We start from the raw sequence: 261,890 nt of genomic DNA, 5'->3' as shown, positions 1-261,890 counted from the left end.
TTCTCATACCCTTGTTAATGCAAAACCACACAGGACTATCAGCCTATCTTGTATAGGTTTGGGAAGCACAGCTAAGAAATCTAGGACAAGAAAATATTGCATTCTTTTATCATTGCTGTTTTTTTTTTTTTTCATTATTGTGGGACCAGACTTGAACTGTCCGACATCACATCAGATCGTTAGAATTGTTACAGTCATTGATTTTTAAGATAGTTTTGGAGATTAAGGCTGGATAAAAGGCAACAAATTAAATATCATTAGAATGCATAACAGCCACTATTAGAAAGATTTTCAGATCTGGAAAGCATGAAATGGAAAAAAAATGAGGATTAAATGAGAACTATGATGAATTAATACAGGCAAACAGAAGCAATTTGTAGGTTCTTCATGCAACGTAATAGCACCCAGAATTGCTGGCCTCTGGAGATCTGGGGAAATTTTTCAGAAAGGATACATCAGGACTACATTTTTCTCTTTGTGTTCCACTGGGAAATACAAATAAATATCATTACCCTTGTGATGTTGGACAAAAATAATTTCCCATCATACCGTAAAATCTGATTCTCTGATAGGGTAACTTGAATTCAGATGGTCAGCTGCCTGCCAAGTTTGGCCCAAAATCGACCTTTGGATGTATGTCAATACATGGTTTCTGGAGGAAGGAAAGATGTTGGAAAGAAATGATAGAAACACATCACAGAGCTCCAACCCTTCTCATTCATTCCTTCATTCATTATCATTGAACAGATGTTTCACACACCTTTCATCCAGCTATACAACAAATATTTGCTAATAGTAGCCATTATGAAACAATTTCTTTGTGTCAAACCTGCCAAGTGAACCCATACCCTTAAACCATGCATGTGTGTGCTCAGTAGTGTCTGAGGCTTTGCAGCTCCATGGACTATAGCCCTCTGTCCACGGGATTCTCCAAGCAATAATACTATAGTGGGTTGCCACTTCCTCCTTCAGGGTATCTTCCCAACCCTTGTGTCTCTGGGCATTGGCAGTCGGATTCTTGAGCACTGCCTGGGAAGCCCACACCCTTAAACCATAACCACTGATATCTTTGTGGTGGAAGAACACACACATACGGTGGAAAACCAAGCAATATAGGGTTGGAGGTGGTAGCTGAGTGTGACCTTTTCTCCACATTAGCCCTGAGTGGGACAGCTAACTTATAAGAAATATTCTTAGAACAAGATCTCTTCCTAAAGGCTTAGCAAGGACTCATTTTCTTGACAATAAGTTCTAAAATAGTAGTTCTTTCATTGGCTAGGTTACAGTTCAACACCTTATCATTGGAATTAACACTTCACAGTTGAAGATTATTCATGAAGAGGATGGATCAGAAGACATATTTAGGAAAGCATACTTAGATAAACTCAGAAAGAAACAATCATTTGTCATTTTGAGAGAGGAAACAAGATGCCTCCCTCCTAACTTAAGCTTAGGAAAACTGATTTTACTGAATCAATCCATAGATAGCTTGTATGGGGTGGGGAGGGAGGTTGGGGAATTAGCTGGAAACATAAAGAAAAAGGATGATAATATATGCACATGCAGACACAGGAAGACACAAAGAAGCCACATTTGAAAATTTAAAACTAACAATATTTTTAATTTTTGTTCTTCTGGACATAAAATTAATATGTTTAAGGTCTGTGAAAAGCATTGAAGGAGAGAAAACACAGCCATTGAAACTGTAAACTAACTTAGGTCAGGAAGACTTCCTAATATATCTTCCTCCATTTGAATTAGCAAACACCTCTGAAAGATTTCAGAGATTTTCCCATTAACTTAACCATTGATCAGCCAGTCTCTTAGGTCGCTGACTGATCAGTGTCCAGTCTCCATTTCCAGACACCCAATGCCTTCTACCTAAGTCTCCCAGAAATCTTTCCACTGACACTCAAACTGTGTTGCTCTTTGCCAACTAACCAGCCATCATGACCAACCCCTTCAGAAAAAAAATTCAGAATAGATCAGGATATCTGTTTTCATCCAATCGTGCCAGACTCATTCATCAGAGCTAGCACACTAGTCTCATGCCAAAACACACACCCAGCTGTGAGCCCTCGAGATCTCTGCCCAATAGGGTAGCTGGTGAGTTCTCAGGGCAGTTAGCACTTCTCCACTGCATGCAGCCTTATAGCTTCTGTATGCTGTCATCCCAAGATGGATACTGTGAGGCTTAATATGGAGTTCAGTCACAGAGAATTTAGGAAGAACATCCATCAAATAGAGATAATCTGAGAAGGAAGAAAAGAACACCAATCATTGAAACACTGTAGTCAATATAAACCTATGGACATTAGCTTACCTTCCCTTTGTAACAACCAAACGTGTTTTTAATCCCCGTTTTAGTGATGAGAAAACTAAATGGAAGTCAAATGGGAATAACGTGTCCACCACTGTCACAAAGTAAGTGGCTGAGTGAGCTAGGGTCTGAATCAAGAGTACCCAATGCCTTGAGCAGCCCCATGTAAATGGGGTTAGGTTTTGCAAACTCACTCACAAGAGCAAGCAAGCTCCTCTCTTCCTTCCCCACCACAAAACAGGGACTGAGGAAATAAAAACTGAAAGTTCCTCTGAGACTTCCCTGGTAGTCCAGTGGTTAAGAATTTGCCTCCCAATGCAGGAGACACAGGTTCAGTCTCTGGTCAGGGAACTAAGATCCCAAATGTCACAGAGCAACTAAGCCTATGTGCCACAACTAAAACTCTAAGCAGTCATAAATAAGGCAATAAAAAATCTGAAACCTTTGAACGTTACAGCCAAGCATCATATCTGGTGCTTCCCAAGAGAAACTGATGGGGAAACACTGCAAAGCTGTGTTTATTGAAATGCAGAATCTGTTGGGATTATTTGGAGGCAAATCTCAGATTTCTATATTTATTAAACATAAATCAATGCCTGACATAAAAAACAAAACAAAACAAAAAAAACTGCCCAATGCCTCTGCTTTTTAAATTTCCACCTTGGAAAGACTGGCACAAGTTCTTGTTTGGGACTTTTGGCTTCCTACTAAGAATGTTGCCACATTTTGTAGTTTCCCCTTTCCCGGTGGAGATGCAAATAAGACTGACGAGATAGGTTTAGATCCTTGGGTGCCCCAAGGAGCATTTGTACCTGGAATAGTGGGTGCTCTGAGGCCTGGGTGAACTGCTGAGACAGGAGGATCGACTCCAAGTTGTAGAAGCTGATTTCAAAGGGACTCAGGAATAAAGAGGGTCAAAGGGAGCATTAGAGCCCAAGTCAAACATGTTCAGTTCATACTTGGTTACTGCTTCCAGCTCAAGAAAATGAGTCAGAGCAGAGGGGATTGGCCAAACAGGGATCACCTGCCTGGGAGCAGAGATGAGAGACTTCACATTGCAGCTTAGCATTCACTAAGCTGGGGCCTAGTGAAATGGTTTGCAGGGGTGGTAGTATGGTTCCACTTAAAGAGATAGAGGTGATACTTTCAATTAAAAAAAAAAATGACGTCTGAAAATCAGGGACAATTTTCTTCTGCAAAATGTTAATTAAAACCTGCCCTTCATGGTGGATGTTCTCTACCCAGAATAGGACAGCTGTCAGTTCCTTCTCCCCATCCACAGCCACGGAAGCCAGTGTTTTTTCCCCCAATAGGTTCAGTTGGAATCTTCAACTTATTCATCATAAATCTCAACAGGCTACAGCCACCATTACTCTGTTAGGAAAAAATTTCCTCTGACATGTTGCCATGTGACTTGTAAAGCCTAGTTGGTCATTCTCAAAGAATGGACACTGGGACTCCCCTGGTGGTCCAGGGAGTAAGACTTTACCTTCCAATGCAGGGGGTGCGGGTTTGATCCCTGGTTGGGGAGCTAAGTTCCCACATGACTTAAGGCCAAAAAACCAAAACATAAAACAGAAGCAATATTGTAACAACTTAATAAGGACTTTAAAAATGGTCCACATTAAAAAAACAAAAAACTAAAAAATGTGGGGCATTATTTAGAATGGCCCAAAGGGGAAATCAAGGCCAGTGAAATGAATCTTTAGGCTCATAATTCTGCACAGTGGCAATGAAAGGGTCTCTACCCAATACCTGGACAAAAGCAATTCTAGAAGAAGACCAGAAAATGAAAATAGAGAAGGGGAAATACTTGAAGAAATATTGTTTAAATCCTCTAGGATTAAAGAAAAAGACCTCAAATAGGAAAAACTCATAGATTGCCAAATAAATTCCACAAACTAAAATCTTACTAATACTGACAGGGTTGGGTCAAGATCAACATAAGCAGACTAAAGCTTTCTCTTTTAGGGAAAGAAATAGAGACTTGGATAGCTAAGAAAGCAATATGCTCAGTCACTTCAGTCATGTCCTGCTCTTTGTGACCCCATGGACTGTAGCACTCCAGGCTCCTCTGTTCATGGGATTCTCCAGGCAAGAATACTGGAGTGGGTTGCCATGCCCTCCTCCAGGGGATCTTCCCGACCCAGGGATCACACCCAGTTCTCCTGTATCTCTTGCATTTCAGGCAGATTCTTTACCATTGAGCCACTAGGAAGCCCTAAGAAAGCAATATGGGTAAATAAACATGAGTATGGGTCATGAAATGTGTGAAATTTCTTAATGTAAGGTTAATTATAATTAAATGGCCATGATCACTAGTCAAAAACAGATTGTCTCATATTGGAAGCAACTCACATACAGGCTTTATTATTGTCTAAGTAATAGCGGACCATATAATATAGACCTCTATATAATAATAGTGGTCTAAATAAAAGTGGACTTGGTACTGTACCTCACTCATATTCAACAGGTTTGGGTGAGGTAAAGGCCAGCTGATCGAGATTTCCTAGTGTGAAATTAGAGACCTGGAAAGAATGTTTATGATGACCCAATGTCCAGTACCTAGCACAGTGCCTGGCATCTTACAAATATCAAACATTCAATGAACACTTGTTGAATTGAATATAGACCAAGATAACTAGTCAGGGATAGAACCAAGATCTTCTATCAGACAGTGGCCTTTTTGTTACTTCTCTACTCTGGGGTTCAGTTCAGTTCAGTTCAGTCACTCAGTCATGTCTGACTCTTTGCAACCCCATGGACTGCAGCACACCAGGCCTCCCTATCTATCATCAACTCCCAGAATTTACTTAAACTCAGGTCCACTGAGTCAGTGTTGCAATCTAACTATCTCATCTTCTATCGTCCATTCTCCTCCTGCCTTCAATCTTTCCCAGCATTAAGGTCTCTTCAAATGAGTCAACTCTTTATATCAGGTGGCCAAAATATTGGACTTTCAGCTTCAACATCAGTCCTTCCAATGAACACCCAGGACTGATTTCCTTTAGGATGGACTGTTTGGATCTCCTTGCTGTCTAAGGGACTCTCAAGAGTCTTCTCCAACACCACAGTTCAAAAGCATCAATTCTTCAGCGCTTAGCTTTCTTCACCATCCAACTCTCATATCCATACATGACCACTGGAAAAACCATAGCTTTGACTAGATGGACATTTGTTGGCAAAGTAATGTCTCTGCTTTTCAATATGCTGTCTAGGTTTGTCATAGCTTTTCTTCCAAGGAGCAACCATTTTTTAATTTCATGGCTGCAGTCACCATCTGCAGTGATTTTGGAGCCCTCAAAAATAAAGTCAGCCATTGTTTCCACTGTTTTCCCCTCTATTTGCCATGAAGCAATGGAACCAGATGCCATGATCTTAGTTTTCTGAATGTTGAGTTTTAAGCCAACTTTTTCACTCTCTTCTTTCACTTTCATCAAGAGGCTCTTTAGTTCTTCTTCAGTTTCTGCCATAAGGGTGGTGTCATCTGCATATCTGAAGTTATCAATATTTCTCCCAGCAATCTTGATTCCAGCTTGTGCTTCATCAGTCCAGCATTTCTCATGTTGTAGTCTGCATATAAGTTAAATAAGCAGGGTGACAATATACAGCCTTGACATACTCCTTTCCCGATTTGGAACCAGTCTGTTGTTCCATGTCCAGTTCTAACTGTTGCTTCCTGACCTGCATACAGATTTCTCAGGAGGCAGGTAAGGTGGTCTGGTATTCCCATCTCTTTAAGAATTTTCCACAGTTTATTGTGATCCACACAGTCAAAGGCTTTGGCATAGTCAATAAAGCAGGAATAGATGTTTTTCTGGAACTCTCTTGCTTTTTTGATGATCTTACGGATATTGGCAATTGGATCTTTGGTTCCTCTGCCTTTTCTAAGTCCAGCTTGAACATCTGGAAGTTCATGGTTCATGTACTGTTGAAGTCTGGCTTGAAGAATTTTGAGAATTACTTTGCTAGCATGTGAGATGACTGCAATTGTTCTGTAGTTTGAGCATTCTTTGGCATTACCTTTCTTTGGGACTGGAATGAAAACTGACCTTTTCCAGTCCTGTGGCCACTGCTGGGTTTTCCAAATTTGCTGGCATATTGAGTGCAGTACTTTCACAGCATCATCTTTGAGGATTTGAAATAGCTCAACTGGAATTTCATCACCTCCACTAGCTTTGTTCCTGGTGATGCTTCCTAAGGCCCACTTGACTTCACATTCCAGGATGTCTGGCTCTAGGTGAGCGATCACACCATCATGATTATCTGGGTAGTGAAGATCTTTCTTGCCCACAGTGTAGATATAATGGTCATCTGAGTTAAATTCACTCATTCCAGTCCATCTTAGTTCACTGATTCCTAAAATGTTGATGTTCACTCTTGCCATCTCCTGTTTGACCACTTCCAATTTGCCTTGATTCATGGACCTAACATTCCAGGTTCCTATGCAATATTGCTCTTTACAGCATCGGACTTTACTTCCACCACCAGTCACATCCACAGCTGGGTGTTGTTTTTGCTTTGGCTCCATCCCTTCATTCTTTCTGGAGTTAGTTCTCCATTGATCTTCACTAGCATATTGGGCACCTACTGACCTGGGGAGTTCATCTTTCATTGTCCTATCTTCTTGCCTTTTCATACTGTTCATGGGGTTCTCAAGGCAAGAATACTGAAGTGGTTTGCCATTCCCTTCTCCAGTGGACCACATTTTGTCAGAACTCTCCACCATGAGCCGCCTATCTTGGATGGCCCTACATGGCATGGCTCATAGTTTCATTGAGTTAGACAAGGCTGTGGTCCATGTGATCAGATTGGTTAGTTTTCTGTGATTGTGGTTTTCAGTTTGTCTGCCCTCTGATGGAGAAGGATAAAAGGCTTATGGAAGCTTCCTGATGGGAGAGACTGACTGAGGGGGAAACTGGGTCTTGTTTTGATGGGTAGGGCCATGCTCAGTAAATCTTTAATCCAATTTTCTGTCGATGGGTGGAGCTGTGTTCCTTCCCTGTTATTTGACCTGAGGGCAAACTATGGTGGAGGTAATGAAGATAATGGTGACCGCCTTCAAAAGGTCCCATGCAGGCACTGCTACACTCAGTGGCCCCAACCCTGCAGCAGGCCACCACCAACCCACACCTCCACCAGAGACTCCTGGACACTCACGGGCAAGTCTGGCTCAGTCCCTTTGGGGTCACTGCTCCTTTCTCCTAGGTCCTGGTGCTCACAAGATTCTGTTTGTGCCCTCCAAGAGTCTGTTTCCCAGTCCTGTGTAAGTTCTGGCAGCTCTATGGGGGGGGGTAATGGCAACTTCCTCCAAGAGGGCTTGTGCCATACACAGGTCGACTGCACGCAGAGCCCCTGCCTCCCCTGCAGCAGTCCTCTCTGGGGTAAGCTGCTTCAAAAACTTCACTTATGGACCTCCCCGGTGGCACAGTGGATAAAAGTCTGCCTGGCCATACAGGGAACATGGGTTCAATCCCTGGTCCAGGAAGATTCTACATGCAACTAAGCCAATATGCCACAACTACTGAACCCATGCACTGCAACTACTGAAGCCTGAATGCCTAGAGCCCGTGGTCCGAAACAAGAGAAGCCACCACAATGAGAGGGCCATGCACCGCAGCTAGAGAGAAGCCCAAGCAGCAACGAAGACCCAGAGCAGCCGAAAACAAAATAAGTAAATAAATAAAATTATAAAAAGCAAGTGAAAGCCTAGAAACCTTGTGTTTGCCACCACCAGGGAGGGCATCTTCAAGCAGTCACACAATGATGAGCTTTTTGGTGAAGGTCAGACTTCAGTCATCTTTTTCTTAAGCTTCTTTAAGCAAACCAAGTTTTCTTCTCTGAGTGGTTCTCCTTTCAGCATTTCTAATTGGGTTTTGGTGGGGAGAAAACAATCATCTTCCTCCTGCCATTGGTGAGGGAAGAGGGAAGTTGGGGGTCTTGAATATTTAAAGTATCTATTTCCAAATAAATATTTATTTATAAATATTTATACTATTTATTTATTTATAAATATACCAGATAAATATTTATCTCCAAATAAATCCTTTCTCCCAAAGCCTCTCTATCACAACCCTTTTAAACTCTCAAAGTACACCATAGAAAACTATCATGTTGAAACACTAATTTACAATCTCTTGGGCCCTCCAGTGTGAGCTAACCTCATGCTTTAGGATGTTCTGTAAGGTTATTGGACACCTATCATATTGTTGTTGGCTCAAAACAGATTTGTAATGAGTGTCATTTTGACATTAAACTTATAATACTAAATACTAACACATATGTACATGAATTCCACAGACTTATTTGGAGGCAAGTTGGTATAAAGAAAAGAACACAGCTTCTAGTACTTGGTTCAAATTTGATCTCTGCCACTTAGTATCTCTGTGTCACACTCCTCATCTATTAAATGTAGATATCTACCTCCATGGAATTTTGAGAATTAAACTAGACAATAAGCAAATCAACAAATCCACTTCCTTAATCTCTCCCAAGTTTCTGTGAGGTGGACAATGTGATCACTTATCCCCCGTGACATTAAATCAGGAACTCAATGACGGAAGCCATTCTAAAACACAGGACTTCTTACTTTGAATATCACACCTTTGACCACATCAGTTTGCCGTTGCATAAGAAAGCTGGGGATCGTGATATATACTTCAGATAAACAGCTTTCCCCAATTAGCTATTTGTGGTCTGAAAACATAGCAGAGATGATGGAAGACACACTCCTAAAGCGGCTCAGCTCTTTCCTTGGTGGTTTAGGTGTTCATCAGGCATCCTGACTGAGCCAATTTGTGTTCAGAATTTTGATTAGTTAGCAAATTCACAATAATTTGAGAATCAGTCAAGATTCACTTAGCTCTGGGGATGACTGTTGACTGTATTTAGAGAGGATGTGCACAGAGAGCACAAAGGAGTATTTGTCAACTTCCAAACACCATCATTAAAGCCTATAAATTATTTTTGTACCCAGGATATCCAAAGTCTTCACATTTGTAGGTGTCTTCATTCAATAAAGTAAATAAGAAATTGGTCTCGTAGGCTAATTTATTTATACCACACAAGTATCAGTAGGTTTGTAGATTTTTAAAAAATAGATTGGGATAACGGCAGACATTGTGTCTCTTGATTTTTCCCTTTAAGAAAGAACTGGTTGCCCAGAGGTGTAGTTAGCTGGCAGCTGTTAACTCCAGGTCCCTCTCACCTTTTGGGCTCCTTTCAGGGTGTGTGTTCAGTCATTAAGTCATATCCAACTCTTTGTGACCCCATGGACTGTAGCCCACCAGGCTCCTCTGTCCATGGGATTTCCCAGGCAAGAATACTGGAGTGCGTTGCCATTTTCTTCTCCAGGGGATCTTCCTGACCCAGGGATTGAACCCGCATCTCCTCCGGAGCCACCACGGAAGCCCCTTCTCAGGGTGGCCCCAGCCACTGATAAAGCGGTATCAGATTTCTTTACAGTGAAGTCTAGAAGCTAAAGCATGCAAGAGAAGAACCCAGAGCTCAGAATCTTATAGATCTTTACCATTTTCCTAATCTTTATCATTGCCTCAACCACACTCACTTCAACAGCAATTTTAATAATTCACTTATTGTTCTAAAGCATTTAACTGATTTTTCCTTAAGACCGCCACTCTCTTTTCACACTCTTTATCTTTATGTGATACTTAGTTAAATTATGTAATTAGAAAATAAAGAGCAATTGGTATCCAATGATTGGAAGCAAACATTAAGCAGGTATACTTCTCATAGTACTGCTTAAACTTTAAGGTGTTTACGAATCACCTTGGGAATCATAATACAAACTCCTATTCAGCAGATCTGGGGTTAAGACTAAACATCTGCACTTCTAACAAGGTGATACCAGGAGATGCGAATGCTGTTGGTCCCTGAACACACTTTTTTTTTTGTTTGTGTTTTAATGTTTGCCCTAGGAATTTGTTTTGTTGTTGTTGTTACACTGAGTCTTCGTTGCTGCATGCCGGTTTTCTCTAGTTGCAGCGAGCAGGGGCTATTCTTCATTGCTGTGCACAGGCTTCTCATTACAGTGGCTTCTCTTGTGGAGCCCAGGCTCTAGGGTGCATGGGCTTCAGTAGCTGTGGCTCCCAGGCTCTAGCGCACAGGCTCAGTAGCTGCCACGCGTGGGGCTTCATTGCTCTACAGCATGTGGGATCTTCCTGGACCAAGGATCGAACCCATGTCCCTGCATTGGCAGGTGGACTCCCATCCACTGCACCACTGGAGAAGTCCTCAACCACACCTTTTTGAGTAGCTTCCAGACCTGAGCATCCAACAAGCCATGGGTATCCACCAGAACGCTTTATGGAGGGAAGGACGAGCATGGCTTCATCTGGAAAATCAGTAGAGTTTCTTCAGTAACAAAAAATGAGGTCTTACTTTGGTCATGAGCTAGGCTAAATGCTTTACATACATTATTTATTTGAATCCTCTTAAGCACAATATCAAGGAAGATACGGTTTCCATTCTACAGATCACAGAAGTAAGGCTCAGCCAGCTAACTTGCTTAATTATCATGCAATCCACGGGTGGCAAAAAACATACTGACCAGGAGAAAGCATTCTTATTTCCACTCAAAAAATTTTTAAATCAACTAAATGTAAAGAAAATTCTCATTTGAAAAGAAGACCAGTCCACCTCTCACCTTCTTTAGATCATAGTTCAAGAAATTTTCCCAAAAGGAACATGACGCAAAAGAGAAAACACACAAAGGGTTCAAATTCTAAGACTTCTGACCAGATTCTAGGGGAAGTAAACCCATGCCAGACTTCATTTGCTGAAAGCAAAATTCTTATCCTTATTAATAGAAGCACTTTTCATGCTTGATATTCTGTCTTATTTATTAATTTATAATGTTTGTGGGTTTTTGAGTGCTCATAAGTCAAGCAACACATTACATTAGCCCTAAAATGGATGCATTGTCAAAAATTACAGATATAAGTGAGCAACCAAACCCAAATTGAGTTGTACCAAATCCCAAATATTTACAAAGTTGCTGATAATCCACCCCTTTAAATATCTGGAAGGGATTGCCTTCTCTACTAACAAGGACCTAAAAGGAGCATCACACTGATATTTTATCCTGTTCTTTGAATCACTGTTTTACCACCTACAAGAGAAAAAAGCAACACAATAAATAGGACCATGAGCCAAGAAAGCTGAACCCAGATGTTTCTAAATTGTCCTTCCCAGACAACAGTACAACCAAAAGCAATTTTTGATTCCACAAAAATTTTCTATTTTTATAATTACTAGTTGACAGAATTTTAAAGAAGAAATTTCACATCATAATACGCTCTCATAGAAAAACATTATGCAGTTGGCAATTTCAGTCTGTTAGTTACTAATGGCAAATCTTTCTAAGCTCGGCAAATATTTGAGCGCCTACTAGGGGGATGGTACTGCACCTCATATCGACTTCCCAAGTGGCTCAGTGATAAAGAATCTGCTTGCCAAGCAGAGGATATGGGTTCCATCCCTGGGTGGGGAAGATCCCCTAGAGGAGGAAATGGCTACCCATTCCAGTCTTCTTGCCTGGAGAATCCCATGGACAGAGGAGCCTGGTGGGTTACAGACCATGGGATCACAAAGGAGTCAGACATGATTTAGCAACTAAACAACAACAACTGCACCTCATATCTGTTAGAGAAATGGAGGGTCCTACATGCTTGGTTCTGAGTCTGCATTAATGAGCCAAATCTCTTACTTTCTTCAAAAAATGAATTAATTTAGGGGAAACAGAGAGGAAAAACAAAATTTTGTGTCTATTATTTTTAAAGCTACAATTTAAAATATCAATAACATTTTCATTTTCTTGGAAAACAAGGGTTTCTTTCAAAAAAAAAAACAAAGACAGGCAAACCTGAGGTGAGGTGGAAAGTGAGTGTTTGTCTCTCAGTTGTGTCTGACTCTTTACAACCCCATGGACTGTAGCCTGCCAGGCTCCTCTGCCCATGGAATTCTCCAGGCCAGAATATAGAAGTGGGTAGCCATTTCCTTCTCCAGATCTTCCCAACCCAGGGATCAAACCCAGGTCTCTCACATTGCAGGTGGATTCTTTACTATCTGAGCCACCAGGGAAGCCCAAGGTGAGGTGGAGCCTGCTTTAATGATCATGAATTTCGAGTCTGAACATCAGTGTTCTCATCCCAGCTCTGTCACATGGTATGTCTTGATATCCACATCTGAAATGAAGCTCTTTCTGATGTTATAATTCTAAGGTCATATGAAAAATTTTCTTAGCGATGATGGAACTTCAAAAAATATAAATGCAATGACTGCGTTATACTTAACCTTCCAGAGATTATGAATCAAAGAAAGCAATCTAGAAATATTCCCAAAAAAGTGAAAAGTGAAAGTGTTAGTCACTCAGATATGTCTGAATCTTTGCGATCCCGTGCACCATAGCCTACCAGGCTCCTCTGTTCACAGAATTCTCTAGGCAAGAATACTAGGGTGGGTTGCCATTTCCTTCTCCAGCAGATCTTCCCGACCCAGGGATCGAACCCACATCTCCTGGATTGCAGTCAGATTCTTTACCTTCCGAGCCACCAGGGGAGCCCACAAATATCCCAAAGGGTTACTAAAACACTCTTCCATTTTCCAGTACATGTCTGTAAAGCTAGATTTCTTTATACACTTCAACCCAAAGCAATACATTTCAACAGATTGATGGCAGAGGCAGATATAAGAATCCAGTTGCTTTCATTAAGGCAATCACTAAAGAGGCAGACAAACATGTAAAACAATGCCACTCTTCTCACTAAATGTTGGTTGATTTAAAAAAAAAATTACTCAAATTTGCATCTCAGCAAATCACATGTTTTTGATCCTTTGGGTTGCTTGTGAGTGGTCTGAACAGTACATTTTAAAATCTAACACGTCAAGAGTCAATTATATCTCTAAAAATTGTTCATAAGAGATCAGACAATTGATGTGATCATATCAGCACATTTGCAAGAATGTTACAAAGCTTGAGATTTCCTACAACCTCTGTAAGGAGAATTTTACTCTCAGGAGGTTTCACTTCCTAGGTGAATGAGTTCCCCCCTAATCAGCAGATTTCCCCCAAATAAAGTATCACTCCTTCTCCAAACCACTGTCTTTTGACTCCTCACACTTACATCCCATTTTTATCTTAGAGAAAGAAAACAAAAAAACTACAGTAAGACAAACTATGTTGCTTAAAAACAACTAATTTAACATTCCTTAGAGAGCTCCTTAAAGATTTTTCTTCAAATCAGTAGGAAATCCCTCTAAGATAATGATCAAAATACTGTTTTTTTGTCCAATAGTCAACTTTTAGCCATGACACAACACTGTCACTAAAGTGATATACACCAGACAGACAAAATTTCTCCCTCCAGGTTGGGATAAGAATACAATATATTTGGAGCATTTCTTAACAGAGCCAGTAATCAATAAGGAAAAGAAATTGCATTCAGCCCAGAGTCTGTTATTAGTTACTATATACTTCTGCTGAATGAAGTTATTTTTTGAAATCTCCTAAATTCCAAGGAGTATAGAAAAGGAGGATAACTGGGTTTTTATTGTCTACTGTGTCTCATACTTCTCTGGACCAATTTATAGAGAATTAAGAGTCCTAGTGTCTTTCTCCACTTTGATCATTTTAAGTCAGAGAAAATGCCTGAATGAAGTAGAAGTAAACCCTCCCAGATCCCGTGCTGACTACATGTGTGGCAGCAATTTCACAACTGTTGAGTTCTCAGTCACACAGAATCTTCAGGATTACCATATCTCTTTACTTTCTGAAACTACCTGAAGAGTTGTTTAGAGTGAGGAGAGAAGGGGATGATGTTCAAGATGGTAGGTCTGCCTGGAAACAATTGCAGATGAGTGAAGTCTGCAGAATGCCATGGGGCTCCAGTCTTTACTACAGAATTGGTTTTTCACTATGCATCAGGAGTAGGACCTGGATGGCCCTACAGGAAATGCAGTCGTTTCAGGGGTGGATAATGAAGCACTATTCCTGGGTCAATACATCAGGGGCCAGTTATAGGAGATGATTTATGTCCTGAAAACCAGAGGAGGGCTGAATGGGAAATGTGACAGCCTCTGGTCCAGGATCAACCAGTTTCTCGGTATTTAAGAGAAAGTTGTTTTGAAGCAGAGAATCTGTTTTCACAAAAAAACTTAGTAAGGTTTAGAGCACAAGTAACAATGCTTGGGTCCAGGTCCAAAGCAAAGTTCAAACTAGGGAAAGACACCAACTCCACAAGGACCACATTGTGGCCCCCAGGTACAGTGAGGACTGAAGGAGATGCAGGACTGTTTTATATCTTAGAGTTTTATCAGTTAAGCAATTGAAGGTGATGATGTGCTGTGCTGTGCTTAGTTGCTCAGTTGTGTCAGACTCTTTGTGACCCCATGGACTATACCCTGCCAGGCTCCTCTGTCCGTGGGATTCTCCAGGCAAGAATACTGGATTGGGTTGCCATGGCCTCCTCCAGGGGATCTTTCCAACCCAGGGATGGAACCCAGGTCTTCATCAGTGATGAGCGTGCTCTGCAGAAAGGATGGTCACTCCTTGGGGACAACTGTCCAAGGAATTGGTGCTTGGCAGTCACACACTAGACACCTACCCGATAGTGAGTCTGGGAAACTAACGCCAGTTGTCTTCATATGATCATAAACTGATAGACAGTGGATACTTTATGATTACACATATTTTCCACATTTGACTTCACATTAAATGCATCTGATTCAAAGTTACCAAACTTTTGATTTTCAAAACATTTTTCAGTATGGGGCCATTGTTCTTGAGGTGTCTAGTTAACGTATCCTTAATTCAGTCTTCTTATCTTTGTGATTTTCTAATGTCACCAAACTCAGACTCTAGGCAGAAATCATCCTCCTTTACAAAGAGCAAAATCAAACATCTTAAGATTTTCTGTGCAAAACTTTATGTTGATTTCATTACTGTCACATTTCAGGCCTGAATATTTCTGAAATTAAAAAATAAAAATGTTTCCTACATCAAAAGAAACCACATTTGAACAGGAACTTATATGAAGTTAATTTGCACCAACAGTCTCTATTTCTGTACTCGTTGAAAGAAATCAGCAGAGGCTTCCTTGGTGGCTCAGGGCAAAGGATCTGCCTGCCAATCCGGAGACATGGGTTCAATCCCTCGTTGGAGAAGATCCCACATACTGCAGACCAACTAAGCCTGTGCACACAGCTACTGAGCCTGTGCTCCAGAGCCCAAGAACCACAACTACAGAGGTTTGCATGCCTAAAGCCACTGCTCCACAACCAGAGAAGCCACCACAACGAGAAACTTGGGCACCACAATTACAGAATAGCCCCCACTCGCCACAACTAGAGAAAAGCCCTCACAGCAATGAAGACCCAGGACTGCCAAATATTCATAAATAAACTTTTAAAATATTAAAATAAAAAAGAAATCAGCAAATGTAGGAAGAAAGATCTCTAAAGAAACATTTTGGGTTTCCTACAGCACTTTGTGCTTAAATTAATTGCCCATTTGCTCTCATTGATGCCAGGCTGTTCTATTGGGCTTAGCTGTACACATTTTGAGGGCAAGATCTAAAAGCACGTCACTGTTGCATGAATGTGGTATGTGACCAGCAGCTGGACAATGGAAACCCCTTGGGCTTGTGCAACGTGATCACCTTTTAAAATTTACCTTTAAGATCACGTCTTCCGAGATACCGTCTACTGAGATGGATGAAACTGGAGCCCATTATACAGAGTGAAGTAAGCCAGAAAGAAAAACAACAATACAGTATACTAATGCATATATATGGAATTTGAAAGATGGTAACGATAACCCTATATGCGAGACAGAATAAGAGACACAGATGCATAGAACAATTTTATGGACTCTGAGGGAGAAGGTGAGGGTGGGACATTCTGGGAGAATAGCATTGAAACATGTATATTATCATATGTGAAACAGAACACCATTCCATGTTCGATGCATGAGACAAGGGCTCAGGGCCGGGGCAATGGGATGACCCAGAGGGATGGGATGGGGAGGGAGGTGGGTGGGGGGTCCAGGAAGGGGAACACATGTAAACCCATGGCTGATTCATGTCAGTGTATGGCAAAAACTATTACAATATTGTAAAGTAATTAGCCCCCAACTGAAATAAATAAATTTATTAAAAAAAAAAAAAAGATCACGTCTTCCTTATCTCTTGGCAAAAGGTTATCCTCAGACTTTCCACTACTTTCAAAGGAGAGCTTGACAGATAAAATTTCAGCAGTTCTAATAATTCATGAAAGCAAATAAGGTTATTGTGTAGGTTCTATTTGGATTTCAGCTGTCCAGAGGACATGGTTAAACAATTTGGCAAAGGTACAAAACTCAGCCAAATTTGACAGCCCATCACTGGAAGCCAACTCTTTCTCCACAGAACTGACATGCAGGCTGGAAAGAGTATAGGAAATTGTTCTTCACAGAGGACTGAGGGCAAACCTCTGCCAGAACATAGCACAGAAAGCATTCTGACAAACTCCCGTGTTCTTGTAAGGCTCAGGTTTTTCTCTTCTTGGGACATGACCCTACCACCATCCAAAATGACTCCTGCATCTTCTTTATTTCTGTCTTGCTGGCTCAGCATTCCACTGACCTCAGTCTCCTGGTTGGGTGCTCAGAACTTCCTTCAGAGTTAGAGAAGTGGGCCTCTGGGCAGAGGGAATGTGGCTCTGGGAGAATGTGAGCATAAAGCAGTGGGAAAGTAAGAAATGCAAGCCTGAGAACAGGTAACTTAAGTGCCATCCCATTGCCGCAACTAAGACCACTGCAACTAAGACCCAGTGCAACCAAATAAACACATAACAATAACAACAACAAAACCATAATCCCTGTCAGTATGACATAGCATTTGAAATTCCCACTTTGCACATCATTTTATGTTGACTCTACCTGAGAAAGACGATTGTCAAATGCACATTTCTTAACTAGAAATGCATGTGTGCTCAGTCTTGTCCGATGCTTCGCTAAACCCCTGTCAGGTTCCTCTGTCCATGGAGTTTTCCAGGTAAGAATACTGGACTGGGTTGCCATTATAAGCAATGATTCACCCACTTACACATATAGTTCATCAATTCTGAGCACTGGGCTAGATCCAGAAGTGGGATTCTACTCCTACTCTGCTGGTGGAAATGTAAATTGGCACAGCCATCATGGAAAATAGTATGGAGACTTCCCAAAAAACTAAAAATAGAGTTCCCGTATGATCCAACAATCCCACTCCTGGGCATATATCCAGAGGAAACTCTAATTCAAAAAGATACACGCATCCCAGTGTTCACAGCAGCATTGTTACAGCAGCCAAGACGCGGCAGGGCTTCCCTGGTGGCTAAGCAGTGAAGAACCTGCCTGCCAATGCGGAAGACGCAGGAGACAAGAGGTCAATCTCTGGGTTGGGAAGGTCCCCTGGAGAGGGAAATGGCAACCCACTCCAGTATTCTTGCCCGAGAAATCCCACGGACAGAGGAGCCTGGTGGGCTCCAGTCCATGGGGTCACAAAGAGTCAGACACAACTTAGTGGCTGAACAATAAGACATGAAAGCAATCTAATGTCCATCCACAGATGAATGGATTAAGAAGATGTGGTAAACACATGCATATATATACACACACACACACATACATATATACATATAATGTAATATTAAAAGAATGAAAATAAAGCCATAAAAAGAATGAAATAAAGCCATTTGCAACAACATGGATGTACCTAGGGATTATTACACTAAGTAAAGTAATTCAGAAACAGCAAAAGACAAATACATATGGTGTTACTTAGATATGGAATCTAAAATATGACACAAATGAACTTATTTATAAAACAGAAATAGACTCAAAGACATAGAAAACAAATTTATGGTTTGGGGGTAAGAATAAATTAAGGTGGGGGTAAGGATAAATTAAGAGCTTGAGATTAGCAGATACGAACTGCTATACACAAAATAAATAACAAGGTCCTACTGTATAGTACAGGGAACTCTGTTCAGTATCCTGTAATAAGCCATAATGTACAAGAATATATATGTATATTTACTCATATATATTTCTGAATCATTTTGTTGTACACCAGAAACTAACACTATAAATCAATCATACTTCAATTAGAAAAAAAAAGATAAGTGGGATTCTAAACAGAGAAGTTTGACAGGAAAGAACAAGAAGAGCCAAGATCCTGTAAAAATTCTGTGAAGGGCTGGGCCCAATGGGAGTATCAACACAGGGGGTCACCAGACACTGGTTTCCTGCAGAAGTTGTGGCTGCATGTAGGAGAGGAATAGAGCAGCCCTCGACAGAAGAGAGAAAAGGGGCCTCACATAGTTTCACCTCCTGTTAACTTGTCTTCTACTTCCCAAGGAGGAAGAGGAAAATCTTGCTGATATTTTAGATCTCCCGAAATTGGAAAGAAACCAACCCGGTGAGAAGAGACAAGAGACAAAGGTTGGGCTCCAACCGAGAAAGCACTCTGAAAGAGCCACTAAACAGTCAGGAAGAAATCTGAAGTCAGAATCATGTTAAAAAACCACAAATCAAATGTACGGAGTTGACTCCAAACTGGCTAAGACAGGATATTGACACCTAGACCACCTTTGTAGAAAATCAAGCAGCAGGTAGTCTTGCCTATAACAAAAACATCATGGAGAATCTGGCTTTTTTTGGCTGTTGTTGTTATTTTATTTTTTAAATGCATGCTATGAGTTTCCGCTTCCAGGAAGATGGAGTGCATGAGAATGTCTCATGGTGGCTCTAATGCCATGGTAAGCAAACCAAAATCTGAGCCTTTAAATGCCTCCAAGTTACAAAATTAAAACACTGAGGAGAACCAGTCACAACCAACCAACTATAATTAAGCTATGGCGGCAGTGTTCATTTGCACTCTCCTCTTCGAAACCCCATGGACTGCAGTCCACCAGGCTTCTCTGTCTGTGGAATTCTCCAGGCAAGAATACTGGAGTGGGTTACCATTTCCTACTCCAGGTGCCAATTAAGGTAGAGCCAATCAAATAACTTAGTCCTGCAGTCCCCACTTTTTCCATTTAAGCCTCCCCACTCTCATGGGCTACTTTCTGAGCAGCACTCTTACCCACTGTCAATTAGAACTGACTTTTGCTCAAATAAACTCTTAAAGTTTTTAATATGTCTTAGTTTATTTTTGACAATCCTTAATATGTGCTTGTGAGTTTATCTCATTTTAATTGCTGTCTTGTCCTTTGCACAATCCCAGTGAGTCCCGATTGGGAGACCGTTAATGAAGCTGGCTGTGTGTACTACATTCCGTTTCCTCCCGGTTGCTGCTTCTTCCCATGACCGTGATTATCCCCCCAGGGTAGGCTCAGCTTGTCCAAGCAGGCTTGTTTCACTGTATCGTCCCCTGTGGATTAGATTTTCAAGGCCTTTGGTCATGTCTGCTACTTGTCTCTGGAACTCTTTCCACTTTGCCTACATTTCTCAGGTAATGAGATGTTCAGGACTGAATACATTACTTACCAAAGAAGGACAGAAGGAACATTCTGCCTCCTCAGATTATGATGAAATTCCTTGAGCTATGCTTTTTAATAGTTTTTTTTTTTAATCCATCTCCCATTTAAGATTTGACTATAATTTTCTGTCTGTGGATAACTTCAGTTGCATTTCTGTTACCTGGGTTTATTCTTCTAGTTCAAAAATTATTTGAGAAAACATTTCTCTTGATGGATTAGCTTCTGTTTTTAGAGAGTATCATTAATTGTACCATTTCAATATTCTTAAATTTGCAGTTTTCAATTTTAAAAAAGTATTTTTCAACCTGAATATAACCAAAATTTTGCATACATTAAAATGAAAAACTACTTTTAAAAAGCATAACATCTTTTAGGAATGAAAAGTAAAAAATGAAAGCGTTAGTCACTCAGTCCTGACTCTTTGCAACCCCATGGGCTGTAGCCTAGCAGGCTCCTCCAACCATTGAATTTCTCAGACAAGAATACTGGAGTGGGTAGCCATTCCCTTTTCCAGGGGATCTTCCCAACCCAGGGATCAAACCAGAGTCTCCTGCATTGCAGGCAGATTTTCTACTGTCTGAGACACCAGGGAACCTATTCAAAATCAATTTGTTCAGAGTGCCAAACTAAATCTATGTACACAACAAATCCTACAGATTGCTTTTTAAAAATAGGATTAAAAGGCATTATAATTAACCTTTTGTTTTGACACATCAAAATTAACAAAGTGCTTTGCAGTTTACACAGTCTTTAATTTCTTTGTAAATGGAAAGATGTTCTCCAGTGTATCAGATCTAAGAGTGATTATTCTATTCCTGACAATTTGAATTATGGAACTTCATATAACTTTAGAACCTTTAGGCAATGTGAAATAATCAATAAAAATTGTCTTTCAAAGAATATCATTACTTTGAAAGGGATATGTTCTTAGTAATTCTTTAAGAATAAGAAACCATTCTACATGTAGTATAGTGCCTATGGAAAAAAAAACAAAAACCCACTGATTCTATCAAAAAAACAAAACCCCAAATAAAGAAATGAAGAAATACCTTCTTATCTATCCAGGCAGCAGAGGAGCCAGGGTTAAGCCAGTCCACCCAAGATCAAATGTTTTACCAAAAGTAAGAAAACATGCAGTCATTAAGAAGGATCTTATAACCACAACAAGAGCTATCAATAACAAGAAGCTGTGATGTGACAAGGAAAAATTGTAATTGCTGGGCCTTAAAACATCTGTCAACAAAGGTCTGCCTGGTCAAAGCTATGGTTTTTCCAGTAGTCATGTATGGATGTGAGAGTTGGACTATAAAGAAAGCTGAGCGGCGAAGAATTGATGCTTTTGAACTGTGGTGTTGAAGACTCTTGAGAGTCCCTTGGACTGCAAGGAGACCCAACCTGTCCATCCTAAAGGAAATCAGTCCTGAATATTCATTGGAAGGACTGATGCTGAAGCTGAAACTCCAATACTTTGGCCACCTGATGTGAAGAGCTGAGGCATTTGAAAAGACTCTGATGCTGGGAAAAATTAAAGACAGGAGGAAAAGGGATGACAGAAGATGAGATGGTTGGATGGCATCACCGACTCAATGGACATGAGTTTGAGTAAATTCTGGGAGTTGGTGATGGACGTGGAGGCCTGGTGTGCTGCAGTCCATGGCATCACAAAGAGACATGACTGAGCGACTGAACTGAACTGAACACATTTGTAAATTGTGGCTTTTGGATCCTGAGCATCATATTTATCAACAATAAACGAGGACAAAGAAATTATCCATGAAGGAGAGACTGTATAAGACAAATGTTCTTCTAAATATACCTTGCAGGGAATGATTTCCTCTTTTTTTAAAGAAATAAAGTACAGGTCAGTCCCTGCCAAAAAGCAAAATAGATTCATTTCACTGAACTGAAGCACTGCCTTATTTTTTACCTAAAAGATTTCAGAATATTCTAAGTTCATTACAAGTGGTAGATCAATATAATCAAAGTACATTAATACTAATCATCCTCCTAGGAAAGATTTCAGTAGAAAGCAACATATCTCTTACATCTTTGACACAAAAGACATACATGGCAATTAGTTTTTCTTCTCATGGTCAGTGTAAATAGTGCCATCTGATTTTAGGTGGTTTACTGTTGACACACTTTCTAATGAAGTTTAAAAGTATTTTGGGGGTCAGTACTGATCTGATAAAATAATGGTTGATGGGAAACATCAATAATACTCCAATGTTGATAGACAACAATCTATTTAAATCTGGTTTTCCACCTTTGGGTGACTCATCTTGTTGTTGTTTAGTCACTAAGTTGTATCTGACTCTTTTGCCACCCCACGGACTATAGCCTGCCAGGCTCCTCTGTCCATGGGATTTCCCAAGCAAGAATACTTGATTTGAGACCAAATTGGCATAGGAAAGTTCCTAAATTTGTGTAGAGAGAAAAGATACTTTGAGGCTTCCCTCCCAATACTCAATACTCAACATAGGCCAATTTCATTCATCATTACCAAACAAGGGTGTTAACCACAGGCAACAGAAAGGCAATTCAAACCAGAAAAATGAGGAAAGAAGAATGGCTCATGGTTCATGTAGGTGAAAAAGCCAAGGCTGAGCTGCATTTAGGCACACACTACGATCCAGAAGTTCAGGGTATCATGTGGATTCAGTCTCTTTTAATTATCTCTGAGTTTTACTTTCCTCCATATTGACTTTGTTCACTGTCAGGCCCTCTCCTTTTCCTCTTTTCTTTGACTGCCAGAAAGGTGACACACATTCTATATTGTTTCAGTAATTCTCTGGTAAGTGAAACTGTACAGTTCTTTTACCTCCTCATATGATACTGACTTTTTTATATGCATGTAGTGCTTTATGTGGGCTTATGTGGGCTTCCCTGGTGGCTCAGTGGTAAAGAATCCACCTGCCAATGCAGGAGATGTGGCTTCAGTCTCTGGTATGGGAAGATCCTCTGGAGAAAAATGGCAACCCACTCCACTCTTCTTGCCTGGAGAATCCCATGGAGCCTAGCATGCTATAGTCCAAGGGTTGCAAAAGAATCAGACATGCCTTAGCAAGTAAACAACAACATGTTTGTATGTATATGTATATACATATGTTTTTATGTGTATATATATACGCATATACATATGTTTTTATGTATATATATGTATATACATATACACATGTTTTTTATGTATAGATTTCTTCAAATTACTTTTGGAAGTGCAATGGGGCACATTTTAGAACAAAATAAGTAAGATATTTTAGATATTTATAATTGTCAATCCAGAAAATCTTCTTACTCTGGATCCTACATACTACAATCATTCCCATTACAGCACAAGTTAGAAGGCCTTTCAAGAGTTGTTCTATATCAAGAAAGTTAGAAATAAGTCCATGGTTCATTCTGTTTTACCACTAGAATATGTATGTCAAAGTTTGATAGAAAAAACTCTAACCACTTGGAAACTAAGCAACATACTTCTAAGTAACATAAAGATCAAAGAGGAAGCCTAAAGGAAAATCAAAAGATAAAGTGAACTGAATGAAAACACATTATATCAAAACTTGTAGAAAGGAACTAAATCAGTGTTGAGAGTAAAACCTTAAACATTAAATGCTTACATTAGAAAAGAGGGAAAATTTCAAAGAAGCCAACTAAATGCACACCAAAAAAAGAAGACAAAAGGAACTGAAAGCAAACAGAAAGAAGAAATAATAAAATAGGAGCAGAAATTGCTGAAATTGAAGACAGAAAAATAGAGAAAGTCAATAAAATAAAGAACTGGTTCTTTGCAAAGATCAATAAAACGGACAAACCTCTAGCAAAACTTAAAAGCAAAAAAAGATAAAAGATACAAATTATTGATATCAGGAATGAATTTGTAGATACCATCACAGATTCTACAAACACCAAAGGGATAATATTAAAGTACTACAAAGAAATAAGAAAGAAAACATTACAAAGAATTCTATACAAATGAATTTGACAGCTTACATGATATGAAGCATAGACTCAAAAAACACAGCTACAATTCACTCTATGAAACATCATCTAAATAGCCCTTTATCTGTTAAGAAATTGTACTCATATTAAATTATGAGAGATTTTAAATAATCTCCCAACAAAAAAGAAATCCCTAGACCCAGATTATTTCCCTGAAGAATTAACACCAATTCAAAATAATCTTTTCCAGAAAATAGAAGAGGAGGAACTACTTCCCAATTCATCCTAAAAAGTTATTATTACCCTGATATCAAAACTTCACAAAGACAGTTCAAAAAAGAAAATTACAGACCAGTATTCCTTATGAATATAGACACAAAAATCCTTAAAATACGTTAACAAACAGAATTCAATGAAATATAAAAAGAATTATATACCATGAACAAGTAGGGCTTATGCCAGGGATGCAAAATTGGTTCGATATTTCAAATATCAAGCAATGTAATCCACACATCAACAGGCTAAAGAAGAAAAGATACGTGGATTATATTCCGCTCATTGGCCAGAGGTACAACTACCTACAGACAGGCTCTCAGAACATGTCAACATGAGCACTTTAGGGCCAGGAGTCTTCGTAAAACTGGGTTCTTAATTTGTCAAACTCCTAAAATATTATAAGTGGTCGATGTATTGAGGCATGTGCTATCTACTTAGTCTATTCTAGGTTAAAGTTAACAACTCATACAATGACTAAGTCCATTTTCCAATTTACAGACACAGGACCAGGGTAAATGGAAAACAGAAAAGCCAACATTCAGTTAAGAGTTAATAAAAATACTACTAACTCGTTAGCTGGTTAAGACTTGCTTTCAAAACAAATCCTAAAGCACCATTTTAATCAAATGGTCCAGTGACATTTGTAAAACAAACATGGTGTGTCCTTCTCTCATCTCTCTGAACTGGTGCACCGCAGAGTATCAAGAATCCCTTGCCCTCAGTGGTACCTTCACGTTCCTATGCCAATGGAAAATATGCAGACTGCTAAAAACAGAAAGCCTACACAGGCTTAATGTTAAAAGTGCTTATTATGTGACTCAGAAAAATACAACATATCTTAGAGACATCATGGTGATTTACTTATGTCCTACAAAGATACATTGTTTTTAGAGGATTCTAAGGAATGGAAGCAAAGGCAGCTAAAATCACAGATATCCATCTGCAGGACTGTGGAACACACAACATCTAATTAGTCCTTGGTTGCACAGTCTGAGGTTGAGAGGTTGGGGTGACCAAGTGGTAACTAAGTACACTTGGGAAATAGGAAATTGAAGTACCTAAAGCCAACTCTAGGTGCTACTTATATTACACACATTGTTTGCCACATCCTAGTCTGTGATTCATCAACTCCCTCCCTCCTTCAGGGCCTCTTTCCAACTTGGCTTCCCTTCCCTTCAATGAAACTATGCTATAGAAGTGAAGTGAGTCAGTCGTGCCCGACTCTTTTGCAACCCTATGGACTGTAGCCAGTCTCCTCTGTCCATGGAATTCTCCAGGCCAGAATACTGGAGTGGGTAGCCTTTCCTTTCTCTAGGGGATCTTTCCAACCCAGGGATCGAACCCAGGTCTCCTGCATGGCAAGTGGATTCTTTACCGTCTGAGCCACTGGACCTCAAATCTGAAGACATCTTTAATTAATTAGTTAATTTCTGTTTCTTGGCCACGCTACATAGCATGTGGGATTTAGTTCCCTAACCAGGGATAGAACTCATGCCCTCTTCATTGGAAGATCAGAGTCTTAATCGCTGGACCACCAGGGAATTCCTTATCTGCTGTAAGGCTAATTCTGCTCCAGGCAGGGTCATCTAAGGAATTCTGGCTTTGTCTTACTGATGGTTTCATCATTTGGGAAGTAGTGGGAGGCACAGGGCCAGTGTGTGTACCACACAACAGTAGGAGGCAGTATTCCCTCTGAAGTCTGTGTGAATGCTGCCCCCTGCAGTTATATAGGGCACAACACACAACCCTGGAGGCAGATTCTTAAACTTCATTCTTCAAATAAGGGAGAACTCATTAATAAAGTCAAGAAGATGTGACATTTGGACAAATGGAACCAAATTCCTAGGACTCACAGTAGCCTGGTCAAAAAATGGTCCCTACACCATAATAATAATTAATACATATTGTATGGCATTGGGTATTTTGCTAAGAATTTTACCTATCTTCATCTTTTAATCTTCCACTATGACATATTCTCTTATTCCAATTTTATAGATGAGGAAACTGAGGCAGAAGGAGATTAAGTAACTTGCCCACGTTCACCGAGCATGAGCATGTTGGACCCTAGAGGTGAGTCACTTAACTGCTATATAGTCTTCCCCCAGAGAAAGCAGAGTTCAGAAAATAGTCAGGAAAAGATATCACATCCTGTGTCCAGACTGAAAGGAAATGTAACTCTAGAATAACATTAAAAAGAGAGAGAGAGAGAAATTCTGACTAACGAGCTCCAAGCAATCATTCCGAGGAAGACAAAGAGTCCTCTGAAGATGAAGGTGTACTTGTGCAAGGAGTGGTATGTTCACTTCACTGTAAAAACTACAAAGGAAGAAGACAGAGGTAGATGCATGACCAGAGTCAAATACAAAAGAGGGACAAGGGGCCTTTCAGGAGGTTAGAGCACTGTGTGACCCGAGCTGCAAGGAGCCTCTCAGGGTGTTTACATACGTGTTCCAAGCTCAAAGGAGGAGGAAAACACATCGCTGCTTGAGGTATATGAAGTAATATTAGTTAGGCTTAAAATTAAAAAGGAAGAATGTTGATTACAGTTAGCAAGGGAAGAGAACACACTACTAAGATAAATGGGAGTCAGAGATACATAGCACTCCGATAAAGAAACGAACACCTAGAAACTTTACTTGAGTTCAAGTCTTCCTCCTATGGCTTCAGAGAAACTAAAAGTGAGATCTAGCAGAAATTTCTGCACAATTCCACAAACGGACACAGGGTGTCTGAAGTCTGGAATTCAGCGAATAACATTCTAACACTGAGAGGGATTAAGCTTTCTACAAAACCATCTAGTGAGCTTACCATGGAATATTTGGCAGATTTCACAAGTAAGGTGTTAAACATTAGTTTGTGAGCCCTTGTAAAAGGTCATCAAAAGCCAGCATAGAATCAAGCAAGGACAAGAATACTAAAATATTTCTACTTTCCATTTTGATGGTTTATTTTATTCCCAGCAAAGAATTTCACAAAATTTTCTACTATTTTTTGGTCAAACTGGAAAACCATGGGGAAAACGATCAAAGGTAGTACACTCATAGTTCTAACATACCTGTTCAAAGAGTTCTCATGACTGGAGTTGGCTTGTGCTAGGTCTGAGAACTCTGTCCTTGGTTCTATCCTCACATTTTTATCCACTTGACCAAGGAACTACAAAAAATACCACCTTATCACTTGGCCAGCAAAATATGGCATGCTTCATATCCTGAATGACAGAATCTGGAACCAAAAAATTCTAGACAGGCTACAATAAGGCCAAACATAATAAAATAACATACAGATGAAAATTGCATAAGATTTTATATCAATATTGCAAAAAACTCACCGTACCAATGCTGAAGAGGGTAGATTTTAACAGCACTGAATAAACTTAAGAACTTTAGTTGACTACAGCTCAAAAGGAGTTAATATCCTGCATATGATCAGGTTATCATTAGTTAATGCAGCATTGGTGGTGGTGGTTTAGTGGCTAAGCCATGTCCAACTCTTTGTAACCCCATGGACTGTAGCCTACCAGGCTCCTCTGTCCATGGCATTTCCCAGGCAAGAATACTGAAGTGGGTTGCCATTCCTTCCATTAATAGAAAAGAAATAGAAACATTCCTCTCTTCTCCCTGATCAGAAGGCAGAACATAGGACAATGAATACATGCCCCAAGGAGTACAGTTTTAGATCCAGGGAGATCACTGATGATGAGAACTTGAGAGGAAGCCAGTTTCCTGATGCTGGAAATTCTCAGAAAGCATCTAGGATTAGGCTGATAAGTATAGGATATCCTACCTTGTGGATACTCAGAGGTTATGGAACACATATCTTTCCTGGTAGAAAGTTGTACCAGATGGACTTGAAGCTTCCTCTGTTCAGTTCAGATCAGTCCCTTAGTCGTGTCCAGCTCTTTGTGACCCCATGGACTGCAGCACGCCAGGCCTCCCTGTCCATCATCAACTCCCGGAGTCTACCCTAAACTCATGTCTGTTGAGTCGGTGATGCCATCCAACCATCTCATCCTCTGTCGTCCCTTTCTCCTCCTGCCTTCAATCTTTCCCAGCATTTCTCAGAGAAGAGTGATGCTTCCTACCAGCTTCAAAACTGTTAGATGTTACTCTGGAAGCTTCTCAGCACTTCATCTTTTTGTCCCCTGGGGCTATTGTATTGATATGTACCCCTGCTGCCAGACCCATGTGCTGCCTTCCATACAAAGTCATTGGATCCAGGGCTTCCCTGGTGGCTCAGTGGTAAGGAAACCACCTGCCAAAGCAGGAGACATGGGTTCTATCCCTGGGTCAGGAAGATCTCATATGCTATGCAGCAACTAAGCTCATGCACCACAACTATTGAGCCTGTGGTCTAGAGCCTGGAAACCATAACTATTGAGCCCACACACCACAAGTACGGAAAGCTGTGCACCCTAGACCCGTGCTCCACGGCAAGAGAAGCCACCACAATGAGAAGCCTGTGCACTGCAATGAAGACTCAGCACAGCCTCAAATAAATAAAATAAAACAAATTCATGGACCCTACGTAAACAGGATGCTCCTGGACTTGGGGTTCACAGAAGATTCCTGACATGTCCTGCCTACTAGTCATTCCCCCACCTCCATATAGACTTACAGTAGACTCATGGTAGACTCCCCAAATTATGGTAAAGAGATAATTGCCCATCTTTTTTTCTTCATGCTCAATTTTTGTTTGTTGTCACTGAAATATTTTTTACTCCCCAACTCTACATCACCAGATGGACAATTTTTGTGTGATACTGTCACTGCTAAAATTTTCCTATTTCAAATGCTACAATTATGTATTTACACAGTGTCCCTGAAGCTTAGGGAACAATAATTCATAGCATCAGTGGGTTAATACCTGCTCATCCCAACCTCTGCACAAAGCCTTCTATGCCACCATTATTTTTATTAAATCATGAACTCTTTCCAAAGTTCCTCTTCATATACTCCTGAAGATGAAATCCAAGATGTGAAAGAGCAAGAGTCAAAGAAAAAAAAGAGGACTTTGACCCATAACAAGAACAAAAATCTGTTTTAGCCTAAATTAAAAAAAAAAAATGCCTTAAACCATAAAAGTCAAGTGCCTTGTACCATGCTTAAATTCCAGTCAAACAACACCGCAAATTGCCAGTATGTTAAAAACTCCTTTATTACGTTCATAGTGGTCAATGGGATTTCACTTACCAAGATCACCTTGGCTTTTCTCTATAGGATGCCTAGGAAAGTGTTTAAACCTTCTTCCAACAAGTGAGATTTGAAAGATGAAGACAAAGTACTTACTGAGTGTATCAGGTACTGCCAACTCTCAGCCCCCTAGTGTGTGCTAATTATGATCCTATTTAGAATTTTATTATTGACACACACTGCAATCTCAGGGACAAAACTGTAATTCTTTGCTTGCGACAAGCCTGTCTCAAAGATTAATGACTCAGAAGTAACCAATGAACCTCAGACCAAATAAATTTTAAAGTAACTACTCCGTTATCTGAAGAAACAGATACCAGTAGGACATTTGCTTGTTTTGTCAATGAAATTGGGAGTTCCAGGAGACGCCTATGGACATATAAACCTGGAGAGGAAAATACAAAGTCCTCGTATTTCTAAATTGTGAAAATTATTTATTTACAGATTACAAAGAATCTACTAAATGGGTTAAGAATTCTCTCCTGACACTCTTAAGATGTTAATAAATGTCAGGATTAGCTTCCCTGATTGCTCAGCGGTAAAGAATTTGCCTGCAATGCAGGAGACTCGGGTTTGATCCCTGGGTGGGGAAGATCTCCTGAAGGAGAAAATGGCAACCCACTCCAGTATTCTTGCCTAGGAAATCCCAGGGACAGAGGAACCTGGAGGGCTACAGTCCTTGGGGTGAAAAAAGAGTTGGACACAACTGAGTGACTTAACAAGAAAAACAAATATCCCTGATAATGCCTCTGTTGGTTTTCTGGGCTATTTCCCTTTTCTTTGCTTCTCACTAACATCCGAGTGCCATTTTTCTTCCTTCATCCCTCAAAGAGGCTGAACTACCAAAGCTGACATGGTGCGAACAAGAACATGCTCACTTGCAGAACTACTTGTTTCCCCAAACATGGTAAGACTGAGAAAGGTACTGGGTTTCTCAGTGGGGTGTCTGGGATGAAAAGAAAGACATGGAGAAAGTAAAACAGAGAAAAAGGAAGGCAATTCTGCCACATGGACAAGAGATCAGGGAAGGGACACAGTGCTGAGCTGCCCAGAGTGTGGACTTTTCTATTACCTGTGTGCCACCTGCCACTCAGTGGCCCCAGATTTAAACCCCTGAATGGAGAGTGGGAGGACTGGGTGATGTTATAGACCAGAGGCAAAAGAGAAAGCCTTCCGCATACCTGAGATGGAACTGAGCCTAACACTTGGAATTTCCTTAGAAGCTGATATGGCAGGGGAAATACTAGCACTGCCAAGTGAATCATTCCTGAATTTCTTATGAGTCAGAAGAGGGTCCCTTGGGTGGTTTACCAACAGAATCCATGAAGGAAAAAACTTTTGAGCATGTGCCCATGATAATGGCATAAACACTGATTCTCACTTCCCCAAGTCAAGACACATCACTCACCTTCAGCAGGCTCTGCTGTTAAATCTGGAGGCACTAAAAACAGAAGGAGCTACACTGAGGACAAAAATGTGTTCCGCAGTGTGCCAGCCAGCCCTTCAGGAAGGAAGCACAAGCGCAGCCTAGGGGCTGACCGGGGATGTGATTCAGGTAGACCAGTGCTCTGATGAAACGTGATGAGATCCACCAGCACCAAAGCCATGGACCACACCACTGCTAGAAGTTGTGAGGGGAAGAGCGCTGGGTTCAAGCGCTACTTTCATGCCTTGCAATGTGACTTTGGCAAGGAGGCTCCACCCTTCTGGGCCACAATCTCCGTCTCCACAAAACAAAGTTCATATAACCACCACTATCTATTGAGCTCTTCCTAAGTGCTGGGCACCGTAAAGAACTTTCTTTCACATTTTCTTTTATTCTTACAACAGCTCGATGAAGTAGGTACTATGATTATCCCATCTTAGATAAACAAATTTAAAATTACTCACACAGAAGGGTAACTAGAGACTGGGCTAGGATGAAACAATATGAACCCATCAGAAGCCCGGTTACCAATACACACTCAGCTCATGACAAGCTCCTTTCACCAAATCAGTTGGCCCCTCTCTCCATCTGATTCAGTTAACTGCTGAGAGAATCAAAGACAAAATCTCTGTAAAACGTAATACATTACATTTTATTCCTGCAGCTCTACTTGTCTCACTGCTTGTGACTTGGGCGCTTAAAACTCTCTCAGGAGAATCTTTCTGATTCCACTCAAATCAGAGTGAAGGACACACACACGCTTGGTGACCTGTCCAAACACTAGTTTTAGAGGTTCATATGGGGAAGGCAATGAGCTAACATTTATTTCATAGGAAAGTATCAATTCTTATCCTAAAGAGGGGGGAAAAATGGAAAAAACTGTCCAAAAATGAAAAAAAAAAAAAAAAAAGGCCCCCTCAGCAGTCTGTTTTGGAATAGCTATTTTTTTTTTTTAATAAATTTATTTATTTTAGTTGGGGGCTAATTACTTTACAATATTGTAATAGTTTTTGCCATACATTGACAATGTATGGAATAGCTATTCTACCGTCCTTTCTGTGAGGAAAAAGTTCCAAGCGAACAACTTCTCTGGGTCACTTCGTGTGTGTGTGTGTGTGTGTAGGCAGTGGTTCACTTCCCTGGTGGCTCAGTGGTAACGAAGCCACCTGCCAATGCAAGAGACTTGGGTTCAATCCCTGAGTCAGGAAGATCCCTGGGTCAGAAAGATCCCCTGGAAAAGGGAATGGCAACCCATTCCATTACTCTTGCCTGGAGAATCTCATGGATAGAGGAGCCTGGCAGGCTATGTTCATGGGGTCACAGAGTTGGACACAACTGAGCGACCAAACGACAGAGTTTTGTTAAAACACTGACTATGATGTCCCACCCTGAGTTTCTGATTCCAAAAGTCCCTGGTGCAGCCTGAGAACCTGCTTGTGTAGCAGGTTCTCAGGTGATATTGAGGCTGCTGACTGGGAACCACATTTTGAGAACCACTGGTCTAGGGCAGTCTATTAAAACAAGTCAATCTTCGTCTCAGGCAGCTTGAGGGTGTGAAGAAAAGAATTAAGGAATAGAAATTCAGTATTAGCTTCTTTTTAAACTGTCATTATTTCAGCTTCCAGAGCCAGTGGGCACCTCTCTTCAACAATCACTGAGTAATTAATGCTTTTCTCAGTACCAATAAGTCAATAAGCAAGCATCAATTATGTCTGATCCAGGATGAGGTGCTCTGGAGTGTAAAGAAGTGAATTTGTGACAGTCCTGCCCAAACAAACTGTCCACCCATTCAGGACAGGTTAGGGAGGAACTCTAGTTGGAGGAGTCTAAGTACTCGCATTTCATCTATTTGACCACGCCATCCATTGTGTCATTTTGAGCAAAGTAAGATTCTCTGCTATCAAGATGCACAAGGAAACATAAGATGCCCTGAGTTGTTTTCTTCTGTACAAAGACTCCCTTCTCCCTTTAGCTGATGGGGCCAGTGAAGGCGATTCATTCATTTAAATGCAGAGATTAAAAGTATAATTCGAATGCCTGTAGATATAGCCTAGCCTGCCCTGCCCACATCTCACTCGTTATTAAATAACATCCGCTCTTATTCATTTATGTCTCCTGCTTGGATGCTTAAGACACCCGAGTTTGCCACATTTCCTGTTTCCTCCTTTCTCCTTCCCTTCTGTGTACCAACCATCCTGGCCTTTCTCATCTTCAAGCACACTCTTCCCTCAGTCTCCTCACCAAACTCCTCCTTACCCTCAGTCTCCAGGTGCACATCTATTCCTCAGTGGAGTCTTTCTTGAAGCCTACTCCCGAAGTTTCCTTTGGAGTACTCCCCAGAATGAAATGTGTTTGCCTTGCATCTATTTATCCTGCTAGACTTACACTCCCTGAGGGCAGCTGTTATCTGTCCAATCCACCAGAGCCTTGCCAGTACCAGGCAGACACTGGGCTGACCCTGCAGCTCACTCAGGGTGCCTGGGTGATGAGCTGACTAGACAAGGGATTGTACTGGAATTCATCTTCCCAAAGAAAATGGCTTTCTCCTCCCAGACAAAGGAACGACAACATCCACAGGCCCCGGTCACTAGGTGGTGAGTTGCTCTGAAACAGAAAGTGTTAGTCACTCGGTCATGTCTCTTTGTGACCCCATGGACTATAGCCTGCCAGACTCCTCTGTCCATGGAGTTCTCTAGGAAAGAATACTGGAGTGGGTAGCCATTCCCTTCTCCAGGGGATCTTCCCAACCCAGGGACTGAACCAGGGTCTCTCTGCATTGCAGGCAGATTCTTTACCATCAGAGTCACCAGGGAAGCCTGGTAAGTTGCTCTATTTACCATTAAAAAACCCTCCCCTAATGCTGTCTCACCTCTCTGATGATGATGGCAAGGGAGTAAGGGAAAAAGCCTTCTTTTCTTTGTTGTCTCAGGCCTGTAAAGGTCCCCAAGAAAGCCTATTCCTTAACCCAGTGTATTGATGTGGAAATAGTCCTGAGCCCAGCTGTAAGGCAACACTGAGAAAAATGATGCAGGTGTAACACTTAGCAACATTCATAAAAGGATACGCTGATCAAGCAAAGTATCAGAACTAGTGAACTACTTTCCTCCATCATTTTGGATGAGTTACAAATTCTCATGTATAGTCTGAAATAGCTTTGAATTTTTGACGGCCTCTTATCAAGCAAATATTTTCCATCAGTTCAGTTCAGTTCAGTCACTCAGGCGTGTCCAACTCTTTGCGACCCCATGAATCGCAGCACACCAGGCCTCCCTGTCCATCACCAACTCTCGGAGTTTACCCAAACTAAAGTCCATCGAGTCACTGAGGCCCTCCAGCCATCTCATCCTCTGTCGTCCCCTTCTCCTCCTGCCCCTAATCCTTCCCAGCATTAGGGTCTTTTCAGAGTCAGCTCTTCGCATCAGGTGACCAAAGTATTGGAGTTTCAGCTTCAACATCAGTTCTTCCAATGAACACTCAGGACTGATCTCCTTTAGGATGGACTGATTGAATCTCCTTGCAGTCCTAGGGACTCTCAAGAGTCTTCTCCAACACCACAGTTCAAAAGCATCAATTCTTCGGTGCTTAGCTTTCTTCACAGTCCAACTCTCACATCTGTACATGACTACTGGAAAAACCACAGCCGTGACTAGACGGACTTTGTTGGCAAAGTAATGTCTCTGCTTTTTAATATGCTATCTAGGTTGGTCATAACGTTCCTTCCAAAGAGTAAATGTCTTTTAATTTCATGGCTGCAAGCACCATCTGCAGTGATTTTGGAGCCCAAAAACATAAAGTCAGCCACTGTTTCCCCATCTATTTCCTATGAAGTGATGGGACCAGATGCCATGATCTTAGTTTTCTGCATGTTGAGCTTTAAGCCAACTCTTTCACTCTCTTCTTTTACTTTCATCAACAGGCTCTTTAGTTCTTCTTCACTTTCTGCCATAAGGGTGGTGTCATCTGCATATCTGAGGTTATTGATATTTCTCCCTGCAATCTCGATTCCAGCTTGCGCTTCTTCCAGCCCAGCGTTTCTCATGATGTACTCTGCATATAAGTTAAATAAGCAGGGTGACAATATACAGCCTTGAAGTACTCCTTTTCCTATTTGGAGCCAGTCTGTTGTTCCATGTCCAGTTCTTACTGTTGCTTCCTGACCTGCATACAGGTTTCTCAAGAGGCAGGTCAGGTGGTCTGTATTATTATGGTATTATTTTCCATAATAATAAAAAAATCTGTAAAAAGCTGCACCAGTCTTACCATTTACAAAGAATATATCAGAGTATAAATAATTTTGTCATTAATCATTGTGTCCAGTGTTAAATATCACTTTGTTAACCACTAAGTCTGCATTAAAATTATCCCAAAGAGTAAATATAAAATAGAAATATTTTTCCGATGGATTACTTCTTTTTGCTCTGAGCACAACTTATATTTCACCTTCAGGCATACTTTTTCATTGAAAAGATAACTATGTTTTCAAAGTGAACTGAATTACAAGACTTTTTATTTCAGTGAGTGGGTAAAGAAAAAGCTATTAAATCTAAACTTCAAGTTTCACTTCAGCACTCAGCTGAATAGAAAATTTCAAAGGAAATTCTGCTTAAAGATATTGTAAAATATCATATGGTCCTGACTTCAAGAAAATTCTATTTCATTTTGTAAGTTGAGCAAATGAGATTATTATTAGTCAAAGAGATCTTATAAAATCTCTATAGGTTTTATAAACTGAAGCAAACTAGTTCACTTGAAGTGCTATGTATCTCCCTGGTATTTTTTAATGGAAGACAATGTATTTGTAGAAATCATCATTCTTTCTCAGGGGATAATTTACCAGGCTCTCATATCAATTTAAAATCTTGAATTCTACAGCACACATTCATACAAAATACTAGTTAAGGAATACTTAGACATTAAATGTTTTATAAAAGTAAAGTTTCTAGAACATGTATAATTCCATTTACATTCTCAAGCTTTTCAATTCTATTTATCTTAAAATCAGTTTCATAAGACTGGATGGGAGGGGAATTTGGGGGAGAATGGATACATGAATGTGTATGACTGAGTCCCTTCGCTGTTCACCTGAAACTGTCTCAACATTGTTAACCAGCTATATCCCAATGCAAAATAAAAAGTTTTTAAAATATCAAGAAAAAAACTAGTTTCATAAAATGTTATATGGTTATAATTCAGTATCATTACAATATATGTGAGAAATGTCTGGTAACTCTCTTATAATTTAAAGTAATTTAAAGATTCAAATATCTTTTATTATTTTAAAATCATTTACACTTATTAAGCTACCTTTTAATGAAAAAACAAATAGAATACTTTTCTTAAAAAGTATCAAAAAGATATAGCACTTTCATTTTGAAGATGGGGAAAGCAAAGTACAGGTGAGCTAAAAGGACTCTCCAACTGATATGGCTGTCTCCAACAAGATAAATAATTCTCCTGTATCTATTGTTATCACCCAGGAAAATACCCTACCAGGAAGATAACTGCTGATTATACAATCTAGAGTGAACTAAAGTAGAAATGAAAGAAAACCAGCTATAAAGTCTATGTGAAAACTAAGAAGTAAGCAGGTCCTAATCAATTGAGAAATAAATGAGACTGATTAGCTTTTTATGTGCCCAGCTGAATACAGCATTTAAACGCAAGGACTAAGCTTATCTCATGTTTGTTTTCTACGAGTGGCTGCATATAGGTAACAGTTACCTGCAGGATCCACCTTACAAGTACACAGTCTCGTTCCACAAGTAGATCACTGTGGAATGTAGGAATGGCGCCACGTTCATACCTTTTCACAAGAGGGAAGATTTACTGTCAATATTAAATTGACAGCAAATGAACAGGGAAGTGAGAGATGGAAAACAAAAAATGCATGACACAGATTCACACTAACTCCTCTCACATAGACATATTCTCCAAGTGTTTCGTGTTACCTTCTGCCAGTTATAGGTATCTGCAGGGACCAATGAACACTGAGTGGCAATCATCTCTTTGTCATCTCTGTGCTTGAGCACATACCACACTGTGCCCTTTACTGTAGCAACTCAGCTCTCAAAGACTCACAGGACACAAGGCCTTTTTCTCATGAGATGCTTCAGGATTCTGTGAGCTAGCAATGTTACAGGTCATGTCAAGTAATCCTGGACCAACACCAACAAGCTTCGTCTACTCCCCAGTCAGAAAGAATATGCAAAAAATTTCTTAGCAGACAGCTGGCAGGAGTGCACAGGCAATTGATTTTTACGTCATATGATGGTAGAAGATCCTTAGCTTCAAAGAAGATTTCAGAGTAACAGTTGCTGCTGCTGCTGCTAAGTTGCTTCAGTCGTGTCCGACTCTGTGCGACCCCAGACGGCAGCTCACCAGGCTCCGCCGTCCCTAAGATTCTCCAGGCAAGAATACTGGAGTGGGTTGCTATTTCCTTCTCCAGTGCATGAAAGGGAAAAGTGAAAGTGAAGTTGCTCAGTCGTGTCCGACTCTTAGCGACCCCATGTACTGTAGCCTACCAGGCTCCTCCGTCCATGGGATTTTTCAGGCAAGAGTACTGGAGTGGGGTGCCACTGAGTAACAGTACACAGCTACTAAAAACTAACTTATTTGCAAAGTTTATCACTGGCTAACTGACATTGTATCTGTGATACAAAGCAGATACTTAAGAATGGCGAACATATGATCCTATACCTATGCCTGACTAACTGGCAATTCTTTCCCTGAATTACCTAAGCCAGGTTTTGCCGTTTTAAGACAAAAGTTAAATTCAAAGAGAACAAAGCTTACAGGGAAAAAAAAAAAAATCCATTATTTAAAAAGAAAAAAAAGGGAGGGAGGGAAGAAGGAAGTCCCACAATCACCATTCTGCCTGCCACTCAGGCACTGAAGAGGTTTACCCAATGAAATTACTTCTCACACTGATTTCAGGATACAAGACCATTAAAATTAGAACACAGTTTAAAAAAAAAAAAAAAGGAATTCCATTATACTTTCATGCAATCTGTCTGCTGTGAAAAAATACCAAAATGCAGTCTCATTTGATCATGTTAGAGTATAGTATTTATTAAATTTCATCATTTATGATCAGTGTCATTAACTCTAACACAAATATTGACATTTAAAAACACAGACAGCATACTGATTTTTCAACTATTTAGCTTACATGTACTTTTCAATTGTCATGCAGTGTTCATAATTAAGAGACATTACACATTAACCTTCTCATATTACACTTATTAAGAACTAAATTTAGAGGGTAGAAAAATGCCAACATAAATTCATTCTCTGAAACTGCCTGTGAGTGTACTGTCACTGTTCCTTCTGGTCATATACTTAGAGTACATTCTTCAGTAAAACGGATAACTGTAGTCATGTAACAATAGTTATGATGAGGCAATATCATCTCAAGAAAGGAATACAACAAATGAGACCAAAAATTGAAGAGCTGAGATCACGGCATATAAAAATCTTTTGCGGACACCACATAAACTTCAGTGTTTTCCACTTTCCAGTTGGAAAGAGCATGCAGAAAGTTTTCTTCAGACAGCTGTCAGCAGTGAATGAAAAACTGGCTCTCATGTCCTGTGTGCTGAGAGACCGTCAATGCCACTGAGGAAAAAGAACTGTGTTCATTATCTTTTGGGTCTGTCTATGTCATCTATAGCTGAGAGAAGTTTTTGTCTTGCTTTCTTATTGATATGGGATCCCAGGCAAACATTTACCAGGTTGGTCAGCTGCTTTGTTGAATACTCCTGCTCAAAAAAAGAAGATTCAAATTTAGTACACTGATACACATGTGTGTGATCAATGCAGAAAAAGAACAGGTAGATAGATGATCAGGACTCAGTGGGTAATTACTGAGCACTACAAATCAGTGAAAAGCAGTGGAAATTATAATTGAGACATGGAAAACAAACTGGTTACAGAGTTGTAATAAGGGAATAAGAGTATCTACAGCATGAATTTGAAAGAGAAACCACCAGAATCTTTTTAATATGGTATGGAAATGCATTCACGCTCAGTCACTAGTAGTGTCTGACTCTCTGGGACCCCATGGACTATAGTCCACCAGGCTCCTCTGTCCATGGAATTATCCAGGCAAGAATACTGGAGTGGGTTGCCATTTCCTTCTCCCGGGGATCTTCCCGAACCAGAAACAAACCTGCATCTCTTGCATTGTCAGGCAGATTCTTTATCGCTGAGCCAGGGAAGCCCTTCATATGGCACATAACATGCCAATGCTCGTTATTTTTAAGATCACACACTATGCTTCTTTCTTTGATGGTCTTTGTCATCAAGTTATCAAAATACACTGACATTTCACAAATTTATATACATATAATAAAATGCTACTAAGTAAGTAGCTTCTAGCACTGCACATTTTGCACTTTTTAGATAAAAGAAAAAAAATCTCCAAACACAGAACAACTCTTCTGAGACATAACAAATGAATAAGGTAATAATAAAAATCAGAAAATTATTGGTTCTTAAACCCTTGTATCTTAACGGTAGCTAGAAAGTAAAATTGAAGTCATAATTAACCCATGAACAATTCAGGGATTAGGGGTGCTTTCCACACAGTGGAAAACTTGCACAATTTATAGCTGGCCCTCCTCATCCAACGTTCCTCCATATTAAAGAATTTAACCAACTGAGGATAATGTAGGTATTCACTATTGAAGAAAACTGCATATAAGCGGACCTGCACAGTTCAAATCTATGTTGTCTGCCGGTCAACTATCTAAGAATTTTTTTGCTGTACAAATTGATTTAGTTCCTGGATTTCAGATAAGTTGTCAGGATGAGCGTGATGAACAGGACTCATCAGAAAGTTCTGCATCAAGAATTCAGCAAGGGAAAGAGCTGTGTTCTATCATCTAATGAGAAAAGAACATGTCTTCACTGGAGACAACATTAAAGATAGTGCAACTTAAAAATACAGGAAAAGAGTTCATTTTAATAATTCAGAAAACTGCTCAGTTTGTGTGTCTGATCTCTGAGAGCACCTCTCAACACCTGGTGAATTCTCTCAAGTGATCACTCAACATTTAGGAAGTACCACCCAGGCACCATACCAGGCATTGTGGAAAGAGCTCTAGAAAACAGGGCAATCTCTGCTGCAAAGAAAATTTCACTGTATTACAAATAGCAGTGAGTAAAGCTCTTCCAAAACACTAAGCTATGACAAACTTAGACAGCATATTAAAAAGCAGAGACATCACTTTGCTGACAAAAGTCCATATGGTCAAGGCTATGGTTTTGCCAGTAGTCATGTAGATATGAGAGTTGGACCATAATGAAGGCTGAGCACTAAAAAATTGATGATTTTGAACTGTGGTGCTGGAGAGGACTCTTGAGAGTCCCTTGGACTGCAAGGAGATCAAACCAATCAATCCTAAAGGAAATCAGTCCTGAATACCCATTGGAAGGACTGATGCTGAAGTTGAAGCTCCAATACTTTGGCCACCTGATGTGAAGAACTGACCCACTGGAAAAGACCCTGATGCTGGGAAAGATTTAAGGTAGGAGGAGAAGAGGAAAACAGAGGATGAGATGGCTGGATGGCATTACTGACTCAATGGACATGATTTTGAGCAAACTCTGGGAGATAGTGAAGGACGGGGAAACCTAGCGTGCTGCAGTTCATGGGGTCACAAAGAGTTGAACACGACTCAGAGACTGAACAACAACAATAAAAAACTTTAGTCCACTGTATCAAAAGAAGAAACCCTAAAATGGGCATCTTTCTTACATCAAATAATGGATCTCTATGAGTTGGGCTTTTTCTCCTCAGCTACTTGCCCCAAATCCCTTCCTCAATACCAACTCCAAAGTGTTAACAGCTTAAGTTATGAAATTGATTCTGGCCACATTCAGCAGTTCATCTGCATCTGATCCAGCATCTTGTTCCTCAAATGACAGAGGTCAATGAGATAAAAAGTGCTGACATTTCTCAGTTCTGGTGTACTGATCAAAATCACTGAAAAGATGTATGTTTCTATTTTGCTGTCAAAGATCTGAAACTGCCCTATGGTGGGCACATCAACACAAAATTCAGGGTAATGGTCCATACTAAACCTCACTTCCTTTTCCTAAAGTGTTAAAACTAGAAAGGATGTGCCTGATAAATATGAATAATTCCTTACTTCCTTATCTAGTCAGATGAAATAAAAACTTACATAACTTTTACCTATGATGTTTATAGCATGTGCTAGAGTTACTGATGGAATAAGATTCAGTGAAGATTTTAACACTTCCCATATTTTCATTAAATGAATCTTCACATATTGCCTAACTAGACAAATGATATAACAATCATATCAAAAAGCTCCTCGTATTGAGCATTCTCTGGTGATACATGTTGAATTGAACTGTGTCAAAAATTCAGAATCTTAAATAACACTTATTACATGTAGTATTTTTCTCTACATATCTATCAGTTCAGTTCAGTCGCTCAGTCATGTCCGACTCTGAGACCCCATGAACTGCAGCACACCAGGCCTCTCTGTCCATCACCAACTCCTGGAGTCCACTCAAACCCATGTCCATCGAGTCAGTGATGCCATCCAATCATCTCATCCTCTGTTGTCCCCTTCTCCTCCTGCCCCCAGTCCTACCCAGCATTAGGATCTTTTCCAATGAGTCAACTCTTCGCATCAGGTGGCCAAAGTATTGGAGTTTCAGCTTCAACATCAGTCCTTCCAATGAACACCCAGGATTGATCTCCTTTAGGATGGATTGATTGGATCTCCTTGCAGTCCAAGGGATTCTCAAGATCTTCTCCAACTCACACAAAAGAAAAACAATTTTATCTATACTTAAGGTATACTTAAGGTAAAATCTAATGTAGGATGAAGTTAAATTTAGCTATTTAAATAATAAATATTAGTATATTCAATCATTAGGCTTCACTGGTGGCTCAATGCTAAAGAATCTGCTTGCCAGTGCAAGAGACATGGGTTCTATCCCTGTGTTGGGAAGATCCCTTGGAGAAGGAAATGGCAACCCACTCCAGTACTCTTGCCTGGGAAATCCCACAGATGGAGGCACCTGGTGGGCTACAGCCCATGGGGTCACAGAGTCGGACAAGACTTAGCAACTAAACAACAAATATCCAATCATCACTACTACATGTCAGTGTGTTCAGAACATCATTGTTGATTGCTACAAGAAGGTTTAAGTTATATATCAATTCAGTTCAGTTCAGCTGCTCAGTCATGCCTGACTCTTTGAGAGCCCATGGACTGCAGCATGCCAGGCCTCCCTGTCCATCACCAACTCCTGGAGCTTGCTCAAACTCATGTCCATTGAGTTGGTGATGCTATCCTGGGTGGTGGTAGCAGTAAAGAACCTGCCTGCCAATGCAGGAGATGCAAAAGACGCGGTTCAATCCCTCAGTCAGAAGATCCTCTGGAGAAGGAAATGGCAATCCATTCCAGTATTCTAATGGCAATCCACTCCAGCTTTCTAAAAGTTATATATAGACTTTAGCTTGAGAATCATTTCAATGTTCCTGTATTTGTCCTGAAGTTTACCAATTTCAGCTCTTTTCCTACAACACAGTTGCAGGACAAACACAGCTAAAGTTCAGACTCTGTTTTTCCAGATAATTACTGTTACAGTTCACAAAGTCTCAAAAGGATCTGATGAGGCAAAGGGCATTGCACAGACACCATGTGAATATGGTAAAGAACTGGCCTAAGTAGTTCATGCTAAAAAAAAAAACAAAACATTCTGTTTCATCCATATGATTTTGAATGATCTAACACACCACACAAGAACACCACAAAAGATGAGGAATAAAAATTTAATTAACTGCTTCTCAGCCCTCACCCTGTGCTCTTTGATCCAGCGTTCCATGTCATTCTCAGTTAGGTAGTACGCTTTAATATAGGTTTCCACAAATTCTTTATCCGGAATGGGTCTAATATCAGTTAGCTTTTCAAGTTTCATTAAAAACTGTTGAAAATCCAGTTGCATCAAGGCACGACCCTCATTACTACACTTCTTGACGTTGGCATATCTAAGATACACAATAATAAACAAACACAAGTGATGGGATGGTTAGAAAAAGAAACCTTTAGGCACTTATTAAACTTCTCTCTAACCCACATTTGCTGAGATGCTATGAGAAAAAGAGGACACAAGTGTTGAGTCAGAAGGACTGTGTTGTGTTTGGGCCCTGTCACTCAGCAATCATTTTACTTATCTGGGCCTCAGTTTTCTCATTTGCAAAGCAAAGAGATCAAGTAACTTCTAAGGTTCTTTGCTGTTCTACAGGCCAGAGTTCTGCAAAATCAATTAACATACTCATCTATAAGAAAGTTAAACTGACAATCAAGTTAATCTGGCTGCCAAGAATTATTTATAAAATTAAGCTATGAATATTCTCAAGTAATCTTAGCTTCATAAAACTGTTCAATATAACTATTCAATGCAAAGAAAACAAATGAAATAACTCTCCCATAAACATTCAGCAAACCTAAGAAACAGAAGCATAGAAAGTATATACATATTTCTCATAATAAAACACTTTTATAGACTTATTTCTGAGACCCCACACTACTAAAAAACTACATGTTCTAAGGTGGACTAGTAATAAGAATATATTTGTTAACCCTAACAGTACAATTTTATTATTCATTAAGTCATTCCATTAAGTCATTTTGTGTGATTCTCATTCCTTCAATCACACAAAATGTGGAGAATTCAATCTAAGGAGATGAGGTACTTTCCCTAAGAAAATCTGCAAGAAGACTAGTTTATATTATTTAAAGTGATAAAGCTTTAATAGTTTATACTGAAATATATAATATTTGTCACTATTCTACAATTAAACAAATTTATTAACAGTAAAATCCAGTCATGACTGCTGACACAGAGACATCTGGGATTTATAGCATTGCTGACTTCAATACAAAATGCCAAGGCTGCTGTCAGCTTGTCATTGTCACCTTCCACTTTCGGACACATTCTTTTCTATAACAAATAAGAATTGAAGAGAAATCAGATGAATGACAGTGTGAAAATTCAACTGATGTGCCATTCTAGACCACTGTGAATGTCTCTGAAATAGAAGCTTGCTTTCAAGGTATATTTTAAATGTATTACTAATTCTTATTTGTGTTCCCGATGTTATGGACAGAGTAAACGTGACCTCTGAGTAAGTGGGAAAATTACTTTTGATCTGCAAACTCAACATATGAAAGATTTATATGGTTTACAAGGATATAACAATGATATTATAAGCAGTATATAATGGTTATGAGGACTAATTTTGCCATGAGAAAATTAGGAGATATTAAGCCTTCTCTGGACAAGTTACTTAACCTCTGTAGCCTTGATTTTCTGAGGTGAGGCTATCTTTCTGTTGACAAAACAGAGAACAGTACTATCAAAGAGAGTTTATGTTACAATTTGATGATAGAATCCTGTGAAGGGCTTGGTCCAATAAATGACAAATAGTAATCAATGCATAATCATCAGCATACTTATATTTGGTAATAATAGTTTAACTTTCAGATAACCATTAGATGCTACATTCTTCACTCCAACTAGTTGATTCTAAGTCATCAGAAAGAAAAAAAGGGACACAGTGGGATTTAACATCTCTGAATTATTATGAGACTGTCTGCCATTTATCACTACCTCTTATCTATTCTCTACATCTGTTGGTGATAACACATAATGTTATTCATATATTACGACTGAAGAATCAGATATGCTTTCATGGAAAACTTACCCTTCCACAATAGTTCTATTAGCCAGGCGTATACAATGTTCCCAAAGTATATTAGACACAGGCAAAGGTATCCGAACTCTCTTAGAAACTTCATTTAACCGCATGTTAAACAGCTCAAATTCCTAAGAAAAATCATAGCCATATGTGAATAAAATTATAATGCTTTCCCATTTTAGAGGCAAAAAAAACTAAAAGACTCAGAATGAAATCAAGTAAAACAAAGAGATAATGCCCAAGATAATTTGGACTTACTGTGAAGTATATGAAATTAACTAATCATGTTGTAATATAGAGTAAACTACATTTCCTCTCAAATGAAGTAAGTGCCATTAACTGATTAAACAATATTCAAATGTTTCTACATCTCAAATTTTCTATGACTGTCAGTATGGATTAAAAAGGATTAATAACTAATACATCTTTAAAAATATCTTCAAGGGACCCAGATTTTAAAAAAATGCTTTAATAAGGTTTCAACTCAGAGTAAACTATTTGTAATTTGTAGCTATACTCCTTACAGAGTAGTCCGATAAATTATTCTGTTTCCTAAACATTCTTTTAAAGTAAGTATCAATAAATGATTACATACTGAAAGATTCAAGTCATATAATAGCTGTAAATTTTCAGCACCAAAAAAACTCCATATTATCTCATTACCTACAGAAAAACTGAACATTTTTATTAGTCATCAGTACCTTTTATGATACTACTCTCCTAAAAATAAAAACATATATAATTTAGACAATTCCAACAACATGAAAACAGCAGATGCCTCACCCTTCAATAAATTTATATTTCTGATTTCTTTGGACTATCATCATCTAAATATGTTCATTAACAAAAGTAAATGCTGTTGATTCTTTCTTGACAATACAGTTCAAATAAATTTAACAGCCCTTAAAACAGTATTTTTTTCTTTAGTTTCCTCAATAAAGAAGCTATGCAATACGTAACAAGTCAAGACTGACAATGTGTTCAAATAACACACAGGTTGGAAAAAAATCTAATCTGATCATCATCAGTGAAGCTACTATTACATGATGGTTGTGTTATCCTTTGCTACTTCCTAGATCACAATATTTTTGATGATTTATTCTTTGACAGTTAACTGCTTTTAATTATTTATGAGAAAGAAGTGGGTCTTCAATCCATTAAGCTTACTTTTGAAAATCAAAGTAAATAAGTAATTGCTCTTCCTCTTTTCATTTCATGAATCTAGCAAAACCAGTTGTTTTTGCTACCAGATCTATGCTTCACTACAGTAAAAGCTGCTTTAGATTTTAAAAGTCACAGTATTTTTTATTAATATTTTAAAGATAAATTTATATGCTTATTATATAAAATGCCATTCTACTCATTGCTAAATACAACCTTCAAGAATGCTTATTGTTAAATGAATAATAAAATTATTTCATTTTTCTTATGATCCATTTGGGGCAACAAATGCAGACTGCTTTTACCTAAAGGTTTGGATTTGGGAAAGTAACAAAAAGAATAAAATTCATCATAAAAGTCCCCTTATGAGAGAAAGTCTTAAACTGCTGAAACTTGAGTTCAGGTTAATAATCTGGGTAACACTGGCTCTTTCTTATAATATTTCTTGAAATTAAGACTAATTGAAGCAAGTAGCCTCTTTCTAGTGTGTGTGTGTGTGTATTCACTGAGGGCAGAAGTCTCTTTTTTCTTGCATCTCCATAAGTACTGTAATTGTTTTTGTTGTTTAGTGCTGAGTTGTGTCCAACTCTTGGCAATCCCATGGACTATAGCCCACCAAGTTCCTCTGTCTATAGGATTCTCCAGGTAAGAATACTGGAGTGGGTTGCCATTTTCCTCCTCCAGGGGATCTTTCCAACCCAGGGAACTCAAGTCTCCTGCATTGACAGGTGAATTCTTTACCGCTGAGCCACCTTAAGGAAGCCCAAGTACTATAATAAGCAGGTCATAAAAAACAGAATCAACTTTTCAAAAATAGAACTGTTTAAAAAAGTGTGATTATAAATTACATGTATCTTTTATATTCCAAATTAAAATTCCCAGCTGAAGTCTCCTGGGTGCTTGAGAAATCAAAGTCCTTCCAGGGTGGCAATTATCGCGCATGTGCAGACCTCGTGCTAACGCCTAGACACTTTTAACTGATCTTGGCACCCTTAGCTCCTTGACTCTGAGGACAGTCTCCAGCCCTCCAGAACGATCCTAGACGCGCTGGGAGTTGGCACCCCAGATGACTGCGGCTGCTACCTCTGTTTTGATCTCTGGGTTTGTTGACTGGTTCTCAAGTATTGCAGGCTATTATTTACTGCCTTGGATGAAGCAGGTAAGAATGTTTGTGTAAATGAGATAAATAGGGAGCCAGGAAGGGCCAACTTTCCTTTCACTGACAAATTTGAAGAGTAACACTTTTCTGAAAGCTGTTTTCATTTTCTCAGTTGCGCTTTCCTCACCTCAGACATGCTCATGGTTCACTGCCTCACTTCCCTCAGGCCTCTCATTATCACTTTGATCCTTCTTTGACCACAAGGAAATATATGGTACTCCACCCCCACCCACACTCTGCCACTCTCTATCCCTCTTCTGCTGGTTATTTTTTCACAAGACTATTCACTACCTGACACATTATATATTATGTGTCTCTTTACTGTTGTCCCTGCTCTAGCATATAAATACACTGATGGCACATTAAGCTCCTTAATTCACAACTAACTATATTGCTAGCAGCTAGATCAGTATTTGACATATGTCAGATGATTTATAAATATCTCTTGATACATAAATAAAAAAAAACAACTACACTTCTTTTCAGAAAACTTATAAACGTAAGTCATTAAACAAAACGGTGTTTGCATGACACACAGCAAAAGTTAATGTGATTTCTGGGAAAAACAAACTAGAATAGCCAGGAGTATGATCTCTTGCCAATGAATACAAATACAACTATAGAAATGTCTTCTTGTCACTACAGCTATGGCTATTGAGATTATGCAATATGAAAGGCAGCCAAGACACATTAATCAAACTCTAACTCAAAATGGGAAATCTGTGAGCAAAGACAAAATCTACAAAGTATTCTTGCGTCTAAAAGAACACAAAATTTGGAAGGAAATCCAAAACCAACTCAGGAGCTTTAATATCACAAGAATGCTCGAATATGGTAAAAACCATTATCTCACAACTTTAGAGTGACTGCAATTACAGGAATAGTTCCATACTATAAGCATCTTTAACAAAGATGTTTCCCAAAATACTTGCCTTTAACAGTGTATCTACATATATGTTGTGCTGTGACATAATTTCTTTCACATCCCATTTCACATTAGCCATTAGGAGCAGCATCTGTTCATAATCAATGGCTTTGCCAGCTACAATCCAGTAAATTGGTTTGCGTAATTCACTGGCCGTTGAGACCGTCTGAAATAAATTTCACAGAAAAACAAACTTTTTCTAAAAGTATCAAATTTATAAAAACTATTTTGCCCCCATTTCTAGTATACATCGTATCTGAAAATAAAATGCTATACATTTGGAGATAAAAATTATGAAAATACTTTAACTTGTGGGCAAAGATCTTACTCAAAATATAATTTTGAGACATTCAATATGCTTCAGTCCACTGACAATACAACAGTAAAACTACAGATTTTCATGGAGATAAGCAAATATTTCTCAAATTCTTTTGCTTTTCTCCATTTCCATTCCGATTCCCACACTGCAACTTAAGATCCAATCATCTCTTACCTTAAGTAGTCCAAAAGTCTTCAAGCTGGTCTCCTGTCTGTAGGTTTGCCATCTAAAATCCATTCTTCACACCACCCCCAAAGCTCTCTTTCCAAAACACACACCTCACTGTGCTACTCATCACCTCTTTCAAATCCTCCAGCAGCTTCTCCGTACCCTTGGAACAAAGTCCAGCTCCCAGCTGGGAGCGCTGGATGTCACGTAACTTCAGCTTACTCACTCCAGCCATCTTTCTCATCACCATCCCTTTTCCCTTGTTTAAGAATGTGAATTTTCCTCAGCTCCACCATGCCTCTCTCTCACCTGTGGGTCTTCATATACGCCACTGCCCCAGTCAAAATATACACCTTTGGGTGATTTGTGTTGTTGTATGGCAGAAACCAACACAACATTGTAAAGCAATTACCCTCCAATATAAAAAAAATTGTAAAATTTTTAAAAATAAAAATTAAATTATATAAACCTACAATGAAAGTATATAAAAAACACAGATTAAAATATATATATATACTCCTGACTCAGTCTCTTTTTCTTCAGTCCAGTTTAAACATCACTTCCTCAAGACAACGTTTCTCTGCCAATTATACCCACGCCATCTGTAGTCAAGGTTAAATACCCTGCCACTGTTTCTTTCCCAGAACTATAGTTTATTGTAACAGGGTTGTTTTCTTTATTTTTCATTGAAGGATAATCATAATATTGTGTTGGTTTCTGCCATACATCTACAAATATCAGCCACAGGTCTACATATGTCCCCTCCCTATTGAGCCTGCCTCCCACCTCCCACCCCATCCATCTAGGCTGTCACAGAGTCCCAGTTTGAGTTCCGAGTCATGCAGCAAATTCCCACTGGCTATCTATTTTACACATGTTAGTGTGTAATACTGTTTTAACTGGCTCTCTCACGAGACTAAAAGTTATATGAGGAGTTCAATAAGCATTTAGTTAATTCAGGAATTCGTGAATGAAAAAACAAATACTCTAATCCAGCTCTCCTGAAGTTGAGACACTGATCATTAGCAAAAAATAAAAAAACAAAATAAACAACATGTGAGAGTCTTATCTTGCTCACAGTCGAAAGGATATACCAGACATGTCTGACCTGAGAATAAAACTGCTGAAGAAAGGGTTTTTTGACTGCAGGCATCACAGCATCCAGATGAGGCTGAAGGAACTCAAACTGTTCAGCCAAGAATACCCTAAAGGGAATGAATAACCCACCATGTAAATGAAACACAGGATTTAGAGCCTGTCAATATTTTTGTGTAACTAATCTTTAAGATCTCTGACCAAAAGTTTAACAAAGTTATTTTACATTTTAAAGAACAACCGTGCATGGCCACGTGACACACTCATTTACAATTCACACAAAAATTAATGCTGAGTTATCTCTGAATGTGAGTTGATGGGAAAGAAGCATGACTTCAAGGGAGCTAAGCTGGTTACTACAAAGTATACAGTTATGCGGCTTTGCATGTAAGATATGAGCACTGACAATGCAAAAGATAGAAAGGAGAATACAATGGTATTTTTTGAAACGATTTCTTTCAAAGGTCCCATGTAAATTACACACAACAGACCCATGAATTCACAGATTTAATGCCTGGTGCTTTTCAAAAATAACCCAAACACTCGTAACATGAAATAAACTGGAACTTGGCTGAGGCATACACATGAACTTCAGGGCAGGAGGCTGGTGTGCATGAATGGGAGTCACTCGGCCAGAAGACTGCTGGCAGTCATTCTATTTTTCCCTACCTTTTGTTACATACACAAAAACTCAGAGTATTCTGTCTGACAAAGATGGGCTCGATAAAGGACAGAAATGGTATGGACCTAACAGAAGCAGAGATATTAAGAGGTGGCAAGAATACACAGAAGAACTGTACAAAAAAGATCTTCATGACCCACATAATCACGATGGTGTGATCACTCACCTAGAGCCAGACATCTTGGAATGTGAAGTCAAGGGGGCCTTAGAAAGCATCACTATGAACAAAGCTAGTGGAGGTGATGGAATTCCAGTTGAGCTATTTCAAATCCTCAGAGATGATGCTGTGAAAGTGCTGCACTCGATATGCCAGCAAATCTGGAAAACTCAGCAGTGGCCACAGGACTGGAAAAGGTCAGTTTTCATTCCAATCCCAAAGAAAGGCAATGCCAAAGAATGCTCAAACTACAGAACAATTGCACTCATCTCACACGCTAGTAAATTAATGCTCAAAATTCTCCAAGCCAGGCTTCAGCAATACGTGAACCGTGAAATTCCAGATGTTCCAGCTGGTTTTAGAAAAGGCAGAGGAACCAGAGATCAAATTGCCAACATCTGATGGATCATCAAAAAAGCAAGAGAGTTCCAGAAAAACACCTATTTCTGCTTTATTGACTACGCCAAAGCCTTTGACTGTGTGGATCACAATAAATTGCGGAAAATTCTGAAAGAGATGGGAATACCAGACCATCTGATCTGTCTCTTGAGAAACCTGTATGCAGGTCAGGAAGCAACAGTAAGAACTGGACATGGAACAACAGACTGGTTCCAAATAGGAAAACGAGTATGTCAAGGCTGTATATTGTCACCCTGCTTATTTAACTTATATGCAGAGTACATCATGAGAAACGCTGGGCTGGAGGAAGCATAAGCTGGAATCAAGATTGCTGGGAGAAATATCAATAACCTCAGATATGCAGATGACACCACCCTTATGGCAGAAAGTGAAGAAGAACTAAAGAGCCTCTTGATGAAAGTGAAAGAGGAGAGTGAAAAAGTTGGCTTAAAGCTCAACGTTCAGAAAACTAAGATCATGGCATCTGGTCCCATCATTTCATGGGAAATAGATGGGGAAACAGTGGAAACAGTATCAGACTTTATTTTTGGGGACTCCAAAATCACTGCTGATGGTGATTGCAGCCATGAAATTAAAAGACGCTTACTCCTTGAAAGGAAGGTTACGACCAATCTAGATAGCATATTTAAAAGCAGAGACATTACTTGGCCAACAAAGGTCCATCTAGTCAAGGCTATGGTTTTTCCAGTGGTCATGTATGGATGTGAGAGTTGGATGATGAAGAAAGCTGAGCACTGAAGAATTGATGCTTTTGAACTGTGGTGTTGGAGAAGACCCTTGAGAGTCCCTTGGACTGTAAGGAGATCCAACCAGTCTATCCTAAAGGAGATCAGTCCTGGGTGTTCATTGGAAGGACTGATGTTGAAGGTGAAACTCCAATACTTTGGCCACCTCATGCGAAGAGTTGGCTCATTGGAAAAGACCCTAATGCTGGGAAGGATTAGGGGCAGGAGGAGAAGGGGACGACAGAGGATGAGATGGTTGGATGGCATCACTAACTCGATGGACATGGGTTTGGGTAAACTCCGAGCGTTGGTGATGGACAGGGAGGCCTGGCGTGCTGCGATTCATGAGGTCGCAAAGAGTTGGACACGACTGAGCGACTGAACTGAACTGATATGCTCAGTTGCTCAGTCATGCCCACATGTTATGGAAGAAGTTATACGCTTTAATTTTACTAAAGAACTTGGTGATTTACAAAGGTCAAGGGTCGACTACGTTTAATACTAAATTCACAGTGTAACTACAGTTTCTCTAGAATCAAAATTCAATGGGAAAATATAAAGAACTATACTATAACATGGGCTTCCCTGGTGGCTCAGCAGTAAAGAATCCACCTGCCAAAGCATGAGACACAGGTTCGATCAGTGAGTTAGGAAGATCCCCGGAGAAGGAAATGGCAATCCACTCCAGTATTCTTGCCTGGAAAATCTCCTGGATGGAGGAGCCTGGTGGGCTATAGTCCATGCAGTCACAAAGACTCTGGACACGACTGAGCGACTAAACAACAGCAGCAGCATACTATAACAGGTTTCTCTGAAGTCTCACTTAAAGTAAGGATCATGCTGCCAAAGAACAAACCTTAAAAGATTTCCCTTCTTCCATTTATACACCTAAAAATCAACCATGCAATTTTAAAAATCGACTGGGACTCTATCTTAGGACATATTTCTCAGAAATACTGAGTAGTTTAAGTAATATAGACTACAATGCTTACTTTTATCATCTTTCTTAAATATTTAATGGCAAAGCAACTGTTTTTAATAACTTACAAGGATTCTGTGGCGACCACTCTTTCCGCCAACCCATACAATGTGTCCCCAGATGTCAAAACCACTAGGTGACTCAGGTGAGGACTCGGTACCTTCTCCTTTCTCTCTTCTGCTGCTGTGAGTGTGGCAGTGGGGTCAGCTGAAACTTCCTGAAAATAAAACACACATATACACAACACAGCCTGAAGTAGCAAATCTAATAGCAATAAACCACACGATGTTACAAAACTGGAACTATAATTAAAATGCTCTCAGGCATGTGTTAATTACACTTAATTTCAATTCTTTTCCCCTCCTTTTATAGTTCATAACTACTAGAACTTTCCTTTTTATACTAAAGGAAAATGACCCAACTCCATATACTATTTTCCTAAACCTGGTCAAAACAAGAAATCCTTATGAACCGACAAATATTGCATAGAGACGATAGTGAGAAGTCTTTGAAGAACTTGTAAATGTTGAAAGAGAGACTGCCCCACCAGGATCAAGCTGTTAAAATAAAAAAAACTGTGGTGTGATCAACCCTTTCACATTGAAGTTTTAACCAAGGTAACCGTGGTGTATTCCCAAGAAGGTGGGACTAAAATGTAGTTCTAAACTGAAATAGAATCATCTGTATTGTATATGCCTACAGATAGATTACTGATCTGCAGGAAGATGGTAGATGGAAATAAATGAAAGGGATGTCCTAAGAGAAGAGTGGGCTGAGCCTTAAAAGATCCTCAAAGAAAATTATAGGACAAAAACTGAATATAAACAAAGCTAGAAGTGTACAAAATGTAACTCTAGATTACTTTAGATTACTTTTTAAATCAATTTTATAATCACAAATCTCTTAACATTTGTCTTATGGGAAAAAAGAGACATCAAATGCGTAGAACTCTGGGAGCATAATAGGTTTATAAATTTAGCAAAATGGAAATAATACATTATAAAACCTTTCAAGTTAGAAAATGGTTTTATTGTTCTTTAGGTTTTTTTTTTATAGCCTATCTTCTACTAAAGGTACTGTCTCTCTTCAATCTCTAATTACTCAATTAGCATTTAAAAGATATTTTGTGAACAACTGTGTTTTCTCTCAGGACGATCAGGATAAGGGACTATGCAAGTTAATCAGTGTCATGGCTCCATTATTTATTTCCTTCTACTAAAAAGGAAAAAAATCACCCCACTACTGTCAAAAAACAAACAAACAAACAAATCACAAAATTTCACACTGTTTTGTACCAATTGGTTGCCTGGGCTATTATATTTAATAATTTAATTCTGGTGGCTATTTATTCACCAGCTACCAGACTGTTCAAGTAAAAAACCTTAGAATCACTCTTGACCCCCCTTCCTTCTCACCTCCATCATGCCTAAACAGACAACTCTCTTGTCTGTTTCTTCCTCATGCCATTATTTCATCAGGACCAAGTCCTCACAACATTCCTCACGGGACCCATTCTAAAAATCCCCTAACAGTCCCTCTAGCTTCTCCTGTTTCTACTCCACTTTCCATACTGGTTTATTTTTCAATAATACCTAGGTGATTTTTCTAAAATGGATCACACCAGTCCATAATTTAAAAATCTCAACTGACAATCCCTTCCTTACGGAGAAAAAGCCTAAACTTGTTGCCACGACATCACTCCTTTACCACTTTGCCAGTCTCGTTTCCAGATGATCTCTGCACCCCTAAGATCTGGTCACACTGGACTGCTTGTTACACCTGTCCTACTGACACTCCTATCTTAGAGCTCTTTTCTCCTTGTCTTCTTAGCTCTTACCTCACTTTTCAAGTGTGAACTCCTATTTACCTCCTTCCTGTAAATTTCTCACTCTCCTGAGAAATGTACTTGTGTTACCATCATCTATATGTATGCCTGTATGCGGGATACAGCACAGTGTATCAGCGGTTGTTCTCCCTTACAGCAGTGAGTTCCCAAGGGAGGGACCAATTTCGCCTCCTATGTACCTTAATTTCTTGGCATGCCTCTTGGCATAAGCAGACCCTCCTCAGTTTCACTGATGGAGAGGATGGTAAGAATCTTCTCTTACTCTATTATTCTCTTTCAAGCCCATTCATTCCCATCAGGTGTTTGCTTCACTCCACAAAGAAAGAGTTAGCCAAGTACCCACTGGCCTTCTTAGGGCCAAGCCCAACAGTCAACTCTGAATATCCATTTCTCAATATTCCTCCTGACCTTTGAACCCAGCAGTGCTCCAGCCTTTATTCCTGACACTTCTCTTACTTACATTCTACTCCCTACACAATTTTATCTAGTCTCACAGAGTTAAATGCCATCTACATGCCAACAGCTCAAAATTTAAGCCCTGACCGGTCTCTCATCTTTAGCGGATTTAACATATCTGAAACTGAACTCCTGATGTCCTACTCAAACGTGCGGCCCCTTTAGCCTTATCCACCCCACTAATGGCACAGGCTCCAGAAGTCAGCTGCCATCCTTGACTCTTCTCAGTGTCAAACTCCTCTTGTAATCCATCAACAAATCTCAATGGGTCTACCTTCAAAACAGACCCATTTGGGGAAATATGCTCAAGAAGAGCAAGAAAGTCACCAAAATGTCAGCCTGACATAAGCAAATGGTATGTGCTTATTGTGCACTTAAATGGAAAAGCTTCTAAACAGGACCCATGTTTCAGCTCATACCAGCAGAGTAAGGAAAGGATCTACAGCCCTTTGAAGACATTAAGAAATGAAACCTTCATCTTTATTCTCACAGTGAAAGTTACACTTACAGCTTTTTCTGCCACTAATGTACTAACACGAAGAAAATTCATATTTATGGACTCTTCTGGATCAATTTAGAACACATTTTTTCTTATCAAAGATTCAAAGTTGGCCAAAGATCTTAAAGCAAACAATTTAACATCACCAGGTAGATAACCAAAAATTCACATGTCTGCTACCATCACCACCTACGCCAGCCCTCTTTCCTACTTGTTCACTATTAGACCATTTTTTTTAGACTTTTATTTGATGTGTCAAACAAATTTTCTTAGTTTACAGTGAATTTACATGATAAGCAGTTTCAGGTGGCATTTTAAAGAACATGATGATTTGATTCTGCCTTTTACAGCTTAAAGACAAGCAAAACTTAAAAGATATGGAGAAAATTACCCAGAAAGTGCTTATTAAAGTTTAAGGAGCACACAGGAGAAATATAAGGAAAAAATACTACTTCCATCCAGTGGCTTCAGATTGATTAGGCTAAAATTTGTTTTAATAGACAAGAAATATATTGAATAGCAAGAAACCAATTAATGTTCTCTGCCAGTATAGACGCAAATTAATGAAGATGATTTATATACCAGCTTATGAAAACCTAAGATCAAGGTCTAGTAAATGACAAATATATTTTTTAAAATAATAAAACAATGCTTATCAGTATGAGTAACAATTTAACATGTAAACCATTGGAAACTAATGGGAATTTTCAGAAAAGCTTCTGGTGTACTGCTGTAGAGTCTTCTCCATCAGAGGAGTCAGGACTCCAGAGAGACTCTGTCAAAGGTCAGTGAAGGGGAACGACAGCCTGCACAGGCTTCTGGTCCAAGGTGCAGTCTTTGATTAAAGAGATGGGAAGAATAAGGTCTTAAAAAAAGATATCTTTAGGGACTTCCCCAGCAGTTGAGAATCCACCTGCAAATGCAGGGGACATGGGTTTGACCCCTGGTCTGGGAAGATTCCACATTCCCCAACTACTGAGCCCACATGCCACAACTACGGAAGCTTGTGAGCCTAGAGCCAGTGCTCTGCGATCAGAAGCCATCACAACGAGAAGCCCGCACACCACAGGGAAGAGTAGCCCCTCTGGGCCACAACTAGAGAAGCCCATGCACAGCAGTAAAGACCCAGAGTGCAGCCAAAAATAAACAAATAAGTATCTTTAAAAGACAAGGTACCAAAGGAAAAAAGCAGGCATATCTATCTATATATTAGGGAGGGGTTTGTCTCTGGTTTTAAAAAAAATGCATTTATAAAATTGACTATTACACCAACTTAGGAAAAAACATCTCCAATGCACCAAGAACTGGTCTGACAGATGCTACAGATACATTGTTATCAGTAGATGGGTGACAGCTTGTCTTAAAGAACAGCTAGTTTGGTCACTGTTTACCGGATCACGCTATTTCATTACACACTGTATGACAGCATTAAATCCACACCTCAAGGGTAAGATCTGGAACTGTGGCTTGACAATCATAAGCTAGTAACTAGCAGAGCTAACAGAGAAACACCAGCGTGAATGACTCTAGTGGTATATTTTGGCCCATCTATCATCAGGCATTCAGCCAGAGACAAGAAAAAATTCAGCTGTAGGCTAAGATCTGGAAAACAAGATCTTCAGGTCAAGGTTATACTCAGTGTCAAACAAGGAGAAGCAAAATTGAAACAGATAAATGCCAATGGGGCTGAAAGTCAATGATGAATTTTACACAAAACCAAAAAAAAGATACAGAAAAAAAAATTGATGATTGTGTCAAACAAGCGTTGACTCTGCAAATGAAGATCAGGATTAAGTGGACAGCAAGACCAAGAGAACAAGCCAGGTTAATCCAGGTGACATCAAACTCGAGGATTCAAGTTTATTCATTTACTTTATATACATACATTGAAGAGATACTGTGTACTAAAGTAAGTGCTATGAATATGAATGTATATTTTAAAAATAAGTGCTGGGCAAAAAGTTCTCCAAATTTAAAGGGGACTGGATGAGACAGATACAGGTTATTTCCTCTGCATAACAGTGCTCACACGAAGTATCTACACATGGTTCTCTCACTTTATTCATATCTCTGTCTGAAGAGCACTGTCCCATCACCCTGCTTCATTTTCTTCTTGGCATTTATCAAGACCTGCCACTCTTAACACATTTATGTCTCGCTGCCCCAATAAAATGCAAGTTTCAAGAAGATGAGAATTACCTCTGTGTACTGATGACTTTTCCACTATCACAGTAATGCATTATATATAATAATTATTCAAAATAAGTACTGCTTAAAAGAATGAATGATTACAAAAACTTCAATAAGAAGTATGCTCATAATATAGAGCTTATGCAAAAGTAATCATTTATTTGGGTAAGTGAAGGAATAAAGGAAAATTCTCGGATGCAGAGAAAAGCACTGAAGAACACACGTCTCTGGCTACAGTGACCAAGCATAAGAAAAAAATTTTTTTTCTTGCATTAAATGCTTGGCTTAAATACTATAGAGAATCAGTCCCAGTTTTGCTAACACAGCATTTTAAAACATGCATTTCATCACATGACAGTTAAGAATCAAGACTCCTTACTATATAGCCAATTAAACCCAAACGTTTCAAATGTTAAAGACATTTACAAAGTGGTCCTTAAACAATCTTTGCAACACAACTCTCTGGCATAAACAGATGCCTCATCACAAAAACCTGTCAGTTTGGGCTGGGCTTGCTCCCATCTCCAAGCCCTTGCTCAGCCTTGGAACCTTAATTTGAATACCATTCTTTCTCCTTTTCCTCACTACTCTCATGCCTGCTCTTCAAAGTCTAGCATCCTCCTTTAGTCATCCTCAGATATTAATTCTGAAGATAAACTTTCTTCTCTTTGAACCTGCACTGCATGCAGAACCAGTATCATATTCTTTTGGGTATACTAGCTTTCTCTCTCCATCTGGCTATAAGAAACCTCCGTCTCACTTCCTACAGGCAATTAGTGGACTAGGAACACAGGAAATTAACGTATGTATAGAAATACATTTACATGCAGTTGATTAGATGGCCAATTTCTATCTTAAATAACCCAAAAGAATGGATTCCAATTGATTACTTACCAGATCAATGAGGCTTTCTTGTATCCTGCTTAGAGTTGTTCTTAGTCTACTACTACTAAGACCTAGTCCTGTTGATTCCAACTGAAAAAGCCAATGAAAAGCATGTTAAATCACTTTGGAGAGAATCCTGCAAATGTTTTAACTTCAAAGTAGTGAAAAGTATGTGATGAGTTTTTACTCAAATTCTTAGCATTCAGAGGGTTTCCAAACACCAAATTACCAAAATATCAAGGAAAGAAGTCAAATCTTCATCCTCAAGGGAACAAGAGAGCTATGGACACATGTGTAACAATAACATCAATCAATCTAATGAATTTATCGAGAGAGACTTCACTAGAATTTCTTTCCCACAGATTACTACTTTCAATTGCAAAGCCTAAAAGATTTTCATATACTTAAAGAACCCAAGGATGGGAAAGGTCACACTGACACAGACAAAACAAAACAGAAATGATACACACTTTCAGTATCAAGAATGAGAGTATGGATAACACTATAGAGTCTTCAACATTAAAAGGATAATAAGAGAATTTTATGAATAATTGTATGCCAATAAATTTACCAAACCAGATAAAATGGACAAATTCCTTGACAAACTCATAAAAACTGACCTTAGAATAAATAGAATATTTAGCAGTTATTGTTAAATTTAATAAAAACCTTCAAAAAGTATTAACCCTACACAGACTCTCAGAAAATATAAAAAAGAATGTTTCCCAATTGTTTTACGAGACTAATATTACACTGATTTCTAAGCCAAAGATATCACAGAAAACCTAACTACAGACTCATAAACTTTATGGACACAATTTTTTTTTTAATTCTTAAGAAAATATTGAGGAAAGAGAAGGGGACGACAGAGGATGAGATGGATGGATGGCATCAGCAAATCAACTGGACATGAGTGTGAGAAAATTCCAGAAGACAGTAAAGGACAGGGAAGCCTGTCATGCTACAGTCCAAGAATTGCAAAGAGCTGGACACAACTTAGTGACAAACAACAACAACAAGAAAATATTACCAAATTCATTCATGACCAAGTGGTGTTTGTCTTGGGACTATAAGACTGGTTTAATAGCCTAAAATACTACTTTGAAATTAACCAACATAATTCATCATATTAATATATTTCTTTAGGAAAGAAAGTTATGATTACTTAAACAGATTCAGAAACTTTATCCTTTCATGATAACATGAATTTATCCTTTCATGACTGAGTTTATCCTTTCATAATAACAATTCAGAAAACCAGCAACAGAAGAGAATTTTGCCAACATGATCATAGGGCTCTATAAAACAGCTAGCATCATATTCAAGGGTGAAAGGCTCAACACTTTCCATCCTGGAGAGATGAGGGAGGAGGGAACAGGACAAGGAGGTCAACTCATACCACTTTTATTTTATGTTGTGCTGGAGGTCAAGTGGTTGTAGCTTTTCTCAAGCATACAGATATATATGCTGTATGAGGCCTACAGACTAAAAAATACAAGGCAAATAGACTGGAAGAGAAGACGTAAAGCTGAATACCAGATATTTTCCTTTAAGCGCTGATTTAACTCCACTCCACAAACTTTGGTACGTTGTGTTTTCATTGTCATTCACTCTGAAATATTTTCTAATTTTTCTAGGGGTTTCTTATTTAACCCAATCTTTATTTAGATGTGTGTTAATTTTGAAATGTTTCAGTTTTCCCATTTTATTGTTATTTCTTTCTAATTATATTGACATCAGAAAATATATCCTATATGATTTCTATGGTTTTTAAACTCATTAGAACATGTTTCATGACCCAGAAATATGGTCTATCCTGACAAATGTTCAAGCCTGAACAGAACTGTTTTAACCAATATGATAGTCACAAGTCACATGTAGCTAATTTAAATATAAACTAGCTAAAATCAAGCACAATGAAAAATCCAGTCCCCAATCATACCAGTCACGTTTAAGTGCTAAAAAGACACTGTGGCTTGCGGTTACCATATTGGGCAGTACAAATATAGGACATTTCCATTATTGCAAAACTTCTCTTGGACAGCACTGCTCTAGAGGCACAGTCTAAGAAGATAGAGTAAAGCTCACTTAGAAGACTAAAAGATGCTAACAATTAGCTAAAACTCCAAAATGGCTTTCTTCTTTAATATTTATTGAGCATTGTATAATGAATTAGTACCTATTTTATAGTGACATGAATTCTGCAGCAACTTGTCTCTGATTATGATAGTATTCTAATTTTGCAGAGTTAAGAACACAGCAAATTCGGATCCTATATTAAAAGATCATGTCTTTGATATACTTGTGATCACAGTGAGAATATGAGCATTTTGTATGATGAATATAGGCATCCATTAAAACTCACAACTTTTCGAAAAGGTACAAAATATTGTATGTGAAAAATTAGTATTAGGATATGTTCATAAAATCCAACAGTATGCTTTTATTAAAAAAAAAATCTGTCAAAAATCTAGGAATACCCAAATATCAGATCAGTTACCTGCTTAATACTGTGCTGTTCTCCTTAGGAGTAGAAAAAGACAAAACTCAACAAGATCTTTGTAAGCACATAAAGGAGGTACAGGAAATGTTAATTCTATGGCAGGCAGATGGTTCAGTTCAAAGATTTTCATACTATTTTAAAAAATATTTGCCATTATCTTCTGAATGTACAGTGCCTGCTATAGTTGTTAGCCAAGATTTAAAATGTTTCATTTATTGTAATAAATATACACCAAGACAGATTTAAACAAAGCAACCTGCACATTTTCACTGCCAAAACACATCAAAGTTAGAAAGAGATGCTGCACTTTTTCTGCCAAAAATGTGAATAATATATAATATGTCTATTATATCAAAGCTTAAAACGAACATATTTTAAACAGGGCAACTGGGCACACAAAAAGCTGGTATCAATAATTCTGTTGCATTTTGGATGGATAACTTTCAAAATAATGTTACTTGTGTATTTTATACAGAGAGAATGAACTTTACATTTACAAAAGCAAATTTTAAAAGAAACAGACTCCTCCCCCAAAACACTGACTTACTGAATCATTCCGACCAAAAAAGGTATATATTGCATACAAGTAATAATCAAAGAGCTGAGACATGAAATGGATAACATCAAAAGCAATTGGCTTAAGAATGTTCATCATCTGCATATATTTACCTGAAAAGAAAAAAAAATTAAATAACACAAAATTAAAATCTGTTAGTCTATAATTAAGAAACCATAAAAATACTTTACCAAAATATTTTTAATGAAATATTACATTCCTTAGTCATATCAGCCATGCCTCAAGTACTCAACAGTCATTATTTTGTAGCTCATTTATTTGTAGTTAGTGACTACTACACTGGACAGTGCTGATACAGAACAGTTATACCATCTTGGAAAGTACTACAGGATGGCACTGATTAAAAAAGAAAAAAAAAATACCTCTAAAGACTTCTCATGTCATTATATTTTACTGTTTGCCTTATATTTATGGAACTCCTGAACTCTTCTACAATGACACTATATACATACCCAACATAGCTCCTCATTTCTTGGAGATTCCATTTAAAACAATTTCTTCAAAAATGTTTAGGTGTAATAAGACAAAAGACAATGTATTCTGAGAAAAAGTGGGGTTCTTTTCATAAGCATATTATACACATGTAGCAAAAGTAAAAAAGAAACAAAACAAACAAGAAAATGTGGAAGACACTCCCCGTTCCCCTGGACTAGCCCTGTGAAATCTGCCGTTGGAGGCCAAGAACATTCATCACCACATCAGAGCTCAACAGTCTCAAAGTGCCAAGAACACATCCTCCTCATTCCTTCTTTTGAGAGATGCCAGTGTTCCTTTCTTTTTCCTCTACACATATGATACAGTTACATAAAAACATTTAAAACCCCAAATTTCTGCATTTATAAACTGGTTCATGTGTTTGAAAGGTGCATGGGAGATGGGCTGAATCAAATAACACACAATAGTGAGAACTGAATTGTGTTTCTTTTTTAAAGGAAATAACAGGGAAAGAAGCATATCTATAAAAAATGCTCTTCTGCAGAAGTTGTTAAAACAGGCTATTTGCTTTATTTCCAAATGAGCATTCAGGAGCCATCTCCACTTTATGGAACTGCTATGCATTTTAAACTGGTACTATTGAGGACACCAGAATTCAAGAGAAAACACATTAACTGCAGTAGAAAAAAAAAAATGACAAATTTACTCTAATGGAAGTATCTACATCATTTCTTTATTATCTAAGAACTCAGTATATCTGTCTTAATTTACAAGAGAAATGAGTTTAAATAATGGACGGTCAGAAAGACAAGCGCATACACGTACCAAAGAGTAAAAGAAAAAAACTCATCAATTTAGATTCTATTCTTACTCCTGTTTACAAGTCTTTTGTTTCAGAATTATTTTTTATAATCATTTCACATAATCAAGATTTTTTTTAAATCTCACTTGAAAAATATTTGAAAATACACTCATAGAACATTCTGGATCACTATGAAGACATTACATCGACTGCAAACATATCACCATTTAAACTGCAACTATTTACCCATTAAATCATGTGATACTGTAAAGAAAAAAAAAATGAAAAAGTAAATTACTTCAGTCTGTAAAAGAACATTTCTAAAAGGTGAATAGTAGACAACATCTGGATTGACACATATCCAGAATACAAAGTTCCTCTCCATTCCTAAGATTAACCATCCTTCATATAAGTCATCTTAAGAAAGGATATAAAAATGAATTAATAGGTAAAAGCTATTTTAAATGTGCATTCAGAAGAAAAAAAAAAAAACAGATGATCCCAACTGGCCTGAAAAAAAGGAAACATAATCATTCACTCATTCAATACATTCAACAAACATTTTTTGAAAGCTTGCTATGTTCACGGTCTTGTGTTAAGACACAAGGAACTACACAGAGTCCCTGTTCTCTCACAGAGCCCCTTCCATGACTTCACAGGATCAGAAATGGAGGCAGTCACTGATAAGTAGGCTGCCAGTATACTAACATAGAGAAGAGTAAGAAATCTGTCCTTCCAGTTCTAGAGGGTCGAGTGGACCTTTGGAGGCCTGAGGGAATTTATGCACTCCCTCAGTATTACTGGACTAAAAGAGAATCTTACAATCAGTTAAAATACCTATGATGAGAAGTGGCTGAGAAAGTAAAAGCAGGTAGGTATGCTCACCAGAAAATGATAAATCTCAAAACATTCCTAGACCAGGAGTTGGCAAACCTTCCCTGTAGAGGACCAAAGACTAGATAGCTTAGGCTTTGTATGTCATTCAGTCTCTGGGGCAAATACTCAGCTCTGGGAGTCTTGGTTTCAACTATTCAACTCTCCCATTATAGCACAGAAGCAGCCACAGATGACATGTGAACAAATGAGCATGGGTGTATTCCAATAAAACTTTATTTACAAAAACAGGTAGTCAGACTGATTTGGCCTGCAGGCTATAGTTTCCCAATTCCTGTCTGTACTAGATGACAAAAAGTAGATGGGAGCAGGACGATGGAAAGATACAAAGAGAACCACAAAGGATGTGGAAGCTGTCTGGTAAGACGTGACTGCTTAGAAGCAACAGGTACTGCAAAAGAACAGGAGCAAGACATGGGTCTGAGAAAGGATGGATTAACTGAAGGTCTATATATGGAACAAACTACCTGTCCACACACCCTAGTTACTGTTCCTTATCAGCAGTTACAGTAACGTAGCCTCCCCCACCCTTATATGCAGTTTCAGTTACCCACAGTCAACCTCACTCCTAGAATAGTTAAGTAGAAAATTCTGGAAACAAACAAGTCATAAGTTCTAAGTCGAGTGTTGCTCTGAGTAGCGTGCTGAAATCTCACGTTGTCTGGCACCATCCCTTTGACCAGCATATCCTGCCTGCTAGTTACTCAGTAGCCATCTCAGTTATCATATCAACTATTGTGGTTTCTCTGTGCTTGTGTTTAAGTAATCCTGATTTTACTTTCTAATGGCCCTCAAATGCAAGACAAGTGATGCTGGCAATTCGAATCCGCCAAAGAGAGGCTGTACGGTACTTCCTTTGTGTGAAAAGGTGGGCGTTCACAACTTAATGATGGAAGAAAAAAAATCATATGCTGAGGATGCTAAGATCTGTGGTAAGATTGAATCTTCTGTGAAACCATGAAGAAGGAAAAAGAAATTTGTGCTAGTTTTGTTGTCACACCTTGGACTGCAAAAGTTTCAGCCAAAGCAGTAAGTGTTTAGCTAAGATGGTAAAGGCACTGAATCTGTACAGTAAGATACTGTGTGAGAGAGACTACATTTATATAACGTTATATGTTATAATTTTTCTATTTTATTATTAGTTTGGTTTGTTAATCTTTTCCTGTGCCTAGCCTAATTTATAAATTAAACTTTTTACCACAGGTATGTATACATAAGAAAAAACATCATCTATATAGAGTTTGCCATTATCTATGGTTTTAGGCACCTACTGGCGATCTTTGAACATCTCTCAACACATAAGGGGGAACTAATGTATAGGCTGCCAGAATTTCCCAGACAAAAGCAAAATAAAACCCCCTAGGAGTTCTTTCTAAAAGAAGTAAACAGTAAACACTTCCCCCCAATCCCGGCAAATACACTTCATTGAACAAACTTAAAAAAAACAAATTAGAAAAGCTAGGGTTTCTAGTGTGGCTACTGGCACCACAGATTGAAATCCTTCTCATTCTGGGAATTTGGAGATCTGTCCCCATAATGTACAGGCCACCAGTAAATCCACCCAGACCTTCCCTACGGCCACCAGTAAATCCACCCAGACCTTCCCTACACTATACAAAGTTCCCAGTTAGAACACCTACTAAGGAGAAAGAGCCAGCTCCAACCCAATTCTAATTACTCAGCAGAGGACACCCACAATGGCTATCCAGGCCTTCTATTTGAGGGATAAATAATCAAAAGTCACCATGCCCCTGAGGAAAATTCAGAGTGACAGTAAAAAGAAAAGCTGATGCTAGAGAAAATAAAACAAATGAAGCTAAAGAAGAGGAAGTACAGTAACTATGTAAAGCCCTGTAATAGGCAAACACAGCAGGAAGAAAAAGAGTACAGAAGGGTTCCTAAGTTTTTAATTTAAAGTTATTAAAAATGTGATTTTTTTAAAAAAAATTAAAGAAATGGGAAAAGGAAGTCTACCAGAAGGTATAGCAAAAAGACAAGAATACAGGAAAAGATTGGTATTAGAGAAATATGAGAGACGTGAACGGCCAATTTAAGAGACTAAACAGTTGAGTAAGAGGAAATCAAAGAAAAAGAGATTAAAGAAAATGGGGAGGTAGAAATCAAAGAAACAGTCATAGCTGAGAAACACATGAACCATTAGACTGAAAGGGTAACAAACTACCCAACACACTTAATGAAAAAAAACTCACACACAGAGACATCATAGAGGATTTTGAAATATCAAGGGGGAAAAAGCCACTAAAAGCTTTCAGACAGAGAGAAGAAATTCACCTACAATAAAATGAATAATAGAACACTAGACATTTCAACTTTCTAAGGAAAAGTAATTCTTAGTCAACAATTGTATACACAACTAAATTGTCATTCCATGAAGAGCAGAATAAAGACATATTTAGACTGACAAGGATTTAAAACATTTACTTCTTAACACTCTTCTCTGAGAAATTACAATTAGAAGAAAGACAATCAGAAACAAACCAAGCTCCATACTACTGAGAGGGAGCAGTAGGTGGCTGGGAGACATTTGCTTTTTACCACAGGCTCTTCTGTACTAATTAATGTGTTACTGCGAGGGCTTCCCCAGTGGCTCAGTGGTAAAGAACCTGCTTGCACTGCAGGAGATGCGGGTTTGATTCCTGGGTCGGGAAGATCCCCTAGAGGAGGGCATGGCAATCCACTCCAGTATTCTTGCCTGGAGAATCCCACGGACAGAGGAGCCTGGTGGGCTACTGTCCATGGGGTTGCAAAGAGCCGGACATAACTGAGCATGCACACACACATGCACGTGTTACTGTGAGAGGAGCTACCGTGATAAAAATACAGAAGCATGGTTCCGAGATTAGCCAGCCGAGCTGAGAAAATGTGGTCTGTAGTTCAGATACACAGCACCCTCTCTTCCTCTCCAGAGTTCCCAACAGAAGGCACAGAGGCAGCATGCTTTAGGAACACAGAAGAAAGTTCCCTAATAGGTAGCCCAGATAACCAAGAAAGATGTCTCCCAAATTAGAAACTTCATGAAGTTCCTACTCCTGCCTCCAACCTCTGTTAACACCGTGCTGACCTCTGTCCAGGAACTGACACTCCTGACGTCCTCCACTAGGGCTATGAAGCATGTAAGTCAAGAGCTGACTGGCTCTAGGATCAGACAACCTGTGTGACATATAAGGCAAGTTATTTATCACCGGGCTTCAATTATCTTTATATTAAAAAGGTACTCTGAAGAACTCATGAGAAAATGCATGTCAAGTGTTTACATAGCATATAATAAGAGGGCAAAATGTCTTAGCTACCTCTGCTACTTTTTTAAAATAAATATACTCATGATGAAGGCAAAATGGGGAGACATATATATATATATATAGGAAATTACATGAAGAGACGCTAACCTAATCTGGAGATGAGGAAAAGCTTCTTAAGGGAAGCACTGTTTAAACTCTCTCACCCTTTGCAGCAACATGGATGGGTCTAGAGATGATCATACTAAGTTAAGTCAAGTCAGACAGAGAAAGACAAAAATCACATGATATCATTTATATGTGGAATCTAAAAAATGATACAAATGAACTTATTTACAAAACAGAAACAGACTCAAAGACATAGAAAACAAACTTATTGTTACCGAAGGGTAAGAGGGAGAATAAATTGGAAATTTGGGTTTAATGGATACACATTATTATATATGAAATAAACAACAAGGACCTACTGTACACCACTGAGAACTATATTCAATATCTTGGAACAGTCTATAATGGAAAACAATCCAAAAAAGAAATATATACATATATATGTATGTATATATGTGCATATGTGTGTTATATATATGTATATTAAACTGAATCATTTCCTGTACATATGAAACACTGTAAATCAACTATACTTAAATTTTTTAAAAAACAAAAACCCTCTCACCCTAAATCTAGACCTCGAGTCCTGTATACTCATGGGGAAAGAGACACAAAAGGGGCTGGAGAAGAAACCAGTCGAGCAGCAGCGTGGGCAAGGACTACAACCAAGAGGAACAGGAGTGGGCCTGTCTTACTAGCTCATCGTAGGAAATGCAGAGAGGAGTGTGATGACCACAGGGAAGGTGGTCTGGGAGAATTCAGTCAGTGAGCCACAGCCCCTATGTAGAGGAAGGAATGCAGGGTAAAAAGAAATGCTGGAAGTGTGTGTGTGTGTGTTAAAAATTAAGAGTTCTCAGTGTAAAATTTACTGAGTGGCTACAGAGGCGAAAAGCACTTGGCTGGGTGCTCTATATGCTGCAAAGATGGCAAACTTTCTTCTTCTTGTATAGGAGCTAACAATCTGATGGGGCAAAAGCAAGAACAGGATCTGAGCTGGAAGGATGTTCGTTATCCTTAGAACAGTGCACTTAGTTGAGAGATCATCAATGGGTATAAATAGCACATAAGGGCCAACTGGAAATGCTACAAATGAGAAAGGAGATTTGGAGGTCAGGGCTTTGTTTATACCTTGCGGTATTTTAATTTTTAACCATTTTCACGCATTACTTTTTCAATTTAAAATAAAATATCATATAAATAAATAATAAAATAAAATAAAATAAAAAATGTGATAAAATAAAAATATCAATGCCCTATAAGAATGTACCAATGAAAGAGATTTCTTCCTTATTTCTGTGTTTCCTCCATCATATACACTGCCACTCAGCCACAGTCTGACTAAATGTTCCTTATGTACATATCCCGGTAATGTTAAATCCTGTGCATGTGCTGGTGTGCATTCTTTCCAGCTGCTAAGGTATTAATTTTGCTGTAAGGTCTGTAGGTTTTACAAACATAGGTTTTGGCACCCTATTTTCTGCCCCTCAGACTTAACCACAGCTGCTCACATGAGAGTTGCCTCCAGTAGAGAAAACTGTGGATAACAAGGCTACTTCAGTGATGAGACATATACCTTAAAATTTCTCTGCCTCTGTCTACAAGAAATTCTCAGCCTGCCAGGATTTTCTCTCCTCACAAGCAAGCATTCTGGTTGGTCCCCTGTACTTGTGAAAGACTCCAAGCCATTCTAACAGATTTAGGTACCACCTAGGACTGGGGAGCCCTGTTAACACTCTTTTGTCTAATCTCTCCTAAATATCTGCCAAATAAATAACACATAAAAAGTGCATACGCCTTTAATGTTCTCAAATGTGCTTCCCAACCACTGAGAATGAGTTACTTCATCTTCCCAGGCACCAAAAATTAATCTAGCTTATTTACACAACTGTACTGGCTTTGTAAGAAGAGATGTTATCTTTGCCAGTATTACCTTGAAGTATTTCTATGCAATAATAACAGGGGATGGAGTACTGTTATTTACTAGTTGGAGACCCCTCAGTGAGTGGTTCCCTTAAAGTTCTATTTTATGAATATGTACAAAATGAAGATAAGGACACTCCTGGCAGAGAGAAAGTGGTAGGCATGAAAGTCTACTGAGGAATAGTGGCAGCACCTAATCCCAGCCCTAAATGAAAAGACGAGTTAGATGATCATACTATGCACTGTGCCCTAATGACAACTCTAGTAAAAGATTCAGTGGGAAGAAGACTGAAATTACGATGGTCAGATTCCCTGAGTTCTATTCAGGTTCTATTCAGGACTGCTCAGGTTTTACACACCTGCTATACTAAAGAGCCACAGAATGAAATTCTTCTGTTTCTATAAAGCCACTGTCAGAAAACAATGTCCACTGTGTTGGTCAGTGATCCTTATGGAAGAATTTGTTGTTACTGTCTTCTGAATTTAGTTCCAGCAGCACACTTCTATCATTATCATATCCCTTTCTTAGATAATGAGAAAAACAGAATGCATTGTTCCTTCTGATTTGCCTGCATCCCAGGTGGTGCTGGTGGTAAAGAACCCGCCTGCCAATGCAGGAGATTTAAGAGCCTCGAGTTCAGTACCTGGGTTGGGAAGATCCCCTGGAGGAAGGCCTGCAACCCACTCCAGTATTCTTGCCTGGAGAATCCCATGGACAGAGGAGCCTGGTGGAGTCCATAGGGTCGCAGAATCGGACATGACTGAAGCGACTTAGCATGCACAAAACTGAATAAAACATGAGTTTCCCCTCCCCAATTTTGTTGTGGCTTCCTATTTGCTTTGAGTGAATATATGTCTTTTAGGGTAAAAGGCAACAATGCTGACCTCTAGTCCTTTTTGAACTAGGTAAGGAGTTAACTTACCTTAAATGTGGTTAAGTTAGCATTTAATGTGGTTGATTGTATTATTTTCCTCAATTATCTGTTCTTTCCCACCTCCACTCCCTGGAAGAGGACTATGCATCCTTGTCTACTGCCCTGGACTGGCAATTCCTTCCTGTGACAGAAGTTCATTTCTCTACCACGGGTCAAGCCTGACTTGCTATGACATGTCACAGGAAGTCAGGGTAGCACATCAGAGCAGCAGCTTTAAGAGTCATAACATGGTTCGGCTCTTGTTCTCCCCACATCCCAGATTGGTGCTACTTTTTCAGCCTGCATCACAGAATGAAGACACACATGGGGCAGAACTAAGATGCTCAGGAGTCAATATGCATCACGATAAATCATGATAAGGCCACTGATATGTTAGGGTGTTACTTCCACATAACCGAGCAAAACTGACTTCATTCAACTACATCTCAAGCAGTGTCCAGACACTGTAATCTACAGTGAGTACAGAGGACTGATAAGGATGACAAGGACTTTGGAATATCTATCAGTGAGGACCATATAAGGGAACTAAGCACACTGACCCTGAAGAATGGACTGGGGGAGGGGAAGCAAAAGGAAAGGAAGGAAGGACAGTATAGCTACCACCATGTAGAAAAAAGTATAGACTTACTCTTTTTGCTTTTAAGGGCATATCTAAGACCAAGAGGTAGAATTAGACAGTTATTTTGGTTTACTATGAGGGAGAGATTTCTACCAATTATATCAGTCTAAGAGCAGAATGAGAAGTCTTGCAAACTAATAATGGTTTCAGCAATTGCAAGACATGAAACAGAGACTACTAGATGGCCAACATATATTAGATTCAGTAGAGAAAGAAATTCTCATTTTATGGGAAATTATACAAGATGATCTCCTCAGAACTCTTCTAATTCTTACTATAAATTCTAGAGAGTAACTCACGATTATAGGTTCAGTTAGCTCTCTTGGATAAAGAAGAAAAGCTAATTCCCTGAAAATAATCAGCCATATAATAGCTTTTTAGAATCTGCCATTTTTCTGTATCATAAAAATATAAACTTCTTCTTTTCTGCTCAATTCATTATTACTTTTCCACATTATTTTTCCTAAAGAAAGTGAGACTTCTAAGAAAACCATTTTTCCTTCTTTATCCCATTCATTAATGAAACTTAGAAATTATCTTTGGGAACACAGACTTTTTTTTATTAGAGCTAAGAGTAATTAAAAAAGGCAACAGGAAATTATCATCTCCATAAATAGAATACAGAGATTTTTATAGAAAATCACTAAAATTCCTGACTGGTATAGATAACTTAATTAACATGAGAAGACATCTCTATTACTTATTTGTCAACTGTATAGACTTATTTGTGAGATACAAAGGTTGAGAAAGCATATAAAATGCTGAAGTATTGATATTAAAAATCCATATCATCTTCAAACTTAAATATTTCATATGGCATTTCTAGGTTATTTGCCTTCTAAACCACTACAATATTGTAAAGTAATTAGCCTTCAACTAAAATAAATTAATTAAAAAAATCATCAATAAAGGTCTTATCTGTAATATGAATAACACTTCCCATGGTGTGTGAACATTTAGTTTGTAGAACTCTTGTGTCTGAAAAATGCCAGAACAATCACTATTCACTCTGCCTATCTGACAAGATTGTGAATATCAGTGAAACAATAAAATACAAAATACTGTATAAATACAAAACTGGTACTACCATCATCCTATATGGACCTCTAACTCACACAGAGAATTTTTCCACTAGATTTCTATTAATTGGAATATTTTAGAAAAAGTGGAAGACACAAATATAAATAGTTAACTAAAAAAGAAAAACTAACATTAGTGTTATACTATTTGGAACAATTAAGATGAGAAAGCACTGACATAAGACAGTCAAATTCTTCACTGTGGTGGGCACTGGACTACACAATGAAAACCCATTTGGTAACAAATGTAGACTAATTTAACTGCTATAATAATTAAAAAAAAAAAAAAAGGAATAGCTACTTACCAACAAGTCTTATTACATTCAATGTTGTATTTGTTAAGATGGGTGCATTCACTTTATTTAGACTGTAATCTGATTTCTTCCTGCTTTTTAGGGTCTCTCGAGAAACACTTGATATGAGAAAACAAAACATTTCAAATTAGGGTTGTCAAGTAGTAAGTCAATAAGTTATTCAGCTTAGGATATAGCCTTCCTTCACTAATTAGCTATTGAAAATCTTACCACGTATCAGCTGGGGATACAGAGATTATCCTCCTGTCCTTACAGAACTTATAGTCCAGAGGGGAAGAGAAAGCAGTAAACCAAGAAGTAAAGGACTATAATGTCTTTCTTTGGTTCTCACACATTATCAACCACTAAAAGAAGCTGTGTCACTGAATCAGAGCAATGTTTTCTAAGGTCTCCCAAGTCGATAGAAATAAAAGCAAAAATAAACAGATGGGACCTAATCAAACTTACAATCTTTTGCACAGTAAAGCAAACCATAAACAAAATTAAGAGACAACCATGAATTGGGAGAAAATATTTGCAAATGATGGGACTGACACGGGCTAACCTTTCAAAATATATAAACAGCACATAGAAATCAATGACAAAAAAAAAACAACACCCCAATCAAAAAATAAGCAAAAGGCCTAAATGGACATTTCTCCAAGGAAGACATACAGATGGCCAACAGGCACATGAAACAATGTTCAACACTGCCAATTATTAGAGAAAGGCAAATCAAAACTACAGTGAGGTTATCACCTCAAACCAGATGGAATGGCCATCATCAAAAGTCTATAAATAAATGCTGGAGAGAAAGGGAAGAGAAGGGAACCCTCCTACACTGTTGGTGGGAATGTAAATTAGTGCAGCCACTACAGAGAACAGTATGGAGGTTCCTTAAAAAACTAAAATTAGAGTTACATGACCCAGGAATCGCACTCCTAGGCATATATCCAGAAAAGATGAAAGCTCTAATTTGAAAAGATACATGAAGCCCAATTCTCAGAGTGGCACTATTTACAATAGCCAAGATGTGGAAGCAACCTAAGTATCCATCTACAGATGAATAGCTAAAGTATGTGTATGTATAAATATATATATGTAAACACACACATCCACATATGCACACACACATACACAAACAAACACACCCATACAATGGAATACTATTCAGCCATAAAAGGAATGAAATAATATTATTCAGAGCAACCTGGATGAATCTATAGATTATTACACTAAGTTAAGTCAGACAAAGACAGACAAATACTATAGGATATCACTTATATGTGGAAGCTAAAAAACAGTACAAATGAACTTATATATGAAACAAACAAACAAAAAACTTATGGTTATCAAAGGGGAAATGGTGGGGAGATTAACTGGGTATATGGGATTAACAGATGCACACCACCACATATAAAATAGATTAAAAAAACAAGGATTTATTGTATAGCACAGGGAACTGTATTCAATATGTCATGATAAACGATAATGGAAAAGAATTTTTTAAAAGAATATATATATATATATGCACATATATATACACACACATATATGCATAACTGAATCACTTTGCTGTACACTGACAACTAACACAAAATTATAAATCAACTGTATGTCATTAAATAAATAAATAATAAACAAAAAAGAAGCTATGTCATTTAAAAAACAAAAAAATGTTCTAGGGAAATTACACATCAATGGTACCAAGCATCTTGATTCCAGACCAACACATATGAAAGACGTTTTACTTAGAATCTGAAATAGGTATAAAGTATAATAGTAAAGTCTAGGGTTGGGTGACTAGTAAATTCAAAGGAAAAGTAGAAGATAGATATACAGTAAGTACAGAAGAAAAGGGGACAACATATAACAAGGTCAGAGGTGAGAAAACAGTAGAGTGTACTCAGAGAGACATAAGGAGTTGACATTGGTAGCCTGGAGAATGCATGGGCAGAAGGAAAAGTAAAGTCCAGACCACTGAAAACAACGGAACCTCATGATCATAAAGAGCATGAACCTTATCTTAATTGCAGTGGTGAGCCATTAAGCATTTTAGCCAGGAAAAAAACACAGTCAAATTTGTATATGAAAGAAAAATCTAAATTTGTATCCAAGAATGGATTAGAAAGGGTTAAGACTAGAGATGGGAAGCCAAGGAAAGGGAACTGACTCAATGATTTGCAGAGACTTTTCCTTGAACTAGGATGGTGGCAGTGAATTACAAGAAATTTTGATAAATTCAAGACACACTGAGAAGTTGGAATTGACAATAACTGTCAACTGGTTGGCTGGCTGCAATTAGTGGTTTACATCATGTATATTTCTTAGGGGTAAAAGTTTAAGGGGCTGTAAAATCTACCAAGAATGTGAGTACATACACATGTAAATGGCAGCTATTTGTTCAACTTAAGAGTTTTCTTTTCAGCAAAAACATACCCACAACATCTGATGAAGAAGTCCAACAAAATAGTTCTACTCAGTTCATAATGGATCACAGATGTAGATACCATACTATCATACATTTGTGCAAACCAATGGAAATAAATTTTCCCAATTATATGAGTTGCTCATTTTTGAGGTGAGAGATTATATCAATCAAGGTGTCAAATCAACCAAGTATTAACTAGGTACTTGGAGGGTAAAGGGTAGGAAAGAGGGTATGTAAATCTGTCATTAAAAATAAAGTATATTTGTGGTCATTCAGTGTCTGATTGTCATGACATTACTCACAAATCAGAATCAGGCCCAATTTAAAGAAGGTGACAAAAATTCTTATATGGTTATCATAGTTTATGAAGAAGACAGTTAATCATAAAACAAAAACTCAAGTACAAAAAAAGGAACATTAATAAAAAGCTCAAATAGCAAATATCAATGACACTGGGAAGATTTTTCTGTATTTACTAGACTGAGGCAGGAACTCCACATACAAAACAAATGACTATTTTCCTCCTTGAGGAAAAGAAAATCAATGTGAAACAAACTGATCTACGTGAGGCATAAACTGCCTTTGAAGGCAGTACTGATTCCATAAATTGCAAGCTTGTTTATCTGCAAAAGCTACTGATCTCTAAATTAAGAGCTCTTAGGTTATGCCCATTATACAAAAAAAATACTACATTTTCAGCGTCTCAGTAATCATTTTTAAAATATATTAACTTGTCATGTGATATTATGACCAAAGGAGAATTTAATTTTTGAGGTTTTTTTCTTAACCTTGCAAGTAAATCCTATATGTTAAGCATGCAACATAAAATGTGAAATACCATACAACCTAAGAATAATTACCTTTTCACAGGAGCATCGCCTGTCTGCTCATCAACAAAATCTCGTTTTAGTTCCTCAGGAACATCACTGTCACTGTCATATTCCTGATAGGCACTTTTTTCTTGTTCATCAGATTCATACTGAAAAAAACAACCCAACAAAACAGTATATTCAACAGTGTGAATGTAGAACCAACCTTTCTTGGGAGTCTTTCAATACAATAAAATAATACCCAATCTTACAAGAAGCTTTAATTTTGCCATCAAAGCCTTGTTAACCTTCCCTTTTCTATATCATCATGCTGCCTTAACCAGCTCAAAAGAAAAATACAAACATTGTACTTTCAAAAGCTTATAAATGCCCAAAAGAAAAAAAAGTTTCCATAAACAAACAAACAAAAAACAAACACACACCTTAGAAGAGGAAAAGAGTGTATGTTTGATTAAAAAAAACTCTTGCTTCAAGTAGTTTCATCATACTTATTTCCATTTTGCTAATTTATTACAAAAAGCTTAAGGATAAAATTCTGACAGTCTAGAAGTATTAATTCAGCTTAATAAACACATACAACACACATGCTAATATTTTATCTAATTCATTATTTAATTCCAAGGGCAGCTTAGAAACTTAGGCTAAGCGTCTAGGGACTACTGAGAGCAATGACAAAAATGGTAGATTTGCTTTTGAGAGGCAGAATGCCTTTTCATCATCTTTTCGGCATCGTGGCCCGGTGCCAGTGTGGGACAGGAAGTGGAGTCCACGCACAACAAAGGAAGCACGGCAGGATCACCACATCACTGCCAATGAGCATTATCAATTAATATGACTGAACAATGGCTAACATTTATTGAGTTTTAACCAAGTACTGGGCTAAGTGCTTTCATAAACTGTCCCACTGACTCTTCCAAACAATTCTATGAAGGAGTTTTATCCCCGTATGCCAGTTGAGGAGACTAGTGTGATGACAACATGGGAAGAAATTAGTCCTCTCATTCAACGACTACTTTTTGAGTCTCAAGCATTATGACAGGCTTCCCAGATGGCTCAGTGGTAAACAGTCTGCCTGCCAAGCCGGAGATGAGGGTTTGATCCCCGGGTCAGGAAGATCTCCTGGAGAAGGAAATGGCAACCCACTCCGGTATTCTTGCCTGGAGAGTCCCATGGAGCCTGGCAGGCTCCAGTCCATGGGGTCCCAAAAGAATAAGACACGACCTAGTGACTAAACAACCACAACAAAGCATTATGAAAGGTTGTTTCTAAGATGTGGACTCTGACTCTCAAGGACCTGTGCTGTATCTGGGAAGATTAGCTCACACATTAATAGATACACACGAACATTAGAGACATTCTCCCCTACTTGTACACAATGTCATTCTGCTGACACTCAGAAAGGTGTTCTCTACAAACTAAGGTCAGTTGCCCGGCACCACAGATCATTTTCAACGATTCTGTGTTTGCAAGTTTCCCTACTTGATAAAATCTGTAACCCCAACATCAACACTTCACAACACTTCCATGGGCATGCATGGACACATGCTCTGCATGGAGTGGCAAATCTTTCTGAGTTACCTTACCTGCATACTCCCAACTGAGCTCAAACAAGGCAACCAACCCTCTACCTTCTTATTCCAGCCCTCCCGCTGTAAGCAAACGCCCTTTTCACAGGTGATTTAGTGCCACCTTCTTAAAATCTCTGTGCATTTTGCCGGTGATTTCAGAATGTCCCCCAAGCGTAGGATTAGTGTCATCTAGTGTTTCCAAGTGCAAGAAGACTTTATTTTTTTTAATTTATTTATTTTAATTGGAGACTAATTACTTTACAATACTGTAGTGGTTTTTGCCATACATTGACATGAATTACCCATGGGCAAGAAGACTGTAAAGTGCCGTATGGAAAAAATAGGTGTGTTAGATAAGCTTCACTCAGGCATGGGTTATAGTGCTGTCAGTTGTAAGCTCAGTGTTAATAAGTCAACACTGTATATTAAAACACATGTAAGACAAAGGTTGTATACTGGCCAGTTGGTGAAAATGTTGTGACCAGAGGCTTGCAGATACTTAATCCCATATGTTGCCTAAAAGTAACAGTTTCCTATTTGCAGATTTAGTGTTCGTCGTTACCTTATATAGAATACAACTGCCACAAAGAAGCAATCAAAGGCAATGGGAGATTAAAATGAACAAATCACTAGTACAGTTCAGTTCAGTTCAGTCGCTCAGTCGTGTCCGACTCTCTGCGACCCCATGAATTGCAGCATGCCAGGCCTCTCTGTCCATCACCAACTCCCGGAGTCTACCCAAACCTATGTTCATCGAGTCGGTGATGCCATCCAACCATCTCATCCTCTGTCGTCCCCTTCTCCTCCCGCCCCCAATCCTACCCAGCATTAGGGTCTTTTCCAATGAGTCAACCCTTCGCATGAGGTGCCCAAAGTATTGGAGCTTCAGCTTCAACATCAGACCTTCCAATGAACATCCAGGATTGATCTCTTTTAGGATGGATTGATTGGATCTCCTTGCAGTCCAAGGGACTCTCAAGACTCTTCTCCAACACCACAGCTCAAAAGCATCAATTCTGCGGCGCTCAGCTTTCTTCACTGTCCAACTCTCACATCCATACATGACCACTGGAAAAACCATAGCCTTGACTAGACGGACTTTTGTTGGCAAAGTAATGTCTCTGCTTTTAAATATGCTATCTAGGTTGGTCATAATCTTCCTTCCAAGGAGTAAGCAAGCGTCTTTTAATTTCATGGCTGCAGTCACCATCAGCAGTGGTTTTGGAGCCCAAAAAAGTAAAGTCTGACACTGTTTCCACTGTTTCCCCATCTATTTCCCATGGAGTGATGGGACCAGATGCCATGATCTTGGTTTTCTGAACGCTGAGCTTTAAGCCAACTTTTTCACTCTCCTCCTTCACCTTCATCAAGAGGCTCTTTAGTTCTTCTTCACTCTCCGCCATAAGGGTGGTGTCATCCGCATATCTGAGGTTATTGATATTTCTCCCGGCAATCTTGATTCCAGCTTGTGTTACTTCCAGCCCAGCGTGCCCTCACTAGTACAGAGGGATACATTATTTCAAAAATATTGGAATGCTTAATTCCTTTCCGTTTAGTCTACATTAACAGAGAAAAGATGTCACAAAGAATCACTAAATTATCATTTTAAGTAAGGTTTACTACGAAATAATTTCTACTTCACAACGAAACATGATATTGGTATATTTTCATGACAATATTTTTTAAAGGATAGTTTTACTTAATAACAAAACCTCAAAACATGGAGACAAATTCAACAGCTTTTTGTCAAATCTGCACAGTTTTCACTGCATCTTCATCAAATCCAAAATAAAAATCGTACCCAGACCCTCTGGAAATTCTGAAGAGCAGAAGGACACGTCCAAATTAAAAACTGTGAAAACACCCTGTAGGTAATGGTGAAGCAAGCATTCCCGCACTGTAAATATGGGAAAACTGAGGGTCACAACGTCACAATAAATTGCCAAGAGCCACACAATTCATCAATAAAAGTCATAATCATTCAGCTGCCTGCAAATCTTGCCATCAGCTCACACTAATTCTGCTTTATGCTGTTTTTTGAACTGCTCAGAGTGTTGTTAAAACACTACTCCTATATAACACAAGGAGCCCAGCAGGGCACTGTGATGACCTAGAAGGGTGGGATGAAGATTCAGGAAGGGGGGTGATATATGTATATATATATATAGTCATGACTGATTCGCATTGATGTATGGCAGAAACCAACACAACATTATAAAGCAATTATATACCAACACAACATTATAAAGCAATTATATACCAATTAAAAATAAATAAATTTACAAAACAAAAACATCATACTCCTAAATGCTCAAAATATTCCTAGCCAGTAACCAAACAAGACATTACCCTCTCTCAGTAAAGGGGATATGGAACAAAATGACTCACTTGGCTGCCCAAGAGTAGAGTTGAGAGAAAAGTGCAGATGATCTATTCTCGCATACATCCATCTATCCAACAAATCATGTGACTGTGCAGTGAAGAAACTATACTCCTATTCCATCAATAATCTGATAAGAATATAAAGCAATCTAATAACAACTTAAAGTAAACATAAAGACAAAGCTCATCATTCAAAAGGATAATGTCAACAAAATGTACTGGAAAGCCATTCATTTCCAGTACAAACAGTAACACGGGTGCCTAACTATAAAGGTAGGAAAGTGGGTGGTAAATATATGAATGTATGTGTGTGTGCTTAGTCTTGTCTGACTCTTCGCTATCCCATGGACTGTAGCCCTCGAGGCTCCTCTGCCCATGGATTTCCCAGGCAAGAATACTGGAGTGGGTTGCCATTTCCTCCTCTAGGGAATCTTCCCAATCCAGGGACCAAACTTGTGTCTCCTATGTTTCTTGCACTGACAGGTGGATTCTTTATCACTGCATCACCTGGGAAGCCCCACAGGTAGGAAAGGAGGGTAGTAAATGTATAAATGTATGAACAAATCTAGCCAATTACCTTGCTCATTGGGTACAACATTCTCAATAAGAAAACCTCACTTACATTCCACAGTATGTTTTAAAAACACCACATACCCCATTAGAAGCCAGGACATCTTCTGTTTCTTCATCTTTGTGGTCGGCCTGAATTTCAAATGGATTCCCACCACTGCAGTACTGCTCAAACAAGGTTACTGTTTTTGAGGAGGTTGCAGATGACTGCTTACTGGGTGAAACTGATGGGGAACGAGACTGTTCCATGAATTTAAATTCCTAGACATTAAAAAAAGAAATGAGCCAGATTCCTTTTTGCAACAACAATAAAATTCAAGTACATAAACACGAGTTTGAGCAAACTCCAGGAGATAGTGAAGGACAGGGAAGCCTGGCGTGCTGCAGTTCATGGGGTCGCAAAGTATTAGGCACAACTTAGTGACTGAACAACAACATATTCCATCAGTGCAAATGTAGAGTTAGTGAAGAAAACCATCCTGATTCTTTACGTTATTCACTTTTAAATCTCATAAGTTTTCTGAAAGCACAAACGTGGACACACATGTTCAAACGTTTTCCTAAAGACAATTCAGTAACCAACATCACTTAAAACAGAGCTATCTGCATCAAGCTACTTTTGACTTACTTTATGGAACAACACATAGTTTTTTTTTTAATAACTTCAATTCGAATGATAATTCTAAAAATTTTTACACGATAGCAAAAGTTCCAGTAGGGTAGTTTTAATCAACAGAGTCATTTATAAAAGCTAATTGTTGTCAGGTCAAATAGCTTACACCATTTAAGATACTCTATGTGAATACAATGGACATGAGTTTGGGTAAGTGGACATGAGTTTGGGTAAACTCCAGGAGTTGGTGATGGACAGGGAGGCCTGGTGTGTTGCAGTTCATGGGGTTGCAAAGAGTGGGACATAACTGAGTGACTGAACTGATGTGAATACAATGAAAACCAAGCATGCAACATGTATCTTTCTCTGTTATGGTGGTGGTGGTGGTTGTTTAGTCGCTAAGTCATGTCCGACTCTTGTAACCCATGAACTGTAGCCTGCCAGGCTCCTCTGTCTATGGGATTCTCCAGGCAAGAATACTGGAGTGGGTTGCCATTTCCTTCGCCAGGGGATCTTCCTAACCCAGGAATCGAACCCAGGTTTCCTGCACTGATGGCAGACTCTTTACTGACCGAGCTATGAGGGAAGCCCTGTTTTATAATTACATCAAATTTATGTGTGCCTGTACCACACACACAATTGATGGCTAAATACAAATTCAAATAAAATTATTTACATAGAGATTCTAAAATCAATGCTGGAATTTGAAGTAATATAAAGAACCATCTTTATTTAATAACTCTAAAATAATGTTAAAATTAATATTAATTTTGCTATCTTTAAAGCATTTATTAATCAACATGTTTCACTGCATTTAATATTGCCACTTTAGGAAAGCAATATGATAAACCTGGATAAGAAGTAAGCTATTACACAATATGAGTGTAAACATTATTCCATTAAAAAAACCCTTTTAATCATGTATTCTTTACATTTATCCAGAATAAGAAAATTCCTTCTAGAAAGATATTTCTTCCAAAGGCAAAAACTAACCACAGCAGACCTTCTAAAAAGGAATCTAAATTTATATACTGTATTCTGACACTGGATATTTGTAGGATACTGTCTAACACACCAGAAATATTTACCTACACTATGTTTCAACCAAGAGAAAAAACAAATCAATTAAAGATATTTTCGCAGATTACATTACAGGATTCAAGGAATCAATTAACTAATAAAAATTAGTGGTATTTTTTAGTAAATGCATTTTTTATCCCTGAGGCATTTTCTCACTACAGACAAATTTATGAGTTGCAGCAGAAATCAAGAACCTACTGGATCCTTTAAGAAATGACAAATATTCTTCAAATATAAGCATTTTCACTAGAGACCATCAAAATATAACTGATTATTTTTCTGCAAGGTTTAAATAAAGCAGGGACCCTCTTCTGAAATCTAAAGAAAACAAATCATTTTAATTGTGACTCTTTGCAGGCAAAAGAGTTTTTCTAAAGTGTATAAACTGAAATTTATAAAAAGTGACAGACTGTGACATCCATAAAAGTGTCACCCTTGTAAAAAAAAAAAAAGGGCTTATTATTAATCACTTTTAAAGAAGAAAGGAAAGGCACTCTTCCTTAATTTAAACATTTTATAAATAATTATCTTTCATGTATCTGGTTTGCTTTTAAAGATGACTAAATAAAAAACTGATTTATCTGTTCTTAAACTTACATGAAGTTGCAAGATGCTGAAATTTGACTTCACAGGACAAAGTTCCCAGGTTTCATTCTCTAGAAACATTCTCAGCTCATCAAGCCTTGTTCTTAAAAACAAATAACAAATAATCCAAAAAGTAAGGAGAAAAGCACACTGCATGCAAGAATTAATATAACAAAAACTATTACAGTTATCATTGTGATCATAATCAATTTTGAAAATCCATTCAGACCAATGTAGTAATGTAGTAAACACAAACATTTGCTTTTATGTACTTATCTGTAAGAGGAAAAAACCTCAAGTATATATCAAACTCAGAATATGTTTACTATATTGCAAAAATAATAAATGCATGGAAAATGACAATTTTATTAAGGGACTAAACTAAGTGACTCACCAATTTATGTACATAAGATATCCTTTAGCTAATGACATATCATTGCCAAAAGAAAAAAGAAGAAATAATTTACAGGGTTTATTAAACCATAAATACTGACAAATGTTTTATGTTAAAAAGCATAGATCTTAATCATTATTCTTACTAAACCACAATATCAAGGTGATTATCACTCTCTAAATATATTTTAGCTCAGTGCCTCTCTATCTCTACACAACATTTACGAGATACATTAGCAAGCATGGCACTTAAATTAACAAGTAGTCACATATTATACTGATCTCTTCTTTCTTTAATGCTATTGCTCTTACTGTTTTCTGAGTGTGTGCATGTGTGTGTATGTATGTTCAGTAGTGTCCAACTCTTTGGGACTCATGGACTATAGCCCGCTAGGCTCTTCTGCCCATGGAACTTTCCAGGCAGGAATACTGGAGTGTGTTGCCATTTCCTTCTCCAGGGGATTTTCCTGACCCAAGGATCGAACTCCCATTTCTTGTACCTCCTGCACTGGCAGGCAAATCCTTTACCACAAGCACCGCCTGGGAAGCCCTGTCTCTTCGGTAATCAGTATATTATACAAGCCATTCCAGAGAAACAAATACTTCCTTCTTGTTAACCCAGGAATAAAAGGGCCAGTGCCTGTCCTCTTCCTACAACAAGCCTCACTGCTGTTACTAAAACCATGCTAAAAACAAAATCTAGATTTTTTTTTAAAAAACCCCACAGGTTCTAAATTAAAGATGGAATAAATGGTAAAATCTGTGAAAAGCAGAAACTGCTCCAAACATTAGTGTTTTTAACAGACAAGGGCTTTAAAATAACTACTATAAACAAGTTAAACAAAATACAGAAAAAAGATGCACAAAATGCATTGAAAGAAAAATTTTTAAAGAACTGGAATAATAAAAACAAAAAAGAATCAAACACTCTATAACTGAAAAAATACAATACTTCAAATTAAAACTGGGTAAGTAAAACACCAGATGACAGAATTAATGAACTTGAAGACAATTCGATAGGAAATAGCAAACCTGAAGCATAAATGGAAAAAAAAAATGGGAAGAAACTGAAAAGATCATAAGAGATAGGTGAGACTGTCAAAACATCTAGTATGTATATAACTGGATGAAGAGGATAGAAGAGCAAAAGAAACATCTGAAGTGGTAGGTCATGGCTGAGAATTTGGCAAAAGTGGCTGTGCCCACACCTATCACCATTTACAAAAATTAACTAAAATGAATCACAGATCAAATGTAAGAACTACGAAGTTTACAACTCTTACAATTCTACAAAGAAATGATAAATAAATCATTTTTAAAATGGGCAAAAGCTTTGAACAGATCTTTTTTGTAAAGAAGATATACAAATGACGAGTAAACATGTCAAATGTCATTCAGCAGGCAAATATAAATCCAAACTATAAGGAGGTACCGCTTCACAACCACCAGGATAGCTAAACCAAAGAGACAACAAGAGCTAGCAAGGGTTTGGAGAAGTTAGAACCCTTATATAGTGCTGGTGGAAATGCAAAATGGTACAACCACTTTGGAAAAGTTTGGTAGTTCTTCAAAATGTTAAACATAGAGTTGCCATATGACCCAGAAACTTCACTCTGTACTGGTTTTCTGTGGCTACTACAATAAATTAACAAAAACTGGGTGACTTAAGGCTTCCCAGGTAGTGCTAGTGGTAAAGAACCCATCTGCCAATGCAGGAGACTTGGGTTCAACCCCAAAACAGAGGAGCCTGATGGGCTACAGTCCATAGAGTCACAAAGAGTCTGACACGACTAAAGTGACTTAGCATGCACACACAGGTGACTTAAGATAACAGAAATGTATAATCTCACAGTTCTGGAGGCCAGAAGTCTGAAATCAAAAGGTTGAAATCAAGATGTCAGCAGGAATACAGTCTCTCCAGAAGCTCTAGAGGAGAATCTGTTCCTTGCCTCTTCCAGTTTATGGTGACTGCTACCATTCCTTAGCTAGTGGCCACAGCACTCCATCCTCTACCTGTCTTCACATACCTTTCTCCTATATGGGTTTCTGTATCTATATCAAGTTCCCTTCTATCTCCCTTTAACTGTGATGGCATTAAGGCCCATCCAGATAATCCAAGATAATCTCATCACAAAATCATTAATTAAGTCATATCTACAAAATACTTTTTCCAAGTAAGTTAACATTTACAGTTGCCAAATATGAGGACATGATTTTGGGGGGGGCAGTAGGGGGACGGAGGGAAATGGGGAAAACCCTTGTCATCTTACTATACATTCCTAGGTACATAACCAAAGAACTGATGATATATGTCCATGCAAAAACTTATACATGAATGTTTACAGCAGCATTATTAGCAAGAAAGTTCCAGAAAAAACATCTATTTCTGCTTTATTGACTATGCCAAAGCCTTTGATTGTGTGGATCACAACAAAATGTGGAACATTCTTAAAGAAATGGGAATACCAGACCACCTGATCTGCCTCCTGAGAAATCTGTATGCAGTTCAGGAAGCAACAGTTAGAACTGGACATGGAACAACAGACTGGTTCCAAATAAGAAAAGGAGTACATCAACGCTGTATATTGTCACCCTTCATATTTAACTTATATGCAAAGTACATCATGAGAAACGCTGGGCTGGATGGAGTACAAGCTGGAATGAAGATAGCCGGGAGAAATATATAACCTCAGATATGCAGATGACACCACCCTTATGGCAGAAAGTGAAGAAGAACTAAAGAGTTCCTTGATGAAAGTGAAAGAGGAGAGTGAAAAAGTTGGCTTAAAGCTCAACATTCAGAAAACTAAGATCATGGCATCCGGTCCCATCGCTTCATGGGAAATAGATGGGGAAACAGTGGAAACAGTGGCTGACTTTATTTTTTAGGGCTCCAAAATCACTGCAGATGGTGACTGCAGCCATGAAATTAAAAGATGCTTGCTCCTTGGAAGGAAAGTTATAACCAACCTAGACAGCATATTAAACAAGCAGAAACACTGCTTTGCCAACAAAGGTCCGTCTAGTCAAGGCTATGGTTTTTCCAGTAGTCATGTATGGATGCGAAAGTTGGACTATGAAGAAAGCTGAGCGCCGAAGAATTGATGCTTTTGAACTGTGGTGTTGGAGAAGACTCTTGAGAGACCCTTGGACTGCAAAGAGATCCAACCAGTCCATCCTAAGGGAGATCAGTCCTGAGTGTTCATCGGAAGGACTGATGTTGAAGCTGAAACTCCAATACTTTGGCCACCTCATGCGAAGAGCTGACTCTGAAAAGACCCTGATGCTGGGAAAGACAAAAGGCAGGAGGAGAAGGGGACGACAGAGGATGAGATGGTTGGATGGCATCACCGACTCAATGGACATGAGTCTACGTATACTCCAGGAGCTGGTGATGGAGAGGGAGGCCTGGCACGCTGCAGTCCATGAAGTCGCAAAGAGTCAGACACGACTGAGCGACTGAACTTAACTGAAAAAGTGAAAACAACCCAAATGTCCATTAACTGAGGAAAGGATAATCAAATTATGGTCTATCCATACAATGGAATATTATTTACCAATGAAAAAGAAAGAAGTTCTGTTACATGCTCCAACATGGATGAACTGTTAGCAATATTCTAAGTTAAAGCCAAACACAAAAGGCCATATAATGTATGATTTCCTTCATATGAAATGTCCATATACAGGCAAACATAATGGGCAAATACACAAAGACAAAAAATAAGTGATTGTCAGATGCTACAGGAGGAGAAAAGTGCCAATTAACAGATAAAGGGTTACTTTTTGAAGTGATAAAAATATTCTGAAATTAGATAGTGGTGATGTTGTTGCTGAATTATTAATATATACTTTATAGGAGTGAATTTTTGGCATTTTTGGTATGTGAGTTATATCTCGATAAAGTTATTACTACACAACAATTATTGAGATAGGCAGGACTCTAAAATGCACTCTAAAATCCCTCAAGATTGTCTGCACGAACGCCCAGGACTAAATATAATGAAGACTACCCTGTAATTACATTACCAAATATGGAAAAAAGGGATTCTACTGATATAATTACAATTACTTGAACTGCCTTGAGTTAATCAAAACAGAAATTATCCAGGTGGAACAAACCTAACTGAACAAGCCCTTTTATTTTTGTTTTGTTTTTTTTTATTTTTTAAATTAGTTTATTTATCTATTTTTTTTCTTTACAATATTGTATTTGTTTTGCCATACATTGACATGAATCCACCATGGGTATACATGTGTTCCCCTTACAGAACTCCCCTCCCACCCTCCCTCCCCATCCCATCCCCCCTCCCCATCCCATCCCTCTGGGTCATCCTGGTGCACCAGCCCCGAGCACTCTGTATCATGCATCGAACCTGGACTGGCGATTCGTTTCACATATGATAATTTACAAGGTTCAATGCCATTTTTCCATATTATCCGGCCCTTGCCCTCTCCCATAGAGTCCATAATACTGTTCTATGTATCTGTGTCTGTTTTGTTGTCTTGCATACAGGGTTATCTTTACCGATTTACTAAATTCCATATATATGTGTTAGTATACTGTATTGGTGTTTTTCTTTCTGGCTTACTTCACTCTGTATAATAGGCTCTAGTTTCATCCACCTCATTAGAACTGATTCAAATGTATTCTTTTTAATGGTTGAGTAATATTCCATTGTGTACATGTACCACAGCTTTCTTATCCATTCGTCTGCTGATAGGCATCTAGGCTGCTTCCATGTCCTGGCTATTATAAACAGTGCTGCAATGAACATTGGGGTACACATGTCTCTTTCAGTTCTGGTTTCCTCACTGTGTGTGCCCAGCAGTGGGATTGCTAGGTCATATGGCAGTTCTATTTCCAGTTTTTTGAGGAATCTCCACACTTGAACAAGCCCTTTTAAAGTAGACCTTATTTCTTCTCCTGATAAAAGATGGGGAAGTCAGAGAGAATTGCTGGCTTTTGAAACCAAAGGGGTCAAGTGCAAGGACCAGAGACCTGAGAAGCTGAGAAGGCTTTTTAGCTGACAGGTAGCATGAAAACAGAAACCTCAGTCCTAAAACCACAAGGAACTGAACTGGGCCAGTGTCTTGAATGTGCTCAGATGCAGATTCTTCCTCAAAGTCTTCAGATGAAAGATCAGCCAACACCTTGATTTAGGCCCTATGAGAACCTAAGCTGCAAACCCAGACAAGAATTCCAGACTTTCACAGAACTGTGAGAAAACAAAAGGGTGTTGTTTTAAGCTGCTAAAATTCATGGTATTCTATTACACAATAATATAAAACTATTACAGTGATGAAAGATACCATCTCACAGACTGAAGCTTAGTTATGCTTACATATAAAAAGTATAGAAAAAATATAGAAAGTAAAATATATGACAATAATACTAAAAGGGTAAGAGAAGGTAAATGAGTTACAAAGTTGGTTCCCGCATTATTTTGGAAGCATTTAACCTAAGGTCAACTGTTAACAGAGCAAGAATGCATATTGGAATGTTGATGGTAGCCACTACCACAATATACATTTTAAGGCTGATAAAAAAAGTGATCTGAAAATTGAAAAGACACAGATCAATCCAAAAGAAAGCAGAGAGAGAAAAAAATGAATGAAAAAAGTTATCTACACTTTAAGAAATCAAACAGCAATATGATGGGCTTAAACCCAACTATGCCAATAAATACATTACATGAAAATGAAATAAAGGTCCAGTTGAAACACAAAAATTGTCAAACTTAATTTTAAAATTAAAAAAACCCTATATGCTATTTATAAGAAGCACAATTAAAAAGGTTGAAGTTAAAATTAGACTGGAAGCAAAACTAGATTGAAAGTAAAAATTCCAGACATGATTTCTTAAAATTATGAATTACAAAGGAAATCTTATCAAAATTCTTTCTTCATCTATTAAAATGATCAATATGGTATTTTTCCTATAGCTGTGAATTAGTAAATTAAATTTATTAATTTTTTAAAAGTCTAGCCAACCTTGTTTTCCTATACTCAACTCTACCTGTTCTTGAAGTATTGTCTTTTTTTAGATATACTGGATGTAACCTGCCAATCTTTTGTTCAGGACTTTTGCCCTTAAGTTCTTTTGAGATACTAACCTGTCATTTTTCTTGTTTGTAATGTTTTGGCATTAGTGCTATGATGGCCTCATAAAATAAGTTATAAAGAATTCCCTCCTTTTCTATTCTCTGCATTGGAAGGCAGATCCTTAACACCTGGACTACCAGGGAAGTTCTTTTCTGTTCTCTGAAGGAGTTTGTGTTCATATTACTTCCCCCTTAAAGGTTTAGAAGAACTGACTGATGACAGCAACAGGCCTTGAGATTTCTTTGTGGAAATGCTTTGAAGCAAAGATTTAATTTCTCTAAAGATACAGGACTATTCAGATTTTCTATATTTTATCAGTTTATTACATGAGATTTTACAAAGAATTCATTCATTTCTATCTAAATTGTCAACTGTATTAGCATAAAGTCTATATTATTTTATTTCTAATGTCTTAAGATCTATGTGCGAGCGTGTTCAGTCACTTCAGTCGTGTCTTACTCTTTCCGACCCCATCAATTATAGCCCCACCAGGCTCCTCTGTCCATGGGATTCTCCAGGCAAGAATACTGGAGTGGGTCACCATTCCCTCCTCCAGGGGATTTTCTTGACCCAGGAATCAAATGCACATCTCCAGTGATTTCTGTATTGCACGTTGTTTCTTTACCACTGAGACACCAGGGAAGCCCCTTTAAGATCTATAGATATCCCTTTAACTGATGATATAATTTCTTTCTTTTTCTTGCCCAGTTTTGCTTAGTATTGTAGATCTCTTTCTATTATACATTTACTTTCTCTTTCATTGACTTCTCAGTTCAGTTGCTCAGTCGTGTCTGACTCTTTGCAACCCCATGGACCGCAGCACGCAGGCCTCTCTGTCCATCAGCAGCTCCCGAAGCTTGCTCAAACTCATGTCCAGTGAGTCAGTGATGCCTTCCAACCGTCTCATCCTCTTTTGTCCCCTTCTCTTCCTGCCTTCAATCTTTCCCAGCATCAGGGTCTTTTCCAATGAGTCAGTTCTTCGCATGAGGTGGCCAAAGTATTGGAGTTTTGCCTTCAACATCAGTCCTTCCAATGAACACCCAGGACTGATCTTTAGGATGGACTGGTTGGATCTCCTTGCAGTCCAAGGGACTCTCAAGAGTCTTCTTCAACACCACAGTTCAAAAGCATCAATTCTTCGACGCTCAGCTTTCTTTATAGTCCAACTCTCACATCCATACATGACTACTGGAAAAACCATAGCCTTGACTAGCTTTTTAATATGCTGTCTAGGTTGGTCATAACTTTCATTTTCTAAACTTTTTGAAATGTAAGTTTAGGGCACTGATTTTCAAACTTTCTTCTTTACCAGAAAATGCATTTAAAGCTAAAAATCCCCCCCTCTGCTTTAGTTATACCTCACAATTTTATATTATATGTTTATTAACATTCCTTTTTAAATATTTTCTAATTCCCAATATGATTCCTTCTTTAACATGGAAAATAGGTTGCTTAATATCCAAAAACTGGCAGATTTTCTAGTTCTCTCTTATTTATTTCTAGTTTAATTCCACTGTGGTCAGAATATGCTCTGGCTTCAATCTTTTGACTTTTTCTTTTACAAAGACTTGCTTTATGCCCCAGCAATTGATTGACTTTGATTAACTGTCCTTCTCCTCTGAAAAAAAAATATGAATTCTTCAGCTATCAAGTATTACAATGTATACACACATATATGTATAAACATATATACATCAATATATCTACATAAATTAGGTAAATTTTATTAATATTTGGTCAAACATATATCCTGATTTTTTTGTCTGTTTATATTACCAATTACTAAAAGTGGCACACAAAAATTCTCAACTATGATTATAAATTGTCTATTTCATCTCCTAATCTGAATATGTTTGCTTTATATATTTTGATTTTATTTTAGTAAGAGCTTACAAATTTAGGACTGTTACAGCTTCTAACGAAAATCTATTCATCATTATGAAGTATCCTCTTTACTTCTAGTAATACCTTTTGACTTGAAGTTGACTATCTCTTAGGAATTTCTTTCCTCTGATATAGAGTGTCTACAAAAACCTACCACAAATACCATACTTACTGGTAAAGTACTGAATGAAGGAATGTCCCTTGTTGGCACTTCTGTTCAAAATTGTACCAGAAGTCTTAACCAATACAAATGTTAGAAAGTAACATATAAAACCATCACTATTCACACATGACATATTGTATACATGGGCGATTCAAAAGAATTTCCAATTAAATTTAATAAAATGTTAATTTAACCCCCAGATCATAGGAATCCTAGGTCAATACACTAAATCAAGTCACATGTCTACATGTGTGAGAAACAACAAAGCAAGACAATTCAGAATAATATTTATAAAACCACAATATTTACATAATGTTCAGCCATGACTAGTCAATGGTGACAGAAGTTAAGAATAGCAGTTAACTCTGAAGAGGCTACTGACTGAGAAAAGTACAAGAGATTCTTCGGGGATACTGGAAAAGTTACATATATTAATCTGGGCAGTTTATATAGCGTGTGTACCTGCGTGCTAAGTCACGTCAGTCGTGTTCGACTCTTCACGACCCCATGGACTGTAGCCCGCCAGGCTCCTCTGTCCATAGGGATTTTCCAGGCAAGAATACTGGAGTGGGTTGCCATGCCCACCTCCAGGACATCTTCCCAACCCAGGGATTGAATCCGCAACTCTTGGGTCTCCTGCACTGTAAGGCAGGTTCTTTACCACTAGCGTCAGCTGGGAAGCCCCTTATGCAGTGTACATATATTAAACATTCATGGAGCGGTACAATAAGATATGTATACATTTATGTGAGTTAAGTTTTAATAAAATTTTTTCAAAGGAAAAAACTAATAATCTATCACTATCCTCCCAAACTGTCTGCAATAAAAGGCAGGCCCATTTTAAAGATAAAGCCACAGGTGGCTCAAGCAAGCATGAATCCACTTGTGAAGGGTCACAAGGTCACAACTAGTAGAAAGCAAAGACAGGGGCCCTGATTTCCAAGTCATGTTCTTTTCACTGCAACATACTCAGAAACAATAGCAAAAAGGAAAAATTTCATTTTTTACTGGAAATCATAAGTTGGTTCCTATTTTCCAAATTGATTCAATAAAGCCAAGGAAAACTTCCTCCGCATCTCTTTCCCCAAGAACATTTTATACAAATTGAAAGATTTGCATTTTATATCCTTTCTTCTAATTTACTGTACTAACACACAAAAGAGAGCAGTTATGATGAAAAAGCAGTACGTATGTAAAGTACAAACTGTAATCTGATGCTGAGTAACAGAATGGACTGTAATCATAAAGCTCAGTGAAAAGCAATCTCAATCATTCCTCTAAGCACTGTGGGTGCCACTGTGTCTCCAAGAAACCAGACACAAGCAGGAGACAAAGAACTTTTTTGGCAAACTAAAGAACAGGTGCAACTAAAATAAAATTAAAGAGATTTTAAAGTGCAAACATAGTGAAGAAGATAATAACCAATCTATAAACTGTCTCAAATATGTTGACCTACAAGTTAAAGGGAAAATATCAATGAATTAAAAGTGTGTGAAACACAGATCTTTTACTTAACCTAATAAAAGACTTAAAGCAATAGAAGTTAGGTTCCAGAAGCGAATGATAAAAGCAGCGAGTTTAAAGAAGGTAGAGTATCCAACATAAGCCTTATACACTTTGAAGAGAAGGAAACTGATGCTCAGAAAATTAAAAAGATGGGTTAAAATCACATATGCAGTAAAGCTAGTTGAGGAACACAGTAAAGGTAGGAACCCAAGGCCACTGATAACACCACACGGCCCCACACTTTTTACCAGCAGGAGGAAAAGTGGAATTTGATAATTGTTCACTACTATGGTATATTTATGTGTATGTACATACATACATGCATATATACAATGTGTATGTACATATATATAGAAGAGAAACTAGTCTGACATAAGAGGTATATATTATGAAGACACTGTTCCTTTTGCTCTCATTTTAAGTTCAAATTTTAAGCCCTCTTGTATAGTTTAGACATGGAAAATAGTCATATTTTACATAGTTGAATTTTTAGTAGAACATGTCACACACTAAAAATAAACAAATTTATTGGTACCATTTTCACCAAATACCCCCCAAAATTGGTTTCTGAAAACATTTCTCCCTGTTTTCCCAAGGAATACAGCAAAGAGGGCTGCAAACAGTATCTTCTATTCCACACACAGCTCTTCTACGACATGACCTAACCACTCCCCTGTCAACAGAAAAAGTCTGCTTTCTCTCCTCTTCAATCTGAACCAGCGTTATGAGAAGTCTACATTCAATGGAATGTGGTAGAAGGACTGCATGAGTCCCAAGCGTGTAGCTGAAAAGGCCAAGCACCCTCCGCGTGGTTCTCTTGGAATGCTAGTTCTGTGGGAAGCCAGCTGCCATGGAAGAAGTCCAACCACCCTGAGAGCACCACACTAGGGAGGCCACATGTGGGCACGCTGACTAACCAGTCCAGCTGAACACCCTCTAGCCACCTCCACCAAGATGCAAGCGAAGCCATCTTGAACCCGCTACACAAAGCTGAGCACTCCTGAGTCACCGCAGTCAGTGCTATGAGGAGCAGAAGAATCTTGATCCCTGCTTAAATTATTCCTGACACACAGAATACAGGAAATAACGAGAAGATGGTGGTTGTTTTAAGCCTGTAATTTTCAGGATAGTTTGTTACAATGCAATACTAGGAAAACATATCCATGGACACTTGTAAATTGAAGTTATTATACTGGTTAACCTTTTCCTTAAAAAAAAAACTCTCAGATATCTTATACAACAACTAAAATTACTGATAACTTATTTTCTACTCTCTCTGAAGCCTTAACCAAAACAGTTTATTTGGCAGAAGATATATGGGCAGGGGAGGGAGGAGCAGTGTGACATGAGCAGGCAGGTCAGTTCTAGAAGATACCAGGTCCAATACTCAAACCAGAAGACATGATTCAATCACTTGACCAAGACAGAAAACAAAGATAAGTATATGGATAATAAAACTAACTCTAGAAGCACACATTTTTAAAGGCACTTTAAGGAATAAACCAAGCCTTTCTTACTCAGGCAAGCAAAGACTTTTCTCCCTAAAAGGATAGGTGATCTTTCTCTTCTTCTGACATCAGTCAATGCACCTTTAAGGTCACTGAAAACATTTATAAACTTTGATTATTAAAGTAATTAAAAATAAAATGTACTTGTTAAATGTCTTGACAACAGTACACTACTGCATAGTTTCTACATCATTACTGTTTTAGATTATTTGTGCTTTGGGGAATTCTGCAACATCTGGCAGAAGACTGACAGCTTGCAGTGTATACAGACTTAGAGCCTGCACATAAAGAAACCTGGGGGAATAAAACACACCTTGAAAGATGTGAAGTTACATTGACAGATGACAGAGTCTGTGCTTCCTCACATGCTCATCCAACTTTGCCCAAGAAAAAGATAATGGCAGGCAAACTTTAATACTTCCACAAAAAAACACCAGTACATTCTATAAACAGATGTTCTGCCAAAGAGTAAAATGCTTGTATGTTCACCTTGTTGTTATGTCTACATCTTCAAACCAACAGCCTAAATGGACTCAAAGTCAGGATAATTCAGTTCAGGAATTTCTTCATTCTCAAGAGCTCTATTTGGCAGAAGACCATGAAACAAATTGTAAGCACATTTAAATACTTTAATAAAATCAAAACAGATGATCTGTAGTTCACCATGTTTCATGGTAGTTTTTGGTATTTATGTAGTATGATTTGGTGAAGGAGGTATTAAATCAGAATTTAGTAGATTTAGATTCATCATTGGCTAATGTAATGACTTTCATCAACCCAATATCTATACACTGGCATCATTTCTAAACTGCCTGTCAAGTTTATCTTGCTTTAGAGCACAGTGATGGTTGGCACTCACTTTGCCAAGTGATTTTCATTATAATTTCCCAAATGGCAGCTGTTGGAGAGAGAATGATTACAGGCAGTATGTAAGCAAGACTGCTTTAAATACTGGGGAAAGGGAAGAATACTACAAAAAAAAATTAAATCTTTATGTTTTAACCTACTTTTATAATATACAGAGCAGCATGAAAAAAAGGGAAAGATCTACAGGTAATACTGGGGGAGAGCATTTAGTCCAACCACCTCATTTTACAATTGATAGATAGAACCATATCCCAGAGGGTTAAGTAATTTGTTCAATGTCAGAAAAGTGGCAAGAGGCAAAAATGGGATAAGAACCCAATTTACTATTTCCCAGTCCTCCTCTCCTTCTAACAATACAATATAGCCTCCTCACTGGGAAACAAGTTTCACAAGTGTTTCTGAGAAAAGTCAATTAAAATGTTGAGTGTTTTGAAAACAGTAATTAATATCTATGTTTTCTAAGTTTATCAAGGTGAACTTTTGTGAGGAATCTCCATTAGCATCTAGAAATGACTATTATACCTGGTGGCAACAGATGACAGACATCTTTTGATAATAAAGTAGAATGCAGAATGGAAACCATTAAATGAACCCACATTTCTGCTTTGCATACATCTTGCAGTCACAATGAACAAAAGACCCTCCAGTGGTATTGTAGGATATAAAGCAATCTTTGGGAAATGAACAAGCAGCATGCTTTCATTCTAATGGGTAAGTGAGGCTTCTCATTTCTTCACAGTTCTTGATTCTTTTCCATTTCCCATCTGTGATTACAAGGCCACTCTCATTTTGGAAAGCAATGTGTACAGGTTGGGACTTCCATTTTCGTAGGGGTTAAGTTTTAACAGAAAAGGAAGTTGTAAACAAAGGTAGTGTTAGGGTTTTATGTTGTTCCCTTGCCACTGTCTTCCTGTGCATGCATGCTAAGTCACTTCAGTCATGTCTGACTCTTTGTGACCCCATGGACTATAGCCCAGCAGGCTCTTCTGTCCATGGAATTCTCCAGGCAAGAATACTGGAGTGGGTAGCTATTTCCTTCTCAAGGGGATCTTCCCAACTGAGGGATCAAATCTAGGTCTCCTGCACTGCAGGCAAATTCTTTTTGAGAATCTGAGCCACCATGGAAGCCCACTTTGGTAAAGAATCAATTTAAATATACTTTAAAAATAAATGTTTAATGAGTGAGTGAGTGAAAGTCACTCAGTCCTGTCCGACTCTTTGCAAACCCAGGGAATACACAGTCCATGGAATTCTCTAGGCCAGAATACTCGAGTGGGTAGCCTTTCCGTTCTCCAGTGGATCTTCCAGATCCAGGAATTGAACCGGGGTCTCCTGCATTGTAGGCGGATTCTTGACCAACTGAGCTATCAGGAAAGCCCACATTTAATTTTAATAGTTTACTATTAAGACAGAAAATGTGTACTTAAATATATTGAATAATAAATTAGTCAATGGTTTCACGTGCAGTACTCTCTCTTCTGACTCAGCACTTATCACGGTGACCAAGGGTTGACTGAACAAGGAGAAAAAGAATTTCAAATCCCAACTCTCCCTGCTACCAAATAACAACAAAATCAAAACATTTTAAAAAGCAAACTAACAAATGAAATATAACTCAATGCAAATGATAAAATATATGTAAGAGATATAGTATAGGGTCCAGCTTACATGCAGAAAGGTGTAATAACTGTTCACTCTCTCAGTTTAATGCTACTTTAAGTGTACCATCACATTGCTATATAAACATTCTTTCCCACCTTTCCCCATTCCCAAAACTATTCCCCGGTACCCTTTTTAAAATTGGTAGTGATTGTTTGTCAAAGCAACATAGTACACAGTCTTGGCCTTGTAGCTAGATTCTGAATATCATGCCCCCTTCTCTAAAAGCCTTTTTATTCCTAAAAGGCACATAGTTTCAAGAACCTCCGCCTCGGTGAGTGCTGCCTCTATTGATTTAACTTCCTTAGTAAACTCACACCATATATGCAGGTAGAGAATAGCAGTCAAATGTTTCTAGGGATCCTCAACGTAAGAATCATCTTATACCCACAAAGAAGTCAGTTCAACATTTTAAATCCCTCAAGACAAAGTACATACTGAAATTTACAAAAAGTAATGAGAATAATTTATGCTATTTTTGGTAAAACAGAAATAAAAACCTAACCATCCTAAAAAGAGCTACAAAGATAGCCTTTCAAATTCAAAAGTAATTCTTTTAAACCAATCAATGCTATAAGATTAATAAACATGAGAAAAAGCTATTCTCGCTACCTAAATAAGTCTATTCACGTTTTATTAGAGTTCTTACCTATGGTAGTTCTTAAAATAATTGACACTTTGTTTTCTAATAGATTCTTGCAAAACTTCAGACTTGCTACCACAAAATTCTTCTCCAACTTGCATCAACCTACGTGGACAGAAAGATTTATAACAATTTCAGCAACATGTTTATTATAGGGAAGTAAAAGAAGTCCAGGTCATCTTTAATCAAAGATAACAAATCATAAAAATTTGGATGCCTGAAGAAATTCTAAAGATCACAAATTCATTACAGTTTACAAACACCCAAAGAGCAGAAATATTTAAACACATTCACCCATAAACCAGCAGAAATTAGACTGTGAATGTTCAATTATCTTCACTTCCATGAAGTTATAGCTTATAACTCATTAATCAAAGATTTCATTATCATGGTTCAATGAAACAAGATAAAGAATAAGACAAGATCTCAAACACTACCTGCTGATTATATCCAAAACAAAGATGAAATCATCATATTTGAATATAGACAAATCAGTTCCAAGCAAGTAGGTTTTAACTTTTAGCTGAACATCCTATAAAACAAAACAAAAAATGTTTCAAGTAAATCCAAAATATAGAAAGTAATCAGAACCATGATTTTGTATAGCAACACATTAAAATGAGACAGGAATAGATTAACTTGATAAAAAAATATCTATTTGGGCCAATACCCAACAAAGGTTGATATCAGAAATAGTTCCATAATCAGATATGAAAATAGTATAGGCCACAGTTATCACTATTAACATACACATACACATGCAAGATAAGAATTATATCCTTATACTAGATACACAGGTAAAAGTCACCATTATTTGTGTATATCTAGTATAATCACCTTATACTGTATGCCGAAATCACTTAAATCTGCATAATCTGATTTAATTACTTAAATCTGATTTAAGTAATCACCTTAAATCTATATGCAGGTCAAGAAGCAACAGTTAGAACTGGACATGGAACAACAGGCTGGTTCCAAATCAGGAAAGGAGTACATCAAGGCTGTATATTGTCACCCTGCTTATTTAACCTATATGCAGAGTACATCATGTGAAATGCTGGGCTGGATGAGACTGGAATCAAGATTGCTGGGAGAAATATCAATAACATCAGATATGCAGATGCCACCACCCTTATGGCAGAAAGCGAAGAACTAAGAGCCTCTTGATGAAAGTGAAAGAGAAGAGTGAAAAAGTTGGCTTAGAACTCAACATTCAGAAAACTAAGATCATGGTGTCCAGTCCCATCACTTCATGGCAAATAGATGGGGAAACAATGGAAACAGTGGCTGACTTTATTTTTCTGGGCTCCAAAATCACTGCAGATGGTGACTGCAGCCATGAAATTAAAAGACACTTGTTCCTTGGAAGGAAACTTATGACCAACCTAGATAGCATATTAAAAAGCAGAGACATTACTTTGCCAACAAAGGTCCATCTAGTCAAGGCTAAGGTTTTTCCAGTAGTCATGTATGGATGTGAGAGTTGGACTATGAAGAAAGCTGAGCACCGAAGAATTGATGCTTTTGAACTGTGGTGTTGGAGAAGACTCATGAGAGTCCCTTGGACTGCAAGGAGATCCAACTAGTCCATCCTAAAGGAGATCAGCCCTGGGTGTTCATTGGAATGACTGATGTTGAAGCTGAAACTCCAATACTTTGGCCACCTCATGAGAAGAGTTGACTCATTGGAAAGACCCTAATGCTAGGAAGGATTGGGGGCAGGAGGAGAAGGGTACGACAGAGGATAAGATGGTTGGGTGGCATCACCAATTCGATCGACATAAGTTTGGTAAACTCCAGGAGCTGCTGATGGACAGGGAGGCCTGGCGTGCTGCGATTCATGGGGTTGTAAAGAGTCAGACACGACTGAGGAACTGAACTGAACTGAACTGGACTGAATACATAATTAGCTGCTTTAATACATGCACAGTAATTGCCAACACAAAGAAGAAATACATGGTTATTTTTCAAATGCCCTGGGAAGAATTTAAAAGTATGAAGTATATTAGATTGTAAAGATAATTTCCAATTCACAAAAAGTAGAAATATGCCAACTCTAATTTTCTGTAGTAAAAAGAAATCAATAAACATTTTAAAACTGCCATTTCTCATGTATTTAAAGACTAAAAAGAAAATTTTGGAAGACCAAAAATTTCATATTGTTAAATATGTAAGCTCCATGAGGTCAAAGACCATGGTTTCAATTTCCATGTTTGTAAACCCACAAACAGTATGATACACATATTATGATTGACACAACCTTTTTCCCTGAAAGATTCTGAGTCAAAATGAAGGAAAAATTTGCCATAAAATTCTAAAAATTTTCACATCAAAAATCAAGGTGATTATGATTCTGAATCTAGTTTTATGTCAGAAATGTTAACTATCTTCTTATGCTTCTCAATCATCACTTATCATTATCTCCACAATAAATTTATGATAAATGTCTGTAAATTGTCACATGCTCATTTCTGCTTTGAAATTTAGCACTTCAGGTATCAGAAATATATTATAGCATGTACAGCATATATTATATATAACCCCCAGTGGGGTAAAGGGCAGCAACCCAAAATAAAACACACGAATATCCCCGTAACATACGCATGTTCACTTTAATAGGAAAAATAAATACTATAAAAAGCCAAATGATAACAGTGGTCAGGCTGTGCTATCAAATGAATTCAATTCCTGTCAGGTTTGTATGCTAGATGTGTTATCAAAACACATTTATTTTTCAGAGTTTTTGCCTTTTTCAATTGCATCGAGCTTTGTAATTTCAATTTAACAAACACTAATGAGTTCCTAATGTACACAAAGGCCTGTATAGAACTGGTTGAGAACTGGGATTGGAGGGGCAAAAGGGACTTGGAGTGGTAGAGATGAAGATATTCTAAAACCTGAAATCTACAATTATCTATATTCAAAAGCATGATGACTTTTATTAAATTGGCCAAATGTTTAAATGAGAATAGCTTTTACTAAATCTTACATTTAACAGATATTCCTATAGCAGGAATGACATCAGGTTGCCAGACTGAACAGCAACTAGCTATATAAAATACCAGGTCAACATTTCAAAGTGTGCTGAATTACCAAATATTTTATCATAGATTCTACAATTTCAGCAAAGTATTATTAAGAGTCTATTACAAGACCTAAGCAGAAACAATTCATATCTGACCCTAGATATAAGATTTTCCTTTCTGTACATAATATGCAGAAAAAAAGTCAGCCTAAACCTGTAATAAGTAGAAAGTTAAAAATTACCTTAATATGGTCATATAAGAAATTATAAAAGATAAAAGCTCTTTCAACTATCACATATTTAAATATTAAAGTATAATTCAAATAGCATATCCAATAGCAAGTAATAAAAAGTTAGAAGAACACTAAATTATAACTGCTAAGTGATTCTTTAGGAAATTTATGTTTGCAGTATATATTTAGATACACAATTTTTTTCAAAAGAAATCGTGTAAAAGATGTTCAAACTAAATATCACCTTCATTAGAAAAATCAAAAATACATTTTAAAAGAACATAATATGATCAAAGTTTCTATAATCTTCGAAATTTTGAGGAAGTCCAAAAAGAACAAAAAAGTTATCAAAGAAATTACATTTTATCTAGGACATGACAAATTTTAACGAAGTAAATTATCTGATAACAACAACTGAGCTACTAAAATGTAAAAGAAAAGCCTAGAAAGACACATTCATTCAGTAAACACATAAGGTTCACTGAAGGCACAAAAATCATTGACTTAGAAAAAAATTCTTCATTCTATTCTAGACTCCAACCTACGTATGTCATCTATTACATAGTTATCTTTTTCCTAAAATTAACAGAAAAGGAAAACACACACACACATAAAATAAACAGTATCTCAATAAGAAAACAACTTCTTTAGGAAAGCACAGATCTGCTACGATACTAAAAGTAAAATGTAATCAAGGAATATTTTCAATGGAGAATTTCAAATTAAAACACTTTTTCTACTGTCACTTAGTCAAATATAATTCACAACTATTAATAAATTATAGAACTCAAATAACAGACTTATTCCAAAGAAAATAACATATGACCATATCTGCAAGGAAAAACAAATACAGAAAACCTAAACACTGACTCTGTAAAACAATTTTGACATGAAGGTTTCTACAGTTTTCATAGGAAAAAAAATAGTTTAAAAAAACCAAACCTGCCATATTCGTGTAAGTCCATGTTCTAATTTCTTTTTTATGTAGCCACGATCAAAATTTGTTTCTTCAGCACCCATCATATTACTCCCTTCTGAAAATAAAAGATGATATACATTTTAAATTTGCTTCACATTTTGTTCTCAAAAAAAAAAAAATTTGAACTCTAATATACTGTGGGCATATGTAAAATACAGAAAATATTCTCAATGTTTACATAATCAAAACAATGTCAAAAATAAGAACTGGGATTAAATGCATTTGATAAGACAAACTCAAGACTCTGAAATGTTAAGTATAATACTTTACACCTAAGACTACCCAGGTCATGTGTGATTGGAGCTGGGATTCCAACTTGGGCAGTGTAATCCCAGAAACCAGGTTCTTAATGACCATATACTGCCTGTTGCCAGGGCATTACAGGACTGATTAACCGAATTATCAATTAATACACACGTTAACAAGCATATGGAGTGCAAAACTGCTCATGCAATGAGGCAATGATGCATACAATTTGTATTTTTCACGATCCAGAATACTTTTATCCATTCCAGGTAAGTAATCTAACAATGTCCACTTCAAGAGGTTAAGATCAATGACCTGCCTCAAAAATGATTCTCTCCCTAAAAGCAACTGAAAAAAAAAAACACATTATATTTAAAAAATTATGCCTCTGTGCAAATAAACTGTGCAGAACAACTGAGAATACCAGTTGTTCTCATCTCAGGCGAGCAAGGTGTCCATCCACTGGTAATCAGCAAAAGGCTCTTTCATATCCAGGCCCTGGATACATGCCTTTGTTGTTGTTTAGTTGCTCCGTCATGTCTGACTCTTTGTGACCCCCTGGACTGAAGACAGCCAGGCTCCTCTGTCCATGGAATTCTCCAGTCAAGAATACTGAAGTGGGTTGCCATTTCCTTCTCCAGAGGATTTTCCTGACCCAGGGATCGAACCCACGTCTCCTTCATTAGCAGTGGGTTCTTTATCACTGAGCTGCCTGGGAAGCCCAGATACATGCCTAGTGTACTGGTAACTACTCATACAGTTTAAGCCATATCATCTGTGGTGGTGGTTTAGTGGTTTAGTTGCTAAGTCGGGTCCAACTCTCACTACCCTATAGACTGTCGCCTGTTCATAGGATTTCCCAGGCAAGAACACTAGAGTGGGTTGCCATTTCCTTTTCCAGGGGATCTTCCTGACTCAGGAATTGAATCCTGGTCTCCTGCATTGCAGGCAGATTCTTTACCAACTGAGCTACAAAGGAATCCTCATATCATCTGTATGGTCTGGCTATTATGAACCCAGCAGCTCAGACCAATGCACCTTCACTACGGCTTTAGAGTTTTATTAAAAATGGTAAAGTGTTAAGATACCAGTAGTATTACTAGATGGCTTCCCTATGGCTCAGCAGTAAAGAATCTGCCTGCAATGAAGGAGAGAACGACAAGTGAACTCTAGAGGCCCTTTCAGCCTTATGAAGTTTGTGAAGAATAAGTTTTAAATTACTGATTCCTACAATTTAAGCCTTAATGTGAATACGAAAGGAAGACTCTCTGGTGAACAAATGACTTTTTACAGTCCTCGATATTGTCAATTGATGATCAGACTAACCAGGGTCCACAACATTCTTAAATTAGAGTGAAAGAATTTTAGCAAAGAGGACTAAATATAGAAGGATCAAAGAGAGTTTTAAGTTTGAATCTATTTGTTGTTGCTATTGTTGTTGTCAGTCGCTAAGTTGTGTCTGACTCTTTGAGATCTCATGGATTGTAGCACGATAGGCTTTTCTGTCCTCTACTATCTCCTGGAGTTTGCTCAAATTCATGCCCCTAGAGTGGGTGACACTACCAAACCATCTCATCCTCTGCCACCCCTTTCTCCTTTTGCCTTCAATCTTTCCCATCATCAGGGTCTTTTCCATTGAGTTAGCTCTTTGCATCAGGGGGCCAAAGTATTGGAGCTTCAACAGCTCTTCCAGTGAAAATTCAGGGTTGATTTCCTTTAGGATTGACTGGTTTGACCTTGACATCCAGGGGATTCTCAGGAGTCTTCTCCATCACCACAATTTGAAAGCATCATGAAAATGTGTATACATAAACATATACATCCATACATAACATGAAACTATTTGCCTCGAGCAGAAAGCAAGTTTCACCATGATGAGAATATATTATCTTCTACACTCTCATCTTATATCTAAAGTATGTGTTAATTGTGTTCCAAACTTTTGCTTTGGTTTCTTCTTAAATAATGGACTAGAAAAGGGAAAAAAGGTGCTGAGATGTCTAAATAGTTACCACACCTAAAAAAAAATTAAGGTTGCCAAAACAGCATAAACTTTGAGGGGAAAAAAAATCCCCTAAGCTCACAAACTCCCTAAATAAAATGAAATTAGAAAAAAAAAAAAAAGGCCTATAGACATTTCATTATTAATATAATTACTTCTCTTGATTCATTTCTTTTGATGATATTAATAACAACTAGTGTTAGCACTTTTTACCTTGTCTCTAAACTTTATAGAGATCCTACAGGTAAATGTGTTACTACCTGATGAAACTTTATGTTTGTTTTGTTTATTCTTAACCTATCATTTTAAGGAGTAGACTGGAGCCTGGAGAGGATAAAAATGACTTCTTCACATTCTCACCTTTGGTAAAGGGCAATCAAAATTTGAAGCCAGGTATGCCCATACTTGCAGACACAGTAGAGGAGGTGGGTAAAATGTTTGGTCTAGGACCCTGACTCAATGCTCTCCTCTTTTTTCTACCTTCTCCTTTCTCTTTCTTTCTTTAAACCTCTTCCTCCCCAACAATATTTCTAAAAGAAGGGAACTCCTTCCATAGAATTTATCTTTCTTATTTTTTGCTATCTATATTTATGAGCTTCTTACAAGTCAAGATTAATATTAAATATACGTCTTCTATACTACCAAAACTCCGGTTAAACTCCAGGAGATGGTGATGGACAGGGAGGCCTGGCGTGCTGCAATTCATGGGGTCGCAAAGAGTCGGATACGACTGAGCGACTGAACTGAACTGAACTGATACTACCAAAATCCTACATTTCATCAAACAGTAAGATTTGAGCATTCCTTCACAATCACAAAAACCAAATGCTTCAGAAATTAGAGGTAAATCAATAAAATAATTTGATTAACTAGCTATACTAAACTGTATGTCATACATTGTATAATTTATTTTGCCTATACTAAATACTGATACACTCTTTTAAAAGTACTCTGAATACTTACTCTTAGCTATTGTTCAAGGATAATCACTTAAGATATATAATTATATTATGAAGTAATGCCTAGTTAATATAATTTCTCAAAGATTTGCTCTTTATGAGTATACCATAGACATTTAAAGTGTATTTCGCTTTCAAAGATAGTATTTAAAACATCTTTTTTAAAATTTTAATGTCCCACTATTTTCAAGGAGAAAAGCATCAGTAGAATTATTAATTCTTAGAACCTAGCTTTATTAGTACAATTTGAAAATTAGCAAAAAAAGACCTAATATTGAATTAATGCTAATATTAAAAATTAGCATTAATTTTATAGTAAATTTGGACAGACCAATGTCTGTCTTAGTTTTCAATTCATTTTTTTTTAAAGTGCTCTCTTGATAATTTAGTGTTAAGACCATCACCACATTTTCCTGGAAATTGGTAATATCTATCACACAGGAAGTTCTTCAGCCTGGTAAATCCCCAAAAGTAATGGAGTTTTTATAGTAGCTGAATTGCTTTCTCTGCTGAACATTTAACCCATTTAACCCATTCATGTCATCACGGTCCCTGAAATTCTAAAAGTACAGCTATCTCTTTTCTTTATCCTTACTCCAGAAATATGACATATTTATAATAAAATCAAAATTATTTCCTACCAGAAGCAGAAGTAGTATCCTCATTGTCATGCTTTTCATGCCATTCCATAGTCCTGTAATAGCTGAGCATAACTTCCCACAGTGCTTTGCACAGATCAGCAAGGCATGGAATATAGCTGTCTGGTGTAACATGCTGGAGGAAATGACAAGAGCCAACTTTCACATTATCGTGTTTACTTTAACACAAAGGTAATCAAAATAAAATGTTATGGTGTCAATCAAATGTAATAAAGAATTAGATAAGAAAATTTCTTCCACTGATACATCTAAAAAGAAAGCCGAACGGCAAGAAAAGTGTGTTTTTATTTCAATGTGGAACAAATAGTAATTTGTTCAACATGTTCCATGTTTCAACGTGGAACAAATAGCAATTTCTCTCCATAATGATTTCCCCCTCCTCTAAATTCCCCAGTTAGGAAAACATTTATCAAGCAATTAATAAAAATACTAACCTGTATGAGTCAGCAAGCACACTTTTAGTAATTAACAGTAACAATTACAATTAGTAATTCCTATTTCAACGTGGCTTTTTAGTATTCATTAGTAGTATCAATTCTCATACTATGAATCCATATACTACTGAACTGGTAAGTGTTACGAACAAGAGTGCAAACTTCCCCAAATATATGTTTTCAAAGCCATGTTCTTAGCATACAAACACAGCTTTATTCTCGTTCTTAGACCCAAGTTACAACTTGCAAAAAGGTGGTCGTATTTTACAAGACAATCATTTACGTAAATTAAGTTAGGACCTTTGGCAATCTGTAAATTCTTTAAATTACAGGTATACAGCTATTTCATATTTGACAATATTTTAAAATATGTTGTATATGGCTATGAAAAAGTATGTGGTCCCAAATCTTCTCCCTAATGAAAATGTGTGGATTTTTTTCTCTCTCTCCTTAGTAAAAATCTATCAGTTTGTCATTCTGCTCTTTTTATTTCATAGGTAGGGTAATGCCTCAATTCTATTTAGCAGGTTTTCTGTCACAATGGAGCATTTGCTCCATCATTTGTATTTCCCCTTGACCCAGCAATTCCACTTCTAGGAATTTAAACAGAAGGTGTACTTCAAACAATGTGAAAATACATGTGCACAAGGTTGTTTGCTGAAGGATAATCTGTAACTGCAAAATACTGGAATCTATCTAAATGTCCAAACACAGGAGATTCGTTGAATAAACTACCTTTACACACACAAAAGAGCACTATGCAACTATGAAAAATAATAAGCATATACTTTAAAAAAAAAGTTTAATAAAAAATTTTCCCTTTCATATGATATATATACATGTGAGAAAGGAAACATTTTTATTATATACATGTATGTCATAATAAATAGAAAATATTAATGCATATATCTGCCTGTCATCACAAGAATAAACAGTGAATATAAAGAAGAAAACACTGAAATTAGCTACCTGTAAGAGATGGCACAGGGGATGAGACAGAAAGAACACAGGAGGGAATGAAATTACGATGGCTATCCAAATTTATACATGGCTTGCAGAGATCAACACAAATATTTTTGCATACTTACACTATAATTTGGGGTAATTTTTTATGTTGATTTTCCCTGTTTACTTTTATAATTACTACTTTTACAATGAACCAGTCTTGCATTTTTCCTTGGTTTATTTTTACCACATCACTACAATTGACATATCTCTCATACCACAAACATATAACTAAAATTAATACTGATGTATGAGTTCAGGAAAGAGCTAAAAGCAGAGGACAAAGAAAAGGCAAAAATCACAAACAGGTTCTGAATGCAGCTTAACAATCATTCACTGGCATAAAGGTACTCTTCTACAAACTTTCATAAACTCAACTTTGCATAAGTTTGTGTTTATACTATGCAAATAAATTTAATCTAATTATATTTCAACATATCTTTCTGATAGATAAAAGGAAAGCAGTTTTAGCCTTATTTTTCCCATAGCAAAAGTATGACTATACAAATAACTGTGCTTTAGTCCACCAATTACCTTTTATTATAATTGTCACAGTTTATTAACAAATCAGAAAATTCAAACTTGGAGCTACTACCTTCTGTTCTCCACCCAATCTCTGTCTAGATACATTAGTTGCCTATTTGCTCAAGAAAAAGGAGGTTCTTTACTATGTTATCTCTTGACTATTTGCTACAACTTAATGGGTTTGGATGAGATTATACACACAGAAATGTTTATGTGAAATGTTTTTCAGAAAAAGTTGAAATTATTTAGTGAAACTATAGAAGCTTTTTCTCACCTAACTTATTCAAGGGTAAAGAATTCACAGATCTAGCCAAAGCCCACACCTGAAAGTTGCCCAAACTTATCTTCAAAAATGTCATATGTACAAACATAAGACTGTGATGTACTAAGCAAGATGCTTCTTGCTGCTAAGTCACTTCAGTTGTGTCCGACTCTGTGCGACCCCACAGACGGCAGCCCACCAGGCTCCCCCGTCCCTGGGATTCTCAAGGCAAGAACACTGGAGTGGGTTGCCATTTCCTTCTCCATTGCATGAAAGTGAAAAGTGAAAGTGAAGTTGCTCAGTCGTGTCCGACCCTTAGCGAACCCATGGACTGCAGCCTACCAGGCTCCTCTGTCCGTAGGATTTGCCAGGCAAGAGTACTGGAGCGGGTTGCCATTTCCTTCTCCAAAGATGCTTCTTACCTAAATTTATATTCTAAAATAGAAACATCGTACTAAATAGACAGTAAACAGTTTAAGAAAAAAAGACAAGGTGCAATAGATATATATTGTTTTTAATAGACTTAGGTTGAAATGTGTTCATCTCTGTGCTCGGAAGCCCATGCTGGCGAGAAGTCATTTCATTTTAAAAATGGACTTCAGAAACCACTTTCCACTACACTGTGCAATCAACCAGGGTCAACTCTCATAGCAACAAATGCTTTTAACACCTTACTACTAAAACCATTCACAACTGATGCTCTCCAACTGATTTACAAAATCACCTCCAAATTTCAAACAGAGAATCTTATTTCAGCCATGTGTGAACCATGACTATAATGAGAAAATTAAAAAAAAAACAAATATGCAAATAATTGTACAAGTAATCAGTAAATAAAAGGCAGGCCAAGAAAAGAATCTGGGTTTCTGAATGACTACTTCCCCTCAGACATCAATTCTTCTTCACACCAGCACAGTGTAACAGAAAGAGGACTAGACAAGGAATGGGAAGCCCTAGGTCCCAACCAGCACCAGTGTCACAACTTACCGGTCACACGCCCTTAGACAGTAAACCACTCTGGATATCTCACATTCACATTCCATAAATCCCAGTTAGAGATTCTTAGATCTGCTACTTCATGAATAGTTTAATCCATTCACTGATTACTAAATACCCAACACTGCAACTCAGTTCAAGTTCTAATTAATGGGTGATTCATTCAGTATAAAATCAAGTGCACCAGGACAGAGCAGTGCCATATAACAGTTTCAGTCCAATGCTCCTCTCGCATATCAATAAGAGCAACAAAAGCCTTGAATTAATCAATCTAGAAAACATTCACACAGTGAGACACCCCAAAGAACTAAACACCATGTCTTAAAATCCTGTAAGTATAGGAAATAGAAATTTACTTATCAAACATTTTTCTGTGTTCCAGAGCTACTTTCCACTGCCATTCTAGAGCTATGAGTACTAATCTATTCAGGGAAGGTTGACAGGTGAAAAGAGGGAAAAGGTATAGTATTTTAGAACCATTTCAAAAATCATGCAGAAAAGGAGGAATATTTTAAGTAACCTAAATTTTGTTTGCAACTCATAAACTCCATACAGACAACAAACATGTCTAGTGACCAGTTATCACTAGAAACACATATCCTACGGGTGGGATTTGGAGAAGACTCACAAATCCAGACGTTATAAGGCAAAATAGCTCGACACAGCATTATTACCAAGCTCCACTACTCAAATGTCAACATTCATTTTTTTTTTCAGCCAAATTCCCATTGGCTATCTATTTTACATATGGTAATGTAAGTTTCCATGTTACTCTTTTCATACATCTCACCCTCTCCCCATGTCCATATGTCTGTTCTCTATGTCTGTTTCTCCATTGTTGCCCTATAAATAAATTCTTCAGTACCATTTTTCTAGATTCCGTATATATGCATTAGAATATGGTATTTATCTTTCTCTTTCTGACTTACTTCACTCTGTATAATAGGCTCTAGGTTCATCCACTTCACTAGAACTGACTCAAAGGCGTTCCTTTTTATGGCTGAGTAATATTCCATTGTGTATATCTACCACAGCTTCTTTATACATTCATCTGTCAATGGACATCTAGGTTGCTTCCATGTTCTAGCTATTGTAAATAGTGCTGCAATGAACAATGGGATACATGTGTCTCTTTCAATTTTGGTTTCCTCAGGGTATATGCCTAGGAGTGGGATTGCTGGGTCATATGGTAGTGTTATTCCTAGTTTTTTAAGGAATCTCCATACCGTCTTCCATAGTGGCTGTATCAATTTACATTCCCACCAACAGTGCAAGAGCGTTCTTTTTTCTCCACACCCTCTCCAGCATTTACTGTTTATAGACTTCTTGATGATGGGCATTCTGACCGGTGTGAGGTGATACCTCATTGTAGTTTTGATCTGCATTTCTCTAATAATGAGCAAGGCTGGGCATCTTTTCATGTGTTTGTTAGCCATCTGTATGTCTTCTTTGGAAAAATGTCTGTTTGGGTCTTTTTCCCACTTTTTGATTGGGTTGTTTGTTTTTCTGGCATTGAGTTATATGAGCTGCTTGTATATTTTGGAAATTAATCCTTTATCAGTTGTTTCATTTGCTATTATTTTCTCCTATTTTGAGGGTTGCCTTTTCACCTTGCTTACAGCTTCCTTTGCTGTGCAAAAGCTTTTAAGTTTAATGAGGTCCCACTTGTTTTCTTTCGTTTTTATTTCCATTACTCTAGGAGGTGGGTCATAGAGGATCTTACTTTGATTTATGTCGTTGAGTGTTCTGCCTATGATTTCCTCTAAGAGTTTTATAGTTTCTGGTCTTACATGTAGATCTTTAATCCATTTTGAGTTTATCTTTGTGAAAATTCATTATTTAATCAAGTCTTGATGAACACTTTCACAGAATCCACAGGTCGGATTTCTAATCTTATCACTATCAGTTAAGAGTAAAACTTTGTTCCTTCCATCTCTACTATTAACCATCCCAAACAACCTACCTGGTCAAAGTTAAAATGAATGAAATTAGCTTGTTAAAAACAGCAACATCTCAGCCTTACCTATCAGCAATAATTTAGTAAGAATCTAGACATCATTTTCATAGAACAGAGAAAATCCAGAAATGAATATATGCAGCCTTTTCATACCTGAACCATACAATGAAAAAAATTCACCTTCGAAACTGGCTTCACTGCCAAGTGGTAAATATGAAAAGAAAGAGGCCACTAAATTTAGTCTTTTGATTCTTATTAATTAACTTTTTACCCATCAGAAATCTCTGTTACAAGTTACTAACAAAAATTTCAGCAAGATGATCTTTTATGTTAAAACATCACAACAAAAATTCTTAGGAGCATCCTTGAAGTATTATCATGTTCTTGTTTCACTCTGACTTAGCACTCTAATCACATCCCGCCAAACAGAACGGAAGCAGATGTTTTGGCATCCGCACAGAGATTTAAAACTCCTAGCACTGCCATCCCCACCCTCATCCAAACAAACAACCACACTCAGATGATTTCAATGGGCAGCAGAGGCTTATCAACATCTCTAGATGAATGCTGTTAGCACAGAGAACTCACATCACCAGAAGCTGCTGGAGAAGACTGACTACTTAGCTGAGAGGTTTCTGGAAACATGTTGGAGATCAAAACAGCACCAAGCTCCAGGGAACTAAAAACATCTCTGGGGAGGGTGAACTACATAAGTGGCTGGGCCAAGCAATTTTAAAGATTTTCCCAACCACTGATTACTTCTGTTAGGACCAACCTGTACAAAACATGAATACTGGAAGTCCTTTCGAATCACTGGACACCAGAGCGGTGCTCCGTATAGTGGACTGGATGGCACATGTTTGGGCCTGGGGCCCAAATTTGTGACTTACTCGGCCATGCATAACTCCAACATATCACTTCATGTACCCAAACCCCAAGGGATAAAGTAAATAACCTAGAGTTTTTCTGAAGCTTTAAAGACTATGATTCTCCATAGGTAAAACATGCATATGCTGTAGCAAGACATTCCTTACACTAAACTAGATTCATTTGTGATTTCAACACACAAACATATCATGGTGAAAAATCAGTCATTCTCATCTTCTAGGTATTTTATCATTAATACTAAATATGTATGTACACATGAAGACATATGTAACATGTATGGTATAAACGATACCAACTTGGAACTAAGTAACCAGCACCCTCTAAATAGTGAAATACACAGAAGGAATTCCTTTACTACAATCCTCAAGTTTGCCTGATGTGATGTTATGTGCTCAGATGCATCTGATTCCTTGCAACGCCATGGACTGTAGCCCGTCAGGCTCCTCTGTCCATGGGATTTCCCAGGCAAGAATACCAGAGTGGGGTGCCATTTCCTACTCCAGGGGATCTTCTGGAACCAGGGATCGAATCCGTGTCTCTTATGTCTCCTGCACTGACAAGAGGGTTCTTTACCACCTGCACCCCCTGGGAAGCTCCAGGTTTGGCTAATTGCTGCTAAGTGGCCTTCATCAAATGCAAAGCTTAATACTGCAAAACACGCAAAACTTGAAGAATCAGAATATACAATCTACCTTTCAAAATTTCAAATGATGAAGTGCTGTGAACTCCTATGCTAAGATCGTCACCCTAAATGGGCAGTATTTAAAAATAAGAACTTGGCAGGTTTCAAGAATGGCTTTTACCAGTAAATGACTGTTTTAGCTGGCAGCTGTGTACCACACCTTGAGAACAGGTTGGCTAGGGGGCTTTCCTAGTGGTCCAGAGGTTAAGAACCTGCCTTGCAATACAGGGGACATGGGTTCAATCCTGGTCAGGGAACTAAGATACCGTATGCCATGGGGCAACTGAGCCCACGCACCACAACTAAGATCTCATGCAGCCAAATAAATAAAAATAAATATTAAAAAAAATAGGCTGGCTCTTTAATATTTACCCCCACCTTTCCCCCCAAAAAATCACCCAGCAGTCTAAACTACATTGATAGTTTTAAGTGTCTGTAGTCTTGGGCAGCTAAGAGAGGCCTCAGTACACCTGCGTCCATTTCAAGTTACCAGAAAACGCCTTCATTTCCAGGCAAGGGGGAGAAAGATGGCTACCCAAATAACATCACGCTCTCTACAGGCACACATTAGTCCCTGGGTATCGGAGAAATCAAATCACTGTTTTGGTGTAATCCTGTTAAACCAAGCCAGACATCCTACTGCTCCTTTCTCTGCCCATGCTCTCCTTTCAGGCCATTGCACAGAATAGTGGCCTCTGTATCTCTGGACCCATCCACGTGCACTGTGCTTGCTGAAATCCAAACCCACTCAAAAGTCATAGCCTGCTTTTTTTGTCTCCTTCAACCCTTAAAGAATTGTGTTGATCCCATCTGACATGTGTATATGTTGTTGGAACTTTTCTTATCTACCTTGATCATAATTAATACAACCATCCTAGGTAACAAACTCCTTATAAGCTTATTGCCCCTTGCTGAGCTAAACTGATGACTTGATGAACAAAAACTGGGTAATGCCAAGGGAGAGTTTCCCTGGTGGCTCAGCAGTAAAGAATGTGCTTGCCAATGCAGGAGACATGCATTCAGTCCCTGGGTTGAGAAGATCCCCTGGAGAAGGAAATGGCAACCCACTCCAGTGTTCTTGCCTAGGAAATCCCATGGACAGAGGGGCCTGATGGGCTATGGTCCATGGGGTTGCAATGCATCAGACATGACTTAGTGACTAAACCACCACCAATGACAAGGGAACTGGTTTATACTAAGTCAGAGTGCTAAGACAGCGGAATCTTGCATCTTCTACTAGCACCCATGAAACAATTAACAGACTACCTTGTTAATCTGCAAGTAGGATAAAATTTCAATCTTTCACAGTTCCTGATGGTCCAAACAGGAAATGGCAGGGAAAGAGATGAATAAACTTCCCTTACTTATCTTTTGGTCATTAAGTCTTAAATATTTAAAATTACCAAAATTTAATTTTTTATTTCGCCTTAAATATTTAGAAACCAATATATAACTCATATAAAAAAAATTGACTGGGTGCTACATACACTTGATATGAATAAATCTGACAGCTGAATTCTTGGAGTATTTTAAAGCTAATCTGATAAAGCACTCAAGTAAATAGTATTACTCCTCTAACTGGAAAGGTTTCTCTAGTAAGAAAGGAAAGGTTCACTCATTTATCCAACCAAATCAACCAAATTAACTTCAACAATCAATGAAATAACCCCGTTTAATTTCCTTCACATCCTCAACATGCCTGAGTGAAAAACAACATAAGCTGTTATTGATATGCTATCTTCTGGTATTTGACAATTAAGCTATTAAATATAAAATAATCAGCATTCAAGTGTACAGGGAAAAGGGTAAGAGCAGACACTACTGATGAGAAGCCTAAGTTGAAACATGCTTTCTGCAAGGCAATTTTGGAAATATAAACCAAAGTTTTAAAACTGCAAAGCCTTTGAGAATGCAATTTTATTCTTCATCCCTTATCCTAAAGAAATAATGATCTATGCAAAGATTTAGCTTTAAGAATATTTACTACAGTGCTGTTCATCACGATAAAGGCTGGAAATAATATAAACATTGAAGAATAAGAAACTGGTTAATTCATCCACAGGATCTCTTACATTGAAGTACTGTCAAGCCCTAAAAGGTACGTGAGTAGTATACTTACTGAAATAGAAAATTGTTTATAACATAGCAAGTGGGAAAAAAGTTATAAATCTGCATGCACAGCATAATCCTACTTTAAAAAGCTATTTGCTTATATAATATATATTAAAAGAACCAGCTTTGCATGCAGAAATACTAATTTTTACCTTCTTTTTTCACTTTTCTGTACTTGCCTACAGTTAATATGATGATAATTTCTAGCAGCTTATCATCATTACAATTCAGTACCAAGAGGTACTACTTATGAGAATGAAAATTTTAACCTAGAAGAATGGAACATTGGACGAGCCTTTTGTTGGTCTTTCTATAAAGTACGCACCTGAAGGAATTTGTAAAAGTATACAAGTAACCCTACTCTATAGCACAGGGAACTCTGCTCAGTGCTATGTGGCAGCCTGGATGGGAGGGGAGTCTAGGGGAGAATGGATACATGGATATGTGTGGCTGAGTCCCTTTGCTGTCCACCTGAAACTATCACAACATTGTTAATTGGCTATACCCCAATATAAAATAAAAAGTGTTTTTAAAAGTACATGGCACTGAGAAAGCACTCAATGTTGGTCTTCTTTCCTCTCAATCAAATCTGAAGACTGATTAAGTCAACACTACACAAGTTAGAGACAAAGAGTTCAATCCAATATACTAAACAAACATTTACTAAACACTTCCAATGTGCCAGAAATTATTTCAGAAAGCTTTTTCTAAAAGAAACACTACATTTTCCCCCAAAGTACTATTACATTGCCAAGTTCATTTCAAAAACAAAACTCAAAACTCAATAAAAGCATTTGGAAATGAACAATTGAAAAATGGCTGAGAAAATGCAGCCAGCTTAGCCAGCTCTATTATTATAAAATTAATCAATAACATCCTAATTAATATCTTGAAATAAGCTCCCCATGGAAACTCATGAGCCTGCCAAAAAAAATGTTTTAAAAACACTTAAAAACAAAAAACTGATGCATACTTCATAAACTTTCAAAAAATCTACACAGGGTTTCCCTACAAAGTCACAAAATAAAGAGCTTCTTCCACTTGATGTTTTTAAATCTCTCCACAAACTGGTGTAAACTCAAGGTAGATCAATGCATTGATAAATGTAATCACAAAAAGGCTTTTCAATCAAATAAAATGACTACTATCCCCTTTACTTTGGCCCTTGCCAGAAATGAATGTGATGTAATTCTCATTTCAAACTTTTCCTTCTAAGTAGTACTCTATCATTTGTGCTGCAAGATAATGTACATATTTTTTAAAAGAGCCAAAATTACTGATTTAAAACCCTTAAGTCGAGATATTCAAGATAAATAGCAAAACAAGACTGAAAGATAAACTATAAGAAGAAAAACTACTTTTAGTCATTTAGAAAACACAGTTTAGTAAAGAAAGTACATTCAATGGCAAAATGACTTCAAAAAGTTCAAAGTCAATTCAACTTTTCAGAGAAGGCAATGGCAACCCACTCCAGTACTCTTGCCTGGAAAATCCTATGGATGGAGAAGCCCGGTAGGCTACAGTCCATGGGGTCGCAAAGAGTCGGACACGACTGAGCGACTTCACTTTCACTTTTCACTTTCACGCATTGGAGAAGGAAATGGCAACCCACTCCAGTGTTCTTGCCTGGAGAATCCCAGGGATGGCAGAGCCTGGTGGGCTGCTGTCTATGGGGTCGCACAGAGTCGGACACAACTGAAGCGACTTAGCAGCAGCAGCAGCAATTCAACTTTTAAACATAAAGCAATGGCAACAGGACACACAGGGCAGACATTTAATAATGGGACAGTATGCTGCTGGCCTTAAGAATGATGAAGTTCTCTGTTTACCAAAGAAAGTAAAAACAGAACATGAATTTTGCCCCAAGTTTCTTTGTAAAGGAATATCCAAAAAGAAAAAAAAAAAAAAAGAGTTCAATTTCATTCTAGCCCATTTTAGTAATAGAAAGACATCTGTGAGTGATTTAAAATAATACTGTGAATGAGCACAAGCAAATGATTCTCTTTTCATCTCTAATCTCTTTCCACTTAAAGGAAACAAAATGGTTCCCTGTTTACAAGAACTCTATCCCTCTCTCAGCTCGATCAGGGTACCATTTTTTATTTTTTACTCTTATATTTAAATGTTTATCTACTATTAAAGCTTTCCTTGAAAATCCTGCTGCTCTACAGAGAAAACCAACCACTTCCCAAATGCCCGGAATCTTCCTTCTCACTTCCAAAATCTTCCAGTCAACACCCTGCACATATGCCCTGAGAGCTCTGTTGCTTTTTTCTTAGCTGGGTATTCATTGCTACATATGCTCCTGAACTGATATATCCTCAATAATTATGATCAGCTCATTTTAATCAGGGCAAAAATGATGCCCAAGTGCCATATATTGAAAAATTAAGAACCATACATTCTAATATAAGGCTCCTTCACAAATCCCCTCCCTTGCCTGAGTTATGCCATTTGAGATCATTGATTATGTGTTCTCACCAGGAAAACATATTTAAGTTTCATCAGCTTACTGAACTTCTAAGAGTTCCTTCAATTTTTCCTCTCCCGAGTTAACCACTTTTATTTATATTAAAAGTACACATCTTTCCATCAAACTAAATAAATACATCTGATATGAGATAATTTCTTCCTAACTTACCTGGCTTAAACGGGTCAAATATCACTCAGTATTATAGAAAAAATTAAAACTTAGACTTATAAGAGATGTTCACATTCCTGTCTGCTTGCAACAACACTGACTTAAATACTTGCAAGAGGCCTTAGGTAATTTCTAAACTTCCTTAATTTTTTATCAAGAATAGTGCCAAAGAAAGTGGGCCACCTTAGAATGCATCATATTCTTCATCTCTTTATTCAGTTCTTCTATGTTTGTTCTTTCAACATTAAAGACCCTATCATACCTAATTCTGTTAAATCCGTTCCTCAAAAGAAATGCCTCCATGAATGCATCGTTAACATTCAATACTATTCTCACCACTTGACACCAAAAACTACTTCAACTAATGTTTTTAGAACAGTTTGAATATAAACCAGAAATGTACAACTATGTTAGATGAATAATAATATACATGTCTGTTGTTCTCTGTATGTGTGTGGGTATAGGGGGGCTGTTTTCTATGACTAAGCACTAATGTACCAATAAATCAGTTGTTTCCCTAATTTAATTATATATATCTCACCTACTATCACACAAATATGGATAACTTTATAAAGAAGTACCAAATGTTTCTGGAGTAATTTTAATAAGCACTTACTTGAGATGAAATCAAGGAAGATAAGCCCTTTGTTATCTGATAATTTAAATATACACTGATACCTCAAAAGGTTATTTTATAGCCTTTTAGGAAAAAGCAAAAGAAATTATTTTTAAAAAGCTATGGTAAACATCTTAATAAATTTTTGTTCATTAAAATGTATAAGCTAAATACAACTTCCATCTTTGTGTTATATAAAAGTATAGAGGACATTCTCAAGAAGCATAAGCACAAATATGTCTTTGACTTTTAACAGCATATAAAAGTTTATTGGTAACAAAATACACTACAGGCATACAGACATACCAGATTTAACCAAAGTAAAAAAGACTGAAGAACAAAAGCCTAATTTGTTTAAAAATATTTATTTTAAATTATTAAGTCATTTTCTGCTTTAACAGAAAAATCACTAACTTGCAATAAATTGCTTTACCATTTAAGCCATCTACTAGTAATAGCAACACTAACAGAATCAAAAAGTAAAATTGACTTTTTGGATATTTAATTTAAGAATGTATATTATCAACCCAAGAAAATAAATGATACATTTCAAAATCATTGAAAGTTATCAAACAATGGCTGTTCTTAAAACTGGGTATTTAAAATAGAATTATGCAACTATATTACACAATTGATCGTAAAATTTGTGAAATAGTGCCTGTGATTTATGAAGTGATTTTAAAGACATTTTAACCTATATTAACAAACATCCACTGTCCTTATTAACTTAATCCTTAATCTATCATTATAATCACAACTTTCTGGAATATTTGTTGGAGCTTAAGTAAGAGCATTTCCCCAGCTCCCAATGGACATATAACCTGCACTTTTGACAAAATCATTATGAACATTAACTTCACACTAATTCCCAGACATAATTACAGTACAGAATAGAAAGCTACTTCCTAAGAACTGTTATTTTCTAGGGGACATTAGGGAAAAAACTCAAGAAATTCTCCAGTCAGAGACATAAGATATTCTTGGGCTAGACTTAAAGAGACCAAAATCAACAATGACTTCCGTATTGTCAAGTCAAGGGGTCAGTTCTATGACCACTTATTCAGACTCTTTAGAAGCATCTGACATAGGTTTACAGCTGATTGTTCCGTAAACACTTCCTTCTGTAAGCTGCTGTGACAACACAGATTCCTAGATTTCCTCCTCCCCAGCCAGCTGCTCCTTCTCCGGCTTTTTCTACTGGGCCCTCCTCCCCCAGTCTCTGAATGTCACAGGCCCAAGGCCCTCGTGTCTTCTTGCTCTCCAGCCTTTTCCCCAATCTTCTTATCCAGCACCATGGCTTAAAATACAGCTAAATGCTGATGGTCCCTAGCCTATAACTTCAGTTCTGATCTTTTTACATTCAACTGCCTCAATAAGTCCACTTGAATGTTAATATGTATCAAATAGAAATCATGATTTTCCATTGCAAACCTGGTTTCCTTGTAAAAGCAAGTAACACCACCATTCTCCTAGATGTTCATCATTCTCTTTTCCTCCCATACATACATCAGTCCATCAGAAGGAATAATTTGAAAATGGAACCCAACTCAGTTCACTTCCCACCTGTGGTTTATATTACATACAGATCTATGCTTCTTTAAGAATGAAAAAGAAAAATTGGTTACAGACGCTGACAGAAACAGCATTTATATACATGAAAAGACTTATTGAACATATATAAGGAAAATCAGCAAAGATGACTGCTTAAAAGCACCCTACATGCTATTGTAGAATAGAATTCACAGCCTGAGACAGAATGGTGAAAAGAGCTTCAAATGGGTAGAAAGTCCATTTAGAAGCAACTGTACTCCACAAATAGGTACCATCTCATCAACCTTTACTATTTATGTGACTGAATCTTCCAGTTTCTCTATGAGGAAAGGAGTAAAAAAAACTTTTGGCAAACATATTTGTTTTTATTTTAGTGACATCTTCTGATAGTAGGCTCTGAGAAAAATGGAATATGAATTTAAAAACTAAAAGAGATTCCTATGATCAGTAATTAAGTTACAACATACCGTACAGAGATCCTTATATTGCAGCTTTTGGAATTTTGTATCTGTGTTTCCTGCACATAGTTCCACATAGCCAAGAACAACTTGAAACACGGTATTATGAATGGCTTGGGTGAAGTGCATATGAAGTTGATCCATTGCTGTCTATGGAAATAAAGCACATAATCGCCTCTTACTAAAATAAAAAAACAGATTTGAAAAACATAGGAAACAATCTTTACCAATTTTACCTGCAGCACAAATAACTATTATTCACAGAATTATAAATGGTGATTATTTGCAGCTAACCCTTCCAACAACCACAACATCATACCACTACAGATAAACCTGAATCATAAACACTGCTCTGTTGCTCCATATTTAAGATTGGTACCCAGTTTGCCAAACATGTCATGCCTAATCACACCTTTGAATTCCCTCTGCCATCCTTTCATTTTCAGGATTCTCAGTGGTCACCTTCTCAGAGAAGCCTTTTCTGACTATCTCACCAGTACTTTGCATCACTCTGTACCCTTACACTGATTTTCTTTCTTTAATTTCTGTCTCCCGAACTAGAAGGTAAGATACACGAGGGCTTATATCCAGATGCCTGGAGTAATGCACATAGTTGGCAACAATAAATATTTAATGAGAGAAAGAATTCATCTAATGGGGAAAATCAAAAGTTATAGTTGCTTTAAGACCTTTGAAAATACATATCCCTCAAAATTACCAAATGTCTTCATTCTTGTATTTTCCCTAGGTATATCTTAAGATATCAAAACTAATTAAGTACAATAAATAACCATATTTCTTTATTCACATTACACAATGTAAATAGCTTGGTAAAGTCTTAAATTTCCTTCTAATAAAAGAGACTTACATTTAAGGGGAAAAAAATTTACATCGATGTTTTGATATTCTCAAGAAAAATGTATACTCCTATATGCAGAAGATGTAATTAACTTTCAAACTAAGGCCTCCACTTCAGGCTTTTCAGGGAAGCCCCTGAGTAGTAAGAACAGGTAAAGACATGCATTATGGGAATAGTGAGGACCTTCTGGGGATAACAGAATCCTTTGAAAACTCTGATAAAAGAAACAGATCTGTTTTAAAACAAATGTACACAATACATAAAAGTTTACAGACCACTGTGAGGGAATCATGCTGGCCCATCTAGGAACCATGAGGTTACAATCTTAAAAGTTCTTATTCAGGGCCAAGAACTGAGGTAAAAGAGACTACAAATCCTCACTCACTGAATTATAGTATACTTTTTTAAAAACCTACAGGAAATGATGAAAATATTAAACCTAAGACACACTTCATAGTTTAAAACAGACCTCAGTAATGTATTAATCATACTGCCCACAATCTGAGCTTATGCGATCCTGTTACCATTGTTAACACATCATAAAAATTTACTTTCTTCAATGAAACTTTTTAAGCACACTACAATAATAATATTCAAACTTAAGCAATCAGGAAAAGCAACAGATTACTGATCAAGAAAAAAAAAATCCTTTCAAAACTTACCTGTGTTTTTCCAAGAAGTCGATAAGCTTGTTGAACTTTGGTGTAGTGGTTAATGTCAAAATTCTTGCAGATTTTGGACAGAGCAACATCCAACTGTTCCTATGTAATTAAAAGAGAAGGTGAGAGGTGGTTAAAGAATCATGTTTTCAAGGTAAAAAGAAAATATTAAGACTAATTCCTCACTTTTAATTACTATCTAAACACATTACTATCACACTGGATTTAACAGTCAAAAACAAATTTAATTAAAAATATGAGTTGTAATTTTTTTTTTTTTTGGCTGCACCACACTGCTTGCAGGCTCTTAGTTCCCCAACCAGGGATCAAACCCAGGACATGGCAATGAAAGCACCAAGTCCTAACCACCAGGGAATAAATTATAATTCTTATTACCAACTATACTCAAGTTTATTGAGATGTCATTAATCTGTGAATTTTTAAAAAAATTTTTGCCAAGTGTTTCAAGGGACACAAAATAATTATAATAGTCTCTAAAGGAATTATAGTTTTTATTTTTACTTAGCTTTATGTTTCATCAAGCATCAGCTAAAGTCGTATAATTATATGAACTGAGTTTGTAGGACTACTGAAAAATAAAACAACCCTTCTTAATCACTGAAAAGTAATTCTCAACAAAACTACATGACTTTAAAGTATATACCTCAAGATATTGCCTTCTTATATCTAAGTGTATCCACTTTGTTTATGGGTTTCTATCTCAATGATTTCATTTTAATTATAAGAAAGAAGAAAACTGTGTTTTCAAAAGAAAGTCTTCATTAAAATATTCAGGTGACCAAAAAAAAGAAAAAAGAAATAAATAAAAGAAAAAACTCAGGTGATTATTTACTTAAGGGATTTTCAAAATAATTCTATTTATGCTTACCAAATAAATTATCGTTCTTACTATGGAAATAATTGCATTTATGATCAAAAACTACTTTCACAAAGGTCATTTGAAAGTCTAGCCTCAATCTTTCTAAGAGCTCTCATCAGGAAAACAATAAAATAAAATCTCAGAAGAAACTAAAGAATTCTTATTAAATGTATTTAAATGAACCCTCTACAAAGATTGCTGAGGAAGACTTTATGTTCACAATGACATAGCTTTTCATTTCCAGCTTCTACACATTTGAGGAATTGTATGAGATGTTATTATGAGGTTTAGGAATTTAGGAGGGTTATCATCAATCAATAATCATTCTTAAACTCAGTAAGTGAAAAAGGAGAAACAGTTGATAATAAAAAAATAATTAATACATGGTAAATATTCTGCCTATAGTTTATGTGAGAACACACCTATAACCAAGAGTTTAGGAATCTTTGTAGATATGGTAATATTTTCAAATATTCTTTTCAGACCCTACAATTCCAAAAGAATCAATGAGAGAACGAGTAAATTAACATTAACTTGATTAAGTCTGTTAACTTAACGTTAACAGACATTCCAAATGAAAAACACAAAGGGTAGTGATCTAGAAACACTGGTAATAATATGGAAGTCAAAATGTAAGATACATTTACGCTATTCAAAAACCTTTGAAAAGAAAGTCGTTTAACTTAAGATATAATCCTTCTTACCTCAATTTGTTCTAAAGTATCTTGCAACTTTGAATTCAGTTCACTATTAAATAAAACAGAATTAGGTGTGTCAGTCTTTAAAAGAGACAAACTAGATGAATAAACACTTAAATTGACAAATCAATAGTATGAGCAGTTAAGTTGTGCTGATTCTACAGACAGGATGATAAGGCAAGAAAAATAAACAAAAGGAAAAATTTTACAAAGGAAGAAATGAGTCATCACTAGCAGCAACAGTATTATGTGGACAGAAAATCCTGGAGACTTTATAGATAAAACTAAGAATCTAAGAATTAAATACTGATAGCAAGTTTTAAAGAGAATATGTGTAATGCAGATGAAAAATAAAACAAAGATAAAACTAGTCTCTATATATCAGAAACAAGGAATTAGACAATGAAATTTTTAAAGATATGTTTCAAAAAACCAAATACCTGGGAATAAATCAAATAAAAAATATACAATACAAAACAGCGCCATGATAAAGAAGACAACTACAGACGCATATACCATGTAAACAGACTAAAATCTTTAATATAACTGATACCAATTCTCACAAAAATGATATCCTAAAATAACTGATATTTTATTACTATTAAGCCAGTAGGCTTTTCAGTGGAGAAACTGACAAGCTGCTTCTAAAACTGATGTGGAAACTCAAAGGGCTAAGACTAGTCAAGAAAACCCTGAAGAAACAACGCTGTAAGACACACTAAAATAGGCTGACTTACTGTAAAGTTACAGCAATAAGGCAGTGTGGTACTTATTATAAGAACACATTAACAGATCAACAGAACAGAATAAAAACAAAGGGTAAAAGCCTTAAATACTTGACAAAGAAGATATTCAATTGGCCAATAAACATATAAATACGCACTCTTTCAGGCATTCAGGAAATACAAATTAAAACTACAAAAAGACTATAACAAATGACTAGAATGGCTAAAAATATTTAAAAAAAATTAAAAACGTCAACAAATGTTGGCAAGAATGTGGAACAATAAAACACTCAACTCAATGCTAGAGAAGGGAAAAGTGATACCACCTCTCTGGAACCATTAATACCTCCTGAAACTCAACATACACTTACTCCAGGTGTATCTATCAGAAGTGCATACACAATCCTCACAACATTATTCGTAACAGGCAAAAACTTGAAGCAGCTCAACTGTCTATGAAAAATTAAAGGGATACATTTATTTATATGATAAAATACTATAGCAATGAAAATGTGTCACCTGAATCTCAAAACCATAATACAAAAGATGTCAGTTAAAAAGTACATACTGCATGATTCCATTTACATAAAGTTCAAAACAGGCAAAAAGAACACTAGTGACAGAAACCAGAACAATGGTTACCTTGGTAATATAATGACTGGAATGAGGCATGAAGGAAGTTTCTAGGGTCCTAGAAATGTTCTAGTTCTGTTTTTATTTCTGGGAAGTAATTACACAACTATGTTCCCTTTGTAAAAATGTACTGAGTTGTACATTTAGGATATGTGATTGATTCTGATTTTTTCCCCTTTAATCCTCCAGCGTTAGTGTTAGTTGCTCAGTCGTGCTCAACTCTTTGCAATCCTATGGGCTGTAGCCTACCAGGCTCCTCCATCCATGGGATTTTCCAGGTAAGAATACTGAAGTGGGTTGCCACTTCCTTCTCCAAGGGATCTTCCGATCCCAGGGACTGAACGATGTCTCCTGCATTGCAGGCCGACTCTACCGTCTGAGCCATCAGGGAAGCCCTAATTCTCAAGAGGTCAGTTTAAAAACAACTGATATTATTTGAATTATAATACCTCATCACTAAAAAATATCTGCTGCTGCTGCTGCTAAGTAGCTTCAGTCATGTCCGACTCTGTGCGACCCCATAGACAGCAGCCCACCAGCCTCCGCCATCCCTGGGATTCTCCATGCAAGAACACTGGAGTGGGTTGCCATTTCCTTCTCCAATGCATGAAAGTGAAAAGTGAAAGTGAAGTCACTCAGTTGTGTCTGACTCTTCGCGACCCCATGGACTGCAGCCCACCAGGCTTCTCCGTCCATGGGATTTTCCAGGCAAGAGTACTGGAGTGGGATGCCACTGCCTTCTCCGAAAAAGTATCTGCTCTTATCTAAAAAAGTAAATACAATTTTAGAGAAAACGTTTTGACAAAAGGGGTTAAGGTAAAAGTAAATAAAATAGTAAGAACAAGAGAAAGATGTAGTTTCACAGCAAAATTATACAAGGGTTTTTTTGTTTTTTTCTTACAACTGTCATCTGATTATCAATGTGATTCTCAAAGTCCTAACAGCCAAAACAAATAGGGAAGGCCACAGTACACAATTCAGTGTCCAGAATATCAAAACAAACCAGTAATTTAAGAGAAAGAGCAAAAACAAAGAGACAAAACGCACTTCTGCTGGCATTAAATTCAGAGAGAAAATTTTGCCAGTCTTGATAAAGAGAACAGCAATATTTTATCTCCTAAGGCACAACACCCTCGGCAACAGCCTTATAGAATACACAATATGGATTCATGGCCTCCTTTAGAGAGCCTTTTAATGCAAACCGAGAAGATGACAACAAAGTGGTTTGATAGAGAGAAAGATATAGACATATACAAATGCAAAGCAATATGTCAGGAAAGTGAAACTAATAATAATACAAGTACCCAGTTTTGAAGGTCTCAAATATAAACACTCAAACCCAAGGAAGAATTAGACCATTTTCAACAAATACTATGTACCATAAGCATGCTTTTAATTAAGGCTGAGAATGGAAGATTACATTCTCAAGTAAAAACTGAAATGAACAAGCCTTTATCATTTGACAATCAACAGTGTAGGCATCTGGAGAAGCGAACGGCTACCCACTCCAGTATTCTTGCCTGGAGAACCCCATGGACAGAGGAGCCTGGCGGGCTACCGTCCACGGGGTCACAAAGAGTCGGACACAACTGAGCAACTCAACAAAAAAGACAACAGTCCTGTGCACCTGACCATTTCCTGCTATCATCTGGCAGCCTCATATGTATGTTACCTGCCTGGTCCCTAAAGACAGCTGAGTTTTCAGTTTCTAAGTGAAGCAGAAATAAAAATCATTTTAATCTACTGCTTTAACACCTTTGGTCATTCCCCATGAAACCAAAGATAAAGCCCTAAACTAGCATGGCACATAAGACTCTTCATAATTGACAAAAAATTAACTTCCCATTCACTTTTCAGTGCCTCTACAGTTGACCCTTGAACAACAGGGATTTGAATTGCACTGGTCAACTTATAAGCGGATTTTTTCAATAGTAAATCCTACGGTACTTCCTGATCGTCAACTGGTTGAATCCATAGATGCGGAATCACCTATTCAGAGGTCCAAGTAGGTAAGTTACATGTGGATTTTCGACTAAGCCAAGGGTAAGCATCACTAACCCCTAGGTTGTTCAAGGGTCAACTATATTTTAGTCAGATGGACTAGGTGCAATTCCCCAAACAAACCCCAGGCTTTTCCATTCTCTGTTCTTGCATATAATGTTCACAATAGCTAGAAAGTACATTCTCCTTTTCTCACTCCCAAATGTCTTTTTTTCTGGGAAGTCTCTCTCTCCTAACTAATTGTTCCTTAAGTTAAACAACATTCTGTTTACAGCACCCTGAATTAGAGAAAAGAAGTATCTGTGACTATTTATCAGAGCAGACTGTGGCTTATTCCCCAAGGATTCCCCAGGACTAACTAAATTCATTGCCTGACTCAGAGCAGGAAACAAACATCTGCTGAGTCAAATTTGCAATTCAAACAAAAAACGGCAAACTTTAACCATCATTCCTTTAGCCCCCATATTCTACTTCAATTAAAAAAAAAGAAAGGAGAACATTTTAGAAGAATAAGAATTAGACAGGACTCTGGGTCTACAGAGGTCTTACTTAGTAAAGGAAAAAAAATAAGAGTGTGAGAGAGAAGCAGAGAAGTTGGTTCTACTCCCCTATCACACAGCGCTCAGAAGTTCACTAAGGCTGAAGACAGACATGGAGAGGCAAGAACACCCAGAGTAATAAGTATCAGAATTCATAAACATATTCTTTCAGGGAATATTGAGTTTGGAGAAAAAAGGAATATATCTAAACTAATTCATAGGTGACAGTAACAATTTCTTCAGCTTCTCAACTGAAAAAAAATGGGCTTTAGAGTTTATTCACAATATTATCATAAATCTAGGTGCTTTTATTCCTTCTATTATTTATGGTTAAAATGATTTTGCAGCCAATATATTAAGAGTTAATGCAAGCATGGTAATGTATATAGCATGCAGAAATTTTTAAATATAAAATCTATAAATCAACCATTTTGGTTTTATTAAAAACGCTTTCAAGAGGGAAGGGATATATGTATAGGCATGGCTGATTCTTGTTGCTCTATGGCAGAAACCAACACAACATCGTAAAGCAATTAACCTCCAGTTAAAAATAAATTTTAAAAAATGCTTTCAAAATCTACAACTGTAGTTTGATAACAGTTGGCTACTAATTAAAGATATACATATGAAAAATATGATTAAGGAGCGGACATATTAAATGTGGTCTTTAAAGAAATCCTCAGCCATCATTTAGAAACATGAATTTCAGTTATTTGGGTCAGTTAATCAGAGTATGTAAAAAGGGCCTAGTCATGAACATTTGGATAAATAAAAGCTACATTATAGTCAAAAAAATTACTAGTTGTAAGATGAAAGACTAAAAGCTATTAAAAGCTATTTGCAAGTGAGTGGAATGACTCAAACAATTTGGAGGGCATTTTTATAATCACTACATAAAATATTAAAAATAACATTCATAAATAACTAACTTTCCTTTTAAACAGCTGATCTGGGACACACACTCACAAAATGTGTCCTAGAAAACTGCAATTTGACTATACTGAAAGACAAGATGGTATGGAGGTAATAATCCTCTTAATGATCTTTCCCTGGTTTGTTATTAAGCCAGGTGATTTAAGACAAGTCTCTTAATAACTGGGCACCAGTTGCTATACAAAAGTGGGCTGGATCTAAAGGGCTGCTTCAAGCTCTAAAGTTTCTAGATTTTATTATATGCTGAACACCAGCTAACCAATTAGCCATCTTTGTATATGATTCAGTGTTGGGAGCCGTTCTGGAACTACTGCCGGATGACAAAGTCACGGCACCACTCAAGAAGAAACTGCAAAGCGGTTTCTTTCCAGGATCGGAACCTTCCCTCCTTCCTGTTTCTATGCTTCTGTTGTGGCTAGCTGTGTTTCTTTCTTTCTGTTGGGAACCGTTCTGGATCTATTGCCGGATGACAAAGTCACGGCACCACTCAACAAGAAACTGCAAAGCAGTTTCTCTCCAGGATCGGAACCTTCCCTCCTTCCTGTTTCTATGCTTTTGTTGTGGCTAACTCTGTTTCATTCTTTGATGGCTGGAGTTGTAGGGGCTTCCATGATGAGGTCATGAGAGTCCAGGAAAAAGAAAAATGATCCCTTGCTCCAGAGAAACATTTCAAAAATGATTAAACCTACTGAGGCCCCTGACTGGTGGGTCCCTAACATTCAGCCAGGGAACAAGGCCATGATCATTTGGAAAACAAGCCCTAAGCCTATTGTGACCTGGCCTCATGAGAAGATTGTTATTGATGACTGGAAAACTTGGGTCATGTATCAGGAAAAATTACAGAAACTAAGCCAATTGCCTTTTCCCCTCAGAATCTAAGCATAAACAGAAAAGAAATACATGAATTGTATTGTAAATAGTTTCTAGGAAAACTGCAAAAGACTTGCCCCTGCCAGAAATAGTCTTGTGGTATGTGAGTAGATGGTAAACCACCGCTGACAATGGCTGTACTATGAGAAACTTTTGCCCTTAGATACTGCTATAGTACTTATTCACTGAAGCAAGACGCTGTATTCGCTGTAGTAGCAGGCTGTATAGAATAAGTAGATGGAATAATATGATTCATAGACTATGTTTTAGTAGAATAAAAATAGGTTTCGGGGTAAACATGTAACCATAATGTGACAAAGGACTAGGAAAAAACTTTTAACACATCTTAGAATCAGGGGATGTTGATCTGAACGGAAAAATACTATTAACAGTCATTACGTAGAAGAACATGTGCTATATAAGTAGAAACTAAAAGCAATAAAGATTTTGTCCTTGGACCAATGGTCCTTGGGACATCAAAAACTCTGTCTCCTTTCTTTTCCTTTCACCGACGCCGTTCATCCCTTGGGGACCTCTGGACCAGCTGGAGTGGGACTCCGGCAGTTCAGTAGAATGTTAAAACCTCTCGAACACACGTAAGGAAAATTTATTCTTCCAAATTTATACTGTGTACCCATGGCCCCCAGAAACTCCAGTCTGTTTAGATCAGAGGTATTATATATTCCAAGGATTTCAATCTACTCACTGCTGCCGAATTTTATCAACAGACCTCAGAGAAAACATGATTTTCAAACACATTGCAGCTAAACAAAAAACCCTGAGGTACCATAAAGTGTCACAGGATCCTTCAAACCACGAAAAAACTGTACAAGAACTCCAAGATCACTTTGGATCTACCGAGATCTCTGTCCACACTCTGTTCAGAAATCCCAGACATAACTCACAACACAACCATTCACCAGACAGAAAGTTCAGAGTTCATTATTAAGGACACTAAAAATGTTCAAAACATTTCCAAACTTTATGAATTATAATTCCAGAGCAGAGGCCACGCTCAGGAGTCAAATCTAGCCAAGAGGCTATGTTTCTAAATAAAGTTCTATTGAAACAAAGCCACATGCATTTGTTTACATATTGTCCACTGCCACTCTTGGTCTTCAAGGGCAGAGCTGAATAACTGCAACCAAGAACTTATGGTCTGCAAAATTTAAAATATTTTATTATCTGCCCTTTAAAGACAAAGGCCCTCTGGCAGCCCTGTGCTACAGTTCAGCAGAAGACCTTTTAGTTGGTCAACTGATCAAAGTTAAAACAGGAATATTTATGTGCACTGAATATTTTAGGGCTTCACTGGTGGCTCAGATAGTAAAGAATCTGCCTGCAGTGTGGGAGGATCCAGGTTCAATCCTTGGGTCGGGAAGATCCCCTGGAGAAGGGAATGGCTACCCACTCCAGTATTCTTGCCTGGAGAATCCCACAGACAGAGGAGCCTGGTGGGCTACCATACACGGGGTCACAAAGAGTCAGACACAACAGAAGTGACTTGGCATGGGCACGTAATATTTTAATAAAAATTTTCTAAGTGTACTTCACTCATCCATTTCTGACTTAGAGCTAAGGAATTTTCATTTGACTGGAGTTTTAACTTCTTAGTCTCATATGAACCAAATCACAAATAAATTGACTGTAATTTCAAGTTTCAGACTCTCAAAATTGAAGCAGGAACCTAAAAACAAACGCAAAACAACCTGAATGCCAAATCAGAGTTATCTTATATCCTCCAGTTTTTTATGAGTTGTCTCACCTACAAAAGATTCAAAAGAAAATTTATTTTTAACAATAAGTTCTATTTTCCCAATGCATCCAACTTACTTTCAAAAAGTTGTTTCATCTCATTAGTTTATTTACTCAAGCAACATAAAGACAGTAACAAACACAACTGGCAGAAATGGGTTTAGAAAAAATACAGTTAACTCTAGCCAGAATATACTTCAGAGATTGGAGCAAAATAATATAAATTGCCCTACTGGCCATGAGCTTCCACTGCACATAACAGCTATTACATTGGTAGATGGCCTACCATAGTTGTGGTTAAGAACAAAAAGATGTGTATCCCAACAGATATAAATTTAAATCTTGCCTTTGCCACTCATTTTACAGAGCATCAATGTCTACATCTATAAGAGAGAGAACAGCACCACCTGAGGAATATTTTGTTAATGCTAAATAGGAAATAATAAGGAATATGATCTTTAAATAAAAGATGTTTAAATATCTTTAAAAGATAAAAAATAAGTACAGTCCTTGATACATATTAAAGGCCAAAATTTTTCAAATATTATATCATCATCACTATCACTATTATCATGATTCAGTTTTTAAAAACTGAAGAATAAAGCTTTAGTGAGAAAGCCTTATTAAAATCTAATTTAGAATTACTGTATTGTCAGTGCTGCCTTAGATAACGGTGCCAAGCTCCTACTCCCACTTCTATAAATGTCAGTATTTCTCATGCCCACAGGGGTATGGGAAGTGAGCCATTCACAGCTTGAGCATCTCTGATGGCTTTTGTTTATGCATTCTGTGCTCTTAACTAGCATATTATCCCATAGCCCTACCTGTTAACTGCCTGTTATTACCAACTCCTACAAAACAAATACATTTCACAAGCTCTTAGTATAACAAGTAAACATAGCATCTCATGCTAAGCATTAAATAATACTTCATTCTAGTCTCATGATCTAAGAGTAAAGAATTTAAGACAGGACTTTTTTAGACTGGTGAAATTTTAGATCAAGTGAAAAAAAAAAAAGAAAAATCTTCAAAATTTCTAAAAGAAAGACACCATTTCTTTGGTAAAATGAGAAGGAGAGTAGTATCTGACTCTGTCCTTCAAAACAGGAGGCTGGAATAGACAGCTAAGCAATGTCTTCCATTTTTTAAGGAAAAAAAATAATTTTTCTTTCAATCATTTGTCGTTCAGTCGCTAAGTTGTGTCTGCCTTTCTGCGACCACGTGAACTGCAGCACATCAGCCTTCCTTTTCCATCACCAACTCCTGGAGTTTGCTCAAGCTCATGTCCATTGAGTCGGTGATGCCATCCAACCATCTCATCCTCTGACGCTCCCTTCTCCTCCTGCATGAATGGGCTAAATTAAGGTCATTTCAAAATCTGAAAATTTACCCCCAAGTATCCTGTATTAAAAAAAATTTCCAAGAGGTAACTAATAACACACAACAAAGAAATGCACAAGAATGGATTATTACAAAGATGATAGAAGCCGAGTAGGACCTACAAAAGTGAAAAATGTTCAACAGAAACAGAAAAACACTATGGATTTGAATTTTCATTTAGAGACAAGGGATTATTTTTCCTTTTTCATACATCCAATCACTCAGTTCTGCAGATAATAATATTTAAATATCCATAATATAGTAAATATGACTTCTATTAAGTTAATTTTTTAGAAGTAACCTATTAGAAAAAACAGATTTAATTATAGTTGTGAAAAGAATATAAATGTTATAAACTTGACCAAGTAAAAATAACAGTTTCACTAACAAAACCTGGAAGATGGAGAAGTGAAAAGAAGTAAAAGGCGTGCCTATCTCTTATTGCTTTTTATTATGGGGAGTAAACCGAGTATCAACAACTATCTACATCGATAAATCAGGAAAAGGATATTATAATGTAATCTTTTAAATTACAATGAAATCTGGTAGGATGAAAATTAAGCTGTAAAAATGGTTTACTCTAGGGAGTAGGAAAGGGAAGGGTGGCTGGGCAGAAAGAAAAACTTTCACCTTTTAAGACCATTTTGTTCAAGTATCATGTTTTATGTAGATTTCACTTTACATTAATTTTAAATGGCACTGCCTGGAGGAGGAAGGCAGAGGAAAACAAGACAAAAGATAAGGAAGGAGGTGGTGTCAGAATAGCATGGTGTCAATAACTCAGCCCAAGCAAATCAAGCAACAGGGACTCCAGACCTATATGTGAGTCTAGCTGAGCAGGTGATCCTGCAGAAACACTCATTGTTCATCACTCCAGGTGAGGCTCCTTCCTGGGTTACCCTTGCCTGAGTGTAAAGAAAGAGAGAGCAGACACTGCTTGCTAAGACTGAATCAAGGGCCACGGGAGAAGAACAGTCCCTAGTACTGCTGTTGTTTGTTGTTTAGTCACTATGTCATGTCTGACTCTACACGACCGCATGGACTATAGCCCGCCAGGCTCCTCCCTCCATGGGATTTTTCAGGCACGATACTGGAGTGGGTTGCCAGCATTTCCTTCTCCAGGGGATCCTTCCGATCCAAGGAATCAAACCCAAGTCTCCTGCTTGGCAGGTGGATTCTTTACCACTGAGCCACCTGGGGAGCCCAAGTACTGCTGTATTTGTACCTAAAGGCCGCGCTCATTATTCAATGATTAAAGGGTCTACAACCTACAATTTTCTTTCAACTGCCGAGATCATCATCTGAGGGGGAAAAAAAAAAGGATATTTTAAGTTTATCAGAAATTAAATACAGCTGTCTGCGTTGAAGTACAGTACTCAAAACTAGTTCAGGTGGTACATGAACTTCTGGGTGCATAACCTAGCATGCTCCAAGATTCATTCAGGTAGTTTCTTTCAAAAGAAATTTTACAAAGCAATAAAGAAGTTTTGACTTTTAATAACTTTTCATGAAACTAATTTAGATAAATTTCAAGTGATAAAGAAATTAAATGCTTCATTCAGGCATACTTCAAGATAAACACACTCTGATTCTTATTCCTGATAAATCCCAACCATATAACTCTGTCATGCTGAAACACAGCACATCAAGCAAGATACCAAATTACTTGGTACTTCATGTATTAAACTACACAGTCATATAACCTGAATTTATTAGGCATACAGTCAGTGCCTTTTTATGCAGAAGCAAAGTTGTGAATTCTTTTTCTACTTTCAGAATCATAAGAGTTCATTCTCACTTGTTCCATGTAATCTACTCCTAAGGCCGCAGAGTCTCTGCCTTCTATCAAATACTTTATTTCCAATAAAGGAGGAATGTGACTAGGAAAGAATCTACTAAGGAAAAATTAAGAAGTGTATGAATAGACCCACTGTACAGATGAATTTGCCTGCAACATAAAAACAAAACCACCAAATATTACCCAATAATTCCGAAACACTCGGAATCATGGAATGGTTCTCTTAAAGGACACTGCTAAGAAGAACATTTCTTGATTCTCTAATCATCAATAGGAATACAAAATAAATTTAAATGTTAAAGAAAATGAGTGTGAATTCAGTTGGAAATTAATTACTATTTTATGATTACCAGAATGTCAAATGACTTTTCACTTTTGAACCACTCAGATCTAAGCAAAAGATTAAATCTTGCCTTTGGCTAAATTCACAACTCCAGGTAAATGGAAAGAACATTTCAAGTGCTGGTGAATTACGTCTGAACCAATGAGAGAGCTCAAGAACAGGTTCAATACTGACTGTATTCATAAGACCAGAGGAAAAAGAGCAAAATGAAGAAAATGCATAGAATAAGAAAGGTACATCTAATTAATAAACACAAAATTAAAAGGAAATTATTAATAGAATAAAATTCCTTTCACTTTTGTGGACTCAATCTCTCGTATATATCAATTAACTCTATAGCTATATCCTAAATAGTATGATCTACAAGAAGTGAACAAGCTTAGGTTCTCCCAACTTGGAGCAAATGAGTCGTGACCTAAGAGGGGAAGATCTGAGAAGGGGACTGGGTTAGGCAGGACAAGGAAACACTGCTGTGTGTGGAAGAGAAGACTCGTTGTTGGAGGGCCTGTCATCACCACCAAGCAATTCATTATCACTAAATTGCCAAGTTAAAAACACAATTCTAACACATTTCCAGGAAACCTAAGGTAAAAATCCCACTACAATGAATTCCTTAGGACGTTTCAATGTATATGTGCATCTATTTTTATCTATTTCCAGAATATGTCAACCTTTTCTTATTACTGCATGCATGACTCATACATGTTAACACAGCACGCCTCTTACATTCTGTACATCTTAAATAAAACAGTGATTAACTTAAATTATCATTACCGATTTTTCAATTTCAAAACTTTTCACCAGGTGAGATAACTATAGTCACCCCTCCTCCACACATCACTATATACCTAAAAATGAAAAAGTGCTTAGATGCTACCTCATGCCAACCTGGAAAAAAACCCAAGTAAGGGTTTCTTTCAAAAACATTTTTTATGCCAACTCTCATCAAGTAAGATACTTACTTTAACAATGCTAAAGTAAACATTGCAATTAATAGAAAAAATAAAGTATCAACATATCATCTCAGTTTCTTGCCACCAAATTTCCACATTCATTCTTTCCTATTATAAAAGAACGGTGGACCTTTTCAAAGGTCCTTTTCAAACATTCAGGTTTCTCCCTCTCAATTCCACATCTTTCCTTTTTATAAAATTTCCTCATCTTATACTGGCTCAGACAGTAAAGCATCTGCCTACAATGTGGGAGACCCGGGTTCGATCCCTGGGTTGGGAAGATCCCCTGGAGAAGGAAACCCACTCCAGTACTATTGCCTGGAAAATACCACGGATGGAGGATCCTGGTAGGCTATAGTCCATGAGGTCACAGAGTCAGACACGACTGAGTGACTTCACTTTCACACTTACACTTCAACCAAATCCAACCCCAACAAAGTCAACTCTGATTTCTTTGCTGCTATAAATAATTTGCTGCTATAAATAATTTCAGTCCTCATTTTTGCCTGACATCTCTGCAACAAAGAACTTCATCACAATACCCATAATCTCATATCCACAACCCCACATCCTCTCGTTTAGCTAAACCCTCCTGCACCTCCTTCAGATCCTCCTTAGTCTTGACTCCTAAGGAGAATTAGATCCCAATGCTTCTGCCATATGCTCAACTTCCTTCTCTCTAAAGCCTCATCTTACTTGTGCCTATCTCAATCCAAGTCCATCTTGATAGACTAAGCACTCTTGAAGACAAAGGATTATACTGATTATATTTTATGTGATTCATCACTCTACAACCAATTCCAAAACAAAGCACCTGGCATATAATAAGCACTCAATAGATATATAGCTGCCTGAATTATTTTAACCCAACCAGAAATAAACTTTTCTGATTCTAACAGACATATCATCATGAAATGAAGCAAATGGTTGTTAACGCTTCTTCGGGAGCCAGAAGGCCCTGATAGAAATGGTTCAAGTATATTAACATACTAGAGCTAATACTCTATTCATCCAACCTAATAAATATAAATGACATAATCAAGTTTTTAATAGTGACAGTTAATCACTGTCAAAATGGATAAAATCCAAATATCACTGGTACTACTCAACTATGTGTTTCCTAATCAAATAAAAAGTATGTTGCTTCAAAATGCATAATCTTAGAGAAACAAAAACCATAAAAAAAATCATCTCTAGGGGGAAATATCCAGTTATTCCATATCCAATAGAGACCTACGTGTGAGTATATTAAAAAAAAAAATTTAATTCAAAGCTGTGTTAATGTTTTACTCTATCACAATCCTTTCATCTTTTCAGATACAAGGAATCAACACCTAGAACATCAGGGCATCCTGCTCACTGACAGCTGGAATCTCTATACATGAGAGACTAACATGCTACATTTTAAGATTAGTATGAAGTTAATTTGAAACTGGGTTTGCCTGGAAACCTCACTATTTTCCTTAGACTGTATGTTTATTTTCAATGGTTTCAGAGGAATGACAGAAATTACATATGAGGATTAGAGCCCACCCCCACCCCTGCAAGGTACTGTCACAGCTAATGCAAAAGCCTCATCTTAAACAGATCAAAATCCACTACAAAAGTTAGAACTCAGAGCAGAAGATGCAGCAGCTATTTTCAGACAGCACATTTCACGAACAAACAGAAGATGTAATACATTAACTAACAAACAGGAGATATAAAACGTTAATTACATAATCACTTAAATATTACAAAGGTGACAATTACATAAGGTGAAATTGCTTTTAAATTTTCCAAAAGAATTCTTATCATGATGGGCCAACAGTTGAACCATCTGGATCCAAAAAACAAACTGTGACAACACTCTCAATATTTATAAGCTGGGCAAAGTTAAGGAGGAAGAATTCCCAAGAGGTGCAATGAAGACAGGAACAGATGAATTTATTCTCTACTACTGCATAAAAATGAAATCAGTAAGACTGGAAAAAATATGAAAAAATGAGTTACAATGATGTCACAGGAAACAAGATTCAAAAGTATCTATCTGATCTTTCAAACAGCAGGATCCTCCATGACCCACCTCCCAGAATATTGGAAATAAAAGCAAAAATAAACAAATGGGACCTAATTAAAATTAAAAGCTTTTGCACAACAAAGGAAACTATAAGCATGGTGAAAAGACAGCCTTCAGAATGGGAGAAAATAATAGCAAACGAAGCAACAGACAAACAATTAATCTCAAAAATATACAAGCAACTTCTGCAGCTGAATTCCAGAAAAATAAACGACCCAATCAAAAAATGGGCCAAAGAACTAAACAGACATTTCTCCAAAGAAGACATACAAATGGCTAACAAACACATGAAAAGATGCTCAACATCACTCATTATTAGAGAAATGCAAATCAAAACCGCAATGAGGTACCATTTCACACCAGTCAGAATGGCTGCTATCCAAAAGTCTACAAGCAATAAATGCTGGAGAGGGTGTGGAGAAAAGGGAACCCTCTTACACTGTTGGTGGGAATGCAAACTAGTACAGCCACTATGGAGAACGGTGTGGAGATTCCTTAAAAAACTGGGAATAGAACTGCCATATGACCCAGCAATCCCACTGCAGGGCATACACACCGAGGAAACCAGAATTGAAAGAGACATGTGTACCCCAATGTTCATCACAGCACTGTTTATAATAGCCAGGACAAGGAAGCAACGTAGATGTCCATCAGCAGACGAATGGATAAGGAAGCTGTGGTACATATACACAATGGAATATTACTCAGCCATTAAAAAAAAATACATTTGAATCGGTTCTATTGAGATGGATGAAACTGGAGCCCGTAATACAGAGTGAAGTAAGCCAGAAAGAAAAACACCAATACTGTATACTAATGCATATATATGGAATTTGAAAGATGGTAACGATAACCCTATATGCAAGACAGAATAAGAGACACAGATGCATAGAACAGTCTTATGGACTCTGAGGGAGAAGGTGAGGGTGGGACGTTCTGGGAGAATAGCATTGAAACATGTATATTATCATATGTGAAACAGAACACCATTCCAGGTTCAATGCATGAGACAAATGCTCAGGGCTGGGGCAATGGGATGACCCAGAGGGATGGGGTGGGGAGGGAGGTGGGAGGGGGGTCCAGGATGGGGAACACATGTAAACCCATGGCTGATTCATGTCAATGTATGGCAAAAACTACTACAATATTGTAAAGTAATTAGCCCCCAACTAAAATAAATAAATTTATTTAATAAAAAAAAAAAAAGGAATTGTTATTTTACTGTGAAAGTGAAAAGTGAAAGGAAGTCGCTCAGTCATGTCCAACTCTTTTCGACACCATGGACTGTAGCCTACCAGGCTCCTCTGTCCATGGGATTCTCCAGGCAAGAATACTGGAGTGGGTTGCCATTTCCTTCTCCAGGAGATCTTCCCGACCCAGGGATTGAACCCAGGTCTCCCACACTGTAGGCAGATGCTTTACTGTCTGCGCCACCAAGGAAGTCCTATTTTACTGTACTGTCCATTTATAAACAAGAAAGTTAAACTAGGATACAGCACCTAGTAATTTTCAATGTTTATTAATATTGTATATTACACAACTCCTATATTAAAACTGATGGCAGAGTCAGCTTTAAAAATTTTATGTTAGCTTACCTTATGCAGCTGTAATGTTTAAAAGTGCTGGCAGCTTTCTGACATTCCAGGCACAGCTGAATAGCTCCTGGATAGTCTTCCTCCTGGAGAGAGCAACAACAGAAGTCATTAGGATGGAAACATTTTTCTTAAAAGACTCTGAAAAGGGGCTTCTCTGGTGGTCCAGTGGTTAAGACTCCACCTTGCAATGCAGGGGACACTGGTTACATCCCTAGTCTGGGAAGATCCACATACGCTGGGCAACTAAGTCCATGTACCACAGCTACTGAATCTATTCTCTAGGGCCCCTGAGCCACAACTACTGAGCCCACAGACTGCAACTACTAAAGCCAGTGCCTAGAATCTGTGCTCCGCAACAAGAGAAGCCAAGGCAGTGAAAAGCCTGTGCACCACAACTAGGAAGTAGCTCCACTTGCCGCAACTAGAGAAAGCCCACGCACAGCAATGAAGACCCGGTGCAGCAAAAAATAACAATAATTTTTAAAAGCCTCTGAAAAGGATAAATCTCTGTTCATACTCTATCTAAAAGTTACACTACCAGAAAGTTTTAATTCTTCTCAAAGATTATAATACCAACAACAGATAAATAGTAAAATATAACAAAGCAACTAGCTCCAGACCTAAAATGTAGCATGGAAAAAATATCTTGTGCCCATAAATACACACTAATAGCCCTCTGAGACCATGACATGTGGGTAAAGCCTACACAGAAGTATAAGCTGCTTCAGAGAGAAGGAGTTCTTTAACTGTTAGCATATCTTCTTTCAGTTGTGTTTATATAAAAAAGTTCCATTTTTATTCTACTTGCAATCAACATTCAACAGTTTTATCATCAATGAATCCATAAATATTCTTAAATAAATTTGGAAAATAAAGTGAAATATTTGTTAATGGCATCAGGATATTTTTAACACCTAAACAGAGTAATTTACTGCCAAATTAATTTTTCACATGGATTTCTCAAACCATAGTTTAGTGGTAATAGTTTAGAAGTAATACAGTGATTAAACAGAAACCATTAAAAAAAAACGTTCCTTAAGTTCACATCTAAATTCAACAAAGGCAATTCAAACCATAAGGGATACTGAGATCATGACAAAGTACCTACCTAAAGGTGCTTGAGAATTATGGGGAAACACACACAATACATTAGGCCTTGGTGAAGCTCATAACAGAAGTATACAGAAAATGCTAAGAAAGCCATCGAAGAGAAAACAGATGGCTCACTCAGAAAACCAATATATATATGAGGACTTCCCTAGTGGTCCAGTGGGTAGGAATCTGCCTGCTAATGCAGGGGACACAGGTTCAGTCCCTGGTCTGGGAAGATTCCACGGGCAGGGCAGCTAAGCCCACGTGCCACAAATACTGAGTTTGCATGCCACAACTACCAAAGCCCATGGTCTAGAGATTGTGCCCTGCAACAACAGAAGTCACCACAACAAAGAGTAGCTCCCGTCTGCCGTAACTAGGGAAAGCCCTCGTGCAGCAACAAAGACCAGGCACAGCCAAAAATTTTAAAAATTAGTAATTAAAAAAATATGTATATATATATATATGAGACACCAAAATAACTAGTACATGCCATCTTCCTCAAATGACTACTTTATGTTACATGCAAAAGGTAATTTCACTGCTATTCGGGCCCAGATATAATGGAAACATACTGACAATAGAAAAAGATGCACAAGAGTAAGAGTAGAAACAGTAAGGTCCTTTACTGTCTAAAAATGCTCTTTACACCATACACCAATTTGAGAAAAATGTACATCTGAGTTTTTTTTCACACTAATTCTCTAATATTATGAGGAGCACCAAACTTCCAAGCCTTATAAACTTACCTCCAGCATTTCACTTAAGCGGACATCTGTTCTTTGCTGAAAAATAACAGATATGCAAAGGTAAAACCTGTTTCAACCATAAAATTAAGTTTTAATTTTTAAAAAGGAACTGGTATATACCAATGTTTTTATAGTTCTCAGAGATTTCAGAAGTCCAATCAGCAACTGACGTTTCCTCTGATTTGCAAGGAGGCCTAAACTAGCTTGAGTAAAACCTTCCTTTGCAATATTCAAGTGTCTGTAAAAGTGAACAATAAATAGTTCAGTTTTTCTAGTTTAAGAACACTATACACACAGAACAATTAGGAAGTTAATGAGACAATATCCTGGATTGCTCTTAAATTTGGGGATTGTGAGTCCTCTGACCGACTGAACAGACTGACCGATCTGTTCAATGGCTCAAAATAAATCAGCATTACCAGAGTGGTAGGTGGTCTGCTACCAAACTTCAAACTGTTACTAGTTCATCACAAGAAAAGTACAGAAATTGGAAACAAGCATTTAGAAACATGAAGAGCAAAAGTTGACGGAACAATTTTATGCTTGATGAATCTAACCAAAAAAAATTTTAAACACACAGAGCAAAAGTTGACATGGTAATTTTATGCTTAAGGAATCGGATAATAGAAAAAATGAGACTGTATTTTATATGTGTTTGGTTGTCTTTTTTAATTTATTCTAGTAATTTGTTTTTATTGCATTTTATAAAAACAACTATCTGTAACATGTTGGAAATTAAAAAAGAAAAAAAGGCTGGTCCTTCACCAAAGACAGTTTGAGAAGCACTGATTTAAGCAATACAAAAACAGTAATATTTTGGGACTTTCCTGGTGGTCCAGTGGTTAAAGACTTCACCTTCCAAAGCAGGAGGTGTAGGTTTGATCCCTGGTCGGGGAACTAAAATCCCATATACCTCAGGGCCAAAAAAACCAGAACATAAACAACAGAAGCAATACTGCAACAAATTTGATAAAGACTTCTAAAATGGCCCACATTAAAAAAAAAAAAAAACTTAAAAAAATTAATATTTTTAATCCCTAACTAGATTTTAAAACATTTCCCACACACCTTCTCAGTACAGTTTATAAATCATTATGTATGTTCAGTTAATGAATGGCATTCTAGAAACCACAATCATAATTTAAAAAATCAATTTTCCAAGACAGTTTCTCTTAAATGTTATTTAGCTTAAAGAACAAAGCATCATCAAACACAATACCTCCTCCCATTGGTGCAGATAACAGCAGCTAACTGAAGACCTGTTTGTAATGAGGTAACTCTTTCAAGTTCCTATGGAAAGATGAGGTGTAGGTTACTGTGTGAGGCATTTTATTTTTCTTACTTATTTGTATGGTTCTCTTAACAAAAACTTCAGTGGGTTTCAAAGAGAAGCCTGCTTGATAAACAAAGTAGCAACAAAGATACCTGAACTTGTACACTGTTGGTATATTTTTCATAAAATCATTTTAAGTAACTACTTTCATTGATTTTCATCATGGCATGTCACAAAATATTTAGGCAGCATTGCTTGTAAGGAAATCTAGACTTTTAGATGGGTGTAAATAATACTAATAATATATTCGTTTAAATGTTTCTATCCAAGAGAACTTCACAAGATAATGACAAATATGACAAACATGATTTGTTTGCTAAGATGCTTTTACAGTGAATGGCTTTGTTTGAACACGGTTAGATATTTCAGTGCATTCTGAAGTCTCTGATTTTCTGATGAAAAGGCAGATTCAGAGAGACAGTTCCAATTTTATCATATTTTAAAGGCAGACTGAGCAATCACTGTTGATGATCGATGAGTTACAAAATACACAGAAGCAATTTTCATTGGCTGTTCTCAAGTTAGGAAAACCAAACAGATTAGAGTCAGAAATAAAAACTCTTTTCACTTCTCATAGTTTGGTAAATTCCCCACATGAGAGAAAAAAACATATGCAAACACAACCTAAATAGAGTTAATATGTTGCTATAAACTACAGACAAAAGAATAAATATTTCAAATTCCAAGTATAAGTCACTCAAACATTTTTAATATTTTACATTAAAAATAACAAATATTATCCTACCTTGACATAAGCAGGCTGTTTTTCAAGGATTAAATCTGCTACTTTTTTAGAGACCTAGAAGAACATGCAATCAAACAAAGGAAATAAAAGAAAAAGCCTCATGCTTCCTATTACATTTTACATTTAAAGTTTTAGCAAGAACATTCAATAGGGCTTCTCAATCATTCCTACAGCAGATTCTGGCATGCTATGGCCACACACATTTCTCTGGCCATGAAATTAGTAAAAGAGGTATAGCACATAGCACAATACTTGGTCCTTAATAGAAACTCAATAAATGGTCATTATTACTGTTAATAACATGAGTATCATTATCTGATTTCACTAACATGTGCAAAAAGTCTACTCATCTTTAAGGGTACTGGATTTGCTTTCAAAAGACAGACTTCTTAAGATAAAGAAACATTTAATCTACTGAATTTATGGAAATACTATCTGGGAAACAGAAAATATCCTTGTACCTTTTAAACTGTTTGTACTGCATAAGAAGACAAACAGAAATTTGGTCCACCACTTCTGAAAAACTGAAAATGTGCTTTTTGGAGTGCTAAGAAGATACCTAAGGTTTCTTGGTCAGTTTCATGAATAATGTTAATGTATGCAATGTAGAATTCTAATGATCTTGAACGTAAGTTTCTTATTTCACAATTTCAGGGGCCTCTGCAGGACTGCACTGCAGAGGTACCATGACCAGCAATGACCATGACCATGCTGTGGTGCACAGAAGGCAGTTAGTGACCATCTGCTCAAGAAATACAATTGTATCCCCTGCCCCAACGCAGCTGAGAACAAAACATTACACATGCATTCAACTACTACATTAACTCTTTCATGTTTTCTTAATCGGCTCTGAATTTGTGTAGATATGTATAGATAGGAACTGGTAGAGATGTACACAGACAGAAACCCACTTAATCTTACCAAATTGTTTTTTAAGTCATTCATTCATTCATTTGTGTGTGTTCATTGCTTTTTGTTTTTTGAGTTACGGGTTTTCCCATTTTTCTTGTTTTAAATAGACCGTGTGGCTATTGTTAGCTTCCACGGCACCAGGCAGTGTGCTGAATGCTTTTCTTGCATTATCTCAATTAGAAATTAGGACAATCTACTGAAATGGGTGACATGTTTCCTTATTTTCTGGGGGTGTAATCTTAGACACAGTAATAATTCACCCGCAATAAGTTGCAAGGTCACGGTTCAAGGCCAGGTTGATCAAATTCCAAAGGCCACTATGCTACATGGCCCTTGTGGTGGGATTCATTCCCAAAAGAATACTACCACATGAGTTACAAAGAGGGGGGAGTACATATTAAAATGCGCTGAGAACAAAAGGCAAAAGGTGCCACCATCCACTGAACTCAAAGTCTCCAGAACAACAACATGCTTTTACTACACAACCCTCTAGTGCTCAGGGCCCTTCCCCACGCTACTGCTGCCACCCTCTAGGAGATCCCAGCACCCACTGAGGCCTCTGGGTATAACACAAAAGATACAGAAGTATATCTTCCTTCGTCTGTTGCATGTATTATTAAAAATCGTATCTTAAATTAAAACGGCTGCTTTTAGTATTAAAACATTAACAAGACTACTTACTACCATTATTTAATCTCCTACAGTATAGTCTGTCTTTTATAAAAGGAATTCAGCCTAACACAAGGAAAATAGAAAATCACAGAATTTTACATCACTAGGTAAAAATGCATGCTCAGCCCACAACTTCACAGATGACACAGAAGATTTAGCAAGGCAAAGTGACTTGCCCAATGTCACACGATTAATAGTGACAGCAGTTCAGACTTTCTGAATCTTAACCCTGTATTCTCTTTGGACCTTTCAACTAGTAGTGGGAGCCTCTACTCTGATATAAGAACACTGTATCTATCATAAAACTATGGGTTAAAAAAAAAAAATCTATGGATAGGAAAGTCACACACATGTGACAAGCAGCAATCTAAGAAGGTACTTAGTAATTTGAAAAAAAAAAAAACTCAAAATTCTTTCATCATGTTTAGGATTCCAGAGAAAGAACACCAAGTTCTAGAAGCAAATCTATCAAGGTAATGTGAGGGGAACTGAATAGATAGTAAATTTGAATACATATAAATGTATCATTTGAGTCAAAGTCATGTCAAATAATAAGATTTGTTTAAAATGTTAGCATATTAGTGAAACCATAAAACCTGCAAACATTACATCTCTCTGTTGTGTTTCCTTTACAGTTTTGTCAGAAATGAGTTTTTTACTTACTGCAGCTTGCTGTTGTTTCAATTTGTCTCTGTACTCCTCCAATTCTTGCAAATTGAGAACAGGAGGGAGCTTCTAAAAGGAAAAATCCATAAATAAAGAGTGAAAAAAATCAATTGTTTAATTTAGTTTCACTTCCCTGCACACCTAAGTGAGGAATTACAATCTGCACATATAAAACAGCATCACACCCCACTCCTCCCGTCCTCCCTACCTCCGCACTAGACCCCAGACACCAGCCTGTATCTCTGTTACTAACCCTCTGGGGCTCAAGCTCCACCCCCCCCCTCTGCTATCTCCACTGCCACCATCTCCAACCTCCTGGAAATCCCACTCCTGTGGGGACTCCTGGCCCCCGAGCTGGGAAACTCTGCTTCCAAAACCTGTGACAGAAGAATGTGAGAAAGTGCCTAACCCTAATTCCCCACTCTACCAGCCACTGGTATCTCCCTATTCATCCACGACAGAACTCAAAACCTACTTCCCCTCTGAAATACTATGAATGGAAATTAACCCCTACATGTGTAGTGTGATAGTGACGGTTATTTGAAGACACAAATTATACACACTCCGGAGGACAGTATGAAAGTGAAAGTGTAGTCGCTCAGCTGTGTCTGACTCTTTGCAACTCCACAGACTGTAGCCTGCCAGGCTCCTCTGTCCATGGGATTCTCCAGGCCAGAATACTGGAGCGGGTTGCCATTCCCTTCTCCAGAGGATCTTTCTGACCCAGTGATCAAACCCAGGTCTCCCACATTCCAGGCAGATTCTGTACCATCTGAGCCACCAGGGAAGCCCAGAGGACAGTGTGGAAACTAACAAAAATGCATGCCATGGTGAAGATGGGAAAATACCAAGTTAGACCTCCAGTCTCAGTCAACTGATGATGAAATTTCAGAATAAGCTGGGTACTAACTGTAGGTACTACATATGAAGCATGCATGCATACTGCATTTGGTTTCATCTAAAACCCAAATCTTACTATTCTGACTTTTTTTTGAAATTCTTATAAATTTAAAATGCCAATGTTATAAACATTATGGCTCAGGGGTATTTATCATAACTAAATAATGATGTAAATATACTTTCATGATTAAAAGTCTCAGAGCTTTCCTAAACATATTTAGCCAACGTAAAATAAGATAGAGGCAGTACACTAACATATTTGTGTGCTGAGAGTTAAAAATGAAAAATACAAAAATGTTTCTTGGACCAATATCCTATAGCTGCACTTAGCCTTACATTTTAAAAAATAATCTCCTCTTTAAACAATGCTGAAAGTTCATTTAATCATAATGTTATTACAGATTAGTCTTAGTATCAAAAATACATACAATGACCCTAAAAACCATTCATATTTCACTCACAAATTTAAATCACTGTACAAAATAGGCTTTAGATAGGTTTTAATGAATTTTTTTTACCTCCAGTTCATATTTAACAATATCAAATGAATCTGTAGAAAAATACACTTGTTCAATACTATTAATTAGTTCTTGTTCAGCTTGAGGGTCACTAGGTTGTTCTCGAAGTTCTCGGAATTCCTCCTTTAAGGGAAAACAAAACAAAAAAATTATAGCACTTGTAGCTGCTCTAATTCTATCTGCACAGAAATAAATAATCATCTGTCTTAACCATGACAAATCTCCTGGTAAACACTGACCAAGGAGACAAACTGACAGAAAACAAGAAGCAAGTTTGTGGAAAGTTAGGAAAAAGTCAAACACTAAAAACCACCCATCTATTGGAGGAAAATACTGGCCAGTTTGAAGATTCAGATTTTATTTTCAATTCCTGGTGTATCAACTAGTAGTTGAGAAAATTCAGATGTTAAACAAAAGGAAAAAAAGTGACTACCTAATATCTATCATATATACATATCATATATATACACACAGTTTCTTCATCTTAAGTGTGTTAGTCACTCAATCGTGTCCGACTCTTTGCAACCCTATGGACTGTAGCCTACCTGGCTCCTCTGTCCATGGAATTCTCCAGGCAAGAATGCTGGAGTGGGTTGCCATTCCCTTCTCCAGGGGATCTTCCCAACCCGGGGACTGAACTCAGGTCTCTCGCACTGCAGGCAGATTCTTTACTGTCTGAGCCTTCAGGGAAGCCCTTTCTTTGTCTAACAATGCTCTAAAATCTGTCCCACCACAGATAACCAGTGGACAACATCTCAGTGACTTTCGGGTCACAATCAGTATTGGAACCCTGTTGAACAGATTTTCTGCTGAAAATCTCATTGCTTGGCTAAGAAAAACTTGTTCCACAAAAGGTTCACAAGGGACTTCCCTGATGGTCCAGAGGTTAAGAATCTGCCTTTCAAGGCAGGGGACTCCGGTTCAATCCCTGGTTGGAGAACTAAGATCCCATATACCAAGGGCAGAGCAACTGAGCCCATGAGCTACAACTAGAGAGCCTGCAGGTTGCAATGAAAGATCCTGAGTGTCACAACTAAGACCCAATACAGTCAAAAACAAATAAATAAATTTTTTTTTTTTTTAAAAAAAGGTTCACAAGGTTACTTCTGTAATCCCATGAGGCTTTCTTCAAAGTGTACTGATACTATAATTAATGAATTGATTATGAACCTAAAGCTCTGACAAAATGCTTGCTTTCTAAAGATACATTATGGGGCTTCTATGGATATGCAACCAAAAAGAGCTTAACAGACAAGTCCTTATCCTTGCATCCTTATCCTATGCAAGTTCACTGCATAATCGGATAAAACTTCAGTTAACTGGGAAATTTCAATAATACAGATACCACTCTCTGCCACACTAATTAATCAAAACATTGTTATAGACATATAATTTAATTATTTGGCTTTATTCAAATTAATCTCAAACATTTGAGTACACAAAAAGAAATCAGTATTTAAAATAATTTTACAGTCAAAATAATATTTAACAAGAATTCTTAATGAATTACCACTAATTAAATATACAAAAATTATATGGTTAATTTGAGGACCAAACTTTCCAAGTAGAGACACTCTAGATTACTTTATTGCAGGGCATAGTTTTCATTTGTAAAAAAGAAAAAGAGGAAGAGCCTAGCTTATGTATCTTTAGGATTTTAATTTATATCTTAACTTTATACAATTACTATAAAATTATTTCCTCTCAGTAGATCCAAGCTAAAAGAAAATATTAGAGCAATAAACCTGAAACTTAAGATAATAGTTAACTGTTTACATTTAAAATTCTGATAAATTGAAAAGAGAAGGTAAAATCATAAAAACTAAACTTGCAGAATTAAAAGTGCGTGAAAAAGAAAATGCTTCTTCAGTACCAAAACTCAACTTATAAAAATACACTAATCAAAAAACATAAAAAGGTTAAAGATACAGCCATCACTGATTTTGCTGCAACTAGATACTATGAGTGAAATAAGAAATCCAGCATGGTAACAGTGGGAGCTGTATTCTGGTAGGGATTTATCTACAACACACTCAGTTGTGCAGCACCTTGGACAACGGCACATAAGAGTTTCAATAGACTTGTGTTAAGCCCACACTATCTGCAGGATTCCAACTAGTTAGCGTATCCACAGGGCACCTCCCGAATACAGTGGAAATCTGAATTGACAGTGAGACATGAAATAGAAAAAGAGATCAGAAATTCCTGGCACTCTTCCTCCCTAAAGGTGCGCAGATATTTGAAACACCAGCTTCAGATACCGCAAGCTGAGGGAAGGAATAAAGCTGGAGGGAGGGTATGCCTCCCTAGTAATTCCACAGCACCACTGGCAAATAAATGTACTTGGGACTATTCACACACAAAAAAAACTGAAGATTACAAAAATTTCTAAGAATGAAAACTATCAGATGTGAAACAAGTCGGAAATTCAAACAGACTGCAGTGAATGAGCACTGGCATCTCAAATGTGTAAATGTCAATGGCATTAACTCCATGCTGAGGTTCTCTCTATACTACCTACTGACTAATCTAAAGGGAAAGACACAGGTTTTAGCTGCAACTCGGCTACTAACCTTAGTTAATAGCAACTTAAGTCTCCTCATGCCTATTTTTTTTCCACCTGTAAAGGACATACACACACACTCCAAATGACGGTGAAACAAATATCTAAAGTTATTAAGAATGTTAGAGGGAAAACGTGACTTATAAATATCTCACAAATGCTCATTTCACAAAGGTGATGTATCTGTAAAAAATAAATAAAATGTACAATCTATATATGTATATAAAAGGTCAAATGCCATTCCTTCCTAGAACACTAAGCAATTATATCACTGAGAGCAGACAGACTCAAAATAATTTCAAAGAAGTGACATGTACCAGTTAAACACTGGACTAAGTAACCTGGAACTGAGGGAGAGAGAAAAATCAAGAAAGTCAGAAAAAGAAACACAGCACACAAAGCAGAATTCAACCAAAACAAATGCCTGACGCCATATCCCTATAAAATACCCTCTCCTTTCAGGGGCTCCTGTTTGAACTCAGTCAGAACACACTCCATTCTGCCTAGAATCACAATACCGCGTTCCCTTTCATCGCACTGCACTGCTGTCTGTAAGACTCAGCCACTATCCAATCATTCTCTAAACGTCTCATTGCTGTTAGTGCTGGCAGCTCCATCAGATTACACACTTCTTGAGGATGGAGGCTTTTCTTTATTCTCCATCATTTGCTCCCAAGTGCCAAGGCACACTGTAGATAAAAATCATGGATCAAACTAAAACTAATTTACACAGTGAATTGTATAAAAAAAGGAATACAAGAACAAAGGGAAAGTAAGAGACTGTATGTTCTTGTTTTGATAGTCAAAATTTTCCACAAGCTTCTACGGAAAGGCTTCTTTCTTCCAATAGAAGTAATAATAAATGTAAAATGACTGTAGGAATATTTTCTGCATGTAAAGTAGAAAAATAAAAAGAAACAGCTAGACAGCATATTCTTAAAACAATCACTCCATAATTTTACCATTATGTAAACTGGTTTCCTAGGATTGGAAATGTACAAAAGTATTAATTCTTCACCTAAAACAGAACCAGTTTTGCAAGCCAATATATATGTATGCGGCAAAACTTTACACAAACAAAATGAACAAAAGATTCCCTACAAAACAAATTTAAAGGTATAACCAGGGGAGAAGAATAACAAATGAACTCCTCAAGCCAATATTAAAATACGTAATGTTCTTAAAAGTTACAAGAAAATTATGTGCCTTAACTATGTTTGGTAATAAAATATTTTAGTCTTATGGACTGTTATTAAGAGTACAGTTTTTTAAAGAATTTTTATAGTAAAGTTTATGACACACAGTAACTAATAAACATATATTATTATTAATAACAGTGGTAGGAATGCTCTGCAAACTTTGAAAAGCCAAAAATAATTCATCAGCAACTACAAACCATCCATCACACGTGTCACAACTTGCCTACTAAGGGTGGGTAATCAACTACACCTCGAGTAAGTACACGAATGTCACCCCAGAATTAAAGCTGGAGAAAAACTACAATTAATGAGTTTAACTGTAAAGGACATAAAAACAAAAATACAAATGTCAAAAAAGAACAAATCAAACCTCTCTCCCACATTATCATTAGGAAATAACCTGCCTACTAGCAAAGCTCCATTATCTCTTATTTCCCAGTCAAGTCACATATTCCAATTTAAGAACTTTTTAAATTAAAGTTCCACTATGTAAAAATCCTCTGTGCTGGGTCATACAGAAACAAAGATGAGTAAAACACAGCTCTTTGCTCAAATAGCTGCTGAAGTAATAGATGAATAAATGATGGCAGATGCAAGGCAGAACATAAAGGAAATACAAACAAAATGAAGGGCATTAAAGGATCGTGAGGTACCATCTGATGGAAGCGGTGGCATTTACAGAACGTGAGAAAAGGTAAAATTTCAAACATTAGAGATTGGGGGAATAAGGATAAAAAATAAAGCGAAGCAGAAGTAAAAGCAGTGGAGTGGGAAAGCATACAACAGGTTAAGTAACAGCGGATGGCTTCCCGCAGGGCAGAAAAACGTCATAGGGGAGAGACTACATGGTAACCGAGAGCCAGGAAAATGGAACAATTGTGATGCTGTGAAAATTCAACATGCTTTTATATAAACTAGGACCACATTTTTCCTTTACTAAAAATATCTTAACACATTACCACGGTGCCAGATGCTATATCCAAAAACAAGCATAAACATTCAACATGTTCTTAACATAATACACCAAGCAGGAATATTTTGGGAAAGTGGTAGATAACGAAGAAGTCATTCAGTGTTTTAGAGGCTGTCTTTTCCAGCAGTCACAATACACCATAAGGTTGTATATAATACATACTACCTAGTCTATTCTTCTATTCTGATCATCTCTCAGATAAAGCTACATGAACACATCAATACATATAAAAATGCATATTGCAAATGTAACCTTTTGAAAAAGAAAGAAAATCAGAATAGAAATTTAAGTCAACATCTTTGATTTTAGCCCAGCCATGTTTCCTCTCAACATTACAACAAAAGGTTATATGAGAACTGGGGATTCAAGTCTATAAAACAATTGGAGCCCTCAAGTGTAAAGGTGTTATAAAACATTTCCAATATATCTATGGTTTCTAAAGAAACCAGGCTATAACTTTACAAAACTATTTCCCACTTAAGAGTTCACCTCTTAAGGGGATGTATTCAAGTCCAGGAGGGAAAAGAAAAACTACAAGTTTTATATTGAATCACCACTTTCAAATTATCCAAAATACCACATTAATTAAAAATATCAACCCAGGCTCAGGCTTTCAATCCTGTTCACTTTCATAAGTGTAAAAAGTTAGTTATGACAGCTTAACAGTTCTCCTTAACATTATTCGGTTCAATATTCTCTTTGAAAAGTAATTTAATTTTTAAACCCACAGAACAGCCTGGAAACTTATCATCTTCAGTAGTAGGTTTTTATTCAAATAAAAAGGTGAATGCAAAAATCTTCATTTCATAGGTCAGCTTTCAAAATCCTGCAGAAAAATGTAAAGTAGAATAAAAAAGAAATGCAAACCAACTTCCATTTTCAGACCATAGTTCACATTATATACTAGAATAAATACAGAATGCATTGTATTGGGCACAAGTGAGGGAGTAAAGAAAGTTTGTTCTTACACAGCATGAATTTAGGTTTGCCAAGACAAAAGGTTTATTTGTCTGCTTGCATTTTTCATGAGTCAACAACAACAAAAAGCTATTCTGTTATAATAAATACTAAAAACAGAAATCATAGTCCTACTAAAGTTAACATCACATTAGAGTTCTAACTGAGAACAAAACAAGATTATCAAAAACTATACAGAGCTTAAAGGAAGAACAAAAACACAGAGTTTTCAATATGCAATCAGTATTATAAAAATCATAAATCACTGAATAAAAATAGGTTTTTCTGTTTCCAAATGGAATAGGATTCAAGATCACAAATACCCTGAAACTATACATCTACCAATGTAAGTTTATAATGAATTGACAGATGTCTGATTACGTTGGGGAAATGGCATATTTTCTTAAAATTATTATGAGAACAACAGTAATCTATCAAAGCAGCCAGTTCATCATTTTCTGTGTGTTTTAAATGAAACAGCTTTTCAAGCCAACTCTGTTTTTCTTCAGGCTGTCAGTGCCATCTAGTGGAATATTATTAGCACTACAATTTGAAGGGTTTTAGCAACATGATTTATAGAAGATTTTTTTTTTTTTTATAAATTTATTTATTTTAGTTGGGGGCTAATTACTTTACAATATTGTAATAGTTTTTGCCATACATTGACATGAATCAGCCATGGGAAAAGGTTAAAGTGGCATTATTTTAACTCTTTCCTCAAAATAATAACAACCCAAATGTATATGTACTTGTCCTTAAAGAAAGATATATTGAATAAAAACTGATTTTATTCATAAAAATGCACTGAATTATTAACATGTACTAAAAATCACCAAACGATCAAGCAAAACTTTCATATTTGATACTCTGCCAAATATTTTTACTCACTTCTCTTATTCAATAGCTATGCTATTTTATCCCAAACTTATTCCTATGATAAAGAAAACATTAAAGGTAACTGCTTTGGAGGGAGACATCTTTTTAAAAGCTATCTTAAAAAATTTCTCAACTTCATTGAAAACTATCAAGCTATTTGCAACATGCCTGTTGAGCTAAAGCTGAAGACAAGACACATAAACTGAAGCACACAGAGAAAAGTCCAGTGTCTAAGCCTTAATTTAGGGCTTCTGGTTTTAGTTTTCAAACCCCTGATCAGACCTTCTCTGTAAAAGAATTTCTTTTAAATTGAGATTTCTATCTATTCTGAGAAAAGACATTACAGCACCTCCAATCCCAGTGCCTAATGACCTCAGTCTTTCCAATTCCTTTACCTTTGACAGCCAATAAAATCCTCAGTCCTAAATCCTGTTTCTAAAATGTCTCTCAAATTTTAACTTTTCTTCATTTCCTAAACCTCATATTATCTTTTTAATCAGTATCCTGGCGCAGGACCGCCACTCAAAACTCTATCTGTACATTAGTTATCCTTAAAAAACAAATTAATCGTCAACTCTAGAAGACCCAGCACCCACGTCTACCTACCCCCATCGTCTCCTAGCTGTGCTACCACTATGCATACCTTATAGACCTCTACTAGATCCTCTGACGTTGTCTATTTTTGCTTGTCTCTTTTACTCAGGTTGAGGTAGGAACAGAGTCTTGTACCTCTTTGCATCTTCCTAACTTAGTAACTGCCTAGGTCAATGAATCATTGCCAGATGCACAGTGTAACTGATCTTTTATGATCTGCTAGAAAGAATGGTTAAGAATCCCAAAGCATCTAAAGCCAAGAGAAGCAGAATTTCATTAATGGTTAAAAAAAAATACAGATAAACATTTTTATCCACGAGTGCCTAAGAAAAATTCTAAATAATTTTGCAGATCCACAGTTAGAACCCACCTGCAGAAGACACCTGTCTTAAATGAAACATAATCCTAAATTGAAAGTTTTTATCCCAATCACTAAAGCTAAAAAAGTCTCCTAGTCAAAGATGTTGATACTAATTCTGTCTATATCAGACAGTAATATACTCATCTTCTTAAAAAAAAAAAAAACTGCTCAGTTTATTCTTTTGATTGTATTTTTATGTCATATCTCTCCTACAAATATTACAATAGAGATACTAAAAAACATCAGTACTAAAAGAGCTCTAGTTTAATCACGTTTTCACAGATGAGGAAGCTGAGGTATAAAGCTATTAAAATGACTTCCCTTTAATAATAAGCTAAATGTTTAAGTCAATACTTGAACCAGCTCTCCTGGCTCTTATGTCAGCATTTTCCTCATGTCTTGGTAAAGTTCTGAAAATAAAACTCTGTAATTAGGGTCCTTTTAGGAGTCTTTTCATGGATACTAAGAAGTCAGTCAATCCATTTCTCTTACTTCACAGAGGTAATCTAAAAGCTAGCATACACTCTACCCAAAATCCCAGAAAGTTATATAGTAGAAATGTCACAGAGTAGGTAGGTACTCAATAAATATTTGTGGAATAAATTAGGCATACAAACAAAAATATTTTCTTATATTTAGACAAATATGTTTTCAGGTTTTGACAGCAACAGATTTGTCTCCACACCCTGTATTTTTCTTTAATGAAAAAAATCAAAGGCATAGCTAAACCAACCGTGCAAGAGTAAACGCAGCAGAATCCTATTTGTATTAATGAGTCAGTAAGATCAAGGCCTAAAAAAAATGAAACTAACCCCATCCTCAAAAAATCCTTATTGTTAAGGAGGCAGTATTTCAGTAAAAATTCATAGTTCTCTTTTCAGGTTTATGACATGTAACTATTATGGAAGCACTATGGGAAGTTTACCTAAAGCCTAGATGTAGATTTATAAAGTTCAGGTATTTTTAAACCATAATTCAGCAAGTCCTTTCAAACAGTCCTAATAAGTTCTATAACTACTAAGCACATGGCTATTACAATTATTGTATACTATAATAAATTTTGGTCTTAATTCTTCAAAATTCTTATAACCAATTATCTAAAAATCTTTCACATGATTCAAACAGTATACATTTCCTTAAATGAGTATTCAGTCAATAAATAACAGTATAGATTAATTTCTTATAGCCTTACCTCTGCACACACACAGAAAAAAATCTCATTAATTTGAAAAAAACAGTATCTATTTCCCAAAAATAAAATTTTAGATCATCACTAACTCTTTATTCTACTTTTTTTCCCACAAAAATTGTCAGGAAAACAACCAAATTTTTACCTAGAACAGTTTCTGTGGTCCCCCTTTCTTTCTCTTCATTGCACCCTCAGCTTGGCCAATGGTTCCCAAACATGGCTCCTCACCAGAATCAGCTGGGGATCTTTAAACACTATGGACGCCTAGCTCCACCCCCGACGCAGTAATTAGAATTCTTTACCTCAGTGGTAAAGAATCTGCCAGCAATGCAGGAGGCCCAGGTTCAATCCCTGGGTTGGGAAGATCCCCTGGAGAAGGAAATCGCAACCCACTCCAGTATACTTGCTTGGAGAATCCCATGGACAGAGGAGGCTGGCAGGCTACAGTTCATGGGGTCACAAAGAGTCAGACATGGCTGAGCAACTAAACAACAACAATGGCCTGGGTACTAGCAATTCTAATGTGTAAAATTTGGGCACCACTGAACTTGGCTCTGAAGTATTTAAGCTATGATTTTTTTCAATCTACTCAAAGTTTTCCTTTCCTATGGCAAGTTCTGAAAAGAATCCTTTTTTTTTTACCTTCCATACTATTTTCTCCACCCAAATCCCAAATTTCCAGTATATGGATATTATTGACTTGCATCTCCTCTAAAGATTGGATACAGTGTCATCTTGTCTATAAAATACAGAAACTGTACCAGATGATTTCTAAGGTTTCTTCCACTCAGAATTTATATAGTGCTCAAAAGAAAAAAAAAATCAACAGTACTTTCTAGATTATCAAGCTCACCTGGCGCCTTTCTTCAGTTCTCCTTAACTACCCTCCTTTTTCTGAGTTGTACCATGTGAAATTAGCCAATGTTAAGGCCTGGCATGCTGCGGTTCATGGGGTCACAAAGAGTCGGACACGACTGAGCGACTGAACTGAACTGAAACCATTTCTAAGCTAAAACACAGCCGTTTCATATGCTCCATCTTAATAACCCCTTCTACTTTCCCTTTATACATAATATACTCAAGCTAAACTTTCTTTCTTTCCTGAAAACCCCAATGAAATCTCAATTCCCTGTTATAACTTAGAAAGACATGATGACAAGAACAGGCAAAAGAAATGGGTCCAGTCCTGACGGTAAAATATGCTTTTTTCTTTTTAATGTTCTACCCATACTTGAGTAAGGGAGAGCTAGTAAATAAACTAATGTTTAAAAGTTTCTCTAGGCTAAAGGCTAAATTAAAGCAGAGGTACTACAGTTTATCTAAATTGTCTTCTTAGTGTGTGTCAATCAGACTACGCCCCAGGCTTAATCACCACTTGAACACCTTTGACCTTGTGATTTCAGACTGTTCTCCCAGAGCCCACCATCTCAAACGTATACACTGCTAAACATATACATGGATCTATTCGGAGAAGGAAATGGCACCCCCCTCCAGTACTCTTGCCTGGAAAATCCCATGGACAGAGGAGCCTGGTGGGCTGCAGTCCATGGGGTCACTAGGAGTCGGACACGACTGAGTGACTTCACTTTCACTTTTCACTTCCATGCATTGGAGAAGGAAATGGCAACCCACTCCAGTGTTCTTGCCTGGAGAATCCCAGGGATGGCAGAGCCTGGTGGGCTGCCATCTATGAGTTTGCACAGAGTCGGACACAACTGAAGCAACTTAGCAGCATTCTCTTTCAAATTCCTTTTCCATTTAGGTTATTACAGAATATTGAGTAGAGTTCCCTGTGCATTAATCAACTATACTCCAATGTAAAACTTTTAAAGATTCTTAAAATAAAAAAATTTTTAATAAAAAGTATACACTGCAGATCACTGATGGGGAGAGAGTTGGGAGTCAGTAAGAAGACTGTATAATAAGATCATTATAAATTCACTATCTACCACTACTGGAGAGACATCATGAGCTCATGGTTTAAAGACAACAGAAAGTTCTATGCAATACATTACTGTATTTTTTTTAAAGGGGTTCACTCATCAGTTTCACTGTGGTTCTGAAACATCTAATGCCATCTAATTCAAGGCATGTTCATAATGCCTGATACACTTTTTTTTAAGTCAAAGAAATAGAAAATGATCTGTCAATTAGGATTAATGGTTCTCTCTCAATTCCCAATTTTATCACATCCAATAGTCTTTTATAACACTATGTACAACGATTCAAAATGCCTCTGAAAGGCTTCTCTGAGCCATTTCATGCAAAAGGGTTGGTTAGAATTTCATCGTATTTGGATCTGACCTAATATAAAAAAGCTAAACTTAAGGGGGTAAGGAACCTCAAAGAGGTGGGAAATCCTCCTCCTAAGCAGCTGACACAAAGGTGTGATGAGGGGCCCTATGACAGCCAATCAAGAGAAACAAGCCCTTGTACTAAGCTGCCAGGCGCAGAAAACAAACAGTAGTTTCAGATATGATCCTCAAATTGAAAATCACAAGAGCAGACATTCAAAACTGGCTTTGATCTGTGATGGAGCTACTACAGATGGAGGCAGCTCGGAGCAGTGGGGCCCCAGAGTGAGGCACAGCAGGGATTTACTTATTTAACAATGGCTAATATTTCTCCTGGCGGGGAGCCAGCTAGCTTTCAAATAACACCTATTAAATTTGTAGATGGCCAAGTTCACATGAATATCAGGGGATTAAAATCCAAGATATCTACAATTTACTATAAGCTATGCTTTAGCTACTTATTCAAATATCTCTGCTTCATAACGAAAACATAATTTACTATGATTTGGGGCTCAGTGTTACAGCATAAAAAGTAAATCATTTCATTTTATTTATCTGAATGACAGCAGATGAATCAATACGTCTCATTTATATATATATATATCAGTGCTTTTGGGCAAAGAATTTGATGCAGTAATCAACTCTAAATTTATCAATTTCACATTTTCTGCTTCACAATAATGAGTCATACTGCATCCCAGTGAGGATGAGAGGAAAAACAAGCCCTAAGCCTACTGCATTATAAAACTTGACCTAGCTCATCACAACAACCATATGCCTGTGGGAGGGAAAAGCTTCTGTGAATCAATTAGTATCCAAAGGCAATAATATTTTCTTCAGGAAGCGAAAAGTCATGCTCACTCATGTACATCAATACCTTTCCAGGGACCCGGAGACTCTCAATGGCACCAAGATCACTGAGGCTCTCTGGAGGACTTTTCAGACCCTTCAAACAAAAAAGATAAAAAAGAGAAGAATTTCAACTGTGCTGCAGAACTGTAAAATGAGAGAAAATACTTATTTTCTTGTTTGTCTTGTTATATTACCAGCAAGTTTACTGATTTTGATGTTCAGATATGTGCAATTTATTTATCTCCTTGAACAGTTGCTTTTTAACATTTTATTGTATAAAGAGAACTGAAAGAGGAGTCAAAAATAAGCTGCAAAGCCTTCCTCTTCTTTCACCAAGACCATCTGCTGCTGCTGCTAAGTCGCTTCAGTCATGTCCGACTCTGTGCGACCCCATAGACGGCAGCCCACCAGGCTCCGCCTTCCCTGGGATTTTCCAGGCAAGAATACTGGAGTGGGTTGCCATTTCCTTCTCCAGTGCATGAAAGGGTAAAGTGAAAGTGAAGTTGCTCAGTCGTGTCCGACTCTTAGCGACCCCATGGACTGTAGCCTACTAGGCTCCTCCGTCCATGGGATTTTCCAGGCAAGAGTACTGGAGTGGGGTGCCATTGCCTTCTCTGCACCAAGACCACCAGCTGATAGCAAAAGACTTTCCATTCATATTTCTCAACCCTAAGTCAGACTATACTTACTGAAATAAAAATCACCATTTTAAAAATAGACATGTTCCTGTTGTACAATGTATAGAATATGTTTCTAAAAACAGCTGTCACAATACATACAGTACTATTATTAAATCAAGGAAAGATGTACTTTTGGAAATTCAAAATAAAATCACTATATGGCAACGTCATACCTAATGGTTGAAGTCTAAGTTAACCATTATTCAAAAACAACCAAAAGAGAAGAAACTTGGATGACAAAAAACATTCCATGAAAGTACTGATCTATGAATCAGGACCAAATGCATTTGCCAAATTGGACCTTGGCATTAAGGTCCAAGTATTATGACTGAGCTAACCAAAGATTTTAAATAACGATATATTTTTAAATGATAAAGGCTTAATTAATACATAAGTAATCCCTAGGATTTACCTTATCATTCTCATCAATGTACCCAATTTATACTACATAACTGAGAGTTAAATCTCACGTCTCACCACTTTAGCTCTTTGGTACTTTCTCTATTCCAGGTTCCCTCATGGCTCAGTGGTCAATAATCTGCCTGCCAAGCCAGAGACCCAGGTTCGATCCCTGGGTCCAGAAGATCCCCTGGAGAAGGAAATGGCAACCAACTCCAGGATTCTTGCCTGGAAAATCCCATGGGCAGAGGAGCCTGGTGGGCTATGGTTCATGGATGACATAGCAAAGAGCTGGACACGGCTGAATGACTGTGCAACAACTTTCTGTATTCAGAGATTCTGATTCAAGAATTCAGGGATTCTGAAAGTCTCATTTGTGCACCAGGGAAAGTTATCAAGACAGAAAGAAGTGCACAATTTAAATTTTCTTTAAAAGCATCTTTTTAACATAGGCTATTCAAAGCAGACCCCTAAAATCCCTGTAATAATAGTCTGGAAGCAAGATCAACCGGTACATGAACTTAAGGAGAGATTTATGCTGTTGAGTTTTTGTCCTTTAGCTATCCTATACTGGCCTTCCGGTGTCCATAATAACCAAAATATATGGCACATTTATTTGAGACTTAGAGTAGAACTTCAGTTCAGTCGCTCAGTCGTGTCCGACTCTGCAATCCCATGAATCGCAGCACGCCAGGCCTCCCTGTCCTCACCAACTCCCGGAGTTCACTCAAACTCATGTCCATCGAGTCGCTGATGCAATCCAGCCCTCTCATCCTCTGTCGTCCCCTTCTCCTCCTGCCCCCAATCCTTCCAGCATCAGGGTCTTTTCTAATGAGTCAACTCCTCACGTGAGGTGGCCAAAGTATTGGCGTTTCAGCTTCATCATCAGTCTTTCCAATGAACACCCAGGACTGATCTCCTTTAGGATGGACTAGTTGGATCTCCTTGCAGTCCAAGGGACTCTCAAGAGTCTTCTCCAACACCATAGTTCAAAAGCATCAATTCTTCAGCACTCAGCTTTCTTTATAGTTCAACTCTCACATCCATACATGACTACTGGAAAAACCACAGCCTTGACTAGACAGACCTTTGTTGGCAAAGTAACGTCTCTGCTTTTTAATATGCTATCAAGGTTGGTCATAACTTTCCTTCCAAGGAGTAAGCGTCTTTTAATTTCATGGCTGCAGTCACCATCAGCAGTGATCTTGGAGCCCCAAAAAATAAAGTTTGACACTGTTTCCCCATCTATTTCCCATGAAGTGATAGAACTTACTCATCTTCATAGAGGTGTATATTTTATCTTCTCTAGTATAAAATACCACCAATCATAGCATAATTTTTTATGACAAGGTGCTCTGCTTCATCCCCAATCTTCCAATTTCCCCAGAAAATTTCCCCCTCCACCAGCCTTCTCTCCCTCTTCTCTCTCCCCATACTCTCCCCCTCTCTTGTCCTCTCTCATTCTTCCCCTCTTCCTCTCCCCACACCCTTCTCTCTCTCATTCTACCCCATCAAACCAACACCCCACTTTAAGAGCTCCTCTATGAAATTTTCCTAAATCCTACATTTCAAAGAAACACTATTTCTCAGCATTGCCTACAGACCAGCTCCATCACCTAAGAATTTTTTTCCTAAGTCCCACCACAGATCTAATAAACAAGTATTTCTGGATTAGGACAAGGAATTGCATTTTAACAAGCAACCCAGGTGACTACCATCATTTATAATGTTTTGGAAACCCTGCTAGACATTTCCCAACACCTCTGCCAAAGTAGTGAAGTTTTAAATAGTAAACATACCTTTCTCTCTGGACCCAAGAGAAAGGAAAGACCAAGTTCTGTTTGCCTCTATAGCCTAGGGCTAGCACAATTCCAGGAACAGAGTAAACACCAAAGAAATTAGTAATTTATTTGGAGCCTTGGTTAGGCTCCAACCTCCAGATAATTAAAACCCCATTCCCATGAGAACCTGAAACTGACTTTAAAATGAAGTTTCTAGGGAATAAGAAATAAGGAATAAGAAAAGCATAGGAAGCTTACGGGCTTCCAGGTGGCGCAGTAGTAAAGAATCTGCCTGCCAATACAGAAGACGCAGAGACATGGATTCGATCCCTGGGTTGGGAAGATTACCTTGTAGTAGGAAATGACAACCCACTCCAGTATTCTTGCTTGGAAAATTTCACAGACAGAGGAACCTGATGGGCTACAGTCCACAGGGTCGAGCATGCATGCACGCACTGAGACTTAAAGTCTTACAACAAGTGAGAAAATTGAAGTGTGAAACTACTGGTGTGTGTCTGTTTTCTTCCTAGTCCCAATTTCTCACCAGTAGTCATCATAAGGGCATAGCACCAAAAGTGGTGAAGAGGGCAAGGCTGGATTACAGAATTACCCCTTGGATTGCAAGCAGATCAAACCAGTCAATCCTAAAGGAAATCAACCCTGAATACTCATTGGAAGGACTGATGCTGAAGGTGAAGCTCCAATACTCTGGCCACGTGATGCGAACATCTGACTCACTGGAAAAAATCCTGATGCTGGAAAAGACTGAAGGCAAAAGGAAAAGGGGGTGATGGAGGATGAGTGGTTAGAGAGCATCACTGACTCAATGGATATGAATTTGAGCAAACTCAGGGAGAGAGTGGTGGAAAGAGGAGCCCTGCATGCTATAGTGCATGGGATTTCTAAGAGTCAGACCCGACTTAGCGACTGAACAACAACAAAATACATTTTATATACACATACTTCTATGCATTCATATACACATACATGAGAGTAAAACTTCATAATTTGATTCAAAACCACAACCAATCCTAAAATATCTTTTTAAAATATAATGTTCATGTCTTTTAAACAAACCATTTGTTTAACCAACCTAATAGAAATTTTGGAAGACTATATCAGGTGTCATTTTCTCTTTCCCCAGAGTTATGAGGAAAGAATCCAATGTCTAAAACAAGCAAACAAGTGGTATATACCAGTATCTAGAAAAACACCTTGCCTCCAAGTTAGTTATCACACAATAATTTGCTACTAATATTAATATTAGTATTAATATTGGTATGGACCTAACAGAAGCAGAAGATATTAAGAAGAGGTGGCAAGAATACACAGAAGAACTATACAAAAAAGATCTTCACGACCCAGATAATCACGATGGTGTGATCACTCACCTAGAGCCAGACATCCTGGAATGGGAAGTCAAGTGGGCCTTAGAAAGCATCACTACGAATAAAGCTAGTGGAGGTGATGGAATTCCAGTTGAGCTATTTCAAATCCTCAAAGGTGATGCTGTGAAAGTGCTGCACTTGATATGCCAGCAAATTTGGAAAACTCAGCAGTGGCCACAGGACTGGAAAAGGTCAGTTTTCGTTCCAATCCCAAAGAAAGGCAATGCCAAAGAATGCTCAAACTACCGCACAATTGCACTCATCTCACATGCTAGTCAAGTAATGCTCAAAATTCTCCAAGCCAGGCTTCAGCAATACGTGAACCGTGAACTTCCAGATGTTCAAGCTGGTTTTAGAAAAGGCAGAGGAACCAGAGATGAAATTGCCAATATCTGCTGGATCATCGAAAAAGCAAGAGAGTTCCAGAAAAACATCTATTTCTGCTTTATTGACTATGCCAAAGCCTTTGACTGTGTGGATCACAATAAACTGGAAAATTCTGAAAGATATGGGAATACCAGACCATCTGACCTGTCTCTTGAGAAACCTGTATGCAGGTCAGGAAGCAACAGTTAGAACTGGACATGGAACAACAGACTGGTTCCAAATAGGAAAAGGAGTACGTCAAGGCTGTATATTGTCACCCTGCTTATTTAACTCATATGCAGAGTACATCATGAGAAACGCTGGGCTGGAAGAAACACAAGCTGGAATCAAGATTGCCGGGAGAAATATCAATAACCTCAGATATGCGGATGACACCACCCTTATGGCAGAAAGTGAAGAAGAACTAAAGAGCCTCTTGATGAAGGTGAAGGAGGAGAGTGAAAAAGTTGGCTTAAAGCTCAACGTTCAGAAAACTAAGATCATGGCATCTGGTCCCATCACTCCATGGGAAATAGATGGGGAAACAGTGGAAACAGTGTCAGACTTTACTTTTTTGGGCTCCAGAATCACTGCTGATGGTGACTGCAGCCATGAAATTAAAACGCTTACTCCTTGGAAGGAAGGTTATGGCCAACCTAGATAGCATGTTTAAAAGCAGAGACATTACTTTGCCAACAAAAGTCCGTCTAGTCAAGGCTATGGTTTTTCCAGTGGTCATGTATGGATGTGAGAGTTGGACGGTGAAGAAAGCTGAGCGCCGCAGAATTGATGCTTTTGAACTGTGGTGTTGGAGAAGACTCTTAAGAGTCCCTTGGACTGTAAGGAGATCCAATCAATCCATCCTAAAGGAGCTCAATCCTGGGTGTTCATTGGAAGGTCTGATGTTGAAGCTGAAGCTCCAATACTTTGGGCACCTCATGCGAAGGGTTGACTCATTGGAAAAGACCCTAATGCTGGGTAGGATTGGGGGCGGGAGGAGAAGGGGATGACAGAGGATGAGATGGTTGGATGGCATCACCGACTCGATAAACGTGGGTTTGGGTAGACTCCGGGAGTTGGTGATGGACAGAGAGGCCTGGCGTGCTGCAATTCATGGGGTCGCAGAGAGTCGGACACGACTGAGCGACTGAACTGAATATTAATACATGGCAACTTTCCACCAAATGTACAAAATAAAAGTAATAAAAACTGGAAACTCTATATACATGTTAGGAAGTAAGGGATTCAAAGAAGGGCTTCTACCATCTTGAACAACCTTCCTATCACATAGTCTAATGATAGTAACAATAACTCAGAGGCTCTTATAAGGGATTAAGGAGATCACATATATGAGAGGCCAGAAACAGTGTCTGGTACATGGTAAACACCCTTTAAGTGTTGACCATTATTCTGAACATCACAGAGAAATGCTTTTATGTCATCAAAACAGAAACCAAGAGTTAGGTAAATGCCTCAAAGCACAATGTCTGACACTCATCCGTATGTTAGGATTATAGATCTGATTAGCAATTTTATAAATTTCTATTAACAAATATGAAGTCATTATTTTTATTTTATCTTCACCTCTTTAAAGCAGGAAGTCACTGGCTATAACTATGCTGCTGCTGTTGTTCAGTAGCTAAGTCACATCCGACTTTTTGTGATCCCGTGGACTGCAGCACACCAGACTCCTCTGTCCTCCACTATCTCCTGGAGTTTGCTCAGGATCATGTCCATTGAGTTGGTGATGCTATCTAACCATCTCATCCTCTTCCGCCCTCTTCTCCTTTCTGCCTTCAATCTTCCCAGCATCAGGGTCTTTTCCAATGAGTCAGCTCTTCACATCAGGTGGCCAAAGTATCGGAGCTTCAGGTTCTATAACTATAGTGCTCTGCCTTTATTAAATTGAAACTTTCACTCTAATCATTAGCCATTGTGATTTTCTTTTGTATCTGGTTTTTGTTTTCATAATTTCCCTATACAAAATCCATCATAAATAATACCTGCCTCTGCAACTTTCTTTGCCGAATCATATTACACTTCAGATTTACTTCTGTTTTGTCTACATGAATCTTCAACTTCCATCGATGAGACCAGCAATGTAGGTACCAATGATCAAAAGCAGCATGTAACGTGATTTGTGATTCCTTCTCTTTTCAAGCAAAAGTTGCGGCAAAATTCAGAGTGTTTCTACTCAGCCCTCGGTTTCTCTCAAACCCACCTGGATCAGGCCTTCCTCCTCACCACCTTACTGCAGTGCTGTTGTCGAGTCACCAATGACCTTCCTGCTGGTCAGTCCAGAGGCTCACTCTCATTCTCACCCTCCACAGCCCATGTGCAGCATTTAATACAGCTGATCACTCCCTCTTCTTTTAGGTTCTTTACTTGGACCTAACTGGTTGGGATGTTCTCTTTATCCAACAGATATGTAATGAGCATCTGCTACAGGAGAGGTGCTCTTTGGGATGCTCCTTGGGATGCAGGAGAACGCTTCTGGGGGGATGCTGCTCACCTCACTGCTCCTTCTCAATCTGCCTTCCTAAATCCCTGACCTCAGAACACAGAGTCCTCAAAAGCTCCAACTGTGGACTCTTGTTTTATTTCTACACTTACACCATTGGTGATCTTAGCCAGCACACACACCTTCCTTATGCTCGTGACTCCTGAATGTTTACCTATACCTTGGATTTTTCCTCAAAAATTCAAGCTCTTTCAGCCAATTGCCTACTTTCTTCCTCTGAACAGCCAAGAGGCTTTCAAATGAACAAGTCTAAAAACTTGCTTCCTTCCTTCAACCTGCTCCTCCCTCAGTCTTACCCACGTCAGTTCAATTCTTCCAGTTGCTGGGGCCAAACCATTTGAAGTCAACCTTGAAGTTTCTCTTTCTCTCACAGCCCAAATCCAATCTGTTAAGAAATTCTGTCAACTCTACATTCAAAATATGCCCATGGTCTGACCTTTTCTCAACACCTCCACTGCTAGCATCCTAAGGAAGGCCCACATCCTGTCTCACTTGGATTACTGTATTAGCATCCTTACTGGTCTCCCTGCCTTACCATTAGTGAGAAGAGAAGTAGAGAAGATGAGATGAAGATGAGACTCTACATGATCTGGCTTCCTGCCCTAGCTCTCTGACCTCATCTCCTACTATTTCTCTCCTCACTCACTTCACTCCTCCCACACTGGCCTCTTGCTGCCCTTCAAAGACGCTCCTGCCTCAAGGCCTCTGCATCTGCTTTTCCTTCCGCCCAGAATGCTCCTTCTCAGACATCCTCAGAACTCATTCCCTCGCCTCCTTCAGGTTTTTACTCAAATGTCACCTTCTCAGCAAGGCCTTCTATGGCCACCATATCTAAAAAGTATGTGCTGTGTGCGCTCAGTTGCTCAGTCGTGTCCGACTCTTTGCGACCCCGTGGACTGTAGACCACCAGACTCCTCTGTCCATGGAATTTTCCAGGCAAGAATATTGGAGTAAGGTGCCATTTCCTCCCCCAGGGGATCTTCCAGACTCAGGGATCAAACCTACATCCCTCATCTCCTGCATTGCCAGGAGGGTTCTTTACCACTGAGCCACCTGGAAAGCCCCATCTAAAAATTATAAATGACCCTAAATCGCCAACAACTCCCAGGAGTCTCTCTCCTCTATTCCTCTGAAACGTGTATCACCATGTCTGCCTTTGCACAAGTCTGTTCTGTTACTGCTGCATTCCCCAAACTTAGAATGGTGCCTGGTACGCAGTGTTCGGTAAGCACTTGTTGAACAAACTGAAAGAACAGAGGCCAGCATCATGGAGAAAGCAGAACAAAGGAACTCACGTAAACAGAGAGAGCTAACAAAGGCTGCTGTACACTCTCCTCCAAACCAAGATCCTTGGAGAGGTGAAATGCCAAAAAGTGTCAGAGACCTTAATTTCCTACCTCTTCACATTAACAGCAATATATTATCAGCATATTATTTAGCCCCTCCAAAAAGAAACATCTTTATTTGTATTTATTTGTAATACTGCTATATTTGACCTAACAATAAATAGTACAAATAAAATTCCCAATGCTAGGCAGCACCCTACTTTCATATCTCGTAGATTCATAAAAAGTGTATTAATAATGATTAAATATGAGGCTTCTCTGGTGGTTCAGACAGTAAAGAATCTGCCTGCAATGCAGGAGATCCAAGTTTGATCCCTGGGTCAGGAAGATCCCCTACTGAAAGGAATGGCAAACCACTCCAGTATTCTTGCCTGAAGAATCCCATGGACAAAGGAGCCTGGCGGGATACAGTCTGTGGAGTTGCAAAGTGTCAGACATGACTGAGCAACTAACACACACAAATATGTAGAAGTCAAACCATAAACAAATATAATTAGGATGACTTTAAAAATCTGTGTGAAACTCCTAATTTTACCTCACCTTCTATACAGTACAGTTGCAGCTTTTTGTATGTGTTCTTTAGCTTTTTTTTTTCTATCCCAACTAAGCACAGATTTTGCCTGCTCAATCCGATAAACAAATGACTGAGGCTGAAGAGTTATCATTTTCAGAAAAATTTCACTACATTCAGGAGACATAAACTTATTATCACTGGTTACCTGGACTTTTGTATTTTTTCTCTCTCACTCACTCTTACAAAGTAGGGTTAGAAAACAAACCAACCAAAGTACAATGATGGCAATATTGACTACACTGAACCACCAGCAGGCAACAGGAGAGGGCACCAAACTTAGCTGCTGCACAAAAGTCCAAATTCAGCATGCCAGAGGCAGTTTAGGGGTATTATTGGTATAATGTACAGAAGTGTATATTGTTTTAAAAGTCAAATGGCTACCAAAGTCAGACTGAAATCAGCGATTGCTTGAATTTCTGCAATAGCCAGCTTCCAGTTTTCCCGCTTTTCCACCATCAATGCAGCCACTGACATAATCTCTGTGGTTATGCACTTCTTTGTTAGCCCCAGGAACTGTTAACTCCTTTATCTCTTTACTTTGATTATATCATATAAACACTGCTAGAAAAGCCCCATGTGATACATGCTATCATTCCTGATAGAAAGATGTGAAAACAGATGTTCAAAAAAGGTAACAATGGGGCAAGGATAGCCTCTTCAATAAATGGAGCTGGGAAAACTGGACAGCTAGGTGTAAAAGAATGAAATTAGGACACTCCCTAACACCATACACAAAGATAAACACAAATTGGATTAAAGACCTAAGTGTAAGACCAGAAACTATAAAACTCTTAGAGGAAAACATAGGCAGAACACTCAATGACATAAATCAAAGCAAGATCCTCTATGACCCTCCTCCTGGAGTAATGAAAATAAAAACAAAAATAAACAAGTTGGACCTAGTTAAATTCAAAGGCTTTTGCACAGCAAAGGAAGCTGTAAGCAAGGTGAAAAGGCAACCCTCAAAATGGGACAAAATAATAGCAAATGAAACAACTGATAAAGGATTAATTTCCAAAATATACAAGCAGCTCGTACAACTCAATGCCAGAAAAACAAAAACCCAATCAAAAAGTGGGAAAAAGACCTAAACAGACATTTCTCCAAAGGAGACAAACAGATGGCTAACAAACACATGAAAAGATGCTCAACATCGCTCGTTATTAGAGAAATGCAAATCAGAACTACAATAAAACATCACTTCACACCGGTCAGAATGGCCATCATCAAAAAGTCTATAAATAATAAATGCTGGAGAGGGTGTGAAGAAAAGAGAACCCTCTTACACTGCTGGTGGGAATGTAAATTGATACAATCACTATGGAAGAGGGTATGGAGATTCTTTAAAAAACTAGGAATAAAACCACCATATGACCCAGCAATCCCACTACTAAGCATATACCCTGAGAAAATAAAAATTTAAAAAGACACACGTACCCCAGTGTTCATTGCAGCACCATTTACAATAGCTAGAACATGGAAGCAACCTAGATGTCCATCGACAGATGAATGGATAAAGAAGCTGTGGAACATAAATACAATGGAATATGACTCAGCCGTAAAAAGGAATGCACTTGAGTCAGTTCTAATGAGGTGGATGAACCTACAGCGTATTATACAGCGAAGTAAGTCAGAAAGAGAAAGGTAAATATCATATACTAACACATATATATGGAATATAGAAAGATGGTGCTAAAAAAAAAAAAAAAAAGAAAGATGGTACTGATGAAATTATTTGCAGGGCAGCAATGGAGACACAGACAGAGAGAACAGACTTGGGGACACGGCGGAGGTGGGGGGCAGGGGAAAGGAGAGGGTGAGATGTATGCAGAGAGTAACATGGAAACTTACATTACTATATGTAAAATAGACAGCCAATGGGAATTTGCTGTATGACTCAGGGAACTCAAACAGGGGCTCTGTATCAACTAGGGGTGGCGGGGCGGGGAGGGGATGAGGAGGGAGATGCGAGAAAGGTTTAAGGGGGAGGAGACATATGTATACCTATGGCTGATTCATGTTGATGTTTGGCAGAAACAAACAAAATTCGGTAAATCAATTATCCTTCAATTAAAAACTAAATTTTTTTTTAAGTTAGGTAAAGTTGCTCAAGGTCACACAGCTACAGGATAGACCAGGATTCAAACTCATCCTCAAGAAATAAGTGTTATGAAGCATAAGACCAGGACTCAACAAATGTAAGGAACTGCCAAATCTTACTATCCACTTAATTAAATATTTTATAATTCACAGAACTTTAAAACTTTATCTTCATGACAATAACAACATAATTTGACATAGGAAAATAATCACATAGAATTTGTATATTCTTCACCAAAGACCCACAATGTGTAATATACTCAGACGTCTCTCAAATTCTAAACTATCAAATAAGAATTTAATTTGGAATTTGTAGCCTTTTTTTCATCAACAACAAAAATATTCACAAATGAATCTTTCACTAAATGCTTTGCCTCCACATTCTCCAAAGTTCTCAAAATGACACTGATTTAAAATTCTAATCTAAATTACCCTAATATAAAAATAATAAAGAATGATCAATTCTAGTAAAATATTAGAGTTGAAACAAATAAAGGTATCTAAAACCAAACCATAATCAATAAGTACATAAAAGTAGATTTCTGCCATTTCTGATTTGAAGGAAGCTGACACATTATTAGGATATCCCTATAATTTATGACAGAAAACAGCCAAAGTTTTTATTCAAGATTCAGCATTCTGGCAAAAAATAAAAGATTATTATTTTGCCATGACAATGACTTTGTTTTTTAAAGTATCATTTCACAGACACTAACTTACTGATGACTTTCATAACAGAACTGTGAAACAGGATGAACAAAACTAATTATTATTCTCACTTCCACATAAGGAAACTTATGCTACTAGATTTAGGGACTTGCCCAAAGTCATAAAGCTATCAATATCAATTCTGCCTTCAAATTACTGTTGTTTTCCCCCCAGTCTTTCTAGTCATCTCTATTGCATAGACTTCACTTTCCTACCCAGGCCACTCTCAGACAACCAGGCAGCTTGGGGATAAAGGAAACCCAGCAGTATAGCTAGGGCGATCACTGAAAACTAGCAAAAGGGGGAAGGGGGAGACAAAGACAGCCTCCGGCTCCCTCATTGGCCTTATCTAAAGGCATGTTTTTGGGTCACCGGGTCCCACCTGAGCAAGGCTCCGAACCCCGCGAGTCAGGTGAGTTTTCCAGGGTGTGCCTGGTATTTATAGTGCCCCTGACACCTGCCACCACCGATAACTTGGGAATCTGCTTGCCTGCGGCCCAGGGACAGAATATCTCGGCTCCTCTCCCAGCAGAGATGAAGGAGACCTTTGCTTCAGCCTCTGAAACTTACCTGCCGGGTCATAAGAGATTTGATTTTCTGCATGTCGAATTCGTGAGGCGGTATCCTGCAACAGAGAACTAACAAATCACACACAACCACCAAACTGCTGGCCCCGACACAGGGAAGCCATAGTGAGTGGTCACGTGGAACTGCCGACCGGGGGTTCCCTTCCTTTCCCCTCGCATGCTGGGAATTGTAGTCCTCCGGCTGCCGTCGCACCTGCAATAGAGGCGAGAGAACGGTCCAGGCACTACATTTCCCGGCAAGCAAACAGCTGACGCTTCGGTTAAGTGCACAAAACTTGTTGCTCTGAGAGACCGCGGCAGTCGCCGGTCTTTAAAGAGGTACCTAGGTATCGACTTGGCAGCAGCAGCAGCAGCAGGTATCGGTAGCTCTGCTTCGGGGAGGCGGCAAAAACTTAATTCTTAGGTGACCAGGAACAAATACTGAGGAGACAGGATTTAAACCTGACTGACATGACGCCCCCTAGGGATGTAGTGGAGGAAACCCCACCTGGTCTCCGGGGCGAAGTGAAAGGGCGACAGACTGACGCGAAGGGGCTGGACGCTCCAAGAGAACTTGGCATTCCCCAGGTGGCGCAGGACTTGGCCTGAGGAAAAGTGTGTCCAATGCTGGCTGTCCAGGTTAGGGCTCTTCTTCTTCAGTCTTGGTATTCACAGCAGAAAACTAAGACCAAAGGATTTAACTCCCCACTTATCATTTAACCATCTGTGTAATCTAAGGCAAATCAAGATAGAAAATATTAATATAGCAACAGTAATAAGTAGGCATGTCACTTTAATGTCCTCTTTTCAACTTACAGCGTTTTAGTTACATTGAGGAAAGCAATAGGGGAGTCTTTGGGGGCTCAATTTAAGAAAGAACTTTCCAGTTATAAGAATAACAGAAAAAGTGACCCAGAGCTAACAATTAATAATAGCAAACATGTATTGAGAGCTTGCTACCTGTCAGAAACTTACTGTCAGAAACCTTGCTAATAGCTTTACATGTGGTATCTCACTTATCCACACAAGTAAGTGAATGCAATTTATAAATTGTAAGGCACTTCATAATTAAGAGGATGAGATGGTTGGATGGCATCACCGACTCGATGGACATGGGTTTGGGTAAACTCCAGGAGTTGGTGATGGACAGGGAGGCCTGGCGTGCTGCGATTCATGGGGTCACAAAGAGTCGGACACCCACTGAGCGACTGAACTGAAATGATAGTCATAATTCTACCCAGTTCTCCACTCCAACAGAACTACCCTGTACATAGTTTTATCATTGTGCCTGACAGTTCCTTTTGAAATATATGCTTACCTATATATTTTTCTGACTATTACTTCTAACCCCATGAAGAAATTCCAGTGCCTTTTGGGCAACCTTAGTGTAGTTCGTTAGAGCGGATTACCTGCTATAATCTTAATTGCCAGACAGTTCTTATTGACTGGAAGTCCCTGAAAGAGAAACTGCGGACCATATTAGCACATGAAATGAAACCCAATTCACTAAACATTTGTTGATTTCTGGGCACTAGTCAGCCCTATTCTGAGCACTTCAGATTGATAAAATACAATCGTGTTCCTTAAGGAGTTTACAATTTAGTTAAAAAGTATGTGTTAGAGGGGATCTAAGTCCAGTAGTTCTCAAACTTGATTGTTCAGATTCACCTGGGGAGGGTACAGTTGTTGTTATCATTTTTGTGGGAGTTCTTTGTTTAAGACCTTCAGTGATTTTTATAGGCAGCCAGCTGTAGCATTTAAAATACACTGTTTAAAATGAACCCAGATCCAGACCCAGAATTTTTTCCCTCGTACACAAGGTTCCAGGTGGCAAAAAAAGAAAAGTTTTTTTTTAACTTCATTCATTTGTTTTTATCCTATCAGCCAAATTGGGGAAAAGAGTGGTTTCTGTATCTGCTTGACCTGAAAAGGCAAGAAAGCATTAAAACTCTTATTTAACTCTTAATACTCTACATTTTAGTATATTTATTTTTAACTAAAAGGAAATGGACAACCCAGGCCTCTAAAAGTTCAAAGGCTGTAGCTATAATAGTATAAGCATGGAAAGTAAATCAGTGCTATTGTCTAAATAAAATATATGTCCTAATTCAGCATACCCTAACACTATAGAAAATAGTTGAACTTGATAGGTTTTTTGACTCCCTAAGCTAAAAAATAAAAACAAAAACCTAGAGCCCTAAAGCACACTTTTTAAAAAGGTGAAGCATGTTATTTCATTTCCATTTTTCAAAACTACATATATAAAACTTATTTAGGGGACTTCACTGATAGTCCGGTGGCTAAGACGCCACACTCCTAGTGCAGGGGACCCAGATTCAATCCCTGGTCAGGGAACAAGATCCCACAGGCTGCAACTAAGAATTCACATGCCGCAACTAAAGATCCAAAAATAAATAAATGCATTAGACTTATTTAGTACTCATACAGTTGTCTGATGGAAAAGGCAATGGCACCCCACTCCAGTACTCTTGCCTGGAAAATCCCATGGATGGAGGAGCCTGATAGGCTGCAGTCCGTGGGGTCGCTAAGAGTCAGACACAACTGAGCGACTTCACTTTCACTTTTCACTTTCATGCGTTGGAGAAGGAAATGGCAACCCACTCTAGTGTTCTTGCCTGGAGAATCCCAGGGACAGGGAAGCCTGGTGGGCTGCGGTCTGTGGGGTCACACAGAGTCAACTGAAGCAACTTAGCGGCAGCAGCAGTTGTCTGAGCGTCATTAGTGGTAGACCAGAACAAACTAGTGGAAAGTGTGGATGGCCTCCCAGCAAATCTTGACAAAAGTTTTTAGGATAGTAGTCCCTCTGTGAAGGAATGCCAGCCCCGTTTTTGTAGATTGGAATATCCAAGCTAAGAAGTAAGTTGATCTGATTTGGGGCAGTCGCATTAGCTGTAAAGTAGGATAAGGGCTTCCCTGGTGGCTCAGACAGGAAAGAATCTGCCTGCAGTGCGGGAGACCTAGGATTGCCAGGTCAGGAAGATCCCCTAGAGAAGGGAATGGCAACCCACTCCAGTATTCTTGCCTGGAGAATCCCCATGGACAGAGGAGCCTGGCGGGCTACAGTCCACAGGGTCGCAAAGAGTCGGACATGACTGAGCGACTCACACACACACACACACACGAGCGACACACACACACACACACACACCATAAGGGCATATTTCTGATGGCCCAAATAGAAGGAGCCTCTGAAGCTTAAATTAAAAGCGGAGATCCTGGTTTGATTAGGACCAGGATGAATTTCTAGTCATCTTATAAATACCAAAGCAGCAGAAAGATGTGGCCTCCCCAGCAAAATGTAAAGACATTTCCCGAGCAAGCAGTAGTAGAAAAACAGGACACTTGCTGAAGGTAAAGCAGTGACCTGGAGAGGGTCCCTGGAAGGAAGAGTTGCTGCTAATTATTTAGTAGCCATATGAATTGATCAGGGTTTCTGGGAGGCAGTACTACAGACCTAACTCTCTAGGAGTTAGCACAGGCATGGGTGATTGTGATGGCCTTCTCTAGCCACCTCTTCCCTGTAAACTCTGATCTTTCCTGAGATCTATCGAATTAGAACAGAAGACAGGGCTTTCTTTCCTCAGTTCTTCTTGCGTGCATGCGTGCTCAGTCATGTCCCGCTCTTACAGTCCCACGGGCTGTAGCCTGCCAAGCTCCTCCATCCATGAGATTCTCCAGGCAAGAATACTAGAGTGGGATGCAATTCCCTTCTTCAGGCGATTTTCCCCAACCCGGGGATCAAACCTCTGTCTCTTGCTTCTTTTGCATTGGCAGGCAGATTCTTTACCATCGAGCCATCTGGTAAGCCACTGTTCTCTGTTGACCTTGGTATTGGCGTGTCACCACCTCTACTTCCCAATTCTTCCTGCCATTCCAAAGCATTCCTATGCTACTAGTAAATAATGAGTGTGCATGTTTGAAATCCATAGGCTCCTGAACAGAGCTCCTCTGTGGGTTATAGGTGAGATGTGAGTTGTAGATGATGGGAAGTTTCTTATAACGATAAAACACTATAAGCCATCTGTAATAGCACTTAAAAACTGAAAACAATTGAAGTTATATTTTAACATTTGTGGCTTCCTGTGTAAACATCCTGAATTCTGAAGTTACTCTAGCAGGTTAAGATTTTTATTCCTACTACCTGTCACTAGAGGGCGCATTGTCATGATTTTTGTCTCAGCACTTTCCCAAGATGAGCCAGACAGTCATTTTTTAATATGTGCTTGCATGCTAAGTCACTTCAGTCGTGTCCTACTCTGTGTGACCCTCTGGACTGTAACCCACAAGGCTCCTCTGTCCTTGGGATTCTTCAGACAAGAATACTGGACTGATTTGCCATGCCCTCCTCCAGGGGATCTTCCCAGACCAGGGACAGAACCCATGTCTCTTAAGTCTCCTGCATTGGCAGGCAGGTTCTTTACCACTCGCGCCACCTGGGAAGCCCTTTAGTATGTGTCTTGACATGAAAAGATCATCTAATTCATTTTGACATTTTATTTATTTATGTAACATCTATTATTACTGTATCCTAAAATGAAGGACATTTTAATATAACAAAAGAAACAAAAAAATTGCAGAATAAAAATCATTCCTTTAAATTGAGTAAATTTAACATTAGGAAAAACTCACTGCATCATCTTTATTTCTCTCACTTTGCTTAGGACCCAAAAAAGTTCATCATGAACCAGCACTGGGTTTAAAAACACTAGAAAGAGCTTATTTAATAAAACGCAATTTGAGATGGATATTGATTTAAAAGATGTGAGGGAGAGTCTATCTGCTATCTGTAGAATTTCAGTATTACTTTCCAAATTGTGTTTTGTAAAATCCAATATTAATATTTGTAGGCGTTTCTGAAGCATCAAGTGAGAATTAGAAGACATGGACTAAAGAACTTTTGGGTTTATTTCTGGGGAAACAACTTAAAAAAAATACTAGTTAATCACTATGCTAGATCCATAAAGGAATAAGACCAGTCTTTGTGTTCAAGGACCCAGAGGGAAAATAAACATGCAACAAAATCAGTTGAGGTTAATGAGATAAGTGCTGCAACAGTGCTGCTATCTCTAGATGGCATATGCAAGATTTAGAAATAGCACAGAGAAAGTTGTGGTATAGCAATTACCTGGGGGGAAGTTCTTACCTTTTTTTTTTTTTCTGAAGCTTGGAGAGATCATTAAGTGACCTCTGAAGAGGCCTCAGGCTTTCCAACAGTCACTTTGCTAGTAAGGGCAGGTCCAGCCAGACTGGGCTTCCCTGGTGGCTCAGACTGTGAAAAATCCGACTGCAATGCAGGGAGACTCTAGAGTTTGATCCCTGGGTCAAGAAGATCCCCTGTAAGAGGAATGGCAACCCACTCCAGTATTCTTGCCTGGAGAATCCCATGGACAGAGGAGCCTGGGGGGCTACAGACCATGGGGTTGCTAAGAGTCAGACATGACTGCGCGACTAAGCATGAACACACACACAAGTCTGTTAGCCTTAATCCAAAAAATGTTTCCAAACTTAAATTCCAAAATAACTATCACTCTTTTTTTTTACCTTTAACTACAATTGAGGAATATTCTTTCTTCGCCTATTTTATTATCAAACTTCTTCAGTGAGCCTTTACTTTTCAAAAATGATTTATGCAAGGAATTTTGCATGATTTGATGCAGATTTTTGTTTTATATAGTAGAGGCTTGGACTGGAAACTTCTTGCAGTAGATGACATGGAATGAAATAGGGGTTAACTTATAGCTTGGTAAATTGAGCGAAAGTGCACTGCCTGGCAGTGAAAGGCCAGGCAGAAAATCTGTAGCCCAGACACCACTGTAGAGGCAAGATGGTCTCTGAGCCGTTGGTTCACTTACTCTGTGCTTCAGCTGTGAAAATGTGGCCTCAGATATTATCTGTTATAATTATGCGCAGTCCATGATTCAGTGTTACTCGGAAACACACCTGTGGTTTGCTTTTAAAAATAACATGAATCCATAGACTCAATAAACCCATGGTGGATATTTCTAACAGGAAATACTACACAGAAAAATACATATTTAAAGATATTAAGATGCTCTGTTTTCTTTGATATAACTTTTACATGTTACTTCATGGTGATTTATAACTATTTTAGCAGATATATGAAATACTGTGATTTTCATAGAAAAAAATTTAATTTCAAAATAACAGCATCATTTTCCATGATAGGATACTAGCTTCTGTTTTTTCAGAAAATTTCACAATATGCTCTTGATTATGAAAGATATTGTTTTTTATTAGAGTCACCCAAAAGGATGTTTTCCTTCATGTGATGATTAATAACTAAGAATTATTCATGAAACATGCTGACGATTACTGATAATCGCTAAGAAGTGGCTCTGAAAGTCACAAGCCCGTCTTCTTGCAGAGCATATAACAGGTGTTCCCACTCCCTATGTCCTTTGTATACACATTCATTCTGTATTCAAATCACAGAAGCAAGAGGCAAGCTAGGGTCTGTTACCTCACTGCTAATTTCCCTGGCAAATAAACCAGCAGCTGCTGGTCCATGAACCAAGTTACCACCAGGAACAGGGCACTGTGTGCATGGAACAGGATGCATTCATGGAACCTTTCAGCAGCACGGTTGGGGTCCTTCAGTGCAAAATATACCTCCTTCTCTTAGGTAAGGCACTGCATAAAGTGCATTTTAACTACTTTTTTTTAAATTGTGAGCATAAGGTAAATATTTGCTCTTGGCTGTAGATTCACTCAGATAATTGAAGGACAGCACAGAACCTTTTAACAATGACACAGTTTGTTCCAGCAAAGAAACAGGATCATTTAGGAGAAAGGAAGTTCAATCAATAGATGGTTATTGTTTTCTGAAGACAACAATTATTGTCAATAGCACTCATTAAGAAAATTAAGACATTCTAAAAACTTAATGTGTTTCTTCTTTTTATAGAGTTTATATATAGGTTCAGCACTCTTTAACTGCATTCTACCTTGGCAAATATTCTTATAGGTCATGAATTTGTTACCACTTACCATAAAACTTAGAACAATTTATGAACATAGTTTGTGGCTGTTTTAATTAACGATATTGTGGCAAACTGTTAGCTCTACCTGTTTTTTACCTAATTTATGAAATATGGGGGAAAAGTTAGATTTCAAACTGATTTAAAAAATACACACAATAGGGAGAAACGTGTTTAAAAGTATTATTTCTCCAAAACACCTTAAGTCTTTCTCTTTGCCCAATATTTAATTCAATTAATTTTTTTCCCCTTTACTTTGTTTCTCCCTCATTCTCCTCTTTATCCGTAGGATTTAAAGGAGTCCACTGTTTCTATGTCATAATTTCCCCGGACATTCTTTTTCCATTCTTCCTATATAAGCTTTAAAATCATGTTAAAAGAACAAGTCAGTTTCTTATTTTGTTTATATCCAACAGGAATTCAAAAAACCTTTTATTCCTTAAATTTTAAGAACAAATTAGCTAAATAACCACTTAAGTTTTTAACCTTCTTTGGTATTTAGAGCTTGCACTTACTGGTATTTTATGGATTAGTTTTCATAGTACATGTGATTATTTACATTTATATCTAATGTTGTTCATATTCTACATATTTGAAATGTACAGTTTGTTAATTTTTTAAATGTTTGAGTTTCCCACAATTGTGATTGTTTTTCCATTATGTTGTCAAATTCAAGCCTATACAGATGTTTAGAAATTTTTAGGAAAATTAAGCAATTACCATAACTGACTTTTTATCTTTGTGCATTTTTCTGGGCTTCAAAAGTACCCTTTGTGGCAGTGCCATGCTTAATTTTTTAGAACAGGACTGCTATCATTTCCTAAGTAATTTTTTGCAACTGGCTTTAGGAAGCACTGAGAGCCAATTCATTTGAAGGATTCTACCAAACTAAAATTAAACATAATTTTGAGAAATAGATAGCATGTCCATAAGTAGCTAAAGCAGTTATTATCCCTTAAGACTTTCACAAATTTACTCTTCTCCATTGGTAGTGAGTTGTAAAGACCATGAGTAATTTGGAAATTTTTTTGTATTTTGAAATACTGAGTATCAGTTCATTCTTTCTTTTTTAAAAATTGTAGCTATTTCAAGTCCCAAATGTAGTTTGTAAAGTCTATTCAAAGTACATCATCATAATTTCTATTTTCTCTAAAGATACAAGGGTTTATTTACAGTCAACAATAGCTGTGTTGTGCTTGCTAATATCAGACTTGGCAATGGGGAAGTAAATGCCAACTATTTTGAGCTACAGTAGAGGTCACTTTGTGGAGTTTGATGTTTATATTCAATACAGTGAAACTGGTCTAGGGAGTCTTTTGTTGCTGGACTATAGATAATTTCACAATATGAGGTCATGTTCTTTAACATTGGACATTCCTTTATCATGCCTTTGCTTTATAGTTTAAGGGAATCTCTGAAGGGGAGAGTTTTGCTATAATTTTGTATGTCAGATTATTAATGATATTATCAATGTTCTTCAAAGCAGTATAGTGCCTCAAATATACAAAATCAAGAGTTTTCTTTTCTTGTACTCAAAAGTATTAACCTAATAATAAAATTGAATTTTAATTTAAGTACAAGTATTTGGAATATCAAATTAAAATTTCATCAATTTTCATATCATTTATTTTCAAAAAGTTTATTTGTTCTTGCAGAGGTTGACTTTCTAAAATCCATCGTTCAGTCATTTACGTTTCTTCATACAATGAGAAAAGAACACTTGAAAAATTCTGAAGATAAAGCTAATTTTTTTAAGTTAGTAAACTACTGTTTGGACAGCATAAGCTCATCACATCTATAGGGGGAAGTTCAGCAATGGCTAAAAAGTATATGCTCCTAAAGTGGAGCAGAAGCATACAATTATCTGTTTGTTCTGCAAAGTTCATTACAAGTAAGGATTACATCATATCAATAGGCTCATGTATTTCCTGCAAATTAAAAAGATTTTAGCGGATGATATAAAAAAATTTATAAAGAAAATTTCATCCCTCACTGATACTCATAACTTTCTACCTATAATTTATCTGATGAAAATGGTGTAGGCAATCTAAGCAAACAGCAATTGTAACAGTTAATGTTCTCTCTCACTGTCATACATATACATGAAAAAGCACACATGATTTCATATCATGAAAAACGTTAAATGACATGATTTCACATCATTTGATATGATAAGCATTGAATATATTCAGAGATATTATTGATGGTAGTATATTATTTAAGGTATTATTACATGATGTATGTTATTTCCAAAATAGACCAAAGAACCAGTTCACTCCCCTTAATGATTACTGTATGTGCCATATAACATTTTCTACTAGTTCCATATTTTCCTAGGCTGCAATGTTTGTGTCATATTCAGTATTTTAATAAATAAAATTTATTTCTATAACTTTAGTCATAGACTTTCCAGTCCACTTAAGATTCAGCTTCCTGAGTCAAGATCCACCTACGTTTCCATTCCAGTCATGCTCGCACTTGATGGTAATAAAGTGTTTCCCAGTCATTTTCAGAACATTACAATCTCAGTTAATCTTTTTTCAACTCAAACCACACAAAAAAGTAGATTAAAAAGGGTTCTTCCTCTTTTCGAAAAAAAAAAAAAAAGTCAAAAGTAAACAAGGACTTCTGCAATGACTTCCCCAAATGCCAAGAACAGATTGGCCGGAATTGCACAGCCCAGTCTACCAGAGGTTTCTAAGTTGAGGTGTGAAATGTATTAAATAGACCAATAAATCAGTGACCAAATTGCTCACTGTCAGAGGCAACTACTGAGCTTTTAATCAGCAGCCATGCCACTTTTTCCAATGTGTTCACGAGGCAATGATGTGGATTCCCACCATCCCCCTTGATTCCTTGGCAAAAAAACACAGAACTGCCACTTTATTAAAAGATATCCTTGGTGACCAAGTGCTATGAACCCACCTGCCAATGCAAGAGTTCCAGGTTCAATCCCTGGGGCAGGAACATCCCCTGGAGGAGGAAATGGCAAATCACTCTAGTATTCTTGCCTGGGAAATTCCATGGACAGAGGAGTGTGGTAGGAACAGTGCATGGAGTCACTAAGAGTCTGACATGACTTAGTGACGAAACAAAGGGATTGACAACTTATTAAGTAGGCTTAAATCTGAGATTCAATACTTCAAAATTCTTTGGGCCCTCTCTTACTTAAATATGGGCCCTTCCCCTTCAAATGTAGGGTAGCTGCTACCATGAGAAAGGTACCTTAGGATGTTGAGAAAATAAACATAAAGAGCAGAGAGAGGCCTTGGACTTCGCCTAATATAACCCTCTTTTCACACAAAAGAAAACTGAGTCACAGAGAATTAAAATGACTTAACTAAGGTAAGTCATCTAACTAATCACCATTTTATCCCAAGTATGTATTCAACATCTCAAATTTTAGTGGACTTTTAACTTTATTAAAGTAGCAAATTCAAAAATCTCTCTGAAAGCTTAGAGAATAGGTTCCTAAAAGCTCTTATTTCCAGGCAGCTTACAAGTGATTAAGACTGTGTGGACAGGGGAGTCCAAGAACAAGAATGAACTGTGAAACCGACAGGAATATTTTTGTATTCACTGAAGTAAAAAAAAGAAAGAAAGAAAAGAAACAGCAACACAATAAATACAGTGAAAATTACATTTTGCATATGTTAAGTTAGTTGCTGCTGCTGCTGCTAAGTCGCTTCAGACGTGTCCGACTCTGTGCGACCCCATAGACGGCAGCCCACCAGGCTCCCCCATCCCTGGGATTCTCCAGGCAAGAATACTGGAGTGGGTTGCCATTGCCTTCTCCAGTGCATGAAAGTGAAAAGTGAAAGTGAAGTCACTCAGTCGTGTCCAACTCTTAGCGACCCCATGGACTGCAGCCTACCAGGCTCCTCTGTCCTTGGGATCTTCCAGGCAAGAGTACTGGAGTGGGTTGCCATTGCCTTCTCCGCTTAAGTTAGTAATAATGGGTAAACTAGTTTTTATTTATTACTTGCCAGGAACTTGTCAGGCACTTCCTATCGTCAATTACAATGAAAGTCATGAAAATACACGCTGTTTCATGCAGATATCACAGGTACTAAGAAGAATAATTTCCTGTGCAGGATCCCCACCCAGATGCCCAATGTCTTTCTGTATCTATGGCTTCAAGAGCTTCACTCCCTTCTCGCTATCGCTGCTTGACATATCTCAGACATCACTAGTGTTAGGTCCTAGATTTACTCTCTCAACTTCATTTATCGCTTTTATGATTTCCTTTCCTGCAATCCACTATGTCTCCTCTTTATAGCTCTCAGCAACCAGTTCCTTCTTTTTCTAATGATTCAAGTTAAGAACAAGTACAAATTTAACATTCTTGCACTTGTCAGAAAAGAAAATAGAAGTAAATGCTCATACCTTTGTAACTCCTTTGTAATGGATCAAATCGTTAAAATGAAATGTGCAGATACAACCCATTGTCAGAAAAAAAAACTACAAGTCAATCACAAATATATACAGAGGCCAAGGAGACTTTAAGACACATATTTACTTTTCCCAGACAGTCACCTAATTTTCAGTCCATATAGTCAGTTTCAACTGTGGATCTTCTCCCTGTAACCTCCTCCATTCTTCCTCTTTGTTCTTTTTCCTCTTCAGTTCTTTGCTCTGACTTCCCTGCTGGCCCCAGGGTCTCACTCTTCACTAACAGCTACCCAAAAACTAAACCCATGGAAATCTTTGCTCTGACCTTCACCCTGGGAAGGAAAGACGGAAATTTCCTGTTGGTGGATTTTTATTCCTCACAGGAGCAGACCAGCATCTTTCAGTTTCTCCAAAGAAAATCATTGTACAAACAGATCTTTCTACCATTCCCTTCCTAATGTTGATGGCTTTTCATAATATGAATCAGATAAATCTTAAAGATCCCTTTACTAGTAGAGATAAAAAGGGAGAAGCAATGAAAGAAGGTAAAAACGTTGTATAAGACGGAACTGAAATTGTAAAATGTCTCTGCATGCATGATAAGTTGCATCAGTCGTGACTCTGCAGCCCTATGGACTGTAGCCCGCTAGGCCCTTCTGTCCATAGGACAAAATGTCTTCCAAAAACATCTCCCCACAATTAATTTATTAGCTGCTCATTAATAAATGGCAACTCTATTCTTCCAGTTGATCAAGTCATCAACCTTAGAATCATTCTCGACTCATCTTTGTTTACCCCACTCCCAACATGTCATCAAATACTGTTAGCACCACCAGTCTTTTCTCACGGTATCTTTTACTACTACCCTTATCTAGAGCACAACCATCTCTTGCCTACTTTATTGCAGGCACCTTCTAAGTGGGCTCCCTTCTCCTGCTCTTTCCCCTATTTCAGTCTGTTCTCACAGCAGCTAGAGTACACCTTGAAAAAAATAAGAAGAAAACACCTACCTCTCCTGCTCACAAAACTGTCTCACAGCAAAATTGCCTAAGTGTTTGCCGTGACCCTAAGGCACTTCCTGTTCTGGCCCAGCGTCTTGCTGGTCTCCTGTCTCACCAGGCTCCACCAGCTCCACGCCGCTCCATTTGTTCCTGTCTCTTACTGTTGCTCAAACACACAAACCAGATCCCTGCTTCTAAGCAGTAATAATCAATCACAGGGGGTAATGGTTTGCTACCATTGTCCTTAGGATATTTGCATTTGGCAAGGCTTTGGATAAAGGGAAAAACTTCCAATTAGGGACTACCAAGTCACATCAGAAGACTGTGAAGGAAGATTCTCAAGAGGAAGTAGCCCCTCAATCACATAGCTTGATTAGGATATGATATGACTCAGATATTAATACAGTCGCAATTTCAATTTTTTTAAAGGTTTCATTGGACTTCAGAACTAATCATCTATGCCAGTTCTCCTTTTCCCATTATTCTTTAACAGTCAGAGATAATAACTTCTGCTTTTCCTTTTCATCATGCGTTTAAAGAGGTCATGCGATCCACACAGTCTTTGGGTGGAGTTTTTAAAATGCTTGTTTCAGAGACAAATATTTACCTCTACAGGTAACCAGTACTATAATAGTCAGTACCTAGAAGCCTCTCTTCTTTGTAAGGGACTATCACCCGATCAGGTTCTCTCTGCTTTGTGCCTTTAGGTGATGAAATGTGGCTCAGGGTCTTTACAGCTTTCCTTTCCTTCACAGCAGGTGCTTGCTCGGGGCTGAAGGTGGCAGTGCCATCACACACTGTCCACGGCATCAGGGGCCAGGCTCTCTATCTCCCCGTGCACTATGGGTTCCACACTCCAGCATCAGACATCCAGGTCATATGGCTTTTTGAGAGACCCCATACGATGCCCAAGTACTTGCTGGGCTCCGTGAACAAGTCTGTGGTTCCCGACTTGGAATACCAGCACAAATTCACCATGATGCCACCCAACGCCTCCCTGCTCATCAACCCACTGCAGTTCACCGATGAAGGCAACTACATTGTGAAGGTCAACATCCAGGGAAACGGAACTCTGTCAGCTAGTCAGAAGATTCAAGTCACGGTTGATGGTAAGTCCACTGTGAGTGACATGGGCAACTGAGAAGCACGGCAGTGAGCAATGGCTTAGGAGACGAGGCTACCTGGGCTTTAGGTCTGGTCTGCAACTTTGGGCACATTAACCCTCAAAGCCTCAGTGTCTCATAGCATGAATGGCATTATCCACCTCATGAGGCTTTCTGAGGATTAAATAAGAACATATATAGAAAGGATATGCACAGTGCCCAGCTAAAGGTAATCGAGCAGTAAGTAGGAGTTATTGTTTGTTTGCCTGGAAACTATCAAGTGTAAAGTTGTTGATGTGATGAGATGGAGAAAATTTTATTTTTCATTAGCAGAATGCACCCTGGGAAGAGCCCTGTTTTTTGTCACATAAAGATTTCTGTGTGTTTTTGTTTTTGTTTTAATTTCGGTACACTGGGAGAGGATGAAACTTGCTTAATGACCATACTTGAGGAACAGTAGAAGGTGCTGGGAATGTCCTTGGAGTGAGAGTGGGCTTCAGCTAACTTTCAGACGTTTATTTTCCTTGGTGAGATATGTAAGCAGTGTACCTTAAAGACACTATACTATGTTCAAAGCACAACTTTTGATATTTCCCCCTAAACCTGTCTGTTTAACAATATCCCTCTGTTTTAGCAAATGCAAACTTCATTGCATCAGTTGCACTTTGCCATCACCCTTGACTTTCTCTTTCTCTCACATCCTCATGCAGTCCACAAATTAACCCTCTCAGCTTTACCTTCAGAATATGGACAGAGGTGAGTCAGTCAATTCTCGCTGCCCCCACTGCTGCCCTACTCAACCCCCATCACCTCTGGCCTGGACTCTCCAAACAGCCTGTGCCCACTCTCCCTGCTTCCATCCCTGCCTCCTGCAGCTCAGAATCCTCCTGTGGCTTCCTATCTCACTCACGATCAAAGCCGAAGTGCCAACAGTGTCCCTCAAGGCCCATGAGATCCCCCCACATTCCCAGTCCCCCTCTGAACCCTTCCCACTTCTCTTTCCCTCACCACTCTGGCCTCCTTGCTGTTCCTAGAACAAGCCAAACACTCTCATACCTCAAAGTCTTTGCTCTTGGCTGTTCACTCTACATAGATTGCTCTTCTCTCACGTATTGGCCTGGTTCTCTCCCCTATTTCTTTACAGTCTTAGCCAGAGTGTCACTTTACCTGTGAAGGCTTTTGTGACCACCTTATGTAAAGTATAACCTCATTCCCCAAACTGAGAGAGAGAGTGAGAAAGAGGGTTACTATTTACCTTGAGTTCTGCTTTATTCTTTTCATTACACTAGACATATTACATATTTGTATTTCTTTTATTGTTTCTCTTCCTGGTCTAGAATACAAGATCCATGGGAGTAGGCTTTATATTGTTTGCTCCTTTGTCCTCACTACCTAAACCCTGATGCTGGCCATTTGTAGGCACTCAGTAAATATGTGCCCAGTAAATGAGTGAAAACTGGAGACATTGCAGGGGAACAAAGACAGAAGATGTGGCAGCAGATGCCTAGAGAGGAACTCTGGGGAGAGAAAAGGAGGACATTTTTTACGGTTTCATGAAATTCTCCTGGGTAGTATCCTATCTCTTACCCCCAAACTTTTACTAGAACATCCATTCCTTGTTAATGTATAGTACAATTGGATTTGTTGAGGAAAACGGAGCCGGAAGTTCTTTATAGAAAAAAAATTATAGGTATAGTTGATTTACAATATTATATTAGTTTTAGGTATATAATGTAATAATTCAGAATTTTTATAGATTATACTCCACTTATAGTTATTGTAAAATATTGACTATATTCCCTGTGCTGTATGATATATCCTTGTAGTTTACTTGTTTTATACATATTGGCTTGTACCTCTTATTTGTTTTTGTAGTCACTAAGTCGTGTCCTACTCTTTTGCAACCTCATGAACTGTAGCCTGCCAGACTCCTCAGTCCATGGAATTCTCCAGGCAAGAATACTGGAGTTGGTTGCCATTTCCTTGGGAAGGGGATCTTTCCAACCCAGGGATCGAACCCGGGTCTCCTGCACTGCAGGCAGATAGATTGTTTACCACTGAGCCACCTCAGTGGTTGATTTACAATGTTATATTAGTTTCATGGTATATAATATAATAATTCAAAATTGTTATAGATTATACTGTTTATAGTTACTATAAAATAGTGGCTATATTCCCTGTGCTGTGCAATATATCCTTGTAGCTTACTTATTTTATAGTGCTAGTTTATACCTCTTATTAACCTACTCCTATCTTGTCCCTTCCCCCTGCAACCAAAAGGTCTTAATAGGGGTTTAGGACCTGTGCTGGAGAAGGAAATGGCAACCCACTCCAGTATTCTTGCCTGGAGAATCCCATGGACAGAGGAGCCTGGCGGGCTACAGTCCATGGAATCACAAAGATTTGGGCACAACTGAAGTGACTCAGCACACATGCACAGGACCTGTGTAAAAAAATCTTCTTGGGAAACTTCCACCTCTGAGTGACACTGTTAAATCCAAGTGCGTGATCCCAGTACCAATGTCTTTACTAATGATTGGTTCTCCCCGTACAAGACTTCAGATGTTACCTAGTTGACTTTTCCCATATCACATATAATATTTCCATGCACAGGCATTTTGAAACAAAAGCTTTTTTCTACATAATAAATTTACCAAGCAATCTTTCTTTTCAAATCATAATACTGTTAGCAAAAGCTACTCCAAACCCTTTGCTCTTGCCAGGGAATGTAAAGGGTTAAATTGAGTGGACATCTTGATTGCCTCCATCTTGAGAAAGGCTGTAGCCTTCAGGGCTACCCAGCTTTCCTTCAGTTTGCTTTTCAAACTCCTTTCTCCTTATCTTTCATTTTCTCTTGTCTTCTCTGGGTGGAAGGATTGAATCTGTATGTGCTCTAATGCACATTTGCCAGTGTAAAATGCAAGTGAACATGAATCAAAACAAATTTAGCTGAGAAGATGCATCAACCTCAATTAACAGTCTGATAGGAATTCAAAGCTAAACACTGGAACCAGTTGTCTGTTACTTATTTATCATCTTACTCTCTCTGTGTGACCTGTAATTTTGCATAGAAGGAAAGTTAATAATAGGCTTTGGTTTGTTAAAGAGACTAACATGGTACAGTGACTGAAATAATGCTGCAATGCAAATGCACAGCAATTAAAACATATAATTAGCTTACTTACATAGGAGGAAAAGTAAATGGTGAAAATATGATTCTTTAAAACTTTTGCTTGATATCCCCAAAGTATAGTATGTCTAAGCTTTGTATTTTGCAGATAGTGGATAGGAATTTGGGTTCACTACATCTATCCCAACCAATTGCTCTTGGGATAGCAGGACAAATCAAGAGAGGGGAATAACCATGTTAACTTTGCCTGTGAGAGTAAACCTTTACGTGTCAGGTGGAGTACAATGAACAGGAAATAAGAAAGCTGATGTTCTTCACCACTAACTGCATTATCTATAAACTAAAGGTTTTCGTTACAAAATTCTTGAAGATTAAGTTCTAGAATTGGTTATCTCTGCTATAAATGATATTTTTATATTCTCATTTTCTATTTGTAATGACTTTTTTTTATCCTCTTCTTTAATTACTTCCTGAGCTGTCTACATTTAAAAAGTACAAAATTTTGGAATCATTTTCCTAGGATTTAAAACATGTAGAAGACCTCCTAGACTTTAATTATAACCCTGGGGTGACAAAGATCATTTCTCTCGCTTTGATGTTGCAGATCCTGTCACAAAACCAGTGGTGCAGATTCAGCCTTCCTCTGGGGCTGTGGAGTATGTGGGAAACATGACTCTGACATGCCTCGTGGAAGGGGGCAGCCGGCGGGTTTACCAGTGGCTGAAGAATGGGAAGCCTGTCCACATCAGCTCCACCAACTCCTTCTCTCTTCAGAACAACAGCCTTCATATTGCTCCAGTGACCAAAGAAGACATTGGGAATTACAGTTGCCTGGTGAAGAACCCTGTCAGTAAGATGGAAAGCGATATCATTATGCCTACCATATACTGTAAGTTTTTTTAAATGTATATATATTTATATACCCCTGGAGAAGGAAATGGCAACCCACTCCAGTATTCTTGCCTGGAAAATACTATGGACAGAGGAGCCTGATGGGCCCCAGTCTATGGGGTCACAAAAGTCAGACTTGTCTGATTGCCTGAGTTTTCTTCTGGAAAGTTTTCACCAGAGTAGTCACAGAGAACATCAATACCAGATGTCATTTGGTTTTCACCATTATTGTAATGCAGTGCTAGCTGCAATTATACTTCCTAGGCACGGTCTTGTCATGAAGTATAGTTACTTGCACAACCCAGTTTCCTAAAGATCCAGTTGAGATCCTGGTCTTTTGAGTATATTCTCTGACTCAGTGCATTCTGTGACTTTAACCCAGAACCATGCAGAAGGCACTGATTTATTCACTCACAAGGAGGGAGAGTTTTTCATCATAAAATGGGACAAGGATGTGCTCTGGAGCTGACCACTGGGAGAAAGAATGTTCCCAGATTATATGTGGGTAATATGGCCCAGGGTGTGGCTAGTCTCTCTGCCCATTTTCTCAGCCCCATTTTAGAGGCAGGGTGCAGAGAGGATCACAGAGAAAACATAATTATTCTGCAGCAAGTTATTCAGCTTCTCAGCGAATCTGTAATTATTTCAGGTTTCACTTTTCTTTGGTTCTTTTTTCTGTTGCTGTAGTTGCTATTGTTATCGTTGTAATTTTAATCTCATGTGCAAAGTTAAGTTCACCAAACTTTTCAGTTCATGTCATATGATCATCATCAACCCATGCAAGATCTCTCTTGATTGTATTACTTTTCCCCATCACCTCTACTCTGTAGCACCACCTCTAATATGTTTAGCATTGTATCCTACTTTCAGCCTCACACAAGGTTTCTCAGCCTCCACCCTAATGACATTTTGACTGGACAACTCTTTGTTGTGGGTACTTGTCCTTTGCATTATAGAATGTTTAACAGCTCCCTAGCCCCTACCTGCTACATACCAGTAGCACCTTTCCCTCCAATTGTGACAACTAAAAGTGTCTCTAGACATTGCCATATGTCCCCTGAGTCCAGGAGAGAGGGAGTGGTATGTGCAAAATCTCCCCAAGTTGAACCAATGGCTTATCACATTGGGAAGCCGTCTGATCAGTTACTATCATAGCTTACTTAGTGCATGCCCACAATAGCAGTATAACAAAATAAACAAGGCATGGCAAAGGAAAACTTCTCACCCTGTGGCATGAGTGTGGAGGGTTCAGCTGGTTGCACCACAAGGGTAGAATTAAGCCTTGTAAATATATCTACTCCCTCATCGAATGTATCTTCATAATGCTCAGAAAGGCCCTAAAGACTATTGTTTAAGTGCTTAGGAGGTAGACAGACCTAAGTAGGCAATGGGCTCTGTCACTACATATGTGACCTTAAGAAGTCCCTTGACCTTTCTGGGCCTCATCTATAAAATGGAGATGGTTAAAACTACTTCCCTACAATAAATGAAATTCTGTCTGAAAAGTAGCCAGTGACTGACACCAAGCAGGCATTCAGTAAGTGGAGGCTGTTTGTGTTATCAATACATCTGTCTTCTGTTTTCTTCAATAGAAAATTGATAGTCTTTCTTGAGAATGTGTGTTATTAATTCTTTGAGGAAAAGCACCAGCATATGTAGGTTTTTTTTAAGCTAGAGCAAGCTTAACAATAAAACTGAGCTCCAGAAATGTGGTCGGAAAAGCAGCTTCTGGGAAGTGTAATAGTGGTATGATGCAGGTATACAATAAGATCTGCTTCATTAAGCAAGATTAGGATAAGAAAAATGGAACCATTGATTCTTTTCAAAAATCTTTTAATGTGTTTATTGGCTGTATCTGGATTTCAAAAGTTAACAAATGACAGGTTAGGATAATCAAAGGGACTAAGTACAAAGATGTGAATGGGATGTAGGAGAAACCCAGACTGTTACCAATAAACCTGTTTCTGCACCTAGATCCAGAAGGACAGGAGCAAGGAGAGGTTACTGGAAACCTTGAAAAGTAAAATTCCATAAAGCAGGGGCCTCTGGTGGAAAGAAACAGCCAGAATGAGGAAAGGAACAAGGAGAACAAATATCGCAGCCTTCTTCTCCTCCCTCATTCTAATCTTCTGCCAGGAATTCCCAGTGGCCAAATCCACCCAGAAATCAGAGGGAATGGGAACACTGCACAGGCTAGGATCGTGGTATACTGATTCTTAAAACTGGAAGCTATCCAGTATTTTAGCAGAAGTGAGATAATGTGACAATGAAATCCATGAGAACATCATAGATACTGTAGGAATGCCTACAAAGAAACATAGGGTAGGCACAGAACTCTGGAACGGAAGGGCTGGGTTCAAATCCTGCTTCTACTGCCTTAGCTCTCTTGTGCCTCAGTTTCCTCATCTATATAATGTTGATAATGATAGTACCTACTTCGTAGGTACTGTTATTATTTGGATTAAATCTGTTACTGTATGTAACTTGCTTAGAACAGTGACTCAGTGTGAGTCGCTCAGTCATGTCTGACTCTTTGCTACCCTTTGGATTGTAGCCTGCCAGGTGGCTCTGTCCATGGAATTCTCCAGGCAAGAATATTGGAGTGGGTTGCCATTTCCTTCTCTAGGGGATCTCCCTGACCCAGGGATCGAACCTGGGTCTCCTGCACTACAGGCAGATTCTTTACCATCTGAGTCACTAAGAAAGCCCCACAGTGACAGGCCCATAGTAAACAGTATATAACTGTTGGCTACTATTATTACTACAATATTACGTGTCTTTGGGAATTCAGAGAAGGAACACATTACTTCTAGCTGGAGAGAAGGCTTGTTGTAGGAAGTAACATTTGAAATGGACCTTGAACGATGGATTTGAAGGAGGCAAGGAGAAATGTCTGGAAAAACATTTCAGGCACTAGGGATAGTAGGCTCAGATGCTTGGCAGAGGTCAGAGTATTTGGCAAGTGGTCCATTTTGTCTGGAGTATAGGATACAGCAAGGAATAGATACAGCTTCCCCACCCCCCTCTGTCGGAAAATCGAATGTTCCTTTGAAACCTTGTACGAATCAAAATGGTGCAAAGTAAACAAGCATTACCTTATGACCTGCAAAAAGTGAGTCAAAATAAAACACAGGGGCCCACAAAGTTCAAAGCTATGGAGGCTTGATGCTGAAGTACTGAGTGTAGTTCCCTGGGAAGGAGTTTGGTGGCGCCACTTTTGCTGCTGGGGAGCCCACTGCCTCTAAAACAGTTTCTGAAAAACAAACTCTTACTGCTATTTTTCATTTCTCATCTTTTTTTTGAGAAAGCAAAAGTCCTCTCCATACTTCTCTTGGTCAGCTAAAACAGTATTAATGCAGGTCTTTCATAAAAGCTAAGTGGCATAAGCAGAGCTTTGAAAAGCACAGTCAGATTGCAGGGAGCTTTGAACACCAGGCATCACTTGGTAAACAATGAGTAAAATTATTTTTTAAGCAAAGCTCCAATTTTTTTAGAAGACTACAGAATATTTTATAAATAAATGCACAAACATATTCTAGGGTACGTCAAGAAATGTTTATCTAGAGAGCATGTTTTCAAGATAGATCACAAATGTCATACAATTATAGAAAGAATATATATAGGAAAGGAAAAAAGGGAGGTGGGATGTATTTTATTAACCTATTGTACAGAGAAAAAGATATTCCCATCTGAATGCAGAGTTCCAAAGAATAGCAAGGAGAAATAAGAAAACCTTCCTCAGCGATCAATGCAAAGAAATAGAGGAAAACAACAGAATGGGAAAGACTAGAGATCTCTTCAAGAAAATTAGAGATACCAAGGGAACATTTCATGCAAAGATGGGCTCGATAAAGGATAGAAATGGTAGGGACCTAACAGAAGCAGAAGATATTAAGAAGAGGTGGCAAGAATACACAGAAGAACTGTACAAAAAAGATCTTCACGACCCAGATAATCACGATGGTATGATCACTCACCTAGAGCCAGACATCCTGGAATGTGAAGTCAAGTGGGCCTTAGAAAGCATCACTACGAATAAAGCTAGTGGAGGTGATGGAATTCCAGTTGAGCTATTTCAAATCCTCAAAGATGATGCTGTGAAAGTGCTGCACTCGATATGCCAGCAAATCTGGAAAACTCAGCAGTGGCCACAGGACTGGAAAAGGTCAGTTTTTGTTCCAATCCCAAAGAAAGGCAATGCCAAAGAATGCTCAAACTACCGCACAATTGCACTCATCTCACACACTAGTAAAGTAATGCTCAAAATTCTCCAAGCCAGGCTTCAGCAATATGTGAACCATGAACTTCCAGATGTTCAAGCTGGTTTTAGAAAAGGCAGAGAAACCAGAGGTCAAATTGCCAATATCCGATGGATCATCGAAAAAGCAAGAGAGTTCCAGAAAAACATCTATTTCTGCTTTATTGACTATGCCAAAGCCTTTGACTGTGTGGATCACAATAAACTGTGGAAAATACTGAAAGAGATGGGAATACCAGACCATCTGACCTGTCTCTTGAGAAACCTGTATGCAGATCAGGAAGCAACAGTTAGAACTGGACATGGAACAACAGACTGGTTCCAAATAGGAAAAGGAGTACGTCAAGGCTGTATATTGTCACCCTGCTTATTTAACTTATATGCAGAGTACATCATGAGAAACACTGGGCTGGAAGAAACACAAGCTGGAATCAAGATTTCCGGGAGAAATATCAATAATCTCATATATGCAGATGACACAACCCTTATGGCAGAAAGCGAAGAAGAACTAAAGAGCCTTTTGATGAAAGAGGAGAGTGAAAAAGTTGGCTTAAAGCTCAACATTCAGAAAACTAAGATCATGGCATCTGGTCCCATCACTTCATGGGAAATAGATGGGGAAACAGTGGAAACAGTGTCAAACTTTATTTTTGGGGGGCTCCAAAATCACTGCTGATGGTGACTGCAGCCATGAAATTAAAAGACACTTACTCCTTGGAAGAAAGGTTATGGCCAACCTAGATAGCATATTTAAAAGCATAGACATTACTTTGCCAACAAAGGTTCGTCTAGTCAAGGCTTTGGTTTTTCCAGTGGTCATGTATGGATGTGAGAGTTGGACAGTGAAGAACGCTGAGTGCCGAAGAATTGATGCGTTTGAACTGTGGTGTTGGAGAAGACTCTTGAGAGTCCCCTGGACTGCAAAAAGATCCAACCAGTCCATCGGAAAGGAAATCAGTCCTGGGTGTTCACTGGAAGGACTGATGTTGAAGCTGAAACTCCAATACTTTGGCCACCTCATGCGAAGAGTTGACTCATTGGAAAAGAACCTAATGCTGGGAAAGATTGGGGGCAGGAGGAGAAGGGGACGACAGCGGATGAGATGGCTGGATGGCATCACCGACTCGATGGACATGGGTTTAGTTAAACTCTGGGAGTTGGTGATGGACAGGGAGGCCTGGCGTGCTGCAATTCATGGGGTCACAAAGAGTCAGACACGACTGAGCGACTGAACTGAACAGAGAAAAAAGTCACCAATTTTGAGCTACATGCAGTAATTAAACACATTTAAGAGCAACTTAAAAGCATTTTTTCCAAAAAAAATATTGTTCACATAGAAATAGAAAAAACTTCATACACTGTATAATTCAGCATTAGTGTAGGGGAACCCAAAGAGGATTATCTGCTAGTCCTACCTAGTTCAGAATTCAGTGTCTCAAAGATGAACCAGTCCTTCATGCAGATAGAGGAGAAATTATCAGTGTATTAAAGAGTATAAAGGAAGAAAGAAATTATAGTTTTTCACCAAAAAAATACCAAAACACCACTCTTCAAACAAATTATATAAGATTTATTGCAATCACTAGTTATATTGTGTTTAACAGTGACATTGTTTTCACAGCTAGACTTTAGCTATATTTTTATAGTAGTTTTACATAGCTTTATATTCAGATAACAGTGTGAAAATATTCTGTCTGCCTTAAAACACAGAGAAGTGGATTTACAAAGTATAAATTGTGACTATCTGCACAACTAGCATTGAATTAGAGTGAAAAATTTGGATTTGGCACTATCTATTTGTATATGTAGTCATATTCTTGACTGAATAAGGTTATTCTGACATAAATTTAAGCTTCCATTCAATGCCAGGGAGGACAGACCTAAGCATTCAAGTTATCTGAACACAGTGAAAGAAAATGGGAGCAGACAATTGAAATCAAATCTAGGGCAATATAAAGACATCCTTACATTATTTAGGATGTTCTTTATAATTTGGTCTAAACGATTTACATTCACATGGAAAAGGTACAAAATGGAAAACAAGATATTAAACCAGCCAGATATCATCAACTAAAAATTAATTCAGAGAAACAGTCACTCAGTGTAGTAAGAGACAGCATAAAATTGTGTTAGAGCATTCTTTGTCCGCTGACGAAAACCTGATCATATTTTGTTTCGACATGGACTCCAATAAGTGCTATGTCCTTTGGAGAGTATAGCATTTAGCACAGTGTTATGAGTCTAAGCTGTCAATTCAAACTGCCTGTGTTAAAGCTTTGGTTCTGCCATTATTACTCTATGTGTCAATTTCCTCATCTCCTTATCAACACTGTCCCAGTGTAAGGCTAAATAAACCCTATCTCTAGTGGAATGGGGAGGATTATGTGGGATTTTATGTGTAAAGAAGGCAGTGAGTGGCACATAGGAAAAACTCAATAATATTAGCTGTTTTGCTTTTCCTGTTTTTTTCCTTTTCACTTGGAGCCCAAACTACGCTGATGTAATTGGCAACATGACATCAAGAAATTATGGAAAACCTGGGTGATTTAGAAGATACCTGCAAAGACAATACTGAAAGAATACTTTGAAAAGAACTTTCTTCCCCAGAAATTACCATTATTTAACACATTTCATTTTTCTACATGAAAATATTTCCTTTACATCAATCCTTTTTATCTTGCCATCTATTTACCTATCTCTGAACTTTAGCCATAAATTTAAATGAAAAATTCCTGGGGAAAATTTCATAAGCAATTACAGATACATGAAAACGTCATTTGCATGATCTTGAAATACACTTCTGTTTTGCTATATAGTTTACTTTAATCTGACAAAGTAAAAATATTGAATAAGATCTTTCTTTCAACATGTACATGTTCATGCCCTAATCTTACAGTTATCACAGAAAATGGTGTTACACAGTGTGTAAAATATTTAAATGGAGGGAAAACCATAATCACACCGATAAAGGCTTTAAACTCCTAAATTTCCTTTCCTTTCCTGTGTTATTTGAAAGAATTAGAATATCCCCACGTGAATAGTTCAGATTTTATAGAGCATATCTTTTATTTATAGACTGAACTTTATTCCCTACATTCTTTTTAGACATAATCTATGCAGACCTCACAGAGAAATGCCTGTCTTGAGTAAAGACAAATGTCAGGTAGTTGAAAGAAGCACGTTTACAAAATTTTGCCATGTGAGCTCCGCTTATACATTGTGAGGATGAATTACCTAGATGATGTAAGAAAGATTTTTTTTTTTACTCATACTATGTAGTAATTGTGAATAGTGTTAACATCTTCTTGATTATTTTTGCATTCAAATGCAAAAACTTTCACTGGGTCAACATCTCATCTTCTTGACCTTCACTTATTCACTCATTCATTCATTTATTCACTCATTCACTCATGGTTTGATTTGATTCAAAAAATCAAACATCATGGTCTTCTTTGTGCTAAGCAATTTACTACCTATCATATACCCCTCCATAATTCACAGGCTTGTCATGGCAAAGGGGCATGTATAACTCACTGAACCTATGGGCCTTGCCATGCAGGGCCACCCAAGATGGATGGATCATAGTGAAGAGTTTTGACAAAATGTGGTCCAATGGAGGAGGAAATTGGCAAACCATTCACCTATTCTTGTTGGGAGAACCCTATGAACAATATGAGAAGGCAAAAAGATATGACCCTGGGGATGAGCTCCCCAGGTTGGAAGGTGTCCAGTATGCTATTAGGGAAAGAGTGGAAGGCAATTACTAATAACTCCAGAATAAAAGAAGCAGCTGGGCCAAGCAGAAACAACGCTCAGTTGTGGATGTGTCTGGTGGTGAAAGTAAAGTCCGATGCTATAAAGAACAATATTGCATGGGACCCTGTAATGGTAGGTCCATGAATCAACGTAAATTGGATGTGGTCAAGCTGGAGATGGCAGGATTGAACACAGACATCTTAGGAATCAGTGAACTAAAATGGACAGCAACTAGTGAATTTAATTCAGGTGACCATTATATCTACTACTGTGGACAAGAATCCCTTAGAAGAAATGGAGTAGCCTTCATAGTCAGCAAAAGAGTCCAAAATGCAGTACTTGGTGCAATCTCAAAAATGACATAATGACCTCGGTTTGTTTCCAAGGCAAACCATTCAACATCACAGTAATCCAAGTCATCCAGTGTAATCCAAGTAATCCAATGCTCCAGCCACTGATGCTAAAGAAGCTGGAGTTTAATGGTTCTATGAAGACCTACAACATCTAGAACTAGCACCAAAAAAAGATGTCCTTTTCATCATAGGGGATAGCAATGCAAAAGTAGGAAGTCAAGAGATACCTGAAGTAACAGACAAGTTTGACCTTGGAGTACAAAATGAAGCAGCACAAAGGCTAAGAAGAATTTTGCCAAGAGAACACACTAGTCATAGCAAACACCCTCTTCCAACAACACAAGACACGACTCTATGCATGGACATCACTAGATGGTCAATACTGAAATCAGATTGATTATATTCTTTGCAGCCGAAGATGGAGAAGCTCTATACAGTCAGCAAAAACAGGACCAGAACTGACTGTGGCTCAGATATGAGCTCCTTATTGCAAAATTGAGGCTTAAGTTGAAGAAAGTAGGGAAAACCACTAGGCCTTTCAAGTATGACCTAAATCAAATCCCTTATTATTATACACTGGAGGTGACTAATAGATTCAAGGGGTTAGATCTGATAGACAGAGTTCCTGAAGAACTATGGATGGAGGTTCATAACATTATACAGGAGGCAGTGACCAGTACCATCCCAAAGAAAAGAAATGCAAGAAGGCAAAGTGGTTGTCTGAAGCTTTACAAATAGCTGAGGAAAGAAGAAAAGCAAAAGGCCAGGAAGAAAGGGAAAGATATACCCCAACTGAATGCAGTTTCAGAGAATAGCAAGGAGAGATAAGAAGCCTTCTTAAATGAACAATGCAAAGAAACAGTAAAATGGGAAAGACTAGAGATCTCTTCAAGAAAACTAGAGGTACCAAGGGAACATATCATGCAAAGATGGGCTCAATAAAGGATAGAAATAGTATGGACCTAACAGAAGCAGAAGAGATTAAGAAGAGGTGACGAGAATACACAGAAGAACTGTACAAAAAAGGTCTTAATGACCCGGATAACCACGATGATATGGTCACTCACCTAGATCCAGACATCCTGGAGTGTAAAGTCAAGTGGACCTTAGGCAGCAATACTACAAACAAAGTTAGTTGAGGTAATGGAATTACAGCTGAGTTGTTTAAAATTCTAAAAGATGATGCTATTAAAGTTCTGCATGCAATACGTCAGCAAATTTGAAAAATTTAGCAGTAGCCAGTGGACTAGAAAAGGTCAATTTTCATTCTAATTCCAAAGAAGTGAAGTGCCAAAGATTGTTCAAACTACCATACAACTGCGTTTATTTCACAGGCTAGCCAGTTTATTCTCAAAATCCTTCAGGCTAGGCTTCAGCAGTACATAAACTGAGAACTTCCAGATGTATGAGCTGGGTTTAGAAAAGGCAGAGGAACCAGAGACCAGTTGCCAACGTTTGCTGAATCACAGAGAAAGCAAGGGAATTCCTGAAAAACATCTACTTCGGCTTCATTGACTACACTAAAGCCTTTGAGTGTGTGAATCACAACAAACTGTGGAAAATTCTTAAAGAGATGGGAATACCAGACCACCTTACCTGTCTCCTGTGAAACCTGCATGTGGGTCAAGAAACAACAATTAGAACTGGACATGTAACAACAGACTGGTTCAAAATTGAGACAGAAATACGTCAAGGCTGTATATTGTCACCCTGCTCATTTAACTTCTATGCAGTATACATGATGCAAAATGCCAGGCTGGATGAATCTCAAGCTGGAATCAAGATTGCTGGGAGAAATATCAACAACTTCAAATATGCAGATTATACCACTCTAATGGCAGAAAGTGAAGAGGTACTAAAGAGCCTCTTGATTAGGGTGAAAGCAGAAAGTGAAAAAACCAGCTTGAAAGTCAACATTAAAAAAACTAAGATAGTGGCATCTGGTCCCATCATGTCATGGCAAATAGAAAGGGAAAAAGTGGAAGCAGTGACAGTTTTTTTCCTTGGGCTCCAACGTTACTTCGGATGGTGATTGCAGCCATGAAATCCAAATATGCTTGCTTCTTGGAAGGAAAACTATGACAAACCTAGACAACGTACTAAAAGACAGAGTCATCACTTTGCCAACAAATGTCCATATAGTCAAAGCTATGGTTTTTCCAGTAGTCATGTATGAATGTGAGAGTTGGACCATAAAGAAGGCTGAGCACCGAAGAGTTGACGCTTTCAAATTGTGGTCCTGGAGAAGACTCTGGAGAGTCTCTTGGACAGCAAGGAGACCAAACCAGTCAATCCTAAAGGCAATTAACCCTGAATATTCATTGGAAGGACTGATGCTGGAGGTGAAGTTCCAATACTGTGGTCACCTGACTCGAAGATCCAACTCATTGGAAAAGACCTTGTTGCTTGGAAAGATTGAAGGCAAAAGGAGAAGAGAGCAGCAGAGGATGAGATGGTTGGATACCATCACTGAATCAGTGGACATGAATTTGAACAAACTCTGGGAGATAGCAGAGAAGGCAATGGCAACCCACTCCAGTACTCTTGCCTGGAAAATCCCATGGACGGAGGAGCCTGGTAGGCTGTAGGCCATGGGGTCGTGAAGAGTCAGACATGACTGAGCGACTTCACTTTCACTTTTCACTTTCATGCATTGGAGAAGGAAATGGCAACCCACTCTAGTGTTCTTGCCTGGAGAATCCCAGGGATGGAGGAGCCTGGTGGGCTGCCGTCTATGGGGTAGCACAGAGTCGGCCACGACTGAAGCGACTTAGCAGCAGCAGCAGCAGCAGCTGGGAGATAGTGAAGAACAGAGGAAACTGGCATGCTGCAGTCAGACTTAGTGACTGAAAAACAAAAACCTATCATATAACATATAGAAACACAACACATGGTCATTTTTTCCATAAAATGACTATGTTAGCCATATTTTCTTATTTCTTTTTGTTTTCTTTTTGGTTTGAGTCTTTAAGAATTAAATAAAATATGTAGGCTGAAGATCTGTCATTATCTTACTGATATGGCATCAACATGCTTATAATCTTTATCATTTAATGGAAACCGTTCTCACTTTCCTTCCTTCACCTATTTACACCCATCATAATATCATCTTCTTCAGAAAGGCTCACCTGCCACCCATCTTGTCTCACCCCCTCAGCACCCCTAAGAGGTTTGCTGTGCAGCTGCAGCACCCCATGCCCATCTCTCCCCAGCACTTACTCTCCATGAGCCTCTTCCACTCATAAGCATCTCAGGAAAAATAGGATCTCTGTGTTATTCACCTTTGTATCCCTTTGTGTCCCTAAGGCAACACTTAACACAGATTAAGAACTCAACAGAGGCCAAAGATTGTTCAAACTACCATACATCTGCGCTTATTTCACAGGCTAGCCAGGTTATGCTCAAATCCTTCAGGGCTAGGCTTCAACAATAAGTGAACCGTGAACTTCCAGATGTTCAAGCTGGATTTAGAAAAGGCAGAGGAACCAGAGATCAAATTGCCAACATCCACTGGATCATCGAAAAAGTGAGAGAGTTCCAGAAAAACATCTATTTCTGCTTTATTGACTATGCCAAAGCCTTTGACTGTGTGGATCACAGCAAACTGGAAAATTCTTCAAGAAATGGGAATACCAGACAACCTGACCTGCCTCCTGGGAAATCTGTATGCAGGTCAAGAAGCAATAGTTAGAACTGGACATGGAACAACAGACTGGTTCCAAATTGGGAAAGGAGTACATCAAGGCTGTATATTGTCACCCTGCTTATTTAACTTATATGCAGAGTACATCATGCAAAATGCTGGACTGGATGAAGCACCAGCTGGAATAAAGATTGCCAGGAGAAATATCAGTAACCTCAGATATGCAGATGACACCACCCTTATGGCAGAAAGCAAAGAACTAAAGAGCCTCTTGATGACAGTGAAAGAGGAAAGTGAAAAAGTTGGCTTAAAACTCAACATTCAGAAAATTAAGATCATGGCATCCGGTCCCATCACTTCATGGCAAATAGATGGGGAAACAATGGAAGCAGTGACAGACTTTATTTGGGGGGGGCTCCAAAATCACTGCAGATGGTGACTGCAGCCATGAAATTAAAAGATGCGTGCTCCTTGGAAGAAACGTTATGACCAACCTAGATAGTACATTAAAAAGCAGAGACACTACTTTGCCAACAAAGATCTGTCTAGTCAAAGCTACGGTTTTTCCAGTAGTCATGTATGGATGTGAGAGTTGGACTATAAAGAAAACTGAGCACCGAAGAATTGATGCTTTTGAACTGTGGTGTTGGAGAAGACTCTTGAGAGTCCCTGGGACAGTAAGGAGATCCAACCAGTCCATCCTAAAGGAAATCAGTCCTGAATATTCATTAGAAGGACTGAGGCTGAAGCTGAAACTCCAATACTTTGGCCATCTGATGCGAAGAACTCACTGGTTGGAAGACCCTGATGCTGGGAAAGATTGAAGGTGGGAGGAGAAGGGGACAATAGAGGATGAGATGGTTGGATGGACATGAGTTTGAGCAAGCTCAGAGAGTCGGTGATGGACAGGGAGGCCTGGCGTGCTGTAGTCCATGGGGTCGCAAAGAGTCGGACATGACTGAGTGACTGAACTGAATGGTATCTTAAGATAAACTGCCTTTGAATGAGAGCTTTCTTTCCTGTACTTTGAGGTCTAAAAGATGTATCTAGAAAATTTGCTACTGTGGAAAATGAAGACTGCTTAAATCGAACGAGGGCCAGGGGAGGGCCTGTGGTTTTCTTTTTGATTAATTGCTGTAACACTGTCCTTCAGGCAGCTGAGGGAGTTTCATATTTTCTTTAGACATCATTAGGCGCTGAAGCTCTTGCAGAACAACTTTGATGCTGTACGAATTCTGCCATTTTGCTAGCACTGATATGGCTTTTGGGTCCACCACTCCATTATAACTATTAACTCCATTCATATTAATTTTTGTTACAAATCTTACAAAGGGGGGTGCTTTGGGTATTTAGGTACACATTCTATTTTAAGGTTGTATATTTGGTTTTCATAAATTGTTCTTGGAGGCCCAATTATCATCCATGTCCATCTTGTAAGTGTCACATCTTCATCATCTTATAGACCCCAGCTAACTCTGCCATCTCCTACTCCTTTCTGGCCTTCTTCAAGTTCTTCCAACAGTCAGAAATTGTGAGGGACTTTTACCATGCAAAAAACTGCTGTAAATTGTCGTACCTCAAGCTTGCTGCTTACAAAACTATCTGTATTAACGAGCACAACCAGAAGGAAGAGGCACATGGTTCGTTACCGGTGAAGTGACGACTAAACCAGGGCTAGGTGACGGAACCTACAACCAGCACAAGATGCTCACACAGTGAGACACACAGGAACAAGACCAGCTAAGAGACTACAGGTTCTCATCTGCCAGCTCCAGATCTTTCTGGGGAACACTCTTGAATGCAATGGAAGACTGTAACCTCCACCATGCACGTGGTGAAATGTTCATAAGAGGACTGTGTGGATGAGGCTGCTCCAACATATGTGGATTTAGAATGTAATGGGCTTCCTCTTCTGGCACTCCGTTTTTGGTTAACTGTCAGGGTAGCCTGTGGGATGCTGGATCAGAGGAAAGACCTGGCTGCCAAGGGCTACTCTTTGAGGCCCTGCAATCCTGGCCAAGGCAGGAGGATGTAACCTGTCATAACACGAGCATCCTGAGGATTCTGGTGGGTTTTTCACAGTTTCACCCTCTAATATCTATGCAGAAATCACACAACAGACCCCTTAACCAGTGGAGCATCCTCTCAGTCACCCTTCAGGATCCTGTTTCTTTCTCTCATTCTTCCTCAGGGGCTTCTCTGAAGTCAGGGCCAAACGGACATCCCCAAGGCTCCTCCCTCTGCTCAGACACCCAGAATCCAATAAAGGACTTTCATCTATTTGGAGATGCCTCCTCGTCCTCTAGGGGACCCCTCGATGTCATCTAAAGAGCCACCAGCCCCCGACTGCTCCAGAGTGGCTCTGGTATCACCCATTGCCTGCTTCGGCCGTTTCGCAGCGCCACACGACTGGGCTCTTCCTCTCAACAGGGCCTTCACGCTGCCCTCCATTTGCTTTTGTTTGTTTTTTCTGACCTTTAGCAAAGTTCCTCGATAATGTAGTAAATGTGATATTTCAATCTTAATTTAGAATTTCAGCATGAATCACCTCTTCTGTTTTCTTGAGGTGCTGTTTCTATGACAGTTTCCATCACAAAAACAGGAATTGCTTTTTATTTTGGCAGAAAAAAAGTATAACAAAGTCAAGAGTGACAGTGTATTGTTAAGGTTATGATGGCATAACCTGGTGTTGGCCTTGGTGGAATACAATGTCAAGCCAGTAATACAGGCAGGTATCTACTTGCAGTTCACGAAATGTGTATGCCCATCTGTGTTGTAAACTATAACCCAGTAACCACTGCATTTTGTGTGCGACATATGGCACTGCTCATGGGGAAGTGCTCTAAGTGATAAATATGAAAGAAAAAAGGGTCATTCACTGTAAATACTCACCACCTGCTCCCAAACAGGATGACAGGCAACATCATGATGGAAATCGAGGTTCTGTTCCCACCCAGCCATAAATTGTTAAACAGAACAGATGATATATGATCTTACAAGTCACTCAGTAAACGCCCATTCCTGAGGCAAAGGGTTCATTTCTATTGGCAGTTCTCTGCCAAGGGCAAGAAACTGAACCACAGTCAAAATAGAATTATCCATCTGTTTTCATCTTCAATGTCAGAGGCCACACTGGTTGAATCACTCCAAATATCCTCAGTTGGATTGCTCATGCCATGAATAATATGCTAGGCTGCATTTTAAAGTAACGATGGTCAGCTTGACGTGGTAATGAAGAAGAAAATAGCATCGTAGTGTAGTCAGAAGAAAGTAGATTGTAAGCAGTATGTAAATGTGATAGATAAAGAAGTCCATCTGTGTGCGTGAAAGAGAGAGACAGTGGGTAAAGAAAAAAGACTTAGGACTTTCCTGCTTAAGAATCTGCCTGCTGATGCAGGGGACATAGGTTTGATCCCTGGTCCAAGAAGATCCCACATGCCATGGAGCAACTAAGCCCGTGTGCCACAACTACTGAAGCCCACTCACCTTGAGCCCAAGCTCCGCAACAAAAGAGCCACCGAAATGAGAAGCCTGTGCACTGCAACTAGAGAGTGGCTCCCACTCACTGCACCTAAAGAAAGCCCATGTGCAACAGCAAAGACCTACTGGGACCAAAAAGAATAAATAAATTAATTTAAAAAAAAAGAAAGGAAAAAGGCTTAAAGATCATACACTGAAATATGGATGTTCATTCTCTGAGATGAAAACAATGAGTTTTCATCTTCATGCCTCTCTGGAATTTTAGGATTTTCTGCAGTGAAATGTATTTCTTATAAAATCAGGTAAAATATGCTGAATTTTAATGAATCATATCAGAACCAAGGAACTTCAATTCATCAAAGTGTTAGGTTCCGAGAACTGAAAGAGGTGCTTGTGTGGGGACTGAGAATGTTTGAGATAGTTGATACTAACTCTGAAGACCCAGATAGAGCAGATAATTAAGACAGACAGAAGAGAAAAGATTATGCTAATCATGAAATCCAATAAATGAGGAAGTAGCAAAATCAAAATAAAAATGAGTATAGGGCAGATGAATAAGGACAATCAGATTCCTTTCTTTAGAAACATGTTTTATTTGAAACTAGAGTGATTATTAAATTAGATAATCAACCTTATTCACCAGCCTTCACTTTAAATTACTGTGGGCTTCCTCTGCAAATCAAACCCATTCTCCAAAATGTAAGAATTACTGCTTTTAAGAATACACCATTATGTTGTGAGAAAGTGAAAGTATTAGTCATCCAGTCATGTCTGACTCTTTGCCACCTCATGAACTGTAACCTGCCAGACTCCTCTGTCCATGGAATTCTCCAGGCAAGAATACTGGAGTGGGTTGCCAGGCCCTTCTCCAGGGGATCTTCCTGATCTCAGGATCGAACTCAGGTCTCCTGCATTGCAGGTGGACTTGTTGCTACATGAACCACCAGGGAAGCAGTCCTAAAGTGATTCCAAATGGAAAGTTCCCAAAGAAATTTTGAGTAATGTCAGCAAACTTTGAAAGCAATATTTATCATCATTATGTGTGTTCTCAATTTGTTTTTATACTCATATTCTATAAACCCTGAAAACAAGTAGAAAGACAGAAACTTTTACTGAATGACCACACTTCTCTTTTTCAAGCCTGCCTTGCTCTGCTCTCAGAAATGCTCCCAGGCTTCAGTCTTTGTGACAGACTGGGGTCTTCTGCTACTCCAAACCTCTGTTGATTCCTCCCATTGGTTTCCTATGATGTGAACCATAACCAGTGTCCGCCAGACAGTGACCTTGGCTTCCCTAGTATTCTATCAGTGCTGTCAACTTGAGGGGACCCTGCTGCTGCACTGGAGCTGAGATAATAGCAACAGGAACCATGTATACAACACCTCAGTTCTCCTCACAGTGCCTAGAACAGTATCATGCATGCTGTAACATCTCAGTATTGATTTTAGTTGAATGAATGAAAACAACTTTTCATCCCCATTACACAACTAACTATTCAGTGGTTTTGCAACACATAATTCTACCCTGAGACTGTATCACAGCATGAAATGAGAAAACAATATGAGAGTTCTAGTACAGTCCCAGGAAAGGAGCATTCATTTCTCTGCACTTGAATCCTCCATCTCCAGTTCCTGATTACTTTGAATTTAAAGGAATTTAGAATGGGTTTGTTGAAAATTATTGCTTGGTCTTAGAAAGTGGAGAGGGTTCTTGGTCATTCAATGTTTGGGAGAAAGTGGGAATGGAATGCATGAAAGGAAGATACTCATGCATGCAATTCATCTCCTTTTGGTAAAGAAACGAATAATAAAATGATTCAACTTGAAAAAAAAAAATAAAGGTACTTCTATGTTTGCTTTCTAAAAGCAGGATTATCTCATGTATATATATTAATATAAATGCATAGGTTTCCTTCGGATGCCTCTGTGTCTTTAGGAAGCAGATATGTGTAAAGTGTATGTCCTCTAGCTAAATATAATTTATTGCTATGTACCTTCAGTTTCTGTTGTATCTTAGGAAGTTTGTCTCCCCAGTGGTAGATTGGTCAGAAAATGCTGATGTAATGGAGAACCACTCTGGGAATCTGCAAATTTGAGGTTGACTTGCCAGTATCCAAAATAACAAGCCTGGCATGAATCATGGCATTTCAAAGATAGCAAGATTGGCAGCCAGTCATCCAGTCAATCTTTTTATAGCAAAGGTGAGGAAAGTGAGACCCCAAAAGCTTTAAGTGACTTTTGAAGAACATTTTGCTAATCATTGAAAAAGTCAGAATTTAACCCAGATATCCTACTCTCTAATCATCACATTGTATTATTATTCCACACAATGAGAGATGAACAGGTGTAACTTTTTTTTAAATCAGCATGTTTGAGATGAGGTTATTTCTGAGCAAACCATCAATAGCCTTATCCGGTTTATAAATTCCTTGAGAGAAGGAACTGTGTCTTATACATTTTTTATCACTCACATATTAAATATATTATGGAGCACTTAGTATCTCTCAAATAAGTATTTTTTGATTTGACTACTTGATTAACTGAGTACAGAATTAATATGTAATTAGACAATAATTTATTGTACAACAAATAATACAGTTAGAAAAATGGACACTGTTTTGAAAAAGAAAGTTACATAACTTGGTAGTTTTTTTGGAGAGGTAATATGAATAATTAAATACATATATTTTAGAACCCTAGGTCTGCTATTTAATAGCTTTGTGACTATGGGAAAATTAATTTTTTAAATATCTCTTCCTTCACCTTATAATGGGAATAACAATTACCTCATATGGTTGCTTTAAAGATTAAATGTGGTTGTCTGCATAAGTACTTAAAGTGCCTTCAGATGGCAAACAGCCAACAAATACTGTATGATCAGCTAAAATATGAGCACAGTAATACCTAAACCTTAAAGTTTTTAGAAGTCAGGATATAAATGAATGAGAAAAACCTGTCTAGCTGGGGAATATTATTTTTAACTCTCTTCTTATCTGTTCTCTGAAGAAATCAATGGAAAATGTGTCTTTATCTGCAGACAATCTGGTGCCATAGAAATAGCAACCTGCTCCAGGAATATTGCTATGTTAGGAAAAAACACCATGGGATATCCATGATTAAGTAGTTTATTGTTGGTAATGAAGATGTATTTTTTTCCAAATGAAATCTAAACTTAGCTTGTGGGGATGAATTTTTAACTTTTTTAAAACTCTTAAAATGTCATGAAAATATTGAACACTCCTATACTTTTTTCCATAAATTTGTGCTCCATGTAAAACTATGTAACTTTTAAATATTTGCATCAACTGTCCCAGCACTTAGAATAAAAATAGATAATACTCAAAGAAAAGTTGTCAAAGAGAAAGTAGCCATAATCTATTTTAAAATTACTTTTAAGTACAGTTGCCGTTTCAGAAAGATGGAATTTGTCTAACAAGCTCATAGATTTATCTATACATGACTCAAAAGCTTAGCACCACAATTACGATAACAGTGTCTGTAAAATTGTATCCTAAGTTTCAAGGCTTTCACTGTTTCAGACAAGTTCAATCACATCTCAAATGACTTCCTTTTCCATGGATATCAGAATAAAACACTTTTAGGTCCTTATCGTTCACTGGGAGTCTAAATGAGGACCTAATTGCCCAAGTTTAACATGAAGACTTTCATGAAAATAAAACAGTGCTAAACTCTCCCAAACTCAATAACTATATTGTGATTATTTATGTCACCCCTATATTTCTCTTTTCAATTAATGTAGATGGGCCTTATGGACTTCGAGTTAATTCTGATAGAGGACTAAAAGTAGGGGAAGTGTTCACTGTGGATATTGGAGAAGCCATCCTGTTTGATTGTTCTGCTGACTCTTATCCTCCCAACACCTACTCCTGGATCCAGAGGACAAACAATGCCACATACGTCATTAAGCATGGGCCTCGCTTGGAAGTTGCATCCGAGAAAATAGCCCAGAAGACAACTGACTATGTGTGCTGTGCTTACAACAACATAACTGGAAGGCGAGATGAAACTCACTTCACCATCATCATCACTTCTGTAGGTAAGTGGAACGTAAAAGGCAGGGATCCCGATGAAACCTAGATGCATGTTAGCCTTGCTCTGCTCCTATTTTATACTTGTGTGGAAGAGAATATCATTGTGTGTATCATATATTCTAGGAAACTCTTTTTTGAGTTAACTAAGCCATGGTTTCTAACAGTCAAAGAAAAAAAAACCCAAGGAATAGAGAGAGAAATCAGTTGCTATCTCTGAGAGGCTATAAAGAAAAAGAGAATTCAGTACAATCCTTCTAAATGTGCATTCTTGATTTCTGGATTTTACAAACAGGAATAAAAGAGAAGCAGATTACCCGTTTATAAAAGTTTATATATACTGTTGCATTAAGTCAGACAAACACACCTCCATGAATTAGAAATGCGGTTTCCCTACCATCTGGCTTCCTTCTCACTGTCCTTCATGGGCTTCCCTTCTTCTTTCACCATTTGAAACCTGAAATCTGTGGGATTTAGCAACAGGGGTCTCAACACCTTGGAAACTACAGAATTTTGTAAACTTGTGAAATTTGGCGTTTTCTAGAAGTCATCTAATTTTTAGAAAGGTCATAAATCAAAAGAGTTAAGAATGATTGCCTAAAATACTTATGTCCACCAAATTCCTAACTTTCTGAGCCTTTTCTTCTCTCTACAGTGTGATTTCATTCACTCCTATAGTTTCATGTGACACTGGTACATCCAAAATTTGTAAGACTCTAACACTGTATACACAATTACCTTCTAAATGTCTCCACTTTGACGTGCCAGAGGCAGCATACAGGTCCAATATATCAAAAGTGAAACATCTTCTTTTCCCTCAAATTGCTCTTCTTTCTGTTTCCCTATTTAAATGAATGGTCCTAGTAGCTACCAACCTTAGTCAGAAAGCTAAATGCCATCCCAGACTCTTTTCTCTTGCTTATTGCCCGGCCCAGCATCCGATCAAGTTTGTCCATTTTCCTTTCTTCCTATCTCTCAAGTCCATTCTCCTCTCTCCTCTTTCCTCCTCCTGTCTTTTCTTCTTCTCCTTTTCCTTCCCCTTCTCTTCCTCTTCCTCCTAAATATCTTCTCCATTTGTGCCTTCTCTTTCTTTGTCTTTATAGCCATGGTACCTAGAATAGGACCCATTACATAGAAAGTCAATGCATATTTTTTTTAATAAGTAAAACAAGAATATAATCCTTAGAATTTTCAGTACTTGACCCGTAGGCCAGGTGCATCAGAATCACATGGGGATATCTAATCATATATTTTCATTAAGATACCTCAGACCTTTCGGATCAGGACCTGGAAGCTCGTATGTGGGATCTGAATATTCAGCAAGCACAAGCATGACACCCACTTGTTTATGGTGACTTTTTTCCTCCATAGCCAATTAAATATATTTAAAAACTCATAACGAGCCATTAAGAGTTATAAGACTATTATAAATATACAGATTGATAAATATATGGTAGGTGGGATCTTCCCAAGACTCCTTAAAATCGAGGGTATTCATATTTGCAAAAATCATCTGTGTACACTGGAATTTACATATAAGCATGGTGAGATTTTGTTTTTATTCACATGAAGAAAGTGCCACACTATCTAGAAGAGTGCTATCCAGTGGAACTTTTGCTTTGAAGGAAATGTTTCATATCTGCTTTATCCAATATAGTACTTCCTAGCCTCATGTGGATTTTTTTTCTTTTTTCCCTCTTTCTTTTTTATTTTTTTTAAATTATGAAAGCATTTTACAGGAGACTTGGAAATCACAAAACAAAGTTACATATAGTTTCTCTATATATTGCAATTATTTTAAAGTAGAAAAATTAAGAGTTTTAGTTGAAGTTTCAATATCAAACTCTCAAAAATGAGTGGAATGAATAGACAGTAAAGGAGAAGGATATAGTAGACCTGAAAAGCACCATGAACCAATTCAACATAATTAAGATTTATACAATTTTTACACAACAGTAGTATGCAAATCCTATTCAAGTTCCCATAGCTCATTTGGCTTTTGAGCACTTAAAATATGGTTATGCCACTGAGGAACTGAAGCTTTTATTTTGTCCCTATTAATTTTAATTTAAGTATTTCTAGTGGCTAACATCGGAGAAGGCAATGGCACCCCACTCCAGTACTCTTGCCTGGAAAATCCCATGGACGGAGGAGCCTGGTAGGCTGTAGTCCATGGGGTCGCTAAGAGTCGGACACGACTGAGCGACTTCACTTTCACTTTTCCCTTTCATGCACTGGAGAAGGAAATGGCAACCCACTCCAGTGTTCTTGCCTGGAGAATCCCAGGGATGGTGGAGCCTGGTGGGCTGCCATCTATGGGGTCGCACAGAGTCGGACACGACTGAAGTGACTTAGCAGCAGTGGCTAACATATATCTAGTGACTACCATATTGGACAATGCAGAGCTGGAATTTTTACCTGAATTATGTTTCATTTGGGCAGTAGTTAATAACATATTTTCCTTACAGGTCTAAAAACATATATGTGTTTGTGTTAGTCTCTCAGTCATGTCTGACTCTTTGCAACCCCATGAACTGTAGCCTTCCAGTCTCCTCTACCCATGGAATTCTCTAGGCAAGATTACTGGAGTGGGTTGCCATTCCCTTCTTCAAGGGATCTTCTTGACCCAGGGATCGAACCCAGGACTCTTGCACTGCAGACACATTCTTTACCGTCTGAGCCACCAGGGTGTTTAGAGTTATATAAATCAGGCAATCAATCTTTTGTTATTTGACACCTGTAATGGGCCAAATACTAGGGTAAATGCCATCTGAAAAAAAAAATTCCTGCTAACAAGATACTCACAACCTGATATGAGTGGGGGGCAGGCATGTAAGTAAACAGCTAGCATACTTTACTTTCTATTTTACCAAGTTTTTAATATATTTAACCAGCTTTTTACCTCAGTGGTTAACTGAAACATAATTTTTAAAAACAGCATAATTAAGTATATAATTTTGTGGCAATCTAGATGTTGTCTTAGACTTGTTCCTCATACTCACTGCAAGTGAAAACATGTCTATGATATGTAGGTGTGTACTGCACTGAAACATTTCTTACTACCTAAACTTTTTCTATTAATATTCAGCCAAAGTATCATCATAATATCAGAAGCCCCCAATATTTGATTCAGATCTTTTTACCAAAGTCCAAAGACAGCTACAGTCTTAATATCAAATAATTACCTTTTGCAAAATCTAAAAAACCTGTTTGACCTGTACAAAGACCAGACATTTGTTATTACTGTAAATAAGAAGAGCAGGTGCTTATTTTTCAGAGTGATTCAGTGTTGTCAACATTCATGACCTCTTTGTGGTTTGCAGAGCTGTTTTCCAATCCTCAAATGTCCACAGAACTTAAACAGTAGCAAATAGCAAAGAAAATGAGTGGTATTAATGTGTTTTAAGTATTTGATTTTTAAAAACTTTTCCAAATCAATGAATCTCTACAATGCAAATTAGAGGTACAAACAAACCAGGTGGCTCAATGGTAAAGAGTCCAAATCCGCCTGCTAAACAGGAGTTGCAGTTTTGATCTCTGGGTCAGGAAGATCCCCTGGAGAAGAAAATAGCAACCCACTCTAGTATTCTTGCCTGGGAAACTCCATGGACAGAGGAGCCTGGCGGGCTACAGTCCATGGGGCCGTAAAAGAGTCAGACATGACTTAGGGAATAAACAACAACAACCTACAGTGAAACGGTTGGACATCATTTGTAACTGTCAGTTGAACACTTACTGACCATCCACTCTGATGAGCTACCTATATTAATATCTGTAGAAAATTCAAAATAATTTAGAGTGGTAAAATGTCTGCCTGTGAGATATTTTTAAAACCAAGTTATGTTTGACATAACCAGAGTCTAGTTGTAAGAAATAGAACATTTTTGTTTGTAATGAGGCAAAGAATGTGGCCAATCAAAAAATCTCAGCAATAAGACATGAGAGGCAAAGGAAAAAGGAATCAAAGATGACTATGTAGTCATAAATTTGGAAAGAAAACAACAAGCACCAGAAATCATCAGAGGTTTTATTAGGGACTTTCACCTCAGGAGAGGAAGACTCGAGAATGTGGCTATTAGCTCTGTTATGTTTTCCTGCCTGTTTAAGACTAAGCCAGATGGTGCCTCCCCCCTCTTTGCACTATGATTCACATCTAAGTTATCAGTGGACCTCTCTGTATCTTAGTAGAGATATCCCAAAGAAAACAGGGGAAATAGGCAAAGTCACACAGCTAGTCAGTGATAAAGTAATATCTGAATTCAAAACCCCTTTTTTTAACCACTGAGTAAACTGTCTCCCTTGACATTGACTGAGAATATCAATGTCTAAAAAATATATCACATGTATACAGGATATGTCACATATATGTACAAGATAGCATGTATTTTCTTATCACCTTAACTAACTTTATGCTATAAACAAATAGATATTCTGGTTTATCCAGACATGTATACTTTCATATTAGTGAGAAATAATGAAATATTTGTAATGAAAAGTAATAACCTAGTATGTAACTTTCAAGAACAGAATAGCAATTAAAGCAATAACTTAGCATTCATATTTTGGAAGAACAATGATTTTATTACCATAATTAAAGACTTTCTTGAATGCAAGTATCCCTACTTTAAAATTTAACTGGGTCTAAATCACTATTGTGACATGCAATAGACATAAAATTAAAATGTTTATAATCAGAATTCAAATGTTCACATTTCATGACAACATTCCAATGTACAAGTTATTAGAGTTCTCAAGGGCCACATGGCCACAGTTTGAGATTTAGCCATAGTAGAAATATTTTTGTATGTGATCCCACGAAATCCCCAATTTTTTAGTATCTATTTCTAACTGCACAACTTTTCCTAAAGAAGAGAATGGGAAAATGACCCTACTCCTAGGCAGGAAAATGAATTTACTGATTTCTATTAACTACCTAGAAATTTCTCCGGTTAAGATTTCCAGGAGATGTATTTCACTTTAGATCATGGAGGATAACAACTGAGATGAGCTACAACCCTTACATCCAGACCCTGAAGCCTTAGGTGACAGACATCCCATGAGCATCTATCACAGAACAACTGTGTCTGTCAGGTGGGGCTCTGGTAGGGTGTGGAAATAGCATGCCCCCAGTAGACCATCTTCATCTCCATAGGAACATGAATCAGTGGCCATAATCAGCTTACAGACTGGATGGGAGAGATCTCTGGTCTCCATTCTGATCTAGAAACAGACGCGCTGACTGGTGGCATATGGCTGTCTTGTTTTAGGTGCAGTCTCTCAAACAGCAGGGCTGCGATACCATGGATACCACACCTCTTGCCTATATTTGCACTTAATATGTTATTACATTTTATTTGTTTGCCTAAGGAGGGGGCAAATAGCATTTGCACTAGGGCTTTGGTAAATGAGTCAATCGTGTTTAAATAAGGGGGAGAATGGCATGCTATGTGCTAAAGAGTACAAAATTCTCTGAAAGGAGGGAAAGGGGAGCTGCTGCAAGTGTCCAGAACCACATTTGGGATCCTTGTACGTTCTCTGTGGCAGTAAGGTCAGAATTCCCCTGTCGTCTTAGTTTCAATCTGGGTGCTAGAAATCCATCTCTCTACAGCACACTTGCCTGGGAGCTGACACCACACCAATTGTGCCACTTGATTTCATCCTGGGCATATCTGGCATTTTTTATTTTGTAAATTTCAAATACTGACCTGGTAAGTTTTGTGTATTCTGGTGGAGAGAAGCAGTGTTTTGTTTTGTTTTTAATTTTTTGTTTTTAATTGGAGGATAATTGCTTTACAATGTTGTGTTGGTTTCTGCCATCAGTTCAGGCCAGTCGCTCAGCTGTGTCTGACTCTTTGTGACCCCATGGACTGCAGCATGCCAGGCTTCCCTGTCCATCACCAACTCCTGGAGCTTGCTCAAACTCATGTTCATCGAGTCGGTGTTGCCATCCAACCATCTCATCCTCTGTCGTCCTCTTCTCCTCCTGCCTTCAATCTTTCCCAGCATCAGGGTCTTTTCCAATGAGTCAGTTCTTCACATCAGGTGGCCAAAGTACTGGAGCTTCAGCTTCAGCATCAGTCCTTCCAATGAATATTCAGGACTGACTTCCTTTAGGATTGTATGGTTTCTGCCATACAACAATACAGATCACTCACAAACATATATATGTGTGTGTGTGTGTATATATATATATATATATATATATATCCCTCCCTTTTGAGCCTCCCAACCACCCCACCCCCATCCCAGCCCTTTAGGTCAGCACAGAGCGCTGGGCTAGGCTCCCTATTTTATACAGCAGCTTCCCACTAGCTATGCATTTTACACATGGTAGTGTATAGATAGGTAGATCGATCGATCGATCGATCACAGTGCTACTCTCTCAATTTGTCCCACCCTCTCCTTCCCCCACTGTGCCCACAAGGCCATTCTCTATGTCTGTATCTCTATTCCTGCCCTGCAAATAGGTCCATCAGTACCATTTTTCTAGATTCCATGTATGAAAAGCAGTGTTGAGAGAATCAGGATGCTCTAGAAGAGAAGGGGGCATAAACAGGGAAGATCATTAGTTCTGAGAAAAGGATTGCCTCTATTCTTCAGTCTCCAGGGAGAGGATACTTGGCCTTAGCCATGGCCAAGGTTTTGAGCTGACAGGTGCTAGTCACCTCAAGATACTTTCTGATGGAGGGCTAACAGAGGCCAAAGGGAAGAGAGGCCAGAGGGCAATAAGGAAGGAACCTGAAGAAAAAAGGAAGTAATGCTAAAGAGAATGAGTTGGATCCCCTCTAGGACAGAATGTACAAATTCAATCATTCCAGGAAACACAAAGTAAAAGGGACAAAAATTTAAAAATGAAGGAGAGGGAAGGAGATGTGTCTTATCTCATTTGAGACATCCAGTCCTTGTTTGTTAAACCTACTACAAGGCATAAGAATCATAGGAGCGCCTAGCAGAGCAAGTGTATGCCAGGGTGTAACTTCAGCATTACGAGAAACACTCTGAAATAATAATTATTAGCATGTTTTCAAGCTTAAGGGGAAAAACAGCTGAGACTACATTAAACTATTTTTCATTGTAAAGTGTATTGTATTGTAGACAGTTGACCCAAATAAATGAGCATTGAATTTAATTCTAGGGACTAGGGGATATTGAATTTTAGTGAAGGCAGTCCAGCTATCAAGAAGTGAGCGAGTTTGAGTACATCAAACCTGGTGTTAGAAAAGGTTAGAGGAAAAGTAAATATATTGAGCCTACCTGCCAATTGTTAAAACCATTAAAATTTTTGCAATCAGGGGAAAAATGTATTTCTCCAGTCTCCATTCTAGGACTTACTGACTATGGCATGCCTTTTCATTTCTCTGAAACTGTTTCTTTATCTGTACCTATAAATGACAATTTTAATTTCTTTATTATTTTCATTATTACTGATATGACATGCCTATACCAAATAAATGGGAAACAAATGTACATTTGGTTTTATACACATATAATGCACATAAATTTAAGTGTATATATCTGAAAATTGGCTAATTTTGATTTCAGTAACTGGATCTAAAATGAACAAATAAGAGAATTCACCTGCTGAAAGTGGTGCCCAAGTAATATGCTGTATCTTAAATCATGCCACTTTATTACTTAGCATTTCTTATCAATTTTTTCTGCTATGTTACTTTGCTTTTCTATCACTGCTGGTGTCTCAGACCATTCTGTTTGCCTCTGTATTGACAGCCACACCAGAGTATGGGTCCTTCTGAATGTACACTTCAGAAGTAAAATTGAATAGCTTTGTTGAGCTTCTAAAATTGTACCTCTGAAATGGTAGAGAATGTGAAAATCAGTCATGTAAATAATATCATCTGGAGATACTGGATCTGAAGAAGAGAAGTCTCAGGGGAGAAGTGAGAGCTTCATCAAACAATTGATGTGGCATCATGCAGGGTCTGATTTATTTGTTGTAGTTCCAGTTGGTAGAACCAAGTAGATTTGGGCCTAATGATTTAAAGGATTTCTATTTCTCATATAATGGTCAGGTAAGAGTGGTAGACCAGTACTCTTGCCTGGAAAATCCCATGGACAGAGGAGCCTGGTAGGCTGCAGTCCATGGGGTCGCTAAGAGTCGGACACGACTGAGCGACTTCACTTTCACTTTTCCCTTTCATGCATTGGAGAAGGAAATGGCAACCCACTCCAGTGTTCTTGCCTGGAGAATCCCAGGGACAGCGGAGCCTGGTGGGCTGCCATCTATGGGGTCGCACAGAGTCGGACACGACTGAAGCAACTTAGCAGTAGCAGCAGCAAGAGTGGTAGAAAGAGCAGAGAATCGTAGTCAACACTACCAAATTAAATTTGAGTCCTATATTGGAATTTTAGCTTGAACATCTTTAATATGAAAGTTATTATTACTGCATTGTTTTGATTTGCATTTCTCTAATAATTAGTGATGTTGAGCATCTTTTCATGTGACTGTTGGCCATTTGTATGTCTTCCTTGAAGAAATATCTATTTATGTCTTTTGTCCATATTTTGTTTGAGTTTTTTGGTTTTTTGATACTGAGCGGTATGAGCTGTCTATATATTTTGGAATTAAGTTTTTGTTGGTTGCATCATCTGCAAATATTTTTCCCCAGTTCTTAAGTTGCTTCTTTGTTTTGTTTATGGTTTCCTTTGCTGAGTGTGCAAAAACTTACAAACTTTATTGGGTCTCACTGTGTTTTTTGCTTTTATTTATTTTGCCCTGGCAGACTAATCTAGGAAAGTATTGCTGTGATTTATATCACAGAATATTTTGCCTGAAAGTATTAATTCTGGTTAGATTTTTTTCATCTCTAAAATCTAAGAGACGAAAAGTGTACAACAAACAAACAGAGAGGAAAAGAGGAATAAAATAAACTCCTAATAAAACCAAATTAAGAAAAAAGAGAGAGCAAAAATGTAGGATATGTAGAAAAAAACAAGATTATAGTTAGAAACCAAAATACATTAATAATTACATTATATATTAATGGACTAAATATTCCAACTATAAAAGACAAGTATTGTAAAGCTAGGTATTAAAATACTATTTAACACATATAAGAGATATACATTATATAAAGGATGCTGAAAGTAAATGAGTGAACAAAAAAGCCATGCAAATGGTCCAAAGAAAGCTGGTGTGGCCACACTAGTACCAAAGAAATGAGATAAGAATTAGATACATTTCTTAAGACAAGAAATATGACTTTAGGTTAAAAATGGACATTTCATAAAAATGAAGTGGTCTGTTCAGCAGAAAGATATAAAAATTCAGAGTTTATATGCATCTACTAGAATAGCTTCCAAGTACATCTAATAAATAGCAAAAATTGACAAGAGAAATAGAAAAATCCACAGAGTGGGAGATTTTAGCATATGACTGATAGAACAAGCAGTCAAAAACCTAATAATAATAAAGGAAAACAATTTGACCTACATGAAATAATATGAATATTACACACAACAACTACAGAATTCAGGGGATACTGTTGAATTAATAAGACTGTTGCCATGTATGAAAGTGATGGAGAGATTGTTGGTTGTTACACTTAAGTGATGAAGATGATAATACAGAGAAAATTTTAAAGTGCATTGTTTCCATAGCCATTACATTATATATGGCCTAAATATATTTGAGTTCTTCCAGTATTCAAAAACTATTATCCAGTTTAGCAAAGCAGTTATTCAAATTACTGTTAAATGAAGTTCCAACAAATGTCACCATTGTTTCAGTTTCATCTTAATAAATGTCAACCAACATTCATGGTGAAATTACACTTGTTTATCTTTGATGTAAATTATTTCTTTGCTGAATTGGATAATAACCAAGCATTTATTTGAAATCAAATTGTTTCAAAATATGGTTGAAAATACACGAGTTCAGCAAAAATCAACAAAAACAAGCCATGAGAATCAGTTAGATATCTGGAATTAGCAATAAAGAGTATTGCATACTTTATTATTAATTCTAAATTAGGCTACACATCTATCACATCAGTAATATTTATAACTCTTGTATGGATATATGTGCATACAACTATTTTGATACTCAGTTATTAGCGTACCACTGCATTGTTGTTGTTCAGTCGCTCAGTCGTGTCCAACTCTTTGCAACCCCATGGACTGCAGCACTCCAGGCTTCTCTGTCCTTCACCATCTCCTGGAGTTTGCTCAAACTTACATCCATTGAGTCCGTGATGCCATCCAACCATCTCGTCCTCTGTCGTCCCCTTCTCCTCCTGCTTTCAATGTTTCCCAGCATCAGGGTCTTTTCTAATGAGTCAGTTCTTCACATCAGGTGGCCAAAGTATTGGAGCTTCAGCTTCAGCATCATTCCTTCCAGTGAATATTCAGGATTGATTTCCTTTAGGATTGACTGATTTGATCTCCTTGCAGTCCAAGGGACTCTCAAGAGTCTTCTTTATACCATTGCATATAGTGTCCTATTTGCATAAACTTCATGTAAAACTCTCTGGCTGCCTCAAATCATATAATATCCAAGCAACAAGAGAACTTAAAGGCCAGTCACTCCAGCCTCCTCATTTTATTACTGTGAAAATCCAGACCCTTAGAGGTAAGTAGCTCATTCAGCACTGCCCAGCTCTTTAGAGAAAACAAACCTGTGAAGTAGGAGCACAGTATCTGAAGAAAGGCCTAGACCTCACACAGTGATCACCCAAATGCTACAACAGTTACCAACTAAAAGGCCAGCATTCTAACAGTGGGAGAATGTAACTTTTTCTACAAATTATTAACCAAGAGAAAAGGAGGAAAAAATATATTTCTAATAAGTTTTGTGATGTTTTGATCTAGATCAGAACCAATAAGTTGCAATTCTAACTCATTTTATACTACCTTGCTTTTATTTCTTCCACCCAAAGCTGAAAAAATTTTAATTTACAACCTGTTTAAAAGCAATAAATATTACATAGCTATTGTAATTCCATAAAAAGAACATTTTGGGGACTTCTCTGGTGGTCCCGTGGTTAGGAATCCACCTGCCGATGCAGGGGACACAGGTTTGATCCCTGATGTGGGAATAACCCACATGCCGCAGCGCAGGTAAGCTCATGCACCACAACTACTGAAGCCTGCACACTCCGGAGTCCGTGTGCCACAACTACTGAAGCCCTGCACCCTCGAGCCCATGCTCCACAACAAGAGAAGCCACTACAATGAGGAGCCCGCACACTGCAACTAGAGCGTAGCCTCCACTCACTGCAACTAGAGAACGCCCTCACACAGCAACAAAGACCCAACACAAACTAAATAAATAAATACATTTTTAAAAACATGTAAAGAAAAAAAAAGGAACATTTTAAGAACTCAGTTCTCTGAATACCTACCAGAAACATACAAACATACCATCTGAAATAGTAAAGATTTTTGGTGATGAAAAGCAACTTGCCTAAACTCTTAAGGACTTAAAGGGAATGTAAGAAGAGCAATTCATTGAGAAAGTAAAGGAGACATCATAATTCCCCTGACTTTTTAACTGGAGTTTAACATATATGATCTACACTACATTATAACAAGATTTGGGGAAGATTAAAAAGTGCAAGTGTTGTAGATAGAAAAGCTGAGAGAGTATATATAGGTCCACAGTGTAAGAAGGGAAAGATTAAGTTTTCATCCTTATCTTGGCTGCTGGAGGCCTCAGCAGAGTCTTTGTGGTAGAAGTCGACAGGATGCAGGCTGGATATTTATTGCAGAGTTGAGTCTCCACCATGTTCTTCACCACACCCCAGATGCTCCAAGCTGTTCTCCACCATGGCAGAAGGGAAGTGACATCCCATGACTGTCACCCCCACATTAAACTGGACTGAGATGGGCAGCTACCACCATTCATGTCCACATCAATACCTGATTCACATGTAATATGGAAGATATCTGTTACTTGTTTTTGTTGAAGGTCACAACAATTTCCACTTCATATATTAACTCTCTGACTAAGCATGTTATAGTCTGAAACTAGTGTCAACTTTGCCATACTTAGTAAATCTTGTCAAAACAGCATCAAAGTGAGGAAGCACAGAGTGTCAAGAGTCTGGGGTCTCATCTGGACTCTGCCACTTACTTCCTGAGTGACCCCAGGGAAGCCTCAGATTCACTATCTCTAAGAGGGCATAATACTAATAGTGTGCTATGCTGTGCTTAGCCGCTCAGTCGTGTCCAATTCTTTGCGACCCCATGGACTGTAGCCCGCCAGGCTCCTCTGTCCATGGAGATTCTCCAGGCAAGAATACTGGAATGGGTTGCCATGCCCTCCTCCAAGGGATCTTCCCAACCCAGGGATGGAACCCAGGTCTCCTGCATTGTAGGCAAATTCTTTACCCTCTGAGCCCTCCCTAATAATATTGTTGTGACATCCAGGGGCTAATACATATCATGAACTCTTAGAATGGAGCCTGACGTATTGTAAGCACTCAACAGGTGTTAGCTGTTAGCACTATATTTTATATAGGAATATTAACAAAAGGAATGACTTGCAAACCAAAGTGAATTGTAGTCAAAAAGTGGGACTTAAAATACTCTATTGACAGTCTCACACATTTTATTTTAGAGATTAAAATCTCTTTATTGGTCAAAAATTAGTAATGATTTAAACTTACCTTTCCTCTTGCACATTTAATCACACACCACCACTCTAGAAAATCCACATACATAAACAGTGTTAAAAAAGTAAGATGGGAAGAGAGAGAGAGAGCAGCTTAGCATCTGGGGACGTTCATACAATGAGATCCAACAGATCCAAGTTAAATGCTAGCAAACACTATTGAAAAATATGACGCGAGCTATTTGCTACATCTACTATAACATAATGGTATTATTCTGAACAGCTGACCACATTTCCAATCATAAATATCCTTAGAAAGTTTAGTGTGTATTCTCAAATAAGTGTATTCCTTCTGTTAGGTCTTGCTCAGATTCTGTATGTGTGCATATATGTGTGTGTGTGTGTTTGTGTGTATAGTGTAATATATATACATTTGCAATACTGTGCCATTTAGAATAAAGCATAAAGTCAAGCTATATAATAATTTATTATTGATCTTTAATAAAAATATTAAAATATATTTGTCTTTTTATCTAGGAATAGAGAAGCTTGCACAGAAAGGGAAATCATTGTCCCCTTTAGCAAGTATAACTGGAATATCACTCTTTTTGATTATATCCATGTGTCTTCTTCTCCTATGGAAAAAATTTCAACCCTACAAAGGTAGGTTAAAATTGAAAAAATATATATGAATGGTTTATATGTATACTAAAAAGTATCTTACTGTGTTTTTTTCTTTCTTGGTTTTTAGTTATAAAACAAAAGCTAGAAGGCAGGTAATGCACATGTATCTATGAAAATAATTTTTCTCTTGAATGCTTTTTCCTCAATGATTAAGACTGACAGAAACACCAATTTGTCTTTGCAGGCCAGAAACAGAATACAGGAAAGCACGAACATTTTCAGGTAATGGCCAGGCTGAGAGGGGCTGTTTATTATCATTATTAATATATATTGTTAATATTAACTATTCTATACAATGTACTATTGAGATAACAGAATTCATGAGATAATGCTAACCATCCCCTCCCACGGTGACTGCCCTCACTTCACGAAGTGCCGTCCCTTGTAATAGTTTTGTGTAGTTCACATAGATCTGTAAGATAAGCCCCGAAAGACACTTTCAACACCATTGTACAGGCAAGAGAACTAAGGCTCAGATAGACTATCATTCACCCACCATCACTGACCCATATTCCATTGATCGGATCCTCTTACAATTTTGGAACTGCCCAAGTTTTCCTTCACTGTGTCAGTTTGTAAAGCAGACACAGTGCTGACAGCTCCTGTCCAGGGAGAAGAGGAAAGGGAGGTCCCCCAGGTTGCTGCTTCTCCGACCCTAGGGGTGCCTGTCACTGCCATCACTTCTGACTCCCACCTGAGTTGTTATGTTAACAGTGGGGCTTTTGCTCAGGCCTTAGAGTCATAGGAGCTGGATTTCTGTCCCATATGTGCCTCTTCCCCCCAATGTCACCTTGGGAAAATTATTTTTCCTGACCTCAACTCATCTCTACAATAGAACTCAACTTCCTCTCAGGGTTGCTCTGAGAATTAAATCCAGTGTTATAGGTGCCTAATACAATGCCTGGATGCTTAGTAAACATGGATCTTCTTACCCTTATATAGTCCTTTCTCACAAATAATAAAGTGTCAGGGTTCTGAAAGCTCCCAGAGACTATCTGGAGGAGCCACCCTACATTTTACAGATGATAGTTTAGGTGATATTGGACTTGTGTATTCTATTTTGTATGCATAGGCAGCCATGAAGTGAAGTGAAAGTTGTTCAGTCGTGTTCAACTCTTTGTGACCCTATGGTCTATACAGTCCATGGAATTCTCCAGGCCAGAATACTGGAGTGGGTACCCTTTCCCTTCTCCAGGGGGTCTTCCCAACCCAGGTATTGAACCCAGGTCTCTCACTTTGCAGGTGGATTCTTTACCAGCTGAGCCACAAGGGAAGCTCTTAGTCACTTATTTTTTTCTTAATAGTCCTGGTGGACTCTGTTAGATCTAGCAGGATACAGCAATATTATGGGTGAGTTAAGAACTGCAGCAATTGACAGATTGAGTCCTTGGTGGCCATAAGTCTCTGGTAACTGAAAGTTACAAAGGGCAAGTCTGCCCACATGTGTTTATTTGAATATATATGACACACCATTGTTCCCACATCAGACTTTTAAGAATAATTGTCCCAATTCAGTTTCAATTCTGAGCTTCAAAAGGAGTAATTTCCAGTACTACATAGTGGCAGCATGACTATAGAGGATTGTTGTTGTTGTTCAGTTACTCAGTTGTGTCCAACTCTTTGCGACCCCATGGACTGCAGCAAGCCAGGCTTCCCTGTCCTTCACTATCTCCCAGAATTTGCTCAATTTCATGTCCATTGAGTCAATGGGAAATGTTAAATTGGTTTTACACACATACCACTTGAAGCAAACCATGAAGATCACTTTATAAAGGTTTTGTTTTTCGAAAAAAAAAAGTATAACAATCGCAGTTCAAGGCATTTGGTTTGTAAGGAGTATTTGTTTTCCATTTCAGGCCACGAGGATGCGCTGGATGACTTTGGAATATACGAATTTGTTGCTTTTCCAGAGGCTTCTGGTGTTGCCAGGGTTGGTTTTCTAGTGGCTGCTTATCCTAGAAGTAGCCTTCTGCTTCAGCAGAGGTGTAAGCAGCATTCCTTTAAACCTGGGGGCATTGCAATCCAATGGCTGCACGACCCTCAGCCGTATTGACTCACTCTATAATGAATGTCAGTGCTGGATCTGGGGAGCCAAAGTGTCTTTCTAAGCCTCTATCAAAAAGGCTAATACAAATAAGGAAATTACACGAATTCATAAGCATTCTTTACCTGGTAAGCTCAGTGGAGAGAGAATTAACTTGGTTAAAGGTCAAAAGAATTGAATAAAAGAGGGATGGAGAGACCCTGGTTTAAATCATTCTGCATCACTTCAGTGACTGTGGACTGTCTCTTCACTGACTCTCTGTGATTCAGTTTCCCCTTTAATTCCCCCTCATATCCCCCGAGGACATTGCAGAGACCACTGATTATACAAGTACTTTATGCTCTTCAGAAGAAAGGTAGTGTAGAAACCCAAAATATCCAGGTACATATTTTTATTTTTTTCTGAAGGTGCAAGAGAACTTTTGTACAGTTGAAGCTTTTTTTTTTTTTTTCAGTCTGCACAGACAAGGTCTTTGAAGCAATCAATTTTGTTTAGAGACAAACAGAATGTTTCTCTGAGCTAATCAGCTCATTAACATTTTTATAGATTTATATACAACTGATCTTTCCTATTTCCTTATTCCCTTATGATAGTTCACCTAAGAAAGGGGCCCCTGAAATGAACTAGTTGCCTCTGGGCATTTTCATTTCCATTTTTTAAAACTAACTATTTGCCATTTGGGATTGGTTGTCTTACTTGTTCAGAGAGTTCTAAGGTTCTGAGGTTTATCCAGCAAGTTACCTGGCCACAGGCTTTACTTCTCAAATGCCAGTGAGTAATGGAGGGGGAATAATGGAATTTCATCCTCTTGTGGGTGACTCATAGCACCAGTGTCCACGTCATCACAGGTAAAGGGCAAAGCTGCACTGCAAAATCTTTGCAACTTCCTGTTCAGTCTCAGGCAGGATAGGCTCACCATTCACTTCTACAAACAAAAAAGACAAAAATAAATAATTTGCTGGATCAGTTATTTCAGAGACAGCTCCTCATGACAGCAAGCACCCCTCTCAGGCATGTCTTTTAAATGGGAAAGCAGGAAACTGAAGCTTGATAAGACCTGGAAATGAATTTTGAAGTCATATTTTATTCCTAGGAATGCATTGGAAAGGGGTGAGTTCTATGTCAGAAACTTTAAATTTATTCTTGCAATTAATCAGCATTCAGTTTTAAGATTGTACTGAGAGGACTCTGTTTGCTCAAAATGCTACAGTTCTAAAGAACCTAAGGCCAAGAAATGAATGCTTGATTACATACCAGAGAAGTGAAAGTGTTAGCCACCTAGTCATGTCCAACTCTTTGTGACCCCATGAACTGAAGCCCACCAGGCTCCTCTGTCCATGAGATTCTCCAGGCAGGAATACTGGAGTGGGTAGCCATTCCTTTCTCCAGGGGATCTTCCCAACCCAGGGATCAAACTCAGATTTCCTGCATTGCAAGCAGATTTTTTACCATCTGATGCACCAGGGAATCTGTCATAAGTGGAATAACTCGATTTGGAACCATACCCATCTTCAGAGATGCGAACTCTTGAGGAACCAGCTGAGGTCTTTCATTGGCAGTTCCAGGTGCTTTGGGAAGAAGTGAGAAACCAACACAAACAACTCTAGGAGGAGGAGGAAAAGGATCCACATTAGAAGCAGCCAGAATTGTGTGAAGATTAACAGCTAAATGCAATGGCTTTGAGAAAGGAATAATAATAACTTTACCAAGGTCTCAAAATTGAAGTTACGAAGGGGAGAATTACTAACTTTATGAGTTTTCAAAAATCAAAATCCATCTTTTAGTTTCTCGTGATACATGTACAGATGAATACTCCTTCTCTATCTACTTTCTATACCTTTCATTGTCCATTTAGCACTTCTTTTTTGGGGATTGTACAGAAAACAATGGCATGGAACGAACTAATTTATTACTTGCTAACAGCTCTAGTATTAGGTTAGGTGAGTAAGTTAGTCATTTTCTATATAGATTGCTTTTCTGAAAAACTTTTAAAGACTTTTTTTGATGTAGACCATTTTTAAAGTGTTTATTGAATTTGTGACAATATTGCTTCTGTTTTATGTTTCGGATTTTTGGCCACAAGGCATGTGGGATCTTAGCCACTGATCGGGAATAGGACCTGCACCCACTGTATTGGTAGGCAAAGTCTTAACCACTGGACCAGCAGAGAACCTTGTATATTGCTTTTATCATAGCCCCTGAATACCCCTATACCAAAGAAAATCAAGAATTGATCTTAAGTCCAGACTCTGAACCAAACTTCCCTTGACACAAAAATGATGGGATGAATCGAATCACATAGCCTAGGACTGTTGTGAAAGCTTTAACAAGTAGAATGGAAATAGGAAGTTTCCAGAAAAACCTGAAGCTAAGATGTTCCAAAGTGATCTGGCAAGTCAAATGGGGATGAAACAAAGAACTCTTCAGATGATCTATATAGTGCAAAGACTCCTCTACAGGTAGGACTGAAAAGTGGCCACAAGTACAATGAACATAGGACGAGTTGGGATGAGGAGGGGAGCCAGACTTTAGCTAAGGACTTGGAAAGCAGTGCTTATAAGAATAACAGCATCAAATATAAGAAATAGGAGTTAATGAAACAAAAATGCCAGTTACAATAATAAAATACATGTTGATCTTAACCAAGCATATGCTACTATACTTTCCACATTCATCCAAGCCTTTATTTTTTTTTAATTCACAAGCTTTTATAGTATGTTTTATCTTGTTGAATAAAAACATCCAGTATTCCATTTTAAGTCTTTACTTTTAAAGCCCACTACTGCATTCAAACCAAACCATCTTCCCTTGTATGTTCTGTATTTCTTGGTACTGTCTTTACTAGCTTGCCATGTGATGAGGGCTTCCGGCTATACATTACTCTTTTTCCTAAACCACCTTTGCATACGATTGGCAGTTGGTATCAAAAAGCTAAGACTGAGATATAATATAAAGGATAGTAATATATGCTCTTTTATTCTAAGCTATCCTGATATCTTCTCTTTTGCTGTTTTTTCCTTTCTATTGCACTTCCTTTACAGTACTGCCAGCTTTTTGCTTAAATGGAGGAAAAAAGTGATAGTTTGCCCAGCTATTCCTCTTCTGACCTCATAGCTGTGCCACTGCACAAACTACTATAGGGTAAGTGCAAGGAACTGTAGCAAGGAGGAAATGGATATTGAAGGGAAATTTTTATTGTTTAGTCGCTAAGCCGTATCCGACTCTTTTGCCACCCCATGGACTGTAGCCCATCAGGCTTCTCTGTTATGGGTTTTCCCAGGCAAGAATACCGGAGTGGGTTGCCATGCCCTCCTCCACGGGATCTTCCCTACCCTGGGATCAAACTCACATCTTCTGCGTTGGCAGGTGGATTCTTTACCACTGAGTCACCAGGGAAGGCCATGAAGGGAAGTTAAACAGTTCTAATTCTCTCATCATCACCTCTTCCAGTTGTTTTCAACTGTGTAGCATAGTGGAAATTCCATTTGCTAGTCTGCAAATTTTTTTAATGTGCCCTGTTTTCTAGATCCCAACGAGATCTGTTCCAGCCTCTGATGGTGTACCAGGGCAAGATTTGCACAGTACAATTTACGAAGTTATTCAGCACATCCCTGCCCAACAGCAAGATCATCCAGAGTAAGTATGAACTTGTGTTTGATGATGCTATGTTAGAGGGCTCAGCATTCAGCCCCTGCTGTCCCCAGAGTTTATTGAAAGGTTCAGAAGAAAAAAATACATTAAAAACATAAAATTATAGCTCCCATACATGTGAACACACTTTCCCACCTGGAAACAGCTGTAAGAAATAAAACGTACAAGTATCTTTTGGGGCCAAGTACTTGGGCCAGTGGACCAGACACAGAGCTCTAGAATCTAGCATTTCCCCCGATGAATCCACTTCTGGAGAAGAACGGAGTCGTTAGACCAGTTCTCAAGCCATCTTGGTTATCTTGCTGATTTTCCAGTGGCTGTAGGGTTTTTGGAAAAGGAAATGGTAACCCACTCCAGTATGCTTGCCTGGATAATCCCATGGACGAAGGAGAATAGCAGGCTACAGTCCATGGGCCGCAAAGAGTCAAACACGACTTCAGCAACTAAGCACACATGTAGTGGGTTTAGAGTCGGTGATCTACCACTACAAATGGGTGTACTCACGTTCAGTCACTCAGTCGTGTCCAACTCTGCAACTCCGTGGACTGTAGCCCACCGGGCTCCACTGTCCATGGAAGTTTCCCGACAAGAATACTGGAGTGGGGTGCCATTTCATCCTCCAGGGGATCTTCCTGACCCAGGGATCGAACCCGTGTCTCTTGTGTCTCCTGCATTGGCAAGCGTATCACTACATATAGGACCAGGAAAAAATAACCTGCAAAATGTGCCCAACACTGTCCCCATCAAATGCCCACCTCTCACAGATTCAAAGCAGTCTACTCTCAAGTGAATAGAACCACCATAGTAAGGACTGGTCTCACTCCCAGAAAAGCCTGGAAACTGCTCATCCAGTCAACCTGGGGGCTGACACCAGGCAGTCGCCTTCCCTTCCCATAGGTGGAAAAACTATGCCAACAGCCTTTTGGAATAATGAAATGAACTTCCCTTTTTTGCGGGCTGTAGCTGCCTGCAGGCGTAACTGCCTCGAACCATCTTCCATCATTTCTTTATTTGTCATTTATTGACTTTGAAAAGAACATCAATAACCATGCACAGGAACTTCCCCTTTGGCAAAAGAAAACAGTTCTAGCAAAGTAATTCATACACACCTCTGGGTAAATACCAAAAATAACAGCTAGCAATGGATGAATGCATGGGAAATGGTCTTCCAGGGAGGAGACCCAGCCCTGGGGGGCTGTGCATTCATTTAAGGGCTGAATAAGTGACAGGAGCACTTCAGAGGACCCCATCAGTGCATTCCTTCTTGTCTCAAGGAACCTGGAGAAAAGGGAGTCAGGTAACTAGGAGCAGACCCTGACAGAGCTGGGAGCTTAGGGTTTGAAAAGAAAAGAAAATTGCTTTGTAGCATTATGTTATTAATCTAATAGGACACCATAGTGGAATGTTATTCCAGGACAGTTAAATAAAACCTCTCGAAAATGATACCTAACCCTCTTTACTGTCTGGAATAGAAAATGAAGGGTATTTTTCTTTGTTAAAAATAAGGAATATATAGAATTTTGAGAGTATGTCTGCTTCTTAATTTTAAGATTTTATCTGCTTCCTAATTTTAAGATTGTTTCCAAGCAAAAATTTTGCCCCATTTAAATTCATTTGTTTTTTATATGTCCTTTATTCTATATTTTTCCAGTTAGCCTGCAAACAAACCAAAGGAACACTTGAGGTTTATCTCTTAAGTCTCCAAATAATGAAATAAATATTGATTTTCAACTGTGGAGTATGGCAGCTATAATTTCAGAACACCAAATAAAATGATTTGGTGAAAAAAAAATGATTCCTCAAGTTAAAAATAAAAATCATCCTCTGAAATTAGACTGCTTTCAGACATGAACAATATCGCTAGAATTTGAGAGTATAAAATTTTATTTCAGAAATAAACTTTGAAGGTTGAAAATTAGCAGAAAAGCTCTTTTTCAAGTTCATTATGGACTATTTAACTGCTGTTGAAGACATGCTCCTTCCAGGGGCAGTCCACTCAAGACTCCCCCCGACCACACACACACACCTAGCCCCAGTGCTTCCCATGTTGCAGAAACCAGTACTCGAGAAGCCAAGCGCCACACTCGGAGAGTTGGAGAACTCAGGTTCATTATACCAGTGGGCCCAGAGGAGTTAACACTCCAAGCTCTGAGCCCCGAACAAAGAGGTTACAGAGTTTTTATAGACAGACTGTAGTGGACAACACTAGCTGTTAATAGGCTGGTTTAAACTAAGGGGTTTCGCGGGCAGGAGCAGCAACTAAGATGGGGAGGGGGCTGCCTGGCCTGGACAGGCATGATGAAGCAGGTTTGCAGGGGCTGGGCCATTGGAAAGAGCAGGACAAGGGTGAGTGAGATAAACTCCAGTTCCTAGTATTTCAAGTCCCCACTTTCTGAGACTACGTGACCTATGTGATCTAGACTCTGCAAGGGGCAAGCTGAGTTACAGAGGCAGAAGGAGAAGGAGGTTATGTAAAATTTTAATTTTTCCTCTTCACCCACTTCCTGTCTCTGTGGCCTTTCTCTTCTCACCTCATTCCTCCCCATCTTCTGAGGAAGTTCCCTTTGTGTGTCTTTGTCTTGACTTTACCTCCATCCTGAGATGTCTTCCCTCTCTGAATCTGCCTTCTCTTTCCTTCTCCTTCTCTGTAAGGCTGTCTCCCTCCTCTCTAGTATCGCTTTTAAATTTTTTCTTCTCTTTCTCTCTTCCAGCTCAATCTAAAGGGGAACCAACATTTTTTTAAACTGTTGTTTTCCTTGAATACAGATGTGGCTACCTATTCTAAATTTTAAAAACAAGCAGGTAGAATATTTTCTTTTTATTTCATCAGAAGCTGTTTTGCACTTGTATTTTTTTATAGTCAATCCACAAACATCTCCAGGTCATTAACTATGTACTAGGGATAGAGATTAAATATAAGACATAGTCTTTTAGAGGTTTCATAGCTTAGTGGGCTCCTCTTTGCTTGTTTTAACTGAAGATCAGTAATCCTTAATAGAACAAGTATTCCTCAATAGAATAAACATTCCCTAAGCATGCAGAAATCATTTTTCTTTCCTGATTATCTATGGTTTTGTTCTCTAGGTCCAATTAAATTCAGAGATCAATTTTATGAATAATGCAGTATTACAGATGGTTAGTGAATCTCCAGCATTCCCAGCTTGAGGTAAAGAACTGTAACTTACTGCTTTCTTTACCTCTATTTGACAGTTGGTTCTGAGATAGAAACACAGCCAAAGTATTTTTCCTTTGGCTCTTGGATTATTATTCTAGCAGTGTTGTTTTCATTACTACATGCGTCTATTACCTAACTGAACTGGTGTTTAACAAATTGGTGAGTTGGCCTGTGTTCATATTCTAGTACTCAGTCATTTGTTTATTGAATTCATGGCTGCATTTATTTAATGCTGTCTGTCGACCTCATTAAACACTCTTGGCACAGTTTGTTTTAAACCCAACTTGCTCATAGGACATTCACGTAAGTCAACCTTTTAGTTTCAAAAAGAAATTATCTACAGAATTGAGTGGTGGCTTACTCTTTATAATAATTAACTTGTAAATGTAGTTTTCTTGAACTAGTTCAAAGCTCTCATTATTTGCAGCTGAAGAAGGGAATAAATGAAGTTAAGGTTCTTCAACCTGTAGACCTGGAAATCTGTAGAACATTTTGCATGTCTCTTCACTAGGTAAGCATTCACGGGCAAAAAGCAGTGCATTTAAGTGAAATAAGGAAAGCACGTTTTGAGGAAAGCAGTGGAAATGTATATTCATCTGCAATCAGTGAAGAAATCAAGCCAGATGCCTCTTACTCATTGGTCCTTTTAACGCAGAATAAAGTCATTTATAAAAATCTGACTGCAGATTTTCCAGCATACACACAAAGCATTGTGCTGCAGAGGAGCATGGTGGGGCAAGAGTTCCCAGTGGACAGTCTTTATCGTGCTGACAGAAGAAATAAAAGGACGGGACTTTCCAATTACTTTTTTTGTATCATGTTTCCTACAAAGCTCAATTAGTTCTAATCTCTACTTTCCCTTTCCTCAGCACCAACAGTATCCTATCTAACCTACAAGTGTGGAAACTTTTATTTGTAAAATCTTCAGCAAGCTTTGTTTTATTAAATTTTAAATTGCTACACTTTTAAATTTTCATTCCCAAAATTCCTTCTTGCTACTTGTACCATGGAATAATAAAGATGATTGTCACAAAAGCAAGAGTGTGTCTTCTCCTAGGTTGTCAATCACCAATGGAGTTTTTTTAAAGACTTGTAAAACAGTGAAGGAAATGACTTATTAAAGTCTGATTTTTACTTTTGTTCAAGGAACAATGGATTCAAATTAATTATTATGCTTTTGCTTGTATATAGCCTTGATTCTTTGTCTTGTAGAGTAAAAATCTTACATAAATTCACATTATAGAATTAGATTTTTTTTAATCCCTTTTCCCCAGTGTGCATCATGGAGAGCTACTAAAATAAGACTCTTGCTCTCACGTGGCTGTTTACTTTTCAGGCTTGAAATTTTTACTTTATTGGATTGTGAATTCTCCTTGTACATTGCTGTATTCTAAAAAAACAAAAACAGAAACCAAATGGTAGAATTTTAAAACACCATTTTATAACTCGCAAATGAAATAACTGATTCAGGTAACAGTTAGCACTAGGCAAGACTGCTAGATAAAAGTTCAGATGAAACTACCAAGAATTCTGTGGTAGAAACCCTGTGTAGGAAAGGTGGTCGCGGCCCAGAGAGAAGCAGGTGTACAGAGTTGCACAGATAGCTGCAGGGTACAGCGAGGCCTGGGGAGTGGGGTCGGAACAGTCATCCAAGTCTTGTAGATCTTGAAGATGAAAGACAAATATTTATATTCACTGACTTTGCCTACAGATACCCTGACCTGCCAGTGCCACTCTTTAGGACTTCATTCTGGCTAAATAAAGGTAGAAGCAGTCTAAATATACAGCAGTGGGGGATTTAAAATGACATCAGTGACATTAAGTCCATGCAGTGACTCACCTTCCAACTATTAAAAAAGAAGAAATATGACAAAATTTTCTGACTTTAAGCTATGTCTCATGGCCTATTATTTTATACAGGAGAAAGAAATCAAAAGAAGAGCATTTCCTGCAAATCCAAACTATGATAAAGAATTACCTCACAAAGGTCAGAATGGCCATTATTAAAACAACTATAAATAATAAATGTTGGAGAGGATGTGGAGAAAAAGGAACATTCCTACACTGTTGGTGGGAGTGAAAATTGGTGCTGCCACTATGAAGAACCATATGGAGGTTCTGTAAAAAACTAAAAATAGAGCTACGATATGACCCAGCATAACCACACTTGGGCTTATATCTGGAGAAAATGCTAATTCTGAAAGATCCATGCACCCCAGTGTTCATTGCAGCACTATAGGCAAGACATGGAAGCACCTAAATGTCCATCAACAGATGAATGGATAAAGAAGATGGGATAGTTATATACAGTGGAATATTAGATGACCATGAAAAAGAATGAAATAATGTCATTTGCAGCAACATGGATGAACCTAGAGATTATCATTCTAAGTGAAGTAAGCGAGAGAAAGACAAATACCATTTGATATTGCTTATATACAGAATCGAAAAAATGATATAAATGAACTAATTTACAAAATATAAATAGACCTACAGGCATAGAAAACAACCTGTGGTTACTTAAAAGGAAAGGGAGGGGAGGACTAAATTAAGAGTTTGGGATTAACATATATACACTCAGTTCAGTTCAGTTCAGTCGCTCAGTCATGTCTGACTCTTTGCGACCCCATGAATTGCAGCACGCCAGGCCTCTCTGTCCATCACCAACTCCCGGAGTCTACCCAAACCCATGTCCATCGAGTCAGTGATGCCATCCAACCATCTCATCCTCTATCGTCCCATTCTCCTCCTTCCCCCAATCCTACCCAGCATTAGGGTCTTTTCCAATGAGTCAACTCTTTGCATGAGGTGGCCAAAGTATTGGAGTTTCAGCTTCAACATCAGTCCTTCCAATGAACACCCAGGATTGAGCTCCTTTAGGATGGATTGATTGGATCTCCTTGCAGTCCAAGGGACTCCCAAGAGTCTTCTCCAACACCACAGTTAAAAAGCATCAATTCTGCGGTGCTCAGCTTTCTTCACCGTCCAACTCTCACATCCATACATGACCACTGGAAAAACCATAGCCTTGACTAGACGGACTTTTGTTGGCAAAGTAATGTCTCTGCTTTTAAATATGCTATCTAGGTTGGCCATAACCTTCCTTCCAAGGAGTAAGCGTCTTTTAACTTCGTGGCTGCAGTCACCATCAGCAGTGATTTTGGAGCCCAAAAAAATAAAGTCTGACACTGTTTCTACTGTTTCCCCATCTATTTCACATGAAGTGATGGGACCAGATGCCATGATCTTAGTTTTCTGAACGTTGAGCTTTAAGCCAACTTTTTCACTCTCCTCTTTCACTTTCATCAAGAGGCTCTTTAGTTCTTCTTCACTTTCTGCCATAAGGGTGGTGTCATCTGCATATCTGAGGTTATTGATATTTCTCCCGGCAATCTTGATTCCAGCTTGTGTTTCTTCCAGCCCAGCATTTCTCATGATGTACTCTGCATATAAGTTAAATAAGCAGAGTGACAATATACAGCCTTGACGTACTCATTTTCCTATTTGGAACCAGTCTGTGCAGGGCAAAGGCTAATAGAGTTTTGCCACGAGAACGCACTGGTAATAGCAAACACCCTATTCCAACAACACAAGAGAAGACTCTACACGTGGACATCACCAGATGGTCAACACCAAAATCAGATTGATTATATTCTTTGCAGCCAAAGATGGAGAAGCTCTATACAGTCAGCAAAAACAAGACCGGGAGCAGACTGTGGCTCAGATCATGAACTGCTTATTGCCAAATTCAGACTTGAATTGAAGAAAGTAGGGAAAACCACTAGACCATTCAGGTATGACCTAGATCAAATCCCTTATGAGTATACAGTGGAAGTGACAAATAGATTTAAGGGACTAGACCTGATAGACAGAATGCCTGATGAACTATGGACAGAGGTTCGTGACATTGTACAGGAGACAGGGATCAAGAAAATCCCCATGGAAAAGAAATGCAAAAAAGCAAAATGGCTGTCTGAGGAGGCCTTACAGATAGCTGGGAAGAGAAGAGAAGCGAAAAGCAAAGGAGAAAAGGAAAGATATTCTCATCTGAATGCAGAATTCCAAAGAATAGCAAGGAGAGATAAGAAGTCTTCCTCAGTGATCAGTGCAAACAAATAGAGGAAAACAACAGATTGGGAAAGACTAGAGACCTCTTCAAGAAAATTAGAGATACCAAGGGAACATTTCACGCAAAGATAGGCTTGATAAAGGACAGAAATGGTATGGACCTAACAGAAGCAGAAGATATTAAGAAGAGGTGGCAAGAATACACAGAAGAACTGTACAAAAAAGATCTTCACGACCCAGATAATCACGATGGTGTGATCACTCACCTAGAGCCAGACATCCTGGAATGGGAAGTCAAGTGGGCCTTAGAAAGCATCACTACGAACAAAGCTAGTGGAGGTGATGGAATTCCAGTTGAGCTACTTCAAATCCTCAAAGCTGATGCTGTGAAAGTGCTGCACTCGATATGCCAGCAAATCTGGAAAACTCAGCAGTGGCCACAGGACTGGAAAAGGTCAGTTTTCGTTCCAATCCCAAAGAAAGGCAATGCCAAAGAATGCTCAAACTACCGCACAATTGCACTCATCTCACATGCTAGTAAAGTAATGCTCAAAATTCTCCAAGCCAGGCTTCAGCAATATGTGAACCGTGAACTTCCAGATGTTCAAGCTGGATTTAGAAAAGGCAGAGGAACCAGAGATCAAATTGCCAATATCCGCTGGATCATCGAAAAAGCAAGAGAGTTCCAGAAAAACACCTATTTCTGCTTTATTGACTATGCCAAAGCCTTTGACTGTGTGGGTCACAATAAACTGTGGAAAATTCTGAAAGAGATGGGAATACCAGACCATCTGACCTGTCTCTTGAGAAACCCGTATGCACGTCAGGAAGCAACAGTTAGAACTGGACATGGAACAACAGACTGGTTCCAAATAGGAAAAGGAGTACGTCAAGGCTGTATATTGTCACCTTGCTTATTTAACTTATATATACACTACTGTATATAAAATAGATAACCACCAAGGACCTATGTAGCACAGGGAACTCTGCTCAATATTTTGTTATAATATAAAAGGGAAAAGAACCTGAAAAAACTCACTTTGTTGCACACCTCAAACTAACAATATTGTAAATTAACTGCAATAAACAACTAAATTTTTAAGAAGAATAAAAACAATAGCATTTCTTTTTAAAATGCATTTTGAGTAAACCACTATATTTATACTATACCTCTTATATTTTCTTAGAAGCACATGGTGAAAGGAAAACTAAGTCCTACAACCGACCCATTCTTTCCTGGTCTTTTTTCTCTACCAGCCTTATATATTTTTATGCTGGAAAAGTCCATCAGTTCTACCACAAATATTTTTTACTACATTTGGTAAAAAAAAGAGTATTATCTAATTAAAAAAGGAATCCATGCCGATTGTTAAAAGTGTATCTATACTTGGAAATGCAGAAGGCTAACCATAAAGCAATTAAAATCACCTGTAGAGAATGGACCTGAAACGTTCTCATGACGAAAAAAAATGTAATTATGTGAGGTGATGGATGTGTTAACTAACCTTATTGTGGTAATTATTTTACAATATGTACATGTACCAGATCATCACACCTTAGACTTACACAATGTTATATGTCAATTATTTCTCAATAAATCTGGAAAAAATAAATATAAAATCCCTTGTAATTTTACTCCCAGAAAAATAACCTGTTAGAATTTTCTCAGGTTAGTCATGCATATGTTTATTCCTACTCCCTCCAGTTCTAGAAAGGATTTATGGTAGCTCATATAAATGCATAATATAACAAGATAAAATATACCCCTCAAAATAAAGGTGATAAAGAAAACAGGATGAAGGAAAAATGAGAGTTTACAAAGGCAGTGTGAAAAAAGAATGTGGTTAGTAACTAGTATGATGAATTCCCCTTCATCTGAGAATACTGTTTTATACCCCTGAGATCATGCAGCATATACAGGAGGATGTCTAAGGAGGGGCCTCTAAACCAAATGCGATCTGCAGTTGTCAGAGCCAAAGAAAGGTTGCAGTCTTATTGTAGGGCTAGGAGAGAGCAGATCAACTTTCCCTCCAGTCACCCCAGGTCCATCCGCCTCTCTCCTCCTTTCTCAAGCTTGGATTCTTTTCCTTCCAGAGACCGTGTATCTTCTTACTTGGAGTTCAGTTCTGTCGCTCAGTAAAGTCTGACTCTTTGCAACCCCATGGACTGCAGCACGCCAGGCTTCCCAGTCCATCAGCAACTCCCAGAGTTTGCTCAAGCTCATGTCCATCGAGTCGGTGATGCCATCCAACCATCTCATTCTCTGTTTTTCCCTTCTCCTCCTGCCTTCAGTCTTTCCCAGCATCAGGGTCTTTTCCAATGAGTCAGTTCTTCTCATCAGGTGGCCAAAGTATCGGAGCTTCAGCTTCAGTGTCAGTCCTTCCAATGAACATTCAGTATTGATTTCCTTTAGGGTTGACTGATTTGATCTCCTTGCAGTCCAAGGGACTCTCAAGTGTCTTCTCCAGGATCCTAACTACAATAAGCTACTGCTGCATCTCTGTGTTCCTGTTCCTAGATCAAATTTTGGGACACTTTAAAACATAGACAGTCTTAAACAGCCTTGTTCTTTTTTGCTTCAAAATGACAATTTTTTATTGAGGTATAATGGATGTACAGTATTGTAAGTTCTAGGTGTACAACATAGTGATTCACAATTTTAAAGATTGTATTCCACTTTTAGTTATAAAATATTGGATATATTCCCTGTGATGTACAATATATCTTGTAGCTTATTTCACTTTTATTTTTTATTTATTTTTTTAATAGCTGATTAACAATGTTGTGATGGTTTCAAGTGAGCAGTGAAGGGACTCAGCCATATCTATACATGTATCGGTTCGTCCAGAAACTCCCCTCCCACCCAGGTTGCCACATAACATTGAGCAGAGTTCCTGTGCTATACAGTAGGTCCTTACTGGTTATGCATTTTAAATATAACATTAAACAGCCTTTTCTTAAATAGGTAATTATACATTCACATGATTCACAAATCAAAATCCTATAAAAAGTATGCATTAAGAAAACTTTTTTTATTAGTGTTTGGTTTGGGTTTTTGGTTTGGCTGTTTCTGTGTATCCCTCTAGATTTTCTTACCACAACCAAGGGAAATATAAGCACATATTCTTATCTTTTTGAAATTCACTTTTCAATCACTTGTAATTCTTCTCACTTGTGTATCTCTGACACACACAAAAACACACAGACCCTTTTAGCGCATGGTTCCGCTCAAAGCGGTAAGGAATTGCCAAAGGGAGAAATGTGAAAGGACTAGAATCCAATTAACTTTTGCTGTCACTGGTGTGTAACACCAGATGACTCACTGCTTTTTTAGTAAATGGGTATGAAAATCTCATAAATTAATCAAGGGAAGTGATGAACCAACCCAGATGTTCACCTAATTAACAAATTAATCTTTAAAAAACAGCCTAAAGTTCTTTCCTTATTACTAAACATAATTGTGGCTGTTGTTAAAATTTTGAACTTTATATTCCTGCATCTAACTTGGAATAGAATCATATTCCTCTTGCCTATTATTTTGAAAGAGTATATCCTACTGATAATCTTTTAAGCAGAAAAATTAAAATCCTTATGAATAAAACAATTTTCTTTGTTTTTCTGACATTTGAGCACTTCCATATTAATAAGACAATTTTAGATAACATAAATTGTACACATACACTCCAAGAAAGTTCATGTGATCCCTAAGTTTTACAAAATCACACACCCTATAAAGTTCTGTTTAATAAAATTGTATGATAGCACAGTGCATGGCATATAGTTTACTATACGTTATTAAAGATTTAACTTACTTTCAGAAACTTTTAATTTTCTGCTTCTGTATGCGTCTATCATCCCTATGAACTTGTATGTCATTTTTATATATTCTTCTAAAGTTCATGTTCAAATATATATGAATGTGTTTGTATTAGTTTCATAAGGCAGTCAGAAAGCAGAGATTTCGCTCTAATGAGTAGACGGAAATATGACACAGCATTTGGATGTAACATTGATGCTCTCCTTCCTTCTCAATTACCAGGTCACTTCTTAGTGGAATTATCATGTTAACCTTGAAGTTTACAAATACTTTTACAACTGTTACCCACATAGACCTTCCCAAGAACCTTGTGGGCTAGAAAAAGCATGGCTGCTTTATAGATGAAGGGACAAATACTCAGAAAGTTAAAAGACTTGCTCAAGTCACTTATATAAAATGTATTTTGTGCATAACCTACACAATATCCCCGTATACATTTTTTATTTTTTTTAATTGAAGGATTATTGCTTTACAGAATTACATTTAAAAAAAATTTTAATTGGAGGATAATTGCTTTACAATGTTGTGTTGGTTTCTGCTGTACAACAACATGAACCATCTTTACATGTCCATATATCCCTTCCCTCTTGAACCTCCCTCTCACCCCACCCCCTTCCTACCCATCTTAGTCATCGCAGCGCCAGGCTGGGCTCCCTGTGTAATACAGCAGCTTCCCACTAGGTATCTGTTTTACACTTGATGGTGTGCGTATGTCAATGCTACTCTCTCAGTTCATCCCACCCTCTCCTTCCCCCACTGTATCCTCAAGTCCAGTCTCTACGTCTGTATCTCTGTTCATGCCCTGCAAATATGTTCATCAGTACCATTTTTCTAGGTTCCATATCAGTTCAGTTCAGTCACTCAGTCATGTCCGATTCTTTGCGACCCCATGGACTGCAGCACGCCAGGCTTCCCTGTCCGTCACCAACTCCCAGAGCTTGCTCAAGCTCATGTCCATCAAGTCAGTGATGCCATCCAACCATCTCATTTTCTGTCATCCCCTTCTCCTCCTGCCTTCAATCCTTCGTGGCATCAGGGTCTTTTCCAATGAGTCAGTTCTTCACATCAGGTGGCCAAAGTATTGGAGCTTCAGCTTCAGCTTCAGCATCAGTCCTTCCAATGAATATTCAGGACTGATTTCCTTTACAATTGACTGGTTTGATCTCCTTGTAGTCCAAGTGACACTCAAGAGTTGTCTCCAACACCACAGTTAAAAGCATCAATTCTTTAGCGCTCAGTTTTCTTTATGGTCCAACTCTCACATCCATACATGACTACTGGAAAAATCATAGCTTTAACTAGATGGACCTTTGTCAGCAAATAATGTCTGCTTTTTCATATGCTATCTAGGTTGGTCATAGCTTTTCTTCCAGGAGCAAGTGCCTTTTAATTTCATGGCTGCAGTCACCCTCTGCAGTGATTTTGGAACCCAAGAAAATACAGTCTGTCACTGTTTCCATTGTTTCCCCATCTATTTGCCATGAAGTGATGGGACCAGATGCCATGATCTTCGTTTTTTGAATGTTGAGTTTTAAACCAGCTTTTTCACTCTCCTCTTTCACTTTCATCAAGAGGCTCATTGCTTTCCACCATAAGGGTGGTATCATCTGCATATCTGAGATTATTGGTTTTTCTCCCAGCAATCTTGATTCTGTATATAGAAGTGTTAATACACGATATTTGTTTTTCTCTTTTTGACTTAATTCACTCTTTATGGCAGGCTCTAGATTCATCCACCTCAGTTCCTTCCCTATACTGTAAACCTTCTTTAGATGACTTATAATACCTAACACAACATAAATGCCATGCAAATAGTTGTAAATGCAATGTTAGTGCTCTGTAAATAGTTGTCTGCAAGGCAAATTGAAGTTTTGTTTGGGGGAACTTTCTGGAATCTTTTTTTTTTTAGTGTTTTCAGTCTATGGTTGGTTGGATCCAGGATGCAGAACCCCCATATATGGAGAGCTGACAGTATTTATTTGGTGTTCGTTTGTGTCTGAGAACTTTCTCATTTGAATATACTCCTAGGGGAGATGATGACTCTTTTGCTCACCACACAATAGGCATAAACTGGCAGATTGTTTCTTCCCTGAAGCAGAATTCCACTTTAGGTTTATGGCAAAGACTTTCTGAAGCTTCAAAACAGCCAATGCCTTAAATTCTACAAAAACCAGTTGTCCTAGGTGGTGGCAACTTCAGAGACCACGCCCCCATGATAGCCAGTTCTTCTGAGTGTCCCCCGTGGCACCCATTCCATTATATGCACTTCCAAAGATATACAATATATGGTTTCAAATTGTAATGAATAGGATCACCTATGCTTTGTATATTTAATGAAGACACCATGGTTAGGAGGCAAGTGTTTCCAATAATCCTCCAATCCTTTGAGATTGAAGCTCAGAGGTCTTGACAACCTTTGGGAGTCATTTTTCCTTGCTTCCTGGACTTGGGTGCCTATTTCTTTTCCCAGGTTATGACTTCCTTAGTGGCTCAAATGGTAAAGAACCCACCTGCAATGCAGAAGGCCTGTGTTGGAAAGATCCCCTGGAGAAGGAAATGGCAACCCACTCCAGTATTCTTGCCTGGAGAATTCCATGGACAGAGGAGCCTGGTGGGCTACAGTGCATGGGGTTTACAAAGAGACATGACAGAGCAACCAATACTTTGACTTTTTTCACTTCACTATATGTTTTCTTCTTGGAGAAAACAAAAGTTATGAAAACAGAAGAATGAAAGCTTCTGCATAGACAATTGTTCTTTTTAGGAACAGTTTGCAAATGACATGCTGAGGCATAGTCCACAGACTAGATAAGATAAATGCAAAGAGGCTTGCTTTGTTACACAGTCTCAAATATGACAGTTAATACTGAAAGCATAACTTAGAATGTCCAATCAAGTTGATTTATAGGTAAGTTAAGAACAGGAAGGATTATTTTTCTAGAATTGTTTATAGCTTGTGGGTGACTGAGATGTCCATACAAAATCCTTTCCAACCTGGGATTCTGAAAGTGGTTCCACTCCTTGATCTGTTAGTGCCACCTATGGTTCCAAATTAGAAAGTGTTAGGTTAAAGTACAAAATCTATATATTATGAACAGTAATCTGATTTTAAATTAGAGTACTTATCATTCTATTATATTTTGCCCTCTGGATTTCACTAAATGAATGGAATATCTTTTTGGAGGGCAAATCTCCTAATATGTATTAGGAGATTTTAAAATGTTTATACTGTTTAATCCATTTTAGACTCTTTAAACCAGTCAATCCTAAAGGAAATCAACCCTGAATATTCATTGGAAAGACTGATGCTGAAAGTGAAGCTCCAATACTTTGGCCACCTGATGTGAAGAGCCAGCTCGCTGGAAAAGACACTGATGCTGGGAAGGATTGAAGGCAAAAGGGGAAGGGGACAACAGAGAATACGATGGTTAGATAGCATCACTGACTCAGTGGAATGAATCTGAGCAAACTCTGGGAGATAGTGGAGGAGAGGAGCCTGGAATTCTGAAGTCCATGGGGTCACAAAGAGTGAGATATGACTTAGTGACTGAACAACAACAAACCCAGTAATCCATGTTTAAGAAATGATGAGAGACAAAGACACATGTATAAGAATATTTAGTACAGTATTAAAGTAACTAAATGTTCAAATGATTATAAGTCATATATGAGATGGAATATGATGCAGCCATTTTAAAATATCAAAAAAAGAGAACATTACCTTTAGGTGTAATTTCTATCATTTGTATCCTTTTAGAAAGATTTCAAGTCTTTTAGAAACTGTCAGAACCCTGCTGCTGCTGCTGCTGCTAAATCGCTTCAGTCGTGTCCGACTCTGTGCGACTGCATAGACGGCAGCCCACCAGGCTCTGCCGTCCCTGGGATTCTCCAGGCAAGAATACTGGAGTGGGTTGCCGTTTCCTTCTCCAATGCATGAAAGTGAAAAGCGAAAGTGAAGCCACTCAGTCGTGTCCGATTCGTAGTGACCCCGTGGATTGTAGCCTACCAGGCTCCTCTGTCCATGGGATTTTCTAGGCAAGAGTACCGGAGTGGGGTGCCATTGCCTTCTCCGGTCAGAACCCTAAAGAGATAATATAACTACAGTATGCAATAGCACACCAAAAACAAAATCGATAACCCACAAAACTAAGAAGCTATGTGCCTAAAAAAATAGAGCTTATAAATGTGCTAATTGCTGTCTTCTTCTTCTGCACCAGTCAAGATAAATTAGACAAAATCAGTACTTTGCAGAGAAAACAGAAGTGGAAACTTCTTTCCAAGTGGAAACTCTTTCTTCTTTCCAAAATAAAAAATGCACACTTCCGTGGGGCCTCCATCCTGGTCTGCATTTCTCTATCATAGAGGAAACTAATCTCTTTACCTCTGCTTTGGCATCTACCCCTGTTACCTACTCATCAGCTTTATACCATCCATTAGCCTTCTTTTTTGTATTTCCAATCAGTGGAATGGATCCCACCAGTTTTAAAATACAGTCATGTGTGATGTCCAAGCTAATAATAAGAATTCCTCACTCAAACCCACATCCTCTACCTCCTCACTTCTGGCAAAATATAGTCCTATCTCTATCTCTGACTTCACAGTCAAGCTTCTTAATTTATATATTTGTTATTACAATTTTCATACCTCCTGCTCAGTCTTAAACCCACTCCAGTCTGGTATGTGCCCCCATCACTCTATTAAAACAGCTCTCTATAAAATCACTAGTGACCTCCAGGTTTCTAAACGTGGAATTTTTCCAGTGTTCATTGTAGTGTCTCAACAGTAGTCAACACCGTTGACCAATGCTTCCTTCCTGAAACTCTCACTACTCTTGGTTCCCCCACCCCTGCCTTCTCTAGGCACTTCTTTGTTTCTTTCGCTGCTCATCCTCCTCTTCCTGACCATTCAATATCATAGCTGAGACTTTGACTCTCTTCTCACTCTCTAATATCTTCGTAGGAAATTCCCTATAGCTATAACTTATATTATCACCTATATACAGATGATTCACAAACCCTAATTTCTGGCCCAGTACTTTCCTCTGAGCTCCAAGAACACATGTAAAAAATACGTATTTCTTCACTTCTTAGAGATCTCTAAGGTAGGTACCTCAATCTCTATTTAAGCAAAACCTAAACTCATGAGTTTTCCTTCCAAACTTACTCTTCCATTGTCCTCTTTCTGTTCTATAAATGGCCCACCAGCAACCTTGCTGCACACAGCAAATGCTGAAAGTCATCTCTGATGTTTCCTTCTCCTTCATTATGCACATTTAACCCATCTTCAAGCTCTGTGGCTTCTACTTCCTGTTTCTTAAATCCATCATCTCTCCATCTCCACCGTCATGTCAATCCAGGTCACCATTATCTCTTGTCTGTGTTATTTGTGTGTTATCTATTGTCTGTCCTATTAGTTTTAATAGTTTTATTTCTTTATACTTAACCTGTACACCATTGGTTTTATTTTTGTCTAAATTCACTAGTCAGGACCTCCATGCAGTTTTAGACAGGAGTGATAGTAAGAGAGGACATCTTTGCCTTTTTCTTCATCTTAGGGGAAAAGCATCCAGTTTCTTACCATTCAGTATGGTTTTGTGTGTGTGTGTTAGTTGCTCAGTTGTGTCCAATTCTTTGCAACCCCATGGACTACAGCCCACCAGCCTCCTCTGTCCATGGAATTCTCTAGGCAAGAATACTGGCATGGGAAGATCCCTTCTCCAGGGGGATATTCTGGACCCAAAATTCAAACCTAGGTCTCCTGCTTTGCAGAGGGATTCTTTACCGTCTGAGCCACCATTGAATCCCAAGTATGGTATTAGTTCTAGGTTTTTGTAGATGTTCTTCGTCAAGCAGAGAAATTTCTCCACTACTCTTAGATTGCTGAGAGTTTTTATTATGAAAAGTAGTCAGACAGTTCAGGCACTGAGTCGTGTCCGACTCCTTGCGACCCATGGACTGCAACATGCCAGGCTTCCCTGTCCATCACCAACTCCTGGAGTTTACTCAAACTCATGTCCATTGAGTTGGTGATGCCATTCAACCATCTCACCCTCTGTCGTCCCCTTCTCCTCCCACCTTCAATCTTTCACAGCATCAGGGTCTTTTCAAATGAGTCAGCTCTTAGCATCAGGTGGCCAAAGTATTGCAGTTTCAGCTTCAGCATCAGTCCTTCCAATGAACACTCAGGACTGACCTCCTTTAGGACGGACTGGTTGGATCTCCTTGCAGTCCAAGGGACTCTCAAGAGTCTTCTCCAACACCACAGTTCAAAAGCATCAATTCTTTGGTGCTCAGCTTTCCTTATAGTCCAACTCACACATCCATACATGACTACTGGAAAAACCATAGCTTTGACTAGGTAGAATGCAAAGAAATATCTCTGCTTTTTAATATGCTGTCTAGGTTGGTCATAACTTTCCTTCCAAGGAGCAAGCATCTTTTAATTTCATAGCTGCAGTCACCATCTGCAGTGATTTTGGAGCCCCAAAAAATAAAGTCTGACACTGTTTCCACTGTTTCCCCATCTATTTGCCATGAAATGATGGGACCAGATGCCATGATCTTACTTTTCTGAATGTTGAGTTTTAAGCCAACTTTTTCACTTTCTTCTTTCACTTTCATCAAGAGGCTCTTCACTTTCTGCCATAAGGGTGGTGTCATCCACATATCTGAGGTAATTGATATTTCTCCCGGCAATCTTGATTCCAGCTTGCGCTACATCCAACCCAGCGTTGACTGTGTGGATCACAGCAGACTGGAGAGTTCTTCAAGAGGTGGGAATACCAGACAACCTGACCTGCCTCTTGAGAAACCTGTATGCAGGTCAGGAAGCAACAGTTAGAACTGGATATGGAACAACAGACTGGTTCCAAATAGGAAAAGGAGTATGTCAAGGCTGTATATTGTTACCCTGCTTATTTAACTTATATTCAGAGTACATCATGAGAAACGCTGGGTTGGATGTAGCACAAGCTGGAATCAAGATTGCTGGGAGAAATATCAATAACCTCAGATATGCAGATGACACCACCCTTATGGCAGAAAGTGAAAAACTAAGCCTCTTGATGAAGGTGAAAGCGGAGAGTGAAAAAGTTGGCTTAAAGCTCAACATCAGAAAACTAAGATCATGACATCTGGTCCCATCACTTCATGGCAGATAGATGGGCAAACAGTGGAAGTGGAAACAGTGGCTGACTTTATTTTTCTGGGCTCCAAAATCACTGCAGATGGTGACTGCAGCCATGAAATTAAAAGACGCTTACTTCTTGGAAGGAAAGTTATGACCAACCTAGACAGCATAATAAAAAGCAGAGACATTACATTGCCAACAAAAGTCTGTCTAGTCAAGGCTATGGTTTTTCCAGTGGTCATGTATGGGTGTAAGAGCTGGACTATAAAGAAAGCTGAGCACCAAAAAATTGATGCTTTTGAACTGTGGTGTTGGAGAAGACTCTTGAGAGTCCCTTGGTCTGCATGGAGATCCAACCAGTCCATCCTAAAGGAGGTCAGTCCTGAGTGTTCATTGGAAGGACTGATGCTGAAGCTGAAACTCCAATACTCTGGCCACTGATGCAAAGAGCTGACTCATTTGAAAAGACCCTGATGCTTGCAAAGATTGAGGGCAGGAGGAGAAGGGGACGACAGAGGATGAGATGATTAGATGGCATCACCAACTCGATGGACATGTGTTTGGGTGGACTCCGGGAGTTGGTGATGCACAGGGAGGCCTGGCGTACTGAGGTTCATGGGGTCGCAAAGAGTCAGACAGGACTGAGCGACTGAACTGAACTGAACTCAGAGAACCATTTTGCCTTTTGCATTTCTTTTTCCTGGAGGTGGTCTGGATCACTGCCTCTTGTGCAATACTATGAACCTCTGTCCATAGTTCTTCAGGCACTCTGTCTATCAGATCTAATCCCTTGAATCTATTCTCACTTCCACTGTATAATTGTATGGGATTTGATTTAAGTCATACCTGAATGGTCTAGTGGTTTTCCTTACTTTCTTCAATTTCAGTCTGAATTTGGCAATAAGGAGTTCATGATCTGAGCCACAGTCAGCTCCCAGTCTTGTTTTTGCTGACTGTGTAGAGGTTCTCCATCTTTGGCTGCAAAGAATATAATCAATCTGATTTCGGTATTGACCATCTGGTGATGTCCATGTGTACAGTCTTCTCTTGTGTTGTTGGAAGAGGGTGTTTGCTATGACCAGTGCGTTCTCTTGGCAGAACTCTGTTAACCTTTGCCCTGCTTCATTCTGTACTCCAAGGCCAAATTTGCCTGTTACTTCAGGTGTTTCTTGACTTCCTACTTTTGCATTCCAGACCCCTATAATGAAAAGGACATCTTTTTGGGTGTTAGTTCTAGAAGATCTTGTAGGTCTTCATAGAACTGTTCAACTTCAGCTTCTTCAGCATTCCTGATCGGGGCATAGACTTGGATTACCATGATACTGAATGGTTTGCCTTGGAAATGAACAGAGATCATTCTGTCGTTTTTGAGATTGTTTCCAAGTACTGCATTTTGGACTCTTTTGTTGACTACGATGGCTACTGCATTTCTTCTAAGGGATACTTGCCCACAGTGTAGATATAATGGTCATCTGAGTTAAATTCACTCATTCCAGTCCATCTTAGTTCACTGATTCCTAAAATGTCGATGTTCACTCTTGCCATCTCCTGTTTGACAACTTCCAATTTGCCTTGATTCATGAACCTAACATTCCAGGTTCCTATGCAATATTGCTCTTTATAGCATCAGACTTTACTTCCATCACCAGTCACATCCACAGCTGAGTGTTGTTTTTGCTTTGGCTCCGTCTCTTCGTTCTTTCTGGAGTTATTTCTCCACTGACCTCCAGTAGCATATCGGGCTCTAAATGACTTGGGGAGTTTATGTTTCAGTGTCCTATCTTTTTGCCTTTTTATACTGTTTATGGGGTTCTCAAGGCAAGAATACTGAAGTGGTTTGCCATTCACTTCTCCAGTGGACCACATTTTGTCAGAACTCTCCACCATGACCCGTCTGTCTTGGGGGCCCTACATCTCACGGCTCAGTTTCGTTGAGTTAGACAAGGCTGTGGTCCATGTGATCAGATTGGTTAGTTTTCTGTGATTGTGGTTTTCAGGCTGTCTGCCCTCTGATGGAGAATGATAAGAGGCTTATGGAAGTTTCCTGATGGGAGAGACTGGCTGGGAGGGAAACTGGGTCTTGTTCTGATGGGTGGGTCCATGCTCAGTAAATCTTTAATTCAATTTTCTGTTGATGGGTGGGGCTATGTTCTTTCCCTGTTATCTGACCTGAGGCCAAACTATGGTGGAGGTAATGAAGATAACGGTGACCTCCTTCAAAAGGTCCCATGCAGGCACTGCTACACTCAGTGCCCTCAACCCTGCAGCGGGCCACCGCCAACCAACTCCTCCGACCCAGTCCACTGCTGACCCGAACCTCCTCAGGAGACACTAAAACACAGTTCTGTCTCAGTCTGTGTGGGGTCTCCCTAAACCTAACCCTAACCTTAAGCTCTAACCCTAACCCTTAGGTAAGACAGAAAGGATGAAGGGAACTTGAGTTAGGTAAATGCCATTCGCAGTGGGTGAAGTAAGACTCTGGTAGCCTTTTCTCCTGGAAAGTAGGCCTTTGTTATGAACAGGGCTATAAGTTTATTTCAGAATGATTACTTTGCTCCTCTCTTTGCCCCAGCTGTAAGGCAGAATTTTCTTATTTCTTTACCAAGAGTTTCCTGGAGATAAAACACATGCAAGTGTAGGGACCCCTCTAAGACTGAAAGTTTCCCATTCTCATGCTAGTTCATGCTAAGCTTCTAGCACTTTATCAAAATTACCATTCAGATAAGTGGATTTCAACTATGATTTTTTTAATTTGCTTATGCGTGCAGATTTCAGGATGACAGTTTGCTTTGTAAGTTCTTTGATGTGTCCAAGAAAAGTCACTGATTTTCATTTCATTCAGCATCTTTCTTGTTGTAAGGAAAAGAGTAGCTATTTCCAAGCTCAGTGGTGTCTGATTCTTTGCAACCCCATGGACTGCAGCGTGCCAGACTTCCCTGTCCTTCACTATCTCCTGGAGTTTGCTCAAACTCATGTCCATTGAGTCAATGATCCCATCCAACCATTCAGTCAACGCTAAAACCAGAAGTCAGTTTTTTTGTTTGTTTGTTTTATTGAAAAATAGCTGATTTACAATGTTGTGTTAATTTCTGGTGCATAGCATAGTGATTCGGTTATGTGTATATACATATAAATATATTCAGCCTAAATCTTAGCATTCTTTAGAATCACCTGGTGGGCTTGTCAAGCTGCAGATTTTGGACTCCACCCCAAGAGTACCTAATTCAGTAGATCATGTTACCTGAGAACTTGTCTTTAACAAGTTTCAGGTGATATTAAAGTGACTGATCCAGGGACCAAACTTTGAGAACCATTGTTTCCTTTCAGTATTGTCTTAACTGAAATGTAAACAATGTGTGTTTAAATAATAGGAAAATTTTAGATTGTCTAACAGGCAGTTCAAAAGGTAGCTTGTTTTGTTTTTTTATGAATGCAAGTAATCATATCAGTTGCTTTCAAAATATCCTTATTTCAGATACTAGGATCAAGTTACAGAGTCAGTGAACTCTAAGTACAGTATTAGAAGTATCACAGTACATTTGTGTTTAAAACTTTAAGAACTTGTTTTAAAACTATTTATATCCATTGACGTTCTCTCAGCTGAGTGCACTGTCATAAGGATAATGAGCATCCTTCCAGCTCAGATTCTGTTCTTGCTTTTGTCCCATCAGATTGTCAGCTCCTCCGTGAGGCGAGAGTTTGTCGTCTTTGCAGCATATAGAGCACCCAGCCAAGTGCTTTTTGCTTTTGTAGGCATTCAATATACACTAGATTGAGAAACCTTGATTTTTAAAATCTGAGTATTAGAGAAACACTTGTTCCTCCTCTCATGTAATAATACACAATGGGAGGAACCCTCCCCCTCCACCTCTGACCCATGCACACGTGTACACACACACACACACATACTTTCAGCATTTCTTTTTTTACCTTGCATTCCCTCCTCTGCATAGGGGCTGTCTCTCACTGACTAAATTCCCCCAGGCCACCTTCCTTGTGATCATCACACTCCTCTCTCTGCATTTCCTATGATGAGTTAGTAAGACAGGCCCACTCCTGTTCCTCTTGGTTGTAGTCCTTGTCCACGCTGCTACTTGGCTGGTTTCTTCTCCAGCCCCTCTGTGTGTCTCTTTCCCTTGAGTATACAGGACTCAAGGTCTAGATTTAGGGTGAGAGGGTTTTTTTAAATCGAAATACAGTTGATTTACAATGTTTCAGCAGTACAGCAAAGTGATTCAGTGATATCAGTGTGTGTGTGTGTATATGTATATTTATATATATACCTTTCTCAAATTCTTTCCATTATATACCTTTCTCAAATTCTTTTCCATATAGGTTATTATGAGATATTGAATGTAGTTCCCTGTGCTATACAGTAGGACCTTGTTGTTTATCCATTTCCTATATAATAATTTGCATCTGTTCATCCCTAGTTCCCAATCCATGTTGTCCCCCACCCCCATTCCCTTTAGTAACCATAAATTTGTTTGCTATGTCTATGAGTCTGTTTCTCTTCTATAAATTAGTTCATTTGCATTATTTTTTTAGATGCCACATATAAGTGATATCATATGATATTTGTCTTTTCTCTTTCTGAATTAATTCACTCAGTATGACAATCTCTAGGTCTATCAATGTTGCTAAAAATGGCATTATTTCATTCTTTATGTCTGAGTTATATTCCATTGTGTGTGTATGTGTGTATTTACATATACCATATCCTCTTTATCCATTTACCTATTGATGGACATCATATTTATTTTTTTAAGCACATGTGTGTGCGTGCTCAATCCCTTTAGTCGTGTACAACTTTACATGTCTGACACTATGGTCTGTAGCCCACCAGGCTTCTCTGTCTATGGAGAGAGAAGCACAACATGACATCTATAATTTCTTCTGTGCCATATATTTACATAATCATAATCAATTTATAGAATTTTAAGTTTTAAATTTTTAAATGAATGGTTAATTCACCATATTGTTTCATTTTAATTTATAATTCATCAATTTCACCATGTAATTCAGTTTTTGCTCTATATAGTTCAAGGCTATGTTATTAGAAGCTCACAAATTTATTTTTATATTTTCTTGGTTGAATTTTCTTTATCTCTATTAAAGCTTTTTATCTTACATTCTATTTTGCTGTTGCTGCTGCTAAGTCGCTTCAGTCGTGTCCGACTCTGTGCGACCCCATAGACGGCAGCCCACCAGGCTCCCCCGTCCCTGGGGTTCTCCAGGCAAGAACACTGGAGTGGGTTGCCACTTCCTTTTCCAATGCGTGAAAATGAAAAGTGAAAGTGAAGTCGCTCAGTCGTGTCCGACTCTTAGCGATCCCACGGACTGCAGCCTACCAGGCTCCTCCGTCCATGGGATTTTCCAGGCAAGAGTACTGGAGTGGGTTGCCATTGCCTTCTCCAACATTCTATTTTACTTCATTTTATATTAACATTTATATACCCTTTGGTCATTTGCCTGATGTATATTTCAATACTTTATTTTAAATCAGTCTGAGGTATTTGTTTTTTTTTTAAATTTTAATTGGGTCTCTTGTAACTGCATATATTCAACATGATAGACTGAATTTCAGTAAGTGAGTTTAATCCATTTACACTTGCTGTGATTACTATATATTTATATTCTCTTTGCATTTCCTTCATATATTTTCTGTTGATTATCCTTTTTCTTTCTTTATTTTCCTGTTTTCCTGCCTCCTGTTAAACTGATAAAATTATCTGCATTTTCTTATATCCCCTGCTCTCATGGAAGCTCTAGAATATATCCCTCTATCCTTTATAGTAGTACCATGTATTTTTAAAATAATTTTTATTTCAAAATCTGAAGTTAATATATATCTTTATAGTCCTCTCTAAAAAATATAGTGCTTTAATATTCTGTTATCAGAACATACACACACAGCTACACACACACTTTGTTATTGCTGGTCAGTCTTAGTTAGAGGATTATGTTTTCAGCTCATTTATCAAGTTGTGTGCCTCCATATTTTCCTTACCGCTCTATGTGCCTCCAATTTTTTAAGCCATGTGTCTTCCTTCTAAGCTCACTTTTCTTGTTAAAATTCATCCTGTAATCACTTTTTCAATTAGAATCAGTTAGTAATAAATCCTCTAGAAATTTACATCTCTGAAAATGTCTTAATTTAATGTTTACTTTTGAATTATGTTTTACCTAATTGTAAGTTTCTAGGCCAATGTGTATTTTCTCTCAAGATTTTGAATGTATTATCCACTGTCTTTTGCCATCAGCTGTTTCTAATGAGAATACTTTTCCCTCCCCTCATCTTTTGTAGATTATTTGGGATTTTTTCTTTGGGAGTTTGAATTTTTATTTATGTTTACTGTTTTTCAGTTTTATTATGCTATATCTGGGCTCCCTTGGTGGCTCAGTGGTGAAGAATCTGCCTGCAACGCAGGAGACCCAGGTTCGATCCTTTGGTCAGGAAGATCCTCTGGAGAAGGGAATGGCAACCCACTCCAGTATTCTTGCCTGGAGAATCCCATGAACAGATGAGCCTGGTGGACTACAGTCCATGGGGTTGCAAAGATTCAGACAAGACAGAGGCGACTGAGCATGCACACATGGATGCTATATCTAGCTATAGATTTATGTTTATTTCTTTTGTTTTTATTTCTTATTTTTCTCTATTTTAAATCAAAGAATTCAAGTTTTTTTCAGTTCTGAAAAGTATATGTCATTATCACAGTAAATATTATTTTCTCTCTTCACTTTTTTTGAAATAGCCATCAGACATTTGTTGAAGTCTCTCAAACTCTTCACTATATATTTTAATTGTTCTTTCATATATTTTTATTTTTTTCTTTGTTCTTAATGTAGGTAAATTCCTCAGAAATATCTTTCAACATACAACTTATTTTACTATAATCAGATTTTATCATTCTTATTGAATATATGCATATATACATATAAGATGAATATACATATGTAATATATTACTATATGTATAACATGTATTATGTATAATATATGCAACATACACATAAAACAAAATTATATATGTATAATATTTATGTATATATTTATATATATATGTGTGTGTGTGTGTATATGTATAATTTCTAAGATTTTCAGTTCACTCTTCTCTATATTTTCTTGTTTAACTTTTAAATTTTTTGTAGTTTCTTATTTTATTTATGGATAGTATCTCTTCATTTCTCTTTGATAATCCTGAACATGTTTATCAAAAGTCTAATTATTTGGGGGGGAATGAATTTATAGTTAATTTTGTTGTCTGTCTGTTTGACATTAGCTGCTTTGTTTGTTTTGTAATCTTGGTTTGTGAATTTATTTTAAGTGAATTTATTCTATCTGTTTCTTCACCAGCTTGTCATTAGCACTTTGGCAAACTTTCAGTTGGTTCCACCTGCATCCAGACTCCCACCTTGGTGATGAAGTTGTCACTGATGGAGTCCTGGGCTAGTTGTTTTGGTTCAATTCCTGGTAAGTTTCTGCTTATGAGACAATGTCTGTGTCCCCCCAGTTCCCTGAGTAGGCTCAGCTTCACAGAGAGACTAATCCCATCCCTGCCTTATGTACTGTGACTGGGCAATTACCTGTGGTCTGTTCTTTGCATGAGTGACTCTAGGTTAGCTAGAGAAGGGTCCGTGGGATTTCCTCATAGCTCACTGAGGGACTGATCTTGAAGAGTGGGCAATATAAACTGATCCCCCAATGTCAACTCTTACTTTACCACGTCACCTCTTGGTGCTGGTACAGTGGAACTCTTTGCCTGTTCACTTCACAACTCTTGAAATTATCATCCTTAGGGGGCCAGCACCTATTCCTTCCTGGATATCAGCCCTCATGCCCTGAGCCCTACTCATACTGTCCCAGGGAGTAGGAGGGAGCTTTCCCGTGTCCTTCACTCTCCCTCCTGAGATTATCTCAGGAGATACTTTCCTCCAAACCCTCTCTACCTTCTCCCATCCAACTCCTAGAAATCCTTTATTCCACAGCAGGGTAATTTTTTCTTTTTTATGATTTGACCTGATGCCATCTAGCTTTAAATTCTGAATAGTCTGCACTGTCCTTTGAAGTTTGACACAGGAAAATTGAACTTTTTTGAATATTAAAGCTAAAATGAGTAGTACCTTTTGGTTGTTGTTGTTGTTGTTTAGTCACTAAGTTGTGTTCAACTCTTTTGCGACCTCATGGACTGTATGTAGCCTGCCAGGCTCCTCTGTCCATGTGGTTTCCCCAACAAGAATACAGGAGTGGGTTGCCATTTCCTCCTGCATGGGATCTTCCTGACCCAGGGATGGAACCCATGTCTTCTGTGTCTCCTGCTTTGCAGGCAGATTTTTTTTACCTCTGAACCACCAGAGAAGCCTGAAGTACATACCTAACCAAACACTTTCTGGCTCAATATGTTCAAGGAAAACTCAGGAAAAATGAGTCGATGTTTGAATATTTAAAGAACTTCCAAACTCTTAGAAACACAACTCTTAGGTCACTCAGAAACCCCTGGTGCTCACAGACTCTATCCCTTACAAGACATGGGTCACGTCCCCCAGAAATCCCACTTGCTGTGCATCCTGGATTAAGCAGAATTTCAACTAGGAACACTGATTTTCATGGGCTTATGACTTGGACAATCAGTTTCAAGCTTGAAAATTGTTGAATCTCTAGGAAAGTTTATACCAGAAAGAGACAACCTCCAACATAGTTCTTTTGGGGAAAAAAAAAAAAAAAACTGAACAGAATCCAAGTGTTTGGAAAAAAATGAAAGGAACACACCAGCTTGGAATGATTACTGTACATGAAAGTTGCCTGAGAAAAGAAAGCAAAAAGCTGCCTCCATCTGGAATCTGCTCCCAAACACTAGAAGCAACCCCAGAATCTCAGGGCTACAGTTGCTGCTTCAGGCACATTTCTTTCCCTTACCAGATGGGAAACCCTGTAACAAGTAATACCCCTTCTCTCTAAAGACATACTTGCAAGCTACAGCTGCACATCCAGAATTCATTCTTAACGCTACACCGGATGGTATCTAAAAGGCTTTTTCACATATTGCTTCATCTCACATGATCTTAACAGGATCCCTGTCATCCTCATCTTAAGAGATGGAGAAACTGAGACAAAGAGATTGAATGACTTGGCCAAGATCACAAGGCTAAGATATTGTTGAGTCAGGACTTACCAGATCCTTCCAGGACAATAAATCCTCCTTTGCTTTAAAATGGATCACTTGAGTGTGATGTATTTTTGTGTGAAATCCTGTGTGAGTAAACCATACATTCTATAATCACTCAGATGGTCTGGATTCCAGAGACGCTCTAGGAAGGAAGACAAACTATACAGAGTGGGTATCAACCCCAGTAAGAATAAACCAGTACATGGTGGAAGGGATCTGATATAATCAACCTACCACTAGTGCCTGGCTAGTATCCTTGAAGGATGGTGTCACATTGAAGGTTCAGCACTGCTCTATGCTGTGGGCAGTTAGGTCAACACGCAGGGACAATATAACTAGATCCAGTTTTGTGAGAGGGAGTCCTTGCTATTTGATGCTTGAATAGCCTCAAAACCTGTTATGGCCAGTTCATCTAAAGAGCTGTTATGCAAGCATTGAGGTGGCTGTGAACAGAGGCAGTAACATCTACACGATGAGTTGCCCATCTGGTCAGACAGGGTGGTTGTTTAGTGCCTTCCCTTCAGTAGGTGCTCTCTAGGCATAACAGAAGATGAAAGGTTGCACACAGTTTGTGATCACTCCAAAGATTTGTCCATATGCCTCTTCCTCAAACTCCTGAACAGCTATCTAAACCATCTGCCACTGTTCAAAGGATCCATGTATGTCCATATTTCAGATCGCTTCCCCTCCATAGAATGACCCACTGGACAGATTTCCCTTCACTCAAGTTTACTGTTGAGTGTGGCTGTAGCACGGCAAAGTCCATTTTCAGTTAGTGCCAATATACTGAGCTGACTCGTCTGTGAACCAAACCTTATTTCCTGCTTTTCTCTCTATTAGTCATGAGGAATTCCCTTGATATCATAAGTATAATTTCAGGGAGAGGCAAAAGTGCAACTGAGATAGATGATATGGAATTCTGGTCCTGTTCTGAGACTGATACACCTGTTATGTGATTATTCGTGTGACCTCTGGACCTACTGAGATGTGGTCTGAAGGTGCCATTCTAGCATTTGTGTGTCTTGCCCAGCTTGACCTCATGACTCATTGAATTGGATCACATAGAGCTTGTGTTGTGAAACTCAGCCACATAGTCAGTCACTTGATAGCCTATGGTCAGGCACTCAGTCTCTTCTAGGGCTTCCTTTTTTTCAAACATAAGTAGTTGTCTGCCCAAAAGTCCTGCTGTTACAAGCATCCTAGAAAATCTGCAACATGCGTCTAATATTAGGCCTTTTGAGAGACTCCATCCACAATGGACACCTCTAGTATCTTGGGCTCTGCCAGGCCACACAGGCTGAAAAGCAGAGCAGCTTGCACCATCTTCTATAGAGCTCTTTCTTCCTTCACAGACCATGAGATCCCTAAAAACTTCATCTGTGTGACAGATCCCTGAATTTGTACCATGTATCTTTGCTGTCTGGTATGTGTTTCTCTTACTAAGGAATCCAGAGTATTTCCTGTACCCTGAGTCCAATTGGCATGATGTTATCAGCATAATGGACAAGTATAAATAAAGCTGCTGCAAACATTCTTGCTCATGTGTTTTGTTGGACACATGCATTCTTCTTTCTTGGATATACCTAGAATGTTCAGGTTGAGTAGACAAAATCCAACAGTTTTCCAAGGTGGATATTTACATTTACACTCCTATAATCAGTGTATGAGCATTCCAGTTGCTTGATCTTAATATATTATATATATAATATATATAGTCTGATTTATCTGTTTTTTCTTTATCATTAGCACTTTTCATATCCTGCTTAAGAAATTTTTGCCTACCTTCATATTCTCCTGTGTTTTGTCTTCAAATGTTTCTTTTGGTTTTGAATGTTAATAGTTTTCATAGATACTGCTGAATTTCTCTCAATTATTCTCAGTTACACTTCTATCTTTAATATTATGAGTTAGCTTATTTCCCCATTTCATACCCAACACCAGGTATTATTAAATTTTTCATGTTGGAAACATGATATGAGATGATATTTTGTAGTTTTTAGTACTTTTTTATGAGTGAGGTTGAAAATACTGTATTTATTCATCTTTTTTTTCTTGAAAATCCTCTTCATATCCTTTGCTTATTTTTTTAATTAGGGTATAGTTGCTTTACAATGTTGTGTTAGTTTCTGCAGGAATGGAATTGGCTTATTTGTAGAGACATGGATGGACCTAAAAACTGCTTATTTTTTTAAATTGAAGTGTTTGGTTTTTCCTTACTGATTTGTACAGATTCTTTATAAATTACAAAGTTAGCTCTTTAACAGTATTATAAGTGTTACAGTTTTCCTGGTTGATTGGTGCTCTTTTGGCTTACTTTATGAAATATTTCACAAAGTGATTACATATTTATGCAACTCAAATGTATTAACTTTTTATCTGTATGTTTTTTAGGGCTTTTACTATACCTTTCCCCACTTTAATACTTTTAAAACTTGGTCATGTTTTCCGAGAATGTATTATTGAATTTATTTATTATGTTTAAATCATTGAGCCATCTGCAATTTAATTTAATGTAAGATGATTTAAGTTACCTAATTTTATTTGGTCCTGTATCAGGGAGCATGCTCTGTAATGGACACCTTGTGGACGAGGTACCTTAGCGTCATTCTCTTGGTCAGGTTAAGCCCCAAAACATTGATTCCAAGAGAGACCACAAGCCTCCCATCTACCTTGAGATAGATCCCATGGTTACTGTATTCCAAGTTTATATACATTTCTTTCTCTTTTTTCTTTTTTCCAAAGAATTGGCTCACCTTTTAAGTACCATTTTTTTCACTTGTCTCTTCAGGAACTGTTCTCATTCTCTTCACAGACAAAAAGAGAAAAAGAGGTGAAATCTATACATTATAATTGCTGATCTGAACTGTATGTGAAAAGATAGACTTAACAGAAGCCTTCCCAGTACCATACTTTCCAGCCTGTCATTCTCTCTGCTGGTCTTACCTATTTCTTTCTTTTTTCAGCTTTCAATTGCTGGAGATATTTCGCTGAAGGAAAATCTGATTTTTCTGCCATATTTCTGCTCTCTAGTTGGGGTGAGGATGAAGATGTTGAGATGATAGGAAGTGGCTTTTTTGCATCGTTTCTCTTGGTTGCCTACTGACCCATTTGGTTGGTTACTCCATAGGCTAATGAAATTGTCCAGATGTTTTTTTTATTCATTCTTCCCTCATTTTGAATTTTAAAAGTAGATACCGCATGTCAATTCTTACATAATTGTCTCCTTCTATTCATGATTAACACTTAAGTTTATGGAATAAGCCTGTACCCTTTCCTTTGTCTATATGTGATTAGAGGTTTGTCTATATGTGATAAGAGCCCCTTACCTTATACCCAGTAGAAGGCAAAACTAGAAAGCATTTACAAAATAACATGAGAAAATATGATCTCAAAGTAGGGAAGATGTTCTAAATAAGACACAAAAAGCATAAACCGCAGGAAAAAACTCATGAATTTAACCACATTGAAATTAAGAGCTTCTGTTTACCACCACAAAGTGAAAAGAGAAACTAAGAGCTAGAATTAAATTTGCAATACACACAATAAATAAAGGATTAGGATTTAAAACATCCAAAAACAAGCGACAAAAATTATGACCAAACTGATTTTAAAATATTGAAATTAAATAAACAGGAATTTCACAGCTGAGGAAGCATAAATAGTACTAAACATATGAAAAGATTTTCAATCTACTAATAATGAGGCAAATGGAAATTAAAATTGCAGCAAGATAGAGTTTCACATCCACTTGAATGATAAAAGTTTGAAAGTCTCATAATACCAAGAGTTATCATGGATGTAGAGTAAGGGAAACCCCTTAATCTGTTGCTTATAGGAATGTAGGGCTTCCCTAATGGCTCAGTGGTAACGAATCAGCCTACCAAGGTAGGAGACAGAGTTAGATCCCTGGGCCAGGAGAGTCCCTAGAGACAGGAGCCTGGCGGGCTAGTCCATGGGAGTCACAAAAGAGTCGGATATGACTTAGTGATTAAAACAACAACAATAGGAATGTAAACTGCTACAACTTCGGGAAACATTTAAGTATTATTTAGGAATGTTGATCATGTACATCAACCAAGATTTCCCTCCAGGCAATATTTTCTAGAATAGCCCTTGTTTATGTGCATCAGAAGACATGCACAAGAATATTCAAAACTACATTATACCACTCTAATATTCATCAATAAGCATGGAGAAGTCAGATATGGCAAAGTAACTCAGTAGAATATTAAATAGCAATGAAAAATAACTACAGCTACATCAATGTGGATGAATGCTGAGTGCATGTATATGTAACAATCCAGTTACAGTAGACAAAACTAAGCAGTATGTTTTCTGTGAATATTTTTATGGGTGGTAGAATCTCCAGTGAAAATTCAGAAATCCTAAACCTATTTGCGTACAGCTGAGAAAGATGCCATTTAAAGTGGGAAATTTTAATTTGGAGTTAAGTCCGTGAAAATGAAGGAGAGAATGAACTTCACTTTACTTCTTTCTCTTATTGTGGTTAGGAGTGTTATTATACAGGTGGTAATTGTATGATTCCTTTTTTTATTTTCAGTAATTACCAACTTGTAATCCACCAATCAAAAACTTACAGATTGATAGGAAGTATAAGGACAAAAGTTTTTAATGAGCAGTCTGAGTAAGAAATTGAATCACCCTCCATTACTTCAGTGTGTATTTCAACAAACAAGGAAATTCTAGCCACAGTACAAGGAAACCTAATCACAGCACAACCATCCTAATTGGAATGGCTGACTTGGGGTGGACACTGATGTTAACTTAGATGTTGATTACTTTCATCTAATCCTCACACTTCATTCAAGTTTCACCAATTATCTCAATAATGTGTTTTATAACAAAAAGACCCACTATAAGTTGCATTCAGTTTCCTCCAATCTGAAACATTTCCTTAACCTCTACATATTTATGACCTTGACACTTTTCAACATGAGAGGCCAGCTATTTTGTAGAACATCCCTCAATTTACATTTGTATGATGTTTCAGGATTAGTAGATTTAAGTTATGTATCTTGGCAGGAATATCACAGGAGTGGTGCTGTGTACTCACCATCCTATTAGGGTTCATCATTCTCATTTGTCCCATATTGATGTCCTTCACCTCGATGACTCGAAGATACCACTGAAAAAAAGGGCCTACAGGCTTCTCCACTGTAAAGTCAGTCTTTCTCATTGTCATTAGTAAGTATTTGGTGGGAAGGTAATTTGAAACTTTGTCAATACACTATTTCTCATCAAATTTTCCACTTATTCATATCCATTTGAACTCATGGTTCTCTATATCTGTTTATTCAGTGGATAATCTGTTACTACACTATTTATTTTGATCCTCCAGTTGTCCTAGATTTGAATATCAGGAGCCTATTCAAGTTGACTAAACTTTTTAGTATTTTCTGTATCTTTCTTTGATCTCTTCCTTGCTTTCTGGACAAAAGAAAAAAAAAAAAGATGTTTCAAGCTTATCTTATACTTTCCCTGTCCCATCTCTGAAATCTGCTATCTTTCCAAGGGGCCCTGGTTTTTTAGGGAGAAAAATAGCATTTAGAAGCCACCATTTGAGTGCTAGTTGTGCTCATTGCTATGGAGGTGTCTCTCCTCACTCTCAATCAACAAGAGAAGACAATATATTCACAGCTATATTTATTTCCATATCTAAATATACTAAAAAATATACTAAAATATATACTAAAATATACTAAATATACTTTAAAAACACGAATTCACATAGATATCTCCAACTGTAGTTCCATACTGCAAATTATTCTCTTCTCATGTTTGTTACCCACTTCTCCAACAGTGAGAAATATGGCTTTCACTTCCTTATATATTTTCTTATTTGAGTAATCCCTGTGTGAAATCAGTCTTCTATCTCAATGCTGCTATCTCTGGCCCAGAAGTACCCTCCTCTCTCAACTCAGCTCTGACTCCTAACCAAAATGAACTTTAATGATTTCTAACCTTTCCAGGTGGCTCAGTAGTAAAGAATCCTCCTGCCAATGCAGGAGATGTGAGTTCGATCCCTGGGTCAGGAAGATCCCCTAGAGAAGGATATGGCAACCCACTCCAGTATTCTTACCTGGGAAATCCCGTGGACATTTCATCCTGGTGGGCTACAGTCCACAGGGTCGCAAAGAGTCAGATACAACTTAGCAACTGAGCATGTAAGCTCTACTAAACTTGGGACAGGTATCTTCTAGATTATAGGTCCTTGACTAAAGGCGTCCCTTTACTTAAAGCATTTACTTTAGAAAATTTGTAGTTGCAAATTATTTCTCTGCCCCTTTAAAATGTATGCAAATATTCTCCCAGCCTGGTTCTAGTTTTATAACCCTGGATTGTCCTTCTCAAGCACCAGGGAACTGAGGTATTTGAAATGTAAACATCAAAGGAGATAGCACCCTGGTTTCCCAGTATCTGTGAGAGGGTGGAAACCTGACTTGGATGCCTGTCAACTAGCAAACCCAGGGGGCCTAATCACAGAGAAAAACATTTGCAAACTAAGCAACACAGTGTGCTTCAGGCACCCCATTGACCAACCTACCACATAGTAGTCCAATTTTTTTCCACTAGTTCATTCCAGGGTTTAAAAACCTTCCTATGTTTTACTTCAGAAGAGCTGAATTCAGTCTCTCTCCCTTCTATTACCATAGTGGTGGTTTAGTTGCTAAGTTCTGTCCGACTCTTGTGACCCTGTGGACTGTAGCCCACCAGGCTCCTCTGTCCATGGGATATCCCAAGCAAGAATACTGGAGTGGGTTGCCATTTCCTTCTCCAAGGGATCTTCCTGGCCCAGAAATCAAATCCTGGTCTCCTGCATTGCAGGCTAATTCTTTATTGACTAAGTTATGAGTTCTCGAATAAAGTCTTCCTTGCCTGTTTAACTTTCCTCAGTGCAATTTCTGACACTCTTCATTTTAGCATCTTCTCCCAGAAGCACACTCTCTTTCCTGCTTGGGTTCTAATAGCCCACACCAGATAAACCTTCCATTTAGACACTCTGCTCACTGTGCTCGCGCTCTGATATCACACCAGGCTGCCCCTGAACACCCTCCACACCTCCCTCAGGCTCGGATCCCCAGCACTGGGTCACTCCTACAGGCGGATACTCCCTTCACACTATGCAGGTTCTGCCCCTGAACACCCTCCACGCCTTCCTCAGGCTCGGATCCCCAGCACTGGGTCACTCCTACAGGCGGATACTCCCTTCACACTATGCAGGTTCTGCCCCTGAACACCCTCCACGCCTTCCTCAGGCTCGGATCCCCAGCACTGGGTCACTCCTACAGGCGGATACTCCCTTCACACTATGCAGGTTCTGCCCCTGAACACCCTCCACACCTCCCTCAGGCTCGGATCCCCAGCACTGGGTCACTCCTACAGGCGGATACTCCCTTCACACTATGCAGGTTCTGCCCCTGAACACCCTCCACGCCTCCCTCAGGCTCGGATCCCCAGCACTGGGTCACTCCTACAGACGGATAGTCCCCTCACACTATGCAGGTTCTGCCCCTGAACACCCTCCACGCCTTCCTCAGGCTCGGATTCCCAGCACTGGGTCACTCCTACAGGCGGATACTCCCTTCACACTATGCAGGTTCTGCCCCTGAACACCCTCCACGCCTCCCTCAGGCTCGGATTCCCAGCACTGGGTCACTCCTACAGGCGGATACTCCCTTCACACTGTGCAGGTTCTGCCCCTGAACACCCTCCACGCCTCCCTCAGGCTCGGATCCCTGGCACTGGGTCACTCCTACAGACGGATAGTCCCCTCACACTATGCAGGTTCTGCCCCTGAACACCCTCCACGCCTTCCTCAGGCTCAGATTCCCAGCACTGGGTCACTCCTACAGGCGGATACTCCCTTCACACTATGCAGGTTCTGACCTGCCCCACCATGACTGCACCCCCACCCCGCCAGTTCATCCGCCTTCCTAGGCCCTGACTTCCCATTCTCCCACTATAGACATCTACTTTTCTCTGCACATATAATGATTTAAGGACTGAACTGTTTGAAAATGGAAGAGAAATAAAAAGAAGGTAAGGGAAAGAAAGGGGAAGATGACTTCATTTTATTCCAGACATTCTCGCCCTGTCTATATACTAGAACTGCTTAGGAAGCTTTTAAAAATTTACTGATATGTGGCCTTGTCCTTAGAGATATATGATAGCCCAAAAGCAGTCCTGGGCATTTTCTGCTTTTATTGAAAACTCCAGGTGGTGTTATTGTGGAGTCTGGGTTCAGAACTGCACCATTAGGTACAAAGAAGGGGTAAATAGGGGCACCAGGTGGGTTTAGGGATCTGGAGAATGAAGTATATGAGAAAGCCCACCTGAAGCCTTCAATTTTGTCCATTAGGTAGGAAGAGATGTCGCCAGGTGAGAATGAGGGGATCAGAATTTTCAGGAGATGGGAAGTGGAGAATTGGTAAAATATACTTATTCCGAGAGGGAGACAAAGTGTAATAAAGAACAAAAGACTGTGGACATAATGCTGAACTTAACGAAAACTATAGCAAGAGTCCTACTGGGGTGGATTGTTCATCTTTAGAATATTGTGGAACATGGGAACATGCGCATTCTGAAAGTCCGCACTCACTTGGGTTTTAGTATAGCCAACCAGTTTGGTAAAACACCTGGGAGTATCAGTAGACATTATAGCTCAAACAACTATAAAAATGATCTTCACTTAATGAAAAAATGTTCATAATATTCTTAGAGAATTTTGTTTAACAAGCTTTATTAAGATTTTATTGTTTATTAATTATATCATTCCATATAATTTTAAGTAAACAGACTTTGAGAAAATACACTGGGAGATTTAAACAGATAATGGTAATATTGATGAAAGTGTTCAAATGTGTTACATAAGATAGTAAGAGGCACCACTTCCACTATCATCCCCCAAATTTATAGATTTCACATAAGAATAAAAACAGTTCATGGCATTCTTTATAAGTCTATGAACCATGATGTGTGTGTGTTAGTCGCTGTGTCCAGCTCTTTGTGATCTTAGAGACTGTGGCCCACCAGGCTCCTCTATCCATGGGATTCTCCAGGCAATAATACTGGAGTGGGTTGCCATGCCCTTCTCCAGAGGATCTTCCCAATCCAAGGATTGAACCAGTTCTCCCATACTACGGGCAGATTCTTTACCATCTGAGCTAGCTGGGAAGCCCTTGAACCATGATATACCTGAACAATTTCAAAACTTCAAAGTAAAACAAAGCATTTCTTCTACTAGCAGATGTGGCAGTTTCCATTTCTTTAAAAAGCAACAGCAGAAGCTAATGTAACATTGCAAAGCAATTTTACTCCAATTTTAAAATGCAAACAAATTAACAAAAACTATACACACAACCCCCAAAGTTGTCATATTCCAGTGATTCTGAATTTTGATATTCATATCAGATTAATTCAA

At 38.2% G+C, this 261,890-nt stretch overlaps 2 protein-coding genes, 1 long non-coding RNA gene and 1 pseudogene across 22 annotated transcripts; 1 reads left to right on the top strand and 3 right to left on the bottom strand.

Moving 5' to 3' along the window:
- Positions 1-37,712: 37,712 nt before the first annotated feature.
- On the bottom strand, positions 37,713-169,199 carry VPS50 (VPS50 subunit of EARP/GARPII complex). Of its 6 annotated transcripts, none has more exons than XM_081531444.1 (28): positions 169,072-169,199; positions 156,648-156,732; positions 144,781-144,903; positions 143,360-143,431; positions 141,113-141,166; positions 140,254-140,324; positions 139,155-139,272; positions 139,035-139,070; positions 137,194-137,276; positions 121,616-121,658; positions 120,035-120,133; positions 118,523-118,663; positions 104,369-104,501; positions 100,484-100,575; positions 96,721-96,815; positions 96,290-96,388; positions 81,571-81,661; positions 79,365-79,541; positions 74,791-74,909; positions 71,512-71,618; positions 61,128-61,249; positions 58,087-58,167; positions 52,270-52,418; positions 49,252-49,348; positions 47,664-47,822; positions 44,418-44,539; positions 42,509-42,698; positions 37,713-38,427 (listed from the first exon to the last, which is right to left on the bottom strand). In XM_081531444.1, the coding sequence occupies exons 8-28, from the start codon at positions 139,041-139,043 to the stop codon at positions 38,308-38,310; spliced, it is 2,328 nt and encodes a 775-aa protein (XP_081387570.1). In that variant the 5' UTR covers positions 139,044-139,070; positions 139,155-139,272; positions 140,254-140,324; positions 141,113-141,166; positions 143,360-143,431; positions 144,781-144,903; positions 156,648-156,732; positions 169,072-169,199; the 3' UTR covers positions 37,713-38,307. The 6 variants fall into 6 exon arrangements, with proteins under 6 accessions (XP_081387570.1, XP_081387565.1, XP_081387567.1 ...); XM_081531439.1 differs by having other exon boundaries at positions 156,664-156,732; XM_081531441.1 differs by lacking the exon at positions 58,087-58,167 and having other exon boundaries at positions 156,664-156,732.
- LOC145522643 (uncharacterized) lies at positions 125,655-129,575 on the bottom strand. Its single transcript, XR_014066076.1, has 2 exons — positions 126,940-129,575; positions 125,655-126,789 (listed from the first exon to the last, which is right to left on the bottom strand). It is a non-coding gene; the product is annotated as an uncharacterized LOC145522643 (long non-coding RNA).
- Positions 169,200-169,375: 176 nt separating the features above from the next.
- HEPACAM2 (HEPACAM family member 2) lies at positions 169,376-255,483 on the top strand. Of its 15 annotated transcripts, XR_014066074.1 has the most exons (12): positions 169,376-169,444; positions 182,235-182,588; positions 186,317-186,601; positions 205,853-206,149; positions 219,250-219,375; positions 219,464-219,488; positions 219,581-219,618; positions 221,253-221,326; positions 224,482-224,581; positions 224,967-225,076; positions 228,176-228,257; positions 228,778-229,301. XR_014066074.1 is itself a non-coding variant. In XM_081531450.1 (10 exons), the coding sequence occupies exons 2-10, from the start codon at positions 182,384-182,386 to the stop codon at positions 228,779-228,781; spliced, it is 1,164 nt and encodes a 387-aa protein (XP_081387576.1). In that variant the 5' UTR covers positions 169,376-169,444; positions 182,235-182,383; the 3' UTR covers positions 228,782-229,301. The 15 variants fall into 15 exon arrangements, 8 of the variants coding, with proteins under 8 accessions (XP_081387576.1, XP_081387577.1, XP_081387574.1 ...); XR_014066071.1 differs by lacking the exons at positions 224,482-224,581; positions 228,176-228,257; positions 228,778-229,301 and adding exons at positions 250,639-250,755; positions 255,412-255,483 and having other exon boundaries at positions 221,253-221,381; XR_014066072.1 differs by lacking the exon at positions 228,176-228,257.
- Positions 199,741-200,252, bottom strand: LOC145523926 (ubiquitin-conjugating enzyme E2 variant 1-like; annotated as a pseudogene).
- Positions 255,484-261,890: the final 6,407 nt, after the last annotated feature.

The sequence above is a fragment of the Giraffa tippelskirchi genome, chromosome 10, assembly GCF_054371585.1.
Source record: "Giraffa tippelskirchi isolate mGirTip1 chromosome 10, T2T-mGirTip1v1.2.pri, whole genome shotgun sequence".
NCBI classification, from domain to species: Eukaryota; Metazoa; Chordata; class Mammalia; order Artiodactyla; family Giraffidae; genus Giraffa; species Giraffa tippelskirchi.
Note: the sequence above shows the minus strand (reverse complement) of the source record. Positions and strands in the feature narration are given on the sequence as shown.

Excerpts from the sequence above, each read along its gene's own strand:
- VPS50 (XM_081531439.1), bottom strand. The coding sequence starts at position 169,104 with ATGCAGAAAATCAAATCTCTTATGACCCGGCAG. Across the intron at positions 121,659-137,193 it reads AAACATTACAGCTGCATAAG|TGAACTGAATTCAAAGTTGC; the intron begins GTAAGCTAACAT and ends TTTATTTAATAG. Across the intron at positions 49,349-52,269 it reads GTGGTCGCCACAGAATCCTT|GGTATTCTTGGCTGAACAGT; the intron begins GTAAGTTATTAA and ends CATTCCCTTTAG.
- HEPACAM2 (XM_081531445.1), top strand. The coding sequence starts at position 175,653 with ATGGAACAGGATGCATTCATGGAACCTTTCAGCAGCACGGTTGGGGTC. Across the intron at positions 219,376-219,463 it reads AAAATTTCAACCCTACAAAG|TTATAAAACAAAAGCTAGAA; the intron begins GTAGGTTAAAAT and ends CTTGGTTTTTAG. Across the intron at positions 221,327-224,966 it reads AGGCTTCTGGTGTTGCCAGG|ATCCCAACGAGATCTGTTCC; the intron begins GTTGGTTTTCTA and ends CCTGTTTTCTAG.